Raw genomic sequence first — 283307 nt, forward strand, 5'->3', positions numbered from 1 at the left:
AAGAGGAGAGTGAAAAGGTTGGCTTAAAGCTCAACATTCAGAAAACGAAGATCATGGCATCTGGTCCCATCACTTCATGGGAAATAGATGGGGAAACAGTGGAAACAGTGTCAGACTTTACTTTTTTGGGCTCCAAAATCACTGCAGATGGTGATTGCAGCCATGAAATTAAAAGACACTTACTCCTTGAAACGAAAGTTATGACCAACCTAGATAGCGTATTGAAAAGCAGAGACATTACTTTGCCAACAAAGGTCCATCTAGTCAAGGCTATAGTTTTTCCAGTGGTCATGTATGAATGTGAGAGTTGGACTGTGAATAAAGCTGAGCACCGAAGAATTGATGCTTTTGAACTGTGGTGTTGGAGAAGACTCTTGAGAGTCCCTTGGACTGCAAGGAGATCCAACCAGTCCATTCTAAAGGAGATCAGTCCTGGGTGTTCTTTGGAAGGACTGATGCTAAAGCTGAAACTCCAATACTTTGGCTACCTGATGCGAAGACTCATTGGCAAAGACTGATGCTGGGAGGGATTAGGGGCAGGAGGAGAAGGGGGCGACAGAGGAATAGATGGCTGGATGGCATCACCGACTCAATGGACACGAGTTTGAGTGATCTCCGGCAGTTGGTGATGGACAGGGAGGCCTGGTGTGCTGCAGTTCATGGGGTCGCAAAGAGTCGGACACGACTGAGCGACTGAACTGACTGACTGACTGACTGACTTGGTTCTTGTAAAATTGGCTATATTATTTTTCACAGACCTCTGTTTATTACAGATAGTGTCAAGCATATCTTTGTTAGTAGAAATGGTAAGTAAACTAGTATAAAATTCTTACTGGTAAGAATAATAAGTAAACTAAAGAGTATTCTTGCTAGCAAACTATTAAGAATGGTCTAATACATGCATAAGGCTATAAATTTTCCTTTGCATAACTGCAATCCACAAATTTTTAAAAATTGAGATATAATTTAAGTTCCATTCAGCTCAGTCTCTCAGTCATGTCCAACTCTTTGCCACCCCGTGCACTGCAGCACACCAGGCCTCCCTGTCCATCACCAACTCCCGGAGTTTACTCAAACTCACGTCCATTGAGTCGGTGATGCCCAACCATCTCATCCTCTGTCATCCCCTTCTCCTCCCACCTTCAATCTTTCCCAGCATCAGGGTCTTTTCAAATGAATCAGTTCTTCAAATCAGGTGGCCAAAATATTGGAGCTTCAGCTTCAGCATCAGTCCTTCCAATGAGTATTCATAGTAGTTAGGTAAATCATGGCCATTGCTTGAAGTCTTCTAGAATAATCAGGTTAATCTCAGACTTAAATTCCTCATAAGAGATTGTTCATTTCAAATTCATTATCAATGCATAGCCATATGGTTCCACTTCACCATAAGGAGTGTCTTTTGTTTAACGCCCCACCTTATGTCAAGTAATTTGTTCTCATCACCTTTCAAGGCCACCAAAATGAAAATTGGAATGTGTTGAACTCAACACGTGCCCTTAGGGAAAAGTGGCTTCTGCAATCATCTGTCTATCAGGTCTCCATCTTTTTCAGTGCCGTAAGACTCTATACCAGGCCCTGAGGATACAGTGCCGAACAAAATCAGATATAACTTCTGTTTTCCGACAGCTTGAGTTCTAGAATTCTGGAGAACTTTGACGGATTAATCAAGTTGTGTTTTAAAATGTGAGAGGCTAATAGTTCTGGGAAATAATATATAGGATTTGATTGGTGTAAGAATTCTTTAAGGAAATAACTTTTGAGCTGAAATACAAGTTCCAGGATTATTGAAATAAATGCCACTAATGACATGTTGGGCAAATAAAACTTCTTTCTGAAATAAAGCAGAGCATAAAATAAGTATGAAATCATAAGACACCTTCTATTGGCTTTCTTCATCATCTGGGAATATCCACCAATGGATTCTTAAGGGATAGAAAGATGGAAGATCTCTTTTTTGTAACAGCTATAAAATTTCTTAGTTGTACATTGCCAAGAGTTGAGAATAAAAAGCTTCCAAAAAAATAAAAATAAAAAGCTTCCAGAGATACAGCATTCTTTCCTCCCCACCCCCATCACTGAAAAGTGCTATATCAGACATCTTGAAATTTACTCAGAGAAACCCCACAAATAACGGAGAGAACGAAAACTATCCTCTTGAGAAACTAACTTACTTCCTATGCACTTATTACATGCACATAGTAACTTCAGATTTTAACTAGGTTTTACATAGCTCATATATTTTAATTCAACCGTTTGTTAATTAGTATAATTAACAAGCACTTATTTCAGTTTCTATTTAGCCAACTCCATTAAACGAATAGAACAAACTTGGCTTAAATTAGGAGTGGGTATGTTCTGATTGACTTTGTAATTATCTCAGATTAAAAATACTTCATTAGATGTTATTCTCTTACACGTTTTACTTGGAACTTGAGGATCTTATTGTAAGACAATTATAAAAATATTTTCTAGTTTACTTTCTGTCAAATTACTTATGTGTTCATTCTTTAAATATTTATTAAGCACCCTTTATAAGTAGGCAGTTTCTTAGACATTGGAGATACAGTGGTGAACAAAATGGATGCAGTCTTGTCTTCAGAGGCACAGTTTGGTGGAGTCACAGATCAATGGGTAATTAGAGTATAATGTGTAAGTCCTGTGAATTTGGGAGGCAAAGGATGGTGTGGAGAGCCTGGTAAAGAACCACAACCAGCTCCAATCTGGGGTCAGGGAACGCCCCCCAGAGGAAATAAAATCCAAACTGAATCCTAAAGGATAAGCAGAATTTAGTCAAGCAAAGGGAGTTAGGGTAGAGAGAATTTCCTAGGCAGAGAGAACAGCATGTGCAAAAGCTGGGAGCCAGAACGAGAGTCTGAGAATAGGATTATGAACTGGTGGGTCAAAAATATCAAAAAGTCTACAAACAATAAATGCTGGAGAGGATGGGGAGAAAAGGGAACCCTCTTACACTGTTGGTGGGAATGCAAACTAGTACAGCCACTATGGAGAAAAGTGTGGAGATTTCTTAAAAAACTGGAAATAGAACTGCCATATGACCCAGCAATCCCACTGCTGGGTATATACACCAAGGAAACCAGAATTGAAAGAGACATGTGTACCCCAGTGTTCATCATAGCACTGTTTACAATAGCCAGGACATGGAAGCAACCTAGATGTCCATCAGCAGACGAATGGATAAGAAAGCTGTGGTACATATACACAATGGAATATTACTCAGCTATTAAAAAGAATGCATTTGAATCCATTATAATGAGGTGGATGAAACTGGAGCCTATTATACAGAGTGAATTAAGTCAGAAAGAAAAACACCGGTACAGTATATTAACACATACATATGGAATTTAGAAAGATGGTCACGATGACCCTATATGTGAGATGGCAAAAGAGACACAGATGCAAAGAACAGGCCTTTGGACTCTGTGGGAGAAGGCGAGGGTGGGATGATTTGAGAGAATAGAATTGAAACATGTATATTATCATATGTGAAATAGATGACTAGTCCAGGTTCGATGCGTGAGACAGGGTGCTCAGGGCTGGTGCACTGGGATGACCCTGAGGGATGGAATGGGGAGGGAGGTGGGAGGAGGGTTTAGGATGGGGAACATATGTATACCCATGGCTGATTCATGCCAATGTATGGCAAAAACCACTACAATATTGTAAAGTAATTAGCCTCCAATTAAATAAATTTTAAAAATAAATTAAAAATAAATGTTAAATAGGAATCTAAAAAAAAAAAATGTGAGCACTTTAGTTTCCTTTTATGCATCTACAATAGGAGATGAGAGGTAGCATTTAGGGCTTCCCAGGTGGCTCAGCTTGTAAAGAACCAGCCTGCTAATGCAGGAGATGCAGAAGACAAAGGTTTGATTCCTGGGTGGGGAAGATCCCCTGGAGAAGGCAATGGCAATCCAGTCCAGTATTCTTGCCTGGAAAATTCCATGAACAGAGGAGCCTGGTGGGCTATGGTCCATGGGGTCATGAAGAGTTGGACATGACCCAGCACACGCACACACACATAGGTAACATTTATAGACTGAGTAACAGAAAAGGACCAAGCAACAAGGAAATGTATCATATTGAAAATAAACCATCACAGAAATGTGAGAGTTAAAGGGTTTCCAAAATCCACTCACAAAGTGATAAAAAGAGGCTTTTAAAAGGGTTTTGGATGGGACTTCCCTGGCAATCCAGTGGTTAAGACTTTACCTTCCAATTCAGGGAGTGCAAGTTCAATCCCTAGTCAGGGAGCTAAGATCCTATTTGCCTTGAAGCCAAAAAACCAAAGCATAAAGCATAAGCAATATTATAACAAATTTGATAAAGACTTTAAAAAATGGTCCACATCAAAGAAAAATCTTTAAGAGTGAGGGAGCGGGGCTTGGAGATCTTGGTGACTCATCGTCCCACCAAATGAGTTTGCTGTGACAGTGGCTTGTTCCTGGTTGCTCAAGGAGTCCCTTCTCTCCCGTGTCTTCATTTTACAGAGAAAGGGAATAGAGAACAACTTGGTGAACAGTTATGCACTCAGCATCCTGGGGATTGTTTTTCTTAGTTTCACTTTATTTTTAATAGAATGGATTCTGAGATGTGATTTTTAAAAGCGGGCAGGGTTTAGTTACATGGAATTGAGAAATTTTTATTTCTTGCAGAACACCAAGTCGTTTGGGGAGGCCAACCATATTATTGTTATGCTAGAATATATTGTCACCTTTTATCAGCAGGCAGGCTCAGAAAAGAGTCATTTGGCTCAGAAGAAGCTAGGTTCTGAAGATGATTGTGTTTGGTAATTTCAAATTCTGTTTTCTCACGGATGATGCAGAAAGTTCTTAAAGATACGGGTAATTATTGCAGAATGATGGCTTCGGGCATTCGAAGCTATTCAAACAGTAAAATTCCATTATAAAAGATCACAATATGTGTGTTCAGTTGTGCTGCAGTTGAGAACTTGTCCCTATAGTGTTGCTGCATCGTTCTTAACACTGAAGAACACCGAAGCAAAATGCAGTAGGTCTAGGACTAGATGATGGCTTAAATCTGGGAGATGCAAAATAAGAAATGAATCAGGATGAGATCCAGAGTTCTGGGATGTGTGTGTGTGTATCAACATCAACAATAAGAATAGTTGACATTCACTGACTGCTAACTATGTTCTAAGCACATTTTAATTTTCTCAACAACCGTACCGGGAAGGTATTGCCACGTTTCATATGAGAAAACAGAGGCTGAGAAAAGCTGAGTTTGCTTGTTCAGGGTCACACAGATAGTTGTAAGGGTCAAAGCCAGACCAGGAACCCTGGTCCGTCTGAGTATAGAGGTTGTGCTTATAATCACTGGCTTCACTGCCTCACAATTCAGGGTGAGGCTAACAAGGTGGGCGTCGGTGTCATTGACTGGGATGACAGATGAGGAAGATGGGCGGGGCTAGCCTGTCTGCCCCGGGTTTGGGGAGGAGCTGGAGCTCCTGCCTCCACAGCAGCTGTCCCCTTCGCACTCTGCCCTCCAGTTGGTCGCCCCCAACTTCTAGAGCCACCTGGCAGAAGCATCCATCCCAGACCTTTTGGGTCTTTCTTTTGTTGGTATCCCTTTTCTGAAGAGCTATCTGCCTCCACACACACTCCCCAGCCGTTCCCTGCCCTCTTTCATGTCTAGACCAAATTAGCAGAAGCTGGAGAAAGCTAGAATATCATAAGAGCTGGTTTGGAGGTGAAGAGACTGTCCCAATTTCTTTTTTCCACACAATTAAACCTGGGAAATGTCATGTGGCTACACACACAGGATTTTAATTGGGGACTGCTTTCACTGGTTCACCCCAGCAACAGAGAATTTTCATTTCTCCCTTTTTTATTTTTTGCTGAGCCACATGGCATGTGGGATCTTAGTTCCCTGACCAGGAACTGAACCCAACCCCCCTGCAGTGGAAGCATGGAGTCTTAACCACTGACCACCAGGGAAGTCTGAGAATTTTCATTTCTTTAATGGATCTCTGCCTCTGGAGCATATAATGTGCAATTGAAAACCACAGAGAGCAACCCAGAAACAGCCAACAGAAGCTAAAGAAAAAATCAGTTCTGACTTCAGTTTCATATACAATAATATGCTCGTACTTCATTTTTTAATGGGGAACACTTTCTCCATAGTGACCCTTGGTGGTTGGTTTCGTTATCTCCGGGCTAATGGGGTGATATTTGCTTTATGTCCACACTCGCTGTGTAAGAGTCCTGGGGAGCTGCTTCTATTAACCCTCAAACAGTCTGTTCCACCTGTATTTCCTCCACCCGCCCCCACCCCCCTAAAAACCAAAAACAGAGAAAGGACTGAGCCAGAAGCAGTAACACGTTAGATTAAGCTGAAGGTGAGAATAAACACACAGCTTGAAAAGCACAAATTCCAAAGATAAAGAGAGCTGGCAAGAAAGAGGCAAACAAACACGGACTCTGGGGGTGCAGGGGCCCAGCGGGCACAGCGCCCCGTCCCTTTCACAGGGCAGATGGCGGTCGATACAGACCCGCTGTGGACACTGTCAGCTGGCGGCTGCAGAGCCTCCGGACAAGAGAGCAGAAGGGACTTAATGGAAAAGCTGCTTTGAGCCTGAAAGAGGCAGTGGTAGGTGAGGGAGGTCGGTCTGTGACGGGAGGCGGAGAGGCAGGGCCTGGCCCCAGTGGGACCAAGGCAGCACTGGCAGCTACGTGTCCACCTCATGGGGACCATGAAAGAGGACACAGGAAGCCCAAAGCCAAAACTTCCTACATTCCTGAGACAAGGGCCCTTCCAGAAGATGCCACCACCTTTCAATATCTACATATGCGCCCCCAAATAAGCAGGGGCCTCTGGAGGCTCTGAAAGCCCATGGAGAGGACAGCTGTCTTGCCTTCTCCCCTAAAGTTGCAGTGGGGATTGGGCTGGCTACCTTCCAGAAGCTCGATCCTGTGCAAGCCCGGCCCTGGGGACCATCTTGTCTGTGGCTGAGCGGGTCCCGGCCAGCTTAGTCACTTGTTGCTGAGAACCACTGCTGAGCATCGTCTTGCCACGGTGTCCTCTAATCGTCACTGCTCTACTGAAGGGGAGGTGCCTTCACCAGCTGTGGTTCCCAGCGGGGACAGTAGTGGCGAGCAACTTAGGAACGAAAGGTCCAGACATTCCTCTACCTGCCGTGTAGGTTGGGGGTGACCAACAAGCCTCATCCTGAAGCCTGTAGATTTCCTCTGTAAAACAAAACAAAACACTGTATTTATTTATTTCCTTTTGGCTGCACTGTGTCTTCACTGCTACATGCAGGCTTTCTCTACTTGCAGTGAGCAGCGGCTACTCTCTAGCTGTGATGCTCGGGCATCTCACTGCAGCGGCTTCTCTTCTTGCGGAGCACGGGCTCTGGGCACACGGGCTTCAGAAGTTCTGGGTCCTGGGCTCTAGAGCACAGCCTCCATAGTTGTGGCGCCCAGGCTTAGTTACCCCAAGGTGAGATCTTCCTGGACCAGGGACCTAATCCATGTCCCCAGCATTGGCAGGAGGATTCTTAATCACTGTACTACCAGGGAAGTCCTAGATTTCCTTTTAAAGCATCTTAGGAAGCTGCAGGAGGAAAAAGAACACAAGAGATCGCTGCGCTTACCGGGAATTCACCTCAGAAGGTTTTCACTGCTCAGTCTATTCAAATCCCCTTGGCCTTGGGCTTCCTAACATTTGTGGGGCGCCTTACCATTTGCAAAGCACTTGAACGTCTGTCTTTAGTCCCTGGGTCAATATGACCCCCTGGAGAAGAGAATGGCCACCCACTCTGGTATTCTTGCCTGGAGGATTCCATGCACGGAGGAGCTCAGCAGGCTACGGTACATGGGGTCACAAAGAGTCGGACACGACTGAGTGACTAACATTTAGTCTCATGACTCTTTGAGAGGGAGACAGATGAGGGATTGGAGCCTCAGAGAGGCTGAGTCAGTGGCTCAAGGTCACACAGCACTGAGCAGCCAGCAGGACGCCTCCCCCACGTTCCGATGCTGGAGGCATCCTGTCCCATGAGCTGTGCCGCCTCCAGCCACTCTCCCTGCACAGCCACGCGTCAGCATTCTAATCAGCTGCCAAAAACTCAATATGGAGCCTCTGCCCTTAAAATTGCCTTTTATATTCTTAATCTTGTAGATTAGCTTTGTTTAAGCCATTAACATATTTCATCATCTCTAATATATGGAAATTAGTGTTTTCATTGGCTCATTAATCGCCACTTCTTCCCCTAAAAGCCAGTTACTGGAAACAGTATTACACAAAGATCAGAACACCTCACATTCTTGAGATGAGCTGGGCGGGTGGTGGGGGGGGGGGCGAGCTAGCAATGATTATCCACTCTGATTCTGCCTTGATGCCTAAATGACAATCTTTAAAGGGGTGAATTTCAATGACTAATCTGCCGAGGCTTGGCTCTGCTGTTTAGCATGAGAACATAGCTGTATTTGCCAGCTTTTCAGCCCATCACTATTACCGCATGGAAAAATACAGTAAATAGAGATGTTTGGATATTAACAAGCAGTTGATAAAATTCTGAATTTTAAAGAATTTTAAAAATAATCTAGGGGGTGGGACAGGGTTGGGAATGTGTCTTTCTGTAATTTCTCTCTTCTGTGTTGGCAGCTGGCCTGTGCAGACCCCTCTGCCCTGCAACCAACCCTCTAATCTACATGGAGTGTTCCCCTGCCCCTTGGGAAATGTGATGGGAAATGTGATAGCCATGTCTTCACTACAGCACCCTTGGGATGGGGGCGAGGACTTCCAGTGGGTGTAATGGTAGAACCAGAGGCCTCCAATGGGGTAGAGCTGGTTTCACTGAGGAAGTGCCCTGTTCAAGCTGGGCCCGAACTCACTGCCCCCACAGAGAGGAGAAGCTGATCCACCATTGTCATCCCTGTGTTAGTGTCCTAGGGCTGCTTGGCCACATGCTTGGTAGCTTAAAATAACAGTAATTTAGGGACTTCCCTGGTGATCTGGGGGCTTCCCAGGTAAAGAATCTGCCGGCAATGCAGGAGACCTAGGTTCGATAACCAGGTTGGGAAGATCCCCTTGAGAAGGGCATGGCAACCCACTCCAGTATTCTTGCCCGGAAAATCCCATGGACAGAGGAGTCTGGCGGGCTACAGTCCACGTGGTCACAAAGAGTCAGACACAACTGAACACACACTGGCGATCCGGTGGCTAAGACTCTGCTCCCAGTGCCGGGGGCCATGTTTCATCCCTGGTCAGGGAAGTAGAACCCACAGGCCACAAGTAAGAGTTCGCATGCTACAACAAGAGTCTGCTGCAGCTAAGACCTGGTACAGTCTGAAGGCTCACCTGCCTCAATTCAGTCCTGCTCCCAAGAGAACACAGTGTAACTAGAGCCCAGCCCTCCTGTGTTCCCTTTCAGCCATTCAGAGGCTACACAGGGTCACAGAGGTAGCAACGTGAGAATCACAGTTGGGGGATCAGACTGCAAGAATTTGAGTCCAGGCTCTGCCTGTTCTGAGCTCTGCAGCCCTGGGCCTGCTACTCAAGCTTCCTGAGCCTCTGCTCCTTCACCTGTTCAGTTCAGTTCAGTCTCTCAGTCGTGTTCGACTCTTTGCAACCCCATAGACTTCAGCACGCCAGGCTTCCCTGTCCATCACCAACTCCTGGAGCTTACTCAAGCTCATGTCCATCAAGTGGGTGATGCCATCCAACCATCTCACCCTCTGTGGTCCCCTTCTCATCCTGCCTTCAATCTTTCCCAGCATCAGGGTCTTTTCTAATGAGTCAGTTCTTTGCATCAGGTGGCCAAAGTATTGGAGTTTCAGCTTCAACATCAGTCCTTCCAATGAATGTTCAGGACTGATTCCTTTAGGATTGACCTTTAGGATCTCCTTGCAGTCCAAGGAACTCTCAAGAGTCTTCTCCAACACCACCGTTCAAAAACATCAATTCTGTGCTCATCTTTCTTTATAGTCCAACTCTCACATCCATACATGACTACTGGAAAAACCATAGCTTTGATTAAACGAACCTTTGTTGGCAAACTAGTGTCTCTGCTTTTGAATATGCTGTCTAGGTTGGTCATAGCTTTTCTTCCAAGGAGCAAGCATCTTTTAATTTCATGGCTGCAGTCACCATCTGCAGTGATTTTGGAGCCCCCCAAAATAAAGTCTCTCACTGTTTCCATTGTTTCCCCATCTATTTGCCATGAAGTGATGGGACCAGACGCCACGATCTTAGTTTTCTGAATGTTGAGCTTTAAGCCAACTTTTTCACTCTCCTCTTTCACTTTCATCAAGAGGCTCTTTAGTTCTACCATAAAGGTATTGTCATCTGCACATCTGAGGTTATTGATGTTTCTCCCAGAAATCTTGATTCCAGCTTGTGCTTCATCTGGTCTGGCATTTCACATGATATGTATTCTGCATATAGGTTAAATAAGCAGGGTGACAATATACAGCCTTGACATACTCCTTTCCCGATTTGGAACCAGTCTATTCCATGTCCAGTTCTAACTGTTGCTTCTTGACCTGCATACAGATTTCTCAGAGGGCAGGTCAGGTGGTCTGGTATTCCCATCTCTTTAAGAATTTTCCAGAGTTTGTTGTGATCCACACAGCCTTTGGTGTAGTCAATAAAGCAGAAGTAGGTGTTTCACTGCATATCATGAGTTATTAGCACTCATGTCGCCTGGCTATTGTGAGAATTAAATGAAAACATGTCTACAAGACGCCTTGTACATAGTAGATGCTCAGTTAGTGTTAGCTCTCTCCTTCCATCTCCATGTTTCCCACATACCTTACACAGTCCTTGGATTTGGCAGTGACTTGATATTATTACATAAACAATTCTGCAACATATATGTGCTTCTCAAGCTGAACTTGTGTTTCAATTAGTTGGCAAGGAGAGCATTTTTCAGTGTCTGGGTTTTAAGAATCCACTAAGGGGTACCTAGCCAGCTGGTGGGCTGCCTTCTTTGAAACGAACACAGGCCCAACGCCGGGCCTGGCAATGACTGACCGTCACAGTGTCTCTCCAGGTCCCATGTCGCGTGGGCCTTTGTGTCTGCTGTACAGAAATCAATTGCCGTGTTCCCAGGAGCCTGCACACCCAGGAGCAGCATTCAGAAGAGAACAGCTGCCCTGGAACACGCGTCTCTCTGCTCAATGACTCCAGCTGACCCTGGTTCCCCCGCCCCTGCCTCTGGCAGATGAGGCTGTAGCCTGCTGCAAAATGACACTCGTGGGAGGGGTGCCCCTTGCCGAGGTCACCGCTGTCTCAATTTCTGGAGGTTCAAAAATGGTGGCTTTATCAGCTTTTCCAGAAGTGCTCAAGCCAGAAGAGACTGAGTTGTAACAACTCAAATTGGAAGAGACCCTCATGAGCTGGATCATTCTCTGGCACCAGACTTCGAGTGTTTATCCATTCGTTTATTCATTCACTCATTCAACAAGCATCTACAGAGGGCCAGGCACTTTCCCGCATTAACTCAACTCTTAATCCCAAGAGTTCTCATTATCCTTCCTCTCACAGGTGGGAAACTGAGGTTTGGAAAGAGGAAGTCATTTCCCCAGATGCCTGCCCTTTTGTGAGTTCAGGATAGAGACAGGAAAGAACACAGGGTCCAGAGAGAAAAGCAGTAGGGAGACGAGGCTGGCGAGGCAGACTGGGGCCTGGTTATAAACCTGGGGTGATGGGGTGTCCATTCAGGAAACAATACACCAGCATCCCCATGACTGTCAGTGCAGAGATGAGAAATCGTGTGGGGTCAGAATGCTTGCCTGTAGGTGCCTCTGTGGCCCAGCATCTTCCCATCTCTTCTTCAGGGTATCTCTAGCTAACCACACCTGCGCCCTCCTCCAGAAAGTGTTTCCTTATCAACGTTCTTATAGCCAGTGCACTAATCAGGTCTTGCTCAGTTATGCTGTGGTCACAGACAACCCAGATTCTCCATGGCTTACGAACACCACAGTGTATTTCTCTCTCAAGTTAAACCCCTGGTCAGCCAAGGCTCTTATCCATGGCATCTTCTTTCTGGGATCCAGAATGAAGGAACAGCCCCTCCCTGGGATGTGCTCTCATGACAGGGGCAAAAGAAGAAGGGTGGAACCACACAAAGAAACAGGTTATTTACCTTTATGGTCTGTTGTTGTTGTTCATTGCTATTCAGCCGCTAACTCATGTCTGACTCTTTGCAACCCTATGAACTGTAGCATGCCAGGCTTCCCTGTCCTTCACTATCTCCTGGAGTTTGCTCAAACTCATGTCCATTGAGTTACCGATGCCATCCAACCATCTTATCCTCTGCCGCTCTCTTCTCCTCCTGCCCTAAGTCTTTCCCAGCATCAGGGTCTTTTTCAATGAGTCGACTCTTCACATCAGGTGGCCAAAGTATTGGAACTTCAGCTTTAGCATCACTCCTGTGAATACACAGGGTTGATTTCCTTTAGGATTGTCTGGTGTGATCTCCTTGCTGTCCAAGGGACTCTCAAGAGTCTTCTCCAGCACCACAGTTCGAGAGCATCACTTCTTCAGCACTCAGACTTCTTTATGGTCCAACTCTCACATCCATACATGACTACCAGAAGAGTCATAGCTTTGACTATATGGACCTTTGTTGGCAAAATGACATCTCCGCTTTTTTAATACTGTGTCTAGGTTTGTCATAGCTTTTCTTCCAAGGAGCAAGTGTCTTTTAATTTTACGGCTGCAGTCACAGCCCACAGAGATTTTGGATCCGAGGAAAATAAAATTTGCCACTGTTTCCACTTTTTCCCCATCTATTAGCCATGAAGTGATGGGACTGGCTGAACAAGTTATTTACAATGGTCTTGTTTACACTATGGAAATAATATTAATTCTCTCCCAACGAGGCTCCTATAAAGATTAAATGGAAAACAGTGCAACTGTATGGAAGCATGTGCACCATCAACTTACTTACAGCTTTGTCGTGCCAAGCACAGTGCCTGACACAAAGAGCCGGCTCGAGAGTTCTATGTGGAACTTGATTCATCAATGAATATTTATTTATTGAGCCCTTTCTGTCTGTCAGGCGCTATTCTAGGAGAGATCTTGGGATCTAGAGGAGAATGAGACAGGCAGGCTTCCTGTTGTCATGGACCTGAGAGCCCAGTTAGTGAGCACAGACAATAAAGAACTAAGTCAGAATTCCAGAGAGTGGTAAGAGCTGTAAAGAAAATAAAGCAGAATGGATAAAAACAGGTCAGAAAGTGAATGACACTCATCGACAAAGACCCCTCCCAAGAGGTAACTTTGAGCTGAAACCCATTTAACGAGAAGGAGCCACTCATGGAAAAATATCTAGGAACCAGCATCCTGAACGGAAGGAGGAGAGCACGCGCAAAGGCCCCGGGCAGAGATGAGCTTGACTGTTTAAGGAACACAAAGACGCTCAGGCCAGCGCATCCTGAGTGCAGGGGGCACCCACTCTGAAGGCAGCCAGGAAGAGGCAGGGACCTCCGCCCCTCTTCTTGTGTCCTTCCAGGGCTGCCAGAACCTCGCCCAGTGCCTGGGGCACAGCCAGAGTCTAGGAAGCATCTCTTCAAGAAAGAGTAACGAGCAGGATGGATCGACAGCCCCACAGAGGCAGGGCTCCTCCCGTGGTGGGGCTGTGGATGCTCTGCCCGTTCCTTCCTTTTGATTCTCCTCCTTGGTTCCTCCCTGGCCCCTGGAAACTTCTTTCAGTGCAGCATCACCCCATGACATGTTACAATTTCCAAAATTATAGCTTTCTGATGACCTAGAGATGTACTTCATTCTTACAAATAAGCTCTCCCCAAACCGCAGTGTGGGATGGGCCAGAATGAATCCCATCCACTGTGACTGCTGTCAGCTCTGCCCCCAAACCATGGCAGCCACCGGCCTTAGCCTGGATTTCTGGGTGATTTTTGCTTGGGGGACCTAGCTCTCACTCCCCACGAACAGTGGAGTCACATAGTATGCACATCTAACTCCACCTCCATACTTCAGCTATGCCTGCTTGCAGAAGAGGAGCCAGTAACAAGTAACACGGTGAACTCGGGCCTCAGAATGAGCCGGGATAGGAAAGGAGACTCAGCCGTTCCCTGATTGCTCCAGCGCTCTCGCGGTGAGAGCATCTTTCCTTCCGTGGTCCTGGAGATCTTAGTGCTAAAAGATATGGGCAATCTGAAGGTACCTGGCTCCTATAAAGCGATCACACTCGGTGCCAGCGTGGAGGACACCTGGGCCAAGCCACCAGCCATAAGCCAGGACGTCACCCTCACGGGGAAGCCTTACCAGGGGTCCAGCGGGGAGTAGGGTGGGGAGTTGCCATACAAGTGATTCCACTGTCTGTGCTCACTTCAGAGTGAAGCCCGGAGCTGCTTGTGCAGGGATGGCTCTGGAGGAGGCCTGTGTGCTCGGTTGAGCATCAGAAGACCAGACTCTGGCCCTGGCTGGCCCCTGAGCTGGTGACCTGTTCCCCAGGTGTAAGACAAAGGCCTTGGGGTGGATGGTCTCAGCACAGCCCACCCTAACTCTGACACTGCGTGATCCTGAAGGGGGCACCACTGTGGGACTATATATGGAGCATTGACGGGAGTTCTGGGGAGGGATGGTGAGCAGAAGCCACACCTGGGTCGAAGGAGTCATGGAGAGGACACCCACTGGACCTTCCCAAGCCTGACCGGAGGCTTAGCTTCCACCAGGAAGGGATCAGTCCATTGAGGAACCCCTTCTAGGGCAGCCATGCCCTGGGAACCAGGCTGATGCCAGGAATCAGCCAACCTCCTGGTCCATGGCGTCTCCTTAGCCAGGGGCCTCTTTAGCGTCAGACGCCCCAGAGACAACAAAGGGATGCACTGAGGTGAGCAGTCGGGGAAAAGCAGAAGCAGGCCCCGATCTAGTTAGAAAGTGTCTCACACGACCCTCCCATCAGAGGCCACAGGCAAGTGGGCATTGGGAGCAGGCAAGGGCATCGAGGAGGAGGCAGGCCCCAGAAACGGAAGAGGCTTCAAGTCATCCCAGCACCCCAAGTCCAGGTTGCCTAGTGACAATGCAAAGAAGGTTGCAAGGGGGCAAGGAGTGACCGAGCAGGAGGCCCAGGATGGGGAGCTGAGGAAGCTGGAGGCCCCAGCAGGAAGCTGAGCCCGGGGTTACCAAGAAACTGGCAGACAGGGGCCTGGGCCGGAACCAGGGTTTCCTGAGGGCCCAGCACATGCAGGGCTGTGGACAAGCCTGTGCCAGGGACAGAGCTGTGAAGGGATGAAACATTGATGTGAGGGTGATTCTTGGGGTCGTGGACATACATGGGGCAGCCTCTGAATGGAGCCATGGGCCAGGAGCCCGATGCAAACAGCCAAAAGCGATCGTCAGAAATTCTCCCTTTAACCTTCACATCTCTAAGGCAGCTTGTGTTCTGAGCGGGACGTATGTGGATCCTCTCTGCCTTTCACAGCCCACTCCTCTCCTGGGCTGTCCCTCTGCCAGAGCCCCAGCATCCAAGCTCTGTGAGCCCCGCCCAATCTCTCCCGAGCTCCAGAAAGGGGGACTGAGGCCCTCCAGTGCTGGGTGAGCCAGGGCCCCACGTGGAACTGGGGGACACACAGGGCTGGAAAGGCTCAGGGCAGAGCTGCAGTGGGAGAGGGAGGAAGAAGAGGTGGAAATTAGTCATAGTCACACACCAAACTCTGCAAACCAGGTATTACCTTCCCCATGTTGTAGTGAGGAAATTAGGCTCAGGGAACTTAAGGAACTGCCCAAGAACACACAGCCAAGTACAAGTCAGAGGCTGGATTTGAACGCAGATCTGCTTGAGTCCAAAGAAGTGTTCTTACAACGCAAGACACTGCACGTCCCGTCAGAGAAGTGCAAAGAAAGAACCCAGAGCTAAGGGGGTGTGTGTGTGTGTGTGTGTGTGTGTGTGTGTGTGTGTCCAGGGCAGGGATAGGGTGGTAGCGGGAGAGTGGAGATAAGAGGATGCCATCAGCTGGAAAGGAGAAAGGAAAAGAAACAACTGCAGAGGAAGAGAATAAAGGAACAGTTGCCAGCATGAAACTCAAGGACAGACCTTTGGAAATTTTAGAAGTTGTCAGATCTTTCTTGATGAGTTTTTTTTAACTGGTGACATAACTTTGGGAGAGCGCCAGGGACAGAAAAATGGAGACAATTAAATGATCCCCCCACCACTGACTGTTTTCCCAGAAACCTCTCCATCACCCCTGCAGGGCCCTGGGGCCCCGAGGAATAGCTTAAAAGGCACACTGTTCAGTCACATTGTAAAGACCCATTGCTTTCCATCCATAGCTGTGCATCACAATGTTTGCAGTCAAGCTCTGGAGCCCAAGTCTGTTAAAATTCTGATGGTTCTGTGGCTTTGGGATTGGCTAATGATAGAAACTTCCGCAGAGGAAGAAAAACTCTAATGACAGCCAGTACGGCAGAAGCCAAATGCAGCGAGCATGGTCACAGTGTGGGGTCCGCTCAGAGCCTTCTGTCCTGGCCGGAAGAGTGCACCTCCCACCACTTTGGGTTCATGGTCATGTCTGATTCTCGGATGTTGTGAAACACAGGTGTGTGCTGTCTGCTCAGTCGTGTCCAACTCTTTGCGACCCCATGGACTGTAGCCCACCAGGCTCCTCTGTCCATGGGGTTTTCCAGGCAAAAATACTGCAGTGGGTTGCCATTTCCTCCTCTGAAAAGGTTTATTAATATCACTAATAACAACAACAGTAATACATTAGTAGCTTACATTTGTATTTCACATGAGGAATTTACACCTGCAGAGAATTTGATGTTTAACAAAGTATATCTCATACATTTCCTCTCTCCCTGGCAAATAACGTAGGAAGCAAGTGAGGAAAACACCATGGAATCAGATAAACCTGGTCCCAACCTCCCTGCTGCAGGGCAAAACTGCGCCTCCCACTCCCCTGGAGGTTAGGTGTGGCTGTGTCACTTAAAACCTGCCTGAAGCCTTTATGTTCTGAGTCACCTGTTCCCTGCCACGCAGCAACACCGCAGAGTCCCCAGCCAGCAAGCGTTGGGTTGGTACAGATGGAGGTAACCTTGCAGCTTCTTACCAAACTGATGCTGAAAACTTAGCTTCTGTGCACTGGTGCTGAATTGAAGCTCAGAGTTTTGGGTGAAGTAGAAAAGGATAGCGTTATTGCTTTGCCAGGGAGGGGGACACAGCAGGCTCCTGCCTCTCAAAACGATGTGTGCGAACCTGGGAGGATTGGGAGAGGAGCTTCCTAATGAGGGAGGGGTCTGCTGACCAGGATGAGGTTACATGCAGGGCCTGCACTCCTTTCATGGTCTTCTCTAGAATAAAGAATGCTAGCACCTTCCATCTGTTGGGGGTTTTAGTTCTGTAAAGAACTCCAAGATATTTTTGTGTGTATCCCTTGAGGCAGAACCAGGACAGAACCCCAAGGCTGTGACACCGTTTCCTGGCTGTTCCTCCCTTGTCTCTGCATCCCCTCCCTTCCCTGATAAGTAGTTGTTCAAATCTGCCCTTTGGAACTCAGAGAAGATCACAGAGTCAGAAGGCCATTCCCTAACGAACAAGAAATGGGGTGAAAGAAAAGCTTCTGTGCCCAGGATCCTGCTTGGTTTCAATACTGACTGGAGCAGAAATTAGCCCCATCTCCAAAATAAGCTAATGAAAACATGCTTCCCTAAGGCCTCCTAGATACCAGCTGGCAATGGATCCTCGGTCTCCTGCTCCTTCTTGGCCATCGGGGGGGGCAAGCATTGAATCCAGCCTGAGTGTTAGAACGGATGACATTGGGCAAGCTTAGCCTCCGTGGGTGCTGCTTTGCTCCTCTGGGAAACAGAAATGATGGAGGCAGGACGGTTGGGAGAACTTGATCAGACACCATCACATGGATCGCTTGGCTGTAATGGGTGCCCTCCCCACTCCCCCAGCATGTATCTCGCGCGGACTCATGCACCTCGGGGAGTCTGAAGTTGACTCAGGGCTCCCCAGATGCCCTCCTTGAATGGCTGCCCCTTCCGCCCTCAGCTGAGTAGAGTTTTTATTCCCCTCTGGGCTCGGAATCCGGAAGCTGTCTCCTTTGTGTCCAACTAGAATGGTTTTCATTTCAAAACGTATCGTTGTCCGGGAACAATGGCATGAGGCAGAGCTGAGCTGCTCCTGAGAATAGAAGCAGTGGAAGGCATCTGAGCACAGTGGCACCTCTGAGCGGCACCAGGCGTCAGCAGGAAGGACCCTGTAATTAATTTTTAAATTTGCTATTATCATGCATTTAGGCAGTAGGCTGGCGTTTCACTTGGTTTTGACCTTTCAAAATGTTACAAGCCATATCAGTCTTTCTCCAGTGTTGAAGGACACTGGCTGAGAGGCTATAAAAACCTCAGCTCCGTGGACTGGCATGCTTCCTTTTTAAAGTTTTCTCGTTTCCCTTTATTTTACTTGTCATCTACATAAAGCAAATCCCACACACGCACACACCCTTTGTTTTCTGGAAATGAGGTGTGTGCTTCCATCCCTTCATTTCCGTTCCCCAAGTGGCTGTCACACCTTTTTTTTTGGTGATAGAATATATATAACATAAAATTTAGCATGTCAGCTGTTTTTAAGGGTCGAGTTCAGAGGCGTTTAGTATGTTCACATGTTTGTTTAGCCATCACCACCATCCATCTCCTGAACTTTTTCATCTTTCCAAACTGAAATTCTCTGCCCATCAAACACTAATTCCCCATCCTCCCTGCCCCCAGCCCCCAACACCCACCCTTCTACTTTCTATCTCTATGAACTTGACTCCTCCAGGTATCACATATGAGTGGAATCATAAAAGATTTATCTTTTTATGACTGGCGTATTTCACTTAGTAGTCCGTCTTCAAAGTTCGTTCATGTCGTAGCATATGTCAGAATTTCCTCCCTTTTAAAGGCTGAATAATATTCCATTTATGGATAGACCACACATTTTTTAAATGGTGAAAGATCCTTGATGGTTAGTAGTTATACCCTGTATCTCAGTGTGGAAAATGTTGTCTCCACACCTTATTTCATTTGATCCCCCAGCAGTGTTTGGAGATGGATGTGATTAGTCCATCTCAGACATGAGGAACCAAGTCTCAGAGAAGCTCAGGATATGTCCCGGCAGTTCACGAGTGGACGCCAGGGCCTTGGACCCACAGCTCCCTCCCACCTCCACCCATGACACCCTGGTCTGGAATGTTAGAAGCAGAACTTATTCTTTGTTTGGGCTGATGTTCACTTTCCCGTTTTATTTCGCTCCTCACATATACCCACGAACCAGATGTTCAAGCAGGGGTTCAGACAAGGTTGGGGCAGGAACAGAGTCTCGTCTCAAAAAAAACATTTGAGAAAGAAGAAGGAAAAGAAAAACCCGGCCCCAATCCCAGTTCCCTAGCAGTGACCCGCTGAGTCTAACTTCTACTCTGTTTATAGGAGATCATGACGGTTTTGGGGGAACACAGTGGAAGGACACCTCTTATTTGCATTTAAAAAACACGCAGCTGAGACCGTGTCAAACTGGAGCAAAACCACACAAGGCTGGGCCAGGGAAGCCGGGGAGGTGACAGCAGCTTATGTTGGCCGAGCCCCTGGGGCCGCAGGTCCTCTGCAGGGGCCTTCGGTCCCACGTCTGACAACTCACGGCTGGAGCATCTGCCCCCGGGGTTGAGACGGTCGGTCGCACAGGCAGGAAGCAACGCGGGTAACTGTAGCCCCAAAGTCCACGTTCTCTTGCCTCATCCTTGGCTCTGCCTTTGCCGGGCTGAAGGAAGGAAAGTGAGACCACTCTGCACGTGCAGCTTCGGGATGGGGGACCCATGACAAGCGCTCAGCCAGGGGCTCTTTCCATGGCTGCCACCACGGCAGGGCCTGGAGACCCTCCTCAGAGACAGGACGCCAAAGGTCGTACCCCACTCCACCTCTCCCACTCCCCCCCACCACCTCTCCCACTCCCCACCACCACCTCTCCCACTCCCCCACAACCTCTCCCACTCCCCCCCAACCTCTCCACCTCCCCATCTCCCTACCCGCCACCCCACCCTCTGCACCCTCTCTGGATCACCTTCAGGCCAGGAGGTATTGGCGGCGTTCCTTAGGGCCGAGATATTTCTTCACTCATTTTCAATAAAATGTGGACACTTCCTGAGTTGCTGCTGCTAAGTGCTGGGCTCAAGGCTAAGCCCCAAGGCCCCAAGAGGAAGATGACCTTGTCTGTGACCTTGAGGGCAGACAGCCTCCACCCCATCACCATACAATGAAGTGTTCTGGAGGCAGACCTGCGGCGCTGGGTCAGGGGCAAATTCTCCCAGAGAAGGGGGAGGCCTGGTGCAGAAGAGATGTTATTGAGCCAGGTCTTCGGGGCTGAGCCTACCAGGTGGGAGACGGGGGTCCACGCTCCACAAAGGGCACAGGCTGTGCAAAGTGAGTGGAACAACAAAGTGAGTCCACAGAGAAGGGCCGGATGGTGAGTGACAGGAGATGTTCTGGGAACCAGCGGATGCACCGTCTGTTAAAACCCTGAAGACAAGAAACCCAGGAGGTTCCTTGATCTTGCAGGCAGTGTGGAGCTGGGAGATGTCTATTGCAAGGTAGGGGTGGATGCGGGTGGGGGGAGTCAGGGGCCAGTTGGTGCCTGATGGACACGAACAGGGGAGCTGCGGGGAAGGAATGGGAACGGTACCCCCCTTCCCTCAGGGCAAACAGGGTGCAGGGACAGAAGATTGTCACATCCGAGAGCCTTCTGAGGAGCAGATGTGTCCTCGGAGGCTTCAGGTCCTCAGAGCAGCATGTCTGTTAATAGCTGCCGTGCATCAGGACTGAAGAGCCTTCTGCACCCAGCTCACTGAGGGCTGGCTGGCTATGCCTGTAAGATGCCACCCGCGACTACACAGTGGGGAATCGGAGGCTTCAAATGAGGCAGAAAGGCCTGACTGGCTGGCCCAGCCCTCTGAGGGAGCTTCAGGGTGTCATGAGGCCCGTGGGGCCATTACCCACCCCCGACCAGCCTGTAAAGGAGCCTGAAAAGTCACTAGAGGCTCATTTCTCTGACATCAGGTCTTTTCTTCCCAGGCCTCAGCTTGAGAGGTGCCATTCAGCTTCAGTTCGGTTCAGTCACTCAGTCGTGTCCGACTCTTTGTGACCCCATGGACTGCAGCACACCAGGCATCCCTGTCCATCACCAACTCCTGGAGCTTGCTCAAACTCATGTCCATCGAGTCAGTGAGCCTCAGTTTCTATAAGGAACTGACCACTTTCCTTAATAATAAGACCTACATCCTCCAAGGTTGGCAGCAAAGGGATACTTGCAGGGTGGGCAGCTCTCCACAATTCATTGATCCCTACTGCCAGCCAGGTGAACACGCACCCCCTTTAATGCTCTGCTGAGAGGTGGGCACTGCCCTTGAACCCACAGACTGGACTTGGGGGACAGCAGAAAAGCAAATATGACTCTGCAGGGACAATGAATGGACACACAGCAGCCCAGTCTCTGGGTTCAGAGGCCCTGTTCTGCTTGAACAAGTTCCAGAGGAAAAGAGCAGCCCAGGTGGTGGTGATCCTGAGCTGGCTCCTAGGGGCACCAAGGTCCCATCACGTGCCTCTCTTTTAAGTCTAGATATGGTGACTGCACGTGGGTAGCTTGAAGTCAGCCATAGTGGAATTATTTATGCCATGAAAACTGGCCAGCACTACACAGCAGGGCTTTTTTTTTTTTTTTCTCCCCAAAGAGCTGGGTGGTTAAACATTTATTAGCATTTATTAACTGGTTTTTTAACATACCCACCCGATGACCCAGAAATTCCACCTCTTGGTGAAAAGTAAGAGAAAAGAGTCCATCCATCCAAAGACAAGGGCCAAAATGGTTTAGCTGCCACATTCGTAATAAAGTCACATTCATAAATCAAATCCCTTATGATTATACAGTGGAAGTGAGAAAATGAAGAGTAGAAATGGGCCAATGTCCACTGGGAGGAGAATGGGTAAACTGAGTCACACTTGTACAATGGATACACTTCAGAGACAGAGATGAGCATTTAATACATGACATGAAACAGCATGGATGAATCTCACAGACACCATGTTAAATGGAAGAAGTCAGAAGCAAAAGACTACGTCGTATGATTCCATTTATATGAAGTTCAAGAACGGGCAAAACTGGTATAGAATAAACGAGGTCAGAATACCGATTACCTCAGTGCGGGGAGGAGTTAGAACTGAGTGCGAAGGGGCAAGGGGCCTCTCCTGTATCTTGGCGTAGATGACCGTACGCAAGGGTACATACATGGAAAAGCAAACCAAGCTGTTGTTGTTCAGTTCCTAAGTCATGTTCGAATCTTTGTGACCCATGAGCTGCAGCAAGCCAGGCTTCCCTATCCTTAGCCATCTCAGAATTTGCGCAAACTCATGTCCATTGAATCGGTGATGCCATCCAAGCCTCTCATCCTCTGTCACCCTCTTCTCCTCCTGCCCTCCATCTTTCCCAGCATCAGGGTCTTTTCCAATGAGTTGGCTCTTTGCATCAGGTGGCCAAAGTATTCGAGCTTCAGCATCAGTGCTTCCAATGAATATTCAGGGTTGATTTCCTTTAGGATTGACTGATTTGATCTCTTTGCTGTCCAAGCCGTGTGCACTTTGCGCATTACATGCCTTGCAGATGAAAAGTAAAGAAAGCAAGTGTGCGTCTGTAGGGGTGTGTCCTCCTCCTTGCTAGCTCCTGGGTCATCTCAGCCCCCATCTCCCAGGAGCTCAGACCTTCCTGAATGCTCAGATTCAAGAAAGATCACCTCCTGAGTTCTGGTGTTCTGGAACGCACTGCCCAGGCTTACCCAACAAGGATGTCCCAAACTCGGGATCTGAGTCTATTTCTCCCAACCAGGAGCTGGGATGCTCTGGGGTAGGCAGGCCTGGGGTGTACAGTGGAGGTCTGGACCTGCCTGGGTGTTGGGAGTGGAGGGAAGCCTGGGGTGGAGGATCTGGCTCATAGAATTTGGGGCTGCAGTGTTGTCTGAGTCAGTCCCTGAGGACTCAGGAGAGAAGGAAGTCAAGCCTTGGGAGGAACTGGAGACCCAGCAGAGTCAGGTGAGGCCCAGATGTGTGCCAAGCATCCTGCCGGGCCTCTGCCTGCATAGACCTTCATCGAGCTTCCAGGCTCTCTGAGCCTCCATTGTCTTATCTGTAAAATGGGGATGAAGACTTCACAGACCTCTTACTGGGATGACCAGAAGTGATGTGGGTGAAACCAGGCAGACTTTTAGGATGTATGGAAACACTACAGATGCTCAAGAAATATTAGTTGAATATGTTAAATCCAACCAAGCCCATCCCCACCCCCAAATATGTGCCTGTGTGCTAAGTCACTTCAGTCATGTCCCATTCTTTTCAACCCCACGGACCGTAGCCCACCAGGCACCTTTGTCAATGGGGGTTCTCCAGGCAAGAACACTGGAGTGGGTTGCCATGCCCTCCTCTCCTCCAGGGGATCTTCCCAACCAGGGACTGAACCTGTGTCTCTTACATCTTCTGCATTTGCAAGTGGGTTCTTTACCACTAGTGCCACCTGGGAAGCCCCGGTGTGTGTGTGTGTGTGTGTGTGTGTGTGTGTGTGTGTGTCTTAGTTACTTCAGTCGTGTCAGACTCTTTGTGACCCCATGGGTAGGGAAGCCCAGATAGATGAATACTAAATACTCCTGCTTAACAAAGCCCTAGGCTCCCAGCAGTTGGGGGACTCGGGCATGGCCTGTTTGTGCAAGAAATGCCCTCCCTAAAACTGAGAAGGATAAATAAAACATTCTCACGCTGATCCTGCTTTGCAGTGACTTTTATTAGAAATCATAACTCACCGAACTCCTCCAGCTTCTGCCCTGACCCTACTCCACAGCCAATGCCCAGCTAGGAGTGCAGCTCTCACAGTGTCGGTGGACTGTAGGGAGACACACGGAGTCACCGAGTGGCCCTGGGTGAGGTGGGTGGGGTGTGACCCTAGGAGACAACAGCCGGGCCTTCTCCCCAGCCCCCTCCTCTGCTTCCCTTGGACCCCTTCTTTCTCAGGGGCCCCTAGGGGTCAAGTTCATAATGCCCCGAGCCTCTGCCTAGTGAAAACACCTGTAGAGGAATCAGCGAATCTTTTCTGCAAAGCCTCTACCTGCCAGGTCACGTGCAGGCAAAGCACTGCCTTAGGACTCAAGCCCCAAGACAGAGCAGAACACAGACCCTGCCCAGCAGGCCTGGGGGTCTGGGGTCACGGATACCATCCCTAATCAGAGCTGGCATAAAGGCTCAACCATACAAGTTCTGTGCTGCTCATCACAGAGGGCAGTGTGGGGGATACGGGTACCTGCAGCCCCTAAGGACGCTCTGGGGCAGGTGGCAAATGCAAGCTCTCAGTCCCAGCCTCCCAGACCTGTGCTGCCAGCTCTGGGATCCTAAACCGCCAAGCCCAGACCCAGGGCCAGTCAAGGTGCCCGCTCGCCCTGGTGTCCACTGTGCACCTGGGCCCTGGGCTCTCTGGAGGCGGGGCCCAGATAGTCTGATGACCCTCTTCTCCTTGCTGGTGTGTGGTCTGGACAGATGGCTCCCCTTGCTTGTCTGTGCCTTGGGGACACTGAGTGCCTGCAGCCTGTGACCTTCAGAGGAGCCAGTGAGACGCTCAGAGGCAGGGCCCAGCACCACGCCAGGCACACAGTGGCAGCTGTCATCGTCACATGTGTCTCGTCTGAGCGCAGTTATTTCTGCTGCTCTTTCCTAGCGTCTGCTCCCCAGGCCCGGCTGCAGCATTGTGGTCTGGACCCGGCCTGGCCAGTCACAAGCTGGCCCGTCTCCCACCCTCCCTCAGGCCCCAGCCCTGAGCCCAGTGCGGCTGTCAACTGCTGGTCATTCCCTCCCGGATGCCCTCAGGGGACCAACACCACCTCCCCCAGAACCAGCCTGCGCCCCAATCTAGACCAAGGTCACCCCGCCTCTAAGTTTGAGGGCGATATTTTTAAAGATTCATCACATTATTTGCAAGCAACTTGCTCCTTTCTGCCAGAAAGATGCTAAATAAGTTTGTATTTTGTTATTTTCCATCTATAATAACCGCTTTTCAAACCGAGACAGAAACAAACATGGAAAAAAGCAAAAGGGTTTACAGCTAGTAAAACACCCTCGGCTGTTTCCCAGCCTCTTCCCACAAGCATTTCTGATGCCGCCCGGCCACCCACTCTGCTGCTTCTTACACCATCCCACGCGCTGTTCTTCATCTCACAATGCCGCTCGCAGCCCTTCAGCATCAGGCCAATGACCCTCTCCCCCTGCTGGTGTGTGGCCTGGGCAAATGGCTCCACTTGCTCTTCTGTGCCGTGGTTCTCGCTAACGGCTCCTGGAATTCCATGGTGTGACTGCTCCGTGGTGTACAGTGTTTGAATCCCATTGTGACGGTCGTTTCCGTGGCTTCCACGGCTGTAGTAAATATCTCTGTATATTTATGCCAGTAATTCCACAGAAGTGGAACTGCTTGGTTGAAAGTCAAGGCCTCTGTGGACGTTTCATCCTGACTCCGCTCCCCAGGGGTCAGCCACCAGCCTGCAAGCTGCCCTGTGCTAGTCCTGCCCAGCTTGCCCACCCCTATGCCCACGAGCTCCAGTGCAGGCCTGACAGCCAGGCCCGCTCACGTTTGAGCGTCATTCATTCACTCATTCATTCATTCATTCGCTTCTCCAGCCAGCCTTCTGCTGGGTGCTGGGGTTGCCACAAGGCCAAGGTCAGTCAGCCTTCGGAAGCTGGTGGCCTTGTTAAAATCTCCTCATCTCCTGGGACCCCGCCCTGTCCTCTGCCTGCCCCTGCCCTTCTGGAGGGCAGAGCCTGCTCTGCCTGCACGTGGAGGATGGCGCCTGCATGCAGAGAGGGGCAGGGGGCCTCGAGAGGCTGGGAGAGGTGCGCCCTCCCTGCAGTAAGTCCTGGGAGATCCCCCTGAGTCCTGACAGCACTCACATTATTTAAACTGGCTCCGAACAGGGTTATTCCTTCTAACACAGCAAGCCTAGAGGTGCTTCCCTCCTCTGTGGGCCCCTGGGGCGGAGACCCGGCTTCTGGATCTGCATCCTCAGCACCCAGCAAGGGCTGACAGCCACTTCCAAGGGTACCCGCCTCAACCCTGTGAGGCAGCACGTGCCCCCTTTGAAATCAGGACATCAGGCCAGGAAAGTCTGTGTCTGGCCGAGAAATGACTGACAGTTTCAGGGTTTCAACTCAGATCTTCGCTGCGAGTCCGTGTTCATCATCTGACTACGTACAGGGACTTTGCACACTTTCTCCGATCCAGCCTTCCCTCCACTCGGACCCAGTTTCCCCTGCGCTCCCGTCCAACCCCCTAACCTAGGTGCATGCCCGGGATCCCCCGTGTGGCAGGAGTGAGTCGCATTTCTGAGATGGAAGGAATGCAGATAACCAGGCAAATGCTCTTGTTCAAAAGCACTAGGTCGTACATGATCCTGCCCTGGGGTGGCCTCAAGGGTCCCTGGGTTCCTAAGAGTCCTGGGGCTGCGGGTGCCTCCACCGCTGTGCCCAAGTCCTTTGCAGGTCCCCAAAGAGAAGGAGGAGGTGACAAGACCAGCCTCACTGGGGAACACATGGGGTTTACTGTCCCTCTGAGACCCTGAATTGTTGCAACAGGGGCACCGTGTGGCTGGGGCTTATGTAAGTTAGAAAATGAGGAAGTTTCCTCCCCATGTGACATGTCACAACCCTGCCCCCACCTCCCTATCACCATGACAACCGCAGGGACACTTCCAGGGAAGACGGGAGCATTCGAGGCACATGTGACCCTTGTCCGCGGGGACCCCATCTGGTCCTTGTCATGACCTCCTTGTGGGCTCTGAGAGTCTGGGGCCTCTTTGCTGAAGGACACAAGAGGTTTCCAGATGGATCCACATCCTGGCGCCACCCAGGCCCTCCCCTGGCCTCCCTGATGAGAGCATGTGATGAAAACAAAATGAAGTGACGCTGAGCTGGGTGACTGAGGGGACCGGGGCGCTGAGAACCAAGCAGCCCTCTCCCAGGGACAAGAAGGTGCTGGCTGAGAGCAGCTGTAAGCGAGTGAGACCTGGGAGAAAAGGATGCTGTCTGAAGGGTGGGCTCTAGACTTCCTTCCCCTCGAGTGGAGAGCCCAGCGCTGCTCCTGCCCTTCCTCGGTGCCAGCTGGTCTCCAAGGAGGGAGGTGGCAGGGGAGGTCCCAGGAGCTGAGGGCACAGGGCTCTGGGCCTCCTCCCTCAGGGTCCCAGATGTGCTGGCATCCGGCCTCAGGCATTGTGGGCAGGGGTCTCACGCTGGTCTCGGGGCTCCATCCAGGTGAAGTCAGTTTCTGTCTGCTGCAGGGACCCAGGGAGTGACAGGGTCAAGTAGCCTCATAGGCAGAGCTAGCATTCCTGGGGAGATGGGCCACTGGGGTCAGACAGATCCCAAATGGGCACGGTCATGACACAGCACACTGAGAGAGGGTAAGGGTTTGCAGCTCCAGGAGGACTTCCTGGCAGAGGAAATAACTCAGACACTTATAAAACCAGTAGTCCAGCAAAGCGCAGGGAGTTGGGAAGGAGAGCATCCAGGCTGAGGGATTAGCATAAGCAAAGATGGAGGGGGCCATGCAATATGAGCGGGCGCTGTAGCTAGCACAGAGTTTGTTTTTTATTTTTGGCTGTGCTGGGTCTTCATTGCTGTGCACAAGTTTTCTCTAGTTGCTGAGAGCGGGGGCTACCTTCTAGTTACTCTGCAGTGCTTCTCACTGCAGTGGCTTCTCTTGTTGCAGAGCACGGGCTTGCTCTAGGGCACTCTGGTTTCAGTAATTGTGGCACGTGGGCAGCATGTGGAATCTTCCCAGACCAGAGATTGAACCAGTGTCCCCTGCATCGGCAGATGGATTCTTAACCACTGGACCACCAGGGAAGTCCGCTAGCATGGAGTGTTGAGACAGGGCACAGAGAGAAGGCTGGAAGAGTAGGCAGAGGGCAGGTGACATCAGGTCAAGAGAGCCTTGTGGAAAAGCACTGGGATGCCATCAAAGCTATTGGAGAAGGAAATGGCAACCCACTCCAGTGTTCTTGCCTGGAGAATCCCAGGGACAGGGGAGCCTGGTGGGCTGCCATCCATGGGGTCGCACAGAGTCGGACACGACTAAAGCGACATAGCAGCAGTAGCAGCCATCAAAGCTGAGGGGTTGATGCAGTCAGATTCATTCACGCTTCACGTAGATCCCGTGGTCAGTGTGGCAGGCGAGTCAGGAGACCCCGTGGGGTCCTAGGGAAAGCTGGCAAGGTGATTCAGCACAGAGGTCTTGGCAACGGAAGAAGGACCCCAGAAACACTTAGGAGGCAAAGTTCTCAGGGCTTGAAGCTCAGTTTCCTTCAGCTCTGGCCTGAGCAGTTTCCAGAACCAAGGTGAGCTTCAGCCCGCAGGTGGCAGAAGAGTGGCAGTGAGGTGGTCCAGGGCGAGAGCAAGAGGGAGGCCACTGCACTCAGAGCCCAAGGGCGAGAGAGGCCGTTAAACCTGGTCTCTTATTTAAGAGCGTGTAAAACCTTCTCTAATGATGGTTACAGGCTGCCCCGGAGGCCTGGCCTCCAGAAGCAGGGTGCCACGGTCAGCTGCAGGTAATAACAATTCCGTTCACATATTGTAGTCTCAGGCCTAAGAGTCTGCTTTCATGTTCCAAAGACAGAAGATAAATGGCCCTTATCATTTTTATGTAGCGGCTGTCACCACCGGAGCTTCACGTAGAGTGCCCCGAGCTGCTTTTGTGCTTGTTCATTAGACACTTTAAGACCTTTCTCCAGGGAGAAGATGCCCCTTAGCTGAGAAATGACTCCTGGTTTAGCATAGTCCAAGTCCACAGGACTCATGCACTGTCGCTCCCCACCTCCAATTAGAACCGCTGGGTGAGCCTGAGCCCTGGAACCAGAGCTGGAGGGATGGCTTTCTGCCCCAGCGGAAGGGAAGCAACATCCTGCTTGGCAGGGCAGGCCAGTGGGCCTCTCTCACCAGATGACCAGGCGGGGCGCTGCAAGAGCAGGAGAGGAAGGGGTGCTGAGTGAGGGTGGGCTGAGGACCAGGCAGCCTGCAGTATTTCACTGAGGATCCTCTGCTTATCCAGGCAGGATTGCCAGGCACCGGGGAGGAGTCTGTGGTCCAGAAAGAGAAGACACAGCCCCTCCACCAGCACCCTCCCCTCTGTTCTCCCAGGGGAGGCTGGGAGGGCTGGGGGCCTGCTCTTTGACGGGTGAGGGGATGGGGGGCTTTAAATCCACCTGAAACTGGGCAGTGTCTCTTTGGGAGTGAGCCTCATTGTTTGGAGACCTCTGTGAAGGTCAGGATGGAGATGTAGCGCCACTGGCAAGCGCCAGACAGCTTAATCAGGACACAACCCAGTCTCTTCATTATAGACCTAGGTCCTAGTCCATCTTTCAAACTGATGAGAAATCTTGTTGGGACGTGTTGGGGTTTGGTTTTTTTTTTCCTTCATGTTTTATTACTTTCCCCCCCAAGTATTCCCGGAATACAAATCTGTATGGGGAAGGGGCGTGGCTTAGTGCGCCGTCAGCTCCGCAGCCCAGCACTCGAACCCCAGCTCCCCTCTGGGGAGGCCGGGCCCCCCAGGAACCAGCGCTGACCTGGTTGTGGAGGGGGGGGGGTCCCCTCAGGAGGCAGAACCGACATTCACACTTCTTTCTTACTCCTCATCTGTCAAGTATCAAGCTTCAGCTCCATGGGTGACTAAAAATCCCACAAACGAACAGGTCACGTTCCACATGCTGCCTTCTGACAGCAAGAAAGTTGCAAAGACAGCAGCAAGTTTCTTTCAGAGTGGAGGGCTGGAAGTGGGGGGGAGGCGGCTGGGAGGGGAGAGCCAGAGGGGAATCAGGACGGGAAGGGGAGGTTCAGAATGGGGAGAGGAGGGCAGGCCCTGGCTGCTGGGCTGGGTGAGGCCTGGCGGTGGGTGGAACTTGCCCAGACAGATCCAGGATGACCAGGCCAGACTGCGCAGGGAGACAGAGGTCAAAGCAAGCTGCTGCCAGAGTGGGTGCCAGGCCCACAAGGACCAATCGTTTTGCATGAGGAGGACACCCCTGTTTCACAGCCCAGGGCCTCAGCAGGGAAACGGCCCATGCTGGTCTGCAGAAGGACCTACCGGGGGCCAGGCTGGTCCTTCAGCTCCCTGGACCCTGTGGAGTGCGTATCAGGTCCTGACTCCTTTTTCTGGGAGACTGAGGGTGGTGAAGCAACTGGTCTCCTAACTAATGACAGAGAGAGACACGCGGCCTTGCACATGGCGGATATGAGGGGTCCACCCCATCAGCCCTCGACAACCCAGAACCCGGTGGGCGAGGCCTCACGGCAACCTTCTCATTTACAAAAGGGGAGAACTAGGCCCCCCGACCCCAGCAGGAGGCATGCTGGAGGCTGGGCATGTGGGAGGGGGCCCCCTTGAAGGCCCCCCAGCCCTGCCGCCCCCTCCCAGGCTCTCTGAGGGTGCAACCTGTTCCTGCCCCAGGCTGGTGCCTGAGTCATGGGGATCATCTCCCAGCGTGAGAGCCGCCGTGGCACGTGGCCCCACGTGGAAGGAAGGGCAGCCTTGCGTCTGGGAGCCGAGTCACTCAGGGGACCTGGGAGTGAGCTCCAGGCTGCAGAGGCTCCCCCAGGCCCTGGAGGCATCTCAGAGACCTCTGGAGGTGCTCTGCTCCCGAGGACATGGCCACGCAGCAAGGTCCCCACATGTCCAGCTCCCACGCCATCGGTTGCAGGGACTCTGAACAGAAAGCTGGGCTCTGACACAAGTCTGCTCAGTGTCTGAGTTGGTGTGACCCTGCCCCCTGTCCAAGGGTGGGTGGTGGTGCCCACTCGGTCCCCCACGAGCAGAGCAGAGGGCCGGGCTACACCCAGTTCTCTGTCAGCTGTCATCCCTTGGGCCCCCACCTCTCCCGACTCCAGGCAGCCCTAGAGCTGTGACCCTCCCCTTGCTGGGGAGGGGCAGGGGGTGGCGGAGAACTCAGGCCGGGTCTCACCAGCTCAAGGTGAGGTGGTGCAGGAGGGCCTCCGAAGGGCCCCATGTCTCTTTCCCTGTGCCTCCCCAGCCCGGTCCAGTAGCTACCCCAGGATTCTCTTCCTCCCAGAGCCAGCTTCCAGCCAAAGTAGATGTCACAGCCAAGATCTCTTTCCTGAAATCGGCTCAGTTTCAACCCATTACTCCTCATTACTCTCCTGAACGACTCCTTCTTAGTCTTCTCCTCCTCCACATTTGGTCCGTGCCCTTCAGAGGTTTGCAACAGGACTCATTTCTTGGCCCAGGGACAGGCCATCCATCTTCTTAATCTGACCTCATAAATCAGCCATCTAGGCCTCCTCAGGCACCCGTCCATGGCCCCCTCCACCCCTGGAGGCCTTTGGGCACCTCTCAGGGCAGCACCCACTGAGACCGCCAAACCCTCCAGGAGAGGGCCTGCTCCCCCAAAATGCCCAGCACCATCCTTCCTCCCCACCATGCCCCCCCGCCACCAACGACAGGTCGGGGGCTCCCAGCTGCTCCAGCAGGACTCCCACCAGCAGCCCGGGCAGCTGCCTCTCCTGTCAGCAGACCCCTCTCCCGGAACAGGGACATCTTAAGCTTGTTGGGATCAATTGCCCGTGTCGTTCCACTTAGTCCCCCTGCCAGACCCTGACATCTTCACTGGAGGGGAGGAAACAAGGGCTTTCCAGGACTCTGGACCAATCCCTAAGGGACACAGCTTTGGGGCGGAGAATAAAGCAGGGTCTGGAGGGGGCGGGGCAGTTAGAAGCAGCCCAGAGTCTTTAGAAGAAGCCACAAGTAGCCCCCACCCCCCCACCCCACCCCACCCCCCCACCCCACCCCACCCCCCATCCCCGTAGCCCCTGGGGAGCCCCGTGAGGGGTGGAAGGACCAGCGGAGTCCAGTGCCAGGCCCGGTGCACAGGGAGCCTCAAGTAAGCTTGCTAAGGGGCAGAGGAGATATGGCAGCTCTGGTAAACAGAAATGGTGTGTGTGTGTGTGTGTGTGTGTGGTGTGTGCACTGTGTATATGTATGGGTTGTGTAGGAGTGTCAGTGATTTCTCGGTGTGGACAAATCCCAAAGACTGATGCTGAAGCTGAAGCTCCGATACTTTGCCACCTCATGTGAAGAACTGACTCATTTGAAAAGACCCTGATGCTGGGAAAGATTGAAGGTGGGAGGAGAAGGGGACAACAGAGGATGAGATGGTTGGATGGCATCACCGACTCGATGAACATGAGTTTGAGCAGGCTCCGGAAATGGACAGGAGGTGATGGACAAGGAGGCCTGGCATGCTGCAGTCCATGGGGTCGCAAAGAGACAGACACGACTGAGCGACTGAACTGAACTGTTTAGTCGCTAAGTTGTGTCTGACTCTTTTGCAACCCCATAGACTGTAGACTGACAGCCTCCTCTGTCCATGGGATTTCTCAGGCAAGAATACTGGAGTGGGTTGTCATTTCTCTCTCCAGGGTATCTTCCCAACCCAGGGATCAAACCCAGTCTCCTGCATTGGCAGGAGGGTTCTTTAGCACTGAGCCACCTGGGAAGACATCTTTGACTTGAACCCCCACTCAAAGACCCACTGGCCAAAAGATACACTTTAAGTTTATGTAGTTAGTTGCTCAACTAAAATTGACTTAGCATCTGCTCTGTTCTGAGCAGGCAAATGATGAAAATGCAGCGGTAATAATAAAGATACAGTTCTGGCTTCGTGAGGTGTGTGTGCATGCTGGAAGGCTTCCTGGAGGAGGGGTGTTAACCTTGCAACAGACGGGAGAGATTTCGAATGATTAGATTAATGGTTCTAAAACTGGGCCAAGCCCAGGGGCACCTGGGAACTTTCAGAAATATAGATTCTCTGGCTGAATCAGACACAGAGGATAAAATGTCCTCCCAGTGTTTTTGAGACCCGCTGGGCTGGACCATGGGAAAATCAGCATCAGGAAAGCAAATTCTGGGAATTCTTCCCTCTGGCCAAGACTTTGAGGCCTCAAAGCGTGTTCTGGGCTTCTGTCCAGGTGCTGAACCATCCTTCAGGTCTATAAAGTGTGCTCCTGGGTTCTGGGCAAAGCAGAGAATGCTATTCAAAAAATTTGATATTTAGTATTTTTCCAAAGAGCATGAAGATCGTCATCATGTGAAATACCAGAATCTTGGACATCTTATCTATTTTATCCCCCAAATTAGACAGTACTAAGATTGCTCAGGGCTTCCCAAGTGACTCAGTGGTAAAGAATCTGCCTGCCAGTGCAGGAGATGCAAGGGATGTGGGGTCAATCCCTGGGTCGGGAAGATCCCCTGGAGAAGGGAATGGCAACCCACTCCAATATTCTTGCCTGGAGAATCCCATGGACAGAGGAGTCTGGCAGGCTACAGTCCGTGGGGTCGCAGAAGAGTCAGACACGACTTAGAGACTAAACAACAACAGGGTTGTTCTACAAAGTCAACGTACCTCCAGGCTTTCCCCACGTGTGGACCATCTCCCTGCCCCCTGCTCTTGCCTCTTGGACCTCCTTCCATCCTTCCATCACCTTCCATTAGGAGTGGCTCTCGTAGGGGGTCTCTTGTCCCCTCTGGGCTTTGTCTGAAGATGCCTTCATCCTGTTCTTGTGAGACATGTTTACGTGATACAGATTCCAGTTGGACAATGAATTCACTTATGTTTTAGTCTTTGATAATATTGATTTCCAGGCTCCTAGCCTCTCTCGCTGCCATTAAGGAGTCTGCCACTCACAGGTGGGTCATTTTCTCTTCTCTCAGCTTCTTGTAAGATTTCTTTGCTATTTTCCATCACTGTGATGGGTCCGTGTGTGGGGTTTTGGTTTGTTTTTTTTTTTAATCCCTTGCTTAGGATTTATTGTGCTCCCTGAACTGAAATTAATGTCTTTTATCAATTCTGGAAAATTCTCAGCCATCACCTCTTCGAATAACGACTGTCTCTCCTGTATTCGGTTGTTTCTCTCTGGCCCTCCGTGTAGCTGTGCATTATTTCTCATCCCAACCTCCTCTTCTTAGCCTATATCTCATATTTTCTGGCTTTTCCTCTGTCCTGCATTTGCGCATTTCTGCTCCATCTTCTAGTTCACTGATCCCCTCCTGAACTGGGTCTACATGCTAGTCCTCCCATCTGCGGAGTTTTGTGTTTCAGTTATTACGTTTTTCATTTCTAGAAGTTCTACCTGGCTCTTTTTCAATCTCTTGGATCACTTTTATAGTCTTTTTTTTCCCCTCCTTGTCTGTATTCTCAATTCTTTCTTGAAACATTTTTAACTTATTTTTATTCTAGTTCTGATCACTCAAACATCTGAAATCTTTTGATCTAGTTTTGCATGCGTGGTTTCTGCTGACTCTGACTCATCATGGATTGTTTTCTTGTGTGTTTTGCAATTTGAGATTGTACCCAAATGATATTCTGTAGGAACCCAGAAGGACCTAGAATTCATGGGTGTGCTCTGGCCGTGTGCCCCAGGTCTATCCACCCAACACCACTTTAGGTTAATTTCTGGGCTTGGGGTTTTCTGGACCACTGATCTCACAAATTGGAGCCCCAATTGCTAGTGAAGGTCAGCCTAAATTGACACGTTCTCAGGAAGAAATCTTTTTATCTTCATTCATTGTAGGGCCCATGACACATGAATATCCTTGCTCTCTTTCTTTGCTAAAGTTTGGTTTTTACAGCCCAACCTTATGCTGAGTGTACTGCCTTGGAGGGTCCCAGCTTGAGATACAGATCTCACTTCACACTCCCAAGCTCCCACAAGCTCTAGATAAGACAATGTCTTGTGGGTTAGTTGCTAAGTTGTGTCATTTTGTGACCCCATGGACTGCAGCCCACCAGAGTCATCTGTCCATGGGATTTCCCAGGCAAGAGTGCTGGAGTGGGTTGCCCTTTCCTTCTCCAGGGGATCTTCCTGACCCAGGGCTTGAACCCGCATCTCCTGCTTGGCAAGTGGGTTCTTTACCACCGAGTCACCTAGGAGGCCCCAAAGATAACGTGTGCATTGTGGTTAAAACCCAGTTCTAGGCTCCTGTTAGCAAATGCCTCAAGGCAGTGTTTGCTTCTAGTTCCGTATCAGTTCCCACATCGTTACTGGCTCTCAGGAATTTCCCTTACTTTCTTGCAAACTTAGCTATGCATTGAGTAAAGAAGTTTGTAATAACTGAACCTGCATTTTTAGGTGTTTTTGTAGCAAGAGTGTCCCTCAACCCCCAGAGGATCTGACTATAGCAGAACAAATACTTGTTCACCAAACCATCTCTTCTTCCTTTGGGGCTCACACCTAGACCGCAGCCCTAGCTACCCTCAACCCTTGCAGCTAAGCATGTAGCATGTCCAGTGGAACTCTTCCCAAGTCAGGATTGTGAAAACCTCTCACACGATCCACAGGGAAAGATGGCAGAGTGACAAGACAGATGAGCCTGCATCCTTAATCACTGCTTGAAGGAGCACTGCCTGCCATTTCAAACGTTAGATGAATAAGAAAAAAAGCCCCTGGGACTTAACCTGTGACAGCAGCTTGTGTTCTTTAGGCTACTGGTCCACCATTTGTCAGAATTAAAGTCTCACGTAGAATTGTCCTGTAGTTTAGTATTAATCTCACGAGGCAGCAGTGAGCAAGGGTGTGAAGCAAGATCTTAACTACCTGCCTGGGAATTGAACCTGGGTAGCCTGGATGAAGGGCTTCCCTGGTGGCTGAAGTAGTAAAGAATCTGCCTGCAATGTGGGAGACCTGGGTTCAATCTCAGGGTTGGGCAGATCCCCTGCGGGAGGGCATGGCAACCCACCCTAGTATTCTTGCCTGGAGAATCCCTATGGACAGAGGAACCTGGCGGGCTACCATCCATGGGGTAACAAAGAGTCAGACATGACTGAGTGACTAAGCTGGATGAGAACCAGGAACCCTAGCCACCAGACCAGCAAAGGCTAGAGGCTGGAAGATAGTTTTCCCTGGATCTTTGCCCCCAGTGAAAAATGCATTTATTACGAAGGCAGAAACTACAAATGCAGGCACCAAGTTTATTACTAGAGACAAAGTACAGCAAGTGGAGGAGTGCACAGAGAAACAGCTTATTAAATGAGATAGAAGCAAGGCCAGTATGCACACCCGGACGGGAAGGGCGTGGGTGTGCCCCCAGCGAGGAAGACGGCAGTAAAGAGGCGGCTAAGTCAGTTATATAGGTCAGTTCTTCGGGGTCTTTGTCTTCCTTCAGGCCAATTATCTGATTTTTTTTCCCACACCTGACCTACCCTGAGACCCTCCCCTGAGTGTGCACGTACCCCTCAGCCAAGATGAATCTCGAAGTGAAGTCTTCTGGGAGGAGCAAGACTCATATGACCTGGCATTATCCCGTGACTTTTGACCCACAAGGAGCCTTTATGAGCATATGTAGTGTCTCCCTTGTCCCCAAAGAGGTGGGGAGCCAAGATCCCTTAATCCTTTACTCAAACAGAGTTTTGCCCCTCTTTGTCCTTGCCATGGCTATTACCTTAAGATGTTTACAAGAGAGAAACACTGGCTTTTTACCCTATTTCTTTTATTACTTTCATTTCAGAGGGCAAAAAAGAACCTGTTTGTAAATACCTTAACTGGAACCCACCTATCTCTTGTCTCAGGAAATGCTAACAGTTTTAAGTATCCAGCCTGAAGCCCACTGCTCTGTGGCCCATGAAATGCAAACAGGAGGCCAGTTGTAAATGTCTAACCTGGGGCCCATCTATCTCCTAACTCAAACCTGTACAATCTTTTCAGGCCTTAGGGGCTTCAAGTGTGTGTATTCAAGGATGCAAGACCATGGCTCACAGAGCCTGAGTGGCTTACTGGAGTTGCAAGTGGGATATTGGTTTGAGAAAGATGCCCCTTCTCTGCCTTGTCACCATTCTATGCCAGGCCGGCACTGGCCACTAGGTCCCCAGACCATGCAGGTGATGCCGGCTCTTGAGGAGCTCCTGTGTATTGGGGACACAGATGCAGACATAGGCCATCCTGGGATGAGAAGATAATGGTGGTCGTGGGTTGTAGTGGAGTGATGACTCAGGTGATGGCCCATTCTGACCGAGGGTCAGGGCGTGGCTGGGAAGTACCAGGTTGCCAGCTCCAAGCTTCAGGTCCCTGGAGACAGAATCAGGCGGGCCCTGCTCTGTTCCCTGCAGGCGAGATTCCACAGGGCAGCCCGGCCTGCCTGGCAGGGAGGGGCCCGGGCATGCTCTGGAGGTGGGCATGTGGCCCAGAGCCGGCAGGACGTTGAGGCTGCCCCATGCAGAAAAACCTCATCTCCACAGTCCTTAATGACACCTTGCGGTCTCTGGAGTCCTCAGCTCACCCACTGTGCATGCATGTCTTCAAGAGGCCACAGACATTCATTGACCACTTCTGCAGGGATGAGGGCCACCACTGGGCATTGGTGACATTGTAGGGATACAGTTGTTAGGGGAACATTGATTGAAACTGCCCACCCTGGCCAGGCACCATGGTAACCGTTTTCGTGAGGTCCTGGCAAGGAACAGGTAACTAATAAGCCACCACCAACTGGAAGAGTTCAGGAAAGGCCAAAAGGAGGTGCCATGTGTCCTGCCATCTCCCAGAATCCTTCTCGCTGGAATCCATCTTGGCTGAGCAATGTGTGCACCACCAGGAAGGAGCCTGAGTCAGAATGATTGGCCAAAGACAGCCCAGAAAAAGAAATCCCATCACCATAAAACCCAAGACTTGGAGCCACCTGGCCAAGCAGTCCTCCTGGGTTCCTTTATCCTCCTGCTCTCCCGCCGGGCACCCCTTCCCAATAAAGTCAGCTTCTGTGTCTCCTCAGACAATTCATCTCTGAGTGTTAGACAAGAGCCCCCTTTTGAGACCTGGAAGGGGTCCCCCTTCCTGCAACACGGAGACACACCAGGCCAGAGAGTGGGCTTCCGGATCCCCACCCTCAATGGCTCACAGCCTAGAAGGAAAGGAAGGGCCCCCTGCTGGGAACTGACCACGTCTCCTCCTCTGCCCCCTCCAGCTCTGGTAACAGCTCTGTCCACAGTCCCCCCACCTCCCACCCACAAGATCACACGTGTGGTAAGTGGTCCCTACTAGCAGAGGTGTGAGTTAGAATGACCCAGTTGTGATGTCGCCTTTATGTGTCAACCTGGCTGGGCTGTGGTGCTCAGCTGCTTAGTCAAGTGCTGTGTAGACGTGGCTCTGAGGGTAATTTGTGGGTGTGATAACATTTACGATCAGTTGACCTTGAGTAAAGGAGATGGCTCTCCATGAGGTGGGTAGGCCTCATCGAATGGGTAAAAGGCCTTAAGAGCAAAATCAGAGGCTTTCCAGAGAAAAGGGGACTCTGCTTCCAGACTAGAACATGGAAGTTCTGCCTGAGTTCCCAGGCTGCCTGGAATTTGCCAGCCTCCAGTCATGCAAGCTGATCTCTTCAAATATGTCTCTCAATTCCCTTCTCTCTCTTTTCCTCTCAATTGCCTCTCAGCCTCCTCAACCAAACCACAGTCTCAAGAGCTTCCTGTGGACCACACACAGAGGGGTGGCCCCTGTCTTTCCATTCCTGGTGCCCTTGCAAGGAATTCAGACTCATGTAGGACGCCAACCCTGACGCATCCCAGACCCCAGCCAGAGGGTTGGCGAAGGTGGCCCAGCTTGGAAAAGGCCTTTGAGGGACAGGCTGAGCATGTCTGCACTTTGCTCTGGAATGTTATTCCCACCCCACCTCAACCTGAGCCTGACTCCCACCCACCCAAAATAAAATGTCTGAGTGCATTCCACACCCTGGGGAGCTGCCGGAATGGGACAAGATCGCGGCCAGGGCAGCCCAGCCCAGCCTCGCCCCCAAAAGAACTCAGTGGACAGAGGAGACCCGCACAGCCATCTGGGGAAATGGACAGTCACTGGGCTGCACTTGCCCAGCGCTCACTTCACGGCCACAGGGAGCCCAGGGTTTTGGGAGACAAAGTGCCACTTAAAAGCCCATCGTCTCCTACCGCCCTCCCGCCCTGAGCTCCATAGATCATAAATTCCAGAGGGCAGAGGGGGCTCATGCTGGGGGCAGAGGTCACAACCCTGCTCCATCCGTTGCTGCAGATGGAGGCCCCCAGAGAATAAGGTGCAAAGGGTGGTATCAGCCCCTGGCATCCTTGTCAGCCCCCGACATTTCCTGGGCCAGCCCTCTGACCTTGACAGGGACTATTCTGGCCGCTGCCCTGCACTCCAGAGAAAAGTAACCCTCCTCTGCCCCTTCCTCCTCTGCTTATCCCACCGTGGAGTAGAGCCTCTGGGTGTTTAGGGTTAAAGAGCAGAGGGAAAGCTGTGAACACAGATGAGCCCAGCAATTTGATATTAAGGAAACTCAGAAGCCTGCAGACTACTGGAAAGGGTAGTTCATTTTCACTTGCATCTTAAACCCCGTGGAGCCAACTGGGAATAGCACAGACCTCAGTGTCAACTACGGGCTTCCCAGGTGACTCAGCGGTAAAGAATCTTGCCTGCCAATGCAGGAGATGAAAGAGATGCAGGTTTGATCCCTGGATCAGAAAGATACCTTGGAATAGGAAATGGCAACCCACTCCAGTATTCTTGCCTGGAAAATCCCACGGACAGAGGAGCCTGGTGGGCTACAGTCCATGGGGTCACAAAGAGTCGAACATGACTGGGCTCAGCACAACAGCAGCAGTGTCAACTGAGTCACGACTGGAAATCTCGGCCCTGCCTTTGAGTGGTGGAGGGCCCTGGGCTTCATCTCACCACTCTGAGCCTCCATCTCCTTGTCCCACAGATATGGGAATAACAGCATCCCCTTCACCAAGCGGCCATGAGGGTGAAGGACCACACTGGAAGTGCTTAGCTGGCATCTGGCGCTCTATGCCCAGAGCTCCCAACCCCTCTTCTCATCCCTCCTTCTGTCCCTGCCTGAGAAGCTTGTGGGGACACAGGACGTGTAACAACTAACACGATCCCGGGGGAGGGAGGGGGATGGGAGGGTCAGAGAAGATGATGCGAATGACAGGGAGGGATTTCAGGTGGGGAGGAGGGTCTCAAAGGCGTTTTAGGGGAGTTTTCTGTGCCCCTGGCTACACTTTAGAAGCAGAGGCTTGGGACTTCCCTGGTGGTTCAGTGGTTAAGAACCCGCCTTGCAATGCAGGCAATGTGGGTTCCATCCCTGTTTGGGGGACTAAGATCCCACGTGTCACAGGGCAACTAAGCCCGTACCTGGCAACTAGAGAGAAGCCCTCGCTCTGCAATAAAGATCCCACATGATGTAAGACCCTATGGAGACAATAAAATTAAAAAAAAAAGAAGAAGTAGGGGCTTGGATGGAGGAGATGAAGGCTTCCTCTCAGGCCAGGGCTACAGATGGACTGAGCAGCCTCCTTCTTCATGAAGGGAAGGACGGTGGTGAGGGCCCCGTGGAGTCCCAAGGCCGTGAGGCATCATCATCTCTACAGCAAGTCACATTCCTGAGGAATCGGACCACACAGGAGTGAGGCTCCAGAAACCCCTGGCCAGGCATGAGAGCCGCAGAAGAGAGGAGGCCAGCCTCTAAAGGAGGACGTGTCTCCCTGTCCAGAACCACCTACTGTGCGCCGCCGTTACTGTGCGCCTTCCTTCTGCCCATGGAGGAAGCAGGACCATGGGGGCGGAGGGTCTTACCATGCATTCCACAAGCTTCTTGTGGCTGCAACATGAGCCAGTATGGAGCAGCCCTTGAGACATGTAGCTGCTATTAAAGGGCTTCAGAGATTGGGAAACTGAAGCCCAGAAGGGTGTGACACCCCTGGGCTGACACAGCTCAAGCCTTCTGAGGACTCGGACCCAAGGAAACCCCCACTCAGCAGCTTCCTTGCTACATAAACTTGATGGAAGGAATTCTCCTGTGCCTTGGTTTTCCTGTCTGTAAAAAATTAAAGACATCAAAGTATCCTGTGCCCTGTCCCTAAAGATGAAATGAAATAACTCATGTGAAAGAGCCTCATCAGATGCCTAAGATAATAAACCTTGATTAAAATGACTGTCCAGACCACAGTGCTATTATTCTAATTTTCTCCCATTAAGCACTCTGTATTTGCTAAATGAGTGATTTTTTTAAACATTGTATTATAAAAGTTTCAAATACACAGCCAAGTGGAAAGAATTTGTAATGAACACCCAGATTCTATAACAGTAGAATTCTACCATTTACATTTCATAATACTTGCTTTATCAATATCCATCCATCAATCTGTCTTACTTTTTGATGCATTTCAAAGTAAATTGATGATGTCAGTCCAATTCCCCTTCAATGCTTCCTGGTTTACTGTTTGGGGAGGGGGGTGAAATTTACATACAGTGAAATGCACAAAACTTAAAAGTCGTTTGCATATAAACATGTAATACAAACCCATATCGGAATAAAGGATATGACTATCATCCCAGAGGGGCTTCCCAGGTGGCTCAGTGGTAAAGAATCTGCCTGCCAATGAAGGAGACACAAGAGACTCGGTTCGATCCCTGGGTTGGGAAGATCCCCTGGAGAAGGAAATGGCTACCCACTCCAGTATTCTTGCCTGGAAAATCCCATGAACAGAGGAGCCTGGCGGGCTAAGGTCCATGGGGTCGCAGAGTTGGACACGACCCAGCAACTGAGCACACGTCATCCCAGAAAGTGTCCTCCCGCCTCTTTGCAGGCAGTCCTGCCCCTGCTTCCAGAAGGCAACCACTGTTCTGATTTGTTTCCACTACAGGTTAATCTTCCTGTTGTAGAATTTCACATGATGCAGAACATGACTCATAACACAGGGCTGTGTGTACTTGTGTCAACTATCTGCAGCTATATAACAAATTACTCCTAAACTGAGCAGCTTAAAACATCACCACCTAAGAGTTCACAGTTTCTTTGGGCTGGGAACCGGGACATGGCTAACTGGGCAGTGGTGGTGTAGTCGCTAAGCCGTGTTTCTTTTGCGACCCTATGGGCTGTAGCCTGACAGGTTCTTCTGTCCATGAGATTTCCTGGGCAAGAATACTGGAGTTGGTTGCCATTTCTTCCTCCAGGGGATCTTCCCAACCCAGGAATCGAACCCACGTCTCCTGCATCACAGGTGGATTCTTAACTGTTGAGCCACCTGGGGAGCCCCCTGGCTTAACTGGACCTTCTGGCTTGGGGGTCCCTTAAGGCTGCCATCCACACACTGCCAGGGGCTGCAGTCTCTCATCTGCAGGCTTGGCTGAGGGAGGTCAGCTTCCCGGCTCACTGGAATGGGTGTGGATGGGATCAGCACCTTGAGGGTTGTTGGACTCGGGGCCTCACCCCCATGGATGCTGGCCTGAGGACTGCATCTTTCAATCCCTTATCACCTAGGCCTTGCATAGGGCAGCCCACAGTGTGGCAGTTTCCATCAGAGCAAGGAGGTGAGCGGGCCAGACAAGGCGAGGAAGATAGAAGTCAGAGATAGAAGCCAGATTCCTGCCACTGGCTCTCGGAAGTGACATCCCATCACTTTTGCCATAGTCTAGCCATCAGAAGGACGTCACTAGGTCCAGCCCACACGCTAGGGGTGGGGACTCTGCAAGGGAGTGGGTACCAGGAGGAAGGCTCACTGAGCACCATCTGACTAGCTGCCACCTTCCTCGGGTGAGACACCCGGGGCCTGTCCATCCCCTGCTGGGAACGGTCTTCCTGGATGCTCTCTCTCCAAATCTTCCTCTGGCTCTGGGAGGTAACCATGGTGATGGTACCTGTATCCCTTGTTGTGGTGGCCTCCTGGAGGGAAGATGCTCCTCTCCGTGGTTATGGATGGCCTGGGCCTTGTCCCAAATCCAGCTGGGACCCTGAGTCCCTGACGTTTGCCTCTCCATCCTCCCAGGATGGAGTGTCTTGTGGGGAACACCCTTCCCGGTAGTATGTGATATGGGGTGCCCTGGAGTGGGGGTGAGGACCCCCCCCTCAGTTCTTCATTTAGCTGACAAGTCCTGGTGGCATCTTTCCTCAGGGCCAGAGCTGGCCCTTTTCAGCACCAGCACAGCAGGCTGTCCCCTGATTTGCCCCAGTAGGGTGACTGTGGACCATGGTCATTTGGTGGGCAGGACAGGGACCCTGACCTGAGTGTCCTTCCCATCTCCCAAGACAGAGGAGGTTAGAGCGCATGAGACAGGCACCGTGTGGGGAGGAAAGAGAATAGAATCAGGTCGGGGCTGTGACCCGGCCTCCAGCCCACCTGCAGACCTCCACGCCCTCCCTGCGGGGACTGAACACAGAGGGCCTAGGGTGGCCGCATGGCTGGTGACGTGCTTTCTGTTATTGCAAATATGCAGGGGAAATGGTCAGGATACCAATGGAGAGTCAGAGATGGAGGAAGATAAGACAGAGAGACAGAAGTGGATGGAGAGATGGACAGAGAGAGACAGACGTGGAGCGGGGCAGAGAGGGAGGGACGGCAGCAGAGGAAACTCAGGGGCCAGGAGGCCAACGCTGGCAGGCTGCAGTGGGGTGAATGGGGGTGGCGGCAGCAGCACGAGGAGACCTTCCTTCCTGCGCCCGGCATCTCCCAGGGGAAACTCAAAAACCTCATCCTGAGGAGCTGACATCTGGAGCCATCAACGGGTGGGGGCGCTCAGGGACCCCAGGCAGCCACTCAGGAGAAGATCAGACCAGATCTCGACCTGGGCAAGTCAGTCACCTCCTCCCTCTGATAGGATTGGCAGATCAGCAAATAAGAATCTGACCTCCAGACAAACCACAGGTAGGGCTTTAGTGTCAGTATGTCCCCAGTACTGTATGGGACTTACACTAAAATTTATTCATGATTTATTTGATATTCAAATTTAACCGTGCGTCCTGGATTTGATCTGGCAGCCTGACTCTCTGAGGAGTGGCCAGTGCCTTTGCATGGCTGTCTACCTCTTGTCCTCCAGGCCCTGGCTCAAAGGACTCCCCCCCAGAGAGGTCTCCCCTGGCGGAAGGACCTTGCCGCCTCCCCTCAGTCACCCTCCATTAGAGCCCCTGGTCCAGAGCAGTCCTGGCGCTTTCAGGTTCTGGAACAACCCCACGCGTGTGTCTGTTTGCTGTTCATTTTCTATCTCCCCATCTGAGCCAGCAGGCTCCTGAACTCGGGGACCCATCAGCACTGTATCCCCAGCAACTGTCACCTGGTGCATAGTAGGTGCTCAGCAAACACCTACTGAAACACATAAGGGCAGAGCCATCAGGAAGGGGAGTGAGAAAGAGTCGTGGGTGACGTGGGGACGCTGTGCATACCCCACCCCTCCCACTGGTGACCTGTCCGTGAGTCTCCAAGCTGCCCCAGGGGACAGAGCCATGGGGGCCCAGCCCGAATTCGGGGGCCTGCAGGTCCGCACCAGCCCAACAGGGCCCTCTGGCGGCCCCTCCCCACAGGACATATCCTATCCTATCCACTGATTCCCAGAGCAACCCTGTTACCATGACAACGGCAATCCGAGGTCACCGCGCAGGAAACTGGAGGACGCCTCCCTCCTGGAACGCTACCTCCGAGTCAGAATCTAATTTTCATTACAGCCATAATAGCGGTTTTGCATAATCGTCCATATATTAATACCTAACATGCCAGTGTTTATTTGGTTAAAATTCATGAATTCAGGTCTAAATAAAAAGTGCTGATGGGTGAAGTTTTTCATTCTCTTAAAATGTTCTTTTTTTTTTTTCTCTCAGTCTCTCTCCTTGGCAGCAACTTGCCTTTAATCCCATTATTAACGCGTAAGGGAGAGCAAAACAAAGCAGGGCTCTGCTCTCTAGGGCCCGCAGTGGCCTCGGCGCGGAGAGGGCTGCTGCTCTGCAGCTATGGGAGGGGCAGGCGGGCCACGGTCACCACTGGCACTGCCTCCTTGTGTGACTTGGCACAGGTCATACTGCCTCTCTGGGCCTCAGTTTCCTCGGGGAGAGAAATGAGGGGAGGGGTTAGCTGGGCACTAGGCTCTGGTCTGGGCGGAGGGACCATAGTTGCCATTACTGGACTGATGCAGTGTGATGGGGACTCAGGAGACAGACAGGACACAGGGATAAAGAGTTGGTGTGGAGGGAGAAGTGGAAGCTGGAGAGCAAAGCCATGGGCAGCTGGGAAGGCTTCCTGGAGGAAGTGGCATTCGAGTAAGCTGAAGTGGTAGGCAAGAGCCAGGGGAAGGGGAGAAAGGGAACAAGGGACGCTAGGTGTGGGAGGGGCTGTTCTTACAGGACACGGGGGAAGAGGCGTGTGGTTGGCAGCACGTGGGTGGTCTGCAGAGTGACAGAGGCTGATGAGGCTTGGAAAGGAGGCAGAGACAGCCTGGGGAGGGAGCAGAGTTCCAGGAGGAGGGACAGTCACCTCCAAAGGGCCCTGCAAGGTGAGCCAAGGGGCCAAGGAATGTGCCCTGGGGGGTCAGCAGGGAGGGTTGGGAGGTGGTGAGAAGGAGCTGGGTGGGGGAGCAGAAGGCAAGCAAGGGTGAGGTGGGCAGTCAGGCCAGGGGCCCCTGGTGGGGAGGAGAGGAGTCTGGGGCCCAGGCTTCCAGAGAGGGATGGGTGTTGGGGGTCAGGCGTCTAGAGGTTTTAAACAGGTGGAGTCTGAAGCGCCCCGTGGAAGAGTCCAGCAGGCCTGCCTCTGGGGGCTGGGAGAGGAGGGGCTGGAGCAGGGCGTCTCCCCAGGGAGTCAGGGCTTGCTGGACGATTCGGCCATGAGAGCCGAGGCTGGGCAGCTGGACCAAGTCTCACGGGTAACGAGCGAGGCTCAGGCTGGGGCCTGGATGTACACTGGGACTCAGAGCCCTGCCTGCTCTGGGGAAGGCCTGCCCTGCCTGTTTCCTCATCTGAAAATGGGGGTCAGACCCCTCCCCAGGTGGAGGCAGGCCGATCCAAGAGTGGGGGCGGGCCCTCATGCACCAATGCATGTGCAGCAGCCCCCACCAGCTGTCGCCGCTCTCCCTGCCCCCATGCCTCATCTATGGTGAGGCAGACGCCCAGGCCTCAAAAGGGCTCCTAGTGAGACCCCCTCTGCCTCCTCCTCCTCAAGCAGGGAAAACCTAGTGCTCTGAGCAGTAAAGCCTGCAGCTGGAAGCGTCCACGTGGGCGCCATGCAGAGAGACCTGGAAGGCTGCAGTGATGTCTCTGTCCACACCACCACCACCCCACCCAGAGCCCCCAGGGGCCACCAGAAGGGGTCTCAGAGCAGATGGGAAAGCCAGGGTTACAGGCCTGTCTGCGGGGTGGCCCCAGGTCTTCCTGTTCTCCGCTGTTCTCTGAAGTGGACACCACTGGAGGTCACCCACGTTGTCCCCAGGTCCCTCTCCTGTCCAGGCCAAGCCCTAGTTGGCCCTCAAGTATAGAGAGCACACACCAAGGGGGTGGGGGGACTAGATAGGGCTGGTGGGGACCAAGTAGGCCTCTAGCCACTGCTTGGCTGTTCCACTCCCATAGCTTATAGACGTCCAGGTGCTCAGTCTCTGGACCTCTCTGGGTCCCTGATCTGATCTGAAGGGCAGTGATGAGAGCACCCTTCCCAGGGATGAGGCCGCACGCAGCTTAGCCGGAGGAGAGGCCGCCCAGGTTTCTCTGCGTGTCCAGCCTTCAGCCCCTCCTTCCAACAAGCACACAGTGGTTCTCCTTGACAGTTTCTCCCTTTCTTGCTCTCAGACCATGATGCCGGTGGGTCACCCCCATCCCTGGATCCCAGAGTTCAGACCTGGCCAATCAGAGCATGGCACGTACCCCAGTCAACCTATGAGAGTCCATGAACTTTGCCAGACTGTCAGGGAGAGACGCCCTCCTTCATCTGGGGATGGGCAGATAGGCCCCAAGCCTGGGCTTCTGGTGGCCACTCGGAGAGGAGGGAGGTAAACTCAGAAGGAAGTAGAGACCAGAGGTAGAGAGAGACCTCGTCCTAGCAACCTAGTTGGAGCCCTTGATCCAACTGCACCTGAAGCTGACTCTACCTCTGGGCTTTCTAGCTACTGGAGCCACCAAGTTACTTTCATCTTATTTCTCTCTTTTCTCCCTGCCTTCCTTTCCTCTCTTCCAGCTTTTTCTTTCAAACTCATTTGAGTTGGATTTTTGTCCTTTGCGAACTGTGGTGTTGGAGAAGACTCTTGAGAGTCCCTTGGACAGCAAGGAGATCCAACCAGTCCATCCTAAAGGAAATCAGTCCTGAATATTCATTGGAAGGACTGATGCTAAAGCTGAAGCTCCAATACTTTGGCCACCTTGTGTGAAGAGTTGACTCATTGGAAAAGACCCTGATGCTGGGAAAGATTGAAGGCGGGAGGAGAAGGGGATGAGAGAGGATGAGATGGTTGGATGGCATCACCGACTCCATGGACATGAGTTTGAGTAAGCTCCAGGAGTTGGTGATGGACAAGGAGGCCTGGCATGCTGCGGTTCATGGGGTCGCAAAGAGTCGGACACGAATGAGTGACTGAACTGAACTGAACTGAACCAAGAGTCCTGAAAATACCCACAGTATGACTTTAGGTAACAGTGCCAGGTAGGTAGATGACTTCTTTCTTGTTACTTTCTCACCCAGGTCCAGCATCTTCACTAAAGAGCCAGGTTCTGCTTCCTCCCCAGCCCAGCAGCCCCCGACCCACACCCAAGCCAGGAGAGAAACTTCCATCCGTGTCTCTAGGTCCCAGACACCCCAGGCCCCGCAGCCTGGGCATAATAAACACATCACCACCACCACGCCCACCCACCCCCCAGCGGGAAACCCCCCAGTACAACACCCATGCCACTAGGGACAGAACAGCCCAGACACACAGAAAAATTCTGAAATAGGCTTCAGGTTTTATTCAAAACAACACTGGTGGCGGCTGCCACTTGTTTTCTCTACCCCAGGCCGTCTGGGCCAGTAGGTACCAGCGCCATCAGCAACTAGGAGGGAAGTTTATTCACACCATAGAAACTGTACAGCGACTGGGAGTGCGATAGTCACAGCAGCAGGGCTGGGTGGAGGGCTTCCAGGAGGAGGCGGCCTCTGTCTCCTCCTCAAACCCTGGCTCAGCCCAGGCTCCGCCAGGAACACTGATTATTGCACAAAGACAAAAAAGAGTATGTGTATCTGGGCTAAACAGCGGTTTCTAAGACCCCAAGCCCTTACACAGCGCAGCAAAGGGGGCCAGAGGTGGCCCTGGAAACAGAAAGCTCCAGTGGGAAGATTTGTGGGGGGAAGACAGGCAGACAGGCTGATACTGTGCACATTTGGTCCACTTTTAGGGGGCTGCCTGGTGCAGGAGAAGGCCTGGCAGGAGACAGGAAAAGGGTTTGGCCAGGGCAGGCCATGTCCCATCTGGTCTTGGGTCCCTTTGTATAGGTGTTGAGGTGCCTGCCAGCCACCATCCTGCAGAGATCTGCAAACACACAGCTTGGGGTGTCCAGCACCAGGGTCCCCACTCTCCTCAGGGCCAGGCCACGTGGGTTAGGGTAGGTTTGTGCTTTTGTGATAGACAGGCCGCAGGATCAGAGAGGGCAAAGGGGCTAATCACCCAACCCTTAGCCATTTGGGCTTCTCCTGGCCAGCCAACCACAGCTTCCCTGGTCCCCTATCACCTGTAACTCCCAGGAACAGGACCAAGTGCCTGGGTTCAGCATTTGAGGCCCTCCAGGAACAAGCCCATCTCTCACGACTCCCTCGGGCAAAGCTTCTATCTTCTGTGTTCAGCTCTGAGACACATCCCGCTCTGACCAGACCTCCCACCATCACTCAGGTGACGGCTGGATCACTCTTCCCACGTGTCTGCTTGTTCTGAGGTCACACAGATCCCAGTAAAAGGATGGCTTTATGTCAGACACACCCGAGATGTGTTCCCTGCCCAGCCACTGATAACCTGGTGACATCAGGAAAGTCAGTCCCTGGTCTGCGCGTGGAGCAGCAGTGCACGCGGCTCAGGGCCTCCCGACGACACCTGAGCCCAGAAAACGGGAGCTGCTGACCGGAGTCAGATGCCATCCCCTGAATCCCACCCACCCTCCACACGGGCCTCCCAGGCCCCACTAGCCATCTTCCAGCCCCTGGCACACACGTCCCTCCAGGAACACGCTGTCGGGCACAGCTACTGTGTGTGCGGCCTCCCCTCCACCTCGATTGCTGGGGCCAGCGTGGCTCACGGAGGGAGGGTGAGGCAGAGCCCAGCAGGCTACCCACGCCCTCTTTTTCCCCAGACAAGCAAGCACCCCCGTGATGAAACCACCAGCATGGCCAGGGCAGCCAGTGCAAGGCTCTCTGGAGCAAGCAGCTCAGGACTAGGGCCCAGCCTCCACCTCCAGCCAATGGGCCCCTGGGGAGCAGGAGGGGACATGACCCCAGGCCCAGCCAACCCCTCCCCTGGAGGCTGCCACCTGGGAGAGTGCAGAGCGTGTAGGCACCGCCTTGTGTGGCCTCACAGCGACCCCTCAAAGAGGACTGCCCACCATCACACTTTCAGGTGAGGAGAGGGAGGCTCCAGAGGCTCAGGGGCAAGTCCAGGACTGACCACCAAGATGGCCCAACTCCCCCACTGCCAGCAGAGAGGCCTGCAGCCCGGCTGTGACTTTCTGAATCCACCTGCTTTGAAACACAGGGTCCCTGTTTCACATTTCAGGTACTCAGGGGCTGGCTGCCCACAGGGCCCCAGCCTCTTTGCTCCCCGGGTTCTGAGGGTCCTGGGTGGCCCCTTCACCCCCTGGGGTGGACCTTGGCTTCCTCAGGTGTGAAGTGGACCAAACAACCCTTCCCCCTACCAGCTCTTGGGGAAAGGCTTTGCAGGCCACATTACCTCCTCCCTTTGCACGATGCCCAGACCCCAGGGGTCCCTCTGCCATCTAGAAGACCCACAGCCTGTCAAGAAGACCCTTCTCCCGAACCCGTCTGCCCAGCCCAAAGCCAAACTCTTTAAGGTCAGGTTTGGGGAACAAGGTCAAGGGCCCCTCAGCAGGGCCAGCCAAAGCCTTTGAGAGGCTCTCACACCGGCAGAGGGCCTGGTTATTGCTGAAGGGCGGTGAGTCCCCAGCTTTCGGCATTTCCCACCCCACAACCTCTGCATGTCTGCAGATCACTGCATCACTATGACCCAGCCTTCTTCCTCAAAATGACTTCAAGTCCATTTACTGCTCAAAACCCAGCCCTGATCTGAGCACTATATCTGTGATGTCATGGGTCCAATGTACTGGGTTTTTTTTTTTCTAATAAGTACTGAAATAAATGCACAACTATTCAAATAAATACCCATCTGATAAATGCAAGTCTATTCAAATAAATACCCATCTGGGAACCCATTTGAGAAGTAGTGCAGCTTTGGGAAAGCTGGGAAGGGGAATAAAAGAGAGACTTAGAGGCAGGCAGCAGGGAGAGAGGATGTGGGGATGTGGGTCTCCAGGTGCCAAGCGGGCGTGGGAAGGTGCAGGGCCCAGGGCTGATCCCAGGGCCCAGGCAGCTACCCCCACCCCTACTTAGGGTCCTGTCAGATCTATTTTACCCTGAACTCCATGGAGGATGGGGGGCAGGGAGCAGAGTTGGTCAGGGGACAGGGAGTGGAGGGGTGTGTACAACCTCCAGCAATGGCTGTGGCTCAGGGTCCACCCCGGGCTGGGGGTAAAAGGCAATAAGTAACCGGCCACTGATTGTCAGAACCCAGGAGCCCTGGGGGGCAGCCTGACCAGCATAGACCAGGAGGGTTCCCTTGACCTCCAAACATCTCATCTGCTTAATACCTTCACTGTCCCTCTCCTTCCTGCAGCCCTGCTGCTCTCAGCTCCTTGGGGGCAAAAGCCCCTGGAACCTCACCTAAAGGTGAGGACCCCCAACCCTGCCCAGTCGTGGAGCCACTTTACACCCCCACCGCTGTCCTTAAAGTAATACCAGGACTCACCCCTGGTTTTTCTAAAGAAAGACATCTAACTGGTTGACTAAGAGAGTTTGTGTGCTCTGGGGCATCTATGAAGGACTGTCACAACAGCTAGACGGTCAGGAACAAGACAGACACCCCAACATGTAGAGGGGCGGGATCTTAGCAGCGTTTCTTCTTTAAAGGAAAAAAAAATGCACCCTGAATTCCACCTCTTCTTCTGGGCCTGTCTCCCCGGCCACGGTGGGGACCCTCAGAGGCCTGAGAGCCCTCTCCAAGCCACTCTCAACCCGGGAGGGAGACACCAGAAATTCCAGCCGCCAGTACCCCCGGAGTGGGCCCCCACCGGCTATGCTCAACTTTAGCACTTTCTGGAAGTCATAAGCTCTCGGTAGAAAAAATAAATATATATGTCTGTCTCTCTCTATGTATATGCATATGTATACACGTATACACACAGGCAGGACCTCCGCTGGGCCCTTCTGAGCCTCGGCTACCGGGCGGGCGTTGGGGGGCCTGCTCCTCCCGCCCCGACGGCGGCCCCCCGGCGCGGCGCCCAGGTCCAGGTGGTGGACTGGACGAAGTATTGCTGTCTGCCCCTGGCTCCTGAGGTAAAGAAGTGAAACGGGGCGGGCGGGCGGCGGCCCTCATCTCCTCCCCTGGCTCGCGGCGTCCCCGGACGGCGGCTCCCCCGGCGGCGGCGGCGGGGGCTGTGGCTCAGGCGCCTCGGGGTCCCGGGGAGCCGCCGGCTCGGCCGGGCGCGGCGGGTCCTTGCAGCGATCGGCGGCGGCCCAGGATGGGCTGCGGGCCAGGCCGCGGGGCCCCGGGGCGGCGGCGGCGCGGGGGCGGCCGGGCCCGGCGGCCAGGCTGCTGGCGCTGCTGAACCGGCGCGCGGGCGGGAGGCCGGGCGGCGGGGGCGGTGGCCCGAAGAGGGAGGTGAGCGAGAGGCTGCTGAGGGTCTCCGAGTGCTCGCTGCCCGCGCCCCCGCAGCCCCCGCCGGCCCGGCCGCCCGCGCCCTCCTCGTCCGAGGGGTCCATGGAGTCGTGCCGCGTGCAGCCCGGGCTGGTGGAGCCCCCGCTGCTGTGGCTGCGCTGGTGCGCCCGCAGCCCGCGCAGGCTGAACGTGCCCCGGCCCCGTGGGCTCGGGCGGCGGCGCGCGGCGGGCGACGGGCCGGCGCGGGGGCCCGGGACGGACGCGGGCAGCCCCAGCCCTCGCCGCGGGCTGTCGCTCAGGGTCAGGCTGTCCTCCAGCGTGGTCTGCAGGCTGCCCGCCGAGCTGCTGCGGCTGACCTCCAGCGACGTGTCGCTCCCCGTGGCCTGCGGGGAGGGCCACAGGGGATGGGGGTGCTGCCCGGTGTTCCCCTCCCCCGATGGGCACCCCCTCAAGCCCCTCCGACCCCTCAGGAACACACCGGGCCTGGCGAGGCTTTCCGGCTGTCTGAGCTGCAGGGTGGCCCTCCGGGTGGTCCCTGCAGCAGCTTCGGACTGGGCCCCACCCCACCCCATTGCCTGGCCCTCAGTGTGCCACCAGCGTCATCCTGCTCAGACCCCAGTCAGGCACCCAGCAGAGGAGGATCCAATTCACTGGGAGGAAAAGCCCTTGGGCCCCACCCCATCCCTCTTGACCTCCCTCCCCCCTTACTCGCCTGGCTCCTCCCACCCCACCCCGCACCCCCACCCCCACCTCTGCCTGGAAAGCTCTTCCCTGATACACCTGTGTCACCACTCACTGCCCTCCCAGTCCCTCCACCTGAACTGTCAGCACCCCACTCCCCCACCAGCTCCCTCCCCTCTCCCCCGCAGCATTCTTCCTGGCCCACATCACTGCCAAACACACTATACTTTCCCTGCATTTATTCTGATCATCTCTCCTGGCACATCCCTGCTACACACTAAACGGTAAACCCCCCAGAAGGCAGGGATTTTTTCACCCTGCAGCCGGCTGTAGCCTGGCTGGCGGGAGCTGGGGTCAACAGTCACTGGACGAACAAGTAATTGCAAGAGCCCTGGGCTGACTATGCCTCTCCCTGTGCCTCACTGTGCCTCTCCCTGAGACCTGGTCCCCTCCCCCTGCCCCCGCTGCCCCCCATCCACACCCCCAGACCAGGGATGTCAGGTCTGCAGACCCTTCTGCTCTGTGCCCTGAGGGGTGCCCAGGTGGTAGCCCTGGCCAATTCAATACAGGCGGCCTCACAGACTGAGACCTCCATTCCTAGCAATCACATGCCAACCCCCTCACCCCACCCCCAAACCCTGCAATGACTCCTAACACCCCCTCCTCCCTGTCCCCTCAAGCTAGAGCCCAGGTCTTCCTCCAGGGCCCCCAACCTGGGCACTCCCCACACTCTGCTGTCCCCAGATGCCCTAGGACCCAGCCCTGTCCACTTCATCAGCCTCTAGTGTCACCTCCTCCCTCCAGGCTCCCACTATGCCCCTCTTTCCCAAGTGTCCCTGGCACCGCCCTGCCTGGTGCCTTTGGTTGGGCCCGTTCCCTCCTCCCTCACCTTGGATTTCAAGACGCCCCCTCACATGTCCCCTGACAGGAGAGCTCTCAGAGCCCGGAGAGACCGTACCTGTCGAAGGAGGGTGCAGTTGACGCTCGGCGACCTCAGGGAGGCCCAGGAGCCCTGCAGGGCGATCTTGGGGAGGGTCCGGGATCCGGCGCCCTTCTCCTGCCCTTCCTGGCTGGCGGCCACGGCAGGGTGGAAGAACTCGGCCGGCATGGGCAGGAGTGGGCTGGAGGCATCCGGGGAGAAGGGGCTCGGGGGCGCTGCTGGGGAGGGAGGAGAGGGACAGGGGAGCAGGCTCAGGCTGGCAGGCCCCTGAGGGTCGGCTGGCAGGAAGGGCCCCCTGACAAACTGGCTGTGACTCCATGGGCAAGCCTCCCTCTCTGAGCCTCAGAGTCCATCGTGAGAGCAAGAAACACTGAGCCTGCCTTGTGAGCCCTGGGAGGACGGGCACTGGGCGATGGCAGTTTCTGGAGCCAAGCAGACCCAGGCTCAAGGCCCCCTAGGTTCCTTCCTCTTTAAATGGGGACCAGCTGCCCACCTAGAGGAGTGGAGACATGGCTGTAAGAGCAAGAGGCAGCTATGGAACTCAAGCCCCATGAACAGCAGCGCTCACTAAGACACTCACTCCACAGTGCTGACACCCTCAGGGCATGGCCAGGCCTGGGGCCCCCCACACAAGGACAGCACACAGGTGGGCACCACGCTGGACAGCAGAGCAGACAGAGTGCTGGGGATGGAGGGGGCAAAGAGAAGGTGAGGTGGAGATGAGGGCAGTTCTGCAGGTGGGGGGAAGCAACTTCTGCCCATGGTCCCCTCAGTGGCTTCCAGGATGAGGATGGAAGCTCGAATGTCCCCAGGTAAGGGGGATTCCTCATCTTTGGCATCTTATTTAAGGAAAAATGCTAATGAAAGGTTAGGTAAAGAAGATGGGACTTCGTCTGATCAGAATGGCTCTTCGGTCCTGTGCCCTAACTTTTGATTCAGGAGGTCTGGGGTCTTGGCACCTCAGCCATCATATCCAGGCCAGAGGCCGTCAGCTTTAGGAAAGTCCTCGGAAGAGTCACTCCACCTTTAGCTCCTGGAAGGTGCTCAAGGCCAAGGCCCCTCCCAGAAGAGTACATGGGGTGGGCTCAGGATCTCAGGGCCGCTCTTCCAACGAGTTCATCTTTCTGCCCCCCTTCCCCAGCCGGGACTATGAAGCCAGATTCCATGACCTTCCAGAGAGACTGGAGGTGAAGGTGAACCTGTGATGGACCAGTCAATTGAGTCCTCTGTCCTCAAGCCCAGAGCCCAGCCACAAGCCCAAAGTGCAAACAGAGGACGCTGAGGGTAGGGCTTTGTATGAAAGAGCTATTGAGGACCACAGGCATCTGCTGTTTAGCATCACCTTGTATGACGATCTTGTGGGATAAACACCTCTCAAATTCAGCTCTAGAAAAACGCTTCAATAATTAGGCAGCTTGCCTTCTGCTTGATGAGAGCTGTGTGTGCCAACCTGTTTCCTTTTTCACCACAGCTCCCAGGACACTCAGCATGAATCATCCATTAGCCCAGATTTTCGGTATAATTATGACCTCATCTCTCTGTATTATTTGGCTCCTGGTCTTTTGTCATTGTTCTATCAGGCCTGAGATTCCTATCTTTTATTGTCAATTAACCATCTGGTTCTTTCTGGACTCGATGTAATAGTCTAGGCAAAATTACTCAGGAAAAATCTCAGCCAGTTCCCTCTGAAGCCAACACCCAAGATCAGGGCCATGGGAGCTGGCAGGGCTCCCACCCTCACCTTGGCTGCTCTCGTGTTTCAGCCAGGACTGGACGGGGTTGAATGGGATGGCCTCCATCTCGCACAGGAAGTTCTCCGGACCCGATGAGACGGCCGTGTTGGGTAAGGGGAAGAAGCATTCGCCCAGGTCCCCTACCTGCATGGGCTCAGGCGGGTCAGGCTCGCCCTACAGGAAAAAGGAGGTGGAAGGGGCAGGATGGTGGAGGGGGGAACAGCCCACCATAGCTGCCTTCATGCCCCTGCTCTACACCCCTTTGCTTCGCTGCTCTCACTGCCTGGGACGGCCTTCTCCTCCCCTCCTTCACCTGGCCAGCGATCATCATCTTCCAAAACCTCCTGGAGGTAAAAGGACCCCACCTCCAGGAAGCCCTCTCTGATGTCCCAGGCAGGTAGCAATTCCCCCACTCACTCCCCTTGTGACCCTGAGACTCTTGAGGCTCTTCTTTGTCTCTGTAGCCAAGTGGTACAGACCCTGGCCAGCAGAAAGGCCAAGCCTAGGCTGGTGAAGGCACCAGAAGACAGACCAAGCAGCTTCAAAGCCTCCTTGTGAGCGTGACCCTGGGCAGGTCCCTTCCTGTGGCTGAGCCTCAGTTTCCACGTCCATAAATGAGAGAGGAACCACTCCTTCTGGCAACCAGCTCTCCTTCCTGGCACTCCCTGAGCCCTGCCCTTCTTCAACCCTGCAGCCCAAGGTTACCTCTGAACAGTATGTGTCTCAAAAGCTGCCTCTATGCCCCCTCCAAGATAGATGAGCCCCCTATGAACTATTATTTGAGTCCTAATAAAACAGCACCCACCAACACCACCAGACCCTAGAAACTGCACCCCAACATCCTGTGTGGGAAAATAGTGCAGGGGTACAGGAGATGCAGGAAGGGGCTGGCGGCAGCGGGGGACAGGGGCTGTCAGCTGTCAGAGGGGGACAGAAGGGGCCGGCAAGATCCACTCCCCCCATCCCCGCCTTCCTGGAGCTGATGGAGGACAGCCCTAGGGGCGGTGGTGCCAAATCCAGGCTGCGCCAGGGGTCAGAGGGAAAGAGACTCTCTTAGGGGAGGCCCACTGCATACCCACCTTGGGCCGGGGGCTCTCGCACCTCCCCCAGCCTGGGCAAGCACGACTAGAATGCCTCGGAGCAATTAAGCCCCCTGATGCAACTACTGGGACCACGCACAACGAGAGAGTCCGTGTGCCGCAACAAAAGACCACACACGATGCAGTGAAGACCCTGAATGCCACAACTCAGACCCAAATGTCCCACTCCTTGCGACCCCATGGACTGGAGCCCACCAGGCTCCTCCATCCGTGGAATTCTCCAAGCAAGAATACTGGGGTGGGTTGCCATTTCCTTCTCCAGGGGATCGTCCCAACCCGGGGATTGAACCTGGGTCTCCCGCATTGCAGGCAGACTCTTTACCATCTGAGTCACCAGGGAATCCAAATAAAGAAAAATACTTTAAAAAAGAAAAAAAAGAACGACTCTGCCTCCAGGTCACAAGCCCTGTGGCAGACCTCCCCTCCCTGAGTCTGCAGGATCAACAGAGCAGCCCTTCCAGCCCTCCTGGCCTCCCCTAGACTGACCACCGCGAGGGCAGAGGTTGGGGACTGTGCCCAGCTATGCGACAGGACAAGCCACCTCACCTCTCAGAGCCCTCATGTCCTGGCCTGTAGAATGGAGTCACATTACCCCCAACGCACAGAGCTGGGGGGCGGGCACACTGAGTGCAGACAAAGGGCACGCAGTAGGTGCGTGCACCTGTTGAGACTCTCCAGCCTCCCCCAGTGCCCCCATAAAGTGTGTCCACCAGGGACAACTCCCAGTGGAGCAAAAACATCCAAAGCTACAGTGAGTGGCCAGGGCCACTTGGATGCTGTGACTGGAGCTCTGGCTTGTTGCTGTGTGACTTCAGGTAAATCACTCCACCTCTCTGTCCCCAGCCCTCATCTAACCAACAGGAGATGAGGGCCCAGCATGCAGCAGGTGCCACTTAAATGGTGCGCCAGGAAGGGGCAGTGTCCCAGCATGGCAGGCAGAGGCCAGGCTGCAAGTTCAGATCCGCCTGCCCAGGAGCCCACTGTGCTCACCTTGCTGTCCCTGGGGCCGACAGGGCAGGCTGCAGGGTCCTCCAGACTCAGGTCATCGCCAAGCAGGATGGACGAGGACCTGTCTGAGTTCAGGGAGAAGGCCTCCGTCTCGGCCAGCTGCACCTGCAGGGAGAGCGGGCCACCTCGGGTCACCTCTGGGGCTGCGGTGGGGCAGGGGTCCTCCAGAGAGACACAGGGCAGTGGTCAGAGAGGGCAAGAGATCTGAGCACAGATGGCACGTCCATCCTGTGCAGGGACCTAGCCTGGGCTGGGAATGGGAGACGACCCGAGGATGTCACAGACGGCAGAGTGCTGGGCCTAAGCTGGGCCAGCGGGCAGGTGAGCTGCTGAGGGCTGTGAACCAAAGCTGGTCCAAGCAGACCAAGTGCCCTTCAAGGCTGCTGGGAATGACTCACCTGTGGCTCTGTGCAGGCTGCCCTCATGGGCTGGGGGTGCTTGTGAGCCCCTAGGGCCTTGGGGAGTCTGAAGTCACCTCAGGCTAAAGGGGATCCCTGGGGGCTGGCCACTCCTAGGGAGGTGCTCAGGGCCCCACGTGGCTGGGGAGAGGGGACAGGGCCCGCCTGAGCCTGCACAAGACAGGTCCAAGGCCACGGATGCCCTGCGGTGCCCATCAGGGAAACCCCACCTGGGGAGGGTGGGGCTGAGCCCTGGAACCAGGACAGGGGCCCTGGGAAGAGGCTCTGGGGTGCTCAGGCCTTGAGCTCTGGAACAATGGTCCTGGGTGACCCCTTGACGTCACAGAAAAGGCACACTGCACCAGAGGTGACGCCTGGGCTTCCTGCTGGCACCCGCAGCGCACCACCACAGTGGGCAGCCACCCTTTCTGAGCACCTGCTGTGTACAGGCCCAGAGCGGGGCCTCGCAGCTCCTGAGGCCACAGCACAGGCCTGGACCGAGCAGAGGATCAGGCCAGGCTGGGCTCAGGGAGGAGGCCTGTCCACCACAGCCCCATGGGACCAGCCTTGATCAAGTAGGCCCTGGCGGGCTTCCACCCAGAGCAGCTCGCCCCTCAGGCTGGCCCTCCACCAGGACTGGAGCCACGCCCCAACCCCGAGGCCCCAGCTCCCCTGGGGGCACTGTCATTACCTCCTGCTTATCGTGGTGACACTTCTCGCAGCCGGCCGGCGAGGAGTAGTGGTGGAAGATGGACCCGGACAGGTTGTCGATGATGGTCAGCTCCCCCTCCAAGGAGTCCTTGATGATTAAAGAGACGCTGTCCAGCCACAGGTTCTCCTAGGCGGACGGGGACGGGGTGGGGACAGGTGGGATTATCGGCCAGCTCGGGATGGCCGGGTGGGCGGGCACGGGCTGCCTTCCTGGTTCTCCGCCCGTGGCCTGGGCCCGACCCCACATCACAGGGTCGCCCCTGAAACGGAGCTGAGCAAGCGGGGCCCGGAATGACCGAGCTCTCTGCCCGAGCCCTCCCGCCAGCCCAGCTGTCCTCCCAGCCCTCAGCAACCCCGCTGCCCTCTCCGGGCCCCGCCCACCTGGGCTGGCGAGTAGCAGCTTCGGCGCAGGCGGCCCTCGGGATCACCCTCGCCGGCCGCCCCTCCTGGCCCGTGGGCGGGTGCGGGCGCCCCCGGGGCACTGGCCGGTGGCCGCGGGCTGGGGCCCAGGCCGTGGGCCAGCTCCAGCTCCAGCTCGGCGTCCATCTCGGCGTCCTCCTGGGCCTCCTTGTTGCTGTCGTCCAGGTGCTTCATGAGCACGGCCACCACCACGTTGATGAGCACGAACTGGGCCGTGAGCACGAAGCTGACGAAGTACAGCGGTGACACGAACTGCAGGCTGCTCAGGCAGCTGCGCTCGTCGTGCGTGCAGTCCCGCAGCGTGTCCTGCACCGAGGACGGGGGAGAGAGGGATGCAGCAGGGAGCTAGCCACAAGGCCCGGGGGTCTGGGACACAGGCCGCATCTCTGTCCTCATGAGGCCCCTCTCCACCCAGCCCAGGCTGAACTGCAGGCCAGAGCCAGGGAACCCGTGCTGGGTGATGGACAGTGAAGCCCAAGCCAAGGGACGGTCTGTTCGGGGGAGGGTGTCTCAGGCCTCCCCACCCTGCCGGGACCCTCCCTCCACTACCAGACCTGTTCCATAGCCCACCCCCTAGGCTGGCTTCAGCGTCAGAGCAGTGGCGCCTGGAGTCCCTGGGCTCGGGCCCCCAGCACCCCCTCTGGCCCCAAGCAGAGTCCTGTCCCCTAGATTCTGAGCCCTGATCCCAGCACAGCATTCAGGGCGGACAGAAAACCTGCTCTGGCCTCATGTCCACCTTGCTGTGCCCCAGGGCCGTGGGTGGACCCCCGTGTCTCTGTGCCCTGCACACCCTCCGTGTGCGATGGGCCACTGGGCAGGCAGAATCCAGCCTGACTCTCCCTCCCCTGCCCACCACGTGTACCTTCATGATCCCATTCCAGTTGTCGCCAGTGGAGACCTGGAAGAGCGTGAGGAAGGCCATGCCGAAGTTCTCGAAGGTGGCGTGCCGGCTCATGCCCTCACAAGGGTTCTCGTCGTTGCAGACTGGAAGGAGAGTGGGGTCAGCCTGGCCCGCTGCAGAGTCCCCTGCAGGGCCTGCCCTGCGCTGCTGCCTCTCAGCCTTATCTCAGATAACCTCAGAGGCGTGTGCGGCCTGTGCACGCCCACAGATGGAGAGACTAAGGCTCAGAGAGGTGGCATGCTGGTGGAGACTCAAGCTCAGGTGAGCCTGGCTCCTTGCTCCACCCAGGTATCAATTTCTGAGGGAGAAGTTGGGCTAAGGTAGGTAAGGGCTCATGCCCAGAGGAGCCCGGCTTGCTGGAGCTGGCCCTGTGCAAGGCTGCCTGGATGTGGGCTGCATTGCCCTCAGTCTGGGCCCTGTCCACTCTGCCTACTGGGGTGGCAGTGACTGGGGATAGGCACTGGCAGGTGGCACTGGAAGGGGCATCCCTGAGAGGTCAGACAGCTAGGGGGGGCTCCAAGTGGGGGGTCCACTGCACAGGTATGGGAGTGCCCATGGACCCAGGCGAGCATCTCTCCAAAGCCTCTATTCACGCTGGGAGCGGGGTATGGATGGCGGAGGGTCACCCATCCAGCCCCCAAAGGCTCGCTGTGGGAACATTTCCCCATCACAGAGACCATGGCATGACAGTCTGTTTGGGGGAGGGTGTCTCAGGCCTCCCCACCCTGCCGGGACCCTCCCTCCACTACCAGACCTGTTCCATAGCCCACCCCCCAGGTCGGCTTCAGCATCACGCACCCAGCTTCCCGAAGAGCTCCACTCCCAGGGCGGCGTAGATGAAGAAGAGCAGCATGAAGAGGAGGCCCAGGTTGCCCACCTGTGGGGACAGCGGGTGGGGCTGGGCAGGGTCCGGGGAGGGGGCACGGCAGGCTCCAGGCAAAGGGCCAGCCTGAAGGTCAGGGCAGGCTCTGTGTCCGTGTCGGCCACCCCTGCCCCACTTCCTGGAGGGCCGGCTGGGTCCAGCACAGGGCACAAGACACGTGTGAAGCCCTTACTGGTGGTCCCTGTGGCTCAGTGGTAAAGAATCCGCCTGCAGTGCAGGAGCCACAGGAGATGTGGGTTCGATTTCTGAGTCAGGAAGTTCCCCTGGTTAGGAAAAGGCAGCCCACTCCAGTACTCTTGCCTGGAGAATCCCACGGATAAAGGAGCCTGGTGAGTTATAGTCCATGAGGTTGCAAAGAGTCAGACAGGACCGAAGTGACTGAGCATGACGCCCTTCCTATGAGCAGTCCGATTTCAAGCATTCCTTAGTCATGGCTGCACACAATGATCTATGGACTCTCTTTTACCCCCATTCTTCAAGTGATTAAACAGATGTCCTGAGAGGTGAAGTCCTTGCCCAGGACCACATCGCTAGTAGTGGTAGGACTGGGGTCAAGCCTAGCAGGCTGGCCCCAGGGTCTCTGCACACAGCTTCTACACCTGTGTGTGGTCAGTACCATCCCACAGATGAATGTAGAGAGGGAGAAAAGGAAGTTACATCAATAATGCTACCTCCTTCATGAAGCCTGCCTGAATTCCTTCAGACAGACAGGGATTCAGTCTTACAGCATGAGTGTAACTGGTGTATCCCTGTCACTGTCTCTGCCAGTCTGGGAAGTCCTGGAGAGCAGGGGCATGGCTGGAGTAATTCAGATCTGCTTCCTTGGGTCAGCACGAGCTCTGGCCCAAGAAAGGCGTGAATATAGGAATCATGCAAGACTGGGCCCCCCAGAAGCCTCCTGCAGACCCAGCCACCCCCCTCCCACAGCTCCGGTGGGAGAAAAATATCGCAGATTTCAAACCTATTTCAAGTCTATCTGTAGGCCAGAGACCACCTTTAACTCATGTTATGGGTAAGATAAGGCTCCAACATGTTCTTGCCCTAGAAAGGAAGTGTCTCTGAGAACCCTCAGAAGACCTGCATGAATGGAATCTGAGGATGTTCGTGTTAATTGCTGAAAAGTAAACCGTGTTAATCACGGGCTCCTAATGTTTCTCTACTCCAGACAAGGGTTTCCTTCTGAGCTGCGCCACAATCACACCAACAGAGTCTAATTAAATGATGCTTTTTTATTAAAGAGACAAGCTCTCACTGAGCACCTCTGAGGCCAGGTGTGAGGCCCCAGCTGCTGGGGTCCAGCCCTGTGGACCCCTCCCAGACTGATCACCCAACTCCAGACTCCAGCCACACAGAGAACAGACCCCATTTGCATATTCTGTTTTGTCTGCCAGGAAGACCTTCTCTCTGCCTTTGCCTAGAAAATGCCTACTCCCCACCCCTCAATACCCGGATCATGGGTCACCTCCTCTGAGAAGCCTTCCCTCAGGCCTCCTCTCTGGGTGCCTGAGACAAAGCCTGGAAGGAAAGGGCTGAGGTTTCGTTTTCCTGTCACTTTACAAAGAACCAAGGAAATGTCCAGGATCAGCTAATAGATTTTGAGGGGTAAGCCCTCACCCCAATACCACATGGTTCTAGGCACACACATCTCTTAAAGTAGTTGTAATTACTATTCCATGTCTCCTACCTGAAGCTGGGACTTCCTAGGCATCTCCATGTGCCCCATACCAACGTAGGGTTAGGATGCCCAAGGGTCAGAACAAGGGGAAAGGGAGAGGGGAAAGGGCCAGGAGGCCAGGCAGGCGGGGGGCACACACTTGCCACCTCCATTCCTGTCCTTAGCAGACTCTTCCACGGTGCTGCTTATGATCCAGTGCTTTACAAGCTTTAACTATTTTAAACCTCACAACAACCCTTTGAGATAGGAACTACTGCTACCACCACCTCTCGCCCCAATTTCACAGGCAAGAAAAATAAAGGCACCTCGTCCCCAGGCTCTCACAGGGCACTAGGCTTTGACCATAGGTTCCCTGGTGGCTCAGATGGTAAAGAATCTGCCTGCAACACAGAAGACCTGAATTTGATCCCTCGGTCGGGAAGATCCCCTGGAGAAGGGAATGACTACCCACTCCAGTATTCTTGCCTGGAGAATTCCATGGACACAGGAGCCTGGTGGGTTACAATCCATGGGGTTGCAAAGAGTCGGACACGACTGAGTGACTAACACTTTGACTTTCAGGGAGGCTTGAGTCTGGTCTCCAACCCATTTACTATCTGCCCAGAACTCACCCCCATCTCCCATGTGACAAATCCCTCCAAAGGAATTTCATGTTAGGAAAGACCACAGCTCTCTGAATGAAAGCCCTTGCTCTCCATCCAGACCAGCTGTCTGCTGTGTCGCTTGCCCTTTGCAACGAGGCTGCCAGGAAGCTCACACCAAACTTGAGAATGGAACTCAACGTCCTCAGCCCAAGTACCTGAGAGAATTTGCTTTCACTTTCCCTGGGCTGTTTATCTTTCATCCTCATCTTTAGCATGCTGTATCTGTGCCTTTTACCTTAAGACAGCTGAAGTTCCTTAAGACTAGATGAGTCATAGTGAATAAATGAATGTATATGAGGCTCACCTCAGAGCGAGGTGAGGCTGCACTGAGGGGAGGGAGAAAAGGAGCCATCGGTAGCTGGGACAGCAGGGGAGGAGGAACCTGGGACTGCAGAGCTCCCAGGAGGACCGAAGATGCACCCCTGTGGCTTTGACCCCATCTCCCTTCCCCTCACCAATGGTGGGGGGCGCTTTCCTAACTTCCCAGGGTCCCCACCCCCAGGTCAGTGTCTCATGCTATCCCCTCCTAGAATGTCATACCTGTCACCTCTCTATCCACATCACCACCTCTTACCAAGCCACCAACAAGGTCAAGCCGCCCTATAAGGTCATGCTCGAAGTGCCTTATGCCTTCTCTGATTCCCCATGTGCAGGCCTCTCCCCACACTGCCCTGAGGCCTCTGTCGTTCCCCTAGACTCCTGAGGGCAGAACCTGGGTCCTCAGCGTCCAGCCCAAGGGCGGGGTACAGAGCAGGCAGGTGGGGCAGGAGTGGGGAGAGGGACCAAGGGCTCAGCCAAGAAAGGAAGGAAGAAGTAGATGGGAACCCGCCCATCTCTCACGCCCTGAGCTCACAATTGCTTCTCTGGAGGCAGGACTCTGCCTCAGCTCCGGTTTGGGCAGATCTGGAGAGAAGGGAAGTCACAGCCCATGCCCCCCAGGGACCCAGCGTGACACTGATGACGGCCAGGTTGGGCGAGGGGCGGCTCTTACCTGGGGCAGAGCTTGCACCACGGTGTCCAGCAGGGCCCGCATTCCCGTGGCCATCTTCAGGAGCTTCAGCACTGTGGGCAACACCCAACCCGGCCCACTCAGCCCAGACCAGCAGGGACAGGCCTGTGTGTGTGTGTGCATGTGAATGCGGTAGAGCGAGAAAGTGGAGGAGCGTGAACGAGACGCCACACTACAATCCCCTGGGTGCAGATGAATGGGGGTGGTGCACAAAAACACGTCCCCCCTGGGGTGGGTGTCTGTGTAAAAAAGCCCAAGAGAAGGAGGACAGGCACAAGGGAGCAGACGGATATCAAGTGTGTGCGTGGGCACGTAATTCACCATGATGAGGCCACAGTGAGCAGCGCGTGAGGGCCCCTGGGTCTCTCCCTTCCTCTCTGGCTGGAGAGGCCCCAGGGTGACTGCTGAGTTTCTCCACCGGATCCCTCACCACCTCGGAATCTGGGGGCAACGGGCGGGGCAGGTAGAAGGGTGAGGCCAGAGGCAGGAGGTTTTTTGAAACAAGGATGAGGACAGCCTTGGGGCGAAAGGGAGACTTCTGGGAGAACAAAGAGGGTTTCAAGGACAAGGTGTCCCAGCCAGAGCTGGAGAAAGGCTGGTGAGGACCCAGTGTCTTCTTGGCTGCCCTGGGGTCCTTTCAACCCCACCTGAGACTGGACCACACTGGGCAGGGTGTTATATGGAGGGGGCATGCCAGGGCGCAGTACAGAGCTGTCAGGACGAGGGCAAGTGTGGGCACACAGCATGGGGGCGTCAAGTGTGTGTCAAGGACGGGCTCCTATTCCCCATCCTGCCCCGCCCAACCCTCACCCCGGGCGATGCGCAGGACCCGCATGATTCGGATGATGGTGGGGTTGATGGGCAGCGCCGCGTTGATCTCAATCTCCTCCAGCGTGATGCCCATGACCGACAGCAGCACGATGGCCAGGTCCAGTTGGTTCCACCTGTGCGGCCGAGCAGAGGAGGGCGGGAGTGAGATGCAGGGTGAGAAGCACTTGAGTTTAGACACACTCCAGCTGGGAGGAGTTTCCCAGCCCTCCACCCTCCTGCCATGGCCCTCGGGGATCCCTAATAGCCCCTCCAGATCCCAGTGGTTCCAGCTCCCTCGCTGCCCCCCAACCCCAACCCCACCACAGCCTCTATCCCTCAAGCAAGAGGCTGACCAGGCTAAAGGAACATCTGAGGAGGAATGGGTTCTGACTCCTAGGTCTGAATCTTGAGCCAGCTGCTCCCTCTGTGTGGCCTTGGGCTAGTCCATCAACCTCTCTGAGCTCCACTTGTTCCCTCTGAAAAGAAGGACTCGCATGAGGTATGCCCTGCTCTACCTGTGGGGTATGGAGGACCATGAGAGGGGTTTGGCAGAATGCCCGGCACCCATCAGGGCTGAAGGCAGCACCTGGGGTCAATGACCATCAGTCCTCGGACTCACTGGTTCCCCTCCTCCAGCTGCTCCAAGCTTCCCCTGGGGTCAGGATAGCTTCCCTGGGGGTCAGGACTGCTTCTCTCTCCTGCAGTGCACTCTCCGCTGCCTCAGCCCAGCCCAGTTTTGCTCACCGGTCCTTGAAGAAGCGTCTCAGACCAAATGCCACCAGCTTCAGCACAGCCTCCAGCACAAAGACAGTGGTGAACATGTAGTTGCAGTACTTGAGGGCTGTCTCCAGAGACTGCAGGAGCAACAAAAAGAAGCATGACCCAGGCCCCATGACCTGTCCGCCACCTTTACTCCAGTCAGAAGAATCTCTGCCTTGTAAGGGGAGAATTTACTCCATTCACACTTAATGCAGTGATTTACATATCTGCTTTTACTCTTCCCACCTTACTTAATGTGCACTATTTATTTTAGATTGCGGTTTCCTTTTCCTTATTTCTGCTGGTCTGGTCCAATCGCCACTCAGTGGAGGCAGTATGGGGTAATGGTTAAGGTAGTGGTTAAGAACCAGGCCGCGTATTAATCGATGTGAATTCAGACTCAGCACTTATTCCTTGTTTGAAGCCTTGGCAAGTCACTTGACCTCTCCAGGACTTAGTTTTCCAGTCTATGAATTGGATGATAATAGCACCCACCTCAGAATTAAACGAGGTAATAGTCCAAGACCAGACAGAATAAATACTTGGTTAATATGAACTTATTCTTATTCCATTTCTTCATGTTAATTTAGAAGTTCTACCATTACGGCCGCATCCCATCAATGGCTGCCTGCACTCATTGTATTTCACTCCTACCGTTTAAAATAACGTACCAATTCCTCATCTGGAGGCTCTGCTCTCCCCTCTTCCCCCACTCCAGTTAGTCTTCCCAGAGACTCGCCCCTACATAACACACCCCTCGTGTCCCTCATGAACACTGCCTGCAACCAGCTGGGGACTGGTCACCTCTCCTACCCCAGTGTTTGCCCTCAGAGGCCCTGCCCCTCTGCCAGGCTCCATATGCCCAGGAGCAGTGGAGCCAGGTGGCAAACCACAGTTCCAGTCCCACCTCCACTCACTGGCTGAATGACTAGGGCAGCGTGTTTTATGTCTCTGAGCCTCGGTTTCTTTATCTACAAAATCTGGAGAAAGCCCACCACACACACACACTAAGGTTGCTACGAGGATTGGAGAGTTAATATCTGTAGTGTGTCCTGCAAAGAGTCTCAATGAACACACCACGGCCACTGTCACCCACGTTCAAGGCTGGGCCTGAATGTCACCCCCACCCCACTCCTACCCCGTTCCACCCCATCCCACCCCACTCACCAGGATCTTGCCCTGGAAAGGGGTGACTTCTCCCTCTCACTCATCCATCCTACCAGGCCCTGAGCTTCTTAAGCATAGGACCCCGTGCAGGACCTGCTCAGACCCTGGCCCGCCCATCCCTGGGGTGCGGGCCCACTGAGGACCCAACCCTACCACACGACCTCGGGCCAGGGGCCAGGCCGGGGCTCACCGTGGGCTGGTTGTAGTGCTCCAGGGACATGGTGACCACGTTGAGGCAGATGATGAAGGTGATGAAGATGTCCAGGTAGTGGCTGGTGCACATGGAGTGGATGAGCAGCCTCGTGGGACAGTAGGTAGCGTAGTAGGGCAGCCGCTGGGCCTCTGCAGGGGTGCGGGGTGGGTGGTGCAGACCACAGAGGGTTGGGGCAGAGGTGGGGGCAGAGCACACAGAAGGAGAGGCAGACGGGAGGGAGGAGGCGAGGGGAGAGATCGGGTCCACCCCAGGCCCTGGGAGTCAGCTAGGTCCACCCCACCCAACCAGGGCACCTCGAGGGAAAGGGGTTAGCACATGAGGCAGGATGGCAGAGAGGGACTGTCCTCTTTGACCTGATTGTCCTCATTCACCCCAAATGTGCCCATTCAGGGGCTCTGGTTCTGCTGGGGGCAGGGTAGGGGTCCCACGGCTCAGGGCTGGGCATCTGGGCTCTGTCTCTGCCCTCTGCCTGGACTGAGCTGCTGGGCCTCGTTTGGACAGGCAGTGGGGTCACCATTAGACTCTGGATGGACACTGATGACAGAGGTCAGGTCAGGCAGATGCTGGGGAAGGGCAAGGCCAGGGGCACAGAGACCTCCGTTCCCTCTGGGTCCAGAGGCCCAGTGGCTGGGGTCAGGCCCGGGGCTCCGCAGAGCAGCGGGCAGAGGAGCCCTGGGGCCAGGGAGCCATCACCCTCCCCCGCAGGTCACCCACTCACTCCGGCGCTTCTTCTCCAGCCGCCGCAGCCGCTTCTCCTCGCGCCGCCGCGCCTCCTCGGCCTCCTGGTGCTGCCGGCACTTGTGGAAGTTCTCCACCACGACGCCCACGAACATGTTGAGCACGAAGAAGCTGACGATGAGCAGGAAGGAGATGAAGTAGAGCAGCATCCAGGGGTTGTGGTTGGGCACGGGCTGCGGGGACCAGACGGGGCTGAGGGAGGCTGGCCAGGCACCATGGGGCCCACTGCCGGGGGTACCCTCCCTCGACGAGCCTCCGTGCAGGGCAGGCACTGGTAACAGCCTCCCGGGCAACTGGGAGATTTGAAGGTGGAGGTAGGAAGTGCCTACCCTGCCTGGCACAAGGATGGTGCTCAGCAAAGACAGTGCCCCCTTCCCTGCCCTCTGTCTTCTTCCTCTACCCACCATCTATTCATCCACCCACCGACCTATCCATTCATCCACTCATTCATCCATTTACCCATCCATCCATTCATTCATCCATTTACCCACCCATTATCCATTCATCTATTTACCCACCCATCCACTTATTCACCATTTACCCATCCATCCATTCATTCATCCATTTACCCATCCATCACCCACTCATTCATCCATTTACCCATCCATCCACTCATTCATCCATTTACCCACCAATCCACTTATTCATCCATGTGCTCATCATCCATCTATTCATCCAACTATTCATTCAACTATTCATTCATTTATTCATTCATCTAGAAACAAACCAGGAAACAAAGCAGCCAGCAGAGGAGTGATCACAGCCCTGATGGTGTGTATGTGTGTGTGTGTGTGTGTGTGTGTGTGTGTGTGCATCTGTGTGTGTCCATGTGTGTGTTAGTGGGGGTGGCAGGCAGGAAGAGTGTACAGACAAAGAAGTGGAAGGTGATGTCACCACATGTTCTCATTCTTCCACATCCCCAACCTCCACTTTTATGTCCACTCCAGAGCCATCCAGGGTGAAGCCAAGAGTCCGAGGGGACCTACAGGCCTAGGGGCATCCCCAGCTCCAATGCCCTCACTGAGTGGGTCCTGGCATGACCCAGAGCATCTCCCTGCTCCTTCTTCTGATGACTTTCATAGCCAGGACACTGCTGACCCTGATCAGCCATGTGTCTTGCCTAAGGCCCCCACCTAGCCCCTGAGGGGACCCCTGCTCTCAGAGGGATCTTGGGGGTGAGGGCTCAGACCCAGCCTCCTTGCTGACCCCTTCCACCCTCCCACTTCCAAATCCATCCTCACCCAGCAGCCCCAGGAGGCTCCCACAAGCTCACCTCACTGTTACCCCTTCACTGATGCCCACTGCCCTCTGCTCCAGCCCCAGCTGTGCACCTAGGCCTTCCTGCCCTTCCTGCCCTGCTTACCTCCTCCACCTGCCTCCTGCCACTCTCCTTCCACCTCCTACCCCCGGTCCTGGCCTCATGACTCCCTGAGCCTGTCACTGTCCCACCCAAGCATGCACTTGCTGTCCTCACAGCTGGCCCGGCCCTGGGCCTCCTCTTACTCTCGCTTCTCCATCCACGGGCTCTGCAGCCCTCTGGACAGAGCCAGCTCACAGCGCTCTCCCTGCAGACAGCAGGCTTGCAGAAGCAATCGGAGCATGGACTTACACCAGCCAGAGCACAGCCCTAACGGAAGGGTGCAGGCCAGGACAGGGAGGGGCGGGTACGGCTGACAGTGGGAGACACCAGCTTCAGACCCCGGGGGCCCCAAAGACACCGTGTCCCTCCCCTGCTGCCCGGCAGACCCGGCCCGGCCATGCCCACCTGCTGGTCCACCGCGACGGCGTCCAGTCCATTGTACATAATGTTCACCCAGCCATCCTTGGAGGCCAGCACGAAGAGGGACATGAGGGCCTGGAAACACGGGAGGAAGGGGGCAGGGAGATGGCACGGGCATCTCAGGCTGCATCTGCCCCCTCTGAGGGACAGAGAGGCCTTCCCCGAGTCCAGGGCAGAGCTGTGTCCTTGACCAACAGACCTTTTCTGAGAACACACCGTGTGCCTGCCATGTACCCCGCAGGCACTGCTGCAGGAGAACGAGCACTGGACTTGGAGTCCTGGGCTCCAGTCTCAGCTCTGAAATTAACAGGCAAAAAATTCATGACATCTTTTCTCCTCACCCACAGAATGGCGCTAACCCTTCAGGGCCTGCCTGCCACATTGGCTGGGAGGATCAGCGGAGACTTTAAACTGGAAGGTTCCTGAAAACACGAGGGGCCCTGCCTCTAGTGCCTAAAACAGGAGCTCTCAAGAGAAGCCAGGACCAGTTCAAGTTCTGCCACTCACTGGCTGTGTGTCTTGGGGCAGGTTCCTTCATGTCTCTGGGCCCCAGCTTCTTTGTCTGTAAATGGCAATATTTACCCTCGCTAATGATATTAGAAACAGAGGTGATCCCCAGGGGATAGGCAGCCAAGGCTTCTATATGGACAGCAGGCCAAAGCATCCACGGGAGAGGTCTCCTGCCCTGTACCGGCCCCTCCATCCTATCCATCCAGGCCTCAGACCCTTCCTCTTTGCTGCCGGTGCTGCCGGGAAAGGGCTCAGGCCCAGGAGCAGGACAGGGGACAAAAAGGGAGCCCTCTCGACCAGGGAGGCACACGAAGCCCTTACAGCTCAAGAGGCAAATGTCCCTGTGAGCCCTTAGATCACAGAGCTCTGTAGTGCAGAGAGCCTGGGGACCTTGGAATCACAGACCTGCTATCACTACTCCCATTTACAGATGAAGACACGGAAGCACAGAGAGGGGCAGAACTGGGTGAGGGCACACAGCTGCTAAGAGGTCCAGGAGGGACCTAAGGCTCCAGGCCATGCTGGAACCTCCCATGTGGTTCTGCGGAGACCTACTCAGGGGTCTAAGGTCATCAGCCTGCCGTTAAGCAGATTTTCCAGAATGGAAAAGGGCTGGGCGGGGGAAGGGGACCAGGAACCAACGTCCACTAAGGCACTTACTAAATGCCAAGCACCTGCCAGACACTCTGTATTCAGGGTCCCTAAGCCTCACAGTACCTGTGAAGAGAGTTCTACCCCTACCCATTCTACAGAAAAGAAAATCAAGGCTTGAAAAGCAGAAGCCCTGGCAGGGGAGGACTGAAGCCTGGTCTGTAGTCCTGTTGGCGCTGAAGAGGGCTGTTGGCATCGAAGAGCTGTCACCCCCACCCATCTGGGGTGGGGCAGGTCAAGACCAGGAGGGGGTGCTCACCTGGCCCAGATTGTCGAAGTTGTACTTGTGATGGACCCAGCGGTAGTTGGCAGCCATGCAGTCGGAGCGGTTGGTGATGTTGCGGGTGTCTACACCCAGACAGTGGTAGAACTTGCCCTTGAAGAGCTGGGGGTAGGGACACAGGGCTAGTGACCATCTAGCCAGTGCTCCCAGGGGATGGTGGTGGATGGGGTACAATTGGGGTACAAATCAGAAAAAGGACCTGCCCTTCCAGGGGCACGTCCTCTGTACATGCCTGAGCCAACCCACTCTACCCCACCCGCTCTCCAAGTCCTCCAGCATGAGGCAGGGCTACGCTCATCCCATCTCACAGGTAAGAAAACTGAGACCCAGTGATGTTAGGTTAATTTCCCAAAGTCATTTCAGGTTCAGGAAGAGGCAGAGCCAAAGTTCACAGCCTGGTCTGATTTCCAGCTCTTCCACAGACCCCAGAGATCAAACCCCAGTATGTACACTGAGGATTCGGGCAGGGACTCCACACAAGAAAGTTGCCTGTACATCCCCAAGGGAGAGACAGAAAGAAGCAAGGGGACCCTCTTAGGGACCCAAGCCCTGTCCATGTCAGCTGCCTAGAAGGGGCAGATCCACTGTCTGCACGAAGCCCTTCCTGCCCAGGCAGCCACGCTGTGATCTCTCAGCGACGCCACAGGACACCTGTGCATGGGACTCCTCCAAAGCTACAGCCCAGAACACAGGACCAGGTGGGGAGCCTGGGGGCCTCAGAACAGGGCTCGGACCCTCAAGAAACAGGGTCTCCGTGGCACTTGGACCACAGAAGGCCCAGGTCATTCTGGCCACCCCCAACACACAGTCTACGGTCTGCAACCCCTCATCCCCGTCCAGCCCTGAGGCTCCATCCTATTCCCAGACTGGGCTCCAAACCAAAATCTGAGTCAGCTCAGGGCCCTGCCTGGGTTGGAGGCTCTCCATGGCGCCCACCCCAGTGAAGCCAAGCTGCCCTTCCAGGTCTCGCCCACCTTGGTCCAGCTCACCTCTGCATGCCAGTCATAGCTCCAGGACTCTCTCCACCAGTGCTCTGCTTGTCCCTGCCTCCCCATGCGCCCATCTGCCCCTGACATTCATTGCCCCTACTGTGACCTGCCCAAACCACTTGTCTTTCAAGGCCCTGTGAAAAGGCCACCTCCTTCCCCATTGTCACCGGCCCAGCCCTGTGTTCCTGCCTCCCTTGGCCCCCTGTGATCCCATTTACCCCGCCTGCTCTGCACTCAGCACTTTGGGGCCTGTCTGCCTCCCTGCCTGGGATGGGAGCTCCCTGCTGGCCGAGACCACGGCTGCTCCACCAGGGCATCTGGCACAAGGTCCCGAGAGCTGGGCAGGAACGTGGAGCCTCTTCCTCAACTACAGAGCCCAGCCTACTGACAGCCCAGCCTGGGGCCCCTCACCTGCACCCCCAGGATGCCGAAGATGATGAAGAAGGCGCAGCAGATGAGGACGATGTTGCCGATGGGCTTTAGGGAGGAGATGAGTGTCTCCACCACCAGCTTCAGGCCAGGTGCCCGGCTGATGACACTGCAGGCGGGGAGGGGCCAAGGATACCATGAGCCATCAGCCAGGCCTGGGACAGCCCCTACTAGGCCTGAGTCACCAGAGCAGAGGCCCCAGGTCACAGATTATATGCACAGCAAGGCAGGGTGCATTCACCCCAATCCCTTGGGATACATGCTGCACCCTCCTCTAGATACTAGAGGCCCAGAGATGGCAGTGAGCCCCCCAAGGACACACAGAGAGTGGGTAGTAGCCCTGGGGACCACCTTCAGCCCCCGCCTTCCAGCACCTGCTGCAGGCCCCGCCCCCAGGAGTAGGGCCCGCAGCCCGGGGTTCAGATGGTGCCCGGCACATGCTACAGAGGACCGCGTGGGTGCAGAGAGGGAGAGTAAGTCCACTTAGACCCTGGGAGATTCCTCTGACAGTGCAGGGATCCCCATCCGCAGGGGCGGGGTCCTTACCGCAGGGGTCGTAGGGTGCGCAGGAGCCGCAGGACCCGGAGGACCCCCAAGATCTTGGCTCCCCCAGCCGAGGCCACGGACACCACAATGTCAATGATTGACACGAAGACGAGGAAGCCGTCCAGTACGTTCCAGCTGCTGCGCAGGTACGCCTGCTCCCCGAAGTACAGGCCCAGCGAGACCACCTGGGGGCGGGGCGATGGGCGGGGTCAGGTAGGTGTCCAGGGAGCAGGTGGGCGGGAGTGGACGCGTCACTGCCACCCCTCTGAAGGCAGGCTACAGGTGTCCCCTTACCCAAGGGGCCGCTCCCTGAAGCACAGGCCCACGACTGCCCGGTTCCCTTCTCCCTGCATATCTGGCTAACCCCCATTGGAAGCCAAGCACTCCCGGAAGCATCCTACACGGAACCCTCTCCTGTGCCCCACGCCTCCAGCAGGCACCTCCATGACACTGGAAATGCATTGTGAGCGCCCGCCCGGCAGACATGAAGCTGACCTCGCCCACCTCCTCCTTCCTCCGCCCCCCCTCCTCCTTCCTCCGCCCCAGGAGCCCCACCCAGTGGCTGGCACCAAGTGGGGATGGGCCTCCAATGCCCCCTGTGGAATGCTGCTGAGGGGCAAGTGGATGACCAGCTGATGGAGGCTGGACCAGAGCCTGGGGCCCCTGGCAGGGGGAAGGAGAGGTCCCTTCCTTCAGTGAAGCCAGTACCTTCAGTGTCATCTCGCCCACGAAGATAGCTGTGAAGATGTAGTTGGACACAGTGAGGAAGATGCGTTCCTGAAAGAGCCGGGAGAGGCCGTGGGTCCAGGGGCCTCCCAGAACTGTCACCCTCTGCCTTCAGCCAAGGGGCACCCAGGAGAGGCTGCCACTTCACAGTCCATGGAGGTGGCCCCCTCTCCAGAAGCATGCTCCCGGCCACACCTCCCTCCATGGCATCCGGCCTCATAGAGCTCTCCCACCCCCTGCCCCCAGCCCGGCATGCTGTCCCACAGCAGGCCCTGGCAGTCTGTCCCTCTGGCTTGTTCCCTGCACCGCCTGAAGGCCCCAGCCACTCACGGTGCTGCCAGCCTCAATCTGGGGCCGCTCCAGGGCGATGGTGATGCAGTTGAGGAAGATGAAGGCCAGGACGACATAGTCGAAGAGCTTGTGGGCAATGATGGTCTGACACAGGACCCGGAACCTGGGCAGGGTGGGCAGGGGACCACGTGAGTATCGGTTTGTCCCTCACCCTGGCCGGAAGGAAGGCAGAAGGCCCCGGCACACATGGGGACCAGGGTGTCCTGGAAAGCTGACCCTTCTCTTCTGGACACATCACAGGTGGCGATTTCACATCTTCTCAGGATGCCACCTGACCACACTGCAAGCTCCTAGCACCCCAGGATGCAGGGCACCCACCTAGCCTCGACACTCAAAGCTTTCCAAACACCAGCCCGTGTCCCTGAGCCTTGTCCTCAGCCGCATGGGCACACATGGCCAGATACCCTCAGCTCCTGACCCCAGGCCTTTCCTCAGGCTACTCTCTCCACCTGGACCGGCCTCCACCTTCTCACACCTCCTTCTTCATCTGCAGAATGCTGTCTGCTTCCAAAGCCCAGAACAAAGGCCACCTCCTCCAGGAAGCCCTTGGATGCTCCCTCCAGAGGGAAGCACTCCAGGTTCTCAGAAGATTTATCCAAGATGCTCAGAAAAGCCCCCTCCCAAACCCCTCCCTACCCTGCAGGCTCTGAGGTATAAGTGATGCCCCTCCAATGGTCCTGCTTGGCTTGGCAGAAATCTCTCCCTCCCAGACACATCAATCCCCTACACTAATGGCACCCCAAGCCTGGCCCTGCCCACCTGTTCTCGGGGGAGAAGAGGTAGACGGACCAGTCCTCTCGGACTTCACACCAGTCAGGCTTGTAGACGTCAATCATCTTGCGGACTCGGAAGCACAGAGTCTGGCAAGAGAAGGCCGCAGGGTCAGGCAGGTCAGTGCTGCCCAGAGCTGCTCGCCTCCACCCATCCTGGCTATCTAGCAGAGTGTGGCCACTGGATGACCTCCGAACTCTGCGAGCAAGACCAGAATCCTCGCCCCACCCAGGGTAGGCCAGGAGGGCTTCTGTGCCAAGGGTAGGCCCACTCAGAGGTGGGCAGTCCAGGCCCTGCCCCCTGCTCACTCTCCTGAAGTCCTCTCCCCACGCCCACTCAGGTGGGGCCCCATTCAAGCCCCGCCCCTCGGCCCCTCCCTGTTCTATGCCCGCTCTCCACCTCGTGGTCCCTTCGGCTGCCCCAGAGCCCCGCGCACTCACATAGTCGATCTCCTCCTCGTCCTCCCCGCGATCCCGGCGGTCATCCATCTTGGTGAAGACGTCCTTGGCGATGCTGGGCATCCTGCCATTGCAGTCCTCGTGCCCGGGGGCCAGGCCTGCCGCCCTCCAGGCCGCCCGGGAGTGGGTGCCCACGGCGGGCACCAGCTCGGCCAGGTCCACCGAATCTCTGGTGTCGAGGGATAGCGCTCGGCGGTGCTGGTGGTGACGATGCACCGGGTGGGGACCATGATGCGCGTGGTGGGCGTGCGGGGCGTGCAGGGGCGCGGTCCGTAGCGGGCCCTCGTCCCGGGCGCCCTCGCAGCCCCGGGCGCCGCCACGCTCAGCGGAGAGCAGGGACTCATGCTCCGCCGACGGTTGCTTGTGCTTGAGGCTGTTCCAGCTGGAGCGACGGCTGGCCCAGGCCCCGCTGCGGCCCCACGGCCCGTAGTAGGAGCTCCGAGAGCTGGACTGGGAGGAAGCCCGGGGCTCTGGTCAGCGCCATCACACACAGTCACGGCTGTGACTGAAGGCAACCTGCACACCCGCTGAGGCCCAAAGAGGGCCACGCACCTGGCCACTGGGGGACAGAATGGGCTAGACCCCAAGAGACCTGTCCCTGCTCTGCCTCTCACTCCATCCTCATCTTGGGACATTTGGTCACCTCCACCCTGTGGTTCTGTCCCTCCTGCCACCTCATTTCTCGTAAGAAAGGTACAGCAAGTTAGGGCATCTGCCCATTTTACAGGAAAGGAAACCGGAGGCTTAGAGAAGCATTGTAACTTGGCCAGGGTTACAAAGCTTCATAGTGGCAGAGGCCAGATTGAAGCTCAGGTCTCCCCAACCCCAAGGCCCAGCTATTTACCCTGCACATTGCTGCTAAGACAAAAACCCAACTCTACACCAGACCCACTGGCACTTAGTCATTCATTCCTTGTTCCCTGGGCACCTAGGAATACAAAGACATGGTCCCTGCCTGGTTCTGGCTGGGCAGTCTGGTGTCCTAAGCCTAGGTACCAGTCTGAGGCTGGCACCAGACTGGCAGACACATCTTCTCTGGGTCACTCAGCACGCACCCGGCAGGAAGCAGCCATCCAGAGCACCACACAAGGACTCACCAGGGAGCGCTGGTCGTAGCTCATCCTCCCCAGTGACATGACACTGCTCTTGCGGGAGCCCAGGGCCATTAGCACGGGGTCTGGCTGCAGTGAGAGGCGGGGGGCAGATGCTGCAGCCCCAGTGGGGCCCAGATGTCCACCCAGTGGGAGGTTGGGGTCCAGGTGCCCATTGGGGGTCATGGGGATTGGGCAGAGCTTGGGATCTGGAGGGTTCAGATACAGACAGAAGGAGGGGCAGACAGGAGGACAGAACAAGAGCAAAAGAAGCCATGAGATGAAGAAATAGACATGGACAGTAACAGAAAAGAAGAATTTTTCTGGAGAGACCTCCTCCACCAGAAAGTCCTCCTGGCTGGACCCCATTACACGGGCCTCCCCTATGCCCATCTCCAAGGCTTTCAGCTTTACTTTTGGATGAGTGAAGCCCTTGCCCTCCATGTTTAGAGGCCAGCTCTGGGCTTCATCCAGCATAGGAGCCTCACTCCTGTACTCATTGAAGGAAGAAGGCAGAACCTGTCTAGCCCAGTTGCTGAGAAGGACACAGCATGGGCTGGGGAGGTTTCTTCCCAGCTGCCCAGAAGTACTCAACAGAACCCAGGCATCCTGAGGCCCAAAGCTCTTCCTAACAGGCCAGCTGTGTGGAGGGGTGAGGGTGGGCTGCATGGCTAGAATTCAGGAGAGCCATGACTGTCACTGACCTTTTTGAGATTCAGCATTTCTGTCTATTATAAACGTAAACAACAAACCATAGAGAGTTAGCAGTCCCGGAGCCTTGGCTTAAGGGGAAACTAGATGCTGTACCGTCTGCCCACCTGGGGCTCTGGGGAGAAGTCCTGGCCTCCCAGGTGATGAGTGGAAATCTGTTTACCTCCGCTGCAGTCCAGGCCCTCCTGGAGCTTGTCAAACTCCTCCATGTTGGATGAGCTCTGGTCCTCGTCCGAGTAGGAGCGATTGGCATCACCCTGGGAGACCGTCCCTCACATTGGAATGAAAGTCAGTTTAGCCCTTTCCTCCCTCCTGAATTTTTCAATGGGTATTTTTACCGTTTCCCCCACACACACACCATTTTACAGATGGGAAAACTGAGGCTCTGAAAAGGGAAGTGAGAAGCTAATGAGGACCTCAGCCAGAATCCACATCTGCCTGACTGCAAGTGTCCCCCAAGCCTCAGAAAATGGAGCAGGCAGGATCCAGCATCCCAGATCTTGGGGACTCTAGGACCTCAGAGATGGAGAGGCTTATTCCTACATCCCTGGGGGATAGGCAGGGGTCCTAGATGCAGCCTCCACTTGCATGCTTCCTGTGATGGGAAGCTCATCACCTCACTGGTAACACCCTCCTCTGGAGACCCGTTGCCTGCTAGATGTTTGAATTGCGGTCCTCCTCTATCCAGGCCACTGCCCACCCCCACAGTCTCATACAGGCTCCAAAGAGGTGCTTCCACCACCAAGGCCACAGTCACCTCCGCCTGGAAGCCCTCCACCAGGATGGCCACCAGCAGGTTGAAGAGCACATAATTGCCAAAGGTCATGAGGGCAACGAAGTAGAGGGAGGCCCAGGGGGAGGTGGAAGCCATGCCGTTGTAGAGGACGACGTTCCAGTCCTCCTGGGTGAGGATCTGTGGGGGGAGAGGATCGACTGCTTAGCCCCTGAGTATCCCCAGGCCCCAGCCCCCTGGGTGTCCTAGCTGCAGGCACGCAGCAGCCCATGCACACCCACATACAGCATCCTCTCACAATCGTGCACACCCAGGGTCCTCGCGTATCATGGCCTCGGCTGGGGCACAGCCACAGACCCAAGCTCATGTGCGTGTGTGTACACACATGTGAACACACACACATGCACACACACGTGCACACACACACACCTTTCTCTTCCTGCTGCCTGGCTTGCCCACACCCTCAAGGCCTGCATCACACACTCCTGCCCTAACACTCGCTCCCTGGTGACCAGCGTTCCCTCCTGGCTGCCCCCACAACCTCACCCCACGACCACAGTACCCATGAGGAAACGGTTTCAGGGAAGAATCCTAACCCCAAAGTCTCGGGGCAGGAGTGGATGCACAGGGATGGGCACTGGGCGGTCAGTCCAGCTCTCACAGCCAGAGCTGTGGCAGTCTGGCCACCGGAGGCTGGGGTTGAGGGGCCTCCTTGCAGGCTGCTGCTCTTCCCCGGACTCTCTGAGGCTGGGGACACCTCCAAAAAGCGACAGACACCCGTGGACACAGGCCGGGGCTCACCTGGAACACCGTGACGATGGCCCACAGCAGGGAGTCGAAGTTCTTCCTGTCGGGGACCGTGTCTCCCGTGTCTGTGCGCAGGCTGAATTTGCAGCCAAAGATGTGCATCCCGAGGATGCTGGGGGAAGGATGCAGGTGGCTCAAGGGACTCACACACACACCAAGCTCTCTGCCCGCCCACCCTGTTTCATTCTCAGAACAGCCCACTAAGAGGAGAAGCACCAGAGTTGGTCCCATTTTACAGATGTCAACACTGAGGCTCAGAGGGGCAGGATTTGCCCAGAGCCATCAGGGATGAAGTGACGGTGCCAGGATTCACACCCAGGTCTGGGGTGCTGCGTGGAGAAGCTCAGTCACACTCCCCCAGGCCCCTTCCCATGGGCCCTAGCAGACCCCGCGGGTGTGGCGCCAGGGTAGGCAGGGCTCACCTGAAGATGAAGATGAAAAGCATGAGCAGCATGCAGAAGGTGGCCACGTTGTCCATGGTCTTCATGAGCACCACGAGCTGGCGCCGCAGCGCGGGCATAAAGCGCACCAGCTTCAGCACCCGCAGCAGCCGGAAAGTCCGCAGCACTGACAGCCCGCCGTCTGCCTGCCCCACGATCTCCCAGATGCTGCGGCCAGGCCAGCAGGCAGGGCGGGGAGGGGAGAGAGGCAGGAGGGGTCAGCGGGAGGCCGGAACAGGGGCAGAGGAAGAAGCGGGGCCAGGGAGACAGAGACGCACACCTTCCGTTCAGACACTCATTCACCCAACAGATACTGTTTGCCAGGTTGCTGCGGCTCGTGCACCCTAATCCCGGGGCTCTGAACCTGGATTCCACGGACCGCCCCATTCAAGAAGTCTACAGCTCATGAATATCGCTGACCTCTTTTTGAGATTCAACATTCCTTTAATTATGAAGGTCAACAACAAACAGCAGAGAATTAATTAGCAGTCCCTACGACCCTGTGGCCAATCGAAATAACTGGTAGTTTTCTATCACGTGATGGCTGATACAGATATTTCCAGACGCTAGTTATGCTCATCATTTCTCTGGAATGTGGTTGTCATGGACCCACTACTATTGATCTTGATATTTAATTCATTCACCCAGAAGCACATCTATATTGATAAATCAGACATTTTCAAATATTTTCATAACTGGTTTTCAGTATAATTGACTTCCTTTGATCTTATGTACTTCATTTACATCCATAGTTGGATGGCATCACTGACTCCAGGAGATAATGAAAGACAGGGAAGCCTGGTGTGCTGCAGTCCATCGGGTTGCAAAGAGTCGGACATTTACTGGCTGGGGTCAGTGCATTGAATCCCCCTCCCGCCTCGCTCTAAGTCCGCAGGCTGGGGAGGTGGGGTCAGCACCTGATGATGACGATGATGCTGTCGAAGATGTTATAGGGGTTGCGCAGGTAGTCGAAGAGCCCGAAGGCGGCCAGCTTCAGCAGCATCTCCAGGGCAAACATGCTGGTGAAGACCACATTGCAGATCTCCAGGATGTTGGTCAGCTCCTCGGGCTGTGGGGATGTTGGGGCAGGCGACAGGGACCCGGTCAGGCCAGAGGGCAGCCGTGGGTCCCCCACTCTGGACACCCATCAGCTCTCAAATCCCCAGGGAGGGCCTGGCTCTGCCACCCTGGCCCCATGGCCCGCAGGCCCGTGTCCTCGTTGGACCTCCATCCTCCCCCTGCACTTGGCCTCTGCATCGTCTCTGCTGTCCCAAGAGGGCTACTGAGATGAGAACACATGGGGCTGACCTCCCATCAACGGGGCAATGATGCCCGTACTGCTCACTGAGGGCCACGTTATGATACCCAATTTACAGATAAGGAAGATAAGGCTCAGAAGGCAGCCTGAGGTCACACAGTTAGACAGAGAGCAAGACAGGAAGGCAAACCAGTGACTGCTGAAATCCCTGTTTGCCCACGACCCTAACCCATTTAGTGAGTGTGTGCGGGTCCTGTTCTGTGCACTTCTTAAGTATCGTGTCACTTAGTCCTTCACAAGAGCCCATCTGTATGCAGGTCAAGAAGCAACAGTTAGAACCAGACATGGAACAACGGACTAGTCCCACACTGGGAAAGGAGTAAGTCAAAGCTGGATATTGTCACCCTGCTTACTTAACTTATATGCAGAGTACATCATGTGAAATACCAGGCTGGATGAAGCACGGGCTGGAATCAAGACTGCCAGGAGAAATATCAATAAGCTCAGATATCCAGGATGTTGGTCAGCTCCTCAGGCTATGGGGATTTGGAGATGTATACCTGCTGATTATTAGCAGCACGTGACACCCCTACACGTGGGACTACCCAAGGAATGTCAGTGTATTAAGCAAGCTACCCTATAGCCACGACATTCCCATAGCTCCTCAGGCTATGGGGATGTTCAGATAAGATAGCACCCTTATGGCAGAAAGCAAAGAGGAACTAAAGAGCCTCTTGATGAAAGTGAAAGAGGAGAGTGAAAAAGCTGGCTAAAAACTCAACATTCAAAAATTGAAGATCATGCATGGCATCCAGTCCCATCACTTCATGGCAAATAGATGGGTAAACAGTGGAAACAGTGAGAGACTTTATTTTCTTGTGCTCCAAAATCACTGCAGATGGTGACTGCTGCCATGAAATTAAAAGATGCTTGCTCCTTGGAAGAAAAGTTATGACCAACCTAGACAGCATATTAAAAAGCAGAGACATCACTTTGCTGACAAAGGTCTGTCTAGTCAAAACTGTGGTTTTTCCAGTAGTCATGTTTGCATGTGAGAGCTGGACCATAAAGAAGCCTGAGCGCTGAAGAATTGATGCTTTTGAACTGTGGTCTTGGAGAAAACTCTTGAGAGACCCTTGGACTGCAAGGAGATCAAACCAGGCAATCCTAAAGGAAATCAATCCTGAATATTCATTGAAAAGACTGATGCTGAAGCTGCAATACTTTGGCCACATGATGCGAAGAGCTGACTCATTAGAAAAGACCCTGATGCTGGGAAGGATTGAAGGCAGGAAGAGAAGGGGATGACAGAGAATGAGATGGTTGGATGGCATCACCAACTTGATGGACATGAGTTTGAACAAGCTCCAGGAGATGGTGATGGACAGGGAAGCATGGCATGCTGCAGTCCATAGGGTCGCAAAGAATCGGACATGACTGAGCGACTGAACTGAACTGAAGAGCCAATTATGCAGATGAGGAGACAGGTTCAGAGAAGGCCAGTCCCCTGCCTGAGGCTGCACAGCTAGTACCTGGATTTGAACCCAGGCAGCCTAACTCCAAGGCTCTGCCCTTTGGCCCTCCATACCCAGCCCTCCCCCAACCTCCTTCCTTCCTTCGCAATTGCCTTTTCAAGACTGTGGGTGGCTGGAGACCACCAGCACTGTGAAGGGCAGACAGAGGCCCTGCCCCTACCGTGTGCCACCACGGCTTTCAGTACACTGGGCCACCCGGTCAGTGGGGCTTACTTCACCTGCTGCTCAGAGGAGAACACTAAGGCCCAGAGAGGTTGAAGGTCAAAGGGAAAGTCACTCAGTCATGTCCGATTCTTTGCGACCCCATGGACTGTATGTAGCTGCCAGGCTCCTCTGTCCATGGCATTCTCCAGGCAAGAACACTGGAGTGGGTTGCCATTCCCTTCTCCAGGGGATCTTCCTGACCCAGGGATCGAAACCAGGTCTCCCGCATCACAGGCAGATTCTTTACCATCTGAGCCATGAGGGAAGCCCCTGAAGGTCAAAGTCCCAGCTACTCAGAGGGAGACTAGCCCCTCGGTCCACAGACCCACCCTCTGCCCCTGGAGCTGTATACCTGCCAATTATTAGCAGCACGTGACACCCCTACATGTGGGACTACCCGCGGAATGCCAGTGTATGAAACAAGCTACCCTATAGCACGACTGGGGGTGGGGTTCCAAGTCCGCCCTCACTGCCCAGGCCTCAGTTTCCTCATCCATAAAATGGGAGATGGAGTGAGGGGAGGGCCATACAGGGCTCCAGCCCCTTCTCTCTCCACCCCTCTCCCCTCCCCTGGTTCTGCCAGGACTGGTGAAGTGTCTGGTCTCTACTCACCACCGGGTCAGGTTGTTCCTGCCCAAATCATGCAGCAGGAAAGGGCCATTTGTCAGGCCTGAGCTCAACCCCAACTTAATTACTGACACCTCAGCCAGCCTGCGAGGCAACTGTTGTTGTCTCCGGTTTACAGATGAGGAAACTGAGGCTCAGAGAAGGGAACCGCCGTGCTCAGAGTCACCTGGCAAGGCTGTGGCAGAACCACCAAGTCAGACTTCAACCTGCGCTCCCAGTCCCCACCCCCACCCCCAACCTCATCCATCCATCCATTCACTCGTGCACTGCTGCAGGCTCTCCCCAGCGTCGGTCAAAGGCTGGGCTTGTGCTACCCAGGCTGGGCAGTGGTGAGCCAATCATGACATTCTGCCTGCCCTTGAGGAGTGCAGGCTCCACTGGCAAAGCCCATCGTGCAGCTTAACAAACCAGTCGGCAGGTGATAAAAACAGAGGGAAGTTGCAGGTGGTTTGGGCCATAGGGTCAGTGGAGTCTGGAGCAGCTTCCTGGAAGAAGTGACATCTCAAGGAGAGCTCAAAGCCAAGCGGGGAGTGGGTAACATGGAGAAGAGAAGGTGTCCAGGCAGAGGGACCAGCTAGAGCGAGGGAGGGAGGTGGGAGAAATCCCAGTATCGGGTCTGCCCGCTCTGGCCCATAGAGTTACTGGGACTCTCTCCCATAGAGTAACAGGGACTCAGGGCCTGACTTTGACTCCACTTGGGTCAAAAGGAGAAGAGAAAAAAATAGCAACACAACCCTCTGCTTCCCGCCTGGTGCCTGGGAAATCTAATAAAACTGCCAGCTCCTCTCAAGGCCAGATCAAAGGAGAAGGCACCATTTCCATCTGTAATTACATTTGACTCACAAAATGGTCCCGAAAGGGGAGTGGGACCCCAAGAGAGGCCCCCAGAGTGGGAGGGGCTGGAGCCCAGCATCCCAGGCTGAGCCAGGGCCCAGATGCTCTTGAGAGTCACCAATTTCCCAGCCCGCCAAAAGGGAGATGAGAGATGTGGCTGCTGACAGTCTGTGACCGCGGTCACCCCACTTGGGGCCACTTGCCGCACACGCGCGCGCCCGCCCACCCACAACTGATGGGAAGCCTGCCGCCCGGCTCTCCCCGAAAGGTCACCTGCTTCCTCCCCTCCTCCCTTGCAACAGCTGTTTCTCTAGTCAAGCACACACCTGTTAATCTTTTTCTAATGGACCATCCATCACTCCTGCGAGCATTTTTCTGGGAGAGAGGCAGTGAGCGGGAGACAGGCAGGTAGACAAACCTAGGCACAGTGAGTGAGAGACCAAGCGGGGAGGCATGTGGAGGGGAACAGGGCAGCCGTCAGAGAGACGGACAGAGGGAGACGCAAAAGACAGATGGACAGACAGACCAATATGGACACAGGGAGTGAGAAGCTAACGCAGGGTGTGGAGAGACAAGACAAAGAGAGGAAAACAGAGATAAACACAGAATGAAGGACTGCGATCACGACACTGGGTAAGTCAGAGACAGAGCCAGAAAGTGAGAGCTCTGAGGCAGACAGAAGAGACTGCAGAGAGGTGGCTGGAGACGGCAAAGACCCACCCAGGGGAAGGGGAGGTGCGGAAGGGCAGAAAAACCAGGTTACACCAGAGGTGGGAGGATGGAGGGCAGATGAGGGGGCTGCAACCTGGAGGAGAGGCCAGAAGCAGAGGGAGACAGGGGCAGGGGCAGGGCCAGCTCACCCCTGAAGGACGCCAGGCTTGGGAGGGCTGGCTGCAGGGGCAGACAAGGGCCCAGCTGGGCAGGAACCTAAGCTGCCCCCCAGGAACCCCTCAAGCCCAGCATCACCCCCATGACAACAATGCTAGCTGGTGTTAAAAACATCCCCATGTGCCAGGTGGTGCTAAGCACGTTCCATGAATTATTCCATCAAAGCTAAAACATTACCCTATAGTAGCCCCATCTGACAGCCGGAAAACCTGAGACCCAGAGAGGAAAAGTGACTGCCCGTGGCCACAGACAGGCAGCGGAAGAATCAGATCTCACACGCAGGTCTCCTCCCTCTGGCCCAATACCTCCCCATGGTCCAGGTGCCTGCACCTCCCCTGCCTTTCTGACTTGAGGCTCCAGTTCAGCACAGACTCACTGACCTGCTTACAAGCCTTCCATGCCCTCCCTCCCCCACTGCCCTAAGGATAAAGCCAGTCTCAAGACTCTTCATGAATGGACAGCCCCCGGGCCTCCTGGGCTATCTGCCCTGGCCCATGTGCATATGCACCTTGAGGGCTCAAGAGGGTCTTCCATAGGAATACCTATGTTCCTGGTGCCTGCATTTGTCTCTCCTCTGTCTACCCTCAGGATCCATCTCCAGCGCCACCACCTCCAGGAAGCCTTCCCTGACTGCAGCCCATGTTGGTGTGTCTCTCTCCTAAGCCCCCATAGAGCTGGAATGTCAGGCACTAAGCTATCCCATCTTCCTCTTCCTAGAGTCACCCAGATCTAGGTTGGCAGTGACTTGACAGGACTGCTGAAAAGAATAAAACCTGTTCTGACCCATCCACTGATTTGGAGGCCTTGAATGCTGTCCCCTGGGAGCTAGAGCCAGTGGACATACCCCAGCTGGGGTCAGCCTTGCTCTAGGGAGGGTTTCTGCACCCCTGCCTTGCACTCCATTCAACCTGACCCTCTTTTTCTTTTTTGGCCACACTGCAGCATATGAGACCTTAATTCCCCAAGCAAGGATCGAACCTGCACCCCCTGCATTGGAAGGCAGAGCCTTAACCACTGGACCACGAGGGAAGCTTCTAATCCTCTTTGTGTTGTCCAACCATTCTCTAGTCTCAGGAAGGCCTTGCCCAGCTCGGGAGGAGTCATGGGCATGGTCAAGAGAGTGCCAGGAGAGGGTGGGGCTGAGACAGCCCCCTCCCAGAAATGGTGCCTCCCCTTCACCTCCTATCAGCCTTCTGGAACCTCCAATTCAACCTCAGCATCTCGGAGCCCAGCGCTGACAGCCGCTCACCATGCCACGCTGGGCAAGCCAGTTCACCTCTCTGAGCCTCAGTTTCCCCACCTGCCCAGTGGGGACAAGACACTCGCCCCGCCGGCCCCGGGGGCTGCCGAGAGGTCATACCAGGAAGAGATATGACAACACAGGAGAGCAGATGACAACGGAGGAATCTGGCTGCCCAAGCCATCCCCACCCACCTGCCTGTCACGTGGACTCCATCCCAGACGGTTCTGGGCCCCCTCCCCTCTAGGGCTGCGCCGGGTCAGGAGCAGACTTCAGCACCATCTGACCACCTCATGGGTCACACACAGGCCCCTGCCTGGCTGACTCCTGCTTTTCCCAGCCACCTCCTCCCAGGCCAGTCCCTGCACGGAGTATCCATGACCATGAGAAACCTGGAGACGCTCCTTCATGATCTTGGCAGCAGTGACCACCTACAGGCCATGGGCACCCCCGTCTCACCTCTCATCTGAGCCCCTGTGACCACACAGGGGTAGCCCCTTCACAGACGGAAAAGGAAAGTGACACCTGACCTCTGTCATGCCCTCGTCACCTTGGCGACCACACCAAGCTCGCCGCCTGCAGGGTGTGCAGCCTGGGCCATATGAGGGACCCCCCAGGATGCCTCCCCTCTGGGTGCCCTCCCCTGCAGGAGACGGACTGCATGTGTTCCCCGGCCTCCGCTTCCTGCTCCCAGCTTCTCTCTCTGCCCCTTGGCAGCCCTGGGCCACCTTTCTCTCTACCGGCACCACCTCAGACGGGAGTTGCTCAAAATAGACTCGGGGGCGGATCGCTTCCTGCCAGCACCGTCTGGGATGGGAGCGAGGGGCGTGGAACAGAGCTGCCCGCGCCCCACGAGCGGGCCCTGCGCAGAGCTCCGCCAAACAATGGCTGCCGCTCCGAGCTGCTTTAAAGAGAATATTTTTAAAAATCTTCCCTCCCCCTCACTTCTTCCTTAATAATTTTTTTAAGCTCCAGACGGTAGCTGGGTAAACTCAGCCCAAGGGTGGTGCAGTGAAAGTCGCTCAGTCGTGTCTGATTCTTTGCGACCCCATGGACTGTCCATGGAATTCTCCAGGCCAGAATACTGGAGTGAGTAGCCTTTCCCTTCTCCAAGGGACCTTCCCAACCCAGGGATCTAACCCAGGTCTCCCGTATTGCAGGCAGATTCTTTACCAGCTGAGCCACAAGGGAAGCCCAAGAATACTGGAGTGGGTAGCCTATCTCTTCTCCAGCAGATTTTCCCGACCCAGGAATTGAACCGGAGTCTTCTGCATTGCAGGCAGATTCTTTACCAACTGAGCTATGAGGGAAACCCCAAGGGTGGTGTAAGGTTCCAACAGAAGTTCACAAACCATTCCTAACTAGTGGGTGCGGACTATGTTGCAGGCTTCTTAACGCACTCGACCCTCCCGGCTGCTCTGGGAGGAGAGGTTCATGTGCCCACTTCCAGATGGGGCTACTGGCTGAAGGAGGCCAAGTGACTTGCCCAAGGTCACCCTCCTGGGCAACAGCAGAACCAAAGGATGAAGCAGTGGGTTTCAGCATTCCAGTGGTAGATGTCAGGTTGAGGGGTGGGGCAGGGGGTGTTAATACCTGCTTTGAGGATGGTGGTGAAAACTCAATACACCAGGCTGGCTCAGGGCCTGGCGCTTAGTAGGAGCCAGGGAGCCAATCCCTATGAGGGAAAGGGCACGAAGTCAGGGCATCTGCTTGTGGACGAAGAGGCCAGGGAGGATCCTGTGAAGGGGCAGAGGGTGCCAGTGAGGGCACCCCAGCGGGGAGACCAAAGGGGGCCTGCAGTACCAAAGAGAAGAGCCCCCCTCCCTGCCATCTGACCAAAGGGGGCCTGCAGTACCAAAGAGAAGAGCCCCCCCAACCCCCGCCATCTGAAGGCTGGAGTGTTTGCCCAAAAGGATGCAGCAGAAGGAGAAGGTGGGACAGGCCAGGTGGGGAGACCCTGAGAGGACTCGAGAAGGGACCATGGCCTGGCCTGAGTCTGGGGCTGCAGGGAGAGGGAGAAGCTGGACCCAGAGGTCAGAGCTGCGGCCACTGTGTTGCCTTGGAGGGATGGCTGAGAAGGTGGGAACCAGTGGCACAGTAGCAAACAGGCCTCTGAAAAATAGCCCTGATTTGCAGCGTATGGCAGTTTCTACGAGTAAATACCCCTCACTTCATGGCCAAACCGTTTGGAAGGGTAGGCTTGCAAAATCCTGGAATCTGAGAAAACGGGCTCCTGTGAGCTGGTTCCACAAGCCAGCACAGGGATCGTGCTCAGGCGTTGGTGGGGTGGGACCGTAACAGGCACCCTGGGTGCCGCTCCATCCAGAAGCCAGACCAACCCCCCGCAGCACCCGTTCACTGCAGCACCGTCCCCGGGGACACTGGGTCAGGCAAAGGCCAGCAGACTAGACCCGAGGTGAGGGGGTCCGGGCTGCCAGTCTCACCAACTTTACCCTTGCAGAAAGCCTCCCCACTGGCCCTCCCCAGAGACCCTCGTAATTAAGCTGGAATGGCTGGCAAACAGGCAGCTCCGAGCAGAGTGTGGCGGCAGCCCCAGGGGCCGCATTTAAGTAAATTGAATGGAGCCTGTGCCTGGTGAGCTAATGAAGAGGGAAATGAGAGTGGGGCCCACCCTGGGGTGCTGTGGGCGGGTGGGACGGCCCCACAGAAAGAGGACCACTGGGAAGCCAAGGGGGTGTTGAAACCCTATGGGGGATGAAATCTGACCCCAGCTGGCTATGGGATCTTGGGTCAGTAACATCCCCTCCCTGGGCCTCAAGCCTCCCCCTCTGGCTCCTAGATAGAGTTCCTTACACAGCTGGGGTGCAGGTTAAGGGAGGGACCCCACCTAGCGGCTGGGGAACAGTGGGAGCCAGAAAATGATGTTTTTCCAAAAGGAGCCAGGGCTGGACTGACTTGTCCAGGCTGTCAGCCAAGTGTGAGCTATGGAGACATCTGTGCTAACCCCCTAGCCCTCTGTCCTGTGCCCCCATAAATACCCTCCGGTACCACACATCCTCCCTATGTTCCTGCCACCTTCCAGTAGCCATCCCGGCCCCCATGGGCAGCTAGCCCCCCCCCGCTTTGAGGACCCTTTCTCTGAACTTGCTGCTGCTGCTGCTAAGTCGCTTCAGTCGTGTCCAAGTGTGCGACCCCAGAGACGGCAGCTCATCAGGTTCCCCCATCCCTGGGATTCTCCAGGCAAGAACACTGGAGTGGGTTGCCATTTCCTTCTCCAATGCATGAAAGTGAAAAATGAAAGTGAAGTCGTTCAGTCGTGTCTGACTTGCCTCACCTCTAAACCCTGGGCAGTACCCCTGGCGGCCCAGGGGACCTGGGACCCACCATTTAACTCCGTCAACACATTCTCTGTCCCCCATGCCTCCAGAGCTGAAGACAGAAGAAGCCACGAGTTCAGCCAAGAAGGGGAGACAGGGGCAGCAGGGCAACCCCAGAGGGGTCCTCAGTGCCGTGGGGCTACAGTGGAAGGGGAGAAGTTGGGGTGGGGGTCAGGGATAGAAGGACGCCCCACCTGCTGAAGGTGTGTCATGGGTAGAGCGCAAGGGGCTTTGACCGTCAGTGAAAAGGTCTGCATTTTGTGCCGAGGGCGACGGAGGCTGTGGAAGTTTGGGGCCAGGGCGCTCCCAGCTTCTGGAAAGACCACTCCAGGGGTTTTGGAGAGAAGAGACAGGAAGGCTTGGGTGCAGAGGTGAGGAATGGAAGTCAGGATTCAGCGGGGACTGGCTGGGGATGGGCTGTGGGTGAGCTGGTGTCCACACTGAGAGGGACAGGAAGTGCTCCCCCTGGCTCTGACCCCAGGTCGCCATTCGATCACTCATCCACCCTGAGCTCTGCCTCCTCCGTGCCTCGCCCTGGGCTGGGCACTGAGGTCACGTGGCTGAACGGGACCCAGAACAGGGGAGACAGACACACAGCAGGTGTGTGCCAGCACATGTGTGCCACACACATGCCAGCCCGCCCCATGCCCGCCCCGCCCCGCTCCCCACTGGCCTGCTGATGGTGCTCGATGCCCATGCTGACAGTGTTGACCAGAATAGCCATCATGATGCCCCGGTTGAAGTATTTGCTGTCCACGATGCCCCGCAGCTTGGCTCGCGTCTCCCGCCACACGTCTTCGCACAGCCGAGCCGCCCCGTCGGCCGGCCCCTCCTCGTCCTCCTTCCCCAGCTCCAAGGAGGCCCCGTCCTCGCTGGTCCGGGCCACATCCGCGCCGACTTCATCCTCGCTGCCCACTGCGTCCCCGGAGCCCGAGCCCTCCTGGCCCGAGTCACTGCTGCTGCCCTGGCCTGAGGGCCGCCGGTCGCTCTCGTGCTGGCAGCGGGGGCAGCTGGCAGGGTCGGAGGCCAGCATGGCAGAGATGGGCTGCACCAGCGTGTGGGGTGTTGGGTCCAGGGGGCTGTGTCGGGGGCATAACTCTGGAAAGGAAGCAGGGGTCAGGGTCGGGGCCTCGGGTCATGCAGGAAGCAGTCCCCACCTGCAGTGGGTCTGGCATAACCTGGGTCACCACCCGCGTGAGCCCACAGGGTCTGCCTGGAACCCACCAGCGCTGCTTGGAGGCCGACGGCTGGTGGTTCCTGGGGAAATGCGCTTCCCCTTCTCGGCTTTCCTGGCCCCCAAAGAAAAGCAGGGACCAGAAGCACCCACCCCACAGAGCTGTAGGGTGGGTTCTATTGGTTAAGACGCAGATGAGCCCTGAGGAGTGTCCTTGCTCCATCACTTCCTGACCTGTGGCCCCCCAAGATTAGTCACCAAAAGACCCTTCAGGTACCCCAGCCTGTCCCCACTGTTTTGCTTCATAGCATCATGGAGCCTGGAAAACGGCTGAAAAGGCCGGTGTGGAGGGTAGACACCCCTCAGAGGAAGCCAAGGTGGCCTCAATGTTCCTCAATTTTCCTGGGGTCTATCGCATCCAGGGAAGAAGGAGGCAGGAGCCCTGGGCAAAGGAAAGTCTTCATTCTAGAAGCACCTCTCCCCGTCCCCAGGCTCCCCTCCACACAGCTGAGTCGAGGTGGGCCCTGGGGAGCGGGCAGGAGGTCCCCACACGTGGCAGGGGCAGGAGCTGTCATCCCAGGGCTGTCCCCGGAGAGGTGAGGAGCTCGGCCAGTATTGGATCCAAGTTCTATGATCCGTGAACCATTTCAAAGAGGCGTCAGAGAGGCTCCGTTTGGGTGGTTTGGTTCCTTCTTTATATTTGTCTATGTTTTCCTAGAATAAACGGGTTTTGCTTGTGTAACAAAAAATATATAACGTTAAAGGGGAAGAAAAGCCTGAAATGTCTACCCTTCATTTCCACGCTTGCTACCAAATACCTCTGGATAAGGCTCTCTGACTCACTCATCCTCTAGACCGGTGGGGCTGCCAGGGGTGGGCCCACCTCAGCATTGGAGGTCAGAGAAGAGCACTTCCCAGCCCAGCTGTGCATGGGGTTGACCCCCTAAGGCTTGTTTCCCAAGGAAGGGAGGAGTTGGGGGAGGCACGGAGGCCCAGGGCAGGGGACAACCTCCCTCCAGAAGCCTTCTAAGGGCTTCTCTCCACGCAATTTCTCGGGAGAGAGTGGTAGGCGACAGCAGGAAGTCCCCAAGTGGTAAACACCCTACCCGCATCATCCAGGAACACAGGGTGCCAGCCTTGCCCAGACCCCCGCTCCCCCGACCACGTGCTGGGCCAGCCCACGGGCCACCTGGAGCCTCCTCCAAGACCACGCCTGGATGGCTGGCACTCGGGGATGGCTGGGCGGCCGCCCTGAGGATGAATTCTCCAGCTTGTCTCTGAGCATCTCAGATTCCCAGAACATGAGAGCTGCAGGAGCGAGGCTTGGGGTGGCTGACTCCACAGGGCCTGGCCTCATCCTCACGCCATGGATGGAGACCAGAGGGCCGCAGAGGAGCCAGGCCAGCCAGCGTCACAGCTGCCGCTGCTCTGGGGTGCAGTCCTGAGGCCGGCTGCCTTCCTCACTGGCACCAACTGGGGGGCAGGGCTGGGCCTGGGCTGGGGCTCACCTCCTGTGGCTCCTTCGCCTCCTCTTACCGGAGAGGTTCACGTCCCCCTGGGTGGTGGGGGGCGGGGAGCGGCAGAGCCTGTAACTCTGATGTCCCTAACACACTGTGTGACCTTGGGTGACTCCTTTCATCCCTCTAGACCTTAGTATTCCCATCTGAACACGGGAGCCGATATTACTCTGTTCCCTTCTTAAGACTGTTTTCTAGAACAGATGAGAAAATGAATGGAAAACCCTTTGAAGCCTAAGGGGCTAACTCTCTGGAACCGTCTACAGTCGAGCAAGAGAAATGATCCCAAGGCAGGAGCAGATCACAGTGTGTGAGGTGCCTGACATGCCTGCTCAGGTGTGCGAGCAGGCAGGCAGGTAGCAGCAGGAAGCCATGGGCGGGGTCGGGGAGGGGGGATGGTCTGCAGCAGAAAGGGATTTTATAGTTTCATAAAACTAAGGAAAACTATAAAGGAAACTAAGGAAAACTATAAAGAAAGCTGAATGCCTAAGAACTGATGCTTAGGAGATCCAACCAGTCCATCCTAAAGGAAATCAGTCCTGAATATTCATCGGAAGGACTGATGCTGAAGCTGAAACTCCAATACTTTGGCCATCTGATTCGAAGAACTGACTCATTTGAAAAGACTCTGATGCTGGGAAAGGTTGAAGGCTGGAGGAGAAGGGGACGACAGAGGATAAGATGGTTGGATGGCATCACCAACTACTTGGACATGAGTTTGAACAAGCTCCGGGAGTTGGTGATGGACAGGGAGGCCTGGCGTGCTGCAGTCCATGGGGTCTCGAAGAGTCAGACATGACTGAGCGACTGAACTGAAAACTAAGGACAGATACTTCAGTACTTTGGCCACCTGATGCAAAGAGCTGACTCATTGGAAAGACCCCTGATGCTGGGAAAGATTGAAGGAAGGAGGAGAAGGGGATGACAGAGGATGAGATGGTTGGAGGGCATCACTGACTCAAAGGACATGATTTTGAGCAAACTCCGGGAGATAGTGAAGGACAGGGAAACCTGGTGTGCTGCAGTCCACGGGGTTGCGAAGAGTCAGACACGACTGAGCTGCAGAACAACAAAGGACAGGTAACTGTTCATTGTTTTGTGCAGGGAGCCACGGTAGAGCCTGAGTCCTGTGCACACACGGGGTCAGAAGGGAATTCCTCCAGGGTGGGGCTAGGCCTCCCCAAGTCCAGGGCCAGGCCAGGCCAGCCCAGGCCCCAGCAGGTGATCGGGAAAGGAGACAGGCAACTGAGAGTGTGGACTGCAGCTCCCGGGGAAGGCCCAGGTTCTGAACTAGATGGACACCTCTGCTTGTGCTGGAGAGACAGGCCACGTTTTCAAACTGCCGCGTCTGAGTCCCCAGCTGGAGACACACCAGGCCTGGGTGGAGCACCCTGGAGGCCCCGCGACTTACTGTAGTGCCTGGGCTCCTTGGCGCGGGGCCCGGGCGTGGCAGAGCCGGGCATCCCCGCGGCCTGGCGCCGGCTCCGCAGGGCCTGGTAGAGGCCCAGGGCCCGGCGCTTGGCCTTGCGCAGGATGTGGCAGACGTACTGGAAGATCTCCTCGTAGCAGTCGCCGGGCTCGGCGTAGCTGGCCACCGTGCTGGAGGACAGGTAGCGCTGCCGCTGCTCCAGCATCAGCCGATGCTCCCGCTGCTTGGTCTCCGAGAACTGGGTTGCTATGACAACGAGGCACAGGTTGATCATGAAGAAGGAGCCCACCTGTGACCAACGGGAGGAGAGGACAGGGACAGAGGGGATGGTGGGGTGAGAGCGGGTGGGGGTGAGGGTGAGGGGCCGCAGGACAGTGGGAGAGGGAGAAGGAGAGACGGGACGGGAGAGGGAGCGGTGGAGACGAGGGATGGAGGCAGGGCGAAGAGCAGAGGGGATGCAGAGGCAGAAAGAGGACCAGGGGAAGGGGCAGGGCAGATCCCAGACATGAAACAGGCAGAGAGACGGCCAGAGACAGCGGGATGCAGAGAGAAAGGTAAGGAGAGACGCCGAGGGAGGGTGAGACAGGCTCAGAGAGGACAGAGGTGGGGGGTGTGGGAGGCACGGAGAAGGGGGCGGGTGGGGACAGGGAGAGAGAGGAGGGGGCAGGGTGTGGAGGGCCCAGAGAGACGGAGAGGCACGGGCACAGATAGGAACAAGAAAAGATCACTGAGGCCTGGCTCCCAGAGGAGGCTGGGGCCCAGGACAGGGGTGGCCCGGACAGCCCCCCAGAAGGCTGCTTCCCTGAAGCCTGCTTCCAAGCCCACCCGCTTCAGACCCCTAGGTCCTGACCACAGCTGCCCTCCCACCTGGGACATTGACACTGAGGCAGGGGAGGGAGGCAGAGACCCTGCAGGCTCTGCTAGCCCTGAAACCCACTCCAGCCCTGCCCTCGCTATGGCCTTGACTTGGGCCCTAGTTAAGCCCGCAGATCCCACTAGAGAGGCTTGCTTTAGAAAGCATTTCCTTGTGTGCTTGGACTGGGTGGTAGGGAAAGGTTAGGGATTCTGCTACCTCAAGTCCTCAGGCCCCACTCCAGGGGCCCCCAGAGCCAGAAGGGCCCTTCCCGCCCCAGTTTCCAGAGTCAGGTCCTCCCAGACACGTGCTGAGCCTTGGACCAGACTCAGCTGCAGTGAGAGAGGCGATGGCGTTGCACCCTCCTCCAGGTTGCCCACCAGAAGGTTCCTGCAGGCAACAGTCGGTCGCTCATCCCCTCTTCCTTCCTCTCCCTGACAGCACGGCTGGGAGCTGGGGTTCTGGAGATGAGGTGTGAGGGTTGTAGGGGGCTTCCTGGCCCAGAAGACTCTGGGAAAATCCCCTGCTTCTAAAGTAAGAAGATGCCTCACTCGTTTGCTCTCTGTATTTCCGGGAAACGGGCTCCGCAGGCCCGCGTGAGGGGCATGGACCCCGCCCGCTGGGACCTCACACTTGGCGGCCTCTGCCCAGCCTGCCTCTGCAGCCGCTGTCCCTGGGTGACCAGACAGAGCCCCATTTCCCCCCTGGACCTCCATTTTCCCCATCTGTCAAACGGAGGGCTCAGACGAGCTTAGGACTTATCCGGCCAGAAGGAGCACAGGGGACCTGGGTCTCAGGGATGAGAACCCTCACTGGCTGCATGGTCCAAGCCAAGCGCCTCGCCTCTCTGAGGGTCAGGGTGCACACCTGAGAAATGGGCAGGTGACCCGGCCTGGCCAGGGCTGTGAAGGTCAAAGGACAGAATGGTCGCTCAGGCGCTGCTCGCTACCCTCTTCCTAGCACCTGGCCAACCCAGCACCCCGGCCTCCCGCCAGCCACCCTTTTCCCTGAGATGGGGTCACCACCTGGGGCCCAATGATTGCAGCAACAATAGCAGCGGGACTCATTTACTGAGCAAGTACTGCGTGCCAGGAGCTGTGCAGGCGGCAGGCCCTGTCTCCTCTAACCCTCCCAGGGCCCGTGAACCAGATGTCACCTCTGTTCCTCACTTCAGCATGAGCTTGGGAGCCAAGGGGCTTGCCCAGAATCACGCTGAAAGGTGCCACCCCCAGACCCTGTCCTAACTCCATCAGGAGAAGCAGATGAAGCATCTGGCTGCTTCTCGCTGAATCTCAAGGCTCCCCTCGCCACCCCAGTGCTTCAGAGTCCGCCCCACTGCAGGATTCTGTCTGGGCTCAAGGTCTCCACAAGGCGCCCCCTGCCCAGAAAGGCGCTTCCTCTGGCTCTTCCCCCTCCAGCTTTTAAGCTTTGATTCCGGCATCACCTCCTCCAGGAAACCTCTCACTTCCCCATCCCTTCTCCAGGCTGGACAAGAAGCCTCCTTTGGACTCCCTTAGCCTCTTGGGCTTCCTTTTGCGGCAGCTCCTAAGATGCGGCTGGTCCCTGATGCTGCAGCCTGTTTCCCAGTGAGACTGTGAGCTCCCAGAGGGCAGGGCAGGCCAGATCCACTGCTCGATACCCAGCACTTGGGGCCTGGCACAGTGCAGGCTTCCCTGAAAGTGCTGGGGAATGAACGAACCAGTGGATGGGTAGGGATGCTGAACAAAGCCTGGGATCTTCTTTTATAGGCACTGTTTCCTTATGGAAGGCATTCTAGCACCCTCAGGAAGGCATTCCAGCACCCCCAGGAAGGCACTGAAGCTAAGCCAGCACTGGGTGTGTCTCAGCTTAGTTTGTCCTGAATCCCCAGGTCAAAGTCCCAGCAGCCCAGGAGGGGGTGCAGCGCTAAGCGCACCCTCTCCTAACACCAGGGAGCCAGACAACCCAGCCCTACAGCGGGGAGCCAGCAGTGACTTTCCTGGGAGTGAATCACCTTGACATTTGAGGACTGTGTTGTGGCTGAGACTGTCAGGCATGACAGAGTGGATGAGCTCTAAGCTTAGAGGAGACTGTGGTGGGGGTAGAGGGGTTGGTCAGCAGAGGAGCCCTCTCTGGGGGTAGAGAGAGCCCCCCTTCACCTCCAAGTCTCCCCCACAAGGAAGAGATGCCCGAGAGGCGTGGGTCCCTCCAAGAATTCCAAGGAGCTCCAGGAGCCCACACCCAGGCTCAGTCTCCCCTCCAGACCCTGCCTGGGAAGCCACCCCAGCCTTCAGTTTCACAGCATCTCATCTTCCCGCCCCAGGAAACAAGGGAGATGCTGGAGCTCTTGAGAAGCTTCATCTGGGGGCTGCATCCCTGCTATGGTCATAAAAGAATGTATTCCCAGAGACTGCAAGGCAGAGAAACTTGAGTGCTGGGTGGACTTCAATGCCCAGAAATGAGAAACGAAGGCAATCAGAAGTGATGGATGCCTCCAGCAGCCACCCCCAACGAGACCCTTCAATCACCCGTGGCTCGGGTGCATTTTAAAACTGCCCTTCCTGCTCTCTCCCACTCAGCTCTGTGGGCTCGGAGGGTCTCCCTGGGGACTCCCAAAGACTCTCTGGTCCCCTGGCCTGTGGGTCCTGGAGCTTGCCTGGAGAGCACCAGCTCCCTTGACACTTACTATGATGAGCAGGATAAAATAGATGAAGTTGTAGAAGGAGTGAGCATCCATCACATAGTACATGATCTCCACCCAGCCTTCCAGAGTGATCACCTGCAGCCGGAACAGAGCAGGAGAGACAGGCTGAGTTGGCCGAGCCTCTGGAAAGGCAGGCAGCAAAACGAGTGCCCCAGACAGAGGTCCCCCAGCACCTGGGCACTACACGTGTTCTCTCTCATACTTCTCCCGAGGGCTCCACTGGGCAGGCATCCTCATCCCCAACATGCAGGTGAGGAACTGAGGTCCAGAGGGATCAGAACACTTGTCCAATGTCACATAGCCAGCAAGGAGTGGATAGGGGACTTTTAACCTGGTCCCTCTCGCTCCAGAGCTCCCTACCTTTCAGTCTTCCACAGCAAAGCAGAAGGACTGGAGGAAGCAGGTGGCCGGGAGTGGGTCTGGGTTGCAACTCCAGCTCACCCCCTGGGCCACTCACTCTTTGAGCCTCAGCTGCTTCTTCAGTGCATGGGATTAACAGAGCCCGCCCGGCAGGGCTGGGGGCGCAGCTCGGCTGAGCCAGGGACAGTGGCTGTGCTGAGCTTGGTGTGACTCTGTCCCCCATGCACTTCCCCAGAGAGGAAAAGCAGAGCAGTCTTGGGCAAGATGAACACTGGATCCTTCCCAGCACTGCGGTCTTGTTGGCTTCTGGGCAATTGCACAGAGCAATTCCCCTTCTTGGGGCCGGAAGGTCTCCAAACACAGATGCTGGGCTATGATCACATCACACCTTCGGCTCTGAAGTCTATGATTCTGATGCTCCCCAGAGCAAAGCTCGCAGAGCAGCCCTCTCAGCGGCTTCTCAGCCACCACACTCTGCGCCTGCCCCATCCTTCCTTCCAACCACAGCAGAAAAGTAACCCTGACCGAGCACTCACCGCACGCTGGGCTCTGCTCACATCGTCTGGTTTATTCTTCTCAGCCACTCAAGGTTGGGGGGCAGGGGGAGGGAGCTGATATAACCCCCATTTTTTTAATTAAAAAAAATTTTTTTTTGATGTGGACTATTTTTAAAGTCTTTATTGAACCTGTTGCAATATTACTTCCATTTTAGTTTTTTGGCTGCACGGCATGTGGAATCTTAGCTCCCCGACCAGGGAATGAACCTGCATCCCCTGCATGGGAAGGTGAAAATCTTAACCACTGGACCGCCAGGGAAGTTCCACCCCCATTTTTAGAGATAAGCAAATTGAGGCACAGAGACTTCAGGCAATACACCCGAGGGCCTACAGTCCTTTCTCCAAACCTCAGTTGCTCTGTCTGGAACATGGGCATGATAGTGCCTGTCGTGCCTGTAGGTCAGGCAGACTTCAGTGACACAGGTGGCAAGCGTCTAGCACAGAGTGCCGGGTGAAGCTGCTCCCCCGACCCCTGCCCACCCCCAGCCCCCAGCACAGGGGCCGGTGCCAAGCCCGAGGGCCTCACCTGGAAAATGACGATCCAGGCATAGCCGATGTTGTCAAAGTTGATGGCGCCCTTGTGGGGGTTGGCGCTGCCCGTGCGGCACACGTTGTAGTAGCGGTTCCAGTTGACGCAGAGCCCACTGGCGTTGAGGTCCTGGCGGCCCGCCCCGAAGTCGTAGACGTCGTCCTTGGACAGGCAGCACTCGCGGCCCTGCTCCTTGAGCGGAGGGATCTCGTGGCAGCCCATGATGCCGTTGTCCCCCGACAGGGAGCAGATGAAGGGCATCTCGTCGTCCTCCTCCGGCTGGTAGTAGGGGGGCAGAGCCACGTCCCCTTGTCTGCACAGGTGACGGTGCAGAAAAGAGGAGAAGGGGAGGGGTCACCGCCACGCGGCATGGCAGGACTGGAACCACCAGCCGGCATCGCTTCAAGGCCTTCATACACGCTGTTCCGCTGCCTGGGACACCTTTCTCCACCTCTGGCATCGTCACAAAAACTCCCACCTCCTCACTGAGGGACGTTCCAGGGTCCCCCCTCCTCAGGGAGCCTGAGGCCCTGCACAAACTCCATTATTGCTCTTGGGGAAAATGCACCCAACTTCCCTGGGATCCTGGAGCTCTTTCAGGGCGAGGACTGGGTCTCAGCACCCCTAGTGCCTGCACACTGTCTGCTCGGCACAGATCAGGTGCTCAATATACAAATGCTGAATTTTACCGGTTCAACGAATCAAGGTAAGATACCTTCCTGTCCCACCCTGTCCCATCTATGTGACCTTGGGCTGGTCAATTCCCCTCTCTGGATCTCAATTTCTTCATCTGTAAAACAGAGATAGCGATCCCTGCCCTACCCATCCTATGGAGCTAATCTGTGACTCATGGCAATCCCAATGAAAATTCCAACATGCTTTTGTCTATGAAACCTGGCCAGATGGTTCTAGGATTTATATAAATGGGAGACTAGTCTAGACAATTTTTTAAAAGAATAAAGATGAGTGGAGTACAGCCCTACAAGAGGTCAAAATGTACACTGTGGTATTGCACAGGAACAGAAAGATTCGTGGAGCACCACAGAACACAGGCACAAACCCAGGCATAAAAGAGAACTTGGTGTATTACAGAGAAGCCTTTTCAGACCCATGGAGAACAGAAGGACTAGGCAATCAACGGTGTTAAGACATCTGCTATCCATTTGGAAAACAATAAAGTTAGATCCCTACCTCACACCACATACAAAAATAAACTTATGGAAGACATGGTATTGAAAGGAAAAAAGAACATCTATTATCTCCTCAATTGTTTGTATTGATCGCACACTGAAAATAGCATTTTGGACATACTAGGTTAAGTAAAATATATCATAAAATTTTAAATAATAAAATCCTGGTGAATAAAAAAGCATAAGTGCAACAAAAGTAACCACAAAAACTTTACAAGAAAATATGAGGTATTTTTGTTAACTCAGGATAGGTAAGACCTTCTTATATAAGACACATAAAATCCAAAATCTATAAGGAAAAAGGTTGACAGGATTGAGTGTATACAAAATTTCTGAGACAAATAATAGTATACAAACAACAAATTGCAATAAAGCAGAAGTAGGCAAACTTTTTCCATAAAGAGACAAATAGAAAGTTTTTTTTCTTTCTGAAAACCACACGGTCTCTGTCCCAACCATGCAACTCTGCCACTGTAACATGAAAACCATCACAGAAAACAGATAAACAAGTGGGCATGGCTGTGTTCCAACAAAACTTTATTCACAAAAACAGGCCAGAGTTTGCCATCCCCTGTGATAAAGTATTTGAAACACATAAAACAAATACAATATAACCATCTAAAACATATTAAAATCTCTAATAACTCAATAAGAAAAAGAATCCACTAGGGAAATAAAGGACGAAAGAATGGAAAATTCACAGAAGAAATCAAAATGACCAACATACAGGAAGAGATGCTCACTTCACTAATAACAGGAATATGCAAACAAAAATTACAGTGAGATCACTTTACATCCATCCAAACAGCAAACATTTCAGGGTTGATAATATTGAGTGTGGGGGTGAGTGTAAACAGACACGCTCATACACTAGCAGTGGGAGTTTAAATTGACACAACCCTTCTAGAGGGCACTTTGGCAACATCCATCAACAATTAACATGTGGACATATGACCCAAATACATATGGTCCCCCAATGGTAATAAAGGCACTCTGACAATTCACTGGAGAAAGGATGGACTTCTCCAGCAGCAGCGCTGGGACAACTGGTCATCCACATGAAAAATGAATCTTGACCCCAAACGCATGCCATACTAAAAATGACTTGAAATGGAATACACACCTAAATGTGAAAGACACAAACAAGAAAGCTTCTAAAAGAAAACACTGGAGGACAGTTCATAACCTTGGGTTAGAAAAAGATTTCTTACACTGCATACAAAAAATAATACTAGAAAAGTAATTGATAATCTGGTCCTCATTATAACTGGGGAGCTTCTGTTTATCAATCAAACGATACCATTAAGAAAGTGAAAACTGCAAAAAGACAAAAAGAAAATTAGAAAAGAAAAAATACAGAAGTACAAAAAAACCTTTAAAAAGAAATAAAAATGGAAGAAGAAAAAACAAAATTAAGAAAAATTTTAAAGGGGGAGAAAAGAGTGAAAACATAAAATTCAAACTGGAATCAAATATATGATATATGTCATAAATACATATATATCCACTGAAGGACTCAAATCCAGAATATAAAGAACTGCTACAAATTTATAAGAAAAATAAAGGCAATTCAATTTTAAAATGGCAAAAACCACACAGGCACTTCACATGAAGATATACCAATGGCTGATAAACACACAGAGAAGTGCCTATCACCACTAGCCATCAGGAAAATTCAAATTAAGTTGCAAATTAAAACCACAATAAGGCGCCACTGCACTCTCACTAGAATGGTAAAAATTAAAGGACTGACAATTCCAAACATCGGCATAGAATGTGGGGCAACTGGAACTCATTAGACTTTGCTAGTGAACATTCAGTGCAACCATCCTGGAAAACGGCTTGACAAAATTTACAAGCCAGTAAACACAGGCACTCCCTTCACCTGGCATTTCTACTCCTGGGAATTTACCCAAAAGAAGGAACGGCCATATCCACCCAAAGACATGGGCAAGAATATTCATGAGGCACTGAACCAAAGAACTAGAAACCACCCACATCCACAGGAGAATGGAAAAACACAACACTTCGTGGTGTATTCAGTCAGTGGGAGCCTTGCAGCAATAAAAAAGGAGCTACTGATACATGCAGCAACTTGGATGAACCTCAGAGACACAGGACCATGAGCCAAAGATGCAGACACAGAAGGTAACCGCCTGTATGATTTCATCTAAAGAAACCTCAGAAACAGGCAAAGGGAGTCCATGGAGATAAGAAATCAGAATAGCGACTACGTCGGGGCGAGGGGGAGGGTGACGAGGAAGGGGCAGGATGGAGCCCTGTTGGGCACTGTGAATTTCTCAGGGTAGATTTACACCCGTGCTTAATCCAGGGAAAACCTCACTGAGCACCCCGCCCCCCACAGCACCTAATAGCTGTGCCTGGCGCTGAGTGTAATTTATACCTTAACCAAAAAAGGCAAATAAAAAACATGGACACAGAGGTTCAAGAGGGAGGGAGACATATGTATATCTATGGTTGACTTATATTGATATTTGGCAGAAACCAACACAATTCTGTAAAGTAATTATCTTTCAATTTAAAAATTAAAAAAAAATCTTTTTTTAATGGACACAGGGCATAGCTCATTTTATTATTTTTAAATATTTATTTACTTACTTATTTGGCTGCACTGGGTCTGAGGTGCAGCATGTGGGATCTTGGATCTTAGCTGTGGCATGTGGATCTTTTTAGTTGGGGTGTGTGCAATCTTGCAGCATGCGGAATCTAGTTCCCTGACCTGGGATCAAACCCCAGGCCCCCTGCATTGGGCATGTGGAGTCTTAGCCACTGGACCACCAGAGAATCCCCCATACCTCATTTTATTAAGCTTTGCTTTATTATCCTTCTTACAAAGTGAAAGTTTATGGCAACCCTGCCTCAAACAAGCCTACCAACACCACTGTTCCCACAGCATCTGCTCTTTTGGTGTCTCTGTGTCGTATTCTGGTAATTCTTGCACTATTTCAAGCTTTCATTATTATTATGTCTGTTATGGTGATCTTCGATCAATGATGTTTGTTGTTACCACTATGACTCACTGAAGGCTCAGCAGAGATGGCTAGCATTTTTTGGCAATAAAATATTTTCAGTTGGGGCATGTTCTTTTTTATATACTCTTGCACAATTAACAGACTCCAGACGACTTGCCTGGTGGTTCACACTCCCAATGCAGGGGGCCTGGGTTCAATCCCTGGTTAGGGAAGTCGGTCCCTCATGCTGCAACTAAGAATTTGCGTGCCAAAACTAAAGATTTCACACGCCGCAACAAAGATCGAAGATTCCAAATACTGCAGCTAAAACCTGGTGCAGCCACATAAATAAAAAGAAATATTTAAAAAAAAAAAAAACCACAGGATGGTGTAAACATAATTTAACATGCATTGGGAAACCAAAAAAATCGCATGACTCACTTTATTTCCGTGGTCTGGAACCGAACCCACAGTATCTCAGAGGTGTGCCTTACACTTCGACTAGCAATTATGAGTCTAGTTATTGATCACACAAGGGCATACAAAGATGGCAAGCATACACGATGCTCCCTGCAGGCTTCCACGTAAAACCAAAAACCTGGTAACTGCACAAAGTCCATAGACAGAGGCTGGCTCACTGAGCTGTGGTTCATTTGTAGAATAAGAAACACTGATGTAAGACACACTCAGGACACATTGCCAAAGCAATTCCCATTTTTAAAACTTGTCTGGGGTGTAAACAGTCGTGCGTGTGCATTAATGGCTAGACAGAATCTGCCAGAAGAGAGCAGATGCTTTGCAAAGGACACGAGACGGAGCCCTGCCACTTCCTAGGTGGGTGACATCGCCTTTGCTCATCAAGAACCCTCCATCTGGCCATCTGGGGTCTCCCTGGGGGCCTATGTGCCTGGGGCAGGCTTTGTGCACACTCACTGGGGGGTGGTCACGGGAGGCTTTGGAGGTCCTGGAGCAAGGTTCTCCTCTCTCAGCCTCAGTTTCCGGGTCTCCGCATGGGGTCAAAAGTCAAGCACCATCGTCACCACCCGTGTCACACAGGAGCGTGTCATCCTTGCTAACCAAGGTGATGAACTGGACTAGAGATGCCCAACAACCCAGAAGATAAACTCACAAGTGAGACAGGTTCAGACAGAGACAGTGCCAAGAAAATCAAGCGGGATAATGTCTGAGGGAAAGGGGTGGTGAGGGAAGGCCTCCAGGAGGAGGTGACACTGGGGTTGAGCTGGGTGAATGAGAGGGGGCCACCTCAGGATGAACTAGGAAAAGATCCATGGGAGGCAGAGGGGCCTGGATGTGACCTGAACCCCCAAAGCTGAGAGCTCACACCTGCCCATCTCCATCTGTGCAGGCCAGACCAGGAGAAGCAGGGCCTGCCCCTTACAAGTGACTGACACTGTGTGCTCCCCTCCCCCAAACAGGGCCCTGACCCACAAGGGTGCCCTGGCCCTGATCTGCCCCTGCAGCGCTGCAGAGGGAGCCCTGCAGAGGGAGCCAGTTCTTTCCCCAGGCTTCCCCCTGGCTCTCCAGCGTAGCTCCATCCCCACAACCAGCAGTCAGGCGGACAGGGAGGCCCAGCCCCTGCCTGTGCAGTGCCCCCACGTCCCCGCACCCTTCGATCCCCAAGGGCTGGAACTCCACCTTCTGCTGCATCCTCCCCCGAGCTGCGCAAATGCCGCCGCTTCGGTGAGCGTGTCAAGTCACAGGATGAATGAAAATGCTTTCCTACCTCTGTCCCTGGGGCCTGCACACAGCAGGAGTGCACTAACGCATATTAGTGAAACGAAATGAAAGCTTAGTCATGTCCAACTACATATGGCCATGTATGTGTACTCAAAGGTGCTGCTCACCCCTCCTCGCTGAGATGCTACAGAGGTCCAATTTCTCCGACGACTCAACCCAACTTCTCCAAGAGCCACAGCTCAATTTCTGTTTACATAGCTTTGGACAAGCCTCTCTCTAGGGAGCTGTCCACCCCCACTGCTTTTAGACACACGTGGGCCAAGTGCAAGCTGACCTTTCCCTGATGACTCAGAGTCACCGATGGGAATGTCTGTGCTGTAATTAGGCAGCCAGGCTTCATGTCTGCTTTTGAGGTTTTCTGTCTTGCTTTTCCTTGCTGTCGTCACTTCTGCTTGGGTCTCCCCCTCCTACCCAACCTCCTTCTGGTTCGATGCTTCCACTCTTTTGGTCCCAACTACCAAGTAAGCTGCTTCCTGCTTCCCTGGTGGCTCAGAATCTGTCTGTAATGTAGGAGACCCAGGTTCCATCTCTGGGTTGGGAAGATCCCCTGGAGAAGGGAATGGCAACCTGCTCCAGTATTCTTGCCTGAGAAATCCCATAGACCGAGGAGCCTGGCAGACTACAGACCATAGGGTTGCAAAGAGTCGGATATGACTGAGTGACTAACACTTTCACTTTCACCCAGTAAGTTAAAACTATGTGTTAAGTAAGAGTCAGTAGGAGCTGAATTAGCATCTAAAGGCCTATCTTGGACTGGGACTTTGTGATAACAGTTTGGAGGGCTCAGAGGCCTTTTGCTCTCATTTTGGTGTCCAACCATTCATGGGACACCTACCACCAACTCACCTGGGCACATCCCTTAATCTCTCTGCTCCACCGGGAGTAAGGATGGGGACCAGGTGCTCAATGGGGAGACCTTCCTAGCCTGGAAACATTCTGCATGAACAATGCCCCAGGTAAAGCCGGCCAGGAGTCCCAGGGCAGGGGATGGGGGGCTGCACTCACATAGTGAAGTTCTCCTCCAGGAAGCAGCGGTTGCGAAGCAGGCCGGCCCAGAGCTGCACGCCGATGATGCCAAAGATGAAGAAGACAAAGAAGCAGAGCAGGAGGACATTCCCCAGCATGGGCAGTGTGTCCAGGAGCAGGTTCACCAGGATCCGCATACCTGGGCGAGGGAAGGGTGGAGGGATTGGCAGACAGGGGCAGAGGGCCCGGAGAGGAGAGGGAGGGAGCAGGGTTAGAGGAACAGAGAGGGGGTGGTGAGAGGAGAGGTGGGACACGTGGGCAGGGGCTCCTTACTGCCCTCAACCTGCTCAGTGGCCACCAGACCCCTTCTCCCAGAAGCCATGCAAATGGCTCTGCGTCCCGCTATATTTCCACTAGATCATGGGTGAATAAGCAGATATTTACGGAGCGCTTTTAATGTGCCAAATGCTTTTCGGGGTAATGCACAAATACGAGCTCTTCAGTCTCCATGACAACTCTATGAGGGTGGTAATATTATCCCTATTTTATAGAAAAGGCAACTGGAGGTTCATAGAGCTGAAGCTACTTGCCCAAGTTCGCACAGATAGGAAGCAGCAGGGTCTGGATTTAAACCAGGTGTCCTGACACCAAGTTAGACTCTTTCCATAGCCCCCAAGTACCCAGAGGTCTGAGACTGAGGTTATCTCATCTCCCTAACCCACCCAGGATGGGCACTGGTACCCTAATAAATGTGTCCTGAGTGTCCTTTATCTCTGGAACAGTCAGTGCCCTGACCGTGCCAGGACACATCAGTACCAACCAAAACCATCCTGCTAACCCACCCCACTGCATGATGAAATCAGGAAGAGTTCTCAGAACCACCTAGAGATGAACCTTGGCCAGCCAAGGTACCCAGACCTGTCCTGATGCCAGAGGAAGAGGACTTTTCCTTTCCTTAGAAATAGCTACAATGAACAAGCCAAGCCAGAGGCAACAAGAGGAGAAAACGGGGAAATGAGAGAGGAGATAGACGTCCCCAGGGAGGGTGATGGGGTGCCCTGTTTGGGGCTTCAGGCAGGCATGGAGAGGGGAACAGAACATGTCAGTCACTTCCTGAGGAGGTCTGACATCCCAGAACTCTGCAGGTAGGGAAAGCCTGTGGAAAGCACATAGCCCATGATGAAGAGAGAACAGGGTTCAAATCCTCACGCTGCTGGCCTCTGGGACCTGTGGGACCTTGAACCAGTCCCTTCCCCTCTTGGAGGATAAGACCCCTCAGCAGAGGGGCCCAAGAAGACAGCAACCACGCTACAAAGATCCCCCAGCTCAGGGCCCACACCCAAGTCTCAGCAAACACTGGGGCCCCCACCCACAGAGGAAGTGGGGAACAGGCTCAGCTTTGGCACCACTTCACACACTTGCTGCTCTTCATGTCTGTCTCCCCTACCCTTCCCTTCTGCCCCGCCTGCCTGGGCTGGCCCATCTGCACCCTCCAAGCCCTCTCTCCCCATGGGCTCAGCCCCCAGCTGCGAAAAGCACCTGCTCTCTCAAGTCTGGGTGATGTCATCCACTGCCATGGCTTTGGTAATGGTCTGCATGTCACCCACTCCCTCCTGACTCCTCAAGAAGATCCAGCCACCCCAGTCACTGGAGAACCCACGGGAATGCACGTCCCAGACAGGTGGGCCACCTCTGTGGCTTTGCCCAGCCCTCTTTCCCAGTCCTCTGAACACAGCATCACTCTTCCATTCCAGTTCCATGGTTTGCGTGCGCTGACATGGAGATCACATGACCCAGGCTTGGCCAATCAGCATAGTCTGTTTCCCTAGCTCCGTGATTGGTCCAGGATGAGTATGTGACTCTACCTAGGACCAATGAGAGTTGACAATGAGACTTCTGATGGAATTACAGGAAAAGAGACGCTCTCTTACTGCAGGGAATAAAGTTGGGAGGAGTGAAGCCTGGAGTTGCTGGGGCCATCTTGCTTCCCAGGGATAGTGCCTGTCTGGGGTTGAAGCCAGCCCAGGGAAAGCAGAGCCCAGGACAGAGAGGGGATAATTTCTGGTAACAGCCACTCTAGAACACAAATGGGGACATGTCATCACTATGTGTACAAACAGATGACATTCTCTTCAGCAACCAGGGTTTGTGGACCCCTGGCAGGTGGGGGGGGAGGTCACTGGAAGGACTACAAGAGGTCATTGAACCTTATGAAATTGCTATAAAATATGCAAGTATGATGCCATGAATTTTTCTGGGAAGAAGGTCCACATAAGTGTCTGTGGCTCCAAAGAGCGTCAAGAGCTAGTGGGTCACCCTTGAGTGTACACCACCCAAGATCCTGTGATTCCTGTGTACCCTCTCTAGCCTCATCTTCCTCTCTCCCTCCCTCTGTCCCCAGGCACACCCTAGGTCTCAGGTGGCACTAGTGGTAAAGAACCCATCTACCCATGCAGTAGATGTAAGAGACGAGGGTTCGATCCCTGGGTCGGGAAGATCCCCCGGAGGACGACTCAGCAATCTACTCCAGTGTTCTTGCCTGGAGAATCCCATGGACAGAGGAGCCTGGCAGCCTGCAGTCTATAGGGTCACACAGAGTCGGATACAACTGAATTGACTTAGCAAGCACACATGCACAAAGATACCATGGGATTTCACACCTCCATGCTTTTTTTATTCATGCTGTTCCCTCTTTCTAGAACGCTCTTCCACCTCTCTTGTGCCTGGCAAACCTTTATTTAGCCACCATAGCTCAGTTAAGGATCTGCCTTCTCTCTGTGAAGTCTCTCTGTGACTTCCCATACCCCTTCTAAACTTCTCGCTCATCTGTTCTGGGCCACTGTAGCACCTCTGACCCAGCGTAGGCTGTCATGTACAGCTGTGCAGGCTGCATACTGCACAACCTTGGAGGCACCATTTACATCAACATCTAATCTTCTAACCCTAATATATAATTACCCATTTACTCTCCTGTTTTTTTCCACTGGGCTATACGCTCCTGGGGACAGGGTCTGTCTGAGTCACCTCAGTACTCCCAGAACCCAGCAGGTCCTGGCCCAGAGCAGAGTCTCAGCCATTTACATTCAACATTTATTGAATGACTGCTTGTGAATGAACAATGTGCAAAGTCATGGGGAGGGGTGGAATATTGGAGAGGGGAGGATGAAAGGATGGTGACAAGAAGACTGGCTCTGTCCAGATTTTTATTTATTCCAGGGGCAATGGCTGAGGTAGTTATTAACGAGGATAATTATTTGGGATTTGCATCACGAGCTCTGTATGGAGCAATTTCCAATCAATAATTAATGCTCACCCCCATCCTCCCACCCCACAAAACTAGGTCAGCCTCCTCTTGGGAAAGACAGTGGGGCTCCCTTGCAGGCTCCTGCTCTCCAACTGAGAGCAAGCCAGGGTGAGTGAGGGCTCAGTACCCTGCTCCCTCCACATCCGCCCCCACAACACGGGGTGTGCAGAAAGAGGGAAGTGAAAAATCAGAGCAATCAGCTTGCAATCCATCCAAACATCAAGTCAGTCAGTCGCAGGCCTTTCTGGTGCCCCATCATTCATTCATTCATCAAACACTTACAAGAACTGTTGCATACCAGGCACAGTGCTGGGCTCGTGGGAAATCCCAAATCCCATTTTTCACCCCTTGCAGAGTTTGCAGTCTGCCAGCAGAGGGACAGGGGACCCCAGTGTTGGGGAAAGGGACAAGGCCTGCGGAGTAAGGGAGCTCTAGGCACATCGCTGGAGGCACTGACTCGAGCTGGGCCCTGCAGGATGACAGGAGCCGTGGCAAAGGCACAGAGGAGTGACCGGTCAGAGAGGGCATCCGGGGGTCTCTGCTAGGTGGCTACTTGGGAGATTTCTAAGCAGGCTGAGCCCCTGACCAGCTCTGGGCTTTAAAGCTGATGTAACAATCTTGGAGGACAGGACAGAGGCAGGAGGCAAGCATGAAGGGCCAGGCAGCAGCCCTGAGAAGCGGTGGGCTCAGAGAGGCCTGCAGGAGGCCGCTCTGCACCATCCCAGCCTGGCTGCTCCCGCCTACTCCCCCCGGGCCCAGCTGTTGTTGCTCAATTAATTACATTTCCCAGTTCTCCAGGACATTGAAATTCTGAAAGGCTCCTGAGAACCTGCCTGGCCGCCGGCTTCCCTTAATGGCAGCCCGATCTCTCCTCCCCTCCTTCCTCCCCTCTGCTGAGCTGAACCCCAGCTCACTTCACAGCCCCCCTGGGGCCCAGGGAGTCCCAGGGCCACAGAGCCAGGGCATAATTAGCTAATTAGGGACTCAGAGCAAGTTCATCGCTTCCGTGCCAGGGAACAGGGGCCACGGGATTAGGGAGCCAGGAAGGACCTCACGAGAACCCAGCTAATCCTCCTTTCAACGCCCACAGTCAAGTAATTAGCTCAAGCAAGTCGGAGGGTTCCGCCATGCCCTTGATTCCCCTGGCAACCGCTACAGGAGAGAGAGACAGAGAAAGTGAAACAAAGAGAGAATTGTAGACAGAGAATAGAGGTGGAGAGAAAGAGGCAGAGACTGCTCTTAAGACCCATCACCATCTACCTCAGACTACCTTTTCTGCTTATCTTCCACACCTCTCTTCAGCCAAGGCCTCCTCCTCCAGGCAGCCTTCTCTGATTCTCACCCCCAGATACTTAGAAGGCTTTCTGCCTCTCACTCCCTTATGGCTCTCCCTTTTCCTCTCCCGGGGTGAGATTACCTGGTTTTGGTCTCTGTGACTCTTGAGCCTTGGATGGAGACCAGGTGGGCCTTGATGAGGGCAGGCTGCAGGTGACCCATGAGTGTAGCTTGGGGCCCTGCTCCCCTAGTTAAGATGGAAGAGGACCCCAGAGTCCTCAGAACATCCAGTGTAGCCCTTTCTCTGATGAGCAGACAGAGCACCAACTCAGGACAGGACATCTGGGAGCCAGTTCTGGCTGGGCAGCCTTGAGGCAGAGCTGGCCCTCTCTGGGCCCCAGAGGCCTCAACTACAAAAGAAGACAGTGGTTCCTGTCCAGCCTCAGGAAGACCCCAAGGCCAGAACACCTCAGCGGGGGGTGCCCCCAAAGTCAAAGCCTCCCATTCCAGTGGGGAAAGTATAAATCCTTATCCCACCCCCCAATCGCAGGACCCCCAACCATCAGGCTCCAGTCTGCCACCCCAGCCTCACCCCGCTCTGTCCTCCAGGCCACGCCTGGACCTGCTGCTCCACCAGACTGCAGACACGCCCAGCACGCCCACTCCCCACCTGTGCACACATCCTGCCCCCCACTGACCCCCCACCCACTCTCTGCCAGGGGAGTTCCTTTATTACTGCGCTGCTGAGAGCAATGCCAAGTTCACTTGCCAAGGCAGGATAGGGTCCATGCCGGAGCCAGACTGACCCACTTCCAATCCCTGGGAAGCTCAGGTTCTGGGTCACTGCCGGGCCCTCGCACATGCTCAGGAGGCCATCTCTCCTCCGTTTTCAGACCTCTGCTGTGTGGTCACCTCTCCTGGATCCCAGGGCTGGGCTCGTGTCCCTGCAATGAGCTGTCACAGCCCCGTCTGCCCTCCATCACACCACTTATTACACTGCCACCCTTCATCACAGCTCTGCCCTCCTCTCTCCCCAGAAACCACGAGTGCAAAGCCCACCTGGGGTGCTCTGCATCCCCCAATCCAGCCTGGGGCCCAGTACAGGGTAACCCCTCCAAGGAGGGCAGCCTGAACGAATGTAGGAGTGATGCGCTGGGTGGATGGATCCGTTCTACAAATGTTGCTGCTGCTGCTAAGTCGCTTCAATCGTGTCCGACTCTGTGCGACCCCAGAGACAGCAGCCCACAAGGCTCCCCTGTCCCTGGGATTCTCTGGGCAAGAACACTGGAGTGGGTTGCCATTTCCTTCTCCAATGCATGAAAGTGAAAAGTCAAAGTGTAGTCGCTCAGTCGTGTCCGACTCTTCACGACCCCATGGACTGCAGCCTACCAGGCTCCTCCGCCCATGGGATTTTCCAGGCAAGAGTACTGGAGTGGGGTGCCATTGCCTTCTCCAACTACAAATGTTGAGCAAGGGCCAACTACATGCCAGGCACTGTTTTAAGCTCTAGGGATATATCAGTTTAAAAACACACACACACACACAAACAGATCAAACCCTTGCCCTTATGAGGCACACATTCCAGGTTAAGGGTAGGAAGAGGCAGGGGCTTCCCCGGTGACTCATCGGTAAAGCATCTGCCTACAATGCAGAAAATGTGGATTTGATTCTGGGGCCAGAAAGATCCCCTAGAGAAGAAAATGGCAACCCACTCCAGTATTCTCGCCTGGGAAATCCCACGGATAGAGACGCCTGGCGGGCTACAGTCCATGGGGCCGCAAAAGAACTCGACACGACTGAGCGTCTAAACAGCAAGCGAGATACAAAGAAAGAGCAAACATGATAAATAAGTACATTTCTTCCTTTGTTGGGTGGTAAGTGCTACAAAAACAAAAAGTAAGTTGCAGGAGGACCAGGCTGGGGCTAGGGGCCCAGCTGGTATAAAGCGGGGGCTGGGAAAGGCCACCCTGCCAAGACGCACAGAGCAGCTGTGTGCCCACTTTGGGGAGAGCTCTCCAGGAGAGGGGAGAGCCGGGCAAAGGTGGGAGGGCAACAGGGCTGCCTGCAGGAGAGCGTGTGACTCCAGCTTTGACTGGCACTGAGAGTCACGGGTAGAAGACAGACGTGGTCTCCCAGCTGCTGGAGAGAAAACAATTGTGTGGGCTGGGGCGGAAGAGGGAGGCCATTACGGAACCCAGCCTGTAGGATGGTCTACAAACGCCCCTGAGTGACCCCGGAACCCGCACACGCATCTGGAAAGGGGGCTGGGCCTGTGGGCTGCATGGCCAGGAGCCTGACAGTGGCCACGTGGTCACTGCCTCCCGAGGGCACCCCCTGCCTTCCCCTGGGACTGAAATGGGGATCCCTCAAGGGGGTGCCTGGGGACTTTCCCAGTGGCTCGGACGGTAAAGCGTCTGCCTGCAATGCGGAACACAAGTGGTTTGATACCTGGGTCAGGAAGATCCCCTGGAGAAGGAAATGGCAACCCACTACAATATTCTTGCCTGGGAAATTCCATGGATGGAGGAGCCTGGTGAGCCACAGTCCATGGGGTCACAAAGAGTTGGACACGACTGAGCGACTTCACTTTCTTTCTTTGTTTCAAGGGGGTGTCCAGGAGAGACTCAGGCTCCTGCCCAGTGCCCTCCCTGCTGAGGTTGCCCAGGCCAGATGCTGGGACTGGGCACTCTCCAGGGTGGGGACCGGGCCTTCGGTCTACCTGCTCCACTTCAGGCCACCTGGCCTGGCCCAGCCCTCGCGCACCTGCCATCCTGATAACACATATCTGGCTGGGTTCAGATGACGTGGCAGCGGAGAGGGACGTCAAGGCGGGGTTCTAGAGGCATTCCAAAGGTTGAGTCAGGGGTAGGATGTGGGTGTGAGTGGAATAGAGGAGCTGGGGCATCTCCAAGGTTGGGGGCCTGAGTCCAGAGGCACACAGCAGCCCTCAGCGGAGATGGGGGTCTGCGAGGATATGTGGAATTGGGGGTGCCTGGTGTATACCTGTGTGAAATCAGATCTCAGGGTCTGGGGTTCAGAGGGAGAAGTATGGCCTGGAGCATCACGTGGGTGGCATCAGGGTAGAAACAGTTTGTAAGTGGCATTTTATTTTTTAATTTTTTGGCCGCACTGTGAGGCATGCAGGATGTTAGTTCCCAGACCAGGAATCGACCCTGCGCCCCCTGCGTAGGAAACGTGGAGTCTTAACCATTGGACCACCAGGGGAGTCCCTCTAGGTGGCATTTTAAATGCCAGGAGCTGAGGGAGACGATGACAGGTGGGCAAACTGATGGAGCTGCTCAACCTTTTCACCCCTTTCTCGCCAGCAAGCCCCTGGACCAGGCCCTCTGCCCTAAGGAAAGATGGGCATCAGCCAGACAAGGGCCCCTGGTGGCAGCGGGGCGCCCAGGAGGCGAAGGGGGTGCACTTCTTGACAGGCCTCTCCCCTGGAGGTCTGGGGTGCTCTCTGCAGACAGGAGCTGTCAGCCCAGATTAGCGCAGCTGCTCTGCCAGGGCAGCTCAAGTAGAAAGAGCCGAGCTCATGCCAGCCTCTGCCAGGGGCTCAGCCCGCAGCCAGGAGGACGGGAGTAGGCCCGGGGCAAGGGGCCGTGAGGCAGTGGCTGGCCCTGGGGCTCCCCTCTCTCCCTGGTCTTCCCAGGTCAGCAGAGGCTGAGAGAGGCCGTGTGCTGCTCCTGCCACAGCCAGCGCCAACTAATCAGAGGCACAGTGGGTGCCCGGGAGGCCGGGCCAGGCAGCATACGGTCGGGCGGCCGAGGACACAGCTGCTGGCCCCAGCCCTGAGGGGTGGGGCCTGTGGACTGAAGGGGGGCCTCAGTGCCCACTCCTGAGACGAGAAGCAGTGCCCACACAAGGGGTCTGCGGCATCGTGCCCTCCACCCCAGGGGAGGCCTTGGCTCCTCCCCGGGCAGTCAGCACTCACCCTGGAGGGGGGGTGCCCGGCCCTGTCCTGCTGAAGGTCCCCAACCCCACCATGGCCCCGGATGTCCTCTCGCTCACTCTTCAGAGTCTCTTGCCCGCTCCTCTCTGAAGCCTCCTCAAAGTATGGTGTCGGGAGCCCCTCACCTCGGCCCGGCTGCCTCCGTTAGAGCACCTGGCCCCAGGCCCACAGCCGCCCAGCTTGAGCATCTGTCTACAGAGTCAGGGCAGCATCAGAGCCTTCTCCATGACCCCCACGTCTGCCCCAAGGCCTGGCTCCGTGGCCCCACAGGGGCTGCTACTCCGGATGAACGGATGAAGGCATCAACACACACGCAGTGGCTCTCTCCCTTGATCTGGTGTCCAGGAATCACGCCCTCCTGATGTGTAAAGCGGAATTTGACCCACTGCGGAGGCAGAGTAGGGAGGAGAGGGCTGCCCTCACCCCAGCCCCACCCCAAGCATCTCTCCTCTCGAAGTCCTGGCTGCTCTTTCCTGTTCCTGAGTCAGGCTCTCATCAGATGGTCTGTCCAGATGCTCTCCGGCCCACCCCCATCTCTTCTGAAAGGCAGCAGCCCTGGGGAAATCGGGCCCCTGCTCACTGTCTTCTCTTTTCTCTCCCCACCTCCCTCCTTCCCTCCCTTCCTTCTCGGGTGGCTGCCAGACCTTTCTTCCACGGGGCATCTGGGGGAGCTGTGTGGGTGCCAAGGACAGACAGTCTGAAGTTCAAGGTCCTGCTTGGGATCAGAGCCCCCTTCAGCTGCGCCCCAAGCCCCACTGAACACATGAACAGATTGAAAGTGCTGAGGTTCTCATGCAAGCCTTGTTTCCAGATACCCCAGCCCCTCTGCCAATAGATCTGGAGTATGACATTTGGAGTATGAGAAGTCACTCAAGCTTCCCCGGGGACTCAGTGGTAAAGAATCCACCTGTCAGTGCAGGAGATGTGGGTTCAGTCCCTGGGTCTGGAAGACCCCCTGGAGAAGGAAACGGCCACCCACTCCAGGATTCTTGCCTAGAAAATCCCATGGACAGGGGAGCTTAGCGGGCTACAGTCCATGGAGTGGCAAAAGAGTCAGACACAACTTAGCAACTAAACGACAACATGAGACCCAAGATCAACGTACGGTATTGGCACCTTCACTGGGCACCTTCTAGGAGCAGGTGTCATGAAGATGCTTTGCTACTCCGAAGCCTAGCAAGCAAGTGCTGGGACCCATCTTATGGACTGAGAAACCAAGGTCTGAGAGGTGGCCAAGATCCCAGGCACAAACCCTGGTCTAACTGCTCTGGATGCTGTAGCCCCGACACTGGGACCCTCCCTCCGAGGGGGTGGGGATGGAGCAGCTCTCCAGGCGCCTGCTCTGCATCTGGCACTGCATACTATCCCACGTTGAGGTGCCGTGTGTCATCCCCCTTGTGAGGACAGGGGTCCAAAACAAGAGAGGTTTCTTTTCCCAGGTCCTGCAGCTAACCAACACAGGCCCACGCTCTGAACACTGGCAGGGCAACTCAGACACCATGCTCCGCACTAACCACTCTACCTTCCTCCTTCCTGCCCTGACTCACCCCTCAGGCTGCAAAGGGCTCAGCACCACGAGAACTCTCCACCCTGACAGTGAAAGGCGTCCAGAGGTCTGGAGCACACCAAACTTGGGGGTAAAGAAGGGGCCACTACTTCAGCCCATGGGGCCTTTCTGCTTTGACCTTGAACGTGGGCAGGTGTCTTTCCTGATGCCCCTATGCAGACGGAGTGGGTGGCTAAGATGCCTACCCAGTAAAAGGAAAGGAAGGAGGTTGTGAAAGGGAGCATAAAGCGCTGGCCAGCTGTGTGGCCTTGGGCAGGTTACTCAACCTCTCTCTGCCTCAGTTTTCCCATCTGTAAAGTGGGCATCACAATGGTACCAACATCCTAGGACTGTTATGATACAGTTTGTGTAAAGCATATGATAAATTTTAGCCACTTATCATTATTAGTAAATCCCTAGAAGATGTGGAACGCTCACCTCACGCCTCCCCGTGACGGGCAGTGCTCTGCACCTACACACTAAAACGTGCACACAACCCCACATGTGCACATACAGATACACACAGTCCCAGGAGAGCTCCTCTCCTCCACCCTGGCATGTGCAATTCCGCTCCGTCCGCCAGGACCACCCTTCCCAGTTCTCTGTGTTGCTGGTGAGCATTTTCCACAGGCAACCTCTGTGAAGAGGTCCTGATGCCCTCACCCTCCAACCCCAATGCTCCCAAGCACCTTCTTCATTAGAGTACCACCTGTTGACCACTTACTGCATACAAGGCTCCAGGCCAAGCTCTCTATACACATGGGAGCATTTTGTCCTTAAAAAACCATATAGTAACTGGTATCACTAATGCCATCTTATCACTGGAGAAACTTAGGCCCAGGGTCCCACAACAGGTGGGTGGAAGGACCAGAACTGGGGCCTGTCAGTAGAGAGCTAATCTCCAGTCCTGAGCCTGCAGCTGGGGCCCGACAGGGGCCTTCCACACAGCACTGTCAGCTCTGCCCCCCTGTCCCTGGGCCCTGCCCAGCCCAGCCAGAGCCCAGAGGCCCCTGCACAGAGGTGGGTCCTTGCTGACCCAGGGGTTGTCAGCCAGATAGGGCTCCAGGAGGTGGACAGCTGCCCCAAGCTCCCTAGGCCTCCCTCCCAACCCCATCCACAGCCTGGGTCAGGGTGTACAGGGGCACAGGTGGGCCAGCAGTTCATACTCAGCCGACAACAGACTGGTTCCAAATAGGAAAAGGAGTTCGTCAAGGCTGTATACTGTCACCCTGCTTATCTAACTTATATGCAGAGTACATCATGAGAAACGCTGGACTGGAAGAAACACAAGCTGGAATCAAGATTGCCGGGAGAAATATCAATAACCTCAGATATGCAGATGACACCACCCTTATGGCAGAAAGTGAAGAGGAACTCAAAAGCCTCTTGATGAAAGTGAAAGTGGAGAGTGAAAAAGTTGGCTTAAAGCTCAACATTCAGAAAACGAAGATCATGGCATCCGGTCCCATCACTTCATGGGAAATAGATGGGGAAACAGTGGAAACAGTGTCAGACTTTATTTTTCTGGGCTCCAAAATCACTGCAGTTGGTGATTGCAGCCATGAAATTAAAAGACACTTACTCCTTGGAAGGAAAGTTATGACTAACCTAGATGGCATATTCAAAAGCAGAGACATTACTTTGCCAACAAAGGTCCATCTAGTCAAGGCTTATGGTTTTTCCAGTGGTCATGTATGGATGTGAGAGTTGGACTGTGAAGAAGGCTGAGCGCCGAAGAATTGATGCTTTTGAACTGTGGTGTTGGAGAAGACTCTTGAGAGTCCCTTGGACTGCAAGGAGATCCAACCAGTCCATTCTGAAGGAGATCAGCCCTGGGATTTCTTTGGAAGGAATGATGCTAAAGCTGAAACTCCAGTACTTTGGCCACCTCATTTGAAGAGTTGACCATTGGAAAAGACTCTGATGCTGGGAGGGATTGGGGGCAAGAGGAGAAAGGGGACGACAGAGGATGAGATGGCTGGATGGCATCACTGACTCGATGGACGTGAGTCTGAGTGAACTCTGGGAGTTGGTGATGGACAGGGAGGCCTGGCGTGCTGCAGTCCATGGGGTTGCAAAGTCAGACATGACTGAGTCAGCTGACTGAGGGGTGTGTAGGGTGGGTGAAACCTGGAGTCAGCTGGTGCCAGGAGGGAGCACTTTCAGAGATAAACCAGCCCCATCTTGCCAAGGCCCAGAAAGGGATAATGACTTATGAAAAGTCACACAGCAAGGACTTATAAAAAGTCAGAACCTAGCCTCCTGACTGGCAGTCTAGTGCTTCTTCCTTCCCTCCCCAACTGGCTCCTCTATGCCCTCCTGCCCTTTATCCACCGATGGTTGAGTGGCCAGCACACACCTACAGGGGTGGGGGGAGGGACACATTTTCTGATGTTCTGTAAAGAGCACGACCCCCAGGTGCCCCACCCATCCTGGACAAAGCCTCTCCTCCTCCTTTGTGCAAATAGGAAAACAGGCCCAGAGACTCCCAAGGGCTTCCCAGGTCACACAGCAGACTCTCAGCAGAGCTCAGAAGCAGAACTTAAATTCCCTGACAACCCAACTGAGTCTTCCTGGTTGCTTGTGTTTTTAAACTTCAGGCAGCCACCTCCCTCTCCACAGCTTTGCAATTAATAACCCATAATTTGACTTCGCCATCCCAATCCTCTAGCCTGCCATCTAGTGGCCAAATTGAAAGCTACAGGCTATTGTTGAACGAGTCCCAGGGCAGAAGCAGCAATAAAGATAAATGGGGGACTTCCCTGGCAGTGGATAACACTCCATGCTTCCAATGCAGGGGATGCGTGTTCAACTCCTGGTTGGGACTAAGGGAACTAAATCCCCCATGCCATGTGGCACGGCCTACAAAAGATAAATGGGAGTACTTGGAATGTTCAGGGAAACAGCTAGGAAAAAAGAAGGCAACCAACCAAACCTCTCAAACAGACACTTCTAAGTGACCCCGCACCCCTACAGGCCACTCATTCCCAGTGACTCTGGGCAGAGCACGTGGCACCTGGGAAGGAAGTGGCAAGGTCTGGATTAGTGCACACGCTCCAACAGTTTGAGGCTCCTGTTAAGTTGCTCGTGAAGATGGATTTATCTTAAGGTCCCTTTCAGGGAGGGGGGTGAGGCACATGAGCTATATGTTGGATCCCGGAGGGCTCATGCTCTCAATAACTCTCCCCCAGGCCAGGTTCTGAGAAAGCAAGAGATTTGTTTGTCAGCTGAGAGGCAGAAACAGCTCAGAGTAGGAACAGAACTGCCCACCTCAGGCAGCCCTGGGCCTCCTGGCAAAGCCTATTAGCAGGAAAGAAGCCCCTGAGGGAAGACCCGGACTCCTCTCTGGGCCCTGGGGGCCGCCCAGCCTCCGAAATCAGAACTTCCATGAGCGTGGGGCCCACCCCGGCCCTTCTCTAGAGAACTAGACGGACTGGCACAGGGGGCCTGCCAGTGACCCCTGACAGCCAGGAGCCGCAAATGAGTTCTTCACACGGGCAGTGAGGCGGGGGGGGGAGGAGAGGCACGTGGGCCACACCCCCACATGTGCACACCCCCATGTACACACCCCCACATGTGCACACCCCCATGTACACACTCCCACATGTACACACCCCCACGTACACACCCCCACATGTGCACATCCCCACGTACACGTTCCCACATGTGCACACCCACATGTACACGTTCCCACATGTGCACACCCCCATGTACACGTTCCCACATGTGCACACCCCCAAGTACACACCCCCACATGTGCACACCCCCATGTACACACCCCCACATGTGCACACCCACATGTACACGTTCTCACATGTGCACACCCCCATGTACACACCCCCACATGTGCACACCCCCATGTACACACCCCCACATGTGCACACCCCCATGTACACATTCCCACATGTGCACACCCCCATGTACACACCCCCACATGTGCACACCCCCATGTACACACCCCCACATGTGCACACCCCCATGTACACGTTCCCACATGTGCACACCCCCACGTACACACCCCCACATGTGCACACCCCCATGTACACATTCCCACATGTGCACACCATGTACACACCCCACATGTGCACACCCACATGTACACGTTCCCACATGTGCACACCCCCATGTACACACCCCCACATGTGCACACCCCCATGTACACACCCCCACATGTGCACACCCCCATGTACACACCCCCACATGTGCACACCCCCACATACACGTTCCCACATGTGCACACCCCCACGTACACACCCCCACATGTGCACACCCCCACGTACACGTTCCCACATGTGCACACCCCCACGTACACGTTCCCACATGTGCACACCCCCATGTACACACCCCCACATGTGCACACCCCCATGTACACACCCCCACATGTGCACACCCCCATGTACACACCCCCACATGTGCACACCCCCATGTACACACCCCCACATTTGCACACCCCCATGTACACACCCCCACATGTGCACACCCCCATGTACACACCCCCACATGTGCACACCCCCATGTACACATTCCCACATGTGCACACCCCACATGTGCACACACCCATGTACACGTTCCCACATGTGCACACCCACATGTACACGTTCCCACATGTGCACACCCCCATGTACACGTTCCCACATGTGCACACCCCCATGTACACGTTCCCACATGTGCACACCCCCATGTACACACCCCCACATGTGCACAACCCCATGTACACACCCCCACATGTGCACACCCCCACGTACACACCCCCACATGTGCACACCCACATATACATGTTCCCACATGTGCACACTCCCACATGTGCACACACATATACACACGGTCTCTCAAGGAGAGACCCTCACACACACACACGCACAAATGTACAGAAACCCATCCACAGAGACCCATACCCTGTGTGTCTATCCCATCCACCCCCCACCCAGACCATCTCTCAGAAATGCCCCGTCACACTGCTATTCCCATGCCTGTCAGACCCTGAGACCTGACGGGAGATGCAGAATGCAGGATGGCCTCCAAACGCCCCTGTATGACCCCAGCACACGCGTCTCTGGAAATGGGGCCAGGCCTGCGGGCTGCGTGGCCAGGAGGGTGACAGTGGCCATGTGGTCGCCGCCCCCTGGGGGCAGCCCTGCCTTTCTCTGGGACTGAAATGGGGAGCTCTATGGGGGACGCCCAGGAGAGATGCAGCCCCTGCCTGCCCTCCCTGTGGGGTTGCCCGGGTCAGACACTTGATTTCCTCCAGGACTCTCCAGAGTTAGGACCAGACCTCCCAGCCACCTGCTCCTCTCCAGCCTGCCCAGCCTGGCCCTCGTTCACCCACACTGCCAGAGCAGTCTTGTATCCACTTGCCCACCACTGCCAGGCATCTATAAAACACTCCCTTGTCGGCTCAGTCCCCACGCTCCGCTGGGTCTCAGCTCAGACACCACCTCAGACCCCCAGTGCCCCACGCTGTGCCCCTCCCTGCACCCCTGTGCCCTCCACATGCCCGGCAACCCTCGGTCCGAGCATGGGCAGCACAGGACAGCTGCTCGATATACCTGCCCAGTGGGTCCACTTCACACCTATTTACTGAGCCCCTGCTACACACCAGACAGAGTTGTGGGCACTGCGGGAACAAAGGCTGCCTGTGGCCGGCCTCCCAGGAGGAAATAGGGCCTGGGGAGGGAAGCATGCACCCCTGGGAGAAGCGTGCTGCTTAGAAATGGGCTCCAGTTTGGTCCCTGCCACTGACCTGCTGTGTGACCTTGGACTGGCCATGACCTTCTCTGGGCCCCACTGGCCTCATTTGTTAAAAGGGGTAAAGACGGTTTAGAATGAGGTGATCTTTAAGGAGACTCCTAGGCTTGGTGGCAAGTGGGAAGGACAGAAAGGCTGCCAGCCAGGATGGCCTCTCTGGATGCCCCTTCTCTGCCCCAAGGGAGTCTCCCTAGGACCAGGAGGGGACAAAGATGAACTCTTCCTTCCGCTCCCAGACACCTTGAGTTCCCACTGCCCACCTCTGGATTCCTACCTCTCAAGTCCTCCCTGGGGACCCTCACAGCAGCTCTCAGGGGCCCCCGAGTTCCCCATCATGTCAAGGCTCATGTGTGGGGAGGTGACCTTGTACATGTGATCCTGAGACATCAGCCCTTCCCCCTCTGCACATCATCCAGCCTGAGCCAGCCTGCCCCCTCCCCAAGTCCCTCTGCTCCACAAACATCCCAAAGCACAGCCTCCCCTGCAACGCCAGGCCTGCCCTGGCTGACTGACACGAGCCCAGAGTCAGGCGGACGGCTGCAGACAGGTGGGCAGGCTGGGAATGGGTGGAGCGGGGTCTGTACCAACTGGGGAGGAGAACGAGGTGCCAGGAGCCCCTTCCCCTTCTGCAGAAGAAGAAACGGAGGCTCAGGCAGGGAACAGAACTAGAGTTCAGATGGAGTCCAGGAAGAGCGGGGCTCGGGACAGACAGAACTCTGCTCAGATCCCTGCCTTGCCCCTGAATTGCTGTGTGACCTTCTACAAGCCATTTAACCTCCCTGAACCTCACATAGGTTGTCGAGGGGGTTAAGTCAGCCATCAGCATGTCAAGAGCCTGACACACAGGAGATGGGCGGATGCTCCTGGAAGTTCCTGTCCTTCTCCATCAGGACAGAAGCTCCCTGGGGCAGGGCCCCTCACTCCTTTCCCGAATCCCCATTCCATCCTTGACACCAAGTGGAAAAGAGTCAGGGGACCTCCTGGGCAAGTAACCTCGTGTCTCCTCCAAGTCTCGGTTTTTCCCATCTCAGTTTTTCATGAGCACAGCCCACCTCCCGCTCCCGCCCAGGGGGACGGTAAGGCTCAAAAGAAATCACAGAGATGAAAGGCTTTGAAAGAGGTGTGAGTCTAGGCAGATGTCAGGGATTGTTGTTCTTAGATAACCTCTCTCAATACTAAGTGGGTGGACAGATGGGCACCTGGTCAGATGGGGGAGCCAAGTGGGTGGATGGACCTGCATGTAGGGGGGTGGTGAACCTATGGGGGATGAGGTGGGGGGTCAGGAGCTCAAGTTCCAGGTCACTTGGCACAAGTGGGGAGTCCAGGAGCCCCTCCTCAGTAGAAAGCTTCATGACACCTCCCTCCAACCAACCAGCTTCTTTTCACACACCTGCCACCTTGACTGCCCCCCGCAAGGACCCTTGTCCCCAACAAGCCAGAAACTTGCTGCAATACGAGTGCCTTGGGGACCCAGAGGCATCAGGGCCACCCTCCCACATCTTCAGGCCCGAGTAATGGCCCAAGAGGCCCGGGCAACAGGGCCCACATCTGTCCTGTCACGGAAGGGTCCCGTGCCCAGCACAGGCCTGGCACTGGGAGGTGCTGGGCAGTCTTGCTGAGTGCATGAGTGGCAGGGCCTGGGGCGGGGCCGGGGGCACCAACTCACTGGGCACACGGTTGATAGCTTTGAGGGGCCTCAGGACGCGCACGGTACGGATGGCCGACAGGTTGATGTTCTGGAGGTCCAGGGAGTACTCGACCATCCTGCAAAGAGAGGGGAGGAGAGTAAGACCCGGAGCTCGAAGGACGGCGGGGCCATGGCCAGACCAGCCACGCCCACACCTGCCTGGATGCGGTAAGAAAAGTGGTCAGCATCCCCGGCTAAGCCACAGTCAGCCCTGTGGCCTCGGACTGTCCCCTTGGGCCCATCTCCTCCTCTGTAAGCAGGGCTGGTGACGTCCACCATGTAGACTTCCCAGAGGTGCCTGGTAGATGTGGCCGGGGGCAGAGGGAATAAAGAGCAGAGGCCCTGGGTCCCCAAAGCCTGTCCAGCAATGCGCTGGCAGCTCCTGCCCTCGTTTCTAGGGCAGCCCCCCAAACAGGGAGCAGTCACCCTGTTCCCTAGGGGGAGAATGGAGGTGCCCAGAGGCCCCAAGCTGAGCTCAGACAGTGACTGGCCATCACAGCTGCAGCCGCAGCAGCAGCGTCTGGTGGAGCTCCCCAGTCCCTCCATCTCCCCAAGTCCCCAGGAGCCCGCCAAGCCAGGGTTAGATGCCTGGATTTATGATGAGATAAGGCTGTAGGGTTAGGGTTAGAAGAGATGGCAAGAATACACAGAAGATATATATACATTATATACATAATATATAGAATATACATAAGAAGAGATGGCAAGAATACACAGAAGAACTGTACAAAAAAGATCTTCACGACCCAGATAATCATGATGGTGTGATCACTGACCTAGAGCCAGACATCCTGGAATGTGAAGTCAAGTGGGCCTTAGAAAGCATCACTATGAACAAAGCTAGTGGAGGTGATAGAATTCCAATTGAGCTATTCCAAATCCTGAAAGATGATGCTGTGAAAGTGCTGCACTCAATATGCCAGCAAATTTGGAAAACTCAGCAGTGGCGACAGGACTGGAAAAGGTCAGTTTTCATTCCAATCCCAAAGAAAGGCCATGCCAAAGAATGCTCAAACTACCACACAATTGCACTCATCTCACACGCTAGTAAAGTAATGCTCAAAATGCTCCAAGCCAGGCTTCAGCAATATGTGAACCATGAACTTCCTGATGTTCAAGCTGGTTTTAGAAAAGGCAGAGGAACCAGAGACCAAATTGCCAACATCCACTGGATCATGGAAAAAGCAAGAGAGTTCCAGAAAAACATCTATTTCTGCTTTATTGACTATGCCAAAGCCTTTGACTGTGTGGATCACAATCAACTGTGGAGAATTCTGAAAGATAATGGAATACCAAACCACCTGACCTGCCTCTTGAGAAATCTATATGCAGGTCAGGAAGCAACAGTTAGAACTGGACATGGAACAACAGACTGGTTCCAAATAGGAAAAGGAGTTCGTCAAGGCTGTATACTGTCACCCTGCTTATCTAACTTATATGCAGAGTACATCATGAGAAACGCTGGACTGGAAGAAACACAAGCTGGAATCAAGATTGCCGGGAGAAATATCAATAACCTCAGATATGCAGATGACACCACCCTTATGGCAGAAAGTGAAGAGGAACTCAAAAGCCTCTTGATGAAAGTGAAAGTGGAGAGTGAAAAAGTTGGCTTAAAGCTCAACATTCAGAAAACGAAGATCATGGCATCCGGTCCCATCACTTCATGAGAAATAGATGGGAAACAGTGGAAACAGTGGAAACAGTGTCAGACTTTATTTTTCTGGGCTCCAAAATTACTACAGATGGTGACTGCAGCCATGAAATTAAAAGACACTTACTCCTTGGAAGGAAAGTTATGACCAATGTAGATAGTGTATTCAAAAGCAGAGACATTACTTTGCCAACAAAGGTTCATCTAGTCAAGGCTATGGTTTTTCCAGTGGTCATGTATGGATGTGAAAGTTGGACTGTGAAGAAGGCTGAGTGCCGAAGAATTGATGCTTTTGAACTGTGGTGTTGGAGAAGACTTGAGAGTCCCTTGGACTACAAGGAGATCCAACCAGTCCATTCTGAAGGAGATCAGCCCTGGGATTTCTTTGGAAGGAATGATGCTAAAGCTGAAACTCCAGTACTTTGGCTACCTCATTCGAAGAGTTGACTCATTGGAAAAGACTCTGATGCTGGGAGGGATTGGGGGCAAGAGGAGAAGGGGACGACAGAGGATGAGTTGGCTGGATGGCATCACTGACTCAATGGACGTGAGTCTGAGTGAACTCCGGGAGTTGGTGATGGACAGGGAGGCCTGGCGTGCTGTGATTCATGGGGTCGCAAAGAGTCAGACACGACTGAGCGACTGATCTGATCTGATCTGATCTGAAGGCTGTAGGAGAGGTGATGTCACATGTCCCAGGTCACCTAGCAAATGAGTTTAAGAAACTCAGTTCAGTTCAGTTCAGTTCAGTCACTCAGTCATGTCCAACTCTTTGTGACCCCATGAACTGCAGCACGCCAGGCCTCCCTGTCCATCACCAACTCCCGGAGTCTACCCAAACCCATGTCCATTGAGTCGGTGATGCCATCCAACCATCTCATCCTCTGTCATCCCCTCCTCCTCCTGCCCTCAATCTTTCCCAGCATCAGGGTCTTTTCCAATGAGTCAGCTCTTTGCATCAGGTGGCCAAAGTATTGGAGTTACAGCTTTAACATCAGTCCTTCCAATGAACACCAAGGACTGATCTCCCTTAGGATGGACTGGTTGGATCTCCATGCAGTCCAAGGGACTCTCAAGAGTCTTCTCCAACACCACAGTTCAAAAGCATCAAGTCTTCGGTGCTCAGCTTTCTTTATAGTCCAACTCTCACATCCATTGGAGAAGGAAATGGCAACCCACTCCAGTACTCTTGCCTGGAAAATCCCATGGACGGAGGAGCCTGGTAGGCTATAGTCTATGAGGTCGCAAAGAGTCGGACACGACTGAGAGACTTCACTCACTCACTCACTCACTCACTCACATCCATACATGACCACTGGAAAAACCATAGCCTTGACTAGACGGAGCTTGGTTGGCAAAGTAATGTCTCTGCTTTTCAATATGCTGTCTAGGTTGGTCATAACTTCCCTTCCAAGGAGTAAGCATCTTTTAATTTCATGGCTGCAATCACCATCTGCAGTGATTTTGGAGCCCAGAAAAATAAAGTCTGACACTGTTTCCACTGTTTCCCCATCTATCTGCCATGAAGTGATGGGACCAGATGCCATGATCTTCGTTTTCTGAATGTTGAGCTTTAAGCCAACTTTTTCACTCTCCACTTTCACTTTCATCAAGAGCCTCTTTAGTTCTTCTTCACTTTTTGCCATAAGGGTAGTGTCATCTGCATATCTGAGGTTATTGATATTTCTCCCGGCAATCTTGATTCCAGCTTGTGCTTCCTCCAGCCCAGCATTTCTCATGATGTACTCTGGATATAAGTTAAATAAGCATGGATACAATATACAGCCTTGATGTACTCCTTTTCCTATTTGGAACCAATCTGTTGTTCCATGTTCAGTTCTAACTGTTGCTTCCTGACCTGCATACAGGTTTCTCAAGAAGCAGGTCAGGTGGTCTGGTATGCCAATCTTTTTCAGAATTTTCCAGTTTATTGTAACCACACAGTCAAAGGCTTTGGCATAGTCAATAAAGCAGAAATAGATGTTTTTCTGGAACTCTCTTGCTTTTTCCATGATCCAGTGGATGTTGGCAATTTGATCTCTGGTTCCTCTGCCTTTTCTAAAACCAGCTTGAACATCTGGAAGTTCACGGTTCACGTATTGCTGAAGCTTGGCTTGGAGCATTTTAAGCATTACTTTACTAGCGTGTGAGATGACTGCAATTGTGCGGTAGTTTGAGCATTCTTTGTCATTGCCTTTCTTTAGAAGCTCAAGCCAGGAGCCATCCCAGTTCTGCCCCCTCTCCCGTCTCTGAGTTTGACCTGGGCTCTGCGAGGCCAGGCTTCACAGGCCATGGCTCAGGGGTGTGGCAGGCAGGTGGTACTCGCCCTGTAGGAATAATCCCCTCTTTTGGGGCACACCCATCGGCCAGCCCCTGCAAGGTGCGCAGGCTCCAGCCTCGAGGGCTCACTGCACTGTCCCACTCCAGGCCTTCCCCCCACTGTCCCTTCTGCCTGGAACACCTCCCTCCTCTATTGAAGCCTTAATCGGGTTTTGTACAGAAGTCCCTGGAGACTTAGCAGTTTCTCCACACCCGGGTCCATGATGAACCAGGCCAGTCCAAGTGCTATGGCCCCAAGAACGACTCAGACCGGCCCCTACCCTCAGGAGTTCGCATGGAGGCAGGGCAGAGACTCAAAGGCAAAGACGGCCCTGGAGCCCTCACCGTTGCCCTCCTTCTCATCCTTGGGGCCTCTCCCCACAGGCCCGCCCCCCCCCCCACCATCCACCAGTCCAGCAGCAACTCAGAGACAGTCTGCCTCCTCCAGGAGGCCTTCCTGGATCTCCGCAGCAGGCAGATCTCAGGGGAGGGGGGGCCTGTAGTTCCCAGCACGTCCACCAGATCCTCCCTGCTCAGTCGCTACCTGCTCCCCACCTCTGAAAGACAGGTCCCAGGGGCCTGCCACCCCAGCCTCACCCCAGGCGCCCCAATCACCAGACCTGAGCAACTCAAGCCTGAGGCTCAGGCCAGGCTGCCAGTTCCACCTGTCTCCGCCATCAACGGGAATGAAGGCTTTTCCTGCACACCATGCAAACCTGTCCAACTGTTGTGAAGCTGCCCGCCCCCCCACCGACTTCCCCCGCTGCTTGAAGAGTAATTGAGTGAAAGCCTTGCTTGCCTCAAATGCCTCCATCCATCCCCCAGCTTTCTGGGGCCCAGGTTTCACTCCCTCTCTTTGTCTCTCTCTCTCTTTCACACACAACCCAGAGTCAAACCCCTGCACACAACCTCTGGTGCACACACACATACACACGCACTCCTTGCATGCCCTCATCCACACTCGCGCCTACCAGAGCCCAAATTCAGATGAAGGAATGTGACAGAGACCTAAGAACTAGAGACAGAGACCACCAGGGGGACCAGAGGAGGGGCGGGAGGGGATGCAGCAGGGGGACAGGGGGCAGCAGCCAGGCGGAGAGGGCGAGGGCCGAGGTGCCCAGGGGCAGCAGGTGACGTGAGAAGGGGCGCCGGGGGAGGGGGGCTGCATGAGGATTCCGTGCGTGGGCAAGCCAAACTGTTGTTTTCCTATCTGGAAGAAAGAGCTCTCCAGGCAGCCCGGGAGATGTGCGTGATGGAGGCGCTGTGGGGGTGGCACACGTGGGCACACAAACAGGCTCTCACGCTGGCGCACGCACACACACACACACACACACACCAGGCCGGGGACAGCCACCCCAGGGCAGGCAGCTAGGCCCAGCTCCAGCCCTCCCCTCCCTCTTCCCCCATCCCCACTAATGCAGACCCTCCCCCTTCTGCCTTGTTCTATTCCATCCTGACAACCGGCTCGGTTGGTGCCTCGCTTCGTGTGCTGGAGGTGGGGGGCTCCTCAGCCATGCCAGACGGAACCCACCCAGGGACTACATTCCAGGAGCCTCGGGCACACCTCTGAGCTCCAGCAGGTGCCAGTCCAGGATTTGTTCACGTCTCACAATAAAAATAAATAGCTGCTTCACAGGCAGAGGGGTAGACAGAGAAAAGAATGGATTTTGAGGGCCTCTTGCGTGTGTTCTCATTATTCACCTGAGTTAACCTCCTGAGCGCCCTCTACATCACTCAGATCCTGCCTCAACCCTCTCCTTGCTCCCCTGGACCAGGGCAGACCCACACTTACAAGCCACACAGGGCTCGCTCCGCGCTGGGAGCCCTCAAGACAGTCGTGCCTGGTCCCTGACTCCCCCGCCCCACTCTGCCAAGCGGGCTCCATGCTGTCGATCCCCTCTCAAAGAACCTGCAGTCCACAGTCTGGGACTAAAGCTTCTTAATTAAGTCAGGAGCATCCACCGTGGCCCTGACCCAGGACAGGCTGGAGGGCAGGAATGGGAAACTACAGATGCCCTGCGTACTCAGGACCGATGGTGAAAAATCAGGTTCACCCTCCTCATGTGTTTCTCTAAAACAAGCTGGGCTGGCCCCTGCCTCCTGAGTGCAATGCAAGTTATGACTGGATGTCACCAAGGCTCACCATAACCCAGAGTCAGTGAGCCCTAGGATCTGAACACCTCCTAGACCCCAGCCCTCTCATGGAGGCTGATCTGACTCTTGTCCCATCTCTGAAGGGAACTACACAGCCACAGCCTGGCAGACCCAGACCAACACAGTGGCTCTGCCCCTTCCCTTCACCTCTGACCTCATCCTCTACTGCAAAAATCCCCCTGAGAATTCGTCAGTTGCAAGCCCCCGGGTCCCCATGGAAAAACTCCCCCAGAGAAATTTCTTGAAGAACTTAGTGCCAAGATCTTGGCTCTGAGCTTCCTGGCAGTCGAGTCAAAAGGGGAAATGTGATGAGTCACTGAGTTCATGGCAGCATGATCGACCTTGGCCCTGGGAATTCCTCTGCCTGAACACTACTCCCAGGTCCTAACTCTCTGTGAACCTATCAGGGTGTCCTGCCGCAGCCGCATCTCCTGTCTAGGGGAGCAAGACCAGGTGTAAATGCTTTCAGAGGTAAAGAGTAAATAGCAGGTACACGGTGAGGAATCCAGCAGATCTCACAGTTCCCTGAGAGGAAGAGGATAGAAAGCTGCATGATGGACCAGGATGGGGAGACAGGCGCCAAGCGAGGGGCCGGGAGGTAGGAACTGCAGGTCTGAGTCTCTGCCCTGGAACCACATCGTCCTGATGGTGACTGTACCCACCAGCCCAACGTGGACAGTCACTGACAGCCTCAGCACCCTGCCCCTGCTCAGCCACCGTCCCTCTCTGCTGACAGCTGCAGCAGCCTTGGTGAGCCCAAAGCTCCTGAAACGAAAAGCTAGCTGCGTCACTCCTGGCTTAAACCCTCAATGGCTCCCCACTGCCCTCAGAACAAAGTCCAAGCCCCTGAGCAGGGTCTTCATGGCCCTGCAGTCTGGCCTCAGCCCCCTTCCCCCACCCCTTGCTCCAACTCCACACATCTCGGGCACCAGGAGCACCGAGCTCACCAAACACACTTCCCTGTCCCTTTCCTTTGAGTGGAGCCCATCCTCCGTACTCTCCACCTACAAGACCCCCTCCTCCAGAAGTCCTGCTCTCCCCTCCCTGCACCTCGGGCTGCCCTCACCCCTCTGGGCTCTGGTTCCTCCCACACTCTGTTCACAACTCCAGTCTGGCTTGGGATCCCCCAACACTGCCTCAGCCAAGGACTCAGGAGACTCAGTTTATTTGGGAGGTGATCCCAGGAGGCCCAGAGAAGGGGCAGAGAGGGAAAAACCAGCAAGGGGCTGTTCGTGAGCAGGTTACCCTGCAAACACAAACGGGGTGCAATCCCAGTGGGGACCCTGACAGGCTGTGTGCATCAGACCTGGACCAGCCGGGGGTGGGGCCGAGGCGCTATCCTTGGACGACCGGCTGGATGCTGGCCGGGCATCTCTCAGACACAGCCTGCTCCAGCCCCACCACACAGAGCTGGCACAGCACTGACTCGGGAATCTATGCAGCACGAAGAACACCTGGGACGGAAGAAGCCACCTCCCGCCTCGGGAGAGCTGAAGGAGCATTCTCTCCCCCCCAGCCGACAAAAGAGAAGGGGAAGAGAGCTGCTCTGTGGGTGAATAACCATCCGGCTGACTTCCCTCAGGCCCCAAGTAAGACATCACTTGCAGGAGTGAGAAATTAATCCCTAATTACACAGTTACTTTATCGCGCAGCTTCAGTGCTAAAAGTCTAAAAAAAAAAAAAACCAACAAAGCCCCCCCCCACTACCTCCTGCCAGCTCCCAAGCGCCTAATTAGGTAAGTAATTTTGCTTTAAAGCGAGCACATTCGTCCTGACATCACCCCTGGAGGAGGGTGACTGCACCCAGCTCCCAGATGGGGTGTCGTCTGGGGAGAGGGGCTCGCGTGTGGCCGTGCTGAAGTGTGGGCCATGCCAGAGTGGGCAGGCAGGTTGGACACCTGCTCTTAGGGCCCTCCCCACGTATTCCTGCTAAGAAGCCACCCCCTTGTACTGTTCCCCTGGTTCCCAGGAGGAGCGCAGAGACCCAGGCCTGGTCTACCGCCAGACACCAGCCCCCACGACCACCACCAGCCACCGTGACTACTTCAGGATGGGCCGTGAGGAGCTGCTGGCCCTTGAGCCGGGACTGCAGAGGAGAGATGCTCTCCCTGGCTAAGCCACCACCAGGAAACCCGGAGGCGCTAATGGCCATCTTGCCTCCGTGGTGGCCGGAAAGCTCTGCCAACACAGAGGAAGGCGGAGGCCAGAACCGGGGCAAGGCAGGATCCTGACCATATGGCTGGAGCACTCCTCCCCAGCTGCACCCGAACCGTGGATCTGTGCTCTGTTCTGCCCAGGCACACGAGCCAGCCCCTTCCCTTTGGGGCCTAGGTGTCATGTGAACTGGTTTCTCTCCCTGGCAACTTGCAGGGTCCTGTTGCTTCAGAGGGCTTTCCGGAGCACTTGCTGTGTGCCAGGCACTTTACGCCCCTTCCCCTGGAGGGAGTAGGGCACCCACCCCAGAAGCTGAGGCACAGACAGAACCCAACTGAGCAGTGGGGGGCCCAGGAGCTCTGCATGACCTGCCCCCCACACTTCATCAATCATCAGGTCAGGCAGAGCAACTGCCACAGCCAGCCAGTAAATCGGACTGGCAGCATTTGGAACAGGGCCAGCAACGATGGAGGCTGTGTTACCCGATGTTTAGAGCACAGAGCCTGGGTTCCAATCCCAGCTTGGGGTTTGCACCGGGTGACCTTGGGCAAGTCACTGAATTGACCTCATGGGGTCGAGGAAATGCGTTCACATGTGGATTCAGCACCTAGGGCAGGGTTTGGCACATGAAAGCCAGCCATTATTACATCACAGCCTTATTTGCTGCCTCGGGGCACACTGGCCCACAAATCACATGCTACCTGCTTAAACCCTCCTTGGATCCCACTTCCTCCCGGGGGGAGCCCAGGCGATAAGGGCCTCTGGAGGCTCCCCGACCAAGACTCCATCACTGCCCACCATTTGCCCTGCAGTCCAGGAACACCCCGGAGAAGGCAATGGCACCCAACTCTAGTAGTCTTGCCTGGAAAATCCCATGGATGGAGGAGCCTGATGGGCTGCCGTCTATGGGGTCGCACAGAGCCGGACACAACTGAGCGACTTCACTTTCACTTTCACTTTCATGCATTGGAGAAGGAAATGGCAACCCACTCCTGTTCTTGCCTGGAGAATCCCAGGGACGGGGGAGCCTGATGGGCTGCCATCTATGGGGTCGCACGGAGTCGGACACGACTGAAGCGACTTAGCAGCAGCAGCAGCAGCAGCCAGGAACACCCGAACATCTCAGTTTCCCAGAATACACCAGCAGACATGCCTCAGCATCTGTCAGCCTCTCTCCCTGGGACGCCCTTCCCAGCTTTCAGATCCCACCCCAGGGCATCTCTGGCTCGAAGGGGTGCTGTCGTGTCCCTGTTCCTCAGGTCATGGCTCAGAGCCCTAGTTAGGTCCCTAGCCCCTCATCCAGCACCTGGCTTGGAGGCAGCTCCCCCTGCCAGCTTGTCAAACAAATAACTTGAGGGACAAGATCAGAAAAAAAGAAAAAAACTAGGAGCCGACAAGAAGCAACATAAAATGACTGAGACTTAACATCTTTCCAGGAAATACCCCTCCCAGGAGATGATTTCTGAGTGTTACTGATAAAAATAGGGTGTTTCCTCAGTCTTTACAAGGGACTCACAGGGGCTTCTTAAAATGTAATGTAAGATGTAGCTAATGGAAAGGAAGCTGAGATGCTGGAAATGGCAACTCATCTGTCAGGAGGCAGCTCTATGATGACTCAGGCTTGTGTCGGGTGGTAACTAGACCACCAGCTTATGCTACTGTCTCAGCACCCAGCACATAGTAGGTGTTCAGTGGAGGGAGGGCAGGCGGGAGAGAGGAAATCATGGAAAGAGAAAATTAGGGACTGATAATGTTAACCCTTGACTCTGGCCAGTGTTTTATGATTGGTGGGTCGTTATTGCCCAGATACCATCACACAATTCTTATGAGACCAGAATAAAGTTTCTTTCTTTTTTGGGTGGAGGGGATTGCACTGGGTCTTCATTGCTACATGTAGGCTTTCTCTAGCTGCGAGCAGGGCTACTCTTCATTGGGGTACGCGGGCTTCTCACTGTGGTGGCTTCTCTCGTTGCAGAGCAAGGGCTCTAGAGTGCAGGCTCAGAAGTTGTGATGCATAGGCTTAGTTGCTCCACGGCATATGGAATCTTTCCAGACCAGGGATCGAACCCATGACCCCTGCACTGGCTGGTGGATTTGTATCCACTGTGCCATCAGGGAAGTCCAAGAACTGGGTTTCTTAAGCCTACCTGACAAACTGATGGGCTGAAGCCAAGTCAGGCCAAGTTCAGAGTAAAGCAGGAACTGGGGGCCACAAAAGAAATTTGGGGACCTCGGCAGCAGGAGACCCTGGACCATCTCTCCACAAGGCTCTATGCAGGGGACAACACTCACTGGCTTTATCTCTGGGTAGAGTTGCCAAGTAGATAGAGGATGCCCAGTTAAGTCTGAACTTCAGGCAAACAGTGTTATCATTTTTTAGTATACATCCCAAATATACCTCCTGACTGCCTCCCACAACATTCAGCTCCCTTACTCCAGAGTAGTCTTGGCACCACGGCCGGTGGACACAGCTGCTGGAAACCAGATAGGGATTCTTTTGGCTCCACCACAGCCTCAGGGGAAAAAAATCCCTCTTCCGGGACTCATCCCACATCCTTCTGAGAGCTGGTGAGGTCGTCCAAGTCCTCCAGGGCAGAGCAACTGGGATCTTTTGGCCTCTGAAAGGGTAAAACCCTTCATGTTGTGAGTCAGCATGTAGTTGTCCCCAGAACCTGAACACATCACACAGTCCCTACAGGCTGTGTGACCTGAGACAGGCTGCTGATCTCTCTGAGCTTCCATTTCCCCAGTTGGGAAATGAGGTTAACAACCTCAAGTTCTCAGGACAGTGGGGGAGTAAGAAAGCACAACCCAGTCAGGAAACCTGAGTTCTGGCAACCCACCTAGGCATCATCACTGATTTGTGCCTACCTGGAACTTCCTTCTCTGCTTGTAGGGTAACAGTCCTGGGATTTGCCAAATGCACCCTCCCCACTCTCTGACCATGTGGTATGAGAGAGGTCAACCTCACACCTGGCCCAGGGCATAGACCTTGCCCTAGGTCTGGCTAATCAGAGTGCTGCCTCATTTAGGCTACAGTGATTGGCTGAAAAGCAGAGACATTACTTTGCCAACAAAGGTCCATCTAGTCAAGGCTATGGTTTTTCCTGTGGTCATGTATGGATATGAGAGTTCGACTATGAAGAAAGCTGAATGCCGAAGAATTGATGCTTTTGAACTGTGGTGTTGGAGAAGACTCTTGAGAGTCCCTTGGACTGCAAGGAGCTCCAACCAGTCCATTCTAAAGGATATCAGTCCTGGGTATTCATTGGAAGGAATAATGCTAAAGCTGAAACTCCAGTACTTTGGCCACCTCATGCAAAGAGTTGACTCATTGGAAAAGACTCTGATGCTGGGAGGGATTGGGGGCAGGAGGAGAAGGGGACGACAGAGGATGAGATGGCTGGATGGCATCACCTACTCGATGGACGTGACTTCGGGTGAACTCCGGGAGTTGGTGATGGACAGGGAGGCCTGGCATGCTGCGATTCATGGGGTCGCAAAGAGTCGGACACGACTGAGCGACTGAACTGAACTGAACTGATTGGCTCAGGGATGAGCACATGACCCTTTCCAGCCAATCCAAGCCAACGAGGCTCTCTCCCACTCTGCTTAGAGTGGCTAAGGAAGCAGAGGTGTCTTTCTGTTGAACTGGAGGGAGGAGTTGTGCTCTTCTTCTGCCCACCCTGCTCCAAACCAGAGGAAAGCTGCCATGGATGGAAGTCCTTGGTCAGAGGACTGAGAAGAGCTGTAGGATGGGAGGACACACTGCCTGGTGACATCTTTCAGGATTCTGGATTGAGTGGGTCCTAAAGTCAGAGACCCCTCGACTTTCAGGAAAAGGGATAGTAAGCTTCTTTAAAAAAGGTTCAGAGGCTTCCTGTTCATATAAACTGAGAGAATCCTGACTGATTTATGACTGACTGGTGTCTGGCTTGTCAACCTGTAGCCTGAGAATCTCTGGTGATTTACCCCCTACCCAGTCCTCCATGTCATCTAGCATCCTGTTTCCATGGAAACGGGTCGGAGTGGTGATCATCATGCTGTCTCTCCCGCCCACTTTATTCCATATGCAAATGAAGAATCATCCACACCAGGACTTTCCCTGGAACCTTCCCAGGTCCACACCCACCCAAGGGCCAATTCAGCTAAAAGAAAATGGCCCCAGATGCCCCAGCTCCGCAGGGACACAAAGAAACAGAACAAATATGGAGCTTCCCCTCTGTGCTGGCCCCGGAGCCAAGTCCCAGGGGCTCCAGGACGCAGGCTCGGCCTTGGCCTTGACCTTGCCCTGGAGCACGCAGGTCCTGGAGTAGACAGACCTATAGAGCCCAGGATAAGTCAGGGTCTAAACTCATAGAACCAAGAGGATTCTACCTGGGCCTGCGGACATGTGCCGTGCTTCCCTGACCAGAGATCATGCACATAGAGCCGTGCAGGAGGTGGGCAGGCAGCAAAGGCTTCTGGAAACAGCCCAGGGGTGACCCTCTCACACCAGTAACCACAGCAAGTCTGCTAGTGGGCACCAGCCTCTGCGGAGATTACACGGGTCAGTAATTGACTTTAGATTTCTCAGCAGATCACGTACATCCCCAGACAGCCCAGGCAGGGCTCCTGAGGCTCCAATTAGGGCTTGGAGACGTAGTAGGGCCACAGCTTTGGCCAAGAGCAAATGAAGAAACACAGACTGTAGGAGAAGAGGGTGGCAGACTCTGAGAGTTGCCCACCCAAAGTGCACTCTCTCTCTTTCCAATCTTGCCTAGCCCCAGGGAACAATTCTTGATTGATTTACCCAAATTCAATGATGTTTTCTATTCTCCTAGCTTCCCTTGCAGCTAAGCACAGCCATGAGACCCAGTTCTGGCCAAGTGTGCTGGGATGGGGAAGGATCTAGAAAAGAAAATGTTGTTTTCCAGATCCAAGTAGATACACACAGCTGGCATAGTCCTGTCTCCCTCCACCCTTTCTGCCTTCAATGCAGACACGATGCCCACAGCTTCAACAGCCACCTTGTGCCCATGAAAAGAAGATCTGGAAAATCACAAGGATGTCAGTCCCCACATCACAGAGCCATCACTGGTAACCGCTGACCTCAGAACGTCATGTTATGTCGGGAAAAACATCCCAGCATTTGCGCTGTGGTCAGATGTCCTGTGAACTTGCAGTCCAATGCATCCCTGACAGATACACCCAGCAAGTTACAGAGAACCAGGATTCAATGCCAGTCCACGGAGCCAAGCTGCCTGGATGCAACTCCTGGCTCTGCCCCTTACCAGGTCTGTCGTGACCTCGGGCAGGTCACTCCCTGTCGCTGTGCTCATCTGTGAAATGGAACTGACCACAGTGCCTCCCTCACAGTGCTAGTCTGAAGATTAGGCCAGATAATGCACAGCATCAGGCCTACAGTGAGTACTCCGCAAACAGTAGATGCTCTTATTTTTTTTTCACCTGGATAATGCCTAAGAGGATTCAATTCCTTTTGCTTTTTAAAGTCCCACTGATGGGCCACTTTGGACAATAGGAACTCTCAGCAAGCAACCACAGAGGGGACAAGCCTGCCTGATCTCTTTAGAAAGCTCTAGTTCAGGGATAAGGAACAATTCTTATTGACATTTTGTTGCCCGAGAGCTTGTAAGAGTCGGGTTGGAGAAGCTGCTCCCCACGCACTCTGGGGAGAAGCTATTTCCAGGGCACGATAGATCCTGGCCCAGCCCCTCCTCCTTCCTCCCTGGCCAAGGTGCAGAGTGCCTGATGTTAGCGCTATTCGTGTTAATATTATTAACGATGACAGAAATTTTTACGAGTCCCCACTGTTTCACTGACAGAGCACATCTGCTTATCTTGAGAATTAATTCAGATCCTGGGCACAGATCAGAGACAGAGCCCTCCCCAGGCCTCTTCTCCTTCCTGTGGTTCCCAGAACCGGGAATCATGCTCACCACTCGGACTCCTGATGAGGGGCTCTCTGAGGGTCAAAAGAACCCAGATCCACCTGGGCATTTGCATAAAATGCAGATGCCTAGGCCCTCTGTACCTGCTGGGTCAGGATCCCCTGGATGAGGCCCCAGAATCTGTATTTTAACCTGTGCCCCAGTAACCCTGTGGCTCTCTTAATTTCAAGGAGCAGAGAGAAGGGGTACAAGGTTGCACATATGTTTAAGAGCCCATTCCTGATCGGCTCATGCTTATCCTTCAGCAGCTTCACTTTCCACGCCAAGGCCTTCTCCAGGATACCATCATAGTCAAAACTTTTAAGGGACATCAGACTCAAGGCCACTCCTGTTCCCTGAGCTCCTCCAAGGCGGGGCCCACACCAGCCATGACCTTGGCAAAGGCACTGGCTCAGACTCATTCTAGAAAGGTCCCTACCAGCCCAGCCCTACAGCCCTGGCTCACCATACCCACCCCTCCTCCCAGACACCAGTCATCAGAATTCTTGGGAAAGACTTTAACAGAGGAACCCAGACCCCTCTCCACAGCTGTCAACAGCCAGTTCATGTGGTTTTATTTTTTTGGTTAAGGGAGGTGGCAGTATTACCAGTATGATGCAGCAAGGGAGATATATAGATAAAGAAAATCTCAAGTTCAATGAGAATGTCATTGAATATTTCATGACCTCCTAATGGACTAAGGCAGAGAAGCATAGCTTAAATAACACAATGAGGTAGGTTCCACTATTGCCCACTGATGAGTGGGGCTTTGTCCACACTGGAAGAGCCTCTAGTGAGGTGCCCAGGGCCTCACTGTCCTGGGCTGATCAAGCACAGGAAGAAAATGTAATGAGTGACGGAAACAAGACTCCAAGAGATCATTGTAAGATGAAATTAATAACAATAAATGCAAAGGTGGGTATTTGTGTGTTTTTTTAAAAAATCACCTGTGTTCAGTTCCAGGGTAGAAGAGGCCTGGCTTGGAGACTGCACACAACCTAGGGGTGGCAGAGAGCACAGCCCCTCCGCAGGCCACACTGCCACCCGGTCCCAGGAGAGGGCAATCCCTTTTCTCTCCCACAAGTCATCAGTGGGAAGCCGGGGTCCTTCCCCCCAGCCAGGGACCAAGACCGCCTAAAGTAGGTCCGGCAGGGGAGGCCACCTCCCCTCCTTTGACAAACAGTGGGAGAGGCTGGAAACATTCTATGTGGGGAAGGGGAGACTCGGGGAGGAAATGAGCCGCTTTCGAATGTGTGAAGGCTGTCACGAGTCTTTTGGGGACACCCCTGCCGCAATGGCAATCCACTCCAGTATTCTTGCCTGGAGAATTCCATGGATGGAAGAACCTAGTGGGCTACAGTTCATGGGGTTGCAAAGAGTCGGACACGACTGAGCCACTAACACCTCTGGACGGTCAGGCCCCTGCCCCCTCTCTGCCTCATCTCTCAGCACCCACCCACCCATCCCACGGGTCCCTGGGCTCTGACAGCCTCCTCTTCCTCAAACAGCCCCTCCAGGCCCCCTGCGTGCCATCCCCTCTACTGATGACACCCTCCCCAAACCCCTGCTGGGCAACTCCTACCCCCAAGCCTCTCTTCCTCAGGAAGCTGTATACAAACCCAGTCCATGCCCTCGTGGCCCTCTACACTTTGCTGCAATGGCTTTGGTCCCAAGTAGAATTTATCTAGAACTTTATTATCTGTTTTATATTGTTTCCTAGATCGTGGGCTTTATGAAATCACAGCAGCATCTGTCTTGTTCCTTTCATGTGCTCCCTGCGTAGCACCTGGGGTGCAGCAGGTGCTCAATAAATGCTGACTTTGTCAATGAGTAAGTGTCAAGATCTACCATCGGGCGGGAGCTACAGGAAGACAAATTTCAAACTCCTTGAAAGAACTTTCCAGCACATTAGGCTGGACATGAGTTTGAGCAAACTCCAGGAGACAGTGAAGGACAGGGAAGCCTGGCGTGCTGCAGTCCATGGGGTCGCAAAGAGTTGGACACAACTTAGGGACTGGAAACAAAAGCTGTCCCAGTTTGCAACTGGCTGCCTTGTGAGTTGCCCCCAGTGGCAGCACGCAAGCAGGGCTGACTGGATACGGAGGTGAAGGCTCTGACCTCTGCAGGCACCTTCCAGTGTGGGGGTTCTGTCTCCTCTGTCACTTGAAAAGGGAGCCGGTAATTTGGGGATAAGGAGGAGCAGGAAGGAAGAAAACGTCCTCAGGATGGCAAGCCTGTTGCTCAGGAAACAGGACATTTATAGCTGCAGGCTTGGGTGGGACTGGGTCGGGGGAGCTGGGCTCTGAAGCCCAGGCTTAGGGCTCCCCATCCTGCCTTCTGCACCCACACCATCCCTAGGCACAAAGGACAGGAAGGACCCAGAGTTCCCAGCATCCCACATGGGGCTGTTCATGACTCACAAAAATGTCTCTGTTGAGCCCACTGCCAAGCCAAGACTGGCTACATTACTCCCAGGACCCAGGGCTAAGTGAAAACGTAGGGCCCCTGTTCAAAATGTATTAAGAATTTCAGAACTTCTCTGGTGATACAGCGGTTAAGAGTCTGCCTGCCAATGCAGGGGACGCAGGTTGGATCTCTGGTTCGGGAAGATCACAACTGCTGAGCCCATGTGCTGCAAATACCGAAGCCCAGGCATCTACAGCTATGCTCCGAAATGAGAGAAGCCACCGCAATGAGTACCCCACGCACTACAACCGGAGCCCCTGCTGGCCCAAACTAGAGAAAGCAGGCACACAGCAACAGACTCAGCGCGGCCAAAAGTAAGAAAAAATAATATACAGTGAAATCTTTTTATGAAGAGAATTGCAAATATTACGTGTTAACACACATATACGGAATCTAGAAAAAAGGCATAGATGAAACTGTTTGCAAAGCAGAAATAGAGACACAGACATAAAGAAGAAATGCACAGACACCCAGGTGGGGAAGGGGTGGGGGGGAGAATCGGGAGATGGGGGTTGACAGAGATATGTTGCTACATATAAAATGGGGCTTCCATGTCTAAAACAGGTAACTAACGAGAACCTCCTGTGTAGCACAGAGAACTCCACTCAGTGCTCTGTGGCGACCTGAATGGGAAGAAAATCCAAAAGAGAGAGGATATATGTATACATATGGCTGATTCACTTTGCTGATACAGCAGAAACCCACACAACATTGTAAAGCAACTATCCTCCAATAAAAAAATTTTCAAAGAAAGAATTCCATTGTGGAAGACCAGCAACCACTAGAAAAAGAAAAAAGAATTTCAAACTGATGAAAGCAGAGCATTAACCCAAGTATGGGGCCCTATGGGGCTGCACATGTACCCAGCCCTCCCTGACCCCCCAGGAGGCTGCTGACCTGTGGACCCCATCCCCGCCCCATCTCCACCCCAAAGACTAAGAGAAGATGTCAAACGGAGACCTCGCCACAATGCTGAAGCCAGCCCAGGTCCTTAGACCACTCAGTTTAGATCTTTATTGTCTTTTTTTATAAATATGAGCAGACAGAGGGGAACCGCTAAGCAATAGAGGAGACTCTTCAAGGCAAAAGGGCAGAGCGGGGGCACTCATGGGAGGCAGTCAGTGGAGCCAGCAAAACAAATGACTTCCCTGAAACAGGAGTTAAGAAAAATCATCCTAAAATTTGGAACTTCGGCAAAGGAAGGGCAGCATTTCTCGTGATATCATTTGGAGCATTATTTAACAGACCCATCTAAAGATTATTTCATTATCTGGGGGAACACACCTTGTTCTGATTCACTCTTTACTGTTAATTAAAGGTCTGGCTGCTATGAAATTACATGTGAACTTGGAGGTATTTGTAAGTGGTTTCTGCCCAATATAAAAAGATAACCCCAAAGATTACGGTTTTATGACCCTATAAGGCCATTAACCAGCTTTGATTCTAAGCACCTCATATCCCCAGGTTTTTTTTTCCATTGCCTGTTTTTCTGGTTCTGACGATTACCATCCTGCTGATTCCTCATTAATGAGTCGAATAAATCTGTAATATACATGTTCCTTCTAAGATTTGTGTGAGGGTAATTTTTTTTAACTTTCTGGAAATTATACTTTGACTTCAGGATCAGTAAAGCCTAATTTGTATCTACGAAGAGATGTGAGTGAATATTGCATCCATAAAAACAAGCTGCTCTGAAAAATAAGAAATTCAAGAGCAACAAGCGATCCTGAGAATTAAAAAGACACAGAGGAGATGAGCACTTCCATTAGGGGCAGTAAATTGAGAAAAGGACATTGATAGTGATTCAGAAGGCCAAGTCAAGGAATTCTTAGTACAGATGAAATCTGTAAGAGAGGTGAACGAAACATGCAGAGAATAGAGAGATGATGGAAATAACCACTTACTGGGAATTCTAGGAGAGAGCAGAGAAGAATGGCCAGTCACCAAACAAGATACAGAATAATTTTTTTCTGACCTGAAGGATGCACAAGTCTTGAGTTCCAAAAGGCCCCACCAGAAGCGATCCTTCACTTAACACCTGCCCTTGTGAAATGTCTGAATTCTGAAGGTAAGGAGAAAACTTTCAAGCTTCTAGCAAAGAAAAAGCAGGTTTCTCCCAACAAAGAAGAACCAGATCTATAGTGGCCTCGGCTGCAATATATGGTGTCGATTTGGACAGTACCACACACAGGGCTCTGAGGGAGAAAAACTTCGAGTCCAGTGCAGTGCAGACAAAAACTGCCCTTCACCCACCAAGGTCAAAGGGATATATGCGTGGACAGGCAAGACTGAAAAACGACACTATCCAAGCACCTTTTCTTTTTATTGAGTTGGTCAAAAAGTTCGTTCGGATTTTTCCTTAACATGTGATGGGAAAACCCAAATGAACTCTCTAAAAAACAAAACTACTTAAGGATGTCCTCCAGCCAAACCAAGATGAGAATGAGAAGGAAGAATCTGACAAAGAGGGTGACACAGCTCCCACGTAGGGACCCAGTTTAACTTCTAATTTGGTCTACATCGTCACTGATAATGTGGCTGTGGAACTGAATACAGCGCTGAGGACAGGGTACTGTCACATTCTAAAGAACACCAGTGAGCAACCCACGGCCCTTCAGGACACATCCGCAGAATTCAGTGTGTACATGGTGATACTGACTTCCCATCTCAGCCACGTGCCTGGCCACCCTCCCTGCAACTTCTCAAGGGCATCACACACATATCTTGGCACACACATGTATGCAAATAAATGCACATGCTCTCAAGGTCACTGACACGTGTACACACTCACACACACACTCGTGGGTCTCTAGCCTTTTTGTCCCTGCTTTTCACTTCTGCCATATTGACCATTACTGGGCATGGTTAACACCTGTCTATCTTCCAGCTGTTGTGTGTGCGTCACCTCCTCAGGCAAGTCGTCAAATCCCCAAGCCCCCAGCCTGGCCCAAAGATGCTCTCAGAGAATCATAACTCTTTCCCAGGGCCCTGGTCTCAGCATGTGGCATGCTCACCCATGTAGCTGCTGAATGCCTCTCTCCAGATGGTACTTGGGAAGGATAAAGTTTATGTCTAGATTTGCCATCCTTCCTGCCCTGCATTGAAGACAGTGCTGACACTTAGTAGGAGCTCAGTCAACTGCTGACTGTGGAATGAATGTGTGGATGGGCCACCAGCCTGGCTTAACCCAGGAAAGGAAGGACAAGGCACAGAGCAGAATCCAAGATGCTCCAAACAGTTTAAGTTGTCCCCTGACCTCTTTCTGACTATAGCTAACATCTTGGCAGAAATAACCACAGTTTGGAGTCAGACAGTAGAGTCTGTGCTGGATCTCTAACTTGCTAAGTGATCTAGGATGATAATAATAATAGCTCACATTTGTTGGGTGCTCACTTTAATGGAGCTGGCCTTCGTTATACATTATCCCCATTTCACAGATGAGGTCACTGAGGTTTAGAGAGGTTAAGTAGCTTTCTTAAGGTCACAGTTAGTTAGTGTAAAACAGATCCAGTATCAGCTGACAGTGCAGGAAGACACACAGTTCACCAGAATGAGGGGGAAGGAATGTCTGTTTGTCCAGGCCATTCAGGGAAGGGACATCATTCCTTCCATCAGAGAGGCCCAGGAAGAATCCAGACAATAACACACAGCTTCTTCATTATTACCCAGAAGCCCCAGAGATTATTTACATGATGTCTGGCATGCATCAGGGGCTAGGACCTGTCTGATATGGTCTACCTACCCTGCCATGACAATGAAGAAATCCAGTCGGTTCCATGTGTCCCCAAGGTAGCACTTCTTGCCAAAAATGCCCAGGGCCACCATCTTGAGCACCATCTCCATGGCAAAGAAGACAAAGATGAAGTCATCGAAGACCTGCAGGGGCAGGAGGAAGACAAGAAGCAAGGGACAGCGTGAGGTCCCAGATCAGGACGCAGCGTTGGAGCCACGGTGTGAGGTGGGAACATGGGGATGGACACCCGGGCCCAGGGAGAGACCTGGAAACATCTTCTCCTGGTCCGGGAGAGAACCTCAGAGATCCTAGTCCAAGGCATTCATTTCACAGAGGAGGAGACTGCCCAGGGTTTTCCAGCCCCCTCTATTTGTTCCCTAAAAGCAAGCATAATGACAAGGGACCCAGATGGGAGTGGGCAAAGGGGGGTCTCCCTAATAATTGCCATGCCCTGGGCTAGACCTTTGCCCTGCATTCTCTCTTCAGTTCTCTGAGTGACTCCTTGAATGCTGCCATTTTACAGATGAGGAACCGGGATCTCAGACTGCTTCAGAAACTCGCCACAGTTCCCACAGCAGTGAAGGGAAGAAATGACACTCAGGTCTCCCTGACTCCTAAACACACACGGAAGGAGCTTTCTCAAAATAGGCCTGACACCTGCAGTGGGCACAGGTCCCTGTGATGTCTTCCTCTGCTCGGAAAGGAAGGCCCCAAATATGGCCACAATCACGGGCTCTGTGAGCGTCTATTTGCTGAGGATGGGACCTGGGTGGAATCCCTCTTTCCAGAATCAATGAAGGTTGAAGACAATTCAATTCAGCAAATGGACACTGAGCACCTTCTCTGGGTAGCTCATAGGCTGAGTGTTGGGGGCCCAGAGATGAATGCTCGCTAAATTCACCACCTAGTAGGGAAGCCAGTCTAGTACTCACTGAGGTTAATAATGGGTTCTAACTCCACCCAGGACCCTGGGGCCGGCCCAGGAGCTTGTTACCCACTTGGACCCCAGACCCACCTCAGAGATTCTAATTCTGTAGGTTTTGTATGGGCCAGGGGTCTGGATCTTGAACATGTACCCCCAAAGGAATCGGAGAAACTGGGCTGCTTGGGAACCTCTGAGTCCTGTGGGAACACAGGAAGCAGAGGGCAGTTCCTCTCAGGAGGAATCTGAGTTTCTAAGGGAGACAGAATTAGATGTTTCCACATCTGTAAAATGGGTATAGACCTAACACCCTGCACTACAGGTGTACATGTGCCACAGGGGCCAAAGGTCAGGCCTCCACCTGGGATCTCTGTGAGATGAGAATAGGAGAGGTCCAGGAGGCGGCTCCTAACGGCATCAGCATAGTGATGGAGCTCGGCCTTTATCCCGATCACTGGGCGTGAAGGGCAAGGCTTTCTTCAGGGAGTGTCAGGTCACTTGTGCTTTACTGGATAGTGGGTTGGGGATGGGGAGACCAGGAGAAAGTTGGAGATGGGAGAAAAGGAAGGGCATGGACTAGGGCAGAGGTCTCGAGACAGAGAGGAGAGGACGGGAGGGAGAGAGGATGGAAGAGACGCAGGTAGGACCAGCTGGCAGTGAGTGGGAGGGGCGGGGCGGGGCCTAGCTAGGATGGGCGGGGCCTGAGGGCGGGGCGGGGCGGGGCAGCCGGCCTCACCTGCAGGATCTTGCAGCGCTCTGACAGGCAGTCCATGTCGTCGCACGGCTGGTACATGCCGAGGGTCACGCAGTTCAGCAGGATCACCAGCATGCTGATACATTCAAACCATGTGCGCACCAAGTCAAGGACACAACAGCTGGGGGGCCACTCCCCCACCACCAACACAGATATCCACCCCATTGTCCCCCAGGTGCCTCCCCTGGTGGGTCAGTGCCTATATTTTCAAAGACCTTTTAAACAGCCTACCCCGACTCCTCACAACAGACATGGCCAAACCCACCAGAGAACCTGAACTCCACTAAGCCACCATCTGCCAGGATGCCCTCCCCATGGCCCTCCCCTGACCTCTTTGCCCCAGCCTGAACTTCCCCAGAACCAGAAAGGAAGAGGTCCCCAGAGACCTGACTGGGGGACCATCTCCAGACTCTCCCAGCCTCTCTAACTCTGACTTTCTTCCTCTGACTGTCACTGCCTCCCTTCTCTGACCATCCCTCCCCTCCTCCACCCACACCCCCTCCATCTCTACCCAAGCCCTGGAGCTGAACCCTGCAGAGCGTCCATCCAGCATGGCTAAGACTGGCCAGACACCCTGTACTTCTCTCCTCTCCTGTGGCTGGGTTACAGCTCATTGCCAGACTCCAGCAGGTCTGTGCCTGGGCTCCCCCCGACCCCTGCACAAGTCAGGGTGGGGCTCAGCCTCCTCAGGCCTGTCCAGGCAGAAAGGCTCCTGCAGCCAGCAGCCTGGGCCAGGCCTCAAGGGCACATGCTTAGACGCGGGTGAGTGGGCTTTCCAGGCCAGGCTGCTCTCCTCTCTAACACCTTGCTCCTTCCTGGCTGGTTCCTGCTCAATCTTAGAACACAGCCCACTGATGTTCAGCCCCATCCCTCCCTCCCAAACCTAGAATCCCCAAGCCCCCAAGGGAATCAGGGGAGCCAGAACCCAGAAGGGCCTGAGGGCCTGGGTCATTTATGGGTTAACTTGCTGGCAGGCTCATTGTCTTTATCCAAGGCTAGAACCTACATTCCAAGGGGACAGGGGGGTGGCATTCATGCCCCAACAGTGCCAAGCATCTAGGAGGAGCAAAATAAATGTCTGTCTGATTGAGTAAACCTCTCTAGGTGCTGCCCACTCTGACACCCAAAGATTCTTGAGTGTCCCCACATGAAAGCTCTGGCCCCTCAATTTCAAAGCCCTTTCTCTGAGCTCAGATGCAGCAATGCCAGTCAGACTCTCAGCCAGACCCCACCCAGCAGTGGGGTGAGGATCTCTTGCTTAATGGAAGATTGACCTGGTTTCCTTGGCAACCGCTTCCCTCCCATCCCCGGTCCTTGCTCACCTTGGGATACTGCCTTCCCTCCCGCCTCCCTGTCAGACCCTCCTTGCCCCAACTCTGCTCCTTCCTGCCCCCTCAAACCTCTGCCACTCTCCCGCCACAGCCTGTAATTAACTTCAGTCGTTGCCAGGGCCCCCTTCTAGCCTGAGCATCGCTCCAGCAGCAGCTTCATCATTAATTAACTTTTTTGAAGTTCAAACGTTCTAATTACCAGCAAACGTCCCCCATCCTCTTTGCCTTTTCCCCTGGCCTGTCGTGCTCTCTCTCCTTCCAGCCACCTCTTCTGCTCCCTTTGCCCTTCCTGCCAGCTTCAAGTTCAAAGTGCACTTGGCAGGTGTCTTCCAGGAACCTGGCACTCCCACTTCTTCCTCACCAAGGCCCTGAGCAGTGGGGGTCGGCAGACCCATTTTACGGATTAGGAAAACTGAGGTTCAGAGAAATGAGGGGCCTCTCCCAGCTCACACAGCTGGGAAGCGCTGGAGCTGAGATTCACCCCAGACCTGCTCTCCTCTGTGATGCAGGGCTTGTCTCTGCCCGTGTCTTTCCTTGCCAGCCTCTGAGGCCTCAGCTCATCTTCAGCACCTCTCACCTGAGCCCTGCCCAGCCTCCCTGCTGGCCTCCAGCTCTGGTCTCTGCCGCTCCAATCTGCCCTGCATACAATCCCGAGGTGTTTGTTGTGTGGCCAATACTATCCAAGCTCTTTGCAAGCATTATCGCATTTAATCCTCCAGCCCTATTACAAGCCCCAGTTACAAGTGAGGAAACAGAGTCACAAAGGGGAACACAATTTTGCCCAAGGACCCTAGCTGGAAAAAGGCAGAGCTGAGCTACAAAAACAGAGCCTGCTGTTCTTGCCCCATTTCGTCATCGCCAAATTAATCTGGCTGAAGTCCAATTCTGATTAGACCTCTCCCCTATTCAAAAGCCTTCCAGCCTCCCTAGCCTGACACCCACAGCCTCCTACACTCTGACCTCAATGAACTCTTCTGGCCTCTCCCGCCAGCCTTGGCATGCACTGAACTTCTTGCTGTCCCCAATTATACCCTTTGAATGAGATATGCATGCATACCTTTCTACCAACATGCATATCTTTCTACCAACTTTACCAGGCAAACTCCTACTCATCCTTCACAGCCCAGGTCATCTGTCACCTCTTCTGGAAGCTTTCCTGAAGCACCTTTCCCCACTCACCTAGTGGTGGCTCAGCCTCCTTCCCAAAGTGCTCCCCACCCACCTGGTCTAGCTCATATTGCGTTAATGAACTTGGCAGTAGTCATGACTACTGCCTGCCAGGCCCCTAGGGACATGGCCCTAACTCTTCTCATAGCCCACAGGGAGCAGATGGAGAAATGGCCTGGAGAGCTGGAATGACCTGGCCAAGGTCACAGTCAATGAGATGCCCGAACGGTCTGACTTAGTGGTGCCGGAGCCGCTGCCACAGGGCCACCTCTGGTGCACGTCCCTCGAAAGGGGCAGATGGAGCGGCTTTCACCTCTAGATGGCTCAGCTTCAGGGATGGACAGTCTCAGCCCTGCCCCAAGGCACTCAGGGAAATCCCAGATGGCAGGGCTGGGCCCTTTCCAGGAGCCTGCGAGGCTCAGAAGTCAGGCCAGAGCGGGCATCGCTGTCTGCAGATCCTGACACACTCCCCACTGGCTCGGGGATCAAAGGCATAAGCCCTCCTTGAAGTTAAACCAGACCACGTGGCGCGGGGAAGGAGAGTGGTGGAAGGCGTGAAGGGCCTGGCCCAGCGCCCAGAGCTGCCATCGTTAGTCACAAGCACCGGGCAATTCTGAAAGCCGTCAAGCAGAGCTCCGGGACTCTGGGACAGCACAAGAGAGGACAGAGGCCCAGAGAGGGTGGTACAGGATTGCTGGGTAACAGGGCAGGCTGGGGCCTGGGTGCCAGCTCCAGGTGGGAAGCTGGTGCGAAGCTCAGGGCCCCGCCGGCACCCAAGGCTCTGTGGTTAGGGCCCTGCCACTCTGCCCCCTTGGCCGCCCAGACCCTCACGCCTCTCCAGGTGACCTTTGCCACAGAACAACCCCATCCCGGCCCTCAGAGAGCCCCTGATCCCATCCCCACTGCACAGAGGGGACACAGAGGGGCAGAGAGCATCCCAGGGACACGATGACCCTGGAGCGGAAGTGACCCTCAGGAAAGAGACTCCCCAGCCACAGGGTCCCTGAGCTTTTCACTTTTCTAATGAAATAGCAAATATTAATAATATGTCATTTAAACCTTACAGTAAGCACATGAGGAAGGGACCCCAGAGGCCCCAGAACACAGAACCCATGTGATCGTGGACAAGAACCAGGGCTTGTCATGTATGTGCAACAGGGAAGCCCCTATCCTTGTCCACCTCTTCTATAACAGGGTCCAGGGTTTCTCATTCTTTGACTTTGGGCGAAAAAAAAAGCCACCTCACCAGCAAAGGACTGAGAATCTCAGACTGGTGTTATCTGCTGATTACTTAACATGACCTTGAGTAAGGACAAGAGATGCGATCACAAACCCTTTAGACCATGGCTGCCTCCCAAGGACTGAACCTTCACTCACAGGCTTTAAATACAATCAATCAACAACTTGGAGAGTCGTCCTTCACCTTCAGCCGAGTCCCCTCAACTGGCAGGTGCTACTGTTACTCCATTTTACAGATGAGGAAACTGAGGCACCAGCATTGGCTCCAGGGCTCCAGCCACAGCCACCTAGGGTCATACCATGGCTGGTATGTGGCAAAGTCAGGATTTGAACATGCTTCTCCTGACTCCAAACCCCATGTTCTCAGCCACATGCTGTGGCCTCAGGGAACAGGGCCTGGACTGGCACATGCTCAGTGGAATATTTGCTTTTCCCTTCCGACTGGGAGACTTCCCTGGTGGCTTAGACGGTAAAGCATCTGCCTACAATGCGGGAGACCCGGGTTCAATCCCTGTGTCGGGAAGATCTCCTGGAGAAGGAAATGGCAATCCACTCCAGTGTTCTTGCTTGGAAAACCCCATGGACAGAGGAGCCTGGTAGGCTACAGTCCATGGGGTTGCAAAGAGTCAGACACGACTGAGCGACTTCACTCACTCACTCACTCACTCACTCTGACTAGGAAGGAAGGAGATGGTGTAGGAGAGGATGGGAGAGGAAGCCAGTGAGGAGAGGGTGCCAGCCTCAAAGTCCCCAGCAAGAGCTGAGCCAGACCAGGACCATCTCCACCCCATGCCTGGCTGCTGTCTTAAGAAGCTGGGGTGTCACCTGGTAGGACAGAGCCACCAGCAAAGCTACGATGCCAGGGGCCCCCTTGAACCCGCCACTTCCTAAAGAGAAGAGTGACTGGCTGGGCAATGTCCAGAGCCCAACCAGGCCCCTCAGGGCAGCCTCCTCTTCAGGAACCAGAACCAGAGGCCTGCACGGTTACCATGGCAACCACCACCCTCCATCCTGCAGGCTCAGCTGACAGTCATGGTTTCTGCAATTCCAGGGGGCTCTGGGAGGGTAGGTAGGGGATGGGAGTGCTCGGTTTGGCTGGGACAGCCAAGTTTGTTTTTATTTTTGTCAAATCTGAAATCAGATCCATTTCCCAGTGTGCACTTCGGTTGTCTAAATAAATCAGGTGGAGGAAGCACGCTGGGAGCTACATCCTCCTAGACCAGGGAGGCAGGGAAGGTGAGCCTGCCCCTATACAGAGCTCCCTCCTCTGTCTGTCTCCAGGGCATCCAAGGATGGGCACCCAGGCCTCAGGCCTTCACAGACCAGGGCCCGAGGTTCCAGACCCTTGTTCTTGGGTCAGCTCTGTGCTCTTCCAAGGCCAGGTTCACAGGCATCCATGGAACACCTACCGGATACCTGACCTGTGAATCAGTGTACTGAGATGAGCCAGGCTGGAGGTGCCCAGAGTGCTTACCTGTTCTAGGACCTGCCATGGTCTGAGGCCACGTAGTATGCACTGTACTAGAAGTGGCTACCATCCTGAATGTTAGCTGTGCTTCAGGCCCTGGGCTTTAAGGAGGAGATCCATTCACTTACTCACTCATTCACTCGACTTATCTTTATGAGGCACAACCACTCTGGAAAGCTGCTTGGCAGCATTTATTAAAACTAAACAGAGGGCTTCCCTGGGGATCCAATGGTTAAGAACCCGCCTGCTAAAACAGAGGACATGGGCTCAATTCTTGATCTAGGAAGGTTCCACATGCCACAGGGTAACAGCCATGTGCCACCAACCACTGAGCCCTCACTCTCGAGCCCATAACTCCTGAGCCCATGTGCCACAACTACAGAAGCCTGAGCACCCTCGAGCCTGGGCTCCACAGCAAGAGAAGCCACCGCAACAAGTAGCCCACGCACCGTGACTAGAGAGCAGCCCCCACTCTCCACAACTAGAGAAAGCCCTGTGCAGCAATGAAGCCCAGGCACAGCCAAAAATTAAATAAATAAGTATTTTTTTAAAAAGAAGGGTGACTTTAAAAAACATAAGCCCATGCTAGGATCCAGCTGTGCCACTCTTGAGTCCACGCCCCCCAGAGAAATGCCCAAATAAGTCCACAAAAAAGCACGTGTTACCTTTAACAGTCCCAACTTGGGAACAATCTAAGTGGCCATCGACAGGAGAATGAGTCGGGCAGGAGATTTCAACTGGAGATGATTTGGGCCCCCGGGGGGACATACGGCCATGTCTGGAGATGTTTTGGGTTGTCACAATTGGGTTTTGAAGGAGGCTCTTGGTATCTGGTGAGTGGAGACCAAGGATGCCGCTCAACGCACCACAATGCACAGAGCAGCCTCACCACAAAGAATTCTCCAGCCTGAAATGCCCACAGTGCCAAGGCTGAGAAACTGCGACACATTTCCTTTGATGGAACACTACTCAGTGACCTAAAAGAACATGCTACCACAGCTGCGTGGATGGAGCGGCCAGACCTGACACTGGTAACAGGAGCCAGATGAGCAAAGAGTGTCCAAGTCATACGAAGTGAAAACCCAGGCAAAGCGAAGCAACAGTGAGAGAGGGCAGCAACTCTAGAGGAGAGAGAGTTCATCCCGGGTGGAGTGAGGGAGCCTGCGAGGGCTGGAGATGTCCTTCTTGGACGGAGTGAGGTCACAGGAGTGTGTTTACATGGAAAAATGCCTTGAGCTAGACATTAAGATTTGCGAGCTCTATTGCATGCACATTTTATCACAATGAAAAGTGTAACAAAAAGTGATGCCGAGCGACAGCTATAGGGAAATATAAAATGCAACAATTAAAAAGCCACAACCCCTGCTGGGGCACTGGCTGTCAGGGACCCCCCAGAAGACCTTCACCACAACCTGCAAAGGAGTGGTGTCACCCCTGTTCCACAGACTTGCCCGAGGCCACAGCAAGGGACGGAACGGGGATCTGAACCTCGCAGCATCCTGTCTTCGTTTAAGAATTTCTTCTGTCCGAGCCCACGGCAACCTTGGAAGATGGGCATGGCAGACATCATTCCACCCACTTTACAGATATGAAAATGAAGGTCCCAGGACTTCACTAGCGATCCAGTGGTTAAGACTCCCCGCTTCCACTGAAAGGGGCATGTATTTGATCCCTGGTCAGGGAACTAAGCTCTCTCATCCCACATGCCTCATGGTGTGGCCAAAAAAAAAAAAAAGAAAGAAAATGAAAGTTCAGAGATGGCAGGATTTGGCCAAGCTGACACAGTGGTTCAGCTGAGACAGAAAATTGTTCCACAAAGTGAATGGACCCGCTAGGCAGATGGTCCTCATTCTCTCTCCACTTACGTGCTTCTAGTGACAGGGAGCTCCCCACACGACACACAGCCCTTCCCCAGGCTGACTGGTTCTAGTGATAAGCTATAAGTTCAGGGGGCTGAGATCCCTTAGAAAGAGTGTCGCTGCCCCCAAGCCCACTTCTTAGAGTCTGTGTAATTTGACAACTCATTGAATTTGGCCAAAGTCTTTGATTCCCAGATGCCCAGCAGGCCTCCATGCCCAGTGCAGACAGCCGAAGTGGAGGAGGCAGTGGCGAGGGAACTGGGGCCGCCAGCCTGGAAGAAAACCGGGGTGGATGGTCCATGGAAGGAAGCTCCCGCCAAGGAGACCCACCAGATGCCGCACTTCAGCCACTGCTGAAGAGACGGGCAGGGAAGGCCCCTGGGGACCAGGGTCCCGCTGTCTGCGAGCCGACCCAGCCTCAGGAGCCCATCCACAAAGAAGGTGCACCTGCCGGGGAGCCTCTTGGAGTCCTAGCAGGGGGTGCGGAGGCCTCCCCGGGCCCCTTACAGAACCTCAGACGTGCCCCTGATGACAGTGTGGTTCTGTCCCAGTGTCCTGCCCCCAACCAGGCCGTGCTCTCCAAGGGCAGCGCATATCCGACCTTCTCTGTGCCCAGAGGCCCACCTGGAGCAGCAGCTCAGGGCATCTACAACCTCAGGAAGGAGTGAGGTGCCCGTCATTTGGAGGCATCGAGGAGGCTAAAGAGGGATTTCTGTGTTGAAGGGATCTGCAGCCCCGCTCCCCACCTCGAACGCCCCCTCCTCTCCTTTCTAACATCCATCACTCACTATTCCTATACTCAGCCCCTCTTCACTGAGCCCCCGCCCCCGCTCTGTCTGGCCCACAGTGACCCTGGAAGCCCTGAATGAAGATGACATGGTCCCTGCCCTGCAGAAGCCATGGGCAGACACAAACACTAACGGAGATGCGGTTGGACAGGGTGAGGGCTGGACAGAGGGTGATGCCGCTCTTCCTTGGCCTCCTGGGGGCCCATCCCCCACCACATGTCTTCTCTGCCTGCCCCTGACCACACATGTGTACATGTTCACATGTGCATTCACACGGAGCCCCTCCCACACTTACACACGCCAAAGTGTGTGCACACCAGCCTCCACGGCCCCCTGGGGGCAGCAGCACTGGGCACGGCCGACCCACTCTCTTCCCTGCACCAGCAGCTCTTAAGCATTTCTGTACCTCCTGGGGAAGTTCATGAACCCTTTCTCAGAATACTGTTTTTAAGTGCATAATTTTTTTTAAGAAAGCTTAGTATTAGAAAAGAAAGAAGACAGTTATGTTAAAATAGTTGTCAAAATATTTTTTAGGAAAACAAATTTGTGATGGAGAACTCTGTGTGCTTCATTATCAACACAATGAATAACCAAAGCCAGGGGCGGGTCTGAGCCTGTGTGCCTGGGAAGCTGGGGAGAATGACAATGACATTCCCAGAGCTCTACAAGGAACCGTGATGTGGCTCAAAATATCGGTGACTGCTGCTGGTGACAGTCGCAGGAACTGCCGGCAACCCCATTGTGCTCGGCTGCCTCTGTTCATAACACAAAGAAATGCTACATTTCAGTTGGAAGTCAATGAAACCAAACACGAAGCTTGTCCCGATTCAAGTGGATGAACCTCAGTTTGAGACCCTTGTTCCAGAAACTCCTGCTGGGCGCTGGGGACACCACAAGCCCCTGGACAGACCCTCATCCTGCTTGATGGACCTCACCCTTTAATTGCTGGCCTTTCTCGGGCTCCCCAGGCCCCTGAGATTCCCTCTCCATCCACTGAACCCACACCCAGAGCCACAGCCTCGATGATCCTCCCTGGACTGACAGGTCCAGAGTGAGCCACAGCCTCCCAAGCACTGCTCTGGGATGTCCCAGGGAACCTCTCAAAGTCATCATGTCTAAAATGGGATAGGTCATCCTCTCTGCAGACCACCAAACGCCCCCCTGAACTTCCCACCCCATGAACGATGACCCCAACTACTACCAATCCTGCAAGCTGTCCAGGCTAGAACCCCTCAGAGCCCTCCTTCCCCTCACCCCTGACGTCCATCTCAGAGACCTGTCCATCTCACCCCCTAAATCTCTCCTCTCCATCCCACCTCTGAACCCCACTGCCCCAGGCAAGCCTCGCTCTCTCACTCCTAAGTCCATGAACAGCCTGCTCCTCCTGCAGCCCTGCCTTCTCTTACACACCCTCCACGCAGCAGTCCGAGGGCTCCTCCAAAACCAAAAGCCTTCCATGGCTCCCTACTGCCTTCCAGAGAATTTCCAGATTCGTTGGCTCTGCGTTCCATTGTGTAAGAGCTTTTGGCCAGCCTCCTCTCTGTCTGTATAACCTCCACCTCCAACCTTGTTGACTAGGATGTGCTTTGCTGAAAGCTTTGCTGCACGCCCACTATGTGCAGCATAGAGCTGAGGGTCAAGGCTGAAGAAGAGACATGCATTAATGGAACATGGAGCCTGCCCTCAGGGAGCTCACAGTCTAGCAGAAGGTGAAAATAAGAAGTCAGGTACAAGAGGTCTTGTAAGTGCTACAAGGAGAGAGTGATGGTGCCCAACAGAGGGTTGGGCTGGGTATTCTGCATTTGCCAAATAACTGAATGGTTGATAGATGGGTAGGTAGGAGGGTGAGAAGGAGGCCTTTGTGTGGTTGGAGCGATGGATGATTGAATGGGTAGATGATTGGGAAGGTGGGTAGATAAATGCACAGATGTAAGGACTGAGTGAATAGATGGGTGGGTGTGCAGATAAACAGATGAAGAAATGAAAAGATGAATGGATAGATGGGTGGATGGATGGATGAGTGGGTTGGGGAGTGGCTGGATGAATTGATGCATGAAGCAAAGGAAGGCGGGTGGGGAGATGGGTGGGTGGAAGGAAGGGGGTGATCGAGAATGTGACTCCTAGTAAATGGCAGCTCCAGGACTCAAACTCAAGTCTAGGAGACCACAAGAAACCCTGCCAGTTGGGACTCTGCATGTCCTCCTCTTCTCTCTCAGTGATCATCCTCAGCTTCCCTCCGTCTCAGCCCTCCTCCTCACAAGACCCTCAGCTCCATGCTTTCCACACTCTCGGAGCTTCAGGAGATCTCAGGGACCTTCTGAGCCTCCGCACTATTGACATCAAGGGATGGAGGACCCTTTGTTGTAGGCTAGCCTGTGCGTTGTAGGATGTCTGACCTTTACCCACTGGCAACCAGTAACACATGCTGACACTGGGAAAGATAGAAGGCAAAAGAAGAAAGAAGTGGCAGAGGATGAGATAGTTAGATAGCATCCCTGACTCAATGGACATGAATTTGAGCAAACTCTGAGAGATACTGGAGGGCAAAGGAGCCTGATGTGCCGCAGTCCGTGGATGGGGTCGGAAAGAGTCAGACACGACTTAGCGACTGAAAGACAACAATGCCCAGTAGCACACCCTCCCTGAGCTGTGACGACCAACAGTGTCTGCTGTTGCTGCTAAGTCACTTCAGTCATGTCCGACTCTGTACGACCCCAGAGACGGCAGCCCACCAGGCTCCCCCGTCCCTGGGATTCTCCAGGCAAGAACACTGGAGTGGATGTCTGCAGACGTTGTCAAATACCGTGGGCAAAATCACACCCAACTGAAGATCACGGTTGATACGGTTCAACCCCTTCCTCAGTCCTGGTTTTTTTGTTTTTTGGAAATTGAGATGAAGACAGGAGGAGTGACCGCCTGAGGTCACAGGGCTTATACTTGGGCTGGGTCTCTTCCCCTAGCCCAGCCCCCAATATTCATACAGAATCTCACAGTCAGCCAAGGCTTCTCGTTCTGCTTTCTCATCTATATACAGGAGTCAGATAGAAATTGGAGCCCAGAGAGGTCAAGTGGCTTGCTCAGTACCACACAGCAGTCAGCAGCAGAGTCAGGATTTGAACTTGACGGGAGACAGGGGACGCAGGACTCCCCAGGGCAGCTGGGGAAGGAAACATGGATGGCGGCCCCATAGGAGAGCTGGAGGGAGATGAGCAGGAAGACCTTCTGGCTGATTAAAAAGACATATCGATTTCTCTCCCAGGGAAATGAACGGGGCCATTTGTCTCCCAACAGGGCCGCGAGGCAGTCTGAGGGAGGCGACAGGTCAAAGTCGGCCTCTGACATGAAGCTGCAGCTGAGGGGGGACTGAACAGTAAAAATCCAATCGTGTTTTAAATGTCCCAGGAGGGGGTTGACTCTTCATTAGCCAGCCAGCCCTCCTTCTAATCCGCCCGCTCTATATCAATCACAACGAGGCTTCCCAGCTGGGCTCACCTCGGGGCTTCGAGGGGCTGGCGACACAGGCCCGGGCCCCTGCCCCAAGCCTCCTCAGCCACCGCCTGGCAGGGTGGTCTGGACAAGCATGTCCCCTCTCTGAGCCTCGGCTGTCAAATGGGAAATCTCAAGGAGGGACCTGAGCTGCACCAGGCAGTGCATGGGAGGCCCTTAGGGATCACCAGCATCCTCTCTGGCACAGCCTTCCAGAATCTAGACCCCGAATGTCCCTCTGTGCTCAGACCCCACTCCTCTGGTCTCCCAGCCCAGCCCCCAGGCTGTAGTCAGCGACCTTGGTGACCCCAGCTTGACTCTGAGCCTCCGATCAGGCTGTTTCCTCCACTGGGATATCATGCCCCGTCCCCACCTTCTCCCCCACCAAAGTCTCTCCTGCCCCACTCCTCGTCCACGGAGGGCTCCTGCGGCTTCCCAATCACAACGGACTGACCAGCCTCCTGGTGCCCACAGCCCACTCAGGGTCCCTCTGCCCAGTCTTTACCCCGTTTTTCTTCACTAGAGTATGATCTGGGTGTAGTTCTGCCTCCCCCATCAGATTGGGGTCTCCCGGGGGCCAAGGCTGGGTGCCAGGCCTGGTACACTGTGGCCCCCCCCAGCGTGGCTGAACAGCCCTCCACTTCTGTCTAGGACAGTGTTCAACACTACTGAAGCTGGGCTTCGCTAAACGCTTGTTGAATCCATCAATTGATTGATCTGTATCTATTACAGGTGGTTCCTGCTTGGTCTCCTGACCTTAGTCTCTCTCCCTCAAGCACCTGCCATTCTGCTTCAGGAGGAACTGTTCTAATAAATGAAATTACATGTGCCCTATCCCTGCTGGACATCCTTCAGTGGTTCTGCAGTGTCCACAAGATGGAGAGTAAGCTCTAACCTGGCATTTCATACCCTGCTATCCCGCCCCTCCTCACACCACTCCAGCCACACTAAACTCCTTCCTGTTCCCTACACTAGTCCCCCTGCCTAAAACACCATTCCTCATCTGCCCTCCTGGGAAACTCCTACTCATGCAGCAAGACCCAGCCAAATGTCCCCTCCTCCAGGTAGGCTTCACCAACCCTCCTAGGCTTTGTCAGGGGCAGCTTCTGCACCTGTAGCTCTGTTTATATAGACATCTCCAGGTGACAATACCTGAGACTGCCCTGTGGGTCAGGCTCTCCCTGGCCCAGCCAGGCTCCTCCGACTGGCTGTCAGGTCCACCCTGCTGACCAATGAGTGTGCAGCATCCACTCTGACCACCGCGAGCATCCCCAGGGCACAGCTTGGTGCTGACTTGTATTTCTGAGAAAAACAACCTTCTCTACGCCAGATGGAGGGAAACGGACAATTTCCCAGACATGTGCTGCTTCTTCCAGCAACACTTGCCGTCCGTCTGGACGTTCCCTTTGGGCCAGTGCTGAAGGAGGAGGGGATACCCTCCCCGAAAGAACCCCTTCCCCAGCCACTAGCAGGCCCTGGCCTGAGAGTCCTGGGCTCTGATCTGTGCTGGCTTTGTCCACTACTCAATACGTGCCCTCAGGCAGGTCAGGCTCCCTTCCTCAGCCTCAGGCTTCCCAGCTGTAGAATGGGGAGCTAGCAGACTTCTGGTCCCGGCACCCCACGGGAGGAGAGTATCTGAGAGGTCGTGGCAAGCAGGAAAGTACTTTGTAAGGCAGAAAGTGATGAGACGCCTGTGCGTTGGAGACAGAGTCAAGTGAGAGCCACGGGCCCAGCCCTCTGGGACCCCACTGAGGGAGGAGGAGACAAGGCTAGCCACCAACAATCTCCCGAGGCCGGAGGCTAGGGAAGGACTGCGGGAGGATAGAGAGGAAAAAGCTGAGATTCCTGCAGGTGGTGGCCAGGAAGCTGGTGCTGGTGGGGCTGGCAGGATTTGGCACCCTAGAGACTGGGGGAGAGGGTGTCTCAGGGGGCAGACCCAGCGTAAGCAAAGACGGGCAGGCAGGGGTGTCAGGAAACACGAGCAGCGTGTTTGGGCTTCAGGACAGAGTGTGTGAAGAGAAACAGCAGAAAGGCGGCTGGAGGCCAACCAGGTGGATCGTGGAAGGCCCCGAATCCAGGCTAAGTGAGACTATTCTGGGGGTGAGATTGCCGCTGAAGGTTTCTGAGGGAGGAATGAATAAGCAAACAAATGGAAGAAGGCAGCAAGGGAGGGAGGGAGCGAACAGCCCTTAACTGATGACAAACCGCGTCCACACCGGGAGCCCAGGACCCCCGGAGGATGAAGGCGAGTGGGGAGGAGGGGTGCAGGAAACAGGCACTCAGCAGAGGGCGCTACGCTCTGGGTTCCTGCTCGGGGGTTCTCTCCACCATGTGGGAAAGAGGAAGGAGGAAGATGCCAGCTGTCAGTGGGGCAGGAGGGGTGAGATCCCAGAGGCCACCTGTTTACACAGGAAGAGGTGGAGGAATACAGGCTCGGATTTCCCAATGACCCCGACCCAGGGAAAGGGCTCAGAACAGGAGGGGGAGGGGGGTTAGATTAAGGAGGACTTCCTGACAGTCAGTCTAGAGCCTCAGAAGGCCCAAAAGGTGCTTATCAATTGACCCCAGGCCCATCTGATGCAGCAGAGACGTAGCCCACCAGAGGCAGGGGGATGGACTAAATGACCAGAGCAAGGGCAGCAGGGCGGTGGGAGGGTGGTGACACCCCATTTCTCTTCCTGTGGTGAGGGCTTTCTTGGCCTTCTCCCCCTCACTCCCCAAACTTCATGCCCTCCCTCCACCCTGCAGGAGTCGGCATCTCTCTCCCTGGGGGCAACCCAGCCCACAGGCTTCTCAGACCATCATCCAGACACAGGACCCAGCTATCCACCAACCTTGAAAACCCTTGTCCTGAGCCGGGTCACCCAAGTCACCCCAGTGTGTCCCCGTCAGCTCCATCATTGGCTCCAGGGTGCGCACAGCTGCTACTCCACACTTAGCAGTTTTCCCAGTCAATGCTTGCCCTGGAATTCTCACTGGAACCCCTGATATTCCCAACTGGGGGTCGTTGAAGTTCCCATTTCACAGATGAGCAAACTGAGGCTCAGCAAAGACAAAAGCCCCTTGGCCAAGAAGGTTAACATTCATGCTTGACCAAGCTACAATCCCTGGGGTCACCTCTGTGACCCCCAAGGCAGCCATGCCTCCACTCGGACCCCCTTTCCGGCCCCACCAGCACCCTCAGCCACCAGCCTCCCCAGATCTCCTCTCATGATGGTCTCCTAGCTGGCTTCTCACCAAGGGAGCCAGAGTGACCCTCCCCTGCACAAAACAGCCATAGTTGGCCTCTGAGCCTGGTACATGGCAGGCACTCAGTAAAGGCTTGCCGACCCAGCTCATGAATGGGTGAGTAAAGGACGGATGAACAAGAGCCCGTTTGCCCACCTCAGCAAATTCACTGAACCCTCACAGCGAACAGCACAAAGCTTGACACCGCAGGGCTGTGATGAGAAAATGGACCCTGTCTCTTCCTGCCCCATGATGACCCAGGTCAGAGGGTCTGCAAGGTGGCAGGGGTCTCAGCCAGGTGGGCTTCAATGCAAGCGCACCCACAGACCCTCAGTCCTAGCAGCAGAGCCAGGCAGGGACGGAGGAGCAGATGAGAACCAGGACCACAGCCATGAAAGCACAGAGCGAGCACACCTGCCCACCGGGAACACAGAGCCCCATCCCTGCACACCACGGGGACACTTTCTGACAAAGGCAGCAGGGAAGTGAGCACCCCAGACAGCCCCTCCTGACTCGGGGAGACTGCCCGAGTCTCCCCATCCTGCAGACAGGCAGGCCAAGGGCGAAAGAGGGGAAGTGACTTGCCCAAGGTCACCGGCAGCTGGTGTCTCCCGCCTCCCGGCCCAGGCTGGCGCCCTCCCCCTGCCCAGCAGAGAGGCAGCCTCCACAGCCGACCGGCTCCCACCATGCATGGCTGGCTCCCACGGCTCTGGCTCAGCGCAGGCTGGCATGGGGCAGGCAGCAGCCAGGGGCACGCGGGGAGGCAGGGGGCTGCAAAGTCCTCCTGGGGGGTGGCCCCTGGCAGGGCACAGTGAGGTGGCTGCCGAAGGTAGAAGCTGGAACCCAGGAAGACCCTCGCCCAGCCGCCCGGAACTGCAAAGCATCCTTGCTCCGGTGGAGTGTGGAGAACCTGTCTCCAGCCTCCGAAGGTGGCAGCCGTGTCCTGGATAAAAGCTGAGCCTGGGGAATTCAGAGAGATTGAGGTTTTTGTGCTAGCTTTACCACATCCTGGCTGTGCAACCTGGATAAAAGTTAGTCAACCTCTCTGAGCTCACTTTCCCCATGTGTAAATGGGGCTCTGAAAGCCTACCTCCTAGGGGGTGGTTATAGGGGTTAAAAGGTGATACTGCAGGCAAAGCATTCAGCACAGTTGAAGTGCTGGCTCTTGTTATTATCACCGCCCCTCCTCCCTGACCCCACTTCTGGGCTGGACACATGGCTGGGTGCTTTGCAAGAATCATCTCTAATCGTCTTTGTCCCATCACAGAGATGAGAAAACTAAGGCTCAGGGAAAGGAAACCAGAGTACATACAACCCACCACTGGCCTTTCTCCCGCACACCGCCGGTGACATGCCTAAGAAAGGCTCTTAAAATCTAATCGAGGGTGGAAAACGGGTTTCAAACTGATTAGTCATGCTGCCAAGGGCGCCCTGCTGGAGGACGCTGTGATCGATTAGCAATGTCTGCACGGATGAGGGCACAGTTATCAGCACGGTAACTGGCACAAATCTACCTAAATCACAGAGACAGAATCTGATTTTCCCTGGGAACAATGCCCTCTGAAGGCGTTATGTTCTACCCAAAGACGTGATGCCCGGTGTCTTGTTGAATCTACCACGAGCAGTGTTTACTCAGCTGTAAGTGAGGGCCCTGATCACTTTTGGGCACAGGTAATAAGAGTGAAATGTGTAAATACCGTCTCTGTTTAACAGATGGAGAAACTGGGGCTCAGAGAGGTTAAGAAATCAGCTTGTGGTCACACAGCAAATAACAGGCAGAACCAGCCCATGGGTCTGTCTTACTCCGGTCCCCAGTGCTTTCCACATGCCACCTACCCATGAGTCAGACAGCACAACGGGGGACCTCCCTGGCAGTCCCATAGTTAAGAATGTGCCTTCCAATGCAGGGGACGTGGGTTCGATCCCTGATCGGGAAACGAAGATCCCACGTGCCATGGAGTAACTAAGCCCAGGCACTGCAACTCCTGAGTCCACACACCAGAACTAGAGAATCCCTGCACCTCAGTGAAAACCCTGCATGATGTAACAAAGACCCCATGGATGGCAACTAAGACCCACAGCAGCCAAAGAATAAATATTTTTTAAAATAAATTAGTTGATTCAAAAAAAAAAAAGAACAGCACAACGGACCCCCTGACATTTCAGACGCAGAGTCCTCCCAGCTGAAACCCGGCTGACAGTGTGAGCTTAAGGCCCAGGCCAGGTAAGGAACAGTGCTGACCTCTGGGTGACTGGACCTCTGCCACCCCAGCTTGGCAGCTTACGGAGGGTCCCAGCGGCCTTCTGTCTCTCCAGTGAGTCAGGCGGTGACTCAGGGCCTGCCTCTGGGCTGGGGGAGGAGCTGAGTCAGGAAGCACCAAGTTTCAAAGGGCAGCTGGCTCTGAGCCAGGGCCCCTCAGCACCAGGGACTCCGGCACTTGGAACAGTCTGTCCCGGGCGGACCTCCCACACCGCCCTGCTCCCACCCCAGCCTGCAGGTCCTGACAGCCTTTCCCTACTGGCCTGACCCTGACACCTCCATGTCCACCATTCCTTTGGGTTCTTGATGGAGAGCAGGCTCCTGCAAAGCCTGCAGATGCAATGGCTCGTTTTTGGTTGTTGCAATAACGGAGGGCTGCTCCCTACCAATATTTAGGGGCCAGGAAGAGCAAACGTCCTGTGCCCTGCAGGACAGCTCAGACCACACAACACCATCACGCTCCAAATGCCAACCCTGCCCGCACTGAGGAACACTGGGTTACGCAATGCTCCTTTCCTGAGCTCCTTCCCAGGAAGGAGGGGCAGGAGGGAGGTTTGTGGCTGGGGAAGAATCCTGGAGCCCTCGGCACGGGATCAAAGAATCCCACTACATCCCCCCAAGATCCCAAAGCCCAGCCTGAGTGCCCCGTGATGGGGCCTCTGCTCCGTTCACTGTGGAGACACGCGCCCAGCGAACACTGCAGGAGCACCCACGATGTGCCAGGCACTGTGCTGGGTGCTGGGGTCCCGCAGGCAAAAAGATAGGCTTGGTCTGTGTCCTGGTCACCTGGCAGAGCCCTGGAGGAGACAGTGCCAGAGTCTGAGTCCCACACGAGCTCAGGACAAGCAAGAGAGGCGGAGGAGGAACCACAGAGGGCTGCCCTGAGGAAGTGACGTGTAAGTGGGGTTTTGAAGGAGGCAACAAAGGATTTGGCCCAGTGAAGAGGGAAGGGAAGGCTTTTCAAAGGAGAGAGTGTGTGAGAAGGCCCTGAGGCCTGGAAGAGCAGGGGAAGCAGAATGAGGGGAGCGGGGCAGGGCCTGGGGGCTGGGTAGGACTCTGCTCGTGCCTCCAAGACCACGGGAAAGGGTGAACGGTCTTCACCAGGGGGTGACCCGAGTGGAGGAGATGCAGCAAGTGGAGGCAGGAAGCTCTGTAAGGAGGTGAGGTGGGTGGAGCCTCACCCTGCGTGTCAGAGTCACCTGCCAACGGTCCAGGCCCACAGTTTCTCGTCAGGCTCTCATCACCCCTGTGGTCAGCAACCCCCAAATGACTCGATCACCAGGAGCTGGGCCACAGGCCAGGGTCTGACTTAACTCTGCTTCCTCCTGCAGACCTAAAGTTCACACCAGAGGGCTTCCTGAGCCGCCTGGACACTGCACTGACCACCCACGGTCATCAGCAACTTCCAGAACATTCACATCAGCAGGACGCCAGGTCCTCATCCGTCCGAGCTCTGTGGTCCAAGATCTCCCAGGCCCAGCCCCTGAGCTTGCTAACCGACACCACAGCCTCTCAGCCTCAGTCTGGGCCGCAGGCCTCCTGGCCAGAGGGACCGGCGGGGCCCCGGGCAGAATCCAGATAAACCCAGGCCCCACAAAGGATATGGGTTACACACCATCTTGATGCACCAGTTCCGGGGACTGGTGGTCTGTCGCAGGCAGAAGAAGGCAACGGGGGCCAGGTCCGGGTGAGGGACTTCTGGGTCAACTCCGTCCAGGGGTTCTTCTGGGCCAGGAGGAGAGGGAGGGGGGCTCTGGGGCCCCAGTTGCTCCGTGACTCCGGGTTCAGCCACTCGGGCTGCGGTGGGGGAAGGGGGCGGTGGGGAGTTCTCAGCCATGTCGGCGCTGAGCAGGGAGCCCTGCAGAAGAAAAAGAGGCGGCACTTGGCAGGGGGTTGGGGGCGAGCCTGGCACCTGCCTCCCTCGGCAAAGGGACACGGGTCAGACAGCCCAGCCTTAAGCCCCGCAGGCCCCTCGCCCACACTCTGGCTGTGAGGGTCAGAAGAGTCGAGGGCCCGGAGGCACCCAAGTTGGAATCCATTTCCAGGCTGGTGGTATTGGGGCAGGTCTGGTCAACCTTGGTGAACCTCATTCGGAGGAGATGAAATGTAGAGAGAATAAAACCTTCTTAGAACACAGTTTTTGTTTTTTGTTTTTTTCCAATGAGACCAGAGTTGTATATTTATTGCATCATCGAAGAAAAGTTGCAGGAGAAAGACAAGAGTTATCGGGAAGACAGACGTTGCCAGGATGACGTGTGCTGCAAAGCAGAGGTGCCGTGGGACTTCTAGGTACCCGAGCAAGCTGGGGTAGGATCAGGGCAGACTTCCCTGAGGAAGTGACCCTTGAGCCGAGACCTACAGGGGAGCCCAGGGACACCCCACCCACTGCTCCATAAAGCTGAGAACCCAGAGGGACCTCACACACCAACCTCTTGGTTTTACAGCTGGAGGAACTGAGACACGGCAAAGGAGGAAGACAGACACAAAGTCAGAGACAGAACTCCACCAGGGCTGGCTTCCTGGTGTCTCAGAAGGACCCTCCACTTGGTTTAATGTTCTGCTGTCACAAACTTGAAATCCTTAATACTTTTCGTCAAGGGGCCCACATTCTCATTTTGCGCTGGGACCTGCAACTCACTTAACTGGTCCTGACTTCCACTCAGAGGTACTTTGACAGCCTGGCTTCATCTGATGCTCATTACAACCCCAGAAGCCTTACTGGGCCCATTTAGCAGATGGAGAAACTGAGATGGGAGGGGCATGCGCAGGTTACACCTAGGCACAGGCTAAACTAGGGCAGGTCTAGAGGCCAGAAGCCCAGCACCAGCCTCCAGATTCAGTGACAACTGACTGTGGCCTTGCTCAGCTCCTTCCACAGCCAGTCAAGGGTAGGGCCTGCCCCTGCCCATATCACCCAAGAGGTTAATAATCCCTGAATCCTCCTCCAGGGGAGTCTCCTGGGCCCTGACACCCTGGCAGTGCCAGGCTGGGCAGTGGGAGTCAGGGATGAGTGGTACTCACCCAGCTGCTGCCTGTGGCTGCTAAGCTGTCAGCTGGGCCACCCAGAGCTGATACATTTGGACATTTCTCTGGCTCTTGGGGGCAACAGGCGGGAGGTGGCACCTCCTGCCTCTTCGCCCGGCTGGTCAGTGAGGCCGAGTTTTCTCCTGAGCTCAGAGCTTTGCTCTTGGTTCTAGAGAAATAGCCACGGGCCTTACATAAGTTCCCAGGCACCTCGGCCCGCCACGTGTCAACCACTGGGCGGAAAAACATCCTCCCCGGGGTGGCTGCAGGTCTGCTTACGGCTGTGCCAGCCCGAATCTACCGCTCCCCACACTGGCCCCGCGCTCCTGCCAAACACTGCCTCGTCCCATCCTGGGCGCAGGCTGCCTCCTCTCAGACCTCTGCTTATGCGGCTCCCTCTCCCGAGAACACCCTCTCCCCATCTCCCATCCTCCCTTCTCCCAGGCCCTGACGATTCATTCATTTGCCCAACACTGATTTCCTGAGCACCTACTATGTGCAGGCAGTGTGCAGGCTCAGGGGGCTACACTGGTGAAGAAGTCAGACTCGGCACCAGCCTTCATTCAGCCTTCAGTCCAGCAAAAGAGAGAGGAACATGGGTCAATTCATTTTTCTCTCTAGGCTTCCAAAGCTCTTATCACCACCCAACATGCCGCATAATTTATGTATTTACATATTTATGATTTAGCGTCTGTCTCCCGACCTGAAAGGGGGCTGCAAGAGAGCAGGGACTGTGGTCTGCGTCATTCACCCCAGCGTCTGGACAGCACCTGGAACATAACAGGTGCTCAGCAAACAGTTGGTGACTAAATAAGTAAAAAGTGCTGGGAAGTAAACAAACAAGGGAGAAAGGTGGGCTCGGGAAGAACCCATCTTGCCCTCTAAAGACAGATCTTTACAATAAAAACAAGAATAGGAGGCACCAGCCACGGATGCTCGGTGGGAAGAGGCCTCCAGGTACCAGGAACAGCTGGTGCGTCTAAGGAACAGAAATGAGGCCAGTGTGGCGGAGCCGGCGCCAGGGAGGAGGGATGAAATTGAAGAGTTTGGCAGGGCCCGCTGTGAGCCCACGGAAGGAGCTTGGGTTTAGTCCAAGTGCGACAGGAAGCCACGGAAGGGTTTATGCAGGGAGTGGTGTGCTTGGGGCTGCGTTTTAACCCCACCCCTCTGTGGGCTGCAGGGAGAGGAGGTGGAGAGGCAGGGGAGGACCAGAAGGAGCCTGGGAGGATGGGCTGGGCTGGCCTGGGATGCTGGAGGAGGTGAAAAGAAAGGGGTGGGTGGCTTTGAGGTATATTTTACAGGCAGGAGAGCCTGGCCTGGCATTGGCCCCAGTGCCACCTCGCCCAGCTCCACCAAAGCCCTGCTGGGAGCAGCAGAGGTGGTAACAGCTGCCGTGGCCTCTGGGACCGCACAGAACCGCCTCCTCTCCTCGCTGTCAGCTCATTCCACTCGGTACTGACTTGCTCTTTGCCTCACCTGGCCTGTGTAGAGCTGTCACACGGTGCTGTCCCTTGCTTTCACGCCTCTCCTCGCACACTGCAGGGCTCTTAGAGACCACGACTGCCAAGGCCATCAATCCACTGCCCACCACCCCACCAGCCTCCACCCTCTGACCTACTACCCCGTGACCCTCCAGGCCATCTCCTGCTGGCCTGCTCCCTCGCAGCTGCCCAGGCCATAGCTCTCTGGCTTCAGCTCTCCCTTCCCAATCCCCTCTGCTCTGTGCCTGTAGCCCAGCTCCTGTCCCCCGCTGCTCATTGTCTGTGGCTGAAGGTTCTTGGGGAGTTGGCAGCTGGGCCCCCCTGGGCTTTGTCCTGTCTGCAGATGGAGCCTCAGAGAAAGCAGACCACTCACCTTAGGTGGTAGGCAGCGCTGATGAATTCAAACTCAGGTCCATCTGCCCCCAGAGTCTGAGCTGCCTCCATGTTCAGAGCCTCCTCCCCCTAAGTGCTCCCAGGGTGGACCCACAGGCAGTGGTGTGTGACTAGACTGGCCTCCACGACCAGGGCAGGATCAGGACCCCACTGTATCTACAGCATACCCCCACCTACTCCTGACTCCACTGGCCTCTTGGAGTCTCAGTTTTCTCTCTGTGAAGCTCAGCCTTCCTCCTGCCTCCCTCTGCAGGCTCCTGTGAAGAGGCAATGTGACACAGATGGAAAGATGCTATAGGACCCATGAAGGTGGTTGCCCAAGCAGGTATGGGGCCAGTGGTGTCATCCCCAATGGCTGTCACCCTAACGTCTCTGTGCTGTCACCACCATCTCCACCACCACCACCACCATCATCTCCACCACCACCATCACCACCATCACCACCATCATCACCATCTCCACCATAACCATCACCACCACCATCATCACCACCACTACCATCAACACACCACCACCACCATCATCTCCACCACCACCACCACCATCATCTCCACCATCACCACCACCACCACCATCAACACCACCACCACCATCATCATCATCTCCACCACCACCACCACCATCACCACCATCATCACCATCTCCACCATAACCATCACCACCACCATCATCACCACCACCACCATCAACACCACCACCACCATCATCTCCACCACCACCACCACCATCATCTCCACCATCACCACCACCACCACCATCAACACCACCACCACCATCATCATCTCCACCACCACCACCACCATCACCACCATCATCACCATCTCCACCATAACCATCACCACCACCATCATCACCACCACCACCATCAACACCATCAACACCACCACCACCATCATCATCATCTCCACCACCACCACCACCATCATCTCCACCATCACCACCACCACCATCATCACCATCATACCACCACCATCATCACCACCACCATGATCATCTCCACCATCACGACCACTGTCAACACCACCACCATCATCACCACCACAATCACCACCACCATCACCACCATCATCACCACCATCATCACCATCTCCACCATCACCACCATCACCATCACCACCATCATCATCACCACCACAATCACCACCACCATCATCACCACCATCACCACCATCTCCACCATCACCATCACCACCACCATCATCACCACCACCACCACCACCACTGCCATCACCATCACCAACACCAACACCACCATCATCATCATCTCCACCACCACCACCACCGTCATCATCTCCACCATCACCACCACCATCATCACCACCACCACCACCATCACGACCACTGTCAACACCACCACCATCATCACCACCACCATCACCACCACCACCATCATCACCATCTCCACCATCACCACCATCACCATCACCACCACCATCACGACCACTGTCAACACCACCACCATCATCACCACCACCACCACCATCACCACCATCATCACCACCACCACCACCACCACCACCATCATCACCACCACCACCACCACCACCACCACCACCATCATCATCTCCACCACCACCACCACCACCGTCATCATCTCCACCATCACCACCACCATCACGACCACTGTCAACACCACCACCATCACCACCACCACCATCACCACCACCACCTCCACCATCACCACCATCATCACCATCTCCACCATCACCACCATCATCACCACCACCACCACCACCATTATCTCCACAATCACCACCACTGTCAACACCACCACCATCACCATCATCACCACCATCACCATCACCACCATCATCACCATCACCACCACCATCATCACCACCACCACCATCACCATCACCATCATCTCCACCATCACCACCACCACCACCATCACCATCATCATCTCCACCACCACCACCACCATCATCAACTCTACCATCACCACCACCACCATCATCACCATCACCATCATCATCATCTCCACCACCACCACCATCATCATCATCTCTACCATCACCACCACCACCACCATCACCATCACCACCACCATCACCACCACTGTCACCACCACCACCACCATCATCACCACCATCATCACCATCTCCACCATCACCACCATCATCACCATCATCTCCACCATCACCACCACCACCATCATCACCACCACCACCATCACCACCACCATCACAGCATCACAGAGGCTCTGACTGAGTCTGACCCTATACCAGGCAATGGGCAAAGGGCTTCCTATGCACTGTCCATGTTGATTTCCACCACAGTCCTATGATATACACACCATGCTTATTCCTACTTCATGGAGAATGTGACTGGGGACCAAGGAAGTCCATCAGTGCCTGAGATCATTCAACCAGGATAGGGCAGAGTCAGGTTCCAGGCCTGGCCTGCCAACCCTGAGCCCAAGCCCACTGAACCATCACAGGCACCACCTTGGGACAAAGAAAGGTACCCTGGAGCCAGTCTTTCCCTCCCAGCTGAGTCACCAGGCACTGAAGATACAGCTGCTGGTCCAGCCAAGACCCCCAGTGTGGGCAAAGGCCCCTCAAGTCTTCCCAAGTCTCTGGGGTAATCTGCCTGCCAGGGTCTTTCCACAGGCATGCCAGAGCATTTAGAGTATGGTATGGGGAAGCCTTGTTTCTGCAGAGCCCAGAGTCCTCGTGGAGAAGAACCCAAGGCCTGGCCGGGTTACCCAAGCCATGTGTGTGTGCGTGCTTGTGTGTGTGTTCACAGGTACACACAGGCCAGCAACTTGTTTATCCCTTTGTCAACAACCACACATCAGCTAATGTCACAGCTCCAAGGACAACAGATTTATTCTGGGAATCCTAGAATCCAGGAATCTCAGAATCAGAATATCTTAGAATCGCCCAGAACGAACCTTAGAGACCCAAGATATTAACTATGATGACCTTACACTCTATAACGTGTGCTTCAGAGCACCAGAGCTGGAAGCCAAGACTTGTATCAGAGTCCAAGTTCTGACACCAACTCACCTTAGCACATGACAACCTGGCAGGGACCTCGGATGCCCTGCCTATAAAGTGAGGCTATTGGCTGTTCTGTGGTGGGGCCACTGGGAGGATGAATGGGGTAACACACATATCAGCACCTGACCACGCCACCAGCCACTGGGCCGGTGCACAAAGAACCTGTGATGGTTTCACAAACGTGTTAGCGCATCAGCCGCAGAATTCCAGCACCCTGGAACTCAAGTGTCCCAGAAACGCAGTGGCTCCAGATTTCCACACAAGGAACTTCTGAAAAGACTGAGACCCCAAAAGTGACCTGATCATCACCACACACATTCACCAGCACAAGATAACACAATCACAATCACAATCACACACAGAGACATACCTACAATCACACACTCACACAGACAGATGTCTTACACATTGTCACAGTCACAAACACGCACACACACCATGATACACACACACAGACACATTCACTCACACAAACATGCATGCACACACTTCATACACTCATTATCACACACGCACAGACACACACACACAAACACCACACCCTCCAATGCAAAGCCTGGGAAAAAGTCTCTATGAGGCTGCGGGAAACCTGCCTACCAGAATCTTCTGGCTGGCATATCAGAGCCCCCCGCACCCTCTGTCTGCTCCCTCGTCCAGATGACAGCCCAGCAGATGTGTGACAACCACCCGCCCACCCCCAAACCTTATCTGCCCCAGGCCTCTTGTCACCAGCTCCCTGATCCATTTCTTGGGTGACAATTTCCAGATCATCTGTTCCTTGGGCCCTCTCCCCTGTCATGCTAGAGTCTGCCGACCTCCCCCCTGCAAGGGCTAGACCAGGTTTGCACCACGTCACCCAGAGTAGAGCAGACAGGTCCGCTCCTGACTCTGCGGAGATGGAGAGGGAACTCTTTTGATGCAGTCTGGGAGCCTAGCAGCCAGACTGAAGCAACTATGAGGTGTGTGGTCCACCGGTCTCCTCTAATCTTCTTCAGAGGAACAGCAGCCAAGTCAAGGCTCCTCTAGCCTAAAGAGGAATGGCTGAAATCTGGCCTCTAAATGCGGGACCTGACACAAAACTTGCTCTGGTCTGGCCAGCTGAGCCTGCCCACATACTGCAGTCACCTTGGTTCTGTTACCAGAATCAACAGCTCACCCTCCATCCTTGCTACAATTGATGAATTGGATGAGCAACCCCTCCAAGACAGCTAACAAGACTCACAGCCGACACTGTTTGTTGAGCACATGCTATGTGCCAGGCACTTTTTACAAACCAATGAAGTAAGCACTTTTGCCCTCTCCAATTAGAGACGAAGAACCGGGGTAGAGAGAGATGCAGGGATTTTCCCAAGGTCAAGAGGTACTTAGTCAAAGAGCTAGGATTTGGATGGAGGGGATTCAAATCCAGCTCCCCAGTTAAAGAGTTGTCCAGGCCAGGCTGTAGACGGAAGGCTGAAGTCATGCTCTCACCCCCAGGACCTGTCCACGTGTCTGTCACTAGGCATCATCATTTGTTCGTCGGCCCTCGGCCTCAAGACAAGTCCCAGCAAGTGGGGCTGTGTTTGAATCTTCATCCATGTGTTTGAACATCTCCCATCTGGTGACTCTGCTGATCATTTTTCAGTCCCTCTGCAGGACGTAGGGCCTCGGGTCTTACTTCAGTGAACCAGTCAGGGTGACGGTGGCCCCTGACAGAGGAAGAGCATTCTAGCAGGAAGAACCCTGGGTCTGGAGTCCCAGCTCCACCTGCTCTGAATCGTAGTCACAGCAAGCTTCATTTCTCTTGTATAAAATGCAACACAGGGTCCTTTCTCTATCTCTCAAACGGGGCAGTGAATGGGGAAGGAGATTCAGAAAGCACCTTAAGGAAAAAAGGCAGCTTCCCTGTACCAGACCCCGTGCTAGGCATTGCAGAGACATTTCTAAGCCTCACAAAAATCCCTTAAGGTGGATGCTATTTTCCCAATTTTATAAGAAGCCAATGCTCCCATGATGCTAAGTGCCTTGCCCCTCAGGGGCCAGGCCTGTGACCCTGCACGGGCTCATGTCTCTTCCGGCTGGGACAAGAGCTGAGGGATCCAGGGAGGAAGCCTGAGTCCCTGGACCAGTGGCAAGTGAAGGGCAACCCTGACTGCTCATCAGGGCCGGTGGTCAGCGGTAAGAAGGAAAACCCTGACACTCTTCTCAGCGAGACTGCCCAGGCCAGAGTGCAGGAGACGGGGAACTGGCAGAGTGAGGGCCTCCAAGATGAAGGGAGAAGGTCGGCAAGGCAGGACCAGGCCTGTGTTGACCTTGGCCCCAAAAGACTGTGGCCTCCACCCTGGAGAAACCATTTCCCTCTCATCTTCTCCTGCTCAAGAAGCCCCGGAAGCTCCCAGCACTAGCTCCCAGGGAACCCAAACGCCTCGTGCTTCCAAAGGCTTCCATGATCTGCACCCTTCCCCACAGGTGCCAAACACAGCCTGGTTCTCCTCTCTGAGCACGAACGAGGAAAGCAGGCCCTATGACCACGTGCCCACACCTGGGCACCTGGCAGGGGGGATGGCCCAGACCCCTCCTAGGGACACAGATGCTCCAAGCCTTCGTCTTCTTCCCTCTGTTCACTGCTACATCCCTCCAGCGCCCAGATCGGGGCTTGGCACATAGTAGGTGCTTATCAAACACAAAAGAGAGAAGGGAATCCAGGAAATCGGATTTGTTTTCTTCCCTCTGTAGACTGGCAGCCATGAAGGGGAGAGACTTAGCCCACATCTTCCTGGATATGAGGATCCACAGACCCACGAAAGTGCGGACACACAGACCCACGAACCCACACATCTACCGGCTCGCAGACACTTTCACCCACAGTCCCACAGATCTAAAGGCTCTCAGACCCACACACTCACACATTCACAGAGATCCATGGATGTCGGAGAACAGGCCCACAGACCATACGCTCCCAGCTCTGGGTGGTCTCTGGGCCCCCAGCAGAGCCACACGCCAGCCTCCTGCAGGCAAGAAGGATTGAGGGCACTAGCCAAGAGCACCTCCTGGGAACTTGTGGGAAGAAAAGGCTCTGCAGAAAAGAACCAGAGGGCGGGGAGAGGTCAGAAAGGAGCAAGGGGAAGGGCGGACCAAAGGAAGCGGGAAGCCAGAAGAGGAGAGGGGATGGGGAAGAAGGGAGAAGAGCCATGCACCCCCTGTTGCCCCTACCCAGCCTCTCTTTCCAGACATAGTTTTGAGTACACTGACTGGGCATCCGGTGAAAAAGGCAGCCCAGGAGGAAATGGCACAAACCAAGGAGCCTCACGAGAGCCTGTTGTTACCTTGTGTGCCTTCAGAAGCTGCCAGGGACGGGAGCCCCTCGAGCGTTGGGGAGGGACAGAGCGGGGCCCAGAAGCAGACTTTCCCGAGGAGCCCTACTTGGGGCACAGGGTGAGGGGGCAGAGACGGCTATGGAGGGGGACAGGGGGAGGTGAGTCAGAGGCGACTCCCCCGCCCCGCCCCCCGCTGCGGTTTGGGGATGTGGATCTGGGTCCAGGACCCCCGGGAGGCTGCGGTCACATGCCAGTCCCTGAAACTGCTCCCAGCTTGGCTTCAGGGCTCGCGAGGGACAGGCTTGTCTGGAGCCAGCACCTGGGAGAGGAAGGGGAGGGAGGGGGTTCTGGCAGCTACCTCCGCCCCCACCTCCCCACCCAAGGTCAAGGGGAGTCAGGGCACAGAGAACTGCTGCGTGGTGCCCCCTGGTGGGCCTAGAAGATGCCCTCTTGGAAGCACCTGGAACAGAGGTGGAGGGAAAAGGAGCGGAGGACCTCCATCAAAGCAACCGGGAGAGACCTTCAGCCAGGCTGGCCGCCCCTCCCCCAAGCTGCCCCCCACAGAGCTCCAGAGGCAGCCTTGGGCAGCTCAGAGCTGGGAGCTGAGCTTCTGGGCTCCCTACCTTCAGCCAGGCAGGGAGCCCAGAGATCCTGGAGTGGTACCCAGGCCCCCCGGGGGTGGGGGTGTTGGGGGGCAGGGCGAGTTTGGCGCCAGCCAGCTTAGCACTCCCTCGGGATATGGCTTTTCCCTTTTCCTCCCCCAGACTGCAGCCCCAGAATCGTCCCAGCTCAGTGCCACCTGCCCTGTCACCCCCTGGGTCCTCCCCGTCTGGGCTCAGCATGGATGGTGGAGGAGGGAAGGGGACAGGGAGGTCTCTAGATGCCCCAGCCCAGTCCCCATCCAAGGCCCAGGAGTCTGGAGCCTGAACAGAAAGTTTGTCCTGAAGGGTGGACAAGAGTTTCCAGGGCCAGTCCTGGCGGCTGAGGGGAGACACTGATCTGAGTGGTGGTCTGACAGAGTGGACAGGGCCTGAGCAGCAGGCAAGCAGCCTAGCTCCTCAGCCAGACCCTTTCCCACGGGCCCCGGCCCACGGACCCACAGCTCCATCTGCACAGCACCCTGGCACGAGACAGGGCCAGAATCTGCTGGCTGAGTCCCCTAGGCAGCAAGAGACAGCAGGACAGACCCGCTCCCTGGTCAGACCATCCTGAGCACCCCAGCCCCCTAGGATGCCGTCACACTGCGTGTCGACATGTCAGACCTGATCACACCCCACAGCAGATGCAAGCAAGCTTCCTCTCGCTTTCTCTCTCTCTCTCACACACACACACACAAACACACACACACACACACACATGCACACACCTGGCCCCAGACCACAGACTCCCAGGGCCAGAATACAGCTCCGAGGTGTCTCCAGAGGCCAACCTCATTCACAGCTCCAGAGCCCCCAGGACCCTGAAGGGAAAGAAAGACACAGGCAGAGCAGCTGACTGACGCCTCAGCCTGGGCCCATCTAAGAGCCCCCTCCCACCAGGCATCATGCCCTCCCCCCACCCAGAGGCCTGCCACCCCTGCCAAGGCCTCCTGTCCCCCCACATCCTACACACACACCACCCAGCACACAATTAAAACCCAGTCATCATAAACACTCATTATATAACCAGCCCCAACCTACTGAGGTTTCCTTTTACCCCCTAGAGTCCCACCTCCGACCCCCGCCTGGCTTCCCACAGCCAGGCTCTGGGCACCCTCGGGGTGCTGACCAAGGAGGGGGCCGGCTCCCACCCCGGCCTCGAGGAAAGTTAAACGCTGCCTGGGATTCCCCCATTCAATCCCCCTGCGGCCGCCCTGCCTCCGCCAACACTCCCAGCTCAGCCCCCTGGACACGGGCACGAGCTCTGGTCCCGCCGGCCGCAGAGCCGCAGCCACGGAGGGACAGCGGGATAGACGGACAGGCAGCCTGGGCCCCCCCGCCCCCAACCCCCGGCCGGCAGCCTGACTTGTTGAATAAATTTCTGCAGCGCTGGCTCAGCCGGCTTCAGCATTGGCACGGAGAGAACTTTCGTGGCCTTGGAGAAGGGACCGGTCAAAGTTTCCCGTCCTTCTTCCCAAGGCACCTACCCACAAGGCTCGGGGTGGGGGGCCGACCTGATGGGCACGCGCAGGTGGGGGGACAGGTCCCCAGAAATAAATAAACGCCCCAATAAAGAACGCGACGCGCCAAGAAATTGGCATCGGAGCGGAGCCCTCCCTTGCTTCCAGTTCCCTCCCCCGCTCCACCCCCACCCCCACCTACCTTGGCATGGACTTGGCCGGGCCGCGGGGGGTGGGAGGGGGGGGTCGTCCACGTTAGAGCTACGGGGGCGATGCGTCCCCCGAAGCCGGAAATCGAGGGGGACCCGCAGCCCCGCCAGGCGCCCCCCGCCAATTCAGGATCAGCTGAGCCCCTGGGGCGCTAGGGGCGGCGGGCGGTGGGCGGCGGGCACCGGGGCCCGGGCCATGGCGCGAGGAGGCGGCGGGCTGGCGGGAGTGTCGCGCGGCTCCGGCGGGCGGCGAGAAGCCGGCAGCGCGGACGAGCCGCGGACCGAGCCGGAGTTGGAGCGCGCGGCGGGCGGGCGGGAGCGCGGCGCTCCCGGGCCGGGGCCGGGGCCGGGGGCGGGGGCGCTGCGGGGACTGCGCGGCGGGGCAAGTGCCCGGAGAGGAGCCCGCGCGGGCGGCGGCCCGGGGCGGAGGCGCGGGGTCGGGGCCGCGTTCCTCGCCCCGCTCGGCTGGGCTCGCGCCTCCGGCCCCGGGCTCCAGGCGCGGGGTCTGCGCGCGGCGGGGGCTGCGGAGGAGCCCGAGCGCCGGGCGGTGCGGGGACGTGCGGCGGCGGCGAGACCGAGCCGCGCCGCGTGCGAGGCAAAGCCGTCCTTATACTGACACCAAATGTCTTCGGGGAAAGCTGCAGGCGCGGGACGCTAGAGGGGGGAGGCGTGGAGGCGACAGACAGACCGACGGCGGCGGCTGGTGAGCCCCCTCTTCTCCCGAGAGGACAGGAAGCCGCCCTAGCCTTGAGGCCACCTCCTCAGCAATCAGGGTCGTGCCCGGGGGAGGGTCCTATCCCCTCCACAAGGGGGCTGCGTCATGCATTAAAAAGGGAGGGACCCCATTACTGACCCGCTGCCTGGTTGGCCACATTACTGTCCGGATTCTAACCGAGATGCTGTGTGAAGGGCGGGGAGAGGGTCCTTGCTGCCCCGGTGAGGGGCTGCCTGTCTAAGACCACCAGCTTTTCCAAGGTGGAGCCCGGCTTAGAACTCAAATCCAAAGGTTCACTCCACAGCCCAGGCAGCCTCCCCTCCTCTCACCCACACTCAGCTTCTTCCCACTCTTCAAGGCTTGGCTGAAAAGCCATCTCCTCCAGGAAGGCTTCCAAGAGGGCTCTCAGGTGGAAAGGAAACCTCACCCCACCTGCAAATGCCCCAGCCTCACCACTTTCCTCCAGGGAAGCGGGGGCCACAGGACCCAGAAGGGTCAGAACCTCTGCTCAGCTCTCCCACCCCCACTTCATCTCCTTGGAGACTGGGGGAGCGGGGACACCCTGCTGGGCTGGGGCTTTAGCGAAGGGATGCTGAGACCTCCCTTGGAACCACTTGGTCTGCTAAATGGACAGAGTTGTAAGAGGATGCCTACAAGCTTGATCCCAGCTCAGCCCCTTTCTGTTAGAGGGCCTTGGGAAACCCCCTGAAGTCTCTGGGCCTCAGGTTCCTCTTCTGTGAAAGGAACACACAGATTCCCCGTAAAAGAATTTAAGTTCATGCTCTGCAGAATGAGAAGTCTAAAAAGGGTTTAGCACCATGCCTGGCACATAGTAGGTGCTCAACAAACATTCATTGCTCCTTACCTTTTCATCTGTCCAGGGAAACCAGACAAACCTTCATCACCAGACCGCAGCGCAAGGTCATGTAAGCACACACCAGCCTGGGCGGTGGTGTCTCACAGGCATGGACTGAGCAGGCCAGAAGGCGTCCGCGGGCGGGATGGATTTATTTCAGAACAGAGTGGGCTGCAGATCAGACGTCTCGGGGAAGACCTCATCCAGGGCCAAAGGCTTGCACGGGACCTCAAAGGCACGTGCAGGATTGAGATAAGAGGAGACGAGGTGGGTGGAGAACTGGCATTGAAGAGGGAAAAGGGACATGTGCAAAGACTCGGAGGTAGGAAGGAGGTGGCGTGAGCAGGCACTCCATGCCCTGACCGGCTGAGTACCCAGCTGGACAGCCCCGGGCTTAGGAGAGTGAAAGAGATCAGACGACGAAGCAGGGAGAAGATGCCAGCTACTGCTCGCTTTCTCTCCAGTCTCCTCTGGCAACGTTTTCATTAAGTTCACAGGCTGGACCCTGAGAAGCCAGCAGATGGTGAATTCTCAGGACCGGGGCTTCTCTTTCACAGTCTCCTGAAGTGAGGGCCCAGCTCCTGCCTGCATACCTGAGGTGACGTAGATCTCACCACCTCCTGGGACGGCTCCTTTGTTCTCTGAGCAACTCCGATCATTCACGATTCTTTTTCAGATTGAAGGAGACATTTGCCCCCCTCCATGATCCCAGTCCCCTCCCTGTCCCGACAGGATTAACACCCCCTCCCCAGCCTCCTTCAAGCGTCCACATTGGCAAGAAGTCCTGCTTTGTGTCCAACCTAGATGCTTTCTGCTTCAGCAAAAAGCTTCCTGGTGCATTCCTTTACCCTCTGCCCACCCCACCGCTCAACATCGGGATGGGTTCTGTGGACATGAAGGGTGCACATGGAGTAAAGGTCATGGAAGCAGTGTGGATGAGGGGTGACCCTCAAACCTGCTGGGGGATGGGATTGCAACTCCAGGTCTCCACAAGAAGCAGGGCTGTGCCAGTCCCTCCTGGAGGCCCTCGCTGGCTGCTGGAGCTTCATTTATTCATTATTGCTATTTATATTGCGCCTGGTATTTGCAGAAGGCTGCAGCAGCCGCACACACTCATTAGGCCCTGTCCTGCCCTGGGAGCAGGGAGGCCCCTGCCAGGAGGTAAGTGAGCTGGGCCCTGGCCTGGAGTCCCCTTGTGCACCCACCTGACAGCTGGACCAGGCTCACCATCCCCTTCCCCAGAACAAAGTCCAGGCCTTGTTGGGTCCTCACACTCCAGCAGCTGCTGAGCAGAGAAGCCCAGACTCCTTTCCATCCCTGAGGAGAACTTTCTAGCAATTGTCATGGCTGCAAGAGTAGGGAACATCTGTCAGTGGGGATAAGCAAGCTGGGACTAAAGGAAGCTGGGGTCAAATTCCTGCCCAAGGACATGAGACAGGTCCCTCCCAGGCCAAAAGATCCTGAGAGCACACAGATTCCAATTTCCTCCGAATCCACACTGATTTATTTCTCAAACACTTACAGAGCATTTATGTGCACCAGCCCCTGGTCTAAGCCCTTGACAAATATTAACGCTTTGAGTCCTTTCTGCAGTCTTGTAAATCGTCACTACTGTGTTGCAGATGAGGAACCACTGGCAGAGAAAAGTTAAGTAACTTGCTCAAGGTCACACAGCTAATAATTTGAATTCAGGGGGCCAGAGTGTGTACTCTTCACTAGGCTCCTGGATTCTAAGACCCAGAAACTCTTAAGAGTCAAGGTTTCAGGGCTCCAAACAGGCAGAGTAACCCCATCCACTAAAGCAGAGAGGGGATGGCCTGTGATACCCTCACTTTGGCCACCCCGTGCCCTTCAAGGGCATCCCCTCCAGGGCATGGAGAGGAACTGCTTTCAGTCCAGCTCCCTGGACGCCTAAGAACCAGGCCCTGGAAGCAGTCCACCATGGGAGCAGCTAGCAAATCAATGGCAGAAAACAAACTTCAACATTCCAAGAGATTTTATTAAGCATCTATTGGGTACCAGGCCTATGCCAGGGCTGCAGAATGTGACGAGATGGAAAGGCCCAGAAATGCTGACTGTGGATGAAAACAGGGAGGAGATTTAGAGTTACTTTCAGAGGGAAGGAGAACCAAATGCTGGGCCTCCCGGGAGCAGGCGCTTGATGGGTTCAGAGAGGCCAAGGTGGACCCAGAGCCCAGTCTGGAGGATCGTGGCTGGATTGGTCAGGGGAGAATCGGAAGTTTCAGAGGGGAATGAGCAGAAAGTGATGGCAGAAGAGAGGAGAGGAGGAGGTGGAGTCACATCGAGGGGGAGCCCCCAGGGAGGAGCCCCCAGACAGGAGGACTTGGATATGCCAGTCTTCTCTCCCCACAAGCCCCGGGGGAAGTTGCTAGATGCACACAGGCCTTGTGAGAGTGGGGTTTTCAGTATGGGGCTGGATTCCCCTTGGACCTGATGTGCACGAGGCCAGCCCTGGGCAGGTCAGCCAGTCCATCCCCCAACTCGACTAAGCTGATAGAAGCAAAGGTCAGAGCCAGAGGGGCCCAGGAGGATGCTGGCAACCCTCCAGAGTTGCTGCAGCCCCAGGAATTCCACCCAAGCTGGAAGGTGGAGGGGAGGTCCAGCCTCCGTACCCAGCTGAGGCACGGCAGCCCCCTCTGCCAGACAGGTGTCCTTCTCCTCGTTAGCCCACTTAACCTGACAGCAGTCCTCAGTGAGAGGGGTCAGGAAGCTCATTTTACAGATGGGAGAGCCGGGATCCAGAGAAATTAAGTAAATTGCCCAGGGTCACCCAGCTAATGAGCGGCAGAAACAGGATTCTGTGCTAGAGTGAGTGAGTGAGTGAGTGAGTGTGTGTGTGTGTGTGTGTGTGAGAGAGAGACAGAGAGAGCATAGAGACCCGTCCCCCACTTGCCTGCCCAGGAAGAAGGCTGGAGATGGGCAGAGGGGGAGGAGACGGATCTCAGGACCCCCAGGTTCCTGCCTGGTGGGAAGCCCCAAAAGAAGCCTCTGATGCCCTAGAAGCTTCCTGGGTGGGGCTGGAAGAATCTAGCTTGAGTGCAGATGGACAGGGTGACTTGATGCCCCAGCGGTCTGCAAAGGGCAGGAGTGGGTGTGGGGACCAGGGGGCCAGGAGCACCAGCACCTGCATTCCCGGATGAACGTCAGAGAAGAGAAGCGCAGGGAGGACTGCCCAGACCCCCAGACGACACCAGAAACCCCCTCACGTCCGGCTGGTGCTTGACCGTGAGCACACCACCCTCTTGGTGCCTCTCGACATCCGGCGTGTGTAACAGCAGAGAGTAGGTGCTCGCTGTTTGCACAGTGCGTTCCTGAGTGCCAGCACTCTGAGCAGTTGTTTGCACGTCCACCTTACTGATGAGAAAATGAGGTCATGAGAAGATGTGGCACGCGGACAATCACTCCAGGGGGCCATTCAGTGACACTTAGGGACCGTCTACCGTGTGTGAGGTGTTGGAGGTGTTGCAGCCCAGCAGGGCGATGGCCTGACAAGCCTGATGAAGCGCAGTGGAGAAGGGGCCCCCCACAAGGAAACCATCTTTTCCCGTGAGGAGGGTCAAAGCAGGTTTCCTATTGCAGAGAGCCCTGTGAAGTTCTGGAGGGATGGTGGGCGGTGGGAGAGGTCATCCCGGGCAGGGGTAAGAGCAGGAAAAAAGGCCTGGGGCTCTGAAGGAGCAGGGCTTGTCTTGGGAACCAACGGCCTTGAATGCCAGGCCCAGGGGTGGGGGGTGAGTCGTGAGTGGCAACATCAGGTTTGTGGTGAAGCCTGGACCTGGGTACCTTGTGAGAGCCTGTTGCAGAGGGCAGAACCCAGGCCCAGAGGCCTACCGAGCCTGGGCTGGTTTGCTGACCGGAGGGATGGAAGCAGACTCGAGGGATGTGCTGGAGGCAGAGGGACAGGACTTGAGGAAGCTGAGGAAGAAGGGTTCTGGTTTCTGGCGTTCCCCAGGCGGGTGGCGATGCCTGATATCTCCCCCAACAGAGCCCCCAGGGCTGCTCCCAGCAAGACAGGCTCTGGGATGGGAGTGAGACGGGCACAGTGCGGGAGAGACGGAGAGACGGCTCAGGAGAGAGAGAGGAGAGGAAGAGATGAAGGACCTGGGGAGAGAGGGGTGGAGGAAGAGACAGGAGACATGGGGGAGCCGGAGGGGAGAGCGAAGGAGGAACCAGGGAAAGCAGCTTCTGCTGCCTTTTCTCTGTCTCTGTCCCTCTGTCCCTCTGTCTCTGTCTCCATCTCTCTATCTCTGTTGCTCCCTCTGTCTGTATGTCTGTCTGTCTCTGTCTCTCTGTCCTCTGTCTCTCTGTCTCTATCCCTCTGTCTGTCTCTCTATCTGTCTGTCTCTGTCCCTCTGTCTGTCCCTCTGTCTCTCTTTCTCCATCTCTCTGTCTCTGTCTGTCTCTGTCCCACTGTCCCTCTGTCTCTCTGTCTCTGTCTCTCTGTCCCTCTGTCTTTCTGTCTCCATCTGTCTCTGTCTCTCTGTCTCCGTCCCTCTGTCCCTCTGTCTCTCTGTCTCTGTCTGTCTCTGTCCCTCTGTCTGTCCCTCTGTCCCTCTGTCTGCCCCTCTGTCCCTCTGTCTCTCTGTCTCTGTCTCTCTGTCCCTCTGTCCCTCTGTCTCTCTGTCTTTGTCTGTCTCTGTCCCTCTGTCTGTCCCTCTGTCCCTCTGTCCCTCTGTCTCTCTGTCTTCGTCTCTCTGTCTCTGTCTCTCTGTCCCTCTGTCTCTCTGTCTCTATCCCTCTGTCTGTCCCTCTGTCCCTCTGTCTCTCTGTCTCCATCTCTCTGTCTCTGTCCCTCTGTCCCTCTGTCTCTCTGTCTGTCTCTATCCCTCTGTCTGTCCCTATGTCCCTCTGTCTCTCTGTCTCCGTCTCTCTGTCTCTGTCTCTCTGTCCCTCTGTCTGTCCCTCTGTCCCTCTGTCTCTATGTCTCCATCTCTCTTTCTCTGTCTCTCTGTCCCTCTGTCTCTCTGTCTGTCTGTCTCTATCCCTCTGTCTGTCCCTCTGTCCCTCTGTCTCTCTGTCTCCATCTCTCTTTCTCTGTCTCTCTGTCCCTCTCTCCCTCTGTCCCTCTGTCTCTCTGTCTGTCTGTCTCTATCCCTCTGTCTGTCCCTCCATCCCTCTGTCTCTGTCTCTGTCTCTCTGTCTCTGTCCCTCTGTCTCTCTGTCTTCGTCTCTCTGTCTCTGTCTCTGTCTCTCTGTCTCTGTCTCTCTGTCCCTCTGTCTCTCTGTCTGTCTCTATCCCTCTGTCTGTCCCTCTGTCCCTCTGTCTCTCTGTCTCCATCTCTCTTTCTCTGTCTCTCTGTCCCTCTCTCCCTCCGTCCTTCTCTCTCTGTCTCTGTCTCTCTGTCTCCGTCTCTCTGTCTCTGTCTCTCTGTCCCTCTGTCTGTCCCTCTGTCTCTCTGTCTTCATCTCTCTGTCTCTGTCTCTGTCCCTCTGTCTCCATCTCTCTGTCTCTGTCTGTCTCTCTGTCTCGGTCTCTCCGTCTTTCTCTGTTCTCCTTCTCCTCTTTTCCGGCTCCCCCCTCCTCAGCTGTCTCCTGTCTTCTCCTCTCTCGGGCTCTGCCCATCTTTCTTCTCTGCTCCTCCTCCACCAGCACCACCCCCACCCTGCCCCCGTCCCGTCCAGTCCCCTCTCCCCCAGCATCTCCCCCTCGCCCTAACTCAGGAAGGCTGCTTTCTGTCTCCCCCTCTCTCCGGCTCTGCCCCTCTTCCCCCGCACCCCCACCCCCCTCCCCCCGCCACCCTGTCCCCTCTCCCCAGCATCTCCCCTCGCCCTAACTCAGGAGGGCTGCTCTGTCTCCATCCTCTGTGTGTAAGTCTCCCCCCCACACATGCTCTGGCTGCCTTTTTCCCTCTGCCCTGCCTGCTGTTTGGAGACAGAATAATAGAGCAGGCCGCTCTTTCCTTTATCCTCAGCTGGACAAAGGCTGGCACCCCTGCAGTCAGGCCTCTGGAAAGCCACCTTCAATGCCACCCTCCAGGAGAGACGGCTGGGGGCTGTCCAGGTAGGAGCGGGGTCCTGGGCTGGAGAGGCTGTTCCAGGTTGGCCTCAGGCCTCCTGGCCTTGCAACCTCGGGACCCCTGCTGACTCAGGATGGGCCTTCTGGGGACCATCTCCTCGGCCACCCAGGATGGCTGAAATTTCTCCTTTCTTTTAAGGTTCTGATCTTTGTTAAAACTGGAACCCACCCCACACCCCTCCACCCCCACCCACTCCCACCCCTCACCCCAACTCTTGACCCTGGGAAGAATCAAGGAGCCCACTGCCCCAGCTCTGGGGCCAGGTCTGTACCCATGCCTACTCTGAGCTTTAGAGAGTAATCCCCATCCTGCCCTCTGTTCAGCCTTGGTCTTGGGGGTTGTGGGGAGGAGATGAAAAACCATGATCAAATGTCTCCACCTAGAGAGTGCCTTTGCACCTTCAAGCCCCGCTCAGCCTCCTCTTCCCATCACACCAGCTGAGTCAGAGGTCCTCACTCCTTACCCCCTCCCCATCTTGATGGCCTAGCACTCTGTCCTGCCCTGCCAGGCCAAGTCCCCTGCAAAGAAGGGTAGAACTTGGCATAGAGCAGGTGGCAGCACGAATGAATGGCTGAATGAATGAATGAATGATTATCACACAGGAGAGCGTGACAGGGCTGCTCTGTCTGTTCATCAGCTCCTCTCTGAGCCCCAATTATGTGCCAGGCACATTTCTAGGCCCTGGGGGCACAGCAATGAACAAAATGAAGTCTTTGCCCCATCTTGGATCTTATATTGTAGTGAGCAAGTCAGAAAATATTCCCTGTAGCTCAAACAGTAAAGAATCTGCCTACAACGCAGGAGACCCAGGTTTGATCCCTGGGTCAGGAAGATCCTCTGGAGGAGGGAATGCAGTCCACTCCAGTGTTCTTGCCTAGAGAATCCCGTGGACAGAGGAGCCTGGCAGGCTACAGTCTGTGGGATCGCAAAGAGTTGGACATGACTGAGCTACTAACACTGCTGCTACCATTACTAAAAGTGTGAAATACATGTGTGCTTAGTCGCCCAGTCGCATCTGACTCTGAGACCCTGTGGACTGCCATGCCCTCCTCCAGGGGAATCTTTGAAACCCAGGGATCAAACCCAGGACTCCCACATTATAGGTCGATTCTCTACCATCTGAGCCACAAGGGAAGCCCAAGAATACTGGAACGGTGGCCCATCCCTTCTCTAGGGGATCTTCCCAACCCAGGAATCGAACCAGAGTCTCCTGCATTGCAGGCGGATTCTTTACCAGCTGAGCTACCAGGGAAGCACAGTACACCAGATACGATCAGCCTACACGTCGTGTGTTGTGCTGAGTTCACCGGTAGTTTCTGACTCTTTGTGACCCCATGGACTATTGTCTGCCAGGCTCCTCCATCCACTGAATTTTCCAGGCAAAGAAAAATAAAGCAAGATGGACAGTGAGGACAGATGGGTCATTTAAAGTGAGGTAGTGATCTGACTCAGATCCTAAAAGATCTCCCTAGAGACTTCCCTGGTGGTCCAGTGATTAAGAATCCACCTTGTGATGCAGGGGACAAGGGTTCGATCCCTGGTCAGGGAACTAAGATCCCACATACCGCGGAGAAACTAAGCCCACGCACCACAACTAGAGTCTACAACAAAAGATCTCTCATGATGCAAAGATCCCACTCCCTGCAACCTGAAGCAGCCAAATAAATTAATATTTTTTTAAAAGGGTTGCCCTGGCTGCTGCATGGTGACCAGACTGGGAGGGGCACTGCTCACCCATCTCCATGTGCTCTAGGGCCAGAGGACTGATGCTTTCTCAGCAGGTTCCTTGATCCCTGATGCAAATGGCCCCTGACATCGGGGCCCACCTGCCCAGCTGAAGGCCCAGGCTCCTACTTCTCCCTCTGGGTGAGCAGAGCCTGGGGCTCAAGCTGCCCCACTTTATCTCTGCCCCTCCCATCCACCTCTCATCTTCCATTCTCTTCCACCATTCCCAGGACACACACATCTCCTTTCATAAAATGCTTCTAGGGATCCCTCCATCAAGGGCAGAGACACAGACCATGGTGGGGGTGTTAGAGGGCTCACAGGGGGATGGAGGACGCAGATACACACCCTTGGCGGAGATCTGGGAAGCTTCCTGCAGACGGTGGCTTTCAAGATGCATCTTGAAGGTGAGATTAGCCATCCACGGATTAAGATGGGGGATACTTCCAGTGGGAGGACCCAGCCTCCAATTCTTTGAACATCAAATTATAAACACACAGTTGGGGAAGCAACATGAGCCAACCCATTGAAGCAGAAAAGCTCACACCTGATGAAGGGGCCTCAGGTGTTCTGGTGACCAGCATGTCCTCACCAACTCCACACCTAGGACTTCCCTCGGTCCCCACCTCCAGCCTTGTAGGGTGAGCAGGGATCATGTTCCTCTGGCAGATGCAGAAGCAAGGACCAGAGAGGCCAATAGACTGACTCAAGGTCACACAGCAGAAAGTGACAGAGCCAAAAAGCCCGAGCCTGGGTCCACTCTCTAGATAGTCTAGAGCCTGTAACCACCCTGCTCCCAGTCTTTAGGGCATCTGGCGATCTCCATGCACCCCAAGCCTCTGTGTAAAAGTGGGGAGGGGTTCTCCACTGCTTTCCCTTCCAGGGCATAGAGCTGCACCCCTCAAAGGAGAAGAAACACACAGAGACACACAATCCCCTCACTCCTGTGTGTACACAGAACCACAAACACCACAGACAGCTCCATATATACACCCAGACAGAATTTTTATTGAATACATCCTCACAGCAAGACACAAATTCACACAGATACATTCACACTCCCTCTCAAGTACACACAGCCACTTGAGCGTTACTGTTATTAGGTTCACACAAACACAAGAGCAAAAAATACCCTTTCTCAGATGCACTCGTGAAGGCAGAAAGACAGAGTTAAGTGTTAGAGAGACAGAGGGAAAGGGATGAGAAAGAGGAGGAAGGTGGAAAAATCGAGGGAGGGGAGAGAAGGAGGGAATGGGCAGATCAGGGAAAGGGGGGAGTTCAGAGCATCCAAGAGGAGAGAGGTTTAGGGAGAAAGAGAGGACAGGAGAGGGGAAAGATGGGGAGGAAAAGATAAGGAGGCAGTAAGGGACTGAGAGTGAAGAAGGGAAAGAGAGGGAGAGGGAGCCTGTGATTGGAGCCTAACTTTAGCTGCAGAAGCACAGATGACTCACACTCGGGGGAGCGTTGGGTTGGCTCCAGGTTTCTGTTTATATACCTCGATGAGCTAAATATACAGGCTAAGGGGTTCTTCTGTTCTGGTCCAGCAGCTCCTCTGCGTTCTTCCTCCCGCCCTCGCCTCCCCTCCCCAGCACCCACACACACACACACACACATACACACTCAGAGTCCCTGCCTCTCCCTCCCCCAAGCCCACAGAGCCCTGCCTGTGGCCTCCTGCGGCCAACAGCACGCATCCTGCCCTTGCCTACAGCTCCCCACCAGTGTATTGACTGCCAGGAGTTGACCATGAGATTTGGCTCCAAGCTCAGAAATAACATGGTCCAAATTGCCCCTTCTGATGCTAGGAGGTCAGGCGGTGGTGGGGGGGGGCGGTTGGGTTGACACTTGCCCAAGGTCACACAGCATGCAAGTAACTGAGCCTCACCAGAGCCTCTTGTGACAGCCAGGCCAGGATCTCCCACATGAGCCAGGGGTGTGGACCTGAGGAGGTGAGCTGAGTGCCTGTGGACAGGCAACCTGAGGCCTGGAGAAGGGAGCATGGAACCTGGGGGGAGACAGAGCATGAGCAAAGTCCTGCAGAAGAGGAAGAAATGGAACTGGGGGCAGGGCTGGTGACTGAGGGTCTTGAAAAAATAAAAGAGAATTCCACTGGAAAAAGCATCTCTGGACCCACAGGGAGCTTCTCTGACATCATCACCCCCAACCCAGCCACCTGCACCCCAACTTCCTGAGTTGGCACTCAAGGCCATGCAACCAGTCTTTTTTTTTTTTTCTTTAGATCATTTTATGTATTTATTTTTGGCTGTGCTGGGTCTTCGTTGCTGTTCGGGCTTTTCTCCAGTTGTGGAGAGTGGGAGCTACTCTCTAGTTGTGGTGTGCGGGCTTCTCACTGCGGTGGCCTCCTGTTATGGAACACGGGCTCTAGGGTGCAGGGGCTTCCGTAGCCGCAGCACACAGGCTCAGTAGTTGCTGCTCCTAGACTCTACAGCACAGGCTCAGCGGCTGTGGTGCACGAGGTTAGTTGCCCCACAGCATGTGGGATCACCCCAGGTCAGGGATCCAACCAGTGTCTTCTGCATTGGCAGGTGTATTCTTCACCATTGAGCCACCAGGAAAGCCCTCCACTCGCTCAGTCTTAAGCCTGCAGAATCACTTTCTATAGATGGCAGGCTGTGTCGCTGTCCGTGGTGCTGAACCTCTCAATGCCTCTCTTCAGCCTGGACAGTGTCCATTCCCACCCACACCCCTCCTAGCAGTTCAGCAGGGTTGGGGGAGGAGAGTGGCAGGAAGGAAGCGGGAGACAGAGACAGAGGACAGGGATTGTAAGAGAGGTGACTCCAGCCAAAGATTTTCAAGGAGAGCAATTTCTCCTTTGACATCGTTTTCAAAGAACCACAGTGACCAAGCACACCACAGCGAAGATGGCTGACAAGTCGAGAAACCAGAGCAGAGAGAGATGTCTGCTGATCTGGGCGAGTGTTGACATGCACAAACGAATCCAGGCCGGAGGGCGGAAACTGGGCGGGCTGAGAGTAACATCCTCAGCAGACTTGAACCAAAACGCTTTTAGTGTTCCTGTGTTTTTCTTACCCATCTTGATGAAAAGGTTGTGAGTTTTCACACTGCCATGGAACAAACAGAGCCTTGACTTCCATTTCCCAGGGTACGTGGCTGTTTCATGTACTCCTGACAGCTCCATCACATTTCTGACAGTTTCGAAAATTTTTGTTTTCCTCTGGGAATGTAGCAGAGTGCTAGCCCTCCCTTTCTCCATCACACACCAGGCTCTGGAGCCTTGTTCCCTTGCACACACCTGCCCCCCAGTGCTCCAGTTACACTCGCCTCCTCCCTCTGCTGTCTCCTGCCTCTGAGGTCTTTACACATGCTGTGACCCTCTCCCACCCCCAACCCGGAGAGCCTTCCCTCCCCCTCTTCTCCTTCTAGGCCCAGCTTCTCTGTCTCCTCCTCTGGACATTGCAGGGCAGGAAATACCACACTCAGTATCCCCGGTAGCCAGCAGAGAACCTGTCATATCCATTTCCTGGGTTTCCCTTCCTTTTAGATGAGTGAGCTGAGTCAAAGAAATGCTTAACTAAATGCCCTAGGATTGAGGAGGAGGGGTGCAAATTGACTCCTCTAGAAGGAGAGTGTTGCAGGCGTTCGAAGGAAGAGGTCTCCCAAGTTCTTAGATGGAAATTTACTGCCTACAGCAACCTGAAAAGCAGTTTAACAGAATCCTCCCTCCCTGCTTTGTGTCATTTTGCAGATGAGAAAACTGCGGCTGAGAGAGGAAGGGCCTTGGTGCAGGGCTGGCCAGGAAGACAGTGGGCAGCCTGAAGCTGCCCGAGACTGAGGGGAGGTCCTTCTGAGTGGGAGCAGGTGGGAAGGGAGCTGGCTCTGTCTCCCAGGTCTCTGGGCCCCAGCCTGGCCACACACATGCCCCGAGGAGAGAATCTAACAGCCTCTGCAGGAAAAATGGCCCTGCCCCCTCTCCACCATCACCCCACCTGCCAGAGAATCCCAGCCTTCAAATAATGAAGGATTCCTAATTTAATTACATCTTTAATTCATTCAGGTCTCTGAGGAGCTTTGAGTTGGAGTTGGAGTCTGAGGGGATGCTCAATAGTTCCCAAGATGGGGGGAGGATTTCCTTCCCTGTTTCAGGGACAGGAGAAAGAGAGGCCATGGTCCCCTTTTCCTCTGGGACTGTGTGTGCCCCCCACTTTCCCTGCAGGGAATCCCTCCATCAGACTTGGGGGTAAGCAGGGTGCTAGCAGAGGGTAAGGAGGCAGCTGGTGGAGGAAGCAAGGCGTACTGGGGAAATCCCCATATTTTAAAAGACACGGTGGTCTTCCCCGGTGGTCCAATGGTTAAGAATCTGCCTGCCAGTGCAGGGGTCACAGGTTCAATCCCTGGTCCAGGAAGGTTCGACATGCCACAGGGCAACTAAGCTCACACACCAAAACTAGAGAGTGGCCCCCCTCTCGCCGCAACTAAAGAAAACCCTCGAGCAGCAAAGAAGACCCGGTGCAGCCAGAAAGAAAGAAAAAGTAAGCTCAGGGCTTCCCTAGAGGCTCAGTGGTAAAGAATCCACCTGCCAATGCAGGAGACATGGGTTGGATTCCTGATCCAGGAAGATCCCACATGTCACGGTGCAACTAAAACCATGGGCCACAACTACTGAGCTTGTACTCCAGAGCCTGGGAGCCCTAAAGCCTGCACTCCAAAACAAGAGAAGCCACCGCAATGAGAAGCCCACACGCCACAATTAGAAAGCAGCCCCGGCTTGCCACAACCAGAGAAAAGCCTGTGCAGCAGTGAAGACCCAGACAGCCAAAAATAAATACAGAAAATTTTTTTAATCTGCTTTTAAGAAAATGAATAAGTAAGCTCACTATTTTAAAGAAATAAAAGCCACAGAGCTCACACGCATAGCAGGAAGTTGGTTGTGGACTGCCTGCTTCGTGCTGGGGCATTTTAATCACTGTGATCATTTCTTGAGGGTCTTCTCTTGTCAGGCACTGCATCCGATTTAACCTTTACCTCCCAATATTACCATCTGTGTTTTGCAAAAGAGGAAACCAAGGTTTCGAGGAGAGGAGATGACTCGCCCAAGACCACCAGGTAGGTAAGAAACGTAACCAGGACTCAGAGGTGTTCTTTCTGGCTAGAAGCCCCAGCTCAATGTCCTACCTCCACAGGGATCTCCAACACCCACTCACACATTTCTGACAAGGAATCCCAGGGGATATCTAATCCAAGGATGCTGACACTCCAGGAATGAACCTCTTGGAAATGTTTGGGAAATCTTGTGCCCATGTGCAAATTTCATCAACTTATAATAATAGCAAACATGTATACAGTCTCTATTGTGAGTTAGGCGCTGTTCTAAGCACTTTCACATAGGACCTCATTTAACCTTCACATCAGCCCTGTGAGGTAGGTGCTCGGATTATCACCCCCATTTTACAGGTGAGGAGACTGAGGCACTGAGAGACATGTAACCTGGCTGAAGTTCACATACCTGGAAAGTAAGGCTTATAATTCTGACTCTAAAGGTCAGGAAACAGGCTCAGAAGGAGGCATCTCCCAGAGACACACAGGAAACGACCTGACTTAAACTCACACCCAGATCTGACCTCCCAGTCTCATGCTCTCCACTGCATCGAGTAGGTAGGAACCTCTGTTTCCGCATTCACCAAATAGACTAGGTGTGAGGCCCAGAGTTTAACTGGGAAAGCACTCTACAAATGGATAGGCACCAAAAAACTTAACAGCTAGGTTCCTAAGGTGCTTAGAATGTGTTCATTTAATCCTTATGACAACCTACAGGGTTGACATTATCATTAAGCAGTTTATGATGGAGCCACCAAAGCACAGAGAGTTTAAGTAATTTGCCTAAGACACAGCAGATAGATGGTGGGGCTAAGATTTAAACCCAGACATCTGACTCCGGAGTCATGCTCTTAACCATCAGGTTCTGCTCCCTCCACCTGGGAGCATGAAGGAAAGGGAAGGGAAGGGAGCCAGCAACCAGGCCTGGGAGGACACAGGAGGAGGTCATCTGACAGAGAAGAGAGGAAGGCAGAGGCAGAAGAAGGGACAATTCTGGGACCAGACTGGGGTGGAGGCACAGCCTAGCGCCCCATCCCCAGGACCAAGGGGTCTTGTCAGCCTGTCGGTGTAGAAGCCTAAGCCATGGGTCCTCAGGCACAAAAGGTCTGTATGGGGGGAGAGGGTGTGTTCCCAACCCTGGGGCCAGCAGAGGAGGCAACAGCCACCCTAAAGGCCACAGCTGGACAGGCAAAAGCTGCCCACTCCCCAGGCAGGCCTGCAAGCAACTCCCATCCCAAGCAAGCATCTGCAGGCACAAGCCTCGGGACAGATGAGAAGTCATCTCTAGGGCCTGATGACCCTGGGGGCACATTCCTGGGGGTGGAGAGAAGGCAGACTCTGAGGTGATTTAGAAAGTTGAATGGACAGGACGGGTGACTCCTCTCAGGTGGGGTAAAGGACAAGGGGAGACTGGCACCCCAGTTCCTGGCTGGAGTGAGACAGAGGAGAGGAGAAGCAGGTTTGGGTGAGGAGAGCAAGCTCCCTTAGGGACAGGTTGAGGCTGAGAGGCCCGTGCAACACACAAGAGCAGAGGACACGCCAGGAGCCCATGGAGAATGAGTCTGGGCCCTAAAGAGAGGCCGGAGTTCACACAGAAGCCACACAGCCTGAGACGGCTTGGCCAAGGACCAGTGGACTCACCAGCCTCCTTTGATCCGTTTCTCAGGAGAGGAGTTGAGGGGAACTACCAGGACCCTCTGGGGACAAAGCATTGATGCTTTTGAACTGCGGTGCTGGAGAAGACTCTTGAGAGTCCCTTGGCAAGGAGACCAAACCAGTAAATCCTAAAGGAAATCAACTCTGACTATTCATTGGAAGGACTGATGCTGACCTGAAGCTCCAATACTTTGGCCACCTGATGTGAAGAGTCGACTCATTGGAAAAGACCCTGATGCTGGGAAAGACGAGGGCAGGAAGAGAAGGGGACGACAGATGAGGCAGTTGGATGGTATCCCTGACTCAATGGACATGAGTTTGAGCAAATCCTAAGAGATGGTGAAGGACAGGGAGGCCTGATGTGCTGCAGTCCACGGGGTCACAAAGAGTCGGACACAACTGAGCGACTGAACAAGAACAACTGGGGACATGTCCTGCCAGTGTCCACCAAGTCAGAACCCCCACAAGGGGCGATCACCCAGGACGCCCTCCCAGACTGAAGCAACAAGTGACACTGTCCTCAGGCTGGGCTTTGCCCCGCTTCCCGGCAATTCCAGACTCAGGACCTTCAGCACAGATGCTGCAGACAGTGCAGGCGCCAGGGGCTGACTCAGGTCTGAAGGCCATCCTGCCAGGAAACAGGCTGCCTGCTGAGGAGTGGGCTCCCCGTGACAGGTTACAGCCGTACAACGAACGGATGCTCCCTCCTCCCGACCAAGCCTTCCCCCAGCCCGTTCTCCCCAACCCGGTCTCCCTGTCCTTGAGTCTGTGGACACCATCTGCACCCCGCCTGCCCCTCTACTGTCCGGCATCCACACTCACTCTGCTCCCCTCCCTCACTTCTGCCCCAAAGCTCACTCATAAGGAAACCTCAGACAGTCCCTGGCACACAGTAGCTGCTCAGTACATATTTTTTACCTAACAAATGGCTTGACACTCATTCATTCGTTCAACAAATATCTGCCAGGCACCATTCGAGGGTCTGTGGCTGCTGCCAAGAAGATATAAAGAGTTTCCCAAACAAGCAAAACCTCACAAGAAATGTTAAAGGGATTCCTTTAAAAGGAAAAAGAGGAAAAGGCCATAAGTAGGAATACAAAATTATGAAAGAAAAAATCTCACAATAAAGGCAAATAAGTAGTAAAGGCAGTAGAGCAACCACTTATAGAGCTAATATGAAGGTCGAAAGATAAAAGCAGAAAATCTACAATGAGTTAGTGAGTGTGAGTGAGTTTGAAGTCGCTCAGTCGTGTCCAACTCTTTGCGTTCCCATGGACTGTAGCCCACCAGGCTCTTCTGTCCATGGAATTTTTCAGGCAAGAGTACTGGAATGGGTTGCCATTTCCTTCTCCAGGGGATCTTCCTGACCCAGGGATCGAACCTGGGTCTCCCGCATTGCAGGCAGACAGTTTGCCATCTGAGCCACCATGGAAGCACCGTGATGAGTTAAAGGATACACAAAATTGAAGATGTAAAATATTACATCAAAAACACACCTCACTCTGTAGTAGGGGGATAATAAAAACGTAGCACTTTTAGAATGCACTCAAACTTAAGCAACCATCAACTTAGACCGCTATGTACGTAGGTTGTTATATAAAACCTCATGGTAAACACAAACCAAAAATCCATGACACAAAGATAAACAGAAAGGAAGATGAACATAACACTAAAGAAAGTCATCGAATCATAAGGAAAGAGAGCAAGAAGGAGCAGAGAACAAGAAAAACAATCACAGACAATTAACAAAATGGCAATAAGTGCATTCCTATTACATTTAATAATTAATTTAAGCGTAAATGGACTGAAGGTTTCAATCAAAAGACACAGAAGGAAAAAAGGCTATATAGAAGCCCTGTGGGCCTCACATCACGTTTGAGAAGACGGACAACAAATAAGAATAAGAAGTGGAATAAAATATCTGGTGGTCAGACAGTGGTTAGTGCTGTGGAGTGAACACGGGCGGGGGTGGGGGGCAGGGGCGGCAGGAGGTGTGTGATGGTCATTTGAGATCGAAGGGTGGATCACCTGTGGATCCATTACTGCCCCACCCCACCTCAAGGCTTTACACTCTCCTGAATCCTCACAACTCTAGAAGGTGGTGTCATTTTTTTTTCATTTTGCAGATGAGGAAACCGGCTGGTTCTTGTGCTGCAGTGGGAGGGGTGAGGGGTGCCTTAGAAAAATCCCAAGCTGAAAAACCCTTCCAGGCATGGGCAGTCCCACTGGGCTCCCCACCTCCACCCCCAGGGGCCTCATGCTTGGTTAAAGGCTCTGCTCTCAGCTCACCGTCTCCATTTTGAACAAGGGGCGCCACACTTATTTTGCACAGGGATCCACAAATAGCTAGTCCTGCCCTCAGGGAACAAGGACTCTGACAGATGCTCCCTCCTTCCCTTCCCCACTTCCTCAGGCCTGCCAGCCCTAATCACACCAAGTCAAAGGACACTGTCACCGTCTTCCCCACCAGGCTCCTTGATGATGGTGGGGTCAGAGCAATTCTTCTCTGTGTCTCCAAAGCCCAGCATGGGGCTAGCAAAAGCAGACCCCTGGGGAGTATTGGCTGGGTCGGACCAGTGGGGTTGGGATGGAATAAACTGACCCTTCCTGGGGGTTCTTGGTGGAGTCATTGTTACTCAGTTGCTAAGTCGTGTCTGACTCTTTTCGACCCCATGGACTGCAGCACAATAGGCTTCCCTGTCCTTCACCATCTCCCAGAGTTTGCCCAAACTCATGTCCATCAAGTTGGTGATGCCATCCAACCATCTCATCCTCCATCGTCCCCTTCTCCTGCCGACAATCTTTCCCAGCATCAGGGTCTTTTCCAATGAGTCAGCTCTTCACATCAGGTGGCCAAAGTATTGGAGCTTCAGCTTCAGCATCAGTCCTTCCCATGAATATTCAGAGTTGATGGTTTGATCTCCACGCAGTCCAAGGGACTCTCAAGAGTCTTCTCCAGCACTGCAATTCGAAACCATCCATTCTTTGGCGCTCAGCCTCCTTGGGGGAATTTTTGGCCCAAATTTCTAACTCTGTGTCCTCCTGGGAGATCCTGGGATTCCCCTCTGACCACATCCTGATTCCTGGTCCCAGGGTCCTGACTGGGAGGCAGCCTCTCAAGATACACCCAGGTCGGGGCTCTGGGGTCCAGAGAAGCCCCCATCACTGGCCCTGCCCCCATCACCCGTGCCCTCAGCTCCACCTGTGTGCGGTGAAGAGCTTCAGACATTCCACACCTTCTCTTTCCACAGGTTGGCTGGAGCCTCTTCTGGGCTGCCAGCAAGGACATGCAGGAGTGGGATGACCCTGCCCCAGCCTCTGACCCTGGTTCCTCACTAAGCCTCCCTGTCAGCCATCTCAGGACCCTGGGGTATCCTCCTCTGAGCTTGAGGAAGCCCCAGAGACCTGGTTGAGGTCTCAGCACACCCACAGGCCTCAAGCCCCAGCTCCAGGCCTCTCAGTCCTCTGCATGCGTGAAGCCTGAGCCTTCAGGGACAGGAGTTTCACCACTGAGCAGACACAGGATCCTGAAACCGTGACAAAGCCTGCTCCTTCTCATTCTGCCTTTGTGCATAGACGATATAGGTCATCCTGGAGCCCCGGCCTGACCTCTTGGGGACTCCTGGGGACGCTCAGGAGGGGAACTGGGAGGTGTATTAGTCAGGATGTGGTAGGCTATGCTATGGTAACAAACTGATCCTGAATCTCAGAGTTAGAAATAACTGTAACAATAGTTTATTTCTTATGAGTGTCACAGCTCTACTGGACTGTCCTCTGCCCTCCATAGTATATTGTACCAAGGTCGTGGTAGCAAGGAACATGAGCTGGAAGGACTTCCCTGGGGGTCCAGTGGTTAAGACTCCGAGCTTCCAATGCAGGGGGCGCAGGTTCGACCCCTGATTAAGGAATTGAGATCCCACATGCCATGCAGTGCAGCCAAAAAAAGGAAAAAAGAAAGAAAATGAGCTGGAGATTGCAAGGGGTGCTTTAAAGAGCCAGGCCAGGCCCAGAGTTGTGTCATTTCCTCCACCAACACACCATCAGCCAGAACTCATTTTCTGACCCCACCCAGCAATCAAGGTTGGTGAGCTGCTGTAAACTCCAGCACTGAGCCGTCAGGATGGGTAAGGGGGTTGATGCACACTTCCTGGCCTCTCCTGAGAACTGACCCCCACCTTGTTCAATATCTGGCCCCTCCGAGACCAGACCCTCGAGCCCCACCCTTGTTCTTGTAGGGATGTGATCTTAACCACTTAGCATTAAGAACACAAAATCAACCATCAGACACATTTTATAGCCACTGTTCCCTGCCCCCACTCCCTGTCTCCCCCTTCCAGCACTTAAAATAAGGCCACAGTCACCCACAGGTTCAGAGGCTGAAAGGTCTGCACAGAACAGCCCATGCTCATTCTTTCTCTCTCTGCCGTCATGATTTATTTATCAAAACATGTATACTCTCAGCTATTTCTAAAGAGGGTTTCTCAGGAAGCAAAATAAAAAGATTAGAAATCATTTAGGGAAAAAGAGTGAGCTAGATAGATTAGAAAGCTGAAATGGACACAGTACAGCTGAATAATATGGTAACATAATAATGTAATCGGTTACATTTATTACTGTATTACAGTAATAATGCCATCCAATCTGAGCTTCCTAGTAACAGAGGCAAAAAGGGATACAGCTTCTTTCATGTAATCATCCCTTCTGGCTTCTTTCACCAGCTGTCTTTGCCCTTCTCTTTATCCTCCCTGTTTTCAGATTCACTTGGGGTACAAAGATCCCGCCACCATTTTTTAGGCATCCACATCTCCCTTGCAAGAAAGGAACAGCATGAAGTCAAAGGGCTGCAGTATGCATGTAAGAGTGGCTCCAACGGAGGACCTGAGCATACACAGGACTTGACGGTCACGCATGCCAGTATTTTGGCTCTTGGTTTAGGGATGCAGCAGAAGCTAGAATTCCTCGGTTCGTCACGGGGAGGGGTCCAGACCACGGCTTCATCGGGTACCCTGGAACTGCATCCGGAGAGCAGACCCTGCTCTGATGTCCTGTACATTTAATCACTGAATCCCCAGGGCGATCCTACAAAAGAGGCCTATAGTGTTATCCCCAGTTCACAGATGGAGAAACTGAGGCCAAGGAGGGAAATGACTTCATCAAGGTTACCCAGCTCCCTTCCCCTAAAGACCCAGCCTTGGGGCCGGAGACCCCCAGGTGGTGCATGAGAGGGAAGAAGAGCAGTTCCAAGCAAACTGAAAGTTCAGGAGATGGAGACCGGCTCCCCTCTCCCCCATCCCTCAGATTCCAGTTTCCATGACAACAGGTCCTCCTTCCTGGGTGTTTGTGGAAATTTGCATTTTAATGGAGATGTAATTAGAATTAAAAAGCTGAGGCTGGAAGGGATGAGACCCTTCCTGGCCACTTGGAACCTGAACCATCCTCTATTCCCCACCCTTCGCCCGTCCCCCAGCCCTATCCTGACACTTTGCAGCCAGGTTCCTAGTGTCTGTCCCCACTGCCCAGATGGGCAGCCTGAAGCCTGGAGCAGAGAAGGGACTTATTCAAAATCTCACAGTGAGGACAGGTCCCCAGAGTCTGCATTGCCTAAGGACCCCCCCATCTGACAAGAGCAAGGGGTGCTGGCTTGATGAGGGCCCCTCGGGTCCTCCCCTGACTCTTCCAAGCTCACTTTTCCTCTCCCTGTAATCTCACAACATCTCAATGACGCTGGGGACCTGGCAGGTCTCTGGGGCCGGGGCCGGGGGTGAGAACCCTCCCATCTCACTCCAGAGGGAACTGAGGCCCAAGCAACTTAGTGTCTTTGGTCAGGGCTAAGTCCATAAAAAGATCCCAGCTTTGGGACCTGCTTGGCAGTCCAGTGGTTAAGACTTCACCTTCCAGTGAGGGGGTTGGGTTTGATCTCTGATCGGGGAGCTACCCTCCTACTTGCCTCCTGGCCCAAAACCCAAAACATAAAAACAGAAGCAGTATTGTAACAAATTCAATAGAGACTTTAAAAATGGTCCCCATCAAAAAAAAAAAAAAAAGATCTCATCTTTGACCCCCACCCAGAGTCACTATCTGACCCCAGAGCTCCATGGAGAATTTCTAGCAGGGTGACAAAGGCTGCATTTGAACACAAGCCTGCTGACTCCAGGCTCTTGAACAGCACTCTCCCTGTGTGATCATAAGAGCATGGAGGTCCAGCAGCTACACAGACACACAGACCACACTCACAGACGTGGACAGAGGTCCCAGGGCACACTGCCGATCCTTCATTTTCAAACACATTGTGCTTAAACTCTGTACCCTATGTGCTATTCCAAGTATTAACACTTTGCGCTCAATCCCCACAGCCACCCCAGAAGGCAGGGACCATTATTATAATGAACACACAGATGAGGAAACCAAGGCACAGAGAGGTTATGTGACTTGCCCAAGGTCACACAGCTAGTGAATGAAGAAGCCCGAATCCGAACGTACACAGCCTGGCTCCAGAACCCATGTTCCCCTCCAGACCTCAGGACCCTGGAGCCAGGAGCTCTGGGCGCCGCCCCCCGCCCCCAACCCTCAGCCCTGGGAGGAGGGCCGGACAATATTTCTCAAAGCCCAATTGACAGAGGAGGAAACAGCCCTACACAAGGAAGGCAGCCTACTTTGGGGCACGCGGCTGTGTGAGCCCAGAGCCTCTGCACCAGCCGCAGCCCTGCCCACCTCCCAACCCCTCCCTTGGCCCACAGGGCCTTCCCCTACCCATGGGGGCTGCGGACGAGTGACTGCCTGGTGACAGCCTGGTCAGGAGGAGATGAGACAGGAGACACGAGCATCACCTTTCAGAAAAGAAAGCTCCAGAGACCCTGAGAGGGAGGCGATGAGACCAGAGGCCGAAAAGAGCCCATTCCCCATCCATTTAGAACCCGACAGAGCAGAAATGGATTTTCTCTTGAACGCTCTTGTGAACACACTTCAAAGCCACTGATAGCAGGAGCAGGAGGTGAGAGGGAAGGAGGCAGAGAGGCCAGGCGGCAGAGGGAAGGGAGAGGGCCGGGCACACGGGGCTCGGAGACGCACAATCACCAGTCGGAAAAGGCAATTGGAAATTCCATTTGGGTTTTCAGTTTGAAGATGGAGAGAGGCTGGGGGCTTGGGGTGGGGGTGAGGGGACAGTGCAGTGACTGAGAAAGAGACAGAGAGGACTCAGGGATAGGGAGAAAAGGAGAGGAGAGAGACATGGAGAGACAGAGTCAGAGATAAAGGCGAGGAGATAAAGAGACACACAAAGAGGGGGAGGCAAAAGCAAGTCACCAGATCCCAGGTGCTCCCCAACACACAAGTCAGAACAGCCACACAGGGACTTGCCCAGTGGCCCAGTGGCCAACCCCTCCTCCCAGTGCAGGGGCCCGGGTTTCACCCCTGGACAGGGAACTGGATCCCACACCTAGTTCCTGGACAGTGGAAACCAGATCTGCTGCAACTGAAGATCCTACAGGCCACATCTAAGACTCAGCACAGCCAAATAATTTTTTTAAAAAAAGAAAGAAATTTCAAAATGGCCTCATACACACACTCACATGTGCTCTTGATCAGGACTCAGAGTTGTGGGTCCTAGTCCTCCCCCTGCTCTTGAAATACCCTGTGACTCTGCAGAAGACCCTACCTCCCTCTGAGCCTTGAGGTTCCCCGCCCCCAGGCCCGGTGAGGTTAAGTTGGCTCCAGAAAGGCCAGGAAGGAGACCAGGATGGGGCGTGTGGGCAACAGGGGCTAGGGAGGCGGCCACCTCACCTGGATGCTTCTTCTGTGCGGCTAAGGGCCCGGGCCAAGCAGGCACAGAGGGGCACCCAGAGAAGGGTGGGGGCAGGCTGGTAAAGAATCTGCCTGCAATGCAGGAGACCCCAGTTCGATTCCTGGGTTGGGAAGATTCGCTGGAGAAGAGATAGGCTATCCACTGCAGTATTCTTGGGCTTCCTTAGTGGCTCAGCTGGTAAAGAATCTGCCTGCAATGCAAGAGACCTGGGTTCAGTCTCTGGGTAGGGAAGATCCCCTGGAGAAGGGAAAGGCTATCCCCTCCAGTATTCTGGCCTGGAGAAGTCCATGGACTATACAGTCCATTGGGGTCACAAAGGGTCGGACACGACTGAGCAACTTTCACTTCACTTCAGGCAGGAACCCAGCGCTTCCACCAACAGATGAAGAAACAGGCTGAGAGCAGGAAAGCATCAGGAAGTCAGGCAGCCAGGACAGAAACCCACCTGTGAGACCTCAGGACCCCCCGCTCCCCAGGGGCAGGAGTGAGCAGGAGGGAGCTGCCCTCTTGGAGCTGGACCAGGACAGGCCTGGCCCTTCTAAGGTGCCCAATTGCAGGCACCTAGTTCTTGATCAGAGTGGGGCAGACCTGGCTGTAAAATTCACCAGGAACCCTCGTGGGGTACTTTCCTCCCCAGTTTCTAGTCGGGTAATACAAACTTTATCAGTATTAACTTACTGGCTCCTCACTTTATCAGGGAGCTAAGCCCCATTTAACAGATGAGGAAACTGAGGCACTGTCTGTTAAGGGACTGGGTGAATGCCCCATTGTCGTTTGCACACCTTTGCATAAGAAAGCCTTATCGCCCCACTGGGCAGTCCAACCTGTTGGCTCTACCTCAGCTTCCCCACCCAGTCTTGGAAGGCCACGGGGAAGGGACAGCAGGAAGCCAGGGCCATGCAGGGCTGACCACAAAGAGCCAGCCGACTCCGAGGGATGTGCCCACTCCACGCCGGCACCCGAGCCTGGACAGTGGCAAACCAGATTGCAGGGCCGCGCGATGGGAGAAAGTGGTCCTGCGGCGCCACCTAGTGGCCGGAGTGGCCGCTTGTCCCCTCCAGAGGCCGGCGGAAATGCTACAGGAATCCAACTGGTTGTTTGGGACATCGGGATACAAAAAAATCCCTCCACGACGACGACCATGTGCTGACCATCCCACGTAGGGAGGAGAAATGGGTTACAGTCAGGCTTTGTCCTTTGCCCTCCTGAAAGGCAGACTCACTCATCCCACGCTGAGTGGACCTGGACATCTCTGCCTTCCTCTCTCTGATTTACACGTTTACAGAACACTTACATTATGCCAGACTCTGTTCCAGGCGCTTGATGTAACAGTGAATAAAGGAAGATGCCTTTCTTTATAGAGTTTACACTGAGGAATGGGTGGGGAAACATTCATTAAACACTGCATGAATGTATCAGTTAAGTTCAGTCGCTCAGTGGTGTCTGACTTTGCGACCTCATGGATCGCAGCACGTCAGGCTTCCCTGTTCATCACCAACTCCGGAAACTTACTCAAACTTATGTCCAACGAGTCAGTGATGCCATTCAACCACCTCATCCTCTGTCGTTCCCTTCTCCTCCCACCTTCAATCTTTCCCAGCATCAGGGTCTTTTCCAATGAGTCAGTTCTTCGCATCAGGTGGCCAAACTGATGTTGAGTTTCAGCTTCAGTATCAGTCCTTCCAATGAATATATAATAACAGAAATAAGAAAATCTGGTCATTTCAGAAGCAGGAAAAAAGAGCCTGTCTGACAACATCACTGGAATGCTGGGACCACCCCCCCACCAAGCCCTCAGGGCAAATCTGTGGCCCTGATGCCAATGAAACCACCCAGCCCTCTGCTCCTCCAGGGCCACACCTGTCCCAAGGGACATGCCCCCACTACAGGGTCCTCCTGCCCCGGACACTCCCCTCCCACACTGTCAGCTCTTCTCCAGAGGCCTCCTGACCCACACCACATCTTGGGTGGTTGGCACAGGCCAGCAATGCATAAATGCTCCGGCCCCATGGTCTTTATTCCCAGCTCTGACACCACCTGTGTGACCCTCTGGGCCATTTGTAAAATGAGGGAAACAGTGGTTTCTACTTCAGAGTGAGGGGGATGGTATAAGTGAGCCAACAAATGTAAAACACTGAAAACAGCACCTCGAGGTAGTGTTTGTTATTAATGTTTGTTTAGGTGTTTCTCTCCCTTCTGGACAAGCTGGTGGAGGTTAGTAAGGTTCATTCACATAGGAGCAACTGAGTCCCCTCCATGTCCTACACTCTACAGTGTCTAGTACACAAAAGGCCCTCAGAACATGTTTGTCCTGCGAATTCATTCTCCACTCATTTATTGAGTGCCTTCTGCATGCCAGGTACTGGGCTAGGAGCACAGGAGCAGTGAACAAGACAGGGATCCTCCCCGCAGCAAGAAGAGCACTAATTTCTAAGCCAGGATTTCTCAAACTATCAATATTTTATCTAAGAAACTCTTTGCAACCCCATTGGCTGCAGCCTGCCAGGGTCCTCTGTCCATGGGATCTTCCAAGACAAGAATACTGGAGTGGAACGCTATTTCCTCCTCCAAGGGATTTTCCTGACTCTGGGATCGAACCCGTGGCTCCTGTGTCTCCTGCACTGGCAGGCAGATTCTTTACCACTGAGAGGTAAAGAGGTGGCCCCGGATCCTCTTCCTTCTTAAAAAACTTCAGAATCCCTAAGAGCTTCTGCATACATAACTATCTAATGAGGGTTACCATGTTAGAAATTAAAAGATACATTTTAAAATATTAATTTAAAATAACAGTATCAAACTCACATATTAACGTAACTGACGTATTTTAATGAAAATGGTTGTATTTTCCAAAACCAAACAAAATAGTTCAAAAAATACTATTAAAAACTATTTAGAAAAAACTACTAAAACCACTGATAGTGTTTTACGTTTTTGCAAATATCTTTAATATCTGGCTTAATGCAAGACAGCTGGATTCTCACGCCGAACTAAACGTTGCTCTGGTTGAAGTATATAAAAAAATATTTCCAAAAACATATTCTCCTTTTTCGTAAAAATTGAGAATACTAAGTCCCCTCCCCTGCCTTGCCCACTACGTAGCGGCCTGACCGCAGAGGCTGTACCTACGAGGCTGAGCTACTGGTGGGCGGCTTCCGGGAGAAGGTGCCGCCTGTCTCGCAAAGGGTTGATTGGGTTGCGATTGGACGACAAATGCTTCCTTCGGCGCTTTGGCCCCGCCTCCAGATCCCGCCCCCTTTCCGCCGATTAGTAAACCTCACGCATGCGTTCTAAGGAAGGTGGGCACTTCCGTCCGCTCACTGTGGAACTTTTGCTTCTGGCTCAGGTTTCCGTCGAAACCACCACGGGAGCCAAGGCGGAAGTAGTTGAGACGTGTGGGCAGAACTGTGGGCAGAACTCAGGGCAGCTATGTCGGCTGCCTTGCTGCGGCGGGGCTTGGAACTACTGGGGGCTCCTGAGGGTGAGGAGGCTCTGCCCGAGGACGTTCGGCCGGGCGGGAAGGTGGCAGGGGCTGGGGGCAGGAACCCCGAGGGCGCCCAGCGATCCAAACCAGTCTTAGCCTCGGTGGGATGGGAACCCTGAGCGCCCTCCGACCCGAGTCCGTTCTTTACAGCCCCCGGCGCCGCTCCAGGACACACCAAACCGAGCCAGGCTCCGATGAAGCGGACCCGTAAGGCGAAGGCGACCCAGGCCCAGAAACTGCGGAACTCCGCCAAGGGAAAGGTGCCCAAGTCGGCGCTGGGTGAGCTTGGGAAGGGGCTGAACGCGCTGCTTCCGGGGTCGGTGCCTTGGAGGAACTGGCGCTGGAGTCAGGGCTTCAAATGTTCCCCAGGCGTTACTAGACTACCTGCCATGCTACGGCCGCGGAGCGGGGTCCTGGGAACACGGAGATGAACGAATCACATCGTCCCGACCCTCAAGGTCTACAGTCCTAGTGGGGAGAGAACACTGAGGAGTTTCAAAATCAGCGTTTTGAAACTGATTTTGGGTTTGGGTTGCGTCAGGTTGGATCTCTGTGATGAGGTTTGTGCTGTAAAACTAGGGTACTTTGAAAGGGACTTAGAAGAAAGACTTCTCTGAGGAAGCGACATTTAAGCACAGACCTGATGGAAATATAAGAATGATGGGGGACGTATACTGTTATCATATGTGGAATCAGAAGTTTATTATTAATCTTTGAAATGTTGAAAGAAAGAAGTCTGGTCGAGGTGACATATAGTAAACGAGGGTCAGAGACTGAGTGTTGAGTACAAGTTAACACTGCGGGTGCTGTTCTCAGTCTCTGACAGATGTTTGCTCATTTGTTCCTCACAACCCTGTGAGGCCGGCGCTGTCATTACCCGCATTGCTCAGATGCAGAAACAGACCCCTGCCCAGATGGTACCGGTGGAAACCAGGCAGTGTGTCTCCAGAGCCCTGCTCCCACCTGTCCCTTCAAGTAGAAGGTGCTGTGGCCTGAGCAGCGGTGACAGTGCAGACATAACAAGAATCCTGCGGCTGGAAGCTGTGTTGATGGTGTCAGTGGTGGATTGGCTGTGAGGATGGAGGGAGCATCTTGAGGGATTTGGCGCCACTTAATGAGATGTACAGACTTGAAGAGGGACAGGGTGGGCAGGATCGTGGGGTGTTTGGATGTTTTGACCTGTGGCAGGACTTGAGCTCCTAGTGTGTCTTCAAATCCCCAGTGTTAGTTTTGTGGTTGTCTGACTCTTTTGCAACCCCTTGGGCTGTAGCCCACCAAGCTCCTGTGTCCATGAGATTTTTCAGTCAACAAAGTGGAGTGGGCTGCCATTTCCTCCTCTAGGGGATCTTCCCAAACCCAGGGATCGAACCCAGGTCTCCCACATTACAGGCAGATTCTTTACTGTCTTGAGCCACAGGAGAAGCCTCAATTCCCCAGGGCCTGGTGCAATCAATATAAAGGTGTTCAAGTATCTGTTAAAAGAACTATGAATCTCGGGGAGGTAAGACAACAGGAGCAAGTGTGAAAGCAGGGAAGTGAGCCTGGGTTGAGCCACAGTGATGCCAGGGTGGAGCGGGCACACCCTCCATCCCCACCCACCCCATCCCACCACCCTGCCATGGCACATGAGTGAGGGGACTCTCAGGGCCAACCTAAAGGACACCTCTGTGGCTGCCACCTTGGTCTGAGCTACACCATCTCTTGCCTGGATTATTACAAAAACTTGCTAATTGGTCTCCTTGATCCCCCTCCCCCAGTCATCTGGTTCTCACCACAGCAGCTGAAGTGATGCCGTAAAATCCTAAGTCAGACCTGTCTCTACCCTGCCTCTCACCCTCCAGGGGCTCCCATCGGCCTGGTGAGAGCCTGAGTTCTTTCCATGCCTCCATGCCTCCGTGCCTGCTGAGGGCCCCCCGTGATCTGCCCCCTCCAGCTTCCAACCCTCAGGTTCGCCCCTCCCTGTCCTTCAAGCACGTTAGTCACACTTCTGCCTCAGAGCCTTTGCATTGACTGTTCCCTCTATCCAGAATGCTCTTCCGCCCACAGTTTAATGCTCTCTTCCTCCAGTCTTTGCTCAGAATTTCTTTCAGTGAATTTCAGGTCTTCTCAGAGCCTCCTATTTTTTTAGAATTGCCACCTTCCCCCCATCCCCTGCATTCCTCCTTTCTGCTTGCCGTTCTCTCTTTCTCCATAAAACGTTCACCCTCTAAACTACTGCTTGCCTTGTTTACCGTCTCTCTCCCTTCAGAATGGAAGCTCCACGAGGGCAGGACTTTTGGGCTGTTCTGTTTCCGGCTCTGTGCTCTTGCACCTAGAACAATGCCTGACACACAGTGAATGCCCAGGACGCACTTGTTGAATAAATCACTTGAGCAGCTGGAACCACGGGGGACTCTGAGTGGGATCTGTGTGGAGTGTGGTTTTGACATAAGAAGTCAGCCTGTTGCAGTGACGTGGGGAATGGACCATGGGGCCTTCGGCAGGGCTGGGGAGCAGGGGTGGAGTGGGGAGATGTCAGAAGGGACCCCAGAAGGCTTCCAGGGAGTGAATCTGGAATGATACCACCCTCCCTGCCTCCACAGCTGAGTTCCGGAAGAAAGAGCGTCGAGGTTACCTTGGAGTAAACCTGAGGTTTATGACCAGTGCAAGAAGCACAGTGGACGAATCCGTCACCCGGCAGGTTCGTCAGGGGGATGGGCTGTGGGAAGTGGGGGTGAAAGCTGAGGCTGTCCCGCGGATCCGTGGGAGTCTCAGCCCTGAGCCTAGGGTGGAGGGCGGGCCCCCCTCCAGGCTCCTGAGAGCTGGACACACTGCTGTGCAGTGAGGGGCCTCCTCAGAGGGCTGACAGCATAACAGGGGAGGTGGGAGCCTGGCCTCACTCCCCTGCTACCCCTCTGGGCCTCGGTTGGCTCCTCTGTGAATGGAAACGATGTACCCTCCCCCTCCCCAGACGTGGTGAGGGCCGGGGGAGAGGGCGGCCCTTGGGCGGCTGCGCTAGGCTGTGGAGCTCCAGGTGGTGGAGTCACCACCCAGGGCTCCTGACCCCCACACGCCCCCAGATTATGCGCCAGAACCGGGGCCGCAAGGCCTGTGACCGGCCTGTGACCAAGACGAAGAAGAAGAAGAAGGCCGAGGGCACCGTGTTCACCGAGGAAGACTTCCAGAAGTTCCAGCGGGAATATTTCGGCAGCTAGGCTCCCAGGAGGGCACAGCCTCCTCTGATCTCTCAGCCCGGGGTGGGGAACCCCTGGGGGAGCTGGCGAGCTGGAAGCCCACAGGAGGACCTTCGCTCAGACTTGAGCTGACATTTCCAGGCTCAGGAGGTGCCACCTGCCTGCCAGGAAGAAACCTTTCTGATTGTTTTGTTTGCTTTAACCCAGGAAGGGCCTCTGAGCTATTTGCTGTGGAGAGGCCGGTCACTGGGCCCTTGGGGACCACACCTCTGATAGGAGGAGGGCCACTGGGTAGGCTTCGGGTTCTAATAAATGTGGCCCAGGAGCTGTGTAGTGCTCTAACAGGGTGTTTCCCGTTGTCTCCCCTGGTACCAAGGAGCCTCCACCACCACCCTCCCACGCCTCCAGCTGCTGCTTAGGCTCCAGATGAGAAGTCCTTGGGCCCAGCCCCAGTGCAGGCGCCAGCGGAGAGCAGTTCACAGCCTCCATGAGCCTCCTCCCCCTGGCGGGCAGCCACGGCTGAGAAGGCAGCTCTTGAGGCAAAAATAGCACCCACAGCTGCTGGGGGCTCATTCCAGGGAAGCCAACACCAGGGTCTGAGGGAGGGATCACTGCTGCCTCAGGCCAGTGCCCAGGGCACGTGCACACGCAGTCGGGGGACAGATATCAAAGGCTACTTTTTTTTCCTCTTACTTCTGTCACGAGGTGGGAACTAGCGAGGTGAGGGGGAAGGTGGAGGCTGGGTTGCATCTGGCGGCCGCAGGCAGTGCTGAGCGGCATGCCCAAGTGGGTGAGTGGTGCTGCCCAGTTTGGGCTTCATTGTGGTATTGGTGACAAGTCCTGGTAGCCCCAGGAGTTCCTTCTGAGGACAGGTTGGGGGCCTTGTGGAGAAAGGGCCCTGGAGGCCTTCAGGCTGCTAGTCTGGCTCTCGTAGGGCCCCCACCCACCCATGCCTAAAAAGCTAGTGAGAACTTCCGAAGGGCCCCGTGGCTAGGAAGAGTTGGCCCATCCCACCACGGCCTCTTTAGTGCAGGTGGTTTTACTCCTTACACACCCATCCTGGGATGGGGAGCACTTTCCCTGGTTATTAGCCAGCTTTCCATCCTCAGTGGGGATACAGAGGACCACAGACCTGCCTGAGTCCAAGTTGGAATCCTTCCTGTCTGCAGGTGGCCACCATCTGAGTAGAAAGCTGGCCGGCCTTTCAGGAAGTCAAGGTGGGAGGAAAGGAGCTGAGACTCCACATCGGTATTGTGCCAATGTCCTCAGATGGGCTTGTTTAAGAAGGGAGAGGCTGGTGTGCCCTGAGCTCTCCACCGTCCTCCCCCCACAGAGCAAGGTGGTTGGGTGTGCTTCCTCTTTTAAGTAGCTTAGCAAGAAGCAGGCTCAGCTGCTCACTGCCTCTCACCAAGAGTTTGTTCTCTGAAGAACAGGCTGATCAGGCCCCCTTCCTAACAAAGATGCACATGACAGATCTGATGGGAAAGAAAGGCTCAGGAGCCAAGGGGACACTGGGTTACCATATTGAGACCAAGGCTAGAAAGACCAGTTCTCTGAGTGGCTGTGAAGCACCTGGAAGCATGTCTCTGGTGGTTTGGAGCAGCTGGCACATTTGCCTGGAGGAGACCCTAGGGTAACCAACAGAGCCCCAGCCCAGGCTTCCTGTGGCTTCCACATGGGGTGGGCTGCTCCAGCCATCCACTGCCCTGAGCCTCCATGAGTGGAAGGGCTGACTGAGGCCCTAGCCAGACAGCCGCATGGGCACGTGTGGGTGAGAGGCTTACACATCTCCAGTGACTTCCTCTAGCACAGCTGGGGTAGGGCTGTCCTCTTGCGAGAGGTTTATTTGTTGGGGTTTCATCCCCACCTCCAAGGCTTTGCCTGAGCTCCTTTCTCAGGTGCCCTCCCCATTCTGTGTCTCCACAACTTTCCCTGTCCTTCTCCAAGTCACCAAGGCCACATACACCTTTGGTGTGCTGGAGGCAAATTCGCACCTAGGTCACCAATCAGCCCAGCCCTGGATTCAAACAGCTAGGCCTACCACTCTTAACACCCCCTGCTGTAGGACATGGGCACTGTGTTCAGAACAGTGCCTGGTGCCACATTCCCATCACCCTTATGACACACACTCAGCTACACTGTCCTTCATGATAGTACACTCATCTTCCCTCCACAGGCCCCAAAGGACATAAGGGAAGAAACCTACCCAGGCTGGGATCATCTCAACAATCCCAAAGAAAATGTCTGCCATATCCTGCTTTAGGACATTACCAGCCAGGGTTGCAAGGGCAGCGCAGCCCGTGCCCTTCCATGCTGACTCTCCCCCGACCCATCCCCAATGCATAGCAGGCCTTCCAGCTGGCCTAGGTGCCAGAAGGGAGCCTCAAAACCAGCCAGCCTTTTGACCCCACTCACCCATTTCAGCCACCACTTTAGAGCCCACTTTCTCTAAACAGACCCTTATGGGAAGAAGCCTGTACAGAATTCAGATTAGTGCAGCCTCATGGGGTTTTATCTGGGTATTTAATGTTGGCACAAAAACAGGAGTGGCGTCCAGGCTCTTCCTACCACCAGCATCAAGTCTGATAGTTCTTGGTTTTCAGCGAAAACCCATCAACCTACTGAAGGGATGTAAACCACTCATTGTCTCAGGCCCAACCGCATCAGTCATCCTGGGGCTTCCCTGGTGGCCCAAAGGTTAAAACTCCTGCTCCTAATGCAGAGGGTCCAGGTTCCATCCCTACTCAAGGATAAAACCTAGCACAGCAGTTATTTAAAAATCTTCACCTATTAAAAAATCTCACCGTGCATTTGAATACTGACAGCCAATCCCACAGCAGTTGAGACTTGGGATTCATCAGGACTCTTACCAGAGGCAACAGACCAGACTGTGCAGTAGTACTTTCACTACAAAATAATTTATTAAAACACAGCTTCAGCCTTCTATATACAAGCGCACATACTCCTGACTACCCTAACTAGAGGACCCTTTTCTTCTCCCTTGCTTTGCGAACCTCTTCTATCAGATCTTTAAGATACTGGATCTCCTTGGCCAAGGAATCTGCCTTCTCTTTCAGAGCCTCATTCTTTTTTTCTAGCTCTTTACATTCACCAGTGAGGGCCTCCTGTTCCGCCCTCTTCTTCTGGCGGTACCTAGTAGCTGCTGTCTTGTTCTGCTCCATTTTCTTCAGCTTCTTGTCTAGCTTCTCACCCTTGACTTTTGCTGCTACCATCTTCTCTCCAGGAGGGTCGTAGGGTTTGGGGCGGGAAGAGCCACTGAGGGCACCTGGAGATAGCAGGCTCTTATTTGGAGAGCCCCTGGAGGTGGAAGGGCTATCCTGGGGAGAGCCCAGAGAGGAGTCAGGGCTCATACAGATGCCACTATCATTATCTGAGGGGGCATCCTCCTCTTTTATGCATTGAGGAAACCCAGTAGTGGTGGAGTCTGGCTTGCTATCTCCTTCAGGGATAACCACTTCACTGCATAGCTCTAAACTAAAGGAATGATCTGGAGTGGAAGACAGGGTCCCTGGGGAAGGGGGAAGAGGTTGAAAGAAAGTGAAGGGGGCACCCTGGTCAATTGTTGGTAAACCTTCTGGAAGATGGCCAATTGGGTTTACTATCTGGGGGGGCTCCTTGTTAGTCTCCTGGACTAGGGGCTGAAAGAGATCACACGTGTCATCCAACGTGGCCAAGAGCTCATCTGGCATGGTTTCCAGGTCATCTTTACTGAACAGGATATCAAAATCAAACTCCTTCAAATCCATTTTCTCCACCATCCAATCTGTCCCGGAGAAAGCATCCTCTGGAAAAGATAAAAAGTTGGAAGAAACTTGAATCAAACGTAGGAGCCCCTATCACCAGATCCCACGAGCAGATAAAAAAAAAAGTCCCTCTTACCCTTGCTGTTGTCTGAGACCAACCAATCCACAGCCAGCCATTCGGAGGAGCCCGCCTTAGCCTTGTCGCAGGAGAACCCATGATGTTTGAAGTGCTTGGCCACCTCCAGGTTGTCATCTAGGAGACCTAGGCTCTCTTCAGCCCCCAAACCCAACTGGTCGAAGGGGGACACGAAGTCCCCCCCTAACACCTCGCTGCTCAGAAAGCTCATCTCGGCCATGTTGCGAGGTTTTGGTGCTTAACTCGAGGAATGTGCTTAATTCGAAGATGTCTTTGTCGGTTACAGCAAGGCTGCTGCTGAATGCCGTGAAAAGCCTGGATAGCAATTAGAAACCGAGTCCCATTAGACATCAGCTGGTCCGAGAATTTCATCTTCTCACCCATTAACCAGGATGGCCAAATCAAAACTCCACTCCGTGTTGAAAACAGGGACGGCCATGGTGACACCCCAAGGCCATGGTGTCACCTTTCTATTAGGCCGCACAAGATGGACGCCCGGCCCTTCCCTACCGGCCACAAGAGGAAGTCGCCCCACCCTCGCGTCCAAATCCGGCACCAGCCGCCCGGCCCCGCCCACGCCCCTCCGACTCAAGCCGCGGCCGCCGCCCTGCCCCGCCGCCATCTTTGCTGCCACGTTTCACGGGACGCCAGATGGGACTCCGGTGGGTTCCGGGGAGCCCGGGGCCGCCCAGGGCTTCGCTCCGCGGCAAAATGCCGCGATCTCCCGACACAAGGGCGCCGGCGTTTCGGGGACACCCAAGCAGGAGTCACGCGTCCTGGGCGCTCGTAAACCCGCTTCCCCCTCCGCGACGCCGCCAGGCCTTCGGCCGCACCCAAGCAGGCGAAAACCCCTCACCGACCCGGGGATCACGGCCAGAGCGGCTCCTCCCTGGTACTTACGCCATGGCTTAAGCCGCTGGGGGGGGTTGCCGCTGCAGAGCCTGGTGCTGCTGCCGCCGCTGCAAAGGCCGATGCTGCCGCAGGCACTGCTGCCTCTAATGCGCCATGGTGGCCGCGGACCCTGGGGGAGCGGGAGTAGAGACTGCGCACTTGCCCGAAGGAACTACATCTATGGACGGGAAGAAGGAAAAATGGCAGCAACAAGCCGAGCGCGGATCCTTTATAGACTCTGCCTCTGTGAGGACGCATCACAGACCACATCCTTCCGCCGCCGTCACGTGACTCGCACCTCCCGCCCACGTATTGTCATCTCTCCGACGCCCCGATCGTTTACAAATCTCCGACTTTTATGTCTAGGGCATATCAGTGAAGAGGGAGTTTGTTAAGTTTTTTATTTACGGCTTCAGGAAAAAGGTGCACTTTTTTACAAGGCTTTTAAAATCAAAGAGTCACTCCAGGCCTCCGCCAGAGAGCGCGGAGGGATCCGTACACTCATTTCCGGCGTTGGCTCGAGGGGCGGAGAAAGAAGTCTTTCACCCCAAGAAAGGTTTTTATTGTGAAGTAGACGGTCTCCTGGTTCTCGCGCGAGATAATGGAGGAGAGAGCGCGTCGAGATGATTGGTCAGGCACGGTGAGTCATATATATCTTCAATTTCTATTGGCTCAAGCTCCTGATCTGCGCGGGAAGGGGCGGAGCGGCCGGTGAGGTTCCCGCCGTCTGGCGCTGTCGCCCACTCGCTTTTTTCTGTGGTAACGCTTTGCAGTGGTTGTCTCAGGCCGGTCGGCCCGGAGCCGGTCTTGATTGCCTGGGGCAGCCCTCCCCTAGTGCGTCCCAAATAATGGCGTTAGGTCCCGGCCATGCAGTCCTTTCCTGCCGTTCTCAGTGAAGCCCCTAACTAGCGACCAGTTTCAGGCCCGAAGATAAAAGGCAAAAGGAAGTGCCACTTCGTGTGTGCGTTTTCAGTGTCGTTTTCATGCAGACACTTGTGAAAAGATTGGCTGATGACGTCAGTCGAATCGCCTCATCTGTGCCCACCTACCATCAAAGGCCAGCTCCGCGTCCCTACTTTTGACTATAAAAGTCGAGGAGATGCATAATCCTACAGCCCAATGTATTTTTACATAATCCATTTTGCTAAAATATAAATTGCTATTCTGTTACGGGGGAGATTTCTTTCCATTTATGTAGTTTGAATTCCGCTAAGAACAAGGAGAGATTTTATTAAGCTGCTGTCTCTCGGGTAGTTTCAATTATCTCCCACTGCTGTAACTCCAAGGCACAATCGCTTCCCAGCAAGTCCTTCCCAGCAATGCCCAATTGCGGTAGTTTGTGTTCAGGATCTCAAGAACCAACTCCAACACATGTCCGTAGCCTCAGTCAAGCTAGCTGTGGGTTTTCTAAGCAACGAGGGACACATCTATTCCACCGTGGATGATGATCATTTTAAATCCACAGACGCAGAATAACTGGATCTAATTGGGTACCCGAGATATTTTCCAGTTGGACCTTTTTTAATGCAGCCTCTTGTCTCCAACTGTGCATATAATTGGCGAGTTGACTTCTAGGAAGTAGATTTCATCTATAAAAGATCTCAACTGACAATCCTTTTGAAACTTACTCCTACTCTTCTGTGTTTTCGATGGGCTTCCCTGGTGGCTCAGACGGTAAAGCGTCTGCCTACAATGCGGGAGACGTGGGTTTGATCCCTGGGTCAGGAAGATCCCCTGGCAAAGGAAACAGGTAACCCACTCCAGTATTCATGCCTGGAAAATCCCATGGACCGAGGAGCCTGGTGGGCTACAATCCATGGGGTCGCAAAGGGTTGGACACGACTGAGCGACGTGTGTGTGTGTGTGTTGCACTCTCTACTGGGGAACTGTTAAGAGTGGTGAGGAAAGCCCTGTAGAGGTGGAAACCTTGAGTTTTTGCTTCCATCCACTTAAGTGGGCTCTACAAATATTCCTTTGAGGACTGTGATGTGAAAAATTGAGGAAGCACTGTCCTCCGTGACTACTGACCATTTTATTGACTTGATTCGGTTTAGCCTAACAATTTCTTTTCAGTGATAAACTGAGGACTAAAGGGATGAAGTGTTCTTGTGCCGTGAAGGCAGTATGAGGTAGGAGTTGAGAGATTTTTAGGGGCAAATACCCCCAAATTTGGCTATTAGTGGAGACGTTTTGGTTGAGTGAGTTATCCTTGCTGAGTCTGATTCCTGATCTGTAAGATGAGGCTCATGATGAGTATGCTTACAATGAAGTAAGATAATACATGCAAGCACTGAGCCAAAGCTCCTGGTATCTGATAAGTGCTGGATAAATAGTTCCTATTACTACTTTTATTAGAACTGAGGTCTTCTGAACCTCCTAGGTCCCCCGTCCCCATCTCCATTACATCATCCTGCTTCCTCAGAGGACTATTATTTACAGAGATGAAATCAACAACTGAACAACTAGTATAGGCAAAGCATACTAGATGCGGTTTTTCTTTCCCCTTGAGGAATCACAAATATCTCGACATACATAAGGCATCTAGTCTAGTGCAAAGACAGTAAGAACCCCTGGGCCACTACTCAAGTGTTCCAAAGGTGTCACCAAGGACCCTGGGGGACATGTCCTCCATTTGCTGTATGGAGGGAGCTGTCAGTGCTTCTTGACAGATGACCATATCGATGGCTGAGAATTAAAGTAATCCTGCTCCAGACTGACACTGCAGAGGGGTGGGAGAATGACTCCTGTAGCAGGTCATCCCATCCTTTCCATTATGGTAACCCAGTTCAAAGTGTCTCCTACCTGCAAATGGAGAACCAGTCCCAGTCCTGTAGGAAAATGTTTCATACCACACACACAAGCCAAAGCTGTTGGAAACTCTTTATTTTCGTCTTCCCGTGCTGTAGACAGACAGCACATTCCCCGGCTTTATTTCCTCCCTCAAGGAGAAAAAGGATAGTAGTTGTCTGGGTCTCAGGGCTAAGCTGCTTCTCTCTGGACCTAGCCCAGACAGGACAGAAAAGACTGGTGCTGGATTCCAAACCTATCCTCCAGACATAGTAACCTCACTGAAGGGCAGGCAAATGACTGGATGGCATGTTGTGGGCCTGGCCTCAGGGGTGAAGAATAGAGAGCATGAGGTGACTGTAATGAAAAGATAAGCAACGCACTGTACACAGTTAGCCCCAGAACACACACCTCTGATATTTTGGCCTCTTCCAATCAGCTAAGTGTATCTACGAGGGCTACCGCCTCACAGCTCTAGTCTTGGGTCCTCTTACCATTCTCTTTGGCTTTAAGCTTTGGCTCAAAGGTCAGGGTTCTAACACGTCCTGTGAGAGCAGTTCTCGGCCAGGGTCATAGTCTCAAAGATGTGCCACAACAGAACCTCTGGACACATGGCAGGGATCCCCGCTCACACATCCCCACCCCCAACCCTCTCCAGGGCTTCTTGATCCCGAAGCTGATTCCTCATCAAAACCATTTGCGTTCTCAACTTGAGTGAAGTACCAGGGAGCAACACCAGCCAATCAAGAATATGAACAGGAGGACCACAGGGGCTGAGCCCAAGAGGAAAGATTATAGGTCTCACAACACAATTTTTCCAAACATGAGCTTCAGTTATTTTTTTATTTGGAAAAAAAGTCACAACCAAGAGTATAAAGTACTTTGAATTGAACTCATGTTTTAGGAAGGGGCAACAGGGAAAACCAAAATACACTTTGGAATTGATTGGGTTTTCGAGATGATGAGTCTTTTTTCAAGCATTAAGCTAACTATGTGGTTTGTTAACCTAGATGGTGCAAAAAAATTTCCAGATGGAGTAGAAGCAGATGCTGTTACTTCAGGCAAAGGTGAAAGTTACAGAGTAGAAAGGCAGGGAAAGGCCCTACATCTTTCCCCAAAGATGAAAAAAAAAAGTGTGTGTGTGTAGGTGTGTGTGGGGGGTCCCCTCCTCCATCCAAGAATCTCAAAGCACTGAACTTCATCCACATGTGATGATGGGACTTGCCCCATCTCAGTCAGCAAATCCACCAGGACTAGAGTCGAGAATTCCCACTGCTTCTAGTTCTGAGGACCGCTAAGAGATTCTTGCTTGTGAAATGGCAGAGTTAGGCATTTTGGTTTTTGAAAACAGGTAAGAGACGGAGCTGCCTGTAGAAAGGTGCTCGGAGATAAACTCAAATCACAATTACACTTGGCTTAGATGATTTGGGATCTGGTCTTTAAAGTCTTTTGTTTTTTGAGTCTCCATCCAATGTCTTATATAGAATTTGGTCAGAGACACCTTGGGAAAATTCCAGGTTTTCTAATATTCACATGGGGAAAACCAGATCCTTTCTCTGAATGAAGAAAAACAAGAAGGAATGCTTTTCAAACACTCGTGGCCCTGTCCTTTTCTTCTAATGACAGTAGATGGGTGCATCAGTGCTCGGCTCCACCTCACAGCCTCTACACTAGTCACCCTGGGTGGTACTCAGGCATACAGAGCGTTGTAAACTCCCGGTCTGACTCTGATGAACAGCCAAGAGGGAGAACCTCTCTCAGGCTTCGGGGCTGTTGTTTTTCATTCTCTCTCAATGTCTTCATACAAAGGGAACAACTGAACCATTTCAGGGGGCCTTTGCATGTATGTAAGAGAAGAGACAGGAAGACTCTAAATATAGCCAATGTTAACCCTACTGCTCAACCTACTAAACCATGACAAAAAAGGGGACAGGAGTCTCTACCTTAAATTCAAAGGGAAGCTAAGGTTTCAATGCTATTTAAAGAGTCATTTCATGTCGCTGTCATTGGAAAGGAATGAGACAGCTGCAGAGAGCTTCACCAGAATCTCATTGATGGAGAGGTAGTAAGAATAAAAATAAGATTTGATGGGAGAACAAAATACTGGATGGGAAGATCAGAAATAGAATTATCATCAGCCTCCTGCCACAAACAGGAAAAAAACCACACAAAACAAGATGCACTGACATTGTATATTAAATATTCCTCCCCACTCTCAGGATACTTTTTACATTGCAATAAATAGTGCAATTTTAGCAGCAGAAAACAAGAAGGAATGTGGGAAGTACCCACCTCCCTCTCATGTGTTCTAGCCATGTGCTCTTCCTGGGTAGCACCGATCTCCCCAGGTGCTGGGTGAGAGACGGGATGGAGGGAGGAGGTCTGTGCATGTCTGCCTGCCCTCTGGTGATGCCTGCAGAGTTCAGCAAACACTCCCTCATGTTCACAGGGCACACACTGGGCTGGCTCTTGGACCTGTTCTTGGGCTAAGGCAATATCCGAGAAACGCAGGCCTGACAGGGAGGAATTGGTCATTGATGGTCAGCTGCCTGTCAACCTCATGCACTAAGACTGTGTCCTTGAAGGCCTTGTCCTCATTAGCAATACGGCAGGGAGGGGCCAACAGCAGCCCTTCCGCCCGCGTCTCTCAACACCTGCACCCAGCGGCGCCGGACGGGAGCAGCCCCAGGTGAGGCACAGACATCAGGCACGCAGACCCCACCGCCACCTCCAGGTTCACCCACCTGCACTCTCACCAATGGCCACTGAGAGACAGTCTCCGAATAACTCTGCATCCAGTTTACCGTGAGCCCTCACTCCCCTGTGCGGCAGCCAAAAGGGTGCCCAGGAGACCTTCTTGGTCCTTCTGGATATGAATTGGTCAAGAGGTGGGGGTGGGCTTCTTTTTTCCAGGAACTTGGGTCAAAGACCAGCTTTTCCACCAGCTTTATCCCCGGAAATCCTAAATACTGTCTGAGCACTCCCTGCAGAGTTGAGTTTGAAACATGCAATCCTAACTTCAGTGACAGTCAACTGCAAGGCAACATCTTAATTAGGCAGATGCGCTCCAGGAAAAAAGAGCAACAAAGATGTGAACAGGCAGGAAAGACAGAGCAGACACCGAAGAAGGGCAGGCGGCACAGCCGACACGACAGACCTAGGCCAAGATGCAAAATACCAAGTGGTCGCCACAGCTCAGGCTAGGGCTCCACCTTCTCAGTTCATTCAAGGAAAACTAGCCTGGAGCATGGGGAGGGGAAGAGTAGGGAGCACAGTGTTTGATAACAAAAGTCGAAAGGGAAGGTGAAAAAAGAGGAGACAGAAATGGCATTCTAATCTGCCATTAGATTAGAATCTAATCACCAGGGTGATGACCAGCAAGACAGGAGGCACCTAGGGACCCTGTGAGGCACCAACTATGTAGCCAAGTGTTTCTAACGGAGAATCGGGCCTGAGCACCCGACACCTGCTTTGGCCTTCACCTGCCCTACGTCTGCAGCAGCACCTCTGGCTCGGATAACGAGCAATAGAGAGTGTATCCCAATTCGTCTATTTCCTCAGGGGTGAGCTCTGCAAATAAGTTCACCTTGGGGTTCAGGACACTGGGCAGAATGCCGGCCTCTAAGTGGCTGATGAGCCCCCTCAAGGCCTGCAGGAAGCGGTCGGCCAGCACGTCCGGGGACCAGTCAGCCTCCTCCTGGGCCAAGTGGAGGATGACATTGGTGAGCTGGCTGGCAGTGAGGCGGCCCAGGGCCGGAGTGGACTTGCATACGGCCTTGAGGATCTTGAGGCACAGGGAGCGGCAGCCCGAGTCGGCCTGGTCCAGGGCCCGCAGGCGCGCTGTCTCAGCAGGACGCAGGCTCAGCCGCCACAGGTTGTCATACTGGGCTAGCCGGTGTGGTTTGGCCACCAAGACAGTGTCACCAAGGGTCACTGATGGCAGGAAGTCAATGACAAGGTGCTTGTCCCGCTCATACTGCACTTCCAGAGTCAGGGCCTCTGGGGGCGGGGCTGGTCGAATCACGTAGTCCAAGAGGGACCCGATGGCCGGCCAGTTGATGGAGCCAGCCACTACCTTCTCAAACGTGTCTGCCACCGTCTTCGGAGAAAGGTAGCCCCCTACTACACAGCGGTCCCAGTAACTGCTACCGCGAGGAAAATACTCTGGATTCTCCCGGCGAACTAGAAAGAAGCCAGGGACGTTCATGATGGTGTCCTCCCCGGGGATACATGACCACAGGTTTTGCTCCAACACGAGGGGCACAATGAGTTGGATGTGGTCGGCTGTCACCACCTATTATAGCAAAATTAAAAAGGGTTTGAGGGACCTTCATCTCCTCAAGAGACAAGTTTCCCCAAACACAGGTCTCACCATCTTGTATCCCCCACCACCACCCTCCGAACCCAGCAAAAAAGGAAACTAAAAATTCTTGCACATGACCACATCAATTCAGAGTGAGGACTTAAAACCCAGGTCTGTTAGACATTAGAGCCTGTGCTCGTTCCACACACCCCACTGTTTATGGACTCAGAAGTACATATAACATCCTCCATGCCTTCAAGATCCCAGAAGACAGAAAGCCAGGAAGGAGAAACTGGAACAAGAATAAGGAAGGAGGAAGCCTCTAAAAGCTTCCTAGAAGTTTTACGACTGAAACGAGTTAAAGGCAGGGATCAAATGTTACCACATGTGCAGAATTCAGAAGGAGTAAGACTAATCTTTTTTGGCAAGCCTGGGACACTGATCTTCTGCCCCAATGGCACTATTGAGAAGCATCGTGGTCAGAACCACCCTACCCTTCGTAAGCACCCCCTGGTTACCTGCAGGTCATCATAGAGGCTGCCACTCAGGTACATGTCCCGAAGTGGCATGTCAGGCAACTTGGCCCGCAGGAAGCTCCGGAGCTCAGCACATATGTCCACAGCAGCTTGCTTGGCCCGAGCCTGCTCGCCGGCAGGAATGGCCGCCCGGTTCCGGTAGTAAGTGAGAAGTTTCTCCTGCAGGGACATGCGGAGTCGTGACTTCTTCAAGTCTACTTGGCCCTTCCTGGCCAATGGCTTGGGCCGGGGCGGGCAGAATGTATCTGCCAAGGCAAGAAAGAGAGGCCTGTGAGCTCATCCCATGCTTGCTCATCCACAGCCGCCTCAGCCCCAGAGAGGAGAAGGGCTTAGCACAAAAGGCCAGCGTGGTGCCTGGCGCGTGTGTCCTTAAGAAACATGTTGAGGGCAAGAGTAGCACCAAGAGCCCGAGATGAGTCCCAGAGGGAAACAGCCTTCCTCACCTGTGTCAAAGGCAGAGGAGCCTGTGGGAAGGGCCTGCAGGGACCTGCTCAGGCCTGCCTTCATGTCCTTGTTGAGCAGTCGGGGAGAGCCCATCCAGTTTGGTTCTTCCCAGCTCCTTTTCCCTGAATGGCTCAGGCGGGTGGGGCTGGTGGGGGCGCTGATAGCCCTGTCGTACATCTGAAAGAGCAGAGAGGACCCAGCATGTGGACCTTCTTTCCTGCTTCCCGCCAGTTCTCCCATATTGAGTTCCACTACTACTTTTCAGTAATGTCATTTTATTTTAGATTATGGAATGCTTTGCTCCACACAGAAAAATCTCAGGAAATACTAAATCATATAAATAAGTAAGAAACACATTTATCTATAATGTCACAACCCAGAAAAAAAAACTCAGAATTTCTACTAGTTCTATTCATAAGACCCTGCTGGGTGACTCGGGGACACCCCCTCCTCCACCCAGGCCCCAGGGCTTCCCTGACGTGGGTCAGACCTGTGCCCCTGCCGGGCCTGTCCACAGGGCCACTTCTCTGTTCTGGGGGCACAGGCACCAGCCGGACCCCACAAGGAGCGGCTGACATCTGAGTCAGGCCCCATCGGTGCTTTCGGGGCCTCAGTACCCATTTCAGGACATGACAGGGTCTGACAGACTAAGTGCCGTGCTGTGTGCTTAGTTGCTCAGTCGTGTCCGACTCTTTGTGACCCCATGGACTGTATCCCGCCAGGCTTCTCTGTCCAAGGGATTCTCTAGGCAAGAATACTGGAGTGGGTTGCCATTTCCTCCTCCAGAGGATCTTCCCAACCCAGGTCTCCTGCATTACAGGTGGACTCTTTACTGCCTGAGCCACCAGGGAAGTCACACCAGAAGATAACTATTAATATTTTGGTATATTTCTTTCTGGAAATATGTATTTATATAATTAGCATCTTCCTCTATGCTGCTGCTAAGTCATTTCAGTCGTGTCCAACTCTGTGTGACCCCACAGACGGCAGCCCACCAGGCTCCCCGTCCCTGGGATTCTCCAGGCAAGAACACTGGAGTGGGTTGCCAATTCCTTCTCCAATGCATGAAAGTGAAAAGTGAAAGTGAAGTCGCTCAGTCGTGTCCGACTCCTAGTAACCCCATGGACTGCAGCCTACCAGGCTCCTCCGTTCATGGGATTTTCCAGGCAAGAGTACTGGCGTGGGTTGCCATTGCCTTCTCCAATCTTCCTCTATATATACCTTAAAAAACTGATTTTTTACTTGTCATTTTTATCACTCCTCGTATCACTAAGAATGAATCAGGGCTGAACAATATGGTACAATTTCTGATGATACAACACTGTACCTTATCAATGCACCGTAATGTCAAACACCAATCCATTTATTTAACAAACACATCACTGAATGGCTACTCTGTGCCAGGCACTGTTCTAGGTGTACAAAATAAATCAGTTTCCCAACCCAATTCCTGCCTTCATGGAGTCTGCAGTCCAGTACAGGGATTCAGATACATAATCAACAAGCAAAAGCAGGCAGATACAGGTGTTAATTAAGAGTAAAGCGGGAAAGGGAAATAGGAAATATATGTGTGGTGAGGGTGCTGCTATTTTAAGTAAGGTGGTCACAAGAAGCTATTTTGGTTATTTGCAATTTAACCCTGGGATAAACTTCTTTCTTTGTATTTCCAACAGTTTCTTTATAACAGGATCCTAGAAGCACATTTACTTAATTCTTTTAAGGTCTTGTCTAATAATGTCAAATTGCCATATTACATTCCCATTAGCAGTATCACGGTCTTATTCTAGGTCAGCTCCACTTGGCAGCCTCACCACCTCTCCAGTGCCTGGCCTGGGCTGAGTGCACTTACCCGCTTAACCGCCAGCGTAGCGATGCCCAGCATGGCTGCTCCTCCGACCCCCAGCACCAGCCGGGCGTTGGAGAGTACAAAATCGATGGCCGTCCCAATGCCATTGTCATCTTTCTTGCTTTTGCGCTCACCAGAGCCTGCCATCGCGCACCTGAGGACGAAGGCAGAACACAGCTGTCACCATCTGCGACCCTGAGAACAGACCTCCTCCTCCCTCCTGCTTTGGGCCAGTCCAGGGTACTCTTGAGTTCCAGCAAACCAAATCCTCCTGACTCTAGGGCTCCACACTCGAGGGCCAGGAGGGAGGTAGTGTGTCCTGGATGTACCTAGATGCAGGCGGAGGAAATGATCATGCTAGTTATGGGAAAACCACCCCACCCGTCTATTGAGATTATAGAGAGCACTAAGCTCATGGTCAACCCTTTCTTGTGTTAGAGTGAAAACCCCACCATGAAACCCAATCCTCCGGCCCCTTTCCCAACACTGTAGCGCAGATAGTGCTTTGATCCTTCGGCCACTGCTTGTGGAAAGAAGAGCAGAGAAGGTCTCATTTAATTAGAGGTGGCCCATCTAGTCCCATCACATCCCCTCACACACAGGGAGGTGACTTGTCAGAGGGCTCAGAGAAAAGGGATGACAGAGCCACGTGCACAACTCGCGACTCCTAGCGTGATGCTTTTCCTCCACTATCATGTCTACCCTCGCCCAGATCAAACTGTTCCTATTCTGCGAACTTTCTGCGAACAACGGTAACAACGATGACACGGACTGAATACCCTGGCACACGGAGGTGTAACTACAAGTCCATGTGTGAGGAAGGGCCAAAGAAGAAAAGAACTCTCTGCGGACAGTCCCACTTGACAAATGCTGTTTCTCGGGGAGAGTGCGCAGGGGACCATGAGAAGCTCAGGTGAGCCTGGCTCTGGGGCAGAGACTGAATAAACACGACGGTTGCTGGAGACTAAGCTGCTAACTGGAGAACAAGAAAATCCACCCGTTCACATGCACCTGAAAAATGCACTGAAAATGTGGCCCCCCGAGTGGAGTTCACAGGCACAGTGCAGACGAGGCTGGCCTCCGTACAGGGTTCACGCGGGGTGAGCTCACCTTCGTTCCCTGGCAACAATGGGGTCATCCTGACTGAAGTTCCCCTCATCCTCCCAAAAACCCATTTCCCATGGACTTAAAACCCTGGGCCCAACCCAGATGAGGGATGACAGAGTGGCTCAGATCTGAGCATGGCGCTTCACACTGCTTGCTTCTTCCCCCCGTGCCCTGTATCCCAGGAACTCCCTGTAAACAGTTGTGTACCATTCACCCGTATACCCAGAATGGGAGGACAGAGAGGCAAGATCGCTGGTGCGCCCACCAGTGTGAAGTGATCTCCTTCGAATACCCTTACAACCGAGCACTGCTCACCTCACACCGCGTGCTTCTGCCCTCCTCAACAAGGAAGGAGTATTTCTGACCCCACTTATTTCAGCAGCAGTTGCAGTCGAGCCTTACTCTTTCTCGAACTAGAATTCACCACTTTGGCACTTTTCTGTTCTCTTCTTACCTTCTGCAGTTAGTAGACGCTTCAGGTTCAGGGACAGGATGGGAGACTTCGCCAAATTAAATACACTTCCACTTCAAATGCTCAGAGCAAGCAAGGCTGAGAAGAGGGAAACTGTATTTGCAGGTGGGGTCAGGCAGGAACTCCAGCCATTATCGTCCCTCCAGCAGCCACTGAGACAAACTAACACAATCAGGACAAAGCTGACAGGTACAGTCCCCATACAGAATGATGAGCGCTGTTCTGTGTGCGCTCAGTCGTGTCTGACTCTGCGACCCCATGGACTGTAGCCCGCCAGGCTCCTCTGTCCATGGAATTCTCTCGGCAAGAATAATGCAGCGGGCTGCCATTTTCTATTCCAACCACTGTTTTATTTCTTTTAAAACAAAAGGCTCTTTAGGGATATATTTACAATAGGGAGAACCATCTCCTAAATGATCCTTGCATATGATACAGCAGAGCAAGAAGGGCCCAGCTCCCCTGTGCGGAAGCTGGAAGGAGCCTCTCTGGGCCATTTAGTCCTTGACCCTCTGATGGCTGGTGAGAATGAGGCAGTGAGGTGGCACGACAGAAGAGGCTAAATTTTAGAGTCAGAAATCTTGAGAACTTGCCATTGAGCCCTGACTAACTAGCTGGGTGACCTCAAATGAGTTACTCAGCCCCTCAGCTATGTAAAGGGGATAATGACGCCGGCACGGCCTAAATCACAGGGTTGTAGTAAGGACAACACAGCTACTAAAATACTGCACGTGAACATTTTATCAACTGTTAAAGGACTCTACGAACGTGGGCTATCAAGTCTTTTACGATTTCCATCCACAGGACAAAGGTCACATTTCAGAAGGCACTCAGCAATCCAGATTGTCCTGTGAGGTCCATTTCACCTTCTGAAATGGAGCCAGGAACGGTCTCTGAAACCCACACTGATGCCATCCTGGGCTTGAGACCAAAACTATTACGTTGAGCAGACTTGGGAAAAGGCTTTTCTACACCAGCGCAGTATATTCCCTGCCCCATCCAAGGACCAGGTGGTGCTGATGACCTAGCAACCAGCAAGAAGAGAGAACACCCACAAGCTCCCCCAGGGAGATCAGAGTTTCTAAAACTGAACTCAACCTGTTCCAGTTGAAACTGCTTATCCACAGTATACCCTCCACTCAGGCCGTGCTCTACTAGCTGGGAGCCAGTGAGGGGTAGGAGCTCTGCCTAACCAGGGGGAAGGAGCCTGGGTCCTTGCGCAATTAGGAAGGAGCCCTGTGGTTTAGTTTCAGTTTTACAAGATGAAAAAGCTCTGGAGATCTGTTACATCATAAGATGAATATTCTTAACACGACTGAACTGTACACATACAACTAGTTAAAAGTATTTAAAAAAAGAGAAGGAACCACTGTCCCAGTGGGCAGGGCTGAGGATGCAGAATGTGAACTCTGCTGACACTTCAGACACGGTGTTTAACCTGCCTCCTCAGACACAAGAATGGGAACGGACATACTCACCACCCCGCGTACTGACAGTGGCGGTGATGAGTAACACTGGCCCTGTGGCTTCCTAGGATGACGACACAGAACTCTGAACATTCCAACTTCTTTTACTTGAAAAGGTCATATGATTCGAACTAAACATGACCTGGTTTAAGTATACATGATAAGAACTAACATACATTGAGCATGTACCATGTGCTGGGCATTTTCCCCCTCTTTGCTCTCTTACTCTTCACAACAATCCCATGAGGTCAGTCACATTGTAAGCTCCCCTGTCAGATGAAGAAACTGAGGCATAGGTCAGTCATCATGCGAGTAAGCTGTGCAGTCGTGAGTTGAACCTAGAGCTCACGGTGCTGGGGTGCAGGTTACAGGGGTCCCAAACAGCCTGCAGCCCCACCTTGTACCCATCTGTGCTCCACGCACCACTAGACCATATGCCCCAGGACCATTCTGGCTCATTCACTGCCCCCAGGGCCAGCAGTACTTGACAGACAGGACTTGATGCATCTGTTCCACCCGTGAGCTACTAAGTCTATGTTTTTTTTTGGTTTTTGGAGGAGGTAGTGGCAGCAACCTTTAACGCGACTCACACTCAAAACAGACTCTGAACACAAAGTCTTCAGTACTCACTTCCACTTTCCCTATGCAGGCACAGGGAAGTGGGCATCACTTCGTACCTGCTGTTTACTCCCAAAGGCAGGTCTGCCAATCAACCCAAAACCATTCCACATGGCTCCTCCTGCCTTCCCTCTCTGTTGAAAACAGTACCCTCCACCCAGCTGGCATGCCTTCCACCTCAAAGTCATCCTTCATCCTCCCTCCTCCTGCTACACCAGCCCCCACTTGGTGAAGTCCCCTGCTGCCCACATTGCACCTACATGCAGCCACCCCACCGCCTCAGTCCCTCCACTCATCTGCTCAGATTCACCCACTCTGGGGCCTCTCACCGATTTATTCTGCATGCTGCCCCTGCCCTGACCCCTCATCCACACCACTCCCCGGCTGACAAAGCTGTGGTGCCCACCACCCCCTCATCAGATATCACGACTTCCTCAACAGGAGATTGGATGTCCTTCTAGACCTGGCTCAGTCTCAACTCCAGTCACCTGTCTTCAATTCAGTCAGTTCAGTCGCTCAGTCGTGTCCGACTCTTTGAGACCCCATGAATTGCAGCACGCCAGGCGTCCCTGTCCATCACCAACTCCCGGAGTTGACCCAGACTCACGTCCATCGAGTCAGTGATGCCATCCAGCCATCTCATCCTCTGCCGTCCCCTTCTCCTCCTGCCCCCAATCCCTCCCAGCATCAGGGTCTTTTCCAATGAGTCAACTCTTCACATCAGGTGGCCAAAGTACTGGAGTTTCAGCTTTAGCATCATTCCTTCCAAAGAAATCCCAGGGCTGATCTCCTTAGAATGAACTGGTTGGATCTCCTTGCAGTCCAAGGGACTCTCAAGAATCTTCTCCAACACCACAGTTCAAAAGCATCAATTCTTCAGTGCTCAGCTTTCTTCACAGTCCAACTCTCACATCCATACATGACCACTGGAAAAACCATAGCCTTGACTAGACAGACCTTTGTTGGCAAAGTAATGTCTCTGCTTTTGAATATGCCATCTAGGTTGGTCATAACTTTCCTTCCAAGGAGTAAGCGTCTTTTAATTTCATGGCTGCAATCACCATCTGCAGTGATTTTGGAGCCCCCAAAAATAAAGTCTGACACTGTTTCCACTGTTTCTCCATCTAGTTGCTGAATTAAATACAGTCATCAGGTTACAGTGGAACTTGCTGGTCACCTTGGCATGACAGGAAACAGAGCTCACATACCACTGGCCAAGAACCATTGAAGCACTCTGCGCATTTTCTCATTAACTCTTGCAATAAGCTGAAGAAGTGGGTACTATTTTAGTGGTGGTGCTCAGTCGTGTCCTCTTTGCGACCCCACTGTAGCTAGCCCGCCAAGCTCCTCTGTCCATGGAATTTTCCAGGGAAGAATACTGGAGTGGGATGCTATTTCATCTACAAATGAGGAAATGGAGGCCTGGACAGATTGAATGATTTGCCCTAAATCCCACAGTTGTTAGCAGCAGAGCCACGAAGGCAGTCCTCTGAGGTCTGGACACTATACTTGCTTTAGAGACTTTTGAAACAGAGTATAGTTATGTTTACAGCTTCCCAGTGGCTTAGTTGGTAAAGAATCTGCCTGCAGTGCAGGAGACCTGGGTTCAATCCCCAGGTTGGGAAGATCCTCAGAGAAAGAAATGGCAACCCACTCCAGTATTCTTGCCTGGAGAATTCCATGAACAGAGGAGCCTGGTGGGCTACAGTCCATGGAGTCACAAAGAGTAGGACTGGACTTATGTGACTAAACCACAGAGTTATGTTTGGGGGAACATGATCTAATCCTCAAGAGAACTGAATCCACTGAAGAATGAGCCAGATGGAACAAGATCTAAGTTTTAACCAGTAATTTTTCTAGCATTTTCATACATTAAATGTTCTATGAAGAAAAATGATCCCTAGTAGGACTTGAAACTAAGGGCCTTTTTAACTGGGAGCATTTTATAAGGGAACATTCTGTTATTTATGTTGGTATTTCCTTCAGTATGCCTGAAGAACTTTGGCCCCTAAAAGGAAAGATTCTCCCTTTCCTGGTCCCCTGTATCAGAAAAAATGAAACCTACAGGAACACAGGCCTACCTACCTGAGACTTCTTAATGCATCTGTGAGGTGGAGGTGGGAGAGAGGCAGGCGTGTCTCTGGAAGGCACCTGTGTCCTCTTTCCCTTGGAATTAGGATGGGAGGGGAAAGGAGAGGATCCTAAATGATCCCTCCCAGCTTGCTGTGGAGGAAGACCAGGCCCTTTTCCAGCTGCTTCTCCCGGGCCTCGGGATCCTCCAGTTTCTGGTTTTTCCGGAACTCACGGCGGATGGAGGCAAGGTAGAAGTCTCGATCAGTGTAGCGAAGCTGTCGGCCTTGGCGAAGCAGAGCCCGGTAGAGACTCAGCACCGCCTCTCGGCTCCATGAGGCCATGGGGGACTGACAGGGGCTGGGCGTCAAGCTATACACAGGAGGGAAGAAAGAGAAGCCTAGAATCAGAATTAATGATAGAAGGGAACTACACTGTTGTTCTCGTTCAGTTGCTCAGTTGTGTCCGACTCTTTGTGACCCTTTGGACTGTAGCCTGCCAGGCTCCTCAGTCCATGGGATTCTCCAGGCAAGAATACTACAGTGGGTTGCCATTTCCTTCTCCAAGGGGATCTTCCCCACCCAGGGATTGAACCCACATTTCCTGCATTGACAGGTGGATTCTTTACCGCTGAGTCACCAGGAAAGCCCAGAAGGACCTATGAAAGTGAAATGTGAAAGTGTTAGTTGCTCAGTCATGTCTGATTCTGCAAACCCATGGACTGTACCTCGCCAGGCTCCTCTGTCCATGGGATTCTCCAGGCAAGACTACTGGAGTAGGTAACCATTCCCTTTGCCAGGGGATCTTCTTGACCCAGGGATTGAACCCAGGTCTCTCTTGTTGCAGACACATTCTTTACCATCTGAGTCACCAGTAATTCTGTAGTTCTTAATCCAGGTCTCAGAGACCCCCTCAAGGTCACACTGTGACTTAGTGGCAGGGCCGGGACTAGATTCCAGCCTACAGACTCCTGCTCCTGGGAAACTACCAGCTACGCTGAAAGGTCAGGGACTGGAAGCTGGACTACCTGGGCTTGAATTTTGGCTCTGCCACTTACCTGCCATATGATTTTGGGCAAAGTACATAACCTCTCTGAGCATCAGTTTCCTCACTTGTAAAATAGAAATAATGCTATCTACATTTATATACTGCTATGTACTTTTATGCTAATAGTACTTACCTCATAGGATTATTTTGAAACTTGCCTGAGATATCGCATGTAAAGTGAAAGGAAGTAAAAATATTAGTTAGTCACATCCATCTCTTTGTGACCCCATGGACTGTATGTAGCCCGTCAGGCTCCTCTGGAGCCTAGCTTCTCTAGGCAACTGGAGTGGGTTGCCATTTCTTCCTCCAGAGGATCTTCCCAACCCAGGGGTTGAACCCCAGTCTCCTGCACTGCAGACAGATTCTTTACCATCTGAGCCACCAGGGAAGAAGCACACGTAATATAACTTCACCACAAGGGGCCTCAGTCATACTTGAATCCTAGCACCAACACTTAGTAAGCTAATTACCCTGGGCAAGTTTCTTAACCTCTCTGGGCTTACCTTAGTTCCTCATTTGTAAAATGAGGATTAAAACTGTATTTTCCATATGGTTAGTATGAGGATTAAATGTGGTTAGAATAGCACTCAGCATATGCCAAGCCATCTATTGTGGCAGCTATGATTAATGCTACCTCCCCTTGTGTGTTTGTAAATGTTCAATAAGTATCAGATTTAGTTATACATAAACCACCATCATCTACCTTCAGTAACAATAAACCCTTACAGAACCAGGAGTGTTACCATTTGCAAAGTGCTTTGTCATCCATTATCACATTTAAACTGAGAACTTATGAAGTGGACAGGGTTCATAACAACAATGGTTAATGTTTATTGATTGTTTACTATTATAGCACGCACTGGCCAAGCAGGTCCCACGTGACATCTCATTCCATCAACAATTCTAGTGTCACCAGTATCTCCATTTTAAGTGGAGGAAACTGATGCTGCCAGAGAGAAGTAACTCGCCCACAGGCAGGGCTGTAAAGGGGGGGGTGCACTTCCGACCCCGACTCTGCCTGCCTGTGGAATGAAAACTACCGTGGGCTGGGATCTTACCATGCATACAGCACTTCTAGGTGCTGTACAGACTTTCCCAGTTCAGCGCCTGGCACATACCGAGGGCTCAAAAAATAACGAAGGACGCTCACAGTGTCCCTGTGTGGAAAAAATGATCACCCCTCTTTCTGAAATAAAGAAATGAGACTGAATGGGAGAGGTATCTGACTGGTAAAAAGGTCTAAACTTTGGGCCCAAAGTCAGCTACCGTCAGCCTCTGGCCTTGCGAGCCTGCTGCGCGAGGGTGAGCCAGCCACCGTCCTCATCCCTTTACCCTCAACTGCAGAAGAGCGCCCCTCGGCGCCCAGTCTCCCTGAGTGGGACAGATGAATCCAGAAATCAACAGTAAAGTGTTTTACGAAGTAGGAGGGGACTGGCATGCAAGAGCTGTTACAAGGTCGACAGGCGAATGGGCGGTTGGGCCCTGGAGGGTCCCCAGGTCCTCCCCCTACCTGGGGGGATCGCACCGAACCAGGCTGGAAAGACCCTGAGGCTGGGGCAGGCCGGTTCTGGGGCACCGGGAGAGCTCCGGAGGTTGGGGCGAGGCCCCGGAGCGGCCTCCAGGGGAAAACCCAGGGCAGGCTGGGGCGAGACCCCCGGTGATCAGGCCCGTAGTGTGGGCCCCGGCCGGGCTGGGGACTCAAACAGCGACCCTGAGAGAAGGCGTGGCGAACCCCCAGCCCTAGCCGTCACTCCTCCCCTCGCTCACCTGAGGACCGCGCGCACTTCCTCTACTCGAGATTCGCCTCTCGCCCGGTACCTCTCCTAGGGTCACCCACCAACATGGCCCCTTTACTTCCGGGCCACGACCTTGCGACCGGAGCTGAGAGGAGGAACCGAAGGGAGCCGGGAAGCCGACGGTGGCTGAAGGACTTCCGGTCTCCCCTGCCTAGGCCTCTCTCGGGGTGGGGCCAGGAGCCGCGTCGGGCCCCGCCCCTCTCGGGGCCCCGCCCCACAGTCCTGAGTCCCGCCTCTATACGTGACGTCACCTAAGGATGGGCCTGGCCAGGCCGTTTGGACCCCGCCCAGAGGGCCCCAGAGGGCCGCGGACAAGTGGTCCGGTGGAAGAGAGGGGCAAACCGTTGTGCGGGCTGGTCACCCAACCTGCTGTCAGCCCTATGACCTGTCAGGCCCCAGCACTGTTTGCTGATCTTGGGCTGGAGCCGTGGAGGGTCCCTGGGGAGGTTTAGCACTAACAATGTTCTCTATCGTGGGTTTTAAAGCTCTTCCAGATTGCTTTCTTTTCATCCTTCCGTGCTGTTACCTCTCGACTGTTAAAGACCTACTGTTCAAGGTCCTCCTCAAACATCCCCACTAGAAGTCTCCAGCTCATTCCGCGCCCCTCATCCAACACACCTAGGTGTCTCCTTTGAGTCCCACAGAACTGTTTGCACATCCCAGTTAGGGCTTCAGTCCTTCAAGGAAATGTATTGTTTGGGCTTTGTGTTTTTTTTTTTTTCTTCTTTTTTTGCTAATCCAGGTCTTAGTTGGGGCGCTCAGGATATTTGTTGCTGCATGCGAACTCTTAGTTGTGACTTGTAGGATCTAATTCCCTGACCAGGAATGGAACCTGGGCCCCCTGCGTTGGGAGTGCAGAATATTGGCCACTGGACCACCAGGTAAGTACACAAACACGTTTATTGGCGCCTGTTATTTGCTAGGCACTGTTTTTAAATTTCTCCATTACTTTTTGTCTCTCATCAGATTTGAGGGCAGGAGCCCATGTCCTTATGGAATCTGTCAGCCCTTTTCCCCCTTTTGCCAGCTCAGCATCTCAGAAGGGGAGGGGAAAAGGCAGGCTTTGGAATCAGGCCCAGCCTGCTCCAAATTCAGCTCTACCTTAAAGAGAGCAGCCTGCCCTCAGGCAACTTTCCTAACCTGACCCCTCTCAGACCCTCTCAGCCCCTCTCAGCCTTTGTGAGGATTAAAAAGCATCTAGCAGGAAGGGGCAGTGGCTGAGAGGAGCAAGCCCACATCCAAGGAGCGGTGGCTGCGCGGGCGCAGGAGGGCCGAGAGGAGCTACCCCACATTCAAGGTCAAGAGGGGCGACCTCGTCCAAGGTAAAGAGCTGTAGCTGCGCTTTGCTGGAGCAGCTGTGAAGAGATACCCCACATCCAAGGTAAGAGAAACCCAAGTAAGATGGTAGGTGTTGCAAGAGGGCATCAGAGGGCAGACACACTGAAACCATAATCACAGAAAACTAGCCAATCTGATCACATGGACCACAGCCTTGTCTAAGTCAGTGAAACTAAGCCATGCCATGTGGGGCCACCCAAGACGGATGGGTCATGGTGGAGAGGTCTGACAGAATGTGGTCCACTGGAGAAGGGAATGGCAAACCACTTCAGTATTCTTGCCTTGAGAACCCCATGAACAGTATGAAAAGGCAAAACGATAGGATACTGAAAGAGGAACTCCCCAGGTTGGTAGGTGCCCAATATGCTACTGGAGATCAGTGGAGAAATAACTCCAGAAAGAATGAAGGGATGGAGCCAAAGCAAAAACAACACCTAGTTGTGGATGTGACTGGTGATAGAAGCAAGGTCCAATGCTGTAAAGAGCAATATTGCATAGGAACCTGGAATGTCAGGTCCATGAATCAAGGCAGATTGGAAGTGGTCAAACAGGAGATGGCAAGAGTGAATGTCGACATTCTAGGAATCAGCAAACTAAAATGGACTGGAATGGGTGAATTTAACTCAGATGACCATTATATCTACAATGGGGTAGCCACCATGATCAACAAATGCAGTACTTGGATGCAATCTCAAAAATGACAGAATGATCTCTGTTCATTTCCAAGACAAACCATTCAATACCACAGTAACCCAAGCCTATGCCCCAACCAGTAACGCTGAAGAAGCTGAAGTTGAATGATTCTATGAAGACCTACAAGACCTTTTAGGACTAACACCCCAAAAAGATGTCCTTTTCATTATAGGGGACTGGAATGCAAAAGTAGGAAGTCAAGAAACACCTGGGGTAACAGGCAAATTTGCCCTTGGAGTATGGAATGAAGCAGGGCAAAGGCTAATAGAGTTTTGCCAAGAGAACGCACTGGTCATAGCAAACACCCTCTTCCAACAACACAAGAGAAGACTCTACACATGGACATCACCAGATGGTCAACACCAAAATCAGATTGATTATATTCTTTGCAGCCAAAAATGGAGAAGCTCTATACAGTCAGCAAAAACAAGACTGGGAGCTGACTGTGGCTCAGACCATGAACTCCTTATTGCCAAATTCAGACTTAAATTGAAGAAAGTAGGGGAAACTACTAGACCATTCAGGTATGACCTAAATCAAATCCCTTATGATTATACAGTGGAAGTGAGAAATAGATTTAAGGGACTATATCTGATAGACAGAGTGCCTGATGAACTATGGACGGAGGTTCATGACATTGTACAGAAGACAGGGATCAAGACCATCCCCATGGAAAAGAAATGCAAAAAAGCAAAATGGCTGTCTGGGGAGGCCTTACAAATAGCTGTGAGAAGAAGAGAAGTGAAAAGCAAAGGAGAAAAGGAAAGATAAAAGCATTTGAATGCAGAGTTCCAGAGAATAGCAAGGAGAGATAAGAAAGCCTTCCTCAGTGATCAATGCAAGAAAATAGAGGAAAACAACAGAATGGGAAAGACTAGAGATCTCTTCAAGAAAATTAGAGATACCAAGGGAACATTTCATGCAAAGATGGGCTTGATAAAGGACAGAAATGGTATGGACCTAACAGAAGCAGAAGATATTAAGAAGAGGTGGCAAGAATACACAGAAGAACTGTACAAAAAAGAGCTTCATGATCCAGATAATCACGATGGTTTGATCACTCACGTAGAGCCAGACATCCTCGAATGTGAAGTCAAGTGGGCCTTAGAAAGCATCACTACGAACAAAGCTAGTGGAAGTGATGGAATTCCAGTTGAGCTATTTCAAATCCTGAAAGATGATGCTTAAAAGTGCTGCACGCAATATGTCAGCAAATTCGGAAAACTCAGCAGTGGCCACAGGACTGGAAAAGGTCAGTTTTCCTTCCAATCCCAAAGAAATGCAATGCCCAAGAATGCTCAAACTACCGCACAATTGTACTCATCTCACACGCTAGTAATGCTCAAAATTCTCCAAGCCAGGCTTCAGCAATACATGAACCATGAACTTCCAGATGTCCAAGTTGGTTTTAGAAAAGGCAGAGGAACCAGAGATCAAATTGCCAACATCCGCTGGATCATGGAAAAAGCAAGAGAGTTCCAGAAAAACATTTATTTCTGCTTTATTGACTATGCCAAAGCCTTTGACTGTGTGAATCACAATAAACTGTGGAAAATTCTGAAAGAGATGGGCATACCAGACCACCTGACCTGCCTCTTGAGAAACCTGTATGCAGGTCAGGAAGCAACAGTTAGAACTGGACATGGAACAACAGACTGGTTCCAAATAGGGAAAGGAGTACATCAAGGCTGTATATTGTCACCCTGCTTATTTAACTTATATGCAGAGTACATCATGAGAAATGCTGGGTTGGAAGAAGCACAAGCTGGAATCAAGATTGCCGGGAGAAATATCAATAACCTTATATACACAGATGACACCACCCTTATGGCAGAAAGTGAAGAGGAACTAAAAAGCCTCTTGATTAAAGTGAAAGAGGAGAGTGAAAAAGTTGGCTTAAAGCTCAACATTCAGAAAACTAAGATCATGGCATTTGGTCCCATCACTTCATGAGAAATAGATGGGGAAACAGTGTAAACAGTGTCAGACTTTATTTTTTTGGGCTCCAAAATCACTGCAGATGGTGATTGCAGCCATGAAATTAAAAGACGCTTACTCCTTGGAAGGAAAGTTATGACCAAGCTTGATAACATTAAAAAGCAGAGACATTACTTGGCCAACAAAGGTCCGTCTAGTCAAGGCTATGGTTTTTCCAGTGGTCATGTATGGATGTGAGAGTTGGACTGTCAGGAAAGCTAAGCACTAAAGAATTGATGCTTTTGAACTGTGGTGTTGGAGAAGACTCTTGAGAGTCCCTTGGACTGCAAGGAGATCCAACCAGTCCATTCTGAAGGAGATCAGTCCTGGGTGTTCATGGGAAGGAATGATGCTGAAGCTGAAACTCCAATACTTTGGCCACCTCATGCAAAGAGTTGATTCATTGGAAAATACCCTGATGCTGGGAGGGATTGGGGGCAGGAGGAGAAAGGGATGACAGAGGATGAGATGGCTGGATGGCATCACTGACTCGATGGACATGAGTCTGAGTGAACTCCGGGAGTTGGTGATGGACAGGGAGGCCTGGCGTGCTGCGATTCATGGGGTTGCAAAGTCAGACACAACTGAGCAACTGAACTGAACTGAACTGAGCAGGAAGGGGTGGGCACCCACATAGCAGTTGCCCACCCGTCCAATTATTCTTGCACAAATCGTTGTTTGGGGTCTCTAATGTCAATCCTAAAGAAAATCAACCCTGAATGTTCATTGGAAGGACAGATGCTGAAGCTGAAGCTCCAGTACTTTGCCCACCTCATGCAAAGAGCTGACTCACTGGAAAAGACCCTGATGCTGGGAAAGATTGAGGGCAGGAGGAGAAGGGGCAACAGAGGATGAGATGGTTGGATGGCATCACTGACTCAATGGACATGAGTTTGAGCAAGCTCCAACAGATAGTGGAGGACAGGGAGGCCTGGTGTGCTGCAGTCTGTGGGGTTGCAGAGAGTCAGACACACTGAATGAATGGACAACAACAACATGCCCTGCACTGCCACGCGAGTGGCCGATGAGATGAGATCACGTCCTCGTCTTCCCACCGGGGCAGATGTAAAAGGAAGTGATAAGAATTGGGAGGAAAAAATAATGCGTAAGGATGGAGAGAAAGGAGCTGCTTTTATACCTGAAAGGTTGCTGGAGAGCCTGTCTGATAAGAGGACCTGAGTAGGACCTGCAGGAGGGGCATTCCAGTATTGGCCCTCAGGTGGGCCCTTAGTCTATCTTAGGAGCAGCCAGGGAGGCGGCCAGTGCCTGGGGGAATAGAGTGAGCAAGAGGTGAAGAAGAGGCAAGACAGGAGGTCCTTGTCACAGACGGGGAGAGGAGACCATCTGAGACAGGAGCCACCAGAGGATTTGGAGTAAAGTAGTGATGGGATCTGACATCCATTAGTTTGTCTGTGGTTAAAAAAAAAATTATACTTAGAATTAGCCAACTGGACTTAGTTTAGATGATACAATTTGTTGGCACCACCCAAAGCATTACAGGGCCTGTCGAACCTATATGCCTTTTTCTCTCCATCAGACCCCATCAGGGTGCTGGCCTGGCTAGGTGATGTCATAAAAGCATCTTCCCAGCCTGTCTGATACCTGTGTTGATGGCCTTGACCTCCACAAAGAACATGAGTGTGTTGCTGTCTTCTCTTTCACAGCGGATCCAGTGGCCTGCGGGACGTGGTACTGGCATAGTGGTCAAGCTTGGTTCTCCTGGGGATGCACTTATGAGAATATTTAGGCTCCCATTGGAGCCATGGTGTCTATGTCCTCTGGAAGGTGGGTGACGTGGATTTTCTTTTGTGTGTGTGTCTTTGGTTGCGTTTCAGCACTGCCTTCCTGACCTTCAAAGTCTGTTTTGATGTTAGCTCTGGGAGGGCAGGGGCTTTCTTCTTCACTTTTGGTGTCATCTTTGAGAAAAAGGCCCCTGCATTCTATTTTCAAAGGATCAGTCTGACTGGAGACTAATAGAAGGCTGAAGGGCTAAAGCAGAGTGACTGGTCAAGAGGCTGCTGCAAAGCCCCAGGGGAGAGAGGACAGGGGCTTGGCCCAGGGGGCAGCAGTGTGGAGGGGAGTGGTCGGATCCAGGAAGTATTCGGAGGTAGGGCCACAGTTTGTTGATGGGGGAGTGAGACGGAGGGTCAACCATGGCTTTGGGGTCCTGCCTGAGTAATGCCCTATTGCTTCCCCTGCTCCAACCTATTCAAGAGCATCTTCCAGGCTTCCCATGTTTCTAAGAGAAGGCAGTTTTCTGGGGTCTAGAGTCTCCACTCACATAAAGGAAGATCTCCCATGACAGAGGGAGCCCCATCAATACTGGGGAGACCGTGGACCCCTGGAACATCTAGGAAAGGGAGGGACCTGGATAGGGGCCTTGAGGAGGCTAAGATTTAGAAGTAATAATGTGTGTGGCATCTGGGATCTTAGGCATCATTCCCCGAGGGCTGGATTGGTGTGGGAGAAACGCCGAAATGGCAGCAGACCCTACATGTGCCTTTATGAAGCAGCTGTTGTGTGCCAGGCACGTGGCTAAGTACTTTACAAATGTTGTTTATGTCAAAAGTCCACGTTGGGTCAGCATGATTGTCCTGATGATGATAAGCAAAGCAGAGAAAGGTTCAGGCATTTCCCTAAGACACCAAGCCAGGCAGCTGAGAGGCTCACTGTGGAGCCCAGGTCTGTCTTACTCCAAAATGTGTATTCTTCCAACTCTTCGAGGCTGCCCTACTTTGCTCTTTAAGGAAATAATTTTGTGATCCACATAAGCCTAATTGGTGACATTCCCAGCTGGAAGACCAAGGGAACTTTTATATCTCCCCTGACCCTCCTGTTCTGGAGAACATTAGTTTTAGGAAGGAAAGAGGAAGGCCCCTTGGGCATCTGCCCTTCAGATAAGCTCCCGCAGACTCTTCTTGCTCTTCACAGCAAACTCTGGGAGACAGTGAAGGATAGGAAATCTGGGTGTGCTGCATCCTTGGGGCTCACGAAGAGTTGTATGTGCCTTAGAGACTGAACAGCAACAAGACAGAAAGCCAACCCAGCCCACCAACCCTCCCCAGCCTACCCAGGGAGACTCAGGGTGTAGGAAAGTGTAGATGCTCTTACTACCCAGGATGATGGAGATGTTGACTATGACCGGATCAATGAAGACTCCGTGATATAAGCGGCCAGGGACCTGGAAATCATTCTCTGAGAGCTAACTCCATCCTCATGGGGTTTGCTATCTTCAGATGTCATCGATTCTGTATTTACCAGACTAGAACCTGATACCCCTGGACAGGTGTTTCTCCCATTGTCCTGTGAAATCTTTGCTGCCCACATTGTGCCAGGTGGTGCTGAAATGGGCAAAGGGAACGGAAGCTTGTTCACTGAATACCTCTCTTTGGCAGGCACCAGGAGTAGCGGACTGAGGGCAGAAGATGTGTGGGCTTAGAGCCCAGATCCCAGCTCCCCACTTTCCACTTGTGCACCTCGGGGAGTTCCAGGACGTAGAAGAGAGACGGGGAGACTGAGTACAGTGACCAGCCCAGGGCAGTTGCTCGGGGAGTGGCAGTTGGCTTTCCTTCACATCCTTCACCCCCATGGATTGACTACAGCCTGCCAGGGCAGTGCACTAGCGTACCCACTTTTTAAAAATTGCTGCTGCTGCTAAGTCGCTTCAGTCGTGTCCGACTCTGTGTGACCCCATAGACGGCAGCCCACCAGGCTCCCCCGTCCCTGGGATTCTCCAGGCAAGAACACTGGAGTGGGTTGCCATTTCCTTCTCCAATGCATGAAAGTGAAAAGTGAAAGGGAAGTCGCTCAGTCGTGTCTGACTCTTCGAGACCCCATGGACTGCAGCCCATCAGGCTCCTCTGTCCATGGGATTTTCCAGGCAAGAGTGCTGGAGTGGGGTGCCATTGCCTTTTAAAAATTATTTTAAGCTTAATCCATGTTGTCATATCAGTTTATTCCATTTTACTGCTAGATAATATTCCATTACGTGTGTGTACCACAATTTTTTAAATATTTATTTTACTGCCTTGGGTCTTAGTTGCGTCGTATGGGATCTTTCATCACTTGGGATGATGTGACTCGAGTTGCCCTGCTGCGTGTGGGATCTCAGTTCCCCACTCAGGGATGGAAGCTGCGCCTCTTTTGTTGGAAGGCAGATTCTTAACCCCTGGATCACAAGGGAATTCTCTCAGTGTACCCATTTGACAGATGAGGCACCATTCAGACAGCTTCATGACTTAGCTATTGAACAGGCTTTCACCTCCTCAAGGGGCAAACTGGAAGTCCCCGTGCTGGGCTGGACCAAGATGTGTTCTTGCTTCACATCAAGCTTTGTAAGATACAGACAAATATAAAAGACAGCTTTCTAGTTCGGCTTAAATGTTTAGAATATCTGGAAGCACTGGCTCAGAGTTTGAGCTCCCCCCGCACGCTGATCCCCACTGCTCCCTGTCATCTTATCCATGGGTGTTCATTCATCTACATGACTCGTTGGGCTCCTGTATCCTGCCGAGTCTTCCAAAGCCTCACAAGGCTTTCTCATCTGAGCTGGAAAGGAAAGGGATTCGGAGAGAAAGCATGATTGCCCACCAGAGTCAGGATGGGTACCCTCTCTGACGTATCTTCCCAGCTATAATCACAAAGCATCAAACCTTAAAATATAGAAAGAGGAAACTGGAACAGCACAGCTGTGCTCAAAGCCAAGATAAATACCTCCACAGCTCAGGACGGGAACTGAAGCTGAAGTTCTTGGTACAGCCTGGGAGCCAAGGTGGACTCTTGGAGAGTGCTGGGACCTGCAGGGCTCCCAAACCCGCCTCCTGGAAGTCCCAGGAGAAAATCCAGGCATGGTGGGGCAGCTAGAGTTGAAGAAGTGAGAGTTAAGATTATTCCAGTCAAGGGCAAAGTATTACAGGAAGCAGGTGGATGTGGATGGAGAAGGAAATGGCAACCCACACCAGTATTCTTGCCTAGAGAATTCCATGGACAGAGGAGCCTGGTGGGCTGCCATCTGTGGGGTCGCACAGAGTCAGATACAACTGACGTGACTTAGCAGCAGCAGCAGCAGTGGGTGTGGAGGGCTGAGGGTCGCTGGGCTGAGGGTTAGACCTGAGAGTTTATTCAGCTTAACTTTTCCCCTGCACAGACCCCCCTCTTCAACTGTACAGCCACTCAAGAGACAGAAAAGACTGGCCAAATTGTACTTTTTAAAAAATCTTATGTCTATGGTGAATTCATTTTGTTACAAGGAGCAAGGGAGGGATTGTAATTAATCTTTTTTTGAAACGACTGTCTGATATTTATGAAACTATCCTTCTTTCCCCCAATGCCACTTTTATCATATATCAAATTCCTGTGTGTATTTGAGGACCCCGTCTCCAAGTCTTCAGAACAGAGTGGCAACTTCACATTAGCCGACTTCCAGGTCAGGGTACTGCCTTCCAGTGTCTACTACTGTTATTACAAGTTAGAGGCCAGGGAGACCAGTCACCCGAGGAAGGGTGAGTTACTCTGTGCCCAGGTCAGTACAATTCATGGAGGATTTAGTGAGTGTGTCCAGGCCTGGGGCAGACCACTGGAGACCCAAAAGTGAGGCCCAGCCCCTCTGCGTAGACAAGAGAGATGCTCCAGAGGTATGTCCTCTGTTCATGCTTCTCTCGGAGCTCCAGCACCTCTGGTTCACTTCCTCTGTAAAGGGGAGAGAAGGTTCCCTTCCTCGCTCCCCCACCCCCACCTCCTACCCCGCTGTGCCTTCAGCACTCTGACATGCCCCCAGCATCGCCTTCATCGTGTTGTGTTACTTCCTGAGATTGGTTTTCTTTTATCATTTTCCAAAATTCTAATTTTTATACATTTGCTTTTCCATTCTGTGGCCTGTATTTTTATCATCTGGCTTACATCCAGGGTGGTGTCCAGCGAGAAGGAAGAGGAAGGAAAGAAGGGAGCAAGCGAGGCGGGTTCTGGCTCTCCCACTAGGGGGCAGCGCTGCGCCACGAGAAGGCTGGTAGAGCCCTGGTCTTTAATCCGGCTGGAAGCGGTTCCCAGCCTTTCAGCAATTCTACCCTTAATCTCCCGAAATCCTAGGCTCCCGACCTCCAATCTCATATTCTGGAATGTGGGAGGAAACCCTTCGTTCGGATTACGGGAGAGATCATATAGCCAAAGGGCCTGGTGTGGACACAGAAGAGGCTCGGGGGCCGGGTGGCCTTTCTTGTGGATCAGAGGCTCTGTGGTGAGAGCTTCAGGAGTTGCAGCTCGAGAGCTCATAGTTGTGGCACCCGGGCTTCGTTCCTCCCAGGCATGTGGAATCTTCAAGGACCTGGGATCGAACCGGTGTCCCTTGCATTGCAAGGCAGATTCTTAACCACAGGACCACCAGGGAAGCCCCAGCGTGCCTTTGACAAAAGGGCACACATAGTTGAGAAATCCTGGGTGTGGGGTTTTTGGTTTTTTGTTTTTTTTGTTTTTTCCTTTTTAATTTGGCTGTACCAGGTCTTAGTTGCAGCATGTGGGATATAGTTCCCCGACCAGGGATTGAACCCCGGACGCTTAGATTGGGTGTGCAGAGCCTCAGCCGATGGACCATTAGGGAAGTCCCTGGTTGTATTTTAGCAGAGGTTCCATATAGCAGCCAGTGCTATAAGCTATATGCTCCACACACACCCCTGTATTTTTTTTGGTAGTGGATGGAGAAGTTCTTTTTTATTAAAGAAAGAACTTTTTTTTCTGGCTACACCGTAAAGTTTGCACGATCTTAGTTCTCTGACTAGGAATTGAACCCAGTCCCTTGGCAGTGAAAGCACAGAGTCCTAACCACTGGACTGCCAGGGAATTCCCAAGAACTTTTTTGGTTACTATTTGTTTATTTGACCGCACCAGGTCTTAGTGGTGGCATGCAGAATCTTCGAGCTTCATTTCGGCGTGTGTGATCTTTAGTTGTGGTGTGTGGACTCTCAGTTGGGGCATATGGAATCTAGTTGTGGCATGTGGTTCTTTGACGAGGGATCGAACCCGGACCTCCTGCATTGAGAGTGTGGAGTCCTAGCCACTGGACCATTAGGGAAGTATCCCCAAGAACTTCTTTTCTAGGAGCTTCCAGCAGTTTATTCTGTATCATGACCAATCTAGATAGCATATTCAAAAGCAGAGATGTTACTTTGCCAAGAAAGGTCCGTCTAGTCAAGGCTATGGTTTTTCCAGTGGTCATGTATGGATGTGAGAGTTGGACTGTGAAGAAAGCTGAGCACCCAAGAATTGATGCTTTTGAACTGTGGTGTTGGAGAAGAGTCTTGAGAGTCCCTTGGACTACAAGGAGATCCAACCAGTCCATCCTAAAGGAGATCAGTCCTGGGTGTTCTTTGGAAGTAATGATGCTAAAGCTGAAACTCCAGTATTTTGGCCACCTCGTGCGAAGAGTTGACTCATTGGAAAAGGCTCTGATGCTGGGAGGGATTGGGGGCAGGAGGAGAAGGGGACAACAGAAAATGAGATGGCTGGATGGCATCACCGACTCCATGGATGTGAGTTTGAGTGAACTCCGGGAGTTGGTGATGGACAGGAAGGGCTGGCGTGCTGTGATTCATGGGGTCACAAGGAGTTGGACACGACTGAGCGACTGAACTGAACTGAAGTCCGAATTGGGCCACTTGTCCATCCCTGAAGCTATCGCCCTGACCAGGCCATGGATGTACTCATTGGCTTAGCCATGCAGGGCCACCTTGGAAGCTGGGTGTACCCAGTAGGAGATACTGAGAAGAACAGGTGCAGATGTCCACAGCAGGTAGCACTGACTGAGTACTTACTGGATGCCCAGCTCTGTGCCCACTGCTTCACAGGCCTCATTTAATACCCACACCCAGCCAATGCTTTGAGGTTGGAGTTGTCATCCCCACTTTACAAATGCTGAGCTGAACACATCTAGGGTCATGTGATTAGCAACTTGGAATCTGGATTTTGGACCCTGAGTCGTTGGATCATAACCCTGGTATACAGTAGGTGATCAGTAATGGTAGCTACTATTAGGGAATTTTCAAGGATGACTCTCAGATATGACTCTCAGATTTCCAGCTGTTGTGACAGGGAAGATGACGCATCATCAACAGGATGGAACGTACGGGGAAAAGAGCCTTTGGGGAAGCTGAGTTCCATTTGGCTCTTCGGTGTTTGAAGTGACCGTGACACTCAACCCCAGTGGGATCCATGAATAAGGTGCTCAGGAGAGAGGACTCCCTGGAGAGATTTATCTGATCCCACCTTTATTTTTAGATTAATTAATTACTTTTGGCTGCGCTGGGTCTTGTGCACGGGCCCTCTTTAGCTGCTGAGTAGGGGCTGCTCTTCGTTGCAGTGCCCAGGCTCCTCACCATGGTGGCTTCTCCTGACGCGGGGCATGGGCTCTAGGTGCACGGGCTTCAGTACCTGCAGCACTGGGCTCAGTAGTTGTGGCACACGGGCTTAGTTGCCCTGCTGCAAGTGAAATCTTCTCAGACCAGGGATCAAACCCATATCCCCCGCATTGGCAGGTGGATTCTTATCCACTGTATCCACCAGGAAAATCCCTCGATCCCACCTTGATAAGAATCATGAACTGTAAGCAGAGTTGTGGGCCCAGGACCAAGCCCCAGAGAGACCCCTTATTGAAGGCCTGTATGGGGTAAATTGTTAGTCACTCAGTCATGTCCGACTCCTTGCGACCCCATGGATTGTAGCCCACCAGAGGTCCATGGAGTTTTCCAGGCAAGAATACTGGAGTGGATTGCCATTCCCTTCTCCAGGGGATCTTCCTGACCCAGGGATTGACCCTTGGTCTCCTGCATTGCAGGCAGATTCTTTACCATCTGAGCCACCAGGAAAGCCCTATGGGGTAAAAGGGGCCCAGAAAGGCAACCAGGAAGGAATGACAAGGAGGAGGAAGAGAAATGCACAGAGGCTAAGGGAAGGAGTGTTGAAAAGGGATGCATGGTGCATGTGTCAAGCACACCACGTGAGGAAATGCAGGGAGGTGTCGGTCATAATAATGACTCACATCTACAAAGTCCTCACAGTGCTCCAGGCTCTGTCCCAAGCTCTGGGCATCCTCACACCCACTCCAGAAGCCTGTTATATGAAGACCCTCAGCTCACAGATGATCCAGGAGAGGAGGTTGACCAAGGGCTGGTGAAAGGCTTGCTGAAGGCAGCTGAGATTGTACCAATGGTGACATCTTTGCCCCGAGTTTGGGGGAGCATCTCCCTTCCTTTTCAGTCAATGTAGAATGGGCTCTGGTTGATCTAAGCCAATCAGTATATGCCAACCCCTCTCCACTCTCAGTGGTCAAAGCATGATCACATGACCTCATCCAAGTCAGTGAGATCTGCGATCCAGACCCAGGGCTTTTAGGAGCTCTATTTCTTCTGTGCTGAGTACACAAGATGGGATGGTGTGAGCCCTGGAGCTGCTACAGCCATCTTACAGGCATGAGGGATAAAACCGTCTGGGAATGAGGGCAACACCTGTTGGGATGTGGAGCTGGGCTGAGCCACAGAGAGAGCTGGATGACCATGTGACATTGAGCTCTGCCTCAAGCTGCAGCTGAAGGCTTTACCATTACTGACATTTATTGCCAGCAACCAATAAGCTCTTCCTCTGCTTTTCTAGTTTGGGCTGGATTTTCTATCCTTCATTGAAAGCAAACTGTATCAGTTATGTAGGGCCACAATTAGGCTGAGTAACAAATCACCCCCACAGTTTAGTGGCTAAAGCAATTCAGCTCATGAGACTGGACTGATGGGTTGGACTTGACTTGGAAGTCCTCTGGCCTTGACCAGTGGGATGATGGAGACAGCCAGGCCACATGTAGAGGCCCCAGTGATAACAATTATGTCACTGTTGATGTTTTGTCTCTGGAAGCTTTCAGGAGTCTAGGATAGGTGCTTCAAAGATGGTCTGTGCTACTGATGGAGGGTCGAGCTTTTCTTACAAATACTGCAGGCTGTGGAAGGGTAGATGAGAGGCCAGATTGGTTTTTTCTCTTAATTTGGGTTTGTGTGATGCTTCCTTGGGATCATGGTCAGGCAGTGGTTTTTTTCAGCAGCAGACCTCATGGGTAAAATGGGTCCTTCTCAGAGCCTCTTCTCAGTGGGTCTGTGAGGGTGAGGGAGACCTGTCTATGTGACTGTTGACGGGCTGGCAGGCTCATTCTTTGTGTGTTATCCCTTCCTTCGTCAAAACAATGCAGGTCAGGTCTGAGCAGGTGGACATGTCTCTATAGCAGCTGTCCACCCACTGCAGATCAGAAAAACTGTTCAGCTGAGCCCAGCCTGAATTGTAGAATTGGGAGCAAATAGATTGTTGTTTTATCTACTATATTTCAGGGTGATTTGTGTTGCATCAATAAATAGCAACAGCGTTTAAAAACAAACAAACAAAAAGACTATTAAAAGACTATATTAATTTGGGGGGCTTCCCTGGTGACTCAGTGGTAAAGAATCTCCCTGCCAATGCAGGAGACACAGGTCCAATCCCTGGTCCCGGAAGATCCCACATGCCATGGGACAACTAAGCCTGCGGACCTCAACTACTGAGCCTGTGCTGCAGAGGCCGGGAGCTGCAACTACAGAGCCCGCCTGCCGCAACCACTGAAGCCTGAGCACCCTAGAGTCTGTGCTCTGCAGCAAGAGAAGCCACTGCAACAAGAGGCCCTTGCACTGCAACGAGAGTAGCCCCCACTTGCCACAACCAGAGAAAAGCCTGTGCAGCAACGGAGACCCAGCAAAACCAAATAAATAAACAATTTTTTTTAAACTGTATTAATTTGAAAGAGTTAGTTTCCTATTACAACTGAGTCACTGGGAATTCACCGGAACAGCAGGTGAAGAGTCAAGGATGCTGGCCCTGGGCAAGGCCTCTCACTCCTTTGAGCTTTAACCAGAGATCTGTTTTAACCCCAAACATCTATGGGTGTTTCATGATTTGGGGCACGTGGGTGGAGATTTCCAATGGGCTCCAGGATGATGGGCCTTTGGGATTTGGGGGTTTTATCTACACACAGCCAAAGCCCCCACTTGCAAAGCATACTGGGAGGATTTTAACGATAGGTCTTGACTGCAGTCATCACGTTTGCTCTTGTCTCTTCCAACCTAATGGAGCTTACCAGGTTGCCAAGCTTTTCTCTTTATTTCATTTTATCCTCTGCATGCAGTAAAGCTTTCTATAGGCTATTTTGGTAGAGAGGAGAATGAGTCTGGAAGAAAATATATGTTCCCCCCTCCAAGGTCATGGAGCCCATCGATGCCGCCACACCTATCTGGATGGCCAGCGGAGGGGATGTGTTTTACTTGATGCTCACAGACAGACAGCAACACTGGTTCCTGCATGATGCCAACCTCTGGGTTCTGGGGACTCTGTGCCAGCCTTGCCTCACTGTCCTGAGGTCATGCTTCCCTGTGTTCTCCACTGACTGTGGAGGGAACACCCTCTGAGAACAGGGACTGTCCTCTCTCTCGGTGACCCACGACCCAGCACTGTGCCTGGCTGTCAGAAGCCTGGATGATGTCTGAATGATGGCACTGGCATCACCCCCAGCCTTTCCACCTCTCCCCCTACCCTCCTCTTCCTCCCCGAATGGACTCAGAGATGGAGTTAAGTTTGGCAGTTAAGATCTCAGTCTCTGGAGTTAGGCAAACTGCCCTTCCTTGCCTTACTGAATGTATCCAAGCCTCACTTTCCACATCTGTAACATGGGAATGATAAGGGAGGGAACTCGCTTATCCCAGAGTTTGGCACAAAGTAGGCATTTCATTAACAATGTTTGTGAAGGAACAGTGGTGACGGTTCATTATCAGACATGATTGAAAGGCTGTCAACTTGACCTTAAGTGGCAGGTGGGTCACTGTTGCCGTCTTTCAGATAGATGCAGCATCTCCATCTCTCCCACTCCTCAATTCTGTACCTGCGGGCGCCTTCCTGGGCTTTGGAGTCCACCTAGGAGTGCAGGCATCAGTTATGGGCATAAAGGGCTCAGCACTTCCTGGGTGCTCAGGCTACATCTCTCCCACTCCTGCTCAAGTCTGCAATTGCGAGCACCTTCCTGTGCTTTGGGGGTGTGGCTAGGAGTCCAGGCATTAGTTATGGGCATAAAGGGCTCAGCACTTCCAGGTGCTCAGGAGACATGAGCCCCTGCTCTGGTCAGCAACACTGTGGTCACTCCTCTTCCCTGTCCCCAGCCTCAGTTTCTCCATCTAAGAGGCTGCACAGCCACCCCATGAGGGACCGAGGCAGAGTTCATCTTTGAGACTCTCCTTAGAAAATATCCAGAGGCTCCCCTCCCCAGGACAAAGCCAGGATCCAAAAGACCTGGAATAAGCCTCCAGGAAGTCCCCATGTTCCACCGCCTGGGCGCCATCACAGCACAAGTCCAGCTTAGCTCCACAGGGGAGACGACCAACCCTGGAGGCTGCCATCCCCACCTGCCCTGGAGGGTTGGTACCCCTAATTCACGTCTGACCCCACACCCACTATGTGTGTGGCCTTAGGACCCCTGACAGGTGCACAATAGTGGAAGAATCACTCCCCTCTCCCTAGAGGCACCAGGGTCTTCATCTAGATCCCCAAAGAGGTCCCCTGCCCACCTCAGGAAGGTGTGGCCAGGCCCGGACCTTCTTCCTCCTTCTGTGAAGGACCACCTGTCATCACCCCCTTTCCAGGCCCGTCTCCACTGGTGGGAGGTCAGAGGCTCCCTTGGTCAGGGTCAGGAGTGGGGTAACTGCATCCCTAAATGAAGATGCTTGGAATGCCCCCCCACTGCCTGTCCAGTCCTCAGGAAGGCTCACCAACCCCCACTGACCCAGCAAGACCAGTCACCCACTTGCACCCCTTCTTGTGCCAGCGCACCCCCAAAGTAGCCACTCAAGTACAACCTTCAGACTTTGTAGCTGTTTTTATTATTAATATTATTTTCTCCTTTAAGCATCCCTTTAAGGGTGAAATGAAATCCAACCATTTACAGAGAAAATGATTTCAGAATGTACATATTGATTTTCCCTTACAAAAAAAATAATACTATTATTATTATCGGTGTCCTTAAATTACACATTTCCCAGGGCGCTGCCTGCTGCTGGGGCAAGTCCTAGCTCCCCACCCTGTCACCTGTCCCCAAAGCTCTCCCACGCCTGCCTGTGGGAACCACCACACCCTAGGGAACCCCCGAAGGGTGGGCTGAGCCTCCATGAGTCTGGAAACCCCCGGGCCACGGCTTCCCAAGGAAGGAAGGAAGGTGGCTATGACGACAGGGCCAGCAGCTGCTGGCGTCCCCTTTCACAGCTTGGTTTGCCTTCATAGAGGGGAGTGGCCCAGGGCTCCCCTGTCCCCGAAGTTCCCAGTGTATGATGTGACTCTGAGTGAAACTCTGCAACCCCACGCCTTGGTCCCCTGACCCCGCAGACGGTTGTGCTTGCTCTCCATGGCCAGGCCTCCACTGGGGGGTGACCACGAACACGCCTGGACCTCCTTGTCCGAGAGGGAAGGTGGGGTCTGGCACATCTGAGCTCCTTCCCTCTTTCTACCTTTGCCCCTGAGCTGGCGAACTGGAAGCGAGCGACCTCTGCCAGCCTGGAGGGGGACCTCCCCACAAGTGTGGGGGTGTGGGGTGAGGAGGCTGTCAAGGTGGGAGGCCCTGGGCTGGGGCTCAGGCATGTGTCCCCAGAGATGCCTGCCCAGGAGGTGGGCAGAGGTGGCTGGCGGGCAGGCCCTGGCCTGGGGTGACCTGGAGCCACAGGGACACCCTGACCTCTTGAGCCACTTCTCAGCCCCAAAAGGGGCCGGGGGGTTGGGAGGTGCTGCTCTAACTCCGAGGGAGGGGTTGGTTCCCTTGGGACACCCCCTCAACCGGAGGGACAGTGGGGGCTCCCCAGCCTGCTTCATGCCTGCCTGCCTGAGGCTGTTCCGCGGCCAGCTCCCCACACCACACCAGCTCCCCAGGAAACCCCCCAGTAAGACACGCCGAGAAAGTCTTGGCTGGCGGCTTGAAGGGAAGAGGCCGGGAGGTCGTGGGCTCGCAGCGGTACAGCCCTCAGGTTGAGAGCATTCTCATTCCTTGGACTGAAAGACAGACAGACAGACTGACCCCCATATCCCTTTTAGCCTGGCTTTCTGGCTCCCCAGGTTGCCCTTCTGCCTCAGTCATTTTGGGGAGTTGCAGGAAGTGTGGCCACAGGCTCCAGGTCCCAGCAAGGGGAGGCCTGGGCCCGGCTCCCATGTCCCACACACTGGCATATATGTACAGGGACACATCGACACGGACACGGACAATCCACACCAAGCATGCACCCATGCCATAAATACACACGCACGCAAAGACACGGACCGTTCCACAGGCAGGCTCTGCGTCCAGCATCACTGGGTAAACACCCGAGGGGGCCGTTGGGAGGGGGCGCCTCTCCCTGCCCCCTGCATGCTCTCAGTGATCCAGCCCTGGGTCGCCAGTGAGGCGGGCAGGGACGGGCTGACCCAGGAGCTGTGGGCATGCCAGCAGGACCCCACCAGTGCGACAGTCACTTCTGCCCTCTCCCCTCCTCCCTCGGGGTCAGAGATGCCCCTTGTCCCCGTAAGTATCCTCTCCACCTTCATTTTCTTCCCTCCTTCCTTTAATGGGTGAAAGGGGCAGCCCAGCTGGAAACTACTTTCCCTGGTGGCCAGGTGACTGAGTCCTGCAAGATGCCATCAGAAGTGACCGTACCATCTCTGGCTCACGCTCTTAACAGAAAGGGTGTGCACGTTCTCTGTTTCCCTCGGACATGGATGCAAACATGATGGTGGGAGCTGGAGCAACCACTCTATCCAGAGTTGGAGGCATGAGGCAGGGAAGCAGAGCTGCCCTCCAGACCACCACCCTCCAGAGAGTAAGTTAGAAACAAGCTTCTGTCTGCTGAAACCACTGTATTTTGGGGTCTCTTAATTACAGCAGCTTAGAATCTACTCTAACATATACACCCCCCTCCCCCGAGGCAACTAAGGAATGAGAAGACAAACAACTGGCCTCAATGTCCCCTGTGGGCCCAGAGCAGCCTCGTGGCCCCTTCCTGGCCCCAAGCCAGCCCCCAAAGGGGCACAAGAGTGCCTCCACCTGAGACAGTGGCGAGCTGAGGCTGTGGGTTCCAGTGGGAAGGGGTGATGGGGGAGGAGGCTCCCCACCCGCCACCCCCACATCTCACCTAGGCTAGCTCATGGTCCCATCCCAGCCTGAGAACTGGACTCTTGGAACTTGCAAGGACTGGGTGGGCAGCCCACAAGACAGTGATATAAAAAGTAAGAAGAAAGGTCAAGGCCAGCTTGGGAACCTAAAAGAAGACTTCCCGGGCCTCCCCACACCTGCGTCATCTCCAGAGGGGCTGAGGGGCACAGGGCCATCTGTGCTGTATGTCCTGTGGGATGAGGGTGGAGGTCCCCACTCCCTCTGGCCCAGCACTCCTGAGGCCACTACAAAGCATCCTTTGGAGCTTCTTCCCAGCTGCCGTTTTTCATTCCCTCCCACCTTGGTGTCCCTGCTTCGTCCAGGGCCCGAATGTGACTATTTACAGAGCCCTGGGAACTCCTGGCATCTCTCCCTTCCTACAGTGCGTCCAAAGCCCCAGGAGGCCAAATGGTGGGCTGCTTCTCCCTGGAGGGGACCGCGGCACCCCTCTCGGCTGCCCTACGGCGTTCCTGCAGGCTCCGTCCCCCACCCACCCCTGCTCCCCAGTAACCCTCCTGCGCTCTCTGCGGGCACTTCCCAGGGGCAGCACCCCTAGGGGCGTAATACCTGCTCTCCTCCCCTGGTGAGGAAGGGTGTTTTCTGAGCTCACAGGCCTGACCCTGGATTCACAGGGGCTTGAGTAGGAAAGACTCTCCCATCTTCCACTCCTGGTCCTCTGACGAACCACCCAGAGGGTGGAAGGAGGCAGAAAGGTAACGACAGGAGGGGCAGTGCCAACACCCCACCCCACCCCCACCCTGCCACTGGCCCTGTAAAATCATGCAGCCCTAGCCTTCAACCACATCCAATTTGCCCCTGGCGGGTGGCCTTCCCTCCGAACCCTTGTTCCGCCACCCACCGGCCGCTGTGCTCTTGGGCTCCCGGTAGGGGTTGTCCAGCAGGTAGCGGAACTGGTCGTAGTTCTTCAGCAGGTACTTGGGGGCGTACATGTGCTCGCTGGGGTCGGCCGGCGGGTACTCCTGCTGCGTGCCGTCGAACCAGCCCCCCGTGCGGATCAGGCTCCGGATGTAGTTGAGGTCCCGCTTGTCTTCGTAGTCGCCCCAGCGGGGGAAGTCGCCGTTCTGGGCCGACACGAGCTTGAAGTAGATGCCCTCGGGCGTGAAGCACCAGGAGCAGTGCCAGCCGGCAAAGTGCAGGGGGCTCCCCAGCGACCACTGCACCAGGATGTGGCCCGTGCGGTTCTCATACTGACGGAAGTTAGGCATGGTGTAGTACTGGCGGCGGCGCAGGCGGATGCCGTCCAGCCCGTACACCGTCTGCAGCATGTCCACCGTGCAGCCCGACACCACCTCCAGGGTGCCCGGCTGCTTCCAGAAGAAGCCGTACAGCGACTTGCGCATGTGGAAGGCGAAGGGCTCCGTCCAGCCGTCGTAGAGCTTGAGGAAGAGCACGCCGTCGCGCGCGGGGATCTCGTCGGCGTCGTCGATGATGAAGACATCGTCCGGCCGTAGGTTGCGGAGCCGCGACACGCCGTCCTGCGTCAGGAAGGTGCGCAGGTAGTCGTCTGCGATCCAGCCGTCCTGCCGCCCGCCCAGCGGGAAGTGGTCCAGGAAGACGTACAGCACCTTGTGCCGGATGTACTCGAAGGTGCCGTTGGTCAGCATCTCGCGGAACTTGAGCGGCCGCGGCTCCCCGTATGCTGTGAAGTTGGACTCGCACACCACGAAGGCGTCCACCACGTCGCCCAGCTCGTGGAAGCGCACGTCCAGCAGGTCGAACTCATGGTTGATGTTGATGGCGTTGATGACCCGCCGTGGCACCTCCCGGGGCACCAGGCGCTCCTTGGTGGGCAGGTTGGAGTACTGCACCACGGTGGGCACGCCGCAGCTCGGCCCGTGCCAGCCCGGGAGGCACACGCACTCCACCCACTTGCGCCGCGCGCCGCCGCGGCTCCCCGCTCGCTCCCGGGTGCTCAGTAGCTGCCGGCCCGGGCCCCGCGCCGACGACGATGCGCCGTCGCCCGCCTCCACCTTCTCCTCTGGCCGCCCCGATGGGGGCTTCTCCAGCATCTTGGTACCTGGCTTGAAGCAGACGCCCCCGGCTTTGGTGCGGACGAAGTACTCGGTGGTGTCCTCAGGCAGCACGAAGTCCATCCGGTGGAGCTCCTCCGTGGCCTTGCTCGGCGACAGCGGCTGGAGCAGGGGTGAGTGGGAATAGAGTGGGGTCCGCAGCAGGTCGGGGCTACCCGGCTCCGGGCTGGCCTGGGGCGTGACCGGGGCATTGTTCCAGAAGAAGCTGGACACCAGGTTAGGGCTGAGAGAGGCTAGTTCGCGGGGGAAGGTGACATAGGACAGGGTCTTAAAGAAGTGCAGGAAGGAGATGAGACACAGGCCGGCCATACAGAACATGAGAAACAGCTTGTAGCGTTTCATCTTCATCCTGCAGGAAACGGGAGAAAGCCCAGCGGTCAGGATCTGCAGACCTGGCGAGGGGAGCCTAAGGCTCTTCTCCTGAGGGAGGGAATGCAACTTTTAGGGAAACTAAAATAGAAAAAGTCGTGTTCAGGCTTCAGAAGCAGGAGAGCCGGCCTCTGACCTGCTTGCACACTGCCTGGATTCCATGCCTGCCTGAAAGCACAGCAAGCCAGGCAGCACTTTAAATAAGAAAGGGAGTGGGGTCTTGGGATTCTTGAGCCCCTGGAGGTCTGGCCAACCCCCTGGGGTCTAATGAAATCCTGTGACTCACAAGGTGAAACAAACAGCATTGTAAAAGTTAAAAACAAAAACAAAAAAAGACAACCCAGAGCCACATTTTTGAACACAAACTGCTTATAGTATCAGGTTGTGGCCTGGGATTATAAGCAGGAGCCCTCAAAGCTGCAATTTGGATGATCACCCCTGGGGTGTACGCACCACCCAAAACCCTTCCCATGTGGGACTCCAGATTGCAGGGACCTCCCAGTGATGGTCAAGTCTGGATGTAGGTTGTTGGCCCAATGTGGTGCTATATATGTTTTTATATCTGTCTATTCTTTCTATTTTTCTTCTTTTAGTGACTGTATGTTGAAATTATCTTCTATAAAAATTGGAATTGTTTACTTGTGTGCAAGAGTGGTTTCAAATGAATCCTTTGAAAAGTTTTACTAAAAGGAAAGTAACACTTTTGGCAGAACAGCAGCCAGCTCCAGCACCTGGCCCACCCCACCATGACTGTACCAGCTGCATCGCTGTGCTTTACTCCAGGAACAGAATGCATCCTGGGAGAAGCTCAACCCTGCAATGCAGAACCTGCCCCAGGGGGCTCACCAGCCCTGAGGGAGGGGGAGAGTGGGCTGTAGGCTGCAGACATGGGGTCCCTTCCCTGCACTGTCCAGGATGCTTTCTCCTACTATCTGTCCGTCTGTCTGTCTCTTTATCTTTGTGTGTGTGTGTGTGTGTGTGGCTATATTAACAAAACTTTTCACTGAAAAAAATTCCCAGGTCTCAAGGGAACACTTCTAATTCTAACATATTTAATAAACAAAGAAGAAGTTCTGCAGAGGATGGCAACTGCAGCCCCGAAATTAAAAGATGCTTACACCTTGGAAGCAAAGCTATGACACACCTAGACAATGTATTTAAAAAGCAGAGACATCACTTTGCTGACAAAGGTCCATATAGTCAAAGCTATGGTTTTGCCAAAAGTCTTGTACAGATGTGAGAGTTGGGCCATAAAGCAGGCTAAGCATACAATTTATGCTTTTGAATCATGGTGCTGGAGAAGACTCTTGAGAGTCCCATGGACAGCAAGGAGGTGAAACTAGTCAATCCTAAAGGAAATCAACCCTGAATATTCAATGGAAGAACAGATGCTGAAGCTGAAGCTCCAATCCTTTGGCCACCTGATGCGAAGAGTCGACTCATTGGAAAAGAACCTGATGCTGGGAAAGATTGCAGGCAGGAGGAGAAGGGGATGACAGAGGACAAGATGGTTGAATGGCATCACCAACTTAATGGACATGGGTTTGAGCAAACTCCAGGAAATAGAGAAGGACAAGGGAAGCCTGGGGTGCCATAGTCCATGAGGTTGCAAAGAGTCAGACACGACTGAGTGACTGAATAACAACTCCTTCATTGCTCCATGCAAGGCACTGGACTGATAACCAGCCATAAATATTATCTGCTTGAGGTGCATCACTGGTTTTATATGCATTTTTTCTGTTCTCAGCTTAATATTTTTTATGATTATTATTCTATTGAACACTCATCCAATCAAGTAGTTTTCCTCAGTCAACTACAGGTTAAAGAGATTTCACGTCAGTAGAAATAAATGTACCATTTCCTTTTAAATTTCACATATTCCATACTCATCTGGAATGAATCGTTCTCTATGAGGGGTCATGATTATGACCATTCTCTACTTGTTTGCAGTTTATCAATTAGTTTATGGTTGTGCAATGGAGAGCCATATATATTTTCATAATTAAAAAAAAGTTCTGTTTTAGAGTATTTGTAGCTTACCAGAAAAGTTGCAAAGATAGTTCAGAGGGTTCCGTCACACCCGTCACCCCGTCTCCCCAAGTGTGGACACTGACATTGCTGCAGTGTGTGGTCACGACTAAGAAACGGAAAGGCTCACATTACACTGGACTCCACACTTCACTCAGCCACGCTCTTCATCTCATGAGGAGCCTGTGCGACACCTCTCTCGCCGCACAGCCCAGGACAGAAGGCACACCGGCCAGGAGGTTACGCCCATCTGGCCAAGTCAGACCAGTGCCTTTCCGGGTAGCACTGAGTGCGAAAGAATCTGCTTGCCAGCCAGCAGACATAAGAGATTCAGGTTCGATCCCTGGGTTGGGAAGATCACCTGGAGAAGAGAATGGCACACCACACCAGTATTCTTGCCTGGAAAATCCCATGGGCAGCGGAGCCTGGAGGGCTACAGTCTATGGGGCTGCAAAGAGTCAGGCATGACTGAGTTCATGACCAGTGCCTTGGCTGGAGTGACCTGCGGAGTCAGAGGAGGGGCCGGGACAGAAACTGGTGTTTTCATTTCCCTTCCACAGATCTCCCTGTGTGTGTGTGGCAGGGCGGGGGCGCACCGTCCTTTCCCTTAAAATGTTCCTTTCTGTGGCCTCTCCCTATGTTTCTGGCTCAAATGACCTCTGGGTCATTTGAGCGTCCCTGGTGGCTCAGAGATTAAAGTGTCTGCCTACAATGTGGGAGACCTGGGTTCGATCACTGGGTTGGGAAGACCCCCTGGCAAAAGGAAATGGCAACCCACTCCAGTATTCTTGCCTGGAGAATCCCATGGACAGAGGAGCCTGGTGGGCTACAGTCCACGTGGTCGCAAAGAGTCGGACCCGACTGAGCGACTTCACTTCCCTTGCTATACTTTCCCCTTCCTTTCCTAACTTAAGCCAGGCTCCTCACCATTCTGAACCTTGGTTTCTACATCTGTGAAATGGGTACAGAGTTCCTGGTGTACAGCAGGTATTCAACAGATTTCTACTTCTTTCAAAGCTCAAGGCTGAAGACTCAAACATAAATGTTCTCTAAACTACATGATCATAAGGCGCACAATCATGAAATGTTTGATCTAGAACAAGCTTTAAGGACCATCTCCTCCCACCCTTTCATGTCGGGGAGGAGGGGCCTCACCTTGGAGCAGCTGAGTTTGCGGATCCTGCTGACCAGGGCGGTACTTGTGCCCTCAGATGTCCCCCCTCCTCCGGTTTAAATGCAGACACCCTGGAGCCTGGCCTCAGGCGGGGATTGGACAGCTGACTGCAGGAGGCAGGACAATCAGGGGTAGGGGCCTGACCTCTGGTAAATGTCAGCTGCCCTGGGACAGAGGCAGGAGGGACTGGTCTCCACTGGCTCTGGGGGAGGCAGAAGGGAGCTCTCGTCCCCACCACAGATTCTAGCCCTGCTCTGGCAAAGGCAGACAGGCCAGCGGGGTGAATGGAGTGGCCCAGGGCAGAGGCCCAGTCGAGGCAGGAGGATGGGAGCTCTTGTGGGGCAGAGCCAGGTACAAGGCGACTCTGCAGACAAGAGGTCCGCATGGCAGAGGTCTCCAGAGTGACCCTCCCGAGGGCTTTTAGGACCTGGCAAGGCAGCCCCGATCCTTCTGGCGGATCATTTCTCCCCACTTGGAGCCTGTCTCTATGAGACACCCCAATCCCAGCCCTCCCTGGACTGAACTGGCCATGAGTGGTGAAGGGCAAGGTTGGGGCCGCCACTCAGAAGAAATCTCCTGGCAGCCGTGAACACAGGCCCCAGGAAGGTAAGATAAACTCAGGTAAGGGGCCCCCACAGCCCTGCTGAGGTCACACTGACCCAGCTGCCCCTCAGCTCCCTGGTCAGACAAGCTTTTAGGATCTAGGTACCCCTGGCCAGCTGCACACTTTGGAAAACAGACTCGCCAGGGCCTGGGGTCCCCCATCTGAATTGCAGGGGCCTTCAGGGTGAGGCCATGTGATAAGGCCCCAGCCCGGCTTGCCGCCAAGAATCACGGAATGGAGTGTGTCTCCCTCGTGGCTTGGGCTGCTGGGAGGCTGACAGACACAGAGGCTGGCCCGGAGCAAGGCAGTGCCTCACAGGCCAAGTTTTCTGGGACACTGTTACACACAGCTGTCTGGGTTGGGTTTTTTTTGTTTTTTTTTCCTTGAACTTGTTCTTGGCCTGATCTTTTTTTATCTTATCTTCAAGTATTTTCAAATACATTTTATAGACTGAGTGGCCTATAAACAAGAAACCAAATAAATAAGCGTGGGCCCTGGGGTCTCATGTAAGTCTTGCCTACCCAGGGAGACTGAGGATTGTGATCACCGTTTTCACAGATGGGGAAACTGAGAGTCAGAAAGGTGGCAAGACTTTCCCCAAAGGATATTAGGAAGGCGATCAAATCAGGACCTCAAGGTAAGTTTGGTTTCCAAACCAGCCTCTGCCTCCTTACATCTGAGACCATAGCCCTCCTTGGTGCTGCTGGCCTGGCTGCGGGCTAAAGCCGTGGAACCAAACTAGACCCCTGCTTCAGCATCTCTGCCTCCATTATAAAGCTTCATCTAGAACCACCAGGTGTACCGATAAAGCTGATGGTCACTGACACTTACAGGCCAGCTACTGTCCCGAGCACATGACATGCACGTCCTCACCAGATCCCCCCACCATGCAGCAGGTACCACTGTCTTTCCCATTTTACAGATCAGGAGACCGAGGCCAGAGAGATGGTATAACTTAGTGACACACAATTAGTAAGGGTCAGACTCAACCCTGTGGGGTCAGTAGTGGGATTTCATCCAGTGGTAAAGCTGTCCTGGGTCCCTTCCACCTTCCAAGTTCAGCCCAAGTGGGGTGAAACCCAAGTTGGGTGATAAGGGTCCCATGGAGAGTCCACCAGTGACCAGTGAAGACAGTCCACGGATGGAACAGCCACCACTGCATTTGACCCATGTGAGCCCCTGCAGGGTGTCACCCAACCCGTCTCCTCCATTTACTCAGTAACTACTTATTAAGAGCCCACTGAGTGCCAGGCACTGCACTGGCCCTGGGAGCATAGCAGATGAGGACCACAAGAGCCCCCAACTCATGGAGCTGGTGCAGGGTGAGTGGGGCACAGGGCTGTGGCAACTAAAATGAGCCAAATAATACGGTATGTTAGAAAGATGTGCTCTGGAGAAAAATAAAATGGTGAAGACTAGGAGTGAGCAGGTTCGCAGGTAATCAGGTGGCCAAGGTGGGCCTTAAAAGTGAGTCCAGAAGACAAGGGAGGAGGGGCGGCGGAACGGAAGTGCTGGAGTGCGGCTTTCATGGGAGGATGCTAAGCGTCCAGGCTCAGCTGGGCTGCTCTGCTGAGAACAGACGGTCCCCTGAAGAACAGAGCAGGGAGAGTGGCAAGGAGGCCGCGGCACTGTCTGGGCAAGGGGCGGGGTGCAGGCAGCGGTCAGACCTGGCGTGAAGTGTGAGTGGCGAGTCACACTCAGTGGCTCCGGGACCTGCAGAATGGACCAGCCTTTGACTGGGGTGGAAGTCATCCCTCAACCGCCTCCATGGAGACGGAAAATGGCAGAGCTGGGCTGGAGGCAGCTCTTGTCTCTGCAGGGTCCTCTCTAAGTGCCTTGCCCACTTCAGTCACCGAATCAGAGAGACCAATCCACAGCCCCACCCCATCCCTTCTTCCCAGTGCTGAGCCCATCTCCCCATCTGTCTGTCTCCTCATCTCTGGGCACGAGCCCCTGGGAGCAGGGAGCTGTCAGGGAGCGAGCTTCAACCAGAGCCGCCAACTGTGTGCACACAGAGCCTAGAGCCAGACAGCCCAGCTCAAACCTCTGGCTCTGCCATCTCCTATCTGCATGGCCTTGGCAGGTCAAAGTAACTTCCCTCCTTTGGCTCATCTAGAAAATGAGGGTTCAATAATAACCCATGTGAAGCTCCTAACACAGAGTAAGAACCCAATAAGCATTAGCTTTTCTTACCACTACTGTTATTCCCCTACCTGGAAGCAGAGTAGGGAGAGCCTTCAGCTGGGGGGAGGGGGCAGCACGTGCACAGGCTCAACCAGAGCTGAGCCCCTGGCAGGGCCTGGGGCCTGGTGGGTGCTTTCTTATTTAACAGCAGTAAGGAGTCGAGTAGGGGGCTCAACTGGACCCTGGTCAGAACCTGAGTCTGATGGGAGATGGGCTGGGAAACAGTGCCCTGCTTCCCTGGGCTCCACAGAAAGGAGGGAAGAACTATGAGACTCTGGAAGCCTCCTTAAAAGACCCCCTGCCACACACACACACACAAACACACATACTCACTCACTCACTCTGTAGGTGGCACCAGCCTCAGAGCCCTGGGTCTCCTGCAGGAATGTGATAGGAATAGATCAGGTGCTTCCTGACAGTCAGATAATCATGGCTGCAGGAAGTGGACCCAGACCCAGGATGCTGGCAGGACCAGCCCACCCTGGGCCTCCTCTTTCTGTACTGACTCACAGCCATGGCCATGCTCGGAAGGTTCCAGCTGGGCAGACTGTCTTTGCACCCTGTCTCTTCCTGCTCCTCCCTCCTTCTTGTGATCTCTTCCCCCGGCCTCTGCTTGATAAGCTCATGAGGTGAGAGAAGGAAGATGAGCCCAAAGCCCACCACCCAGTCACGGCCTTGGGGTCTGGGCTCGGGCTGCGTCCAGTGGGGGCTGCCGACCAGAGAAAAGACAGGTGCTCCCTGGAGGCCACGGGCTGTGACTTGTGTGCCAGTCAGGCGGGCAGCAGCCTCCCGGGTGTGGATGCACCCTGACAGCTGTCACCTGGTGACCAGGCTCCTGTGGCGCTCTCCATGGTCCTGAGCTCACATGCGCTGACCAGGGTCCTAGCTCGGCCCTTAGCCGGCCTCACCCTGGCCCCTGCCAGCCTCTGCTGAGGTCTTGCAGCTTCTCTCCTAACAGCCGTGTCCTCTGTTCACCACCACCCTCTGGCCCCCTTCTCCGTCTGCCTCGCAACACCTTGCTGACAGCTGTGATCCCTGGTGTCCTCAGCTTGGGAGCAGCCACAGGGCACCCAACTCCTCCGGCTGACAGAAGGGGCCACCAGTGAACAGGTCTGACACCTAGGAGGTGCTCAGGGCACTCTTGGAATATTCATGGGGGAAATCTCAGAGGTTGCAGAGCCACCCTCTGTCTCCACTCCTAGAGGAATCTACAGCCCCCAACCCAAGAGTACCTTCAGATGAACTCTCACCAGCTCCCATGAGCTTCAGCGGGCATCTTGACTGAGCCGAAGTCTGCCTTGCACCCCATCCCAGTTCCGCTCTACAGTACCCGAGGGCTCTGCCTAGCTCCGTGTGCCAGGCTTTGCTCCTGGCCAGCTTTGTTAAATGACTGGGCTGATTTGGGAGGGGGGGGCTCCTTACTGACTGGCACCCATCACCTTGCAATGCATTCTCAGTGACTTATCTGGCTTTCCGAACCAAACCTCTTGCCCCAGGCCAGTGCCCCTCCCGAGTGCCCATCTGGCCTCTGCTTGTCCAATTCTGAGTACCGCCCATTCCGGGCCATTTGGGCTGCTAGAAATTCTTCTATTGGCCTCAATCAGCTTCCCTGGAGCTTCTGCCCCCACTTCCGGGTTCTTCCTTACGGCTCAGCAGAGGAAACCAGTGTCTCAGGGACCAGAAGACAGCAACCACCTCCCACTGAGTCTGGAACTAAATAAGGGTCTTTCCGACGTGAGGTTCCCCAATCCCACATGGGGAAGAGACAGGCTGAGGAGGTGGCTACGGAACATGACGGATCCCATAGCTCTGGCAAGGTGGGAGAAACAGCTGATGCTGAGTCATCTCTCGTTTTATTCATTCCTTTGGTTCATATCCATCAGGCCGGCTCCACGAGAAACAAGCCTACACCTGGGGTCACTCGACAGCCAGCACATGACCCAGGCTGCTGGTGGACGTTTACCAAGAACCTGCTATGAGCCAGGCGCTGCCCATGCAAGGGCTGGAGAAAAAATCAGGGGCAGATGCCTGGGGCAGAGCCTGAAGGAAGGTACGTGTGTCTCCATTTCGCAAATGAGGAAATATGGGGCTTCAAGAGGTTAAGCTACTCACTCCGCCACCCAGGGCTTGTGGGAATGAAGATGAGATGGAAAACTGAGGCTCCCCGAGCATCCTGCACCTGCCAACAGGTAGACCTGGAGTGGGGCTGCAGATCTGGGAGTCCTGACCCGGGCTGGACAAGAATGGCTGAGGGTGGGTCTGGTGTACCATGACCCTCAGTCCCCAGGAATTCTGCTCCCCTGGCATCGGCTCAAGGGAAGGACTCCGTCTGCCCAGGTGACCGGAATGTCCTGGTAAAACCTGTTTAACTGGGGGGTGGAGGTGGGGCACAGCTACCACTCTCCCCATCCACAGATAAGGGACTCGAGCGGCCAGGCAGAGCCACACCAGGAACCAGTTCTTGGACCAGCCAGATGGGGCACTGAGGGCACTTCCCTGGGTACTTCCACTTTCTCTGCTGGCTCGGCTCCAGGGGGCCGGCCTGGATTAAGAACTATGGAATGACTGGTGGTTCAGATGGTGAAGAATCTGCCTGCAATGCGGGAGACCTGGGTTCCATCCCCGGGTCCCGAAGATCCCCTGGAGAAGGGAATGGCTACCGACTCCAGTATTCTTGCCTGGAGAATCCTATGGACAGAGGACTCCATGGGGTTGCAAAGAGTCAAACACGTTAGTCTGAGCGACTAACACTAACTGCTAAATACTAGGTGACTGAGGGAGAGAGAGGAGGAGGCATGCTGCTCTGAGGGGAGCCCAGACATGCCGGGACCAAGAGGCGGCTGAAAGCAGGGCCTGGGGAAGGTCTGGGAAGGTGGAAGAGCGGGAGCAGAGCTGTGAGGGACCAGCCAGTGCCCGTGGTCTGTGCCAGGCGGGGACACAGACTGACCCGAGCCTGGGGGGGAGGGGGGGCCAGGCCTGGATCTGCACAGAGGCCTCCTGAGACAGCATCCAGACCCTGCAGCCAGATGGCAGGGCTTCGCCACTTCCCTGGGCCTCAGCTTCCTCACCAGTGAAATGGGGTGATGATGTGGCCGTCACGGGGCAGTGGTGAGGGGTCTGCATGTCTGAAGTGCCTGGACCAGGAGGTATGTGTGAGACAACAGCTGGTGAGGGGCACGTGGGGAACGTCTGTCACGGGAGGAGGGAGACTACTGAGGCCTCTGAGGTGGCAGTGGGGACTCTGGGGTGGCTCTGGGGATGAGGAGAGGGGCTGGACGCACAGACCTACAAACATGCCACAGAAAGGGCTCTGTGGGCACTGAGAACAGGTGTTCCAGAGCAAGGCACCCTCAAGGTGCCCCAGCCCTGACCCTAACTGCCCCTGGACGTGACCAGGGGCCACTGAGCCAGGGCAGTCCAGTCTCCTCCAACCCCTGCTTTGGGTCTGTAACCCTTGGCGGCAACAGGCCTTGTCCCCTGCCTCGCCCACCTCTGTCCCCACACTGTTCTCTTAAGTCAGGTGGGCCTGCATTCCCCACACCCAGCCCGGGGCCCAGACAGACAGACATTCAGTGAGTGTTTGGGGCAAGCCAGAGGGAAAAGCTTTGGCCAGTACTTTGGCCACCTGATGTAAAGAGCCGACTCATTGGGAAAGACCCCAATGCTGGGAAACACAGAGGTGAGAGGTGGCAGAGGATGAGATGGTTTGATGGCATCACTGACTCCAGGGACATGAGTTTGAGCATGTTCTGGGAGACAGTGAAGGACAGGGAAGCCTGGCACGCTGCAGTCCGTGGGGTCACGAAGAGTCAGACAAGACTGAGCGACTGAATAACAACAACAACAGAGGGAGGCGCACTAGGGTGGAATTTCAAGCTCAAGGATCTGGCTGCATCTGTTCCCTTCAGCAGGGGCGCAGGGGCAGGGTGGAGGGAAGGCACCCGGGGGCTGTGAGAGGGCCTTGGGAGATGTACGGACCACCATCAGGCCACTGGTGCTTCTGCCTGCCCTGAGGTGGGTGGAGAGAGCAGTCTGGCTCCTGGCAATAGAGCTGGGGGTACAGTAGGGAGCCAGGTGCGGGGAGGAGGTCCTCATAGAGCGCAGTCCAGTGGAGGGACAGGGGACAAATGAGAAAACCGACCAACGGAGGGTGCCAGGTGTCAGGGAGGGCCTCCCAAGGAGAGGACCCTTCAGCGGAGACCCAAGGTTGAGAAGGAGCCACTGCACAGAGTGGGGACAGCGGCCCAGGCCCTGGGCCAAGGGCTCAGAAGCCAGTGTGTCGGGAACCCCAGCGCAGGGGCAGCAAAGCAGGGGCCCCGAGCCTGGGGAGGGGTGTGGGGCCTCGAGGGGTGGCACGGACACGCCCCACACTCGGGGGTGGCTAGGGCAGAAGCCTGGGCACCGCATCTTGGTCAGCACCCTCTTGGATCAGCAGTCCCAAGGCAGCTGTGCAAAACTTTTAGCCTAAAATAGAACCAGAGGAGGGCTTCAGGGGCTTAAGTGGTTAAGACTCCGTGCTCCCAAGGCAGGAGTCATGGGTTTGATCCCTAGTCGGGGAACTAAGATCCCGCATGCCACGTGGCCAAGACTAAATAAATAAAATAGAACCAGAGAAGATACAAAGTGGAGTTTCTCACACATATACCCTCAGGGAGACTAAACTTAAGGACTAGGAGACCTGACTTCCTATAAATGCTGGATTTATAGAAAACTGATAGTGTTTATCAGAGGTAGCCTCCCATCAACCTTGGAAAGTTCTGCCAGAAACCACCCAGCTGGGAGGAAGTAGAGCCCCATACACCACCTCTGCGACTCCTCACTCAGGATTTCCAGGACAAAAGCTAGGCTGCCGCATTGAGCCTGGCCCTGGGACGGGCCTCTGGCAGGAGCCTGTGGGCCTGAGTCTGTGGGTCACAGTCCTCCCTGGCTCTGGCATGTGCCCAGACCAGCCACCAGAGCCCCATGCCCAGGACAGCTGCACCCTCCCAAACCCCCTTGGCTGGCAGCTTCCCTCCCCTTCCCCCTGTAACAATGTGAGTCCTCCCACCCCAACCTGAGATGCTCTGCAAGGTTGGCCTGCATTGACTTCAAACTGCATTTCAGGGACTTCCCTGGTGGGCCAGTGGCTAAGACTCTGCACTCCCAATGCAGGGAGCCCGGGTTCGAGCCCTGGTCACGGAACTAGATCCCACATGTCGCAAGTAAGAGTTTGCATGCCACAACTAAAGATCCCTCGTGCCGCAACTAAGACCCAGCACAGCCAAATAATAAATAAAAATAAAATTTAAAAAGCCCACACATTTCACAAAACTCTGGGTTCCCTGAGAAAGGCTGAGGGAGCCCCAGGGCCCTTTCTCCAATGGGAACAGATCACCCTGAACAGGGTCCCATGTTGTGGTCTCCAGTAGCTTGAAGGGGTCTGGTGCTCCAAAAAGTTGGGGAACCTCTGAGGCCAGGCCTGGACTTCAGGAGCTCTGGGGGCCTGAAACCTCTCAGAGGACCTGACTCTTGCTGCCCCCTGCCCACACCCTCTCTCTCATCAGTTTTTATCCCCACCTTCCCCATCATCTTCTTCCTGGTCCTACTGGCCCAGAGCTCAGACAGTGAGGGTACCACACAATTGCACCCCCACTGGGGGGTTTCCATTTGCTTGCTGTTTGCCAGCTGGGCCTGACCATATGGCCTGGGGACCCCCGGACTCCTGTGCCCACAGCCATCGCCACCAGCCTGTTGCCAATATGGGCGGAAGAAGCGGGCCCACCTGAGGCCTATCCCAGAACCACCCTCTGGCAGGGACACTAAGTACTTTTGCTCCAATTTGATCCTTTCATTAGCTGCCAGAGCCATCACAGGTGAGGAAAGAGGTTCAGGGTCAGAGTGCCCAGCCTGACCCACCCTCTAAGTGGCGGCAGTGTGTCTGACCTGGACCCTGGGGCTTCCCACTCCCCACCAACCTCCCCTGCCTTGCTCTCTGCCTGGCCCCTCCCTGGAGCCCCCAGGCCCACATTCCCCTCACCTGACCCGGTACCTGCCTCGGACCCCAGGGTGGCAAGCCACAGGTGAGGCAGTGTCCCATCCCAGCGGCTGCAAGGCGCTGCCCAACCCAGTGCCCAGCCCACATGGCGGGAAGGCAGCTGCTTCCTCCCTGAGGACGGTTCCCCACCCCCCAGGCCAAGCAGGTAGGTGGCTACGTGATGAGCCGGCCTTGGCCTGGCCTGGCGCCAGCTCTGCCCTTCAAAGGGCCTGGCTTCCTGGCTCCACCTCCTCCCACTTGTCCAGGCCTCAGTCTCCTCATCTACTGAGGTGCAAACAGATAACCAGGTGGCAGGGCAGGGTGAGGCAGCCCCACCCTGGCGGAGCCGCTCCCCAGAGCCAGGAGCCGAGGAAGTGGAGGACCTGGGGTTTCCATCTCGCAGGTGAGGGGCCTGCTGGTACCCTGCACTCAGGAAACTGCAAGCCCAGCTCCTCTGGGGCCTCGCCCTGTTCCCCCTCTGGGTGGAAGGTCACTGTGAATCCTACCCTGATTCCCAGGACTGACTCAATGGACATGAGTCTGAGTAAACTCCAGGAGTGGGTGATGGACAGGGAGGCCTGGCGTGCTGCAGTCTATGGGGTCGCAGAGAGTCGGACACGACTAAGCGACTGAACTGATACTGCCCTGACTCCCAGAGGCTGCTGGGCGTGTCCAGCGGGACGCGGATGGGACACGGTGGAGGTAGACACAGGAGAGCTGGGAAGCAGGCTTGCTCCACTGGCGGCAGCCGGTGTCCCAGACGAAGTGGGGACCGGGATCTGGATCCAACTCTGCCCCTCAGAGGACCTGTGCTGTTCACCTGGACGGGGCCCAGCGCTCCGCCCTGGGGTGGGAGCAGGCAAGGGTGAAGGGCCTCGCTGCGGGTGGCCTCGGATCAGAAATCAGCGAGCTACTCTACTGCCTGGCTCCATGTCCAAGTCCATGCTGGCCAGGGCCTTAGTTCTCTGTGTTAGGAATGGGCCTCTCCAGGGTCCTCCAGAGCGGGTCAAGACATGAAGCAGGCCCTGGCTCCGGAGGAGCGTGGCCGGCAGAACTGCCAGCGTTGGTGCTGCTGGAGGTGGGATGCGTTAGACGTCTTTAAACGCACTGCCCCCCACCCCGGGACTCCCTTCTCCCCCTCAATGCACCCCCAGGTTAGCCTCCGTCTCTCAGCAGGGGTCGGGGGGCCTCGACCCCCGCCTGCTCAGGAGCCCCATCTGCCTGAGGGAACCGCCCTGTCGCTCTGTCTGTCTGCCCCACAGCCCCACTGTGCCCATGTCCCTCTCTGTCACGCAGGGTCAGCCCCACCCAGTCGGGTGGCTGAAGGCCCGAGTGAGAGGACAGCCCCACGTGGGGGGCGGACCAAGGGCTCCGGGCCGGATTCTCTCTGCAGAGAGAGACGGGGCTGGGAGAGGCAGTGCCATGTGGTGCTGGAAGGGGGAGGAAGGCGGGAGGAGGCCAGGGTCCAGCCAGCGTGGGGCCAAGGCAGCAGGGAGGGGAGCGCAGGCCTGCAATAATAACTCAGGCAGGCTATTAATCATTAATAGAGCTTCTGATTGAAGGATGGAGAAGAACTCAGCTCCTTCCAGTATAGGACAGGAACACGCTGCCCGGCCTTCACGGAATGTGGCCAGAAGCCCGCCTCACGAAGGCCTATTGCTCATATCTTTATCAGTTCAGTTCAGTCGCTCAGTCGTGTCCAACTCTTTGCGACCCCATGGACTGCAGCATGCCAAGCCTCCCCTGTCCATCACCAACTCCCATCACCAGAGTTTACCCATATCTTTATGGAGCCCACCAAAGCCAGTGGGGAGGAGACTCCCCAGAGACCCCTGCATCTCGGGCCTGCAGCTCTTGGCCCACCTCCCAGCCACTCGTCCTTCCAGACCCAAATGACCCACCCTGGCCCGTCAGGACAAGAGGGTGACCAGAGCAGATGGCCCTGCCCTGCCTCAGTGTCCACATTTGCAGAACAGAGATTAGGCTCACAGCGAGGAGAAGCAAGGCCAGTCAGGCTGGGGCTGAGCACCTTCTGCCTCTATGAGAGCGCAAACTCATTTCCAGGCCCAGCACAGTAGGAGATGCCCCCAGCCCCATCTCTCAGGAGGTGGGTCAGGGCACTGTGATTTGGGCAGCAGCTGCCCAAGATCCAGAATCCAGAGGCACTGTTCTCAAATCCGGCCCCTGTGCCTTCGCACTCCTGTGCGATCCTGGGCAGGTCACTTAATATCCCTGAACCTCAGAGTCCCCCATCTGCAATGTGGGACCACCCCAGCCCCTTACCCTAGGAGGATTAAACAGGATAACACCCAAAGAGAGAGACCAGTCCGCTGAGCTTCCAGACTGGGGTCAATGCCCGCTCTCCACATGCCCTCCGTGTGCCTGGATGGCCTGGCAGGGATGCTGGTAGGGCAGTTGGCACTTCTCTCTGATAGTCCCCTCCTCCTCTTCCTCCTCACTGGTCTCCCTCTTGCCTGTATCTTTTTCCATCTTGAATTTTTTTTCTTTTTTTGGCCCCCTCCGGGCATGTGGGATCTTAGTTTCCCAGCCAGGGACTGAACCCATCCCCTCCTGCAGTGAAAACACAGAGTCCTAACCACTGGACTGCCAGGGAAGTCCCCTCTCTTGAAATTCTCGATTTTTTAACAAAGGGCCCTACATTTTCCTTTGGCATTGAGCCCCACCAGTTCTGTCACTGCAAAGGCCCCATCGGGCCACATCCCCCTGCTCTGAACCCTCATCGCACTCAGAATAAAATCCCAACTCCTTTCTGTACCCACAGGCCCTGGCCATCTGGTCCCTGCATCTTTGCTGACCTCATGTCCCTCGTCCACGTGACTCCAGCCACAGTCACTGCCTCCCGTCCCTTCCACACCCCAGGCTCACCTGTCTCAGGGTCCTCACCCTGGCTGTTCCCTCCGCCCGGAATGCCCTTCCCTCGGATCTCCACATGCCGGCTGCCGCTCAGAGGGGCCTTCCTGACCAACCCGCTAAAGCCAGCTAAAGCAGTGGTCCCCTCCCCGGTCACGGGCTCCACAACACTCCACTGCGGAAGCCGTCTGTCTCCTTGTTTATGTGTTAGTGGTCTGTCTCCCCAACCCACACCCGGCTCCCTTGGAATGTCAACAACAGGAGAGCAGGGTCACCATGGGCCACAGTCGCCGGTCCCTGCTGCTCCCCACTCCCTAAGGGAAAGCCCACCCCGGAGCAGGAGCTTCACCAACAGCTGCTGAGTGAGTACTGAACCCGGATGGGAAGTGGTGCTAGACTCCACGCCTAGCAGGATGCTCTGCGCTGTGCTGAGAAAGCCCCCTGCCCCCTCCCCGCTGAGATCAGCGCCATCCTTCCCAGGCAGGCAGCCCCGGCAGTGCCAGCCCCTCCCGCTCAGGCTCGCCCATCCTCCAGGGACAATGTACAAAGGGCCACTTCAGCTCCATCTCCAGCCCAGAAGGCCTGAGAGTGGGGGAAGGGAGGGGAGGAGAGCAGAGGGGAGGAGAGGGGAGGGGAGGGTCCGCCCCACCCCTTCTCTGTCCTCACGGTGCTTTCTCTTGCTCAGGCTGGGTGGGCGAGAGAGTCAAGCTGCAGCTGGAGGAACTTTGTCCCAGGCGTTACACCCTGGGAGGTAGGGGTGGGAGAGTGCCTGTGCTGTGGGGGTGGGGGGGCAAGAGGGGGCCCGTGCCCAGGGTGGTGGGGGTGCCTAGGCACATGACGGAGGCAGAGGTTGGTCCCCGTGTTCCTAGGCAGTGGGAGTGGAAGGTCTCCCATGGGCACCTCCCCACATGTACGGGCGTCAGGGTGCACCCATGTACGCGGGAGGCCCGAGCACCGGCTGGGCTGAGGGACACAGATGGGCAGACTCCATGGGATCCCGGATGGGCCACAGGGAGGGCAGGGTTTTACAGTCAGTTCCCATCATGCCTGTGTGCCACCCTCGGCCGCAAGAGACGGCACAAAGAACTCGCTCCAACGGTTGTTCTAACAACCTGAGCCGATGACCCGTGACCTGAGCCTGGCACCCAGGACAGGGGGACAACTGCGGCCGTTACCAACTTGCCTCCTTCTGTGCCCTGCCGGTGATGTGAGCTGCCACCCGGGAGCCCATGCCAGGACCCCAGGAGCCACCCTAAAGCCTCCCTCTCACTGATCCTACGCACCCGTCACCAAGGCGGGTCTATTCCGTGTGCCCTGAACCCTCTCGAGCCCCACCCTTCACCCTGTGCCCGTCCCCCACTGGCCGTGCCACTGCCAGTGCTCACCTGGACAACAGCTGTGGCCTTCCTAAGGGGGCTCCCAGCCAGGTGCCCTGGAGCCAGGCAGGAGCCACATCTGACGCTGCCCCTCCCAGCCTCAGGATAAAGTCCAGATCTCTCAGGAGGCTCCAAGTTTCTGTGTAATCTTACACTCCCCGGCCCCATGCCGGGATCAGGAGGGTTCAGCAGAACTGGACTTGACTTCCTCCAGGCCTCTCTGACCCTGGCCTGGCCCCCCCGATACCCCGGGGTCCCTAGCTCCAGCCCAGCACCTGCCACAGAGGCTTGGAGAACGAATGAGTGAAAGACCCCCCCCCCCCCCCCCCCCCCCCCCCCCGCCTCCCAAATCCACACACTACTTTTCAGTTAGTGCCGCTGGGCTCTCAGGCCTGGTCGGGGGCTTGGAAAGGTGGCTGCGAGTCCTAGCTCTGCCTGCCACATGACCTCGGGCTCAGGACGCCCCAGTGAAGAGGCTCGTCTGCGTGTATCCTCAGGGTCCCCTCCAAGGGCAGGTGGTAAGGGGGACACAGGGCACGACCCCATCCTCAGGGTGCTCTGGGCAACGAGCCGCCTGATGGCCGAGAGGAGGGGCAGGGAGGTGCAAAGTGAAGCAGCCGCACGTTAGGATCCTCCCACCAGGCCCACCACGTAGGTGCTCAGTGTACAGATCCAGGTCTGGCACACAGTAGGTGCTCAAGCAGCTGCTGCTGAGGGAGGAAATGGGCTTGAGCCTGGTTCTGCCACCCCAAGCTCTGCGACCCCAAGCAAAACTCCCACTCTCTCCAGGCTTGTCGGTGGCCTGAAAGGGAGGCTGGTAACGCTGCCTGCAGGCTCCCAGGACGGTTTGGGGGCTGCACCTGGCCCAGCGGCCACGGGAACCTGAGCAGCATAATTAACCTCCTGCTGGGCGCAGTCCTGAGCAGGTACACAGCTGGTTGGCTCTGCAGCTCTGGGCACCTGGTGAGCCTCCTCGAGGCTGAACAATGAGCCTTTTCTCTTTTCCCTCCCTGATTCTTCTCTGTCCGACCCGGCCCGTGAGGGGCTACAGCATCCCTGGGTCAGGACCTGACTGTCCCCACCAGGCGCTCTCCGTAAACCCTCACCACTGGAGGGGATATCACACAGGGCTGCTGGCGCTGGGCCCCTGCTCCTTAATTTCATGGGTGCTACCAATCTGTTCCCGCCAGTAATGACTTGGTCCTTCCTGCCCGCTGGACCCATGGAGCATTCTGGAACAGGCCAGCAGGTGCTCAGATTTCCCGCTGACCACAGGGTAGGAGACAGGGGATGAAATAGTAGCGACAGAAACATCAGCACAGGTGAGACGGGGCCAGGTGGCTGGGGTCCAGGCCTCAGCAATTCCGCTAACCCTGGGCACCAAGAGCAGCATCCCCTTCGCAGGCGGTGTGCTTCGCCCTAGCTCATCTTCACAAGCCCACTTCACAGACGGGGAAACCGAGGCTTACAGAGGGGACGTGCCTCATCCAAGGAGGCCACGGGAAGGGACTGGCTCAGCGGAGGCCATGCGCATGCCCACTGCTGCTCCCCAAGGCAAGGGCCGCCCCATCCTCTCTGGACCTCAGTTTCCCACTGACGCCTAGGGGTGCAGACATGACCTTCCAGCTTGACCCATATCAGCATTCCACGTTCCAACAGGCCACGTTCTAGGTTTGCTGTGCCATGTTCCCTCTCCAAGTTCTATCTTCTAGTTTCCCTGGTCTGAATTTGGCGGGGGAGGTTTCTACTTTCTGGGTGCTGTGTTCTGGGTTCTAGTTCCAAGGCTCGCCTCTCAAAGGAAGTTTGTAGCTGGAGGGACTGCCCGGGTGGTACAGTGGATAAGAATCCACCTGCCGATGCAGGAGACATGGGTTCAATCCCCGGTCCAGGAAGATTCCCCAGGCCACGGAGCAACCAAGCCCGTGTGGCACAACTACTGAGTCTGAGTCCTGCAACTGCTGAAGCCAGCGCACCCAGAGGCCACGCTCCGCAGCAAGACATGCCACCACGACGGGAAGCCTGCACATCCCAACTAGAGAAATCCCTGCGGCAATGAAGACCCAGTGCAGCCAAAAATAAATAAACTAATTTTTTAAAAAGAGAGAAAGTTCTGCAGCCCAGGCTCTCCAGCCAACACGCTCCCTCTTCAGGGCACTGTGCCCTCCTCCTAGCACCAGCGGCGGCACTCACAGCCCAGGGCTCCGTGGTCCTAGAACAGCGAAAGCAGCAAGGAGGGCCCGCTTGGGCTCCCAGGGCCATGGTGGGATCACAGAGCACACCCACAGCCCCGGCAGGAATGCCCCTCCCCAACCCTCTCCTTGTCACCCCCAGATGCCGTCCTGACCACCCCCCATGCCCGCTGGGCCCCCTTCCCCACTAGCCCGCTCTATAATGGCCCCACGAGACAGGCACTTCACAAGGGCAGAGACCTTGGGGCACTCGGCTTCTGGGTCATGGCCTGGCACCTCCTTGTGGGCACTGAATAAAACCTTGCTGAATGAATTAGCTAGGCATGCTCGGGACTGGCAGGATTACACACGGGCACAGCCTAAGGGACATGCATTCATATGATGGAGGGGCTCCTGCTGTGTGTGCGTGTAGGTAACTCGCAAAAAAAAAAAAAAAAAGCACAAAAACACAGACATGATCACACCCTTCCCTGGCACGCAGCCCAGCCCCTGGCACAGAGAAGACACCCCATGATCAAGTGCTAAATGGATGAACGAGTGCTCTGTACCAAGGACAGAGTCAGGGGGCCGTGGCAGAGACAGAGATCGAGTTCCCACTTGGAATCGGGGCTCAGCTGTCATTAGGAAGCCCGTGACCACAGGTGAGAACTTGACTATGGCTCAGAAGGACTGCCGGAAGTGCGCTTAGGGACAGGGTCAGTCAGGAAGACACTGGGGCACAGGGGCTGGGGGGGCAGTAATGTCTACAGCCCTAGGGGTGCCTCTGGTTGGAAGGGGCAGAGGTGGCTTCCTAGGTGAATGGCAACATCTGGGTGGAGCTAGCTGGCTTTCCAGATGAAGAGTCCAGCACAGTAATGGCCCCAAGGCAGAAATGTGGGGTGCGCAGGGGAAGAGGTGCAAAGGCTGGACTGGGGCCACAGGAAGGAGGTCGGAGGTGTGGACAGAATTCTCGAGGTGCAGCATCCCAATACCCCCTGGCCTGGACTCTCACAGACCCAGTCTCCAGGGATGAGAGAGAAGGAAGCTGTGTGCACCAATGCACCTATGCTGGGGGATGTCCCTGGGGCCGGGCAACTCCTACCCTGAGACCCCACAGCCAGCCTCCCTGGAGGCTACTCATGAGCAGGGACCCCAGAACCCAACAAATGGGGAGATGGCTGTTCTCACAGCCCCTTTTCTTCTCTCTCTTAGAACCTAACTTCATCTTCCTGGTTTTAAAGGTTTCTCGTACATTCTGGGGAATCGAGACATCACAGCGAAAGAGACAGGATGATACCACTCATCAACCTGCCACCCCTGGGCTAACATTGTAGCCTAAGTTCTTGTAAACTTTTTTCCTGAGCACCTTTTTGCTGGAATGAACTATTGGCATGGATTTCCTGCCAGTTTGGGGGCAACACGCATTTTTCCTAAGGAGCGTTGTCTCCAAGCCAGAGGACCAGAGGGCAGGCCAGGGGACTCTGCTCTCCTGGCCTCCTTTTCATCCACCCCCTGACCAGGACCCCACTGAGAAACACTCCAGTGTGGGAAAGGAATGGGGGCGGGGCGCAAACCCACAGTCCTGGGCGCTCCTCCTAGAGACCACAAAGCTCTGGGTCAGTGCCAAGCGCCCCAGGACTCAACGTCCCCTCTGTGAAATGGGCGGCCTCCTCTCTAGGCTGAGGTGACTGTCACCTGGCTGGACTGTGCTTCACAGCTGCTTCCAGGAGCCGTGCCAGGAGGCCCCTTGACCTTTTCTGTACCCCCCTCCCTTTGCCACTTGGACACATGAACAGCAGAGCAAGCCCCTCGGCTGCCCCTGGTGACCTCTACCCCAGCCCCTCGACCAGTCCTCTCTGTTCCACTCCACTGGCATCCTCCCCTCCAACCAGGCCCTCAACAGACCTCCCTGCACAAGGGTCTCCTCCCAGGCAGACAGACAGGAATCTGGGTAGTAGGAGCGCCGCATGGCTTCCTGGAGGAGTCTTATAGGATGGATGAGTCAGGAGAGGAGAGGAAGGGCACTTGCAGACAGAGGGACAGCACCAGGACAGGCCGGAGGGGGAGCCGGCCCTGGCGCTGCTCGTCTGGGTCGGGGCGAGAGCTGGTGCAGCGCCCCTGAGATGCTGAAACGAAATCACGCCAGAAAGCACCAGCGTCTCCTCCCCATTCGTGCCATAAACATGAGTTGTGACACACGCACAGTCCCAGGTGATGGTCGGGAAGGCACCTTCTCCACCATTCACCTAAACCGGCTAATCTGCCTTGTTTCCAGAAGTGGCCCTCACTCTCCATTCTCAAAATCACCATTCAGCAAACACTTAAATACTTCTCAAGTGCCTCCTCATGTGAGGCACAGTGCCAGCCCCCCAGAGAGTGCCCGTGTGCCCAGCTCAGGAACCAGCGCCCCTCACTTAATGGGCAGCTCCCCTCCCCAGTCCTTCTTCCCAGTCACCTCGATTCACCCAGACCAAGTGCCGGGCCCCCAGTAGAAGAGGAGGGCGGCCACGAGGGGCTTGTGCAAAGTGCTAAGCAAGCTCTGGGGGGTTCCACAGTCAGCCTGGGACCTATTCCCTCGAGGAGGTGGCAGCAGCAGGTGCTGAGATAAAAGCAATGGGCTTGGGAAAGGAGGGATGGGAGGGGTGGGAGCAGAGAGAACACAGGAAGCAGCTGAGTCACAGAGGCTAAAGGGGTCTCCTAAGGCAGCATGGAATTCGTGGGGCCAAGCAGTGGTTCCTGGAGTCCACAGGCCTCAGAACCTCCAGGGGATTCAAAACCATAGATTTCCAACCCTCCCTCCCAGAGTGGGATTCTGACTCGGTGGGGTGGGGAGGGGAGCCCGGAAAATCCACACTATCCCCCTGGTGCCCAGGCAAGGCTGAGCGGGCCTTCCTGAGGCAGGGTCCCAGGCCTATGAGAAGGAAGCAGGGCAGCCCCAGGGCCCCCACGGAGGGCGGGGTGGGGGAGGCGGCAGTCCAAGGCGTCCGAGCCGCACACAGCAGTCATCTCTGGGTGATGGAAGGGCCTGGACAAGCAGCCCCATCCTACAGGCTGGGGACCTACAGGCTGGATATGATGGATCCCAGCCCTGCCACTTCCCGGCCCTGGGTCCCCAGCCCCTTCGCATTGCCAAATAGGATAATAATAGTACCTACCTCATGGGAAGTTAGGAGGTGTCTCTGAGATAATGCAGACAAAGTGCTCTGGCCCAGCGCCCAGCACATAGTAAGTGCTCGATAAATAGCTGCAAATTATTATGACTGCAAAGTCCTCCATCGCGGGTCTCTGGCATCCAGACTCTCAGAGACGGCCTCTGGCCACCCTCCCTCGGTCAGACCTCAGACTGCCTGGCCTGCTCCTTCTGGGAAATTCCTGGCCTGCCTAGAGGGGTAGCCAGAGGCCGGGCCCTCAGGAGACCCCAGCATCAGCACAGACTCCTACCTTCTGTCCTGGCCTTCACCCCGCACCCCACCCCACCCCATCCCCAGGATTCCCACTTCGGTGGGAACCAAAGTCTTAGCCAAATAAGCTCTAAACTCATAAGACAACAGAGTAATTAGGTGTGTGAATGATTCCTATTGTTCTGATTTTATTTTTATAGAAAAGATGAAAAGAAGTGAGCCCACAGGAGAATTTCAGCAATGTAAGGAAAAGTATTCCGTTAACACTCCGGATTATGAGCAAGGTCTTGGGCCCCTGGTCAGCCTATTCTAGACCATGCGAGGGTGGCCCACTACCCTTCCACCCGCCCAGGCCTGCTTCCAGCCCTTGGGAAGTTCTCGCCCCTTCCTGAAGCCTCTTTCCCCTTCTGGGCAGTGGGGACAAGCAAGGTCCCTGTGCCATTCTGCTGCAAGTGAGGCTGCCCACTGGAGCTTCAGTGCCCTTGATCAGGGATGGAGGAGGAGGAGGAATAGGTGGAATGTTCCCCTGGCTGAGAATCCCGCATTCATTCATTCATTCATTCGTGCTCCTGTAGGTCCACGGGGCTAAACACACAATAACAAACACGCTGGCATCACGCGGAGGCCTCTGGTGAGTGACAGAGTGCCAGGGGACAGAAGGTGGAACAGACATTCAGGTGGTGAGAACAGCATAAGCAAAGGAATAGAATCTGAGGTTTGGGGCCTGTGTGGACCACATCTCAGAGCTCTGTTAGGCTAAAGCATGGGCTCCAGCAGGGCCACTCTACACTAAGGCCCAGGCCAAGGTCAAGGGGAGTCCCTGGGAGGAGAAGAGCTTAGAGAGGAGAGAGGCAGGCTCAGAGGTGTGGAGGGAAGGAGACACCCGCCATTCCCCCTCCCCTCCTCCCTGTGGCTGCTTACTCAGGGCAGTCTCTCACCCACCCTCAACCTATCCAGTGCCCTCCAACAAGCCCTCCGCAGCTCCAGAATCAGGTGGCCGCTCCCCAAGTCTATCTGACCAACAGCTCCTGGGGACTTTCCTCCTTGTTCTACTGTTATTTATTAAGCACCTACTGAATGCCTGGGTGCTGTACCAGCTCCCATGGTGAGACTGTTAAACTGTTGGCAGCTTGAAATCAGTCCTGCTGGGAAGATTTATACCACGGAAACTGGCCAGCACTGCTCATCGGCGAGCCAGCAGACCACTGCCCCCCATGCCCAAGAAATGGGTGCTGCTGCTGCTGCTGCTGCTGCTAAGTTGCTTCAGTCGTGTCTGACTCTGTGCGACCCCAGAGACGGCAGCCCACCAGGCTCCACCGTCCCTGGGATTCTCCAGGCAAGAACACTGGAGTGGGTTGCCATTTCCTTCTCCAATGCATGAAAGTGAAAAGTGAAAGTGAAGTCGCTCAGTCGTGCCCGTCTCCCAGCGACCCCCATGGACTGCAGCCCACCAGGCTCCTCCGTCCATGGGATTTTCCAGGCAAGAGTACTGGAGTAGGGTGCCATTGCCTTCTCCAAGAAATGGGTACAGAGAGGCAGGACCCAGCCCATGGGGACTCACAGACAGAGGGGAAGACAACAAGAAAGTGGACCACACATCGACTGTGGCAGGCTAGGCGAATAGGGAGACTCATTCTAGAAGTGGGGCAGCGAACGCCCACTGGAAACTGAACGGAGCTCTTCAAAGAGCAATAGTGTGCATCTCCCCCACTTTAGAGACGAGGAAACTGAGGCACAGGGAGACAGAGTCACTAGCCTACTGTCATGTGTAAGAAGGGACGGGATCAGAGTCCGAACCTGGGCCACTGGATCTGAAATTCTTGCTCTTTCTGCACTTGACTGCCTCATGGCACAATTATCGAGACTGCTCCCTACCTGCCAGCAGCCAGCACAGAGCTAGGCAGACCATGGGTATCTGTGCCCATGTGCCCAGGGGTATCTGCTGCCCAACTCAATTTGAATCTCTGGTGGGCAAGGCCTCTGTCCTCTCCACCAGGCTGCCCGGGAAAGCGCCCCTCGCAGGAGGACATCATGCTGTTGGCCAGAATATCTGAAGAAACTTCTGGAAGGGAGCCCTGATCCCATGTGGTAGACTAGAGAGCTGGGAAGGGGTGTACCGTGCGGTGGCATGGAGAACAAAAATTGGCCTTGGGGAGCAGAGCAGAGTCCCCTGCTCGACCTGGCCAGGGGCCAGAAGGTGGTGGGTGTCTACACAGGCAAAAGGAGGCTGTCCATGCAGACCACCCTGCCTGGGTCACTCTTCACTGCTACTTTTGTCTCCTCCGAGGAGGACAGGGACACTCAGCTCCCCCAAGCCTCAGCTTCCTCCTGGTCACAACCACCATGAAGTGGACATGACCTGCCAGCTGGTATCAGCGTCCCTGTTACACAGGTGAAAATACCCATGGAGCTGCCAGCTGTTTCCTAGGTGCTTCTCAGGTGCTGGGCATACCTGTACATGTAGACACAGCATCTCATGCAGTCCTTGCCACAACTCAGTGAAGGAATCTCCCCATTTGTCAGACATGGAAACTGAGGTTCAGAAGGCTGTCCGGCCGAGGTGGTCCGGCTATCTCAGTGAAAGTGATCAGCAATGTCAAGCAGCCCTGACCACATCAAGGGCGCTAGGCAGACCTGCAGCAGGGGGTCAGCTGGGCCAGCCGGTGCCATCCCAGCCAGTCTCCTTGCTGTCCTCATGCCAGCTCCCTGGGGTGGCCCACCACCTCACCTCCACCTGGCCTTCCTTTTCCTCCAGCCTTGCCTCCCCTCTCTTCAGTGGCTTCTCATGTCAGCCCCCAGCAGGGCTTTGGCTGTCCCCCACCTCCAGCTCTCGCATACACTCAGCACATCTTGGAGCCTTGCCTTATCCATCCCTCTGCCCAGAATACCCTTCCCACTTTCTCTCCCAAGCAAATCCTTCTAGCTTCCTTTTATGTCTTTCAGCAAGTTCTCTCTCCCCCAGGGGTAGGGGGGAGGGCGGTGCTGGGGGCCCCTTTTTCAAACTTTCCCAGGAGCCTGTGTCTATCTCTTCAGCTGGCAGAAACATTGATAACCCTGCAGAATGGTCAGCTCCGCCCGGTGAGGCATTGGGGGGAGTGGGGTGGGGTCGGGGGAGGAACTTGTCTTACTCTTCCTTCCATCCCCAGGCTTGGCCCATTGCCTGGATTTTTAGTAACTGCCCGGGAGGTGACACAAGTCTTCCCCATCGAGGCAGATCTGGGCTGGTGGCCCAGGAGTGGAGTGCTATGTGGACCCAGAGAGAGCCGGGCTTGGGGACCAGAGAGAGCTCACTGGGGCAGTGGTCCTGCCCACCTCTAGGAAGTCTCCTGGAGCCTAGAGTCACCCGACCTCAGGTCACTAGGGCTGGCTGAGACCCATCTCTGCCTCTCTGGCACTCCAGCTCAGGCACAGACCCCCCTCCCCAATACAACCCAGGTGCAGTCCCCTCCCCACCCCCGGTTCCAGAACCCACTATTTGCAGATATTTATAGCACCCTCCCCCAGCCAGGTTCCCTCCCCCGCCCTGGGCAGTGCGGTGGAAAGAGCGGGAGCCCCCCCACCAGAAAGGGTTGGGGTTCTTTCGCCACCTCCCTCGGTCTGATCCCGGCCTCCGCATCCGCCCAGCACCCCGACAGCGCCAGGGCCTCGGCCGCGGCCGCGCCGCAGCCCGGGGTCGGGGGTAGGGGAAGGCGGGAGCCGAGGCCTCCCACCCCCAGCCTCGCGGCGCGCGGGAGGTTTGTCAGGGGCGCGGTGCACAAAGCCTAGCTCAAACCCAGCGCCTCGGGGACGCCCCCTGCCCAGGCCGGGGGTCAGGGGAGTGGGGGGGTCGAGGGAATGAGGCTTTGCCCTCCCGGGCCACAGAAAGCTCAGCTGAGCAGCCAGGTTGGGGGAGGGGGTGCCAGAGCTGAGTAGCCGCCCCAGCATCCGCCCCCCATCTCGGCCCCCACCCAGACCCCCCAGCCTGGTGTTCCCGCCCCCGCCCCCAAAGGTCACGCTCGGGGATGGGGGCTGTGGGAGCTGTGACTGGGGCGGGGGGCACAGCGAGCGCGGAGGAGGAGGCGCAGGGCCAGGAGTGCCGGGGTGCGGGGGGCTGCGACGCGGGCCCCCAGGACACCAGGGTCAACTCACCCATTGCCCGCCGGGTCTCAGCGGCGGCGGCAGCAGCAGCGGCGGCGGCGGCTCCGCGGCCCCCGGGGCCCCCGGCGGGGAGATGCTGGCGTTCGCCGCAACCTCTCGCCCCATCCCGGGCTCCGGCGGCGGCGGCTGCGGCGGGCGCCCGGCATCGCAGGCAGCGCGGCCCCGGCCCGGCCCTGATCCCCGCCCCGCCGCCCCCGCCCCCACCTCCAACCCGTCCCACGGGCCCGGCGCGGCCGCCTGTCTGCACCCGGGGGCCGCGGCGGGGACCCGGCGAGCGGACCCCGGCGGGGGAGGGCCCCACGGGAGGCAGGCGGGGGGTGCGGAGGCGAGGCCCGAGCGCGGCGCGTAGAGGGGCAGCTCCCGCCGGGCTGGGGCGGCTCCGGCCCCCGCCCCGCCCCCACCGGCGCCCCCTTCCCTCCGCCGCCAGCCGGGCTCCGCTCGCCGCGCGGGGCCGGGGACGCCTAGGACCGCAGTCTCAGGCCGCCGCTGCTCTGCGCCTCCCGCGTGTGCGATCAAATGTGTGTGTGTGTGTGTGTGTGCGCGCGCGCGCGCCCAGGCGCGCGAGATCCTGCCTGTGACCGTGCGTGCGCCAACCCACGGCCCGGTGCGTCCTGTGCGGTTGTGTGTGTGTGTGTGTGTGTGTAGGAGATGAGAGGCGGAGCGGGTCAGAGTGTGTGCGTGTCTGGCATGTGCATGCGTCTGCGTGTCCGATTCTGTTGTGCGTGGATGCATGTGTCTGTTTTGCCGTATGTATGGGTCTGGGTGACCCAGGCGTGTACCCGAGTCTGTTCCTGTGTGTACATGGGCGTGGATCCCAGCCGCTGTGCCTGCGTGTACCTGGATAGTGTTTGCGTGCACACATCTGTGACCATGCAGAGAGCCGTCTGGGTCTTGTGTTGTCTGCGTGCCTGGTCCTGGGCGGCTGTGATGATGTGTATACGCTGCTGTGACCGTGTGCAAAGGGCCTGGTATTGTGTTGTATGTATCGCTGCGGGCCTGTGACCACTTCTACACGTCTCTGTGTTTGTAAAGATCGCCGATGTACACTGGCCTGTGGGCCTTGGGCCTTGGGCCTTGTCCCGCCTGTATCCTTCTGACCCCTCCATCCAGGCATATGACCAATGCAATTCTGTGCTCCCTCTATTCCAGGCCTGGCCCACTGACTCCCGGTGGAGGACTTTGCTCCCCACCCCCACCCCATCCCCCTCGGCGGGCACTCAAAGCCCAATGGTCCTGCCCACCTCCTGCGTCTCCTCTTCTGGTGCACAACCAGCAGCGGTTCTCCGAGCGCCCACCATTTCACACCTTGTCTCCTCATGCTTGTGCACGGGGCTCGAGGCGGCCTCCGCGTCCTTCCCGCCATTCCAGAGCCGTGGGCTTCCGCTTCCGCTCATGTGAGCCCCGCTAGCAATCACTTCCGCCTATGTGTGTAAGCGGGTGCAGGTATGCAGCAGCCTCGCTGTGGACCAGCGGCGACGGCACCGGGAGGGCAGTGAGCTGCCTGCAGGCTAGGCACCCACAAGGTTCTCAAGAGCAGCCCCAAGGGCCTTTGGAGCCCTCTCCTGCTGTTCTTCCTGGTTCAGGTGCTCCTCGCCTACCTTTGTCGATTCTTGCTAAGCAGCCAGTCAGTCTTCTCCAACATTTACTTGAGCAGGACACTCTCCTCCCTGAACACCTAATGGCTCCCACTTGCTTTCAGCTTAAGCTCAGTTCTTGAGAAGAAAAGGAGGCCTTCGTGACATAGACCCTCTGCTATTTACCTCTGCCGGTTAGTACCCTCTAAGCCCAAAATGAGCAAACTATTGTCTGCAAGGGCGATATAGTAAATATTTTAGGCTTTGTTGCTCATAGGGTCTCTGTCTCAACTACTCTACTCTGCCATTGTGGCGTAAAATCAACCATAGATATTGTGTACAGGAATGAGTATGACTGTGTTCTAAGAAAACTTTATTTAGGGACACTCAAGGTAAACCATTATTCTTTTGATTTTTTACTCCAACCACTTGGAAATGTAAAAACCATTCCTAGCTGGCACTACTCGTAAAAAAAAAAAAAAGAAAGAAACTTTAGTCAATCAGTCTTGTCCAACTCTTTATGACCCCATGGACTGTACCAGGCTACTCTGTCCTTCGGATTTCCCAGGCCAGAATAGTGGAGTGGGTCACCATGCCCTCCTCCAGGGGATTTTCTTGACCCAGAGATCAAATGCGAGTCTCCTGCACTGCAGGCAGATTCTTTACCCTCTGAGCCATCAGGGAAGCCACACTATGCCTTATGTATCATCTGCATGACTCACCTGCTTCAGTTACTCCGTCACTAGCTCCCCCACCCAGATCCCAACTATTCTACCCTGAAAATATGTCTTGAGACTTCTCTGTTGGTTCATTGGCTAAGACTCTGTGTTCCGAATGCAGGGGCCTGAGGTTCGATTCCAGGTCAGGGAACTAGATTCCACATTTCACAAATGAGTTCTCATGCTGCAACTAAAGATCCCACATGCTGCAACTAAGACCAGGGGAAGTCAAATAGATAAAGTGCATTGCAACAAGTGACAACTAAGGAATGTTAAAAAAAAAAAAATGTCAGCCTTCGCTTCTCCCCCACTTGCCTTGCTAGCAGACTCTCTGCCCTTGTTGCTCAACCCCTACAGAATCCTCACTACTGTTCACACACACTCACCTCCACCTTGCCGTGGCCATCACTCCACCTCTGCCTGGGGATTCCTGCCATCTGGAAAGGACCCTCTTAGAGACACTTTTCCTTGCCCAGCCATGTTCCACAGGAGAATCTTCTCCCACGGCCTCCTGCAGCACTGTGGACATCCCTCGGCCCAAAAGAGAAGCCCTGTTGCAGGTCTGGCTCCCCCAGCGAACTTCTCCAGAAACCTGGATGCTGGCCCAGCACCAAGCTGGGCACAAAATATCACATCCCTCACTTTTCACAGCTCCCAGCAAAGGGGAGGAGGTGAAGTGACGTGCCCGGGCTCAAGTTCAGGTTTATGGGGCTTTCTCAGTCTTCACTCTCTTTGCCAGGATGCTCCTGGCAGGTGGTCCATAGCCTTCATCTGTCACCTAATGTGTGCTCTTTCTGCCTCTGACAAACGTTGGCGCCCCACAAGACCACAAGCCCCACAATTCCAAATCAAGCCCTGAGCCACAAATATGCCTTTTGTCCTTTGAAATCATTTAACTGATTTGGGTGGGTAGAGAATAATTTCACACAGTACAAATCTGAAAATTATTGAAGGGTGGCCAGTGGAAAGGAAGCTTCCTAGCCCCAGCCCAGGCCTCCCAGATCCCCTCTATGTAAGGATTTTACCCTTGTGATACTTTTTTTTAATGCAGCTCATTTGGTGTGAAGCCATTTTGCTGTGACCTAAAAACTAATTCATCACACTTGTAGCTTGACTCCTTTTTGGTTTTTTTTTTTAACGATGTGCAAAATAGATGTGGTCATCTATCATTGAGCCCCCCAGGCCCTCCCTGTGGGGCCGAGTGAGAGATAAGGGTGTGGGCAGATCACTGCGTGGTGGTAACTGGGTTCAGGAACCAGAGACATCTGGCTTCAGTGTGAGTTTTTGTGTCGGTGACTTAAACCTCAGTTTCCTCGTTTGTAAAATGGGAATAAGGAAGTTTCCTTCATAAGGCCACTCAGAGGGGCTTCCCTGATGTCTCAGTGGTAAAGCGTCCTCCTGCCAATGCACGAGACACAGGTTCAATCTCTGGTGCAGGAAGGTTCCCGCATGCTGTGGAGCAGCTAAGCCCGTGCTCCACAACTATTGCACCTTTGCTCTAGAGCCTGGGAGCCACAACTACCAAAGCATGATCCAAAACAAGACATGCCACCAGTGAGAAGCCCGCATAACCCAGAGCAGCCCCGGCTTGCCGCAATTAGAGAAAGCCTATGTGCAGCAACGAAGACCAAACACAACCAAAAATAATAAATAAAAATTAATTTTTAAAAAAGATCACGCATGCTGCAATGAATATCAAAGATCCCACATGCTGCAATTAAAACCTAGTGCAGCAAAATAAATAAATAAAAGAGACCTGGGCTCTAATCAGCTTCTCTACCTGTTATAATCATGTCACTGCACTAAGCCTCCATTTCCTCATCCAGAAAATGGGAATGATTGCTGCCCAGTCATCACATTGATATCAGTGGAACCCGGACAGTTCCATCCTCTCCCTCCCACTTGCTCACTTCCTCTCCTGTCTCCACACCATCAAAGGGGGTGTTGGGGAGGCAGAGGCTTGGAAAGTGCTCCTCCCTCCCCACCCTTCCCTTGGGGCCAGGCCACCTGACAAGGAGGCTGTGGGAGCCTGGAGCTGAGAGAGGTCTGGGTACAAGATTATCTACCCCAAGACAGGTGTCACCTTACAGATCTGCTGTCCCCTTTCACCTGGGGCCTGTTTGGCTCTGGGAACAATTGCTAGGTCTGTTATCCCTTTTGGCAGCTGCTGCCTGACCAGTGGGAGCTATGTTCCCCTTCTCCTTCACTTGGCCCTGGGTCTCCAGGTGAGAAGTCCCCTGAGCCGTGATGAGGCCCAAACACCTGCCCTGCCAAGGCTCCTCAGGGGCCAGGAGCCTGGTGATGCCATAGGCAGTATGAGCTGGCTCAAAGCTATGGCTTAGGGAATTCCCTGGCTGTCCGGTGGTTGGGACTGATCCTGCAAGCCTCACAGTGGTGCAGCCAAAGAAAAAAGAAGCTTCAGCTTATTCATCTGTGTAATGGGCATGAGATGGCCGCCTGAGAGCATGTGGGTTAGCAGCAGGAGCAGGATATTAGTCCCCTTCCTTCCTCATCACCTGCCACATGAAGTCACCGGACTGGCTCTCCTACCCTCCCCTACATGCACTCCATTCATTCATTCATTCATTACTGAGCCCATCTCCCAAGCACACAGCAAGCAGCTCTCTGAAATGCTTGCAGTTTCTCCAGCCTGCCCAGAGAGCCTCTCTGAAAAAACTCCTACTCATCCTTCAAGACCCAACCCACATAACCCCTAACCCTGAAAGCCACTCTGGTTTCCAGAGGCCTTGCTCATGCCTGATTTGTAGTTTCCACCTCAAGGCCTCTGGTGGTACGGACTCTGCCTGCAATGCCCTCCCCAGCCTCATCTCTAAGTATTTATTCCACCCATCCGGTCCTCCAGGGTGAGGTTACAAATGCCTCCTCTCCATGGAATCTTCTCCGACTTCCCCTTCCTGAAGTTCACCTTCATGGCCCACTATGGGTGTCCAGGGCCCTCTTAGGCCCCTCAGCACTTCCTGTCTGATGTTCTGACCTCCATGACTGGCCTCCTGGTGAGCTCTTAGGGCATAAACATGAGATGGGTCACCCTGCTCAGTTCAGGGGGACAGAGAGCTCCACGGCAGGGAGTCTAGTCTTGTCTGGGCCAAATGCTGCTGGTTAGAACCTCTCTGCCTGGATGACTTTGGATAAGTCCCCTTTCTCTCTGCAAACCTCAGTTTCCATACTTGTCAAGAGGAGGGGATAGATTAGACCTGGGAGGTCAGGGGGTCCAGGAGTCTCCTAAAATTTCCTGTGGCATGGTGTGTGTTTGTGAGTGTGCACACATGTGGGTGAACATGGGTATGGGTATACCCGCACGTGGATGTGATTTTGTGCTTGCGCGTGTGAATGTGTATGAGCACATGTGGCTTGTGGACGTGTGCGTGCACACCTGTGTGCTTTTGTGGGAGCGGGCCCATGGCTGTTATTGGGTCCTCAAAGGATTGGGGGCCAGCTGAGGCCCTTCAGAGGCCCCTCCCCCAATTCTCCCATGCTCCTCCCACAGCAGAGGGTCCTGGGGCTCCCCAGTTGCCTCTCACCCCTCCATGGCTCTCACCTGCATTCTTTTTTGTTTTAAATAGCCGTTGTTGCTTTATTTATTTATTTTTAGCTGCTCCTAGATCCCCGACCAGGGATCGACCCTGTGCACCCCCGAAGTGAAAGCGCAGAATCTAAACCACGAGACCACCAAGGAAGTCCTTCACCTGCATGCTTGCCATAGCTTTGCTCCTGGGGCGTCTGCTCCACCCTATAGAGCAGTCAGTGCATTTCTAGAAAGCAACAAGGCAGATCCAGCGCTCAAATCCTGCTATGGCTCCCATCTCACCCAGCATGAGGCCAGAGTCCTTCAGGAGCCGCAAGGGCCGCCTGGTCTGGCCTGCTGCCCGCCTCCACCCCCCGCCCCATCCCCCTCCATGCTCCCTGAACTCATCTACCTCCTTGCGGCGGGCTGTTCTCTCCTCTGGAGTTCTCTCCTCCAGATGCTCTTCCCCAGGTACCACATGGCTCCTCCTCCTCCCAGTCTCGGTGCAAACTCAGGGCCTTCCCAAGCACCCTCTTTAGGTGCAGGCTTCCGGATCACTCTGCCTTCTCTTCTTTATTCTTAGAACTTTTCACCTTCAACATACTAGGTAATTTCCTGTGTCTTGTCCTTTTGCTTGTCTCCCCTACTAGACATAACCCTTAGCAGGGCAGTGATATTTGTCCTGACCCCGCTGTCGGTTCTTCAGTACCCACAAGCCTGGCACATAACAGCGGTTGGGTAATCTCTGTTCATAGGAAGGAAGCCTCCTCCCTGCCCCCCACCGAATGTGTTGAGGGTCACCCCTGAAATTTCCCAGGTAGCGCCATTGGTAAATAACCTGCCTGCAAAGCAGGAGACACAAGAGACATGGGTTTGATCCCTGGGTGGGGAAGATCCCCTGGGGAGGAAATGACCATCCACTCCAGTATTCTTGCCTGGAAAATCCCATGGACAGAGGAGCCCGGAAGGCTACAGTCCATGGGGTCAGAAAAGAGTAGGACATGACTGAGCATGCATGCATGCGTTATCTGTAAGTGTCTTTTGTGTGGGCCTTGAAGACTGCTGGGAGCCTAGAGAGAGAAGTGCCACCCTTCTGGGTGAGGGAAGACCTTCGGACTGGAAGAATCCCCCCACTGGGGCCAAGGCTGCTGTGTGGTTGTAAACCGAGGTGATCCAGCAGCCCAGTCATGTCTTGTGCCATGAGCCGCACACTTAGCTGGATCCTGGCAACCTCTCGTAGAAACTTGGGAGCCCATTCCCTCTCCACCACGTTTGCCTTCCCTGGAGACCCCCAAGCCTTGCACACTGGATCCCCCATCGAGGAAACTGATTGATAGAGCCCCCCCGACAGCTGAGAGCACAGCCAGGACACAAGCCCAGAGCCAGGGCTCCAGTGACCAGGGGCTAGGTCCCTCCCCGAGTCCTCTCCTCCTCACAGCTGACCCCATCCAGAG

At 54.2% G+C, this 283307-nt stretch overlaps 5 protein-coding genes and 1 long non-coding RNA gene across 11 annotated transcripts in view; 2 read left to right on the forward strand and 4 right to left on the reverse strand.

The window, feature by feature from the left end:
• Positions 1 to 47744: 47744 nt before the first annotated feature.
• CACNA1I (calcium voltage-gated channel subunit alpha1 I) lies at positions 47745 to 162992 on the reverse strand. The gene is made up of 36 exons (XM_027540726.1): positions 162743 to 162992; positions 144295 to 144406; positions 142646 to 142779; positions 122206 to 122303; positions 104751 to 104910; positions 97823 to 98138; positions 96362 to 96454; positions 92826 to 93132; positions 89397 to 89821; positions 79717 to 79868; positions 78782 to 78967; positions 78354 to 78471; positions 77577 to 77732; positions 76983 to 77076; positions 76115 to 76317; positions 75000 to 75467; positions 74548 to 74648; positions 73768 to 73891; positions 73420 to 73488; positions 72712 to 72896; positions 72148 to 72274; positions 70724 to 70849; positions 69289 to 69378; positions 67504 to 67696; positions 66762 to 66913; positions 65390 to 65499; positions 64646 to 64779; positions 63818 to 63888; positions 60423 to 60501; positions 59586 to 59707; positions 58685 to 59029; positions 58284 to 58430; positions 57177 to 57299; positions 55095 to 55260; positions 53372 to 53568; positions 47745 to 52115 (listed from the first exon to the last, which is right to left on the reverse strand). Exons 1-36 carry the CDS (start codon positions 162973 to 162975, stop codon positions 51447 to 51449), a joined length of 6585 nt encoding a protein of 2194 aa, XP_027396527.1. The 5' UTR covers positions 162976 to 162992; the 3' UTR covers positions 47745 to 51446.
• Positions 162993 to 201807: 38815 nt separating this feature from the next.
• Positions 201808 to 205504, forward strand: RPS19BP1 (ribosomal protein S19 binding protein 1). The gene is made up of 4 exons (XM_027540731.1): positions 201808 to 201986; positions 202140 to 202268; positions 204572 to 204669; positions 205049 to 205504. Exons 1-4 carry the CDS (start codon positions 201935 to 201937, stop codon positions 205181 to 205183), a joined length of 414 nt encoding a protein of 137 aa, XP_027396532.1. The 5' UTR covers positions 201808 to 201934; the 3' UTR covers positions 205184 to 205504.
• Positions 205505 to 208061: 2557 nt separating this feature from the next.
• ATF4 (activating transcription factor 4) lies at positions 208062 to 210158 on the reverse strand. Its single transcript, XM_027540730.1, has 3 exons — positions 209963 to 210158; positions 209063 to 209377; positions 208062 to 208967 (listed from the first exon to the last, which is right to left on the reverse strand). The coding sequence occupies exons 2-3, from the start codon at positions 209280 to 209282 to the stop codon at positions 208141 to 208143; spliced, it is 1047 nt and encodes a 348-aa protein (XP_027396531.1). The 5' UTR covers positions 209283 to 209377; positions 209963 to 210158; the 3' UTR covers positions 208062 to 208140.
• A 2663-nt stretch (positions 210159 to 212821) lies between these two features.
• Positions 212822 to 228590, reverse strand: MIEF1 (mitochondrial elongation factor 1). 2 transcript variants are annotated; one of them, XM_027540727.1, is made up of 6 exons: positions 228414 to 228590; positions 225615 to 225971; positions 219873 to 220023; positions 218023 to 218200; positions 217562 to 217824; positions 212822 to 217034 (listed from the first exon to the last, which is right to left on the reverse strand). In XM_027540727.1, the coding sequence occupies exons 3-6, from the start codon at positions 220014 to 220016 to the stop codon at positions 216228 to 216230; spliced, it is 1392 nt and encodes a 463-aa protein (XP_027396528.1). In that variant the 5' UTR covers positions 220017 to 220023; positions 225615 to 225971; positions 228414 to 228590; the 3' UTR covers positions 212822 to 216227. The 2 variants fall into 2 exon arrangements, with proteins under 2 accessions (XP_027396528.1, XP_027396529.1); XM_027540728.1 differs by lacking the exons at positions 225615 to 225971; positions 228414 to 228590 and having other exon boundaries at positions 219873 to 220712.
• A 79-nt stretch (positions 228591 to 228669) lies between these two features.
• LOC113892205 lies at positions 228670 to 242975 on the forward strand. Of its 2 annotated transcripts, none has more exons than XR_003510994.1 (3): positions 228670 to 229823; positions 234115 to 234235; positions 242935 to 242975. It is a non-coding gene; the product is annotated as an uncharacterized LOC113892205 (long non-coding RNA). The 2 variants fall into 2 exon arrangements; XR_003510995.1 differs by lacking the exon at positions 242935 to 242975 and adding an exon at positions 235846 to 236118.
• Positions 242976 to 245347: 2372 nt separating this feature from the next.
• MGAT3 (mannosyl (beta-1,4-)-glycoprotein beta-1,4-N-acetylglucosaminyltransferase) overlaps positions 245348 to 283307 on the reverse strand; it is a 39747-nt gene continuing 1787 nt past the window's right edge. The window contains exons 1-2 of one of the 4 annotated variants that reach the window (XM_027540732.1): positions 276026 to 276211; positions 245348 to 250058 (exon numbers count right to left, since the gene is read on the reverse strand). In XM_027540732.1, the coding sequence (XP_027396533.1) occupies positions 248447 to 250057 (1611 nt within the window). In that variant the 5' untranslated portion in view covers position 250058; positions 276026 to 276211 and the 3' untranslated portion in view covers positions 245348 to 248446. Of the gene's footprint in view, positions 250059 to 264967; positions 265653 to 266337; positions 266573 to 276025; positions 276212 to 283307 lie in introns of those variants that run through there. The other 3 variants (XM_027540734.1, XM_027540733.1, XM_027540735.1) reach the window with 3 other exon arrangements.

This window comes from Bos indicus x Bos taurus, chromosome 5, assembly GCF_003369695.1.
Source record: "Bos indicus x Bos taurus breed Angus x Brahman F1 hybrid chromosome 5, Bos_hybrid_MaternalHap_v2.0, whole genome shotgun sequence".
Classification (NCBI taxonomy): Eukaryota; Metazoa; Chordata; class Mammalia; order Artiodactyla; family Bovidae; genus Bos; species Bos indicus x Bos taurus.

Bases quoted from the DNA above. Each gene is read 5' to 3' on its own strand.
- RPS19BP1 (XM_027540731.1), top strand. From the start codon at position 201,935: ATGTCGGCTGCCTTGCTGCGGCGGGGCTTGGAACTACTGGGGGCTCCT. The intron at 201,987-202,139 runs GTGAGGAGGCTC...CGTTCTTTACAG, and splicing joins ACTACTGGGGGCTCCTGAGG to CCCCCGGCGCCGCTCCAGGA. The intron at 202,269-204,571 runs GTGAGCTTGGGA...CTGCCTCCACAG, and splicing joins GGTGCCCAAGTCGGCGCTGG to CTGAGTTCCGGAAGAAAGAG.
- MIEF1 (XM_027540727.1), bottom strand. From the start codon at position 220,016: ATGGCAGGCTCTGGTGAGCGCAAAAGCAAGAAAGATGACAATGGCATT. The intron at 218,201-219,872 runs GTAAGTGCACTC...CTGCTCTTTCAG, and splicing joins CTACGCTGGCGGTTAAGCGG to ATGTACGACAGGGCTATCAG. The intron at 217,035-217,561 runs GTAACCAGGGGG...TTGCTATAATAG, and splicing joins GCCTCTATGATGACCTGCAG to GTGGTGACAGCCGACCACAT.
- CACNA1I (XM_027540726.1), bottom strand. From the start codon at position 162,975: ATGGCTGAGAACTCCCCACCGCCCCCTTCCCCCACCGCAGCCCGAGTG. The intron at 98,139-104,750 runs GTGAGTGCAGCC...TCACCTGTGCAG, and splicing joins CTGGAGGAGAACTTCACTAT to ACAAGGGGACGTGGCTCTGC. The intron at 66,914-67,503 runs GTGAGTGGGTGA...GCACCCCTGCAG, and splicing joins GCTGGAGAAGAAGCGCCGGA to AGGCCCAGCGGCTGCCCTAC.
- ATF4 (XM_027540730.1), bottom strand. From the start codon at position 209,282: ATGGCCGAGATGAGCTTTCTGAGCAGCGAGGTGTTAGGGGGGGACTTC. The intron at 208,968-209,062 runs GTAAGAGGGACT...TATCTTTTCCAG, and splicing joins GGTCTCAGACAACAGCAAGG to AGGATGCTTTCTCCGGGACA.